This window comes from Melozone crissalis, unplaced genomic scaffold (genome assembly GCF_028551555.1).
Source record: "Melozone crissalis strain CALT ecotype California unplaced genomic scaffold, PUWL_Pcris_2 ptg000006l_1, whole genome shotgun sequence".
NCBI lineage: Eukaryota > Metazoa > Chordata > Aves > Passeriformes > Passerellidae > Melozone > Melozone crissalis.
In genome coordinates, this window is record NW_026535784.1 from 33346003 (window position 1) to 33589795 (window position 243793).

General features: G+C 38.4%; 4 protein-coding genes across 4 annotated transcripts; 1 reads left to right on the forward strand and 3 right to left on the reverse strand.

Annotated features, from left to right (window-relative positions):
• Window positions 1–89521: 89521 nt before the first annotated feature.
• On the reverse strand, window positions 89522–144445 carry CPE (carboxypeptidase E). The gene is given in 12 exon segments (XM_054294907.1): window positions 89522–90229; window positions 91536–91654; window positions 93987–94086; window positions 96101–96240; window positions 102439–102621; window positions 103636–103753; window positions 104679–104846; window positions 106439–106635; window positions 143854–144223; window positions 144225–144305; window positions 144307–144366; window positions 144368–144445. Coding segments are annotated over 12 exon segments (1698 nt in total). The 5' UTR covers window positions 144431–144445; the 3' UTR covers window positions 89522–90130.
• A 7305-nt stretch (window positions 144446–151750) lies between these two features.
• MSMO1 (methylsterol monooxygenase 1) lies at window positions 151751–159911 on the reverse strand. The gene is made up of 6 exons (XM_054295848.1): window positions 159810–159911; window positions 158318–158626; window positions 157127–157275; window positions 156095–156221; window positions 154233–154387; window positions 151751–152702 (listed from the first exon to the last, which is right to left on the reverse strand). The coding sequence occupies exons 2-6, from the start codon at window positions 158570–158572 to the stop codon at window positions 152495–152497; spliced, it is 894 nt and encodes a 297-aa protein (XP_054151823.1). The 5' UTR covers window positions 158573–158626; window positions 159810–159911; the 3' UTR covers window positions 151751–152494.
• Window positions 159912–161640: 1729 nt separating this feature from the next.
• Window positions 161641–215626, reverse strand: KLHL2 (kelch like family member 2). Its single transcript, XM_054293217.1, has 15 exons — window positions 215524–215626; window positions 212478–212603; window positions 208166–208272; window positions 203535–203656; window positions 181422–181584; window positions 174420–174529; window positions 172952–173068; window positions 171810–171959; window positions 170762–170879; window positions 169930–170127; window positions 169073–169174; window positions 168037–168165; window positions 163676–163816; window positions 163385–163528; window positions 161641–162757 (listed from the first exon to the last, which is right to left on the reverse strand). Exons 1-15 carry the CDS (start codon window positions 215544–215546, stop codon window positions 162729–162731), a joined length of 1779 nt encoding a protein of 592 aa, XP_054149192.1. The 5' UTR covers window positions 215547–215626; the 3' UTR covers window positions 161641–162728.
• A 10746-nt stretch (window positions 215627–226372) lies between these two features.
• TMEM192 (transmembrane protein 192) lies at window positions 226373–243458 on the forward strand. Its single transcript, XM_054295897.1, has 6 exons — window positions 226373–226479; window positions 229384–229530; window positions 233309–233573; window positions 235510–235644; window positions 239399–239501; window positions 241838–243458. The coding sequence occupies exons 1-6, from the start codon at window positions 226438–226440 to the stop codon at window positions 241959–241961; spliced, it is 816 nt and encodes a 271-aa protein (XP_054151872.1). The 5' UTR covers window positions 226373–226437; the 3' UTR covers window positions 241962–243458.
• Window positions 243459–243793: the final 335 nt, after the last annotated feature.

Sequence of the window (243793 nt, forward strand, 5' to 3'; positions counted from 1 at the left end):
ACAGATGTCACTCTTATGAGCCGTGAAGGGAGACAAAGCCATTAAACTATTAGAAAGAGTTTGAAAATAAATGCAAGAGAAACATTTTTCATTGTATTTTTTTAGCTGGACTTTCTCTTCTATCTTATCCAAACAGCATGTTGCACCTCAAATGCCTCCCTGATTTCAATATAGCTTACTCAAATCTAAACAGACTGTATGCCATGTCAGTTGGAATTCTATTACACATTTGGACATAAATAAACTAACATGTGAGGTGAACCATATACTACCATAAAAATATAAATAGAGAACTCAGTACTAATGGGCTTGGTCCTGCAATCTTGAAACAACTGGCTAGGGTGTGGTTGAATCTAGATTTAGTAGATTTAGGGAATTTTTTTACCAACATGGTTGAAGAAATTAAAGCCTGTTATTCATTGCTTTTCCAAAATGTTTTTGGATTAATTTGTCATTGTTCTCAGTACATTATCTGCTCCTAGTATGCTTTGAATGTCAAGTAGCTGCTGTCAGGATGGAAGAAGTTGTGCTCAAGATCTCTAAAGTAGAAGGGAAACCCCACCTAATGTAATTGTTTTACTGTATTGCCAAAATCTAAAATGTCAGTAACACAGTGTCGAGGTTCTTGAACCTGTAGACACAGAAGTGATTTTTTGGAAGTTTGTTTTAAAAGAAAGTACTTCTAACAGTGCCTGAGGATTGGAGATGGCCTTACATTGAGAGCTAGAGAGCCAAGTGATGAGAGCCAAAATGACAGACTCGTTGGCTGCTGAGACATACAAGGAGAACAAGTGGCAATACAAATTTTAACGAGATGTTTGTTTCAGAGCAATCAGCCTACAGGCCCACAGTAATGTTGCTTTATTCTCTGCAATGCCGGACCACATGATCCACTGTGATCCCTTCCGACCATACCCATTCTGATTCAGTGAGTCTTTGATTCAGTGAGTGTGGAAAGGACAAAAATCAATGGAAGATCAGTCCTTTGACTTAAATCATAGCTGTCTGAAGCTGTTACTGCTGCACTGTTTTACTTTGGCCATCAGCTAGAGGACATAGAAAGGGCTCTCTTATGCCTCTCCGATGCAGAGGACTTGCGGTCTGTTTCAAATCCAATTGCAATCCATTGAAGATTTTCCAGTGGTTTTATTTTGTTTTGGTTTTTCTCTAGATCAAGTTCTGAGTGGAGTTGGGTTTCTGCCACAAGAGGGAATTGGAATTCAAGCTCCTTTTTCATGCAAAATCTCTCCCTAGACTTGTACAGTTTGGTTTCTAAAACCTTAAGGTAGAGAAAAAATGCTCAGTTTCATTGTATAGATTTACAGAAAAAAATTCTGAGTATTATTAGCACCATATGATCCTTATGAAATTCATACTCAGCAACCTCCAGCTGCTTATCTGAAGAAATGGTAAACAAGCCTCTGCCACAGAAATTTTTGTTTGGTTTATTGGTTTATTTTCAGATATGATCTACTCTCCTTCCCCATTCAGATTTCAGGAGTATCAAACCTCTGGCGCAATGACAGCAATCAGGCATGCTGGTATAATAAATTATAAGCTCTCAACAGCAATTCAGGCTAGGTAGCAATATCAGACCATATAGGGCCAGATCTGCTATTGTATTATTTTTCATGTTGGGTTTCAAATCATCCTGTCAACATTAATTCAGTCTTGATTAGAGTTCTGTTTCTTCCTTGGCCATTGCTAGCTTTGTAGTTCTCCTGCTGAGGTCAAATATTGGACTCCTACCACCCTGGAATTTAGGTCCCATTTGCAATTGTAGACTTTGCAGGTCCTCAATGCAGCCCTGTGTAGGGGGTGTAGTAAAACAGCAGGTAGTGGCTATTCATAACTTATTGAATCACACTCCTGCCAAATACCTCTTCTGAATATATGGTCAGCCTGTTACTGCGTAGAAAATTACACTTCCCCCTGCTCTTGTTTGAAATATGTGTTTATTTGACATTACTCCACAGGCTACTATTCATTCAAGTATATTAGAACTGAAGAATTATGCAAAAGGAAGTGCTCGAAGTTCATCAGAAAATCATCCCTTAAAGTTGTCTCGCTAAAAAGGCACAGCATTTCAAGTCTTTTGTACTGATGCCACCTTAAAATTCATATCTGCAGAAGAAAGGGTTTTTTGCAAACAAATGTTTGCTGCTGATATAAACAAACTGTGAAATGCTAAGACCAAGAAATCAAAACTCTATTTCTGGCATCCTTGAAAATCTACATGTTCCTGGTGTGCTACTCACATCGAACAGTTTACCACATGTGTTTTTAAATGCATTTCAAGGAGTCTGAGAAATGGTTCAGGATCTCAGATTTCCTAACTATGCATACAAAATGGATTTTTTGAATCCTATCATAAAAAGTTAAAAATGCAGATGAGCAAGTGAGGAAATAAATAGCCAGCCATAACTTGGAAAAGAACACAATGTACTATTAACTAATAGATGGTCAACAAGCCTATGCAATGCCTATATTACTTTGAGATCCTGAGCTTATAGAAATATCCTAAATTAAAACTAATTGCTTGATCTTATCCTGAAAGTTAAAGAGCCCAAGCTTCAACACATTTAAATTTTCTCAACGAGGCAAATAGTGATAAATCCAAAGGCCTTATTTCCACCTATTTTTGTTTAGGTGGGAGGATTTTTACAGATTGAATTATGCATGCAATGATTCATTTCATTATAGGCTCTTAATTCATAATATATAATTAATTATATCTTTATTATATGCTCTCAGTATTACCTAGCTGTCTGGATAAGAAGCTACAGATTTAGGATGCTTTCACTATAGCAAGCTGGTTGTCATGTTGTGAAGAGGTTTCTTTTACACAAGGATGAGGAGACAAAAAGCAGGTAATGAATGCAGTGGGCTCTTTAGTTGCCCAGCTGATACCTGAACAATCTGAAAGGACACACTTGGTGCATTGGGAATATTGATGTGCTTTCAATCTTTTGCCATCACAGAGTGATCATAACTTATTTCAATATTAGTAATTTTTTTCAATATCAAGATGTCATTCAGCCCATTCAGATAATAATGTGGAATCTACACTCTTTTTACTGAAAATGAGTATGTAAATAGGGTCCACAATGAAGAGTTTGACTGAAGTGCGTCAGACTCCATCTAATACAATTATAGCAAATAAAACAAACTTTTGCAGTATAAGTATGAAACCATTGTTTTCCTTATTTTACACATTTAAGGCCACTCTGTTTGTATCAGCTACCTTGTGTTTCTATCAACTTTCTTTCAACTACTGTATTTTGTTTCTCTTTCTCCAAGACTGTTTTGTAGAGCTGATTGGAGAAGAAAAGAAACAGCAAGTTGATTTTTGGTATTTTTAGGGCTTTTACTATTAGCACTGTTGCAGGCATGCCTTTCAGCATCTGTTGCGGTATCTCCTCAATTGTTGAAGTTTGTTAATCAAAAGAGAAATAGGAGTGGAATAGCTCCATCTCCAGTTATGAACTGTGATTCCTCTTTTTTGTGGTTAGTGTGTGACTAGGCAGATGAGTAGAGGAACTGCAGCTCTGCAGTGGAAAAACATCATTTCCAGCTTGGACAAGATGTGACATTTTCATGAGCAGATGTGCAACCTTGATAAAGCAAATTAAATCATAAGTACATCTTGCATATATGAGTAGTCTCCAAAGATCTGTGTTAGTCACTCCAGTTGTCTCACAGACATTACAAGTAATGGTCATGGCACAGACCACAGCGTGTTTTCTATGCTAGAAAATTATGTAGACTCAAAAGCTTGAATTCAGTATGACTAAGCAATGTACTGAGTTACTCAAAAACAGTGATCTCAATTAGAAATTAGATAAAATTTATCCTCTAGGTTCAACTGGAAAAAACCCCAAGTACTGTAATTTATTCCATCAACCAAGCATAATCTCAAGCGGAAGTATCTGGTCCACTAAGCCACTTAGACATATTTATTATTCCTGTTCCTGTAGTAAATCACCTTGACTTCAAAAGGGAGGGAAGGTGAGACTGGGAGACACAACAATGAGGGCCTTGCTGTCATATCATTTTTTTTGTAGATGTCATAATCTTATAAACCAAAACAAAGGTCAAAACAACTGAGCTACTGCTTTTTTTAAAGCACAGCGTAATTTCTTTGCCAACATAAATTTTCTGCAAGTTTTGCAAAAATATAAGTGGCCCAAACCCCAGATTTATAGTTATTCTTTCATGCAGTGTTCTATTGTAGACTTCTAAGCAGTGTCAGCTGCCAGTGTGATGTGTGCAACACTGACTGAGCTGTGTTGCAAGGGGAGTTCACTCCTGGCAGGCTTGCTGAAAGCCAACCAAGCACATTTGGCATGGCTGGTTCTGCTTGCCTCTTTACTCATGAGTAAATAAAGGACATCTGAACTACAAGTTTGGGTGAAACCCTGGCCTCAGTGAATTGAAAGCTAAAATTCCCATGGGCTAGAGTGCAGGCAGGAATCCTCTCTCCTAACATCTTTCTTCACCTTAATAACAGGAATGTCCCCTTTCTGAGGACAGATTTAGCACAGATCCTTTTTGCAACTATCAATTAGAAGCATCAGGTTCTTATCATTAGAGACATGACTACACAAATTATGATGCAAATTCAGAGCACATCTGCTACATGAGGTTATCATCCCATATGCACACTTTTCATCATTAGTAAATGAAATAAAATAATTTATTCCTTGCTGGAAAATTGGTATTTTTTATTGACTCAGAGAGTGTAAATGGGTTGGTATCATGAGCTTGCTGATTTTCTACAGCTATTACTACTGTGTGGTGGTAAGGGAATGCATGTAGATTATTACTATAGTGTATCTGATGTCTTGTACATTTATATTGTCATTAAACGGTAACATTTTCATTTGCTCAAAAAACCACAATTCATGTAAGAGAATCCTTCTAATCCTATTTTATAAAATATTGGTATCTGTGTAATTATAAACCTTAACTTTTAAAAAAAAATATTTATTTTTGACTTGGAAATCTGTTATCAACTGTATATTCAAGTGAAGTGCTCCTTCACAAAAAATAATTCCAGTAATATGTTCAGTGATGCTTTTCTGATGAAAATGGAATACATTTACAATGCAAAGAAAGCCCAAGCCCACTCCTACCTATTCTAGCTAGTGGGATATGTCAAGAGAAATAACCTTAAACAAGACGGAAACTGAGAAACAAGACAAAGGAAATGGCTACTAGAATATTTCATTTAGTGACTATATGACAAGTCCATCATGGGCCATTATTTATAGGTCACTTTCCTGTCAGCTGTAGGATTCCTGTCCCTAATCATGAGAGTCAACACAGACTTCCGAATAAAAACTTCCAACATTATAAAGATAATTTCAAGCAAGACAAATGATACATATGACCATGATTTACTTCCTCTCTAACATTTAAAATTATGAGCTATCTCTATAATAATTCCTTTTCATTAATACTGCTGTTTTCTGTTGTCACAGACTACACAAAGAAACATTTATTCAGCAAGATTTCTTGAGCCTTGCTGAAGCTGCAATTCAAGTCTGCAAGAAGCTTAAAGAAACTATATGGGTAAATATATAATTTTGTTAAAATACCTCGTTTCTAATCTATGCCAGCTTGGAGGACTATTTACCTCTCCCATCAGTTTTTGCTCTTCAACACACATGAATTTAACTTGCCCTTCTTCTGTGTTTGTTGGAATTAAAAGAGAAAAAAAATATCTTTCTTTTGTTACTGGTTTTGTTTGATGTGAAGATACTTGAAAAATAGCAGGCTGTCCGTGGGAATATGGTCCAAGCAAACTGGCTCACACTTCTGTTCTGGTATAAAGTTACACAAAAGGACTCAGGCTGTGTGGCAGGTCTGGAAAGGACTTCTGTTCTAGTGTTTGGGCAGAAAACTGAAAACATCCTGGGTCAGCCTGAAACAAACTAACAAACAAACAGAAAAAATCTTTTTCCCCAGACAGGCAAAAAATAGTGTAAGATCCTAACAAGGGCAATCCAGAACCTTCCACCCACACACAACAAAGGTGGCATTTAAAACTTACTTTTAAAAATAAAAGAAGAAATTGAAAGATGAAAACCAGATGCCTATAAACCAAATCAAGAAGCTGGACAACCTCTCCCTAGTCTAAATGAAAGTCAGGTTTTGCCACCTTCACTGGTTGGTTATACTGCGCTCTGATTTTCAGCTTCAAATGCCTTTTAAGTGTCCACTTTCCTGTATACACAAGCAATACTGCAAGACTGATACAGATTGCCTCTAAAATAGGGATTATCCAAATATTATGTTGCTCATTAAGAACAGTAAAAATTTTATTTCATTATTTTCTGTGAGCTAGAGAAATGTAAAGAGAGCAAACTTTCCAACTTGCAGGGAAAGCCCTCAAAAACATGACACTATCTAGGGGGCAGCATACCTGAATTAGTACATTAGTACATTTTTTAATTTATTTTCATTATTTATTTATTTATTATAGTTATAGAGCAGGAAGAAAGATGAAAAAAGAGACAAAGTAAAAAAGTGCCATTTAGTTCTAACATTTCAGAAAAAAAAGTCTGCCAGCAAACTTGCATTAGGGATTTCTTAATTATTTCTTTGTTCACTTGTTCCTTGTAGCCTGGCTTTAGATCTGGACTTGGGCAATGTGCCTTAGATTACAATATAATGTTTCCTCCTACTGCAACAGCAAGTCCAGGTCACTGAGAAAACTTATCTTCTGACCATGCTCTGATGACTATTTTGCATGATTTCTGAAAAAAACGCACTCCTAAGACCCTCTAATTACAAACAGAAAAACTCAGTGGACGATCTACAACTTTGATCAATCTACAATGATAGTCAATTATATTTTTAAAAATTCTAAATTATGTCTGAATGCAGAGATTCACAATGTTGTTGCTTTAAAAGCACTTGAGAAGAAAATAAATTTACACAGTGAAATAAACCATACAGAATTTTTTATACTAAGCTTCAGAGTAAAGATCTTTTATGTTTACTATCCTCTATAAATTCTGTAACAAGCATTCTGTAAAACAAAGCCAAAAGCCCGTTTAAGGAGATGTACTGCTTCCATATGTGTTATGTTGGTGCAAACCCCAGATGTTCTGACACAACATCAAACAACCCTGCTAACTTCTCTTCTATGTGCCCTGTAAACTCCCTCTTGCAAGCTGGACAACTTCTGAAAGCCTTTGCAGTGTAAGGACCCTTCCATGAAAGTGCTAGTGTTCACATCAGTATTACTTTAATCCATTAGTTAAAAAAAAACCAAAACAAACATGTAAAAGCCTAAGAGTTACAGAATTGTAATATATATTAGAAACTATTTATAAGCCAGGTCTTTATGTTTTAGCCAAGTAACTGGATAACAGTAAAAAAAAAAATTATTTCTTGAATTAAGAGCCTGTCAGCTTTAGCGCTCACCATTATCTTTGTCATAGTGCAGCTGAGAGGTATGTCTTGAAAACTGCTGGTAGACCTCTACCTTCTGACAAATGTGATTAGACTAAGTAAAGAAACTGTCAGGTGTTGCAAAATAATTAATTTTTCACAGTAGCAAAACAATGCAATGTGAACTAATGCAAGCCAATGTTTAAGCTACAAATTTTTATTCACAGATCTGGATTTGGTATGGGGAAACAGGAGAAATGTATCTTAACTTAGCAGTGTTTTGTAAAAACATTAAGACACAACTGGCCTTATTCAGGCCCAGTTCTGCTAACTGAATGTTGTGCCTTTGCTACTGGAAAAGTTTCTTCCACTTACACAATGTGATTTAACTCTACCCAAATGAAAGTATAATTATTCAAAACACATTTATAATCACAAGAGTTGCTACAGCAAGCATTCTGTTTTGAAAACAAGATCTAACTCATGTGTGAAGTGGTTCCATCATTAAAAATAAGACCCAAGTGTTGTTTTTAGTTTTTCATCAAAGATGGCCCTACAGAGATCCAATGCTCATACTGCACATAAAAAAGTGACAGAAATTTAAACAAAGTTTATTCAGGAGAAGGGTTTGACCACACAAAAATTTGAACATAACAATAGCCACTTGTTTATTTGAAAAGATTAATTTCAAATGTTGGCTGTAGTAATCACCAAAAGAAAAATCCCATTTAGCCGTCAAAGGCCATAATGAAAAACAATCATGCAGAACATGGATGTTCTACATCTGAGTTTATTTTCCTCTGGAAAATCACTCTAGATAAGTTTTTTTAAAATAAAAGGCAGGATTTATCTATGTTGTCTCAAGATTAATTAATTCATTAAGTGATAATTACAAATGAGACTTTTCCTCAAAAACTCTTATTAGAAATTAGGAAGAGGTTATTCAACCAGAACAAAGGAGATTTAATTTTGCTATCCAAGAAATACCACATATAATGTGTACTCTGTAAAATATCTTCTCCGCTTACAAGCACAAGCACTTAAGATGTACCAAGTATCATGGAATTATCCCTGGAAATGTGTCATCATGTAAAATAATTAACTATGATAGCTAGTTATTTTCCAGTAGAGCTCTACATGTTGTAAAACAATGTGCATTATTTACCAGTTTTCATAATAACTAATTGTATCTTGAAACTGAGAGAAGGTCTGAGTTAGGAAACAGGACATTCCTAACCACATCCATCTCCAAAGCAAGGTGATAAGAATAAGTCCCTGAGGTGGGAGCAAGACAGGACCTTTCTGTTCCAATTGCCCTTCCATATCAATTTATCAGAGGAGAAAAATTTAGTCTTTTCTGACTTACATTCTAAGGACCAGTTTTACTTGGACAACAACTCAAAACCATGGGTTTCCACTCAGGAATATGCTGTAATTTAATTAAAATTTGTCATCTCTTGCAGGAATTACCTGTATGTATGATATTAGATCAAACAAGAGCTGAACATCTAAAACATTGAGACCTTTTAGACACAATCTCTCTGCAGCCAGTTTTAAAATCTCTCTCTTTACCTAGCTGATCTTTGGTTACAACGCAGAGACAGCTTCTGTACTGAGACACAAAAAGGTGAAAATCCCCACTAATAGTTTTGTAATGGGCGTCCACTCACCAGCCTTGCCCATGACTGCTATTGAATACATCTGTGATCAATGTTGGGATTCTAGTGCAGAGTCCTTCCTAAAAATTTCAAGAGGCAAATAGAGAAAGAAAAAAAAAATAGTCCTATCTTCTATAGCCTAGACTGGATGTTTGATTGACATTAAAAAAGTGATAAAATCCTTTGCCTGCCCATCCTTCTAGTTAAGTTTATCATGATAAGAGGCTGAAAGAAATTTCTGAGGGAAAAGATTCTATTGGATAGGAGGACGTGTATAGAGTCCTTGAGACCATCAGAATGACAGGAGAGCACAATTGGGAGAAACAGCCCAGTGAAGCAAACATGTTCTAAAAATTATTATGTGCAAATAACAGCCTGAAGAGTTTATAGAAAAAAGGCAAAAACTGAGATGCTCTAGATAGAGAATGGAGAAAGGGACAAGCAATATATTCTGCAGGTAGGAGGCAAGTAATTAGTATTGAAAATATAAGAGGTATTCTATGCTTAATGGTTAGTTATTTTAGTGGTTGGGGGGATTTTCTGGTTTGGGATTTTTTTCATCTGGTGAATTTCATTAGCCTGTTTTAGGAGCTTTGTTGCAATTGGCTCTGCCAGAAAGAAGTTCCCTACTTTATGCCTTTTGTTCCCAGAGAATTTCTCCTTCTAGCTCTTTCTGGTCCAATTTATATTGAGGTCACTTTCTCAGAAGCACAATGTTGACTTCTTAATGCTAAATGGAAAGACTAATGACTTCATTAAATTATTTATAATGGCTTAAACCTCCTTTTAAAGTTAGAAGTATGTTTTTAAATCCTGAAAGTACTGATTGGTAGCCTGGTAGAAAATAAACCACAGTCCTGTTGCAACAGGTATTTTGCAGAACTGCTACTGATTTTATTCTATGTCCTAAATGCAAAAGACCTCAGAGACAAAATAAACTATTTCCCACAAGTATCATTAATATGGAGTATCTCTATTCAGTAAGAGATAAGGAACATCTAAATAAAACATCATTTCAACAAGTTTTTCCAGACATAACTTATTTAAATTTAAATTTTATTCTGATTTAAAATAACAACTTGAGTGCAAAGCAAATGTTTTCATCTGGGCATCAGTGACAATTTAATGATCCCCTTGGGTTTGCTAATAAAGACAGCAGCTTTTTGTTGTTGGTTTTTTTGACTGGATCAAAGCCAAGTTATATTTTTTCAAGAAATTGTGGTGTTTTTTCCTGTTCTGTAACAAAAATTTTCCTCATCTGGGACAAAAAGCCACAACAATGTTTTATACATTAGCGTCAAATTCAAGGGCAAATACACAAGATAAAATTGTTTAAGTAATAATGTCTGTAAAACCATCAAAGCCAAGCAGCAGTGAAGACAGCACCCAAAGTCTTTGCAATTCCATAATATGCCTGTGCCATATTAACAAATTCACAGCAAGCTGCAAATACAGTTTCTCGTTATAAGGCAAAGTTATAAGATTCAAGACGTGATGTGTTCTCAGCCGCACTGTAGCAGGAACTTTTTGTTCTATTACAGTTCAGGAGTAAAACCCAGCTCTCAGCTTGAGTGCATATCTCATGGGCTTCAGAAGGAATTGTACCTGTTAGTGCCAAAGTTTCCTGTGGCCAGGGACGTGAGGCACGTCAGAGAAGCAATTGTAGCTATGAATCAAACAACCCAGGGGAGCCGCAGCTGAGTGCGCTGGGCAGGAAGGGACTCTGTTGGAAAGTTTTTAAAGTGGAATATTAAACCAGCTAAATCATACCACTTGCTACGTTCTACAGTGGTAGTTAAGATAAAAAAATAACTTCTTTCTTAAATAACCAACCAAACTTTTTCTTTTGTCAGTGTACTTCCAGCCTTTAAAAAAAATCATATTTGTTTGAGCACAATTACTTTTATGAAAGCAAGTTATGTCTGAAGTCCTATGTAAGCATTTGATAAGATTCCTATCTGCAGCAAAATGCTTTACAGTAGTTTTTTGTGGAAGAACACATCTCCTACAGTTGGAAAAGGCATTACTGCCTTCAGTTTCCCACAGTCCACCCCTACATGCAGATCATGGCCACATCCATGCTGGCAATGTTCCTGTTTACAGGTAAATTTCTGACCTAGGAATCTGGCCATGCTCAGGCAAGTCTCCTGCACCTGTATTTCAGTATTTTATATTCCTCAATATGACATCTCCAGCAACAGAATTCCTGTAAGCATTTCCCAAGTTAAACCCAATAAATCTCCTTCAGATATTCATTTTCTTCTATCCTACAACTTTCTACACCTGACCTCTGAAGAAGCAGCGGCACATAACACCACGCTGTATAAAACATGTGACTGGCACAATACAGAAAGTATGATTACTTGTGAATGCAGCTGCCAGGTACCTTGGGAGCATTCCAAAATCATAGCCAATCACAAATCCTACCTGGGCAAGCAGCAGTTTTCAAGCCACCCACGAAACACAAAGCTCCATATAGGTAAGAGGCTGGTGGCCATGGATCCATCACACTCCCAGGCTCCACACAGAGCCAGCCAAAGCTGGATGGCACACAGTTGCCTGCATTGTGTTACTGTCCCCAGTGAACATTTACAAGCAAGGTAGAATATTCTCTTTAGGTTGCTTCTCTTCCATGACAGCAACTTTGAGGTCTTTTGCCTACCAGCTCACGACACTCCCCCTGTCCAATTTCATTCTTATTGTCACCATGAAAAGAACTTTTCATAATCTTTTAATAACTGAATATAAATGGCTTTACCAGCTTATGCTTCTCAATATAGTGTCTTCACCTAAAACTTGCCATTTCTTTACCTCAGCAGAATACAGAAAAATTCATCAGACAAAATTAGGTGAAGAGCTATTTCAGTTTTTTTCCTGGTGATAAAGCATGAGCCATGAGGGATTACAGAGTACATCTCAGTGGCTCAAAAAGACATGGCAGGCAGGCATGAAAAGAAACCTCTTACAGTAGAAATAAGGTTTAGCAGTAGTTCATGCTGAATAGAGGATCAATGGCAAGAACATACTTTTATTATAAAAAATAGGAAGGTCAGGGCCTAAGCAAAAAATAGCAGGGATATTTCTGTCTAAAATGTCTAGAAAATGGAGACTTCTGTGGCATGGATATTTCTAAAGTTGTTTTGTTTTATTCAGTAATGTAATAAACATATTTTAGCTTTTTTTCCTGAGATGCAGTAAATAGAACCGATGATGTTAGATCATATTTATTTCTCCTACAGGAGATTTCACTTTCAGCCTAACAACTCATGGAAGAAATTAACATAATTTGTGTAAAATGCTACCCCTAGAAAGGGTATTCACATGGGCTGAATCCAATAAAAACATACTGCTGTCTAAGCAGTGATATATTTGAGCAGCTGTATAATGCACTGGGATATGTTTGATCACAGACTGTAAGGATGTTATGGCAAAGCTTCAATTAAATACAGTGACTTCATCTCAATCTCGGCCAATTTAGCACTTCCACGTCTTTTATTAGGGGTTTGTGATCTGACATCTGCCAACTGGTTACAGTCCACTGCCCAATGGAAATCAATGTCTCAGTTCTGAAACCATGTAGGGAATTCTCCAGCTTCAGACCAGAGAAATTAAACTTTCCTACTCTCCACCCCTAAAATATTCCTAGAACAGAATAATAACTTAAATTATTAATAAATTAAAATTAAATAAATAAAATAAATAAATTAAAATTATTGAAAGATTATCAAGAACGGCGAAACTCATGAAACTGACCTATCCAACTTATCAGTCCCTCAACCATTTGGACCAATATCCCTCAATGGATGGGATAGCTATAACAAAAAACTGTTTTGTGTTCCTCAACAAAATTTCCTTAGAATAATTTCTCCTAAAAAAGAAATAGATACATAGAATCTGGCGCTAGACTAAAGGATAAACCATAAAATAGTCTACTAATTTATAAGGTTTACAAAAACAAGCCCCCAACAAACATTGCTGGTTTCTCACATGACTCTGGAAAGCTCTTTTAATGTTTTTGAGAGTTAGTTACTCAGCTATTGATTGGGGGTTGGGAAGGGTGGTGGGGGAAACAGATAGTGTTTTATTCTTCCCTTTCCCCCAGGAAGTAAGCTTTAAAATTGTTTTAAAATGTAATTCTACTCTGTTCTATTCCATACATTTTTCATACCTGAAACTTGGTTCCAAATACAGAATAGGAGTAACTATTGATTATGTTTTTGGATTGATGATCCTTGATTTTAACATTTGCATCTAGAAATTGAATTCCTGGGGTTTTTTTGTCCTTTAAGTATTTTCTGCTAAGTCTTGCTATGAATCTGGGTTTAAATTTCTTGTTAGCCAGACACATTTTCAAACTTCTAAGTTATAGTAATTGACACAAATTATTTAAATTTATCAGAACACTTGTTTAGTTTTGTGTTCTGTTTTGCAGTACTGTTCTAAGATTTTTTTACAACTAGACTATTTTCTGCCCAGTACAATTTCTTTGTGTCTTTTTAGTCTTCTAATGAGTTGTCTAATTGGACACCAGTTTCCATTAATATTTTCTCTTTTGAATTCATAGTCCTTGTCACTTACAGCAACAAGGCATAAAATTCTGGTAAACTCTTACTTTTAAAATTGCAAATATATAAACTGATCTGCATGAAATGTGATCACAAGTACCTGGCTGACTGCTACTTCTAAGTCAGCGATTAACTCTTTTCCATCTTTCTCAGTGGGGTCAAGCATTTCGTAACACCGTGTGGACACCAATTTACAGAATATCAACATTTAGAGAATATCAAAAGAAAATTGGCTTCTAGTCAATACTGGACCTAATACATCACCTATACACCTTACAGAAAGTTAGTGCAAAAAATAGTTGTGTCGTATTTCAAAGAGGTAGGCACTTTTCCCTGAGACACCTGCACTGACAAATGAATTCTTACATTTGTGTATTGATTGTTGGAGAATGAACTGAGATTTAAGTGCTTGCTAAGATAAGCTGACATGTGAATCTGAGACTTTACACATGCAATTCATTTACGTGGCCTCAAATTTTCAAGGGAGAATTATTCAGGGAAAAACTGCCTGAAAAACATTCTTCAAGCAATCATTTTAGTTTCTTGGGAATACATAAATGATACCATAATGTTCAGATATTATTGTTCAGATGGCCTAGAATTACTGATTCAGCATGTAAGGCTTTATAGTAAAGAGAAGAGTTATTGTCTGTCTGACCTAGAAGCAGAAGCTCCCTTAAACTCAATAGACTTTAAAAATTCTCTTTTACCAAGTTACACAAACACAGATGATTTGGCTTCTGGATACTGAATGACAGCCAAGGAATACTGTACTCAGGGATTTCGGTGTGGGGTGGAGTTAAAGTATACAGAATACAGCTTTTGCTCTGTGCTGGAGCTAGCTCTGCATGGGAAGATAGCCCTGGTGAATTTTGCAGGAACAAATAAGGCTTATTTGTACTGAAATTCTGTGAAAGATGTTGCCGCTTTCCATGAGTTTTATGGCTGCCTTCAACTTTTGATCCATATGTCTTAAAAATCCAATGGAAAGGCCAAAACTGTCAGTAACATTTCCATTTCTGAATGTCTTAAGGGAGACATTTTTCTAGTCAAAACTAAGCACAACATAAGTGGTCAATATTGATCACTGCACATTCATTTTCTATTTAAGTTCCTAACAATATGCTACATTTCTAATACTCTACATTGCAACACCTAACTGTGGACAGAATTTTGCTAAGACTAAGTTTGAGGTGGCTTTAGAAATGAAACTAAAAAAACCATCAGGCTAAATGAGCAAAATAACTCCATGATAAACAAAACACACATGTCCCCGATTCCTCAGAGAAAATAATTAGCATTTTGTGAAACAAAATAAGAAACTGAAAAAGCTTTTCTCATCTCAACTGAGCAGCTAACACCACTTCAAAAGCTGTATCATTGTCAGTACACCACATAAATAGGCTGCTTAAAAACAGACGTGGACAAGTAACACAGTTCCTTGTGGTCTTCTCTTGTCAGAAACAAAAGTGTCTTCAAAATTTTTGAGACTGTCTGGCAGAAATAAATTTCAATTATTTATCACTTTGTTGTTTCCTGCTATGAAACCAAATATAATTTATTTCACAGTTCATAAGCCATTACTCAGCTAAGTTTTCCATCACATGAGTGATTTAATTTCTTGGGTGTTCTAAGCTACAACAGATTTAATTTTACTGTGAGGTTCTTCAGTAGCAACGAGAATAAAATCTGTTCATAGCTGCTAGTGACAGGCACTAAATGTAGGTCAGATCAGCAGCAGGGATAGATTTCCATAGCTTAACTGATAAAAATGGAGCTACTTTACTCAGTGGTCACTGCTGAGTACTTTGTGGTCTTTGAAGAATTGAACCTGGCAACAACAACAAGGTGACCAAGTTAATCTCATACCTTATGAGATATGGTTCATCTAGAACTCATTAATTTGTTGCAAAACTATTTAGAAAATACTTGCAAATTTTTAAGCTGGGTACTGTTTTTCAAACAACAGTTTGCACGAAACTACAAAACACTGGAAATACAAATATTTTGTACTTTTACATTTGTGTTGTACTCCCATTGCTTTGATACTAGCTACAAGAAAATGAATAATGTTTCTGTTTTCTCCTTCCATTTGTCTTTTCAAAATCTCTTCATACTTTCAGTACACAATGGCCAAATTTCAAAAGTGGGTTTTTTCCACTTTTTCCCATAATTATTTTTCTAAGCTTGGCAAAGATTTGAAAAGTCAAATAAAAGGCAGTATATACACAACAGTCCCCGATGACATAATTCCTTCATCTTTTAATGAGGGAAGAAAAGGAAAATAAAAGTTAAAACTGAAAACACAGAGCTTTAAAAAAAAAAAAAGTACATTCTACCGTAGTTTCCCATTAAAAAACATAATTAAAAGTGGTATTTATCAAGATATTTCAAAAAAATGAGCCTGTACTATTCCATGAAAAAAATGCAGTTACCTTTTGAACTACATCTAAATTAGTCTTTATCTGTTCTCATTGGCAAAATACTCCTGAGCTGCTATGAAATTCAACCTCAAACACCAAAAAAATTGAAAATTATGTCTGTATCAGTGTGAAAATGCAGCACTAATCTGTGAAGATACTGGCCAGGTAGTTCATCAAACAGTGCTTGACACCTTCACCCTTTGAATTTTAGTTCTCACTTGCGTAACTAATGATAAGATAAAAGAAGACCAAATAATGTTTCCTTTACTCCAACAGAATTTTTTTTTCCTTCTAGTTGTACATTAAATATTCTCTATTTTAATTCTAAGGTCAGCACCTTTATGACTCTTCTTGAATTATACGCACTTGCCTCAGTTGCACTACTGGCAATTAAGAAAGTCCCCATTCTTTGGCTGGGAAATTGAGCACAGTCCATCGGCCAGGCATCTGAATTTCCAGTGCAGAAAGCCATCATACCTTTTTTACAGGAATCCAATATAAAACTTGAGTTTGTGACTGGTCTACTCTGCAATGAAAGGTTTATTCTGGGATTTGTTCAAAAGAGAGCTCAGGGAATTTTGACACTTCCTCTGCTGTGACACTTCTTACAGATGTGTCACTGCAAACCATTACAGATAAATTATTTTTTGTTTGGACATCACAAATACCCAAGTGTGTATAAACAAAAAATTATATATGTCCTACCCTAAAGGTCTAGTAACATAGATAATTTTTGGTGTAAATCATTTCAATTTGTCAGGGCATTAGTAAAGCTGTTGAGGAAAAAAGCATTTAGAGTCATCATATAGGCTGCTAATAGAATTACGAAGAAAAGCAAAAGACTGTTCTGTCTTGCCAGTCTAGGCCCAAATTAAAGCAACACTACTTTTTCCTTCTGTCCAGAATTCTGTCAGTAAAAATGAGAACTGCATTAAAAGAGGACAGCACTTGCCCTTAGATTTAAATTTAAAAACCAGTTATTGATATAGGTCACAGAGCCATCAGCATCTCTGGAAGTATTTATACAGATTGGAAGAGGAAGAGTAAGCCATTATCCACCTCTTCTGCTCGAACATTTATCACATGATAAGCTAAATGCCTAACAACATGCTTGTCTTCCCTGTAGCAGATGTGGGGAAAATTGTGTTTTCCAAATGCATGAGTGTGAGCTAGAGAGGCTACTCAGCTGTCCAAGCAGGCTGCTGTAAAGGAGAGTGAAGCTTTTGTCTGTGCTTAACTCATATTGCAAAGGAAAACTGTGCCATTCTCTACACAGAAATGTTGAGACCTTCACCAGCCATTTCTAAGCACGGCAGCAAAACCTGGTGATGACAGCTCTACATTTTCTGACAGAATGTTGCCCTAAACAAAAATGCTACTTACTTGAAAATTAACTACCTCCCAGGAATATGTCTTTCCAACAAAATTCCTGGGAAAAACAGGTCTGATCATAAATGTACCTGGTTTCCTTCTAGATTACCCCCTTACTTTTTTCTGCATATGTGTATAATTCAGGAAACTGTGAATCTGGATCTGAATTAACCTCAAATCCCAGGCCATGTTCAGAATGACTGGAGTGCTTAAAATATGTCCCGATAGAGTAAAAAACAAAATCCCTAATTCATATGTTAAAAAATCTGAAATGTAGCTGTTGTAGAAATCCTTGGGCCTGGAAGACTTCAACTGCAGGCTCTCAGCATGCTAAAGACCTCAGAGAGATATAACAGTTGCCTTCAAAATTTGTTCATGCTTCAGTGCACTATAAATGCCTCTCATTACTCAAAATAACAATATAGCAGAGGTTTTCAGGCAAAAATCCAGATTGAAGTTACAATAAAAAGTCAATGTTTGCATAATACTCTGTCAATTCTTGATAAGCGCATTTCTTAGGGATTCTTGACAGTGTGTAGGAACACAGAAATATGAGATTGGTCCAATGCACATTTTATTTTTAATCATTGTTCAACTATAAAGCTATTTTATACATGCAATGTATCACAGCTCTTTTCTGTATAGATGATCCTGTCCCGTTTACTTTAGGAAAAGTTATATAGTGCACTCTGTAGGATACAAATTAAATGTGCAGCAAGACGAAAATAAAAGGATCAATATTATAATTTCCCACAGATTTATAAGGATTTAAAAGTAATAGTTCTTTCAAAACTGGAACAGACTTTAATAGCTTAGAGCAAAATGCCTACATGTTATTTGAAACCTTGCTGGTTTGTGAATATTGATCCAATATAATTTTTGCATGTGCTTCTACGAATAATTTATAAATGCCTCAAGCAGTAGCTAGATGCTTCTGATGAAGAAAAATAAGACTGTGAAATATATTTTAAATGGATTGGATGCTGAAGTACAAGGTTAGCTCCAAGCGTGTTCAAAGCTTGGGAATACATAAATACAGAAAGTGTCACAGAGTATTCATTTCATATGTGGTATCACTAAAAATATGGTAGCAAGGAGTTTAAATACTTTAAGATGTGAATGAGGAGTTTTGAAACCTCCTGCATCTCTATTTAGGAATGCAAGGACAAAGTGTTCCGGTACGAGTCCCAAGAGCAACCTTCAGTGATGCAGTGATGAGATCTGCATCTGTAGTGATGACAGCAAAACCTGCCTTCCATGAGCACACTTTATAAAATGAAATACTTCAAAAAACCCCAAAAGACTACAGCATTTTAAACACTTCTGCACTGGTCAAAACACAGGGGGACAGATTTACTAAACATTGGAAGAGGGACTGCCTGCCCTGGCCTAGATACTTTGGGTGTATCTGCAGTGCACAGTGCTGTATGATGGGAGATTCTCCGAGCCATTTTGGTACCAGGGGTGTATTCTGGTGCTCCTGCATGGCACATACAACAGCCATCTGCCTCTGTCTGACTGTCCACAGACATTGTTAAACTGCTCTGCTGAGGGACCAAATGTCAGGCTGATTTCCATGATATTTGTTCCAACTTAAGACAAAATGGCAGGTGAAAATCAGTTCAGTAACCTAATAACTATGACATTGTCCTATGAACCAGAGGCAAAATAAAAAGAACTAGGCAAAATCCTCCAAGTTCTGACCTGAACCACTGCTCAGCTGCTGCCTGTGCCTACATTTGTTGAACTGCTACAAGAGCTTTGAGCTGCATTTACACTGCCGTGGTAGAGTATCACTTGCCCATCTCCACGGCCACCCAATGTGTTTCTATTCCTTTTTGTCTGGACTCCATTCTAAGGGGAAATACAGACATAGTATGTTAAGGAAAACCAGGTGCTAACAAGACATGCTGGTGTCCTAAACCTACAGAAGGTGTCAACACACCTGCTGCAATTTCTTTTTTTCACAGCCTGCCAAAAATTAATATGTCAGTGTGTCTTAAAACATGCTGTGTCCTTCATGTCCCAGTGCCACAGAGCACAACCAAAAGAGCCATCCACCAAGGCTCCTTCCCCCCACACATACTGCTGTCATGGCTGACAGAGATCAGAGATCCGCAAAACGGGCCCTACCTGCATCTAGAGGTTTCCTTCTACACAACAGGCCCTACCTGCCTCATGGCTGACAGAGATCAGAGATCTGCACAACAGGCCCTACCTGCATCTAGAGGTTTCCTTCTAGGACCATTTCCAAGTGGCAAAATGAGAAGACATCAGCAGAGCTGGCACGCACAGACCATTCAACAACACCAGTGCGAGTCTGAAGCTGAAAGCCACACGCAGGCCAAGGGATATCAGTCACCAGTGGGGTACAGCTCAAAATTTCCAAGAATTCCTGTGGTAGAGATGTAGCTTGTCATAATCTATGAACATTTGTGTTGAGGCTAGAGGTCCACATGCCAACATCAAGGCCTGGAAGAGAGAGCTCTCTGGGTATTTCACCACTGAATCAGAAAATACATTTTTCAATTGGTAGAAAGCCACCTTCCTGTCATTCCACTCCTCTGAAACAATTTATGAGAAAGCTGACGGCCAAAAGCACCAGAGCCAATAAGGCTGGATCCCGTCCTTATAAAATGAGGCTTTCAGAGACTCCCTGGGCTCTCCCACAGCTTGTCAGTCTCTGCAGGGAGCAGAACACACACCTCCAACACGTCCTTAAGCTCTCCCTGTCCTGGGCAGCCCACTGAAGGCAAGCGCTGCTCAGTCCTGGCCCAGCTGAGGTGCAGATAAAGATCTCCACTGCTGCTCTGGGACCACAGGAACTTGCTTGTCATTTCTTGCTTGTCATACAAAGGATACTGCTTTTCACTGTGTGCTGTTGTCCCTTTTGAGGGAAGGTACTACAACGAGAAAACTGTTCCTCTCATAACTTCCATTTTACTAACACTTTTCTGTGAGTGGCCTCCTCATTGAGTTGGAAACTAAATCTATTAAGTTTTCCCATTTGATCTTAACTACTTTGAGTTTTGTTTTAAAGAAAAGAAAAAAAAACAAAGAATAGGAAAATCAGTATTTCTCCATTTTCCTAGGAGTGGGTTTTAGACAATAAAATTTCAATCAAAATGAAAACTTGTATGTATAAAGTTAAAATAATAGCAATAATAATCAGACATGTGTAGGTACAAATACAAGTTGAATCAGGAAATGGTATTTCAGATCCCAAATGACTTGGTTTTAATTGTAAATAACACAGAGTCATGCATGGCTTGGTGCAAAAGGATCTATTACAGAGCAATTTTTAAAACCCCACCAGCCAAATTATGTGTAAAGGAAATTTTGACAGGATTTAGCTAGGCAATGAACTTTTCCTACACTCATCAGCCAGAATCACTATTGGCCACACTGTTTGCCAAAGTGATTACATACTGGTGAAAGAATATGCCAATAATAATAGCCTGAGTAAGGCTAGAAACCATTACTATGCCCTGTCTGATGTGCTGAATGCACATTAAAAGACTAATCAACTTACAAAACAGAAAATATTCATCTTTTAAGGTGCAATCTCACATACATCTAACTGAAGTTTAAAATTAGTTTTCATTTTAGCAAGTTTTTCACTAAAGAGATCGCAGTTTGACAAGGTCAGGTGTTGTGAATGTGTATAGATTGCCATATATGCCTTCCTTGTTTGTTTCTCATCATGAGCTCTATCTTCTTCTACTCCATAGCCACACTTTCCTGTGATGTATTGCTTATATTGCATCCCAGAAACCTGCACTTCTCCCAGGACTCTAGGTTTCTAGATTCTAAACCTCAGAACACAACATTTATGAAATATGGATATTGAACAAGGAAATCTGAATGTAACATGAAGGCAGCTTAGCAGGTATTTCTCATCAGCAGTTTTAGAAAAATGGAAATATGATTTATGTTTAATATTTACTCTTATATGAGCACCTTTTAATATAGCTTCTGTCTGCCTTATATTTGTCCTGATAATCTCAGTAGAGAAAGAAGTTTGTTCAAAAAAAGATAGCTTTGATTTCTCATAAAATCAGATGGGGTTTGAATTTTTTTTTTCTTAGATGTAAGGATGCAGTTGAAGAGAAACATAGGCTGCCAGCTCACTGGCCAGCTCATGCATTGACTGCATGTTTTAAAATAAGATTGGAAAGGGATTTTTTTTAGACTCTCAGACAGGAGGTATTGCAATGGACAGGTCATGTTTCAACTCACTCTTGAGCACATCCCTCAAGGGAGATCCATCCACCGCCTGTAATGCTTGCTCCACCTCCAAGAACACAGGAGTTTCTTATCAACAACAGCTGCTGCAGAGCAATCCCAGAGACAGAGAAGGGGTGTCTACTTCTGTGTTCTGAAGAGCTCCCTGTGAACTGTTCACTGGCACTGCTGTCCAGGTAGGACTAGCACTTCAGCAGTGCTATTTACACAGCGGCACAGAGGCTGCTGAGGAAAGTCAGGCAGGACACACTAAGTGTTGGTCTCTGCTTAGTGCTTGAGGTAATTTTCTTCTGCCCTTGCAGAAGAGCTGGAGTGTTTCAATTATCCAGCTTAATGTCCATGTTAAGGAAATTTTAAAAGCCATATGCTGCCAAAGCTCCCAAGGTCAGTCTGTAGCAACAGGCTGAGCAGTGCCATTTGTATTTAGGGGCTTTGAAGATACCATGCTTCAGCCCTCATGGTATCAACCATGACTATTTGCACAAGTGCTCTTAATAAAACTCTACCTCCAAATTCACAATAGCAGCTCATAAATTAGTAACATAACATCTGCATTATTTTTGGGTCTTTTCTACAAAGCATTGTTCCCATAAACATAGTTGTAAGCCATTCTCACACAGGCTAACATGAGAAAGAAAACAGGCACAAGTAATTACAGAAAAACATCTGAAAAAAGTGCCAAATGCTATTGCAGCCCAGCCTGCCTGTGTGGGAGAAGGTAACAGAGAGGGAGGTGCTGCTGAAGCAATTTTAACTTTTGGTTAGGAAAGAGCAGTTACTGATTAAAAATCTGTACAGATGGGCTTCCTTAATAGGAAAACCTGCACTGACCTTAATATTTAGGGACCAGAGTGCAGTGAACTTCTTCAGGGGGGCAGGGAGAAAGATAAAGAGCTCTAAAAAGGAGTTTCAGTGGAATATTTAGATTTTTTTTTTCTTTTTAGTTAGAAGACAGGACATAGTTTCTCATCCTCCTTTTCTTCCAATCATCCAATACAACATAAAAGAAATAAGTTTCAAAGTTGTACTAAGAGTTTTCATACTTTTTCTTTCTTGTTTTTCATTGTGTCTTCAGTAAAAATATGATATCAATCATACAGTAAGCTTGTCTCTCAGAAGTGCTATTAAATATGGTATGGTTAGGAAACACATATCAGACACTCTGGTATTTCCACAGAAATAAATACATACTGAAGTAGTATCACAGAGCATTAGAAGGGATAAACTAATAGTTTAAGCAAGCTTCTGAATGTTTTTTGAGTTTGGGTCTCTTTTCCTCACCTAATCTGTGTCAATAATATTAACTAAAAACAGATCTACAAATATTTACCATGTAAAGCAGAAACACATGCAGGACACTTCAGAAAGCTCTGTTCAGCAATCCAATATTTGTTTTATTCAGTTCAACACCCATACACTGGGATCTGTGCCAAGGTTATGCATGTTGTTGAATGAATCCCAAAGCGTCCCTTTCCGCTCTGTTTTGAATCCCCATTAGTATAGTTCACTGCAACAATAAACCTCACCCGCTTCTCACCCGTCTGGCTCCCTGTGGAGCAATACACACTTTGCTTAAGAACCTACATCTACACAGAAACACACTGATCATGCATTCCCAGCAGAAGACTGGCGATTGCACGAGGCAAAAAAATCATTAACACAAGTAATTTCAGATGGAAACAAGATTGCAAACACACATAGCAGATAGATTGTCTGTTTCAAAACACCAGCAAACCCGCCTTGTAGGTAGGACTGCTACCAAAAGGAAAACTTGACACAACTATAATAACCTTTGGGAAACCCAAGGCTGATGAGTTTTCCCAAGTTTCAGAAAATACAGGGGAAACCTATTTCATTAGCAGCACTGGATGGTTCTAGTAAGAATGATTCTACAAGCAGATTTCATCAGCACAGAGGCAAATCCTGCCTCTTTCACGTAGAAATAAAAGCGGCAGAACTAGAGTAGAGCTCATGTTTTCAAGATGAGTATGTGTAAATCACATAGTCTATCCCAGACTCTGCTATTTTCTGCACTAAGTACACAGTACTTGATGAGCTGCCTGGTAGCCTGTGGGCAAGGAATACCCTCTCCCAGGTCAGGCCATCCAGAGGTCCTAAGGATTCTTGAGTGTTGCAATTACTGCAACAGCAGAATAGGTTCATGCTTGTTCCACTCAAAAAATCTGCTTAGAGAGGTGTATTTGCCTGCTATAAATAAGAATGTTTCATCTATCCAGCATGTTTCTGTGTTATCATCACTTATATTAATACATGATGCATAAAAAAACTTCACCTGTTGATATAAAAATTAACTGTCATAAAACAAACACACTGCAAAAATCTGCTTTCTTTACAATAAAGAGAAACTCCACCCTCACCCATCCCTAACTTGCAACCCTAACTTTTTTTGTTCTTTCATTTGAGAACATATGAGCTCCGGTACTCTCATGCCCCTTGTGAGTTCACCATCCAATTACCTATCATCACCCAGTAGTGATTCACACCCTGAAGTTAGATTTAGTGGTTTGAAAATTCATTTCCAGCAAAGTTCAAATGAAACAGGTCAAAGGGACGCATCACTGGTAACTCTGAGAGCACAGATGTTTAGCAGAGACAAGTTTAAATTTCATTCTGGCAATAGTTTAGCCTTTGAACTCACAAAGAGCATAGTCTGTTTAGCAAGAGAATATTCATGACAATTTCATTTTCATACATTTGTTTGAGCCAGTAATACTTAAAACAAGAGCAGTGGGGTTTGGGTTTTTTTTTTAAAGTGAGAAATTACTTTGCAAAAATAACATGGAAAATTAGTAGTTTGTTCTGTGTGGCATATTCTATTAGGCAAATCAGATAGGGATGAAATAATTCAGTGATTTTTATCTCTTAAACATTAGTACTAATACCCTTCCATATTTCTGTGTTGGTACAAGACTTAAGTACCTCCTTATGCTTCTCACCTAAAGAAATAAGTTTGAAATGTCCCTTTGTCAGGAGGCTGATAGGACATCCTAAATTAGAATGCAGACTAAAATATAAATATTAGTCACACTGAATAATTCTACTCTGCTAATATCATCAGTCAAAGTGTTGAAGACACCCCTATAAAACTACAAAAATTACACTTTACTCTCACATATAACCTTCTATGTTCTACAGACCCTAATGCTGAATCTCTTCTTGTCTGTTCCTTGATCTTTGGCAAAGGAGCAGGGCTGGGTCAGAGAGGCCTGCATCTCATACCAGAATATGAGACACACAGTTCCTTGAGGATTATGCCAGGTCTCTTTGAACATTATTCCCATCAATTTTAGCCCTCATTCAAATATTTCAGTGCTAAATTGCTTGTGAACTGCACTGAGCACTAGTGAATAAGAGTTATTAAATATGTACCTTCAAGAATTGATAGCAGTTAATGAAACAAGAGAAGCCAAAAATAAAGGGAAAATTGTCCTTGCCAGAGGAACATTTAGTCCACTTTATAAATACTGACATCTTCAATAAGCCCAATTAAAAAGCAGAGGATCCTTCTACTATCATTCTGCATGTTTAAAAGGTCTGGTTTGCACAACACAGTGAGTTTGCTATTGCCTTTCTCCAATTTAAAACATAATATCACGTACATGAGATAAAAAATAATACAACTTTATTTGAAAGTACTTATTTCATTGAAAATTGGAAAAATTTTCCTTGTGAGTCATCTACTTTGCCCACAATATATAAGGAAAATATTGAGTGTATTTAGCATATATACAAAAGAGATCCCAGATTGCATGTTCTTTGTATTTTGGTGCCAACATACAAAGAAACATTAGCATGATTCTCTTCCCCAAAAAAATCAGGTGAGGATAGAGGGCAGGATAATATTTCTTTCTCTAGCAACATAGCCTGTGGAAAGGGTACAGCATTCATCATTAACTCTGGTTTGAATTGAAGCAGTTGGCATATTGAGAGATAATGTTCTCAGAAAGTAAATTCAAATTCTAAATCCCTGAACAGTAGAGGAGTACTACGAATAGAAGAAACTGTCTTATTACTTAATGTCTTAAAAATGTCTGTTACTCTAAATTCTGGAAATTGGAACACCTTCCTTACACTTGTATTTAGATATCTACTTTGGTCTGTATACTGCTTAAGAATTTAAAGGACATAACACATCTTATGCCTTATGCCTCACCTTGTGAACAGTACTTAAGTTTCTTTGTGATTTCAGGCAAAAAATTCAAACACCTATTGGAAAAAGCTAAAGTAGATTCAATATTTTCTATTTGGTTTTGATTGTACTCCAAAACTCTCCTCCAATAATAGAAATATTTTCTAACATCCTGGAAAAGCATTACTCTAGTTTAGGGGATGGGAAGAAGGGGAAGGAGAGAAAGCAAGTTTGGCAAATAAGGTTTGGTCAGTTGCTGGATAAAATACTATAAAATTACTTTTTAGCAAGGTCTGCCAAAATAGGACAAGGGATAATTTTCAAATGAAGGTGGGTTGCCTTAGAATAAGTATAAGGAAAACATTTTTCTACAAGTGCAATGAAACACTGGAATAGGTTGCCCAGAGAGTTGGTAGTTGCCCATCCCTGGAAACATTCAGGGTCAGTCTGGACAGTGCTCTGAGCAACCTGGTGTGGTTGAAGATAGCCCTGCTCACTGCAGGGGTTTTGGACCTTTAAAGGTCCCTTCCAATGCAAACTATTCTATGATTTTGTTCTATGCTCTGCATGTAAATTTGTAGCCAGTAACAAATAAGCTGATGGATAACTTAGTGGCCCCCGAGTAAAGTGGCCAGGCAAAAAACTTCACATAATATCTCAGTCTTTGGATTTTTATCATAGGGTGCAGTGAGATTACAGGAAGAAATCCTATGAGCTGGACAGGAGGGGATTTGATTCAGTGCTTCTGAAGATGTAGTCTGCTTTCATGAGTAGCTTTTCTACAGGAAATTATTTCAATCTGCTACTAATTGCAGTAAACATAGTATTTCTCTTCAGTTTTTTTTAAATGGCATAAGGTTGGCTGAAAGCACAGCCAACACTTCTGTGTTGTTAGAAGAGGTGGAAGTTAGATATTTCCTTGAGTTTCACCATTTTAGTGTTTAAACATAAGGAAACACAGAGGCCTCATGGTAATAGTTAATTTCTGACCAGTACTAATTTAACATGTATCTTATTTCACAAAATGTTAATGTAAACCTGAGACTGCAATTATGCCCTTTAAAATATTTTTCTTAAAATGAGATACTGTTTAAACAAAGGAATATTAAACATCAAAATTAGATTACGCTGAACTGTTAAAGAGTATTAAGAAAAAGTATCAAAAAGCCAGCACAGATCTGATCCAGGGAAAAATTAGGTTCTGTGGCCACCAACCAATAAAAACTGTTTGAACTGTATATTTTTTATGAGCCATCTGGATTCAGAAGAATAATTCTGTTTCTTTGCAGCCCAGATACTAATTGGAGTCCATTACCACTTTTTTCAACAGGAGCACTACAATGCCTTCAACACAAAAATCAACCTCCTGAAAGTTTCACATTTCATTGTCACTTTGTAGTGTGGTTTCAAATCTCACGCATGAAAGGCAAAACCATAAATATTAAAATGGAGCAATAAAATATTTTCATATATTCCATTACAATCCTGGGAGGCAATGAAAATGCTGACCTTTACTGGTGTCAGGGAAATTTTACACCATTCAGTACTTTGCAAGACCTGCTCCTTCTTTACTATGCACATAATAGGTAACTGTGCAAATCTAGTAGCCAATGGAAATTGGCTGAACATATCAAAATCTCATTAATATATATCATGACAAACAAGAAAAACAGTGAAACCAACAACCCTAAAAAATACTTATGCGAATAAATTATCTGCTCATTGACCTAGTTTCAGTCTAGCAGGGAAATTCAGTCATATCCAAGGGGAAAAAAAATAAAAATCAGGACTTAACTATACTCAAAACAATTTTTAGCTCCGTGGAATCTTTCATCTCATTATTTCTTACTAACATTAATCCTGCACATAATACTTATCCCCTTTTATATAGAAAAAATATATGCAGGCACACTAAGAATAGTAAATACAGATGCCAGTATCCAGGCCATGACTGAACTATTTCAGGCATGAATCAAGTTTTCTCAGTTCAATTGTGCCGGGGACTCATTCTTTGAAGTTTCTACCACTGCCTCGGTGAATTGATTCCCCCTTTTCTGAGGCACTAGGAGGCAGGATATACAGAGTCATACAGAGCTGTCATAGAAAACTGTGGGGAAAAAAGGATGTAAAGCCCTTACCTGTTCTCTATCTAATCAGAAGACCTTCTTCATTATAAAAAAAAACAAAACAAAACAAAACAAAAAAAACCCCCTCAAACAACCCAAACAAATTTGGCTGAGGATGATATTATGGAGGTTAGACCAATCACCGTGGTTTGCAGTACACTACCTCAATCACAGAACTATCCTTTTCTCATGAAGATGTTTTACCTCCTTGGAAAAATAAAATCAGAAAAAAAGCACACAAAGTCAAAAAACTTTTGAATACAATGGGATTCTAGCACTTCAGAAGGATTAAACTGTGCTTACCTATGTGAGTAACCTGAATGGGGACAATCCTACAGGTTACTCAAACAGGGCACAGTAAAATAGTCAGAAAGCAGGAATCTTACAGTTCTAACATAGCAAATAAAACACCCCACACTGTAAGAAATGGGCAATAGCAGTGATTGTACCTATTGGACAGTAATCCAGGTCCCTTCAGTTGATGCCCATTAACTAAGATGACAAAGTATGACTAATGTGCAGTAAAACTACACTGAGAAAGCAATATTTTCACTGTAAACTTTTCTGCTGTCCTGCTTTTCTTTTGTTTTGATTTTTGGGGTTTTTTTGGTGTGAATTTATAACTTTGTGTCACCCCACAAGACGGAATTGAGTGCTTTACTTCTGATTTTGCAAATAAAATTGATAAGAAGACTGATTTTAAATACAAAAATCTGAATACAATATTTAATAACACTGGCACTTCTACGGAATAGCGTCACCAGTTGAAAGCACTGACCTAAATGTAACTTGATTTTTAGAGATACTTACTAGAAAGATAATTCCCTCTAAATGGGCATTAGTTTTGAAAACTGAAGTTTGAATCAAAAAATAATATAAGTCAGTCTGGGATAATTTCAAAGTCCACTGTTGAAACATCTCTTGTAGGTTAGAAAGAGAGAGGGAAGTTTGACAGAATACTGAAGTGCTAGAGGGCAGTAGTTTAAGTTTAATCTATCACATAACAGATGAAAATTCAGATGTCAACATAATAGATAAGAAAGAAAACAGGCTGATTAGATAAACAGATCAGTAGATCGTTTAGAGTCAGAGGAGATGAAAACATTTCAACTTATGTTCCCTAAGAGAATTATTTATCTTGGCAAAGCACTGACCAAAGTTTCTATATGAAAAATATAGAAAACCTGACATAACTCCAGTCCCAGGAAAAAAAATAATACCAAATCTAGAGCCAACTCAGTTGAAGGCAAATTATTACTAAATGGCATCAGAACTTCACACCAAGGCCACAAAATGTGAGAAAATGCCATTATCCAGAGCAGACCTATTCTGGCATGCCATTCGCTTCCTGACAAGAGGATTCATCCCATCCAGGTGAAGCCCAAGCACCCAGAGCTGAGTGGGAGCTAACGTTGAAGATAAGAGTTTCAATACCTCTTGAGAATTTGGTTTTAATATTCAACTACCTGGCAGGCCCTGGAATCCACACATCCTTGCCAGAGCCCAGATCAGTAATACAAGACTGGGTAGGATTAAGAAGTCTGACAACACCATGGGGCATTGCTCTGGCTCAAACCATGGCCTCCAAACTTGACAAGATGCAAAGGAAAATGGGTGTTTTAAACCCCACCAGTCCTTCAGACTGGAAGAAATTTAAGAGAATTACTCTGAAAAAAATCCTGCAGTAGTATTTTTGTGGGAAAGTCAAGGGCTGGAAAAAGGGGGAATTTATATTAATTCAGGTCTTGAACTAATGAACACAACGCAGGAGATGTGGTTAGACTGAAACAAAATAAATATTTTTTGAAGTTCATAAAATAATAAAAAAGAATTTGTCTTCCATAATTTCAATATTATGTATAGAATTTAAGCCCCATTTTTATTTGCAATAATTAGTGTTCATTTTAATAGCAAAATTATGCTTTCAAAACAAATACTTCAAAGACGCTAAATCAGAAAATGACTGAATAAAATACAAAGGCTTTTCTGAAACTGTTTTTTTTTTTTGTGGGATGGTGTTTTAATATCCTTATAAACTAGCCATAGTGTAACCAAGAACTCACGGAACTAAATTCTCATAAATTCTTTCATTTTCCTTCTACATCTCTTGCACTAGTGCTTTACATACATCACAGCAGTCCATATGGCAGCAAATAGGGAAGTTTAGGCAACCAAACTGAGTCCACAGAGTCTAGAGAAGAGGCACTAGAGAAGCATTTCAGCAGCCAGTCAGTTGAAAAGCTTCCTGGACACTAACAGCTAAGATGATGGCAGAAACAAGACACGCAAAGAAAGAATTTAGTTACAAATTGAGAAAGGTTTTACTGGAAACCCCAGCCCAATCCGTCATTTTAAGACTGGCAGTGGTCTAGAGATGGGCTGGGTGGTAATGATACCTTCAGTGAGATTAACAGTAGAACACTTTTTGACTTTAATGACTCCTCAATGGCACCTACATCCTTTAGCACATACTTTGTTACACATGCTTTCCTATGACACTGTCATTTCAATATAATAGCACAACAATGTATGGCAGAATACAAGCTATAAATGAATGTAATCCAAGCTGTCACTACTGACAGTAAATGACTCAAGTTTTTTCCCAAAGCAGAGTTTTTATCCTGAAAACAAAGATTAACTTCTGACCTTTACAATTATTCAGCCCTTAAAACTCTGGTAGTACAAGGTATCCTTAAGAAAATACATTTCTTTCATCTCTCTGTGCTGGTCTTACATAGCTTTTCCTGAACAAATTGGCAACTTCTGACTCACTCATATTTATGAGAAAGACTCTGAGTAGGCAACTTCTAGCACTGGTTCTCAGCATTATATTTCCTCTTCTATGAAAATAAGGAAGTATATTACGTAAGAAAACAACAAAAGGGGAATAACTTATTGCCCTTTTGGGTAGTCTGGGATATTTACAAATCTACATCCTTGCTGACACAGTAAAAATACAAACTAGTAATCCTGAGAGACTTACTGTCCCCAGGGCAGCACTGTTTTTAATTCTTTTATTGTTATTTATCTAGTCATGGGAGAACCGCAGACTGGAAGGACTCGCTTCATTTAATTCATGTTCCATCCATAAATGAGCAGATAAAATTTACAGTGAGACTTCCGAAACATTTGCTTCACTTTTTGGAGGACTGTCAACTGTTGTATATGCAACAGCAGTACCGAAAAGACGCAGATGTCGTTTTGTTTCCTGCAAGTTCTTCCATTTATTAAAAGGCACATTCCCCCTGTTTCTGTGCTGCAGGAGCACTTGCATTCCCAGCCAGAGAAGAGCTCTAGGTAGTGCTCAGCACACCTTCTCTGGCTGCAGGGTCCTCACAGCAGAGTGTTTCCTCTATTAAGTGCCATGCTGCAATAGTGATCAGTATTTTGCAATCTTCAGGAAGTAAGTATTCAAACCAGGAGATTTTATTTGAAAACAAACAAAGCAAAACTGACTGCTCCTCAATCATTGCCAATCCTAAACCTCATAGTTAAAAATCTAAAAGCCACAAAACTGATAAAAAAGCAGGAAACAGTAAAGACAATATAATACTTTTACAGTAAAGCTCTTTGGTTTTTAAAGCAAGTTGGATCATTCTGAAGGGGCTGTGATATGTTCAAAATCAAAATTCATCTTCCTTGAGAAGCAACAGAAAGACACAATTCCCACTGATGGTCCAAGCCCCTGCCTTTCTAGCCACTTCCACTGTTATTCACTCAGATACTACATCTGAGTTTGTTCATCTAAGCCACAGTCATAACACATGTGAGATGAAAAGGTCGGTGTGAGTCATGAACATCTTTTAAATTGTGGTTAGACTTTAATAGAAAAAATTCTTGCACAAGTCTTTATTTTAGAAACCTCACAAGGGCAAAAAGCTGCCATAGTACTAGCAACAATTTTTTCAGTTTTGTTCATTTCAGTGATAAGAGTGTTCATCTGTAGGACTGAATCTCTGATGTGTGCTTGCTTTTATAGACTTTCGATTAGGATTTAATTTTTAACTTTACAATTGTGTATTGAATAAAACACTTATTAACTTACTCTTTTATAAAACATGTTTAAAAAATTACCATCCAGGGTAAAAGAATACACGCCCTTTCATTTAGAATTGGCCACTCCTATTTTTGAGCAAAACCAAAAGCAGCACAAAATGCTTTCCCAGGCAACTGAAATTCCCTAACTCTGTACCAATGAAATTACAATGCCCTTTTCTATTTAGAGAGGAACAACCTAGAACTACTTGAAAAAAGCAAAATTGCTCAGGATCATATCACAGATATGATGCTAAACTTTTGTTGCTTGTGCTGGAAACGCACAGAAAGCAAATTCACAGCTTTTACAATGAGCAGCACAGCTCAGTCTAATCCTCCTGACTCAGAAATTATGTAGGTGATTTCCATGCTATTATTAAGCACAATCAGTTTACTAAATCTGAATTTGCTGTTATGAAAAAGTACTGATAAGCCAAGACTTCAAATTCTGGTAACATTTTTCATTTCCTTCAAAATCTCAAGCATTCAAACCACTAAAGATACAATGGCTATTCACAAACTTGGCTCCAGGAGAAATGCTTCTACCTTTAATACTTAGAAATTTATTCCTATCTGAATGAAACCATCTGACATTTCAGAGACACCTCTGACCACACCTGTAGTTTTATAGCATTACTCTACGCACCACAAATACGAGTTGATCCAGCCGTCAAGGAAAAAAAACAAAAACAAATCAACCCCCAAAAAACTAAACCTGCTATTTACACCACTGGTAAATGAAAAGGGGTACCCTTTGACCGTTTTATATAAGCTCGGGTAAAAATCTTCACTCAGCAATTCACTTCCCATTAATAAAGGCACAATCTAAAAATAACAGATTATACACTTGAGAAATGCTGTGCTCTCAAATTATATTCCATATTCCCAGTAAGATATACTCAAATGTAATTGAAACTCACTAAGGTATATTCAAACATATCCATAACCCACTTTTTATTGATTCCTTTTAAAGGAAATTAAAATATTTTCCTTATACTTCTCATGTTTATGCAGCTACAATACTTTTGATGTCCAGTTTACTGGAAAAGTGAACAGTGCCAGAACAAAAATATCTTTAAAAATCTTAAACAATTTTGAAATGCCAGGTTAGAAATATAATTTCTGAGCTTTTCTTGTCCAAAGAGATTGTATATTACTACCTAACAATGTTAACATCTAGAACACATTGCTTCATATGAAAGTTATGCACTTTTTTTCACAAGCAAGAGAACAAAAAAATATATTTATCTAAAAATAAAGAAAAAAACACAAAAAAACACACAAAACCCCTTCGGCTTTTAATTTCCTTCCATTTACTTTATATGTCTTTTCAAAAATTGTTTTTATTCCCCTCTTATAATAATAATAATAATGTTTCGATTTCCTGAATAAACAGTGAACTACATATTTCCTTATTCATAGCTCAGGCACAATTGACATAAGATCAAGGTGTCGGGCCTCGATAGTTTTTTTGATAAAAAACTACTAGAAAATAGTTTTTATATAGTACTTTTTCCCTAAGAGCAACTCCAAATTATCCATAAGTTTTCTTATGTTCAGAACAAATTATTTAATAAGAGACTAGTCTTGGAAATAATCAGATGATAAAATATTAATAATTAATGAAATACATGTAGAACTGGTTTCCTAGAAAGAATTAGAATCAGCCATTATGACAAATTCATCAGCTTTTAATCATTATATTTCATTATGATTCATTTTAGTATGGCTACAATGCAAAATGTAAAATAAGTAGAAGATTTCATGGTCAGAACTTTTATAGACCATCAAATGGAAAACATGTTGAGGAATCTTACCTCAAAAGTGTAAAAAGTCAAGAAGATTGACTTGTGAAATTATGACAATTAATAAATTGTCAAAATACAAAGTATAAAAGGCTGATTTGCTTAATGCACATCCAGTTGCTCAAAGATGCTTATAATGGCTCCATTTATTCATTTACCAAAACCTTTGAAAATATTCTCTTTTTCCTTCAGTTTATTTTCACTTCTTTAAGTTATGCCACTTTATTATTGCTAAGAAATATCACAACTCATTCACTTTCTGAGAACTAGGTGGATGAGGAAAACTCACAATGAACCTGTTGACAAAAATTTCAATAGTATAATAGAAGAGACTATTTTTTCTTTTGCTGTGGCATTCTTCATGCAGCTGTACTGATTTTACTGACACCCAGCTGTATCTACAAATACCCTTAGATTTGACCATTCTCTTTACTTCTTAAGGAATTTCTTCAGCATTCTTCTGCTTTCCTGCTACTCAGAACCAAATGGATTCATGTAGCTATTATCACATTTAATTATACAGAAGTGAGTACCATCATTGCAGCTAAATAAATCTTGTCCCCTCTTATCACAGGTTAAAATTCAAGCCATACATGAGCACTAAACTCTATGTTGTATCACAAATTTTTCTTTCACTAGAAAATTTTATGTTCACTTACATTTTCTCAGACTGACCCCACCACCCCCACACTACCAAGAAAATGCTAAATTTCCCAGATCTCATTGTATAATTCCCTAGTGATCCAGCTTTTTTGCCAGTAAAAGCACCTAATTTTCTTACTGCCTCAGTAAGAAAACTACTGCCCAGATCATTACTAGTTACACTGACTGTCCAGTAATAAATAAACTTTCGTCAGCATTGTAGATTTATAGGTTGCTTCAGCTTATAGATCCCATTACTAAACACAAATTACTCCTTTGTTAATAATTTTTCTCTCTCTTGTTTCTGTTTTTTGTAATACTTGGAGAAGTATGTGGTGGTGTCATGTACTGCTACACACAGATAAACAATCATGCATTCACAAGTCTTATATTCAAATTAGCACAATGAAAACATCCAGATTGTAAAAATATGTGCACTTGCTGTTCAGGTCACTAGCTCCCACTGCAGCTAATTCTCTCACAAGAAATGTGTGCTGGACTTGGAGAACAGGTTGGAAAAGTGCTAGATCAATGAATGATATTTTTTAAAAATTTAAAACTGGAACACACAAACAAAAAAAAGCCTTTTTTTAATGCTACCTGTCCAAATCCATTCTGAATAAAATAGAAGAATCTGACTGATTGGAATGCAACAACCTGTAAAGCCTATTCCAACCAGTAACCAGAAAAAGCTGCATTTAAACCAGACGAAGGCATGTTGTAACGTGGAAGTATTTTCTTTAGCTGGTAGCCACATAATTGCACGTTTCTATTAAGATTTTTTACAGAAAAGTTAGACTTTGACTGAAGAATAAAACTGTGTAGATTCAATTTCTACAAATCAATAAAACTAGTTCAGCAAGAAGTAGAAGCAATTAAAATCCAAATCCTGATCCTTTCCTTTACCTCTCCCCTCCTCCTCATTCCCCCAACTGGGAAAAAAAAATATTCAGGCAGTTATGTTTCTACTTTCCAGATGTGAACAACTGGATTAAATTCTACGGAGAGCTTTTAAAAAAATCATAACAAGTCAATGGGTCACGGTCTTCACAGCATAAAGGAAAAAAATCCTAAAGCCTCATTGCTGAGAGAAAGCAACATGGCTGCAGCAGCTGCAAGGTCACAGAGATTGAAACAGAACCATGGAAGAGAAACCACAGCCGCAAGAACGACAACAATTACTTGGGATTTTTTTTCCCAGCACAGCGATGGAAGAACTGCATTCTTTTCTATAGCAGAGCTGGCTCGATCGCTATACCAGCAAAATTGTTTCCCTGGTTTGGGAATGAAAAGGTTTTCCCACCTCTGTTAAGAGTTTTTGATGTTTGAGTCAAGATCATTGAGAAGATTCAACCGAGCAAATAATGCTCTCTGAAACTTGTGAAGATTATTTATTGTGACAGTTATTCATGTTGAAAATAAAAGTGCCTGGGATGAAAGAACAAGATAGACAGCACAGGAGATGTTACCCAGAAATTTCAAAAGCACTTTTCCCTCACCAGGTTGGACTCTTCCTGTGAGTTGTGTCAAAGGTACAGCAAGATGAAAAAAGCCTACACTCTCAGTAGAGAAGTCTGATCCTTCTCCCCTCGCTTCTTTGAAGAGGCTAAATAAAGCTAAGGCATGAGCAGCAGCCTTAAGGTCCAGAGTAAAGCTGCATGAACACCACAAAAAGCTTTGGAAAAGGTATTTGAAGAGGAAGCATGAACTCATTTAACATTTTTGAATTGAGCTTTCTGTGAACAGTCTTAATATAATTGCTAATTGATTACTGTTAAATAAATACTAGATTTCTTTATGTGATGAAGTATATAAATAATGCTACGATTTTTAAGTAAACCAGCATATATGATCATATTGAAATGCATTTTTTCCAAGTAAAAATCAAAGTTAGATTTTGACTTGTCAAAATCTAAGTTCCAACATGTTCAATTGTTCTACTTTTTATACAGTGTCTGAGACTTAAAAACAAGAAGGACATTTCATAAGCCCTTTTATTGTCTTGTACTGAATAAAAAGAAGAAATACAAAAAATGCACCACCGAGTAACTGGTCCTTTTTTACATTCCTGGGTTTCTTTTGGAACTTTATACGCTTAAATTCAGATGAAAGTATGAAGGTATAAAAAGGTACCAAAATTATATTTTTATCCAGAATTTTATCTTTCTAATAAGATAGCAAATGAATTAGATGATCAAATCATACTGGCTTTTAGTAGCATTTTGCTGTGTATTAACTTACATTCAGTGCACAAAAAAATAAATGTTTCTTGAATATACTTACCGTTTCTACAATGAACTTTGGTAATTACATAACCCTTATATGTTTACGGTTTCTACCATGAAGAATTTAATGTAAAAAATTTACTCTTCGCATCAATTAACTGTTGGACTTGACCATGATAGTGGTCTTTTCCAATCTAAATGATGCTATGATCCTATACTAATTAATCCTATTGTGAAGATAAATATAACAACACTACTTCATAGTGCTCATACTGAGCACTTGAATTTTTTAGAAGGCTGCAGGGAGAAATGGTTAAAACCATAATCACTTCAACATGTTCTTTCCACTGGGCTTTTCCCATTTGAGGAAAAAGTTCATCTCTTACAGGTAGAAAACCAATGAGAAATTTTGTCCTTTGTGTTCCTGTTTTGTCCTGTTTCTCTAGGAGACAGAAATTACCTGAATTCTTAAACTGAAATTCAAGTTTTAAGTTAGTTACCCACATTCAAGGCCAGATCTATCTGTACATGGGTCACAACTCACTGCCAGCAGCCAGTCTCACTATTATTTTATGCTTCTGTCATGATATAAGGGTTCATCATAATTATTTTGTAATAATCAAATTTCTAAAATATGGTATACTTAGGAATTTTGCTATGTGCTCAACTCCATTAGCATGCTTATTCCTCAGAAATGTTTGATCACGTAAAACTGCCAACAACTGGTTTATAGAACACCAATAGCAATGGTACTAAATGAAAATAATTCACTGTCCATAACAGTGTCATTTTCAGAAGCATTTGATTCTTGACTGACCAACTTTTTCTTGCTGTGCATCATTCATGCTTAGCCATTAAGATGTTCAAAGTTCTCCAAGATACAAGGTCAGGAAAAGTGGCATGTGGCAATGTGATATGCTTGCTGAGCCTCAAGCAAGGGATGGAAATAAAGCAATATTTAATATTTATTCACATTTTCATGGTAACAAATGTGAACTGCATGTATTTGCTGGCAGGTAATTTAAGTGGAGATGGATAGCTATGGGGCAAAGGAGAGCATCCTGCTGTGGAGTCACATACAGCTCCTCTGATGTAGGAGTTCAGTCTTTAACCTCATCTGACTTAAACTGGCTTATCTTTTAAAAACTCAACCAAGATATATGATAATGAGATAGAACAGGAGCTCCTTTTTAATTGTAATGGTTCTACTGGGTTACATTTTCTGGATTTACTACTTAAAATCAGAAGGAAGCCTGAATATGATCCAGCAGCACCTACGCAAACGTAACAGCTGTATGTGCTTAGCCCACTGTTCACTGAAACTGGAGGATAAAGATACTTCACAATTTTCTAATTCTTAATAGAAATTGAACTGAGATTAGGGAAATATATCCCCAATGGAGAGTCAGTCCCAAATAATGTCAAGAGCATGAGAAAAACCAATACTTTTCTGGCAGAAAGCTTGCTCATAACATGATCCCTGTGTACAGAGCATTGTTTGGAGATTTTTGAACAATCAGCTTTGATTTAAAAATATGAATAAATGTCAATTCTGCGTGAGACACATAGGTTAGTGGTTTACCCTCTGGCAAGAATTTGAAGTCCTACAGGACTAGAAATTCAATCTGTAAAAGAAACATTTATTGTTCAATGTAAAGGTAACAGCAGCCAGTCTTACATCATTACTTTCAATGTCCTTCAATTCCTGTAAGGTACAGTCTGAGAAAAATTCAATCACACAGAAAATTATACTGGTCTGCTATTTTGATTTACTTTCTAAATTTGTGAAATACCTTTCAAATGCTGTATTTGCAGGACCGCCTTTACAACTGCTGTGTCACTTGGAATTGAATCCAGGTCTAGCACTAGCAATTAAATACCACACACATCAGTTCAATAATAAGTTTATGGTCAAATTTCAATTGATGTGGATGCTAATCTTTAAATCAACGTAATGCTAAGCCACTACAAAAAAAATACAAATTGCTCTGTCCTTGTTTCTATATTAGTACCTTTTCTCACTAATGACATACTCTTGAATCCCATACTAAAAGTCTTTTCTTTACATTTATAGTTTTCCCTTTTTGAATCAACTTTACACCTGCTTTCTGCATATTACAGTAGTGAAGTTTAAATGTTAAAATGTTCGTGAAGCTAAAATGTTATTTCATTTTGGCGTTTTTATTAAGAGAACTGAAAATGTCATATGAGATTGGGAACACTTGTGGTTGGGCTCTGGCAGATGTTTTTAGATCTCAGAACAAAAAACTCATTGGAAGGTCATTAACAGAGCTAACAATTTTAAAGCAATTTGCTTCCATATGTCTGGTGCAGGAAAACTTTATGACAATGTTGGAAAGTTAATCTTTCTTGGCTCTCTTGATCTTCGGCGGAAAGTTCCGACTGCAGATCTGTGAAGCTCAAACTTACATTAAGATGACCAGCAGCAGGGTATAGGTGAACCAGTAGCACAAAGAGAGGCTATTCTTACTTTCAGCTCTGTGAAGAATCAGCTGGAGTCTTTCCTTTGACTCTTGATTGCTCTGACATTTAAAGGATATTTACCACTTTCTTGACAAAACTCTAAGATTGACAATACTTATAGCAAGTGCTTAGGATCCAGAAAAATTCACTGACAGAAATAACACTGGACAAGTGCATAGTCACCCTTTAATTTTCTTTCCTACTTAAATACAGTATTTCTTACAACCACAAGATACTTGTCAGTGTCTTGAAGTACTGAAGTTTTAGAATTCCATATCTGATAGTGTTGCTAGTCATTGTTAAACTGAATTTCTGGTGCACTGAGGTTTGACCTTTCATGACAAGATCTTCCAGCTGAGTGCAGATTAGATAGGCTAGGAATCAAATTTTGGAATTATATCAACAGCATCAACCTCAGATTTTTCTTTACGGTGACATACAAATTATATAGAAGATATTTGATTATTCACATCTTAAACAGAAACTTTCTTTCCTGAAACAAAATGGTGTCTAACAGGCTGCTAGTAAAGGCATGCACATGCCTTAAAGCAATGTCAAAAATGTCCGGAAAATTTTGAGTTTCCGCTAGAATTAATTTGATTTAAAATGGTGGCCTTGGATTTAGTTATTCAATAACCACCACCAGTAGATGCATGAATGTCAAGTGGAATGAAAAGATCTTTTAATAGGAGTGTTTTGGATGATAAGTCCTTTTCTTCAGGCAGAGTTACTCTGCTCACTGTCAGCTTTCCAGCAAGAGAAAAGAGTCCTTGCTTTAACCTTGGGCAGTCAGCTATTTTCCCTGTGCTCAGTAGACAGCTGGATTGCAGTGCTGAAGAAAGGGAAGGAAAAGGTCCATTGGCAACAACTATAATTTATCAGAGCAGTGAGAACTCTCACTGGGGGAAATGGAAGGCAGCCATCAGCACCAAACCAAACATCAGCTAGATCTGCAGCTCCACTTTAGCACCAAGTACAGAGGTTGTTCTTCCTATCAACAGTTAGGCAGATAAAAAGGATGAGGGAAAATAGCAAGCATATGTCTTAGCGAATACAATGTGATCACATTTCTGCTAAGTATCTGGGTGGAACCCTGGAACTGAGAGAATTTCACAAGAACATTCAGAAACTGCTTCTGTTCCAGCTTTTCCAGCTCTTTGCTTCCAGCTCTCTTATATTTCCTTTCCTTTTCCTATTTTTCATTCATCACCATATTTTGTTGCTAGTCAAAAGTAGTTTGCTTTGTTTGGTTCAATGCTTTTTCTCAACAAAATAATAATAAAAAACATTGAACAGAAATTTTTCCAAGTATTTCAACAAATTATAAACAGCTCCAGTCATTTCCAGGCTAATAGTCAAATAGGTACACCTAGTCTTCCCTCAGATGTCAATCTTTTCAATTTCATGCATCCTTGCTGTAAACCACCATCCCCAGTAAATAATAAATGAATATATCTGCCATGAGGAAGAATAAGTGGTATAATCCTGACCTATGGAAACTGTTGGAAGGATAAGTAAACCACAACACTACAGAAATACTTTGTGTCCTTAATATCATCACTTACAAGATGATGCTAATTTGTGGCAATTTTAGAATAATTGAAAAAATTAGAAATGGTGTGGGGAAACAGATACATTTTGCTATTCAGAAATAACTAGCTTATTGAACTAAACTTATGTTCTTCAGGAGAAAGTATGCAGATACCCTTGGTAGAAACAGAACCCTTCATGAATCCAAAAATTTAGTTCCAAACTTGAACATCTCAAATATGGTAATTTTAAAATTGATTCATTACATAGTTAAAATCTTCTATTCTTTGGACCTCTATGCATCTCAGCTAGCAGTCTTTTTCCCTTAACACTTGGATATAATTAGAGCTCACTGATTAGAGGAGACATCTTTTCTGCTTGCCAAAAGGACTGGGCACCTTGGGGCATCTGCTCTGTGTTCACAGTCATTAGGGTCACTTATCTACAAACAATAGACTCCAACTGCAACAGAAACACAGAACCAAAGCAAGCTCAGCATTAATGTTACGATTCTATTTATGTGATAATAATATATAACCATAGCAATGGGAACCTCAAAAAGTACCTCCACATTACCCATTTCTGTTTTCTTCTACTAATGTCAACCATCACAGTTACTCATTACTAATGCAATGTTACTCCCAGGGCTGGGTTTCAAAGGCAAGAAGGTTCAAATCAATCCAAATCTCTAAAGGGTCTAGGAAGTCCCTTTTACCAAAATATGAAAGAAGCAAGGTTTCCATATTTGAGATTAGGAAAATTATTGACTTCTCTTGCTCTGAGATCTTAGTTGTTCCAGTTACTTGCAATGTAGGAGTATGGCATATACTAGTGTATAATATCATACAGGGTAATATCTTTGAAATTAGATTAGCTGGTATAAGGTATACTATTTGTGGAGGTGTGTGCAATGAACAAGAATTTCCTAAAATGAAGAAAAAAGCATCATGGGGAAAAGAATTGTATTAATCCTGGATAAGGGAAAAGAGAAAGAATGTTGCCCTCATCTTCCTGGATATACTCCAGTTTCACTGTAAATTTATTGCAGTTTCCCATCCCTTCTTGGTACTAAAGCACCAGTGATGCTTTTTATTTCTCTGACTCTTCTTCTCATTGCCCTTTTAGCCTTGCTAATAGGCTGTAATTACTCAGGTGAGTTTTAATCTTGTCAAGTATAGCCATGGTCTGGTTGCAAACTGAAAGTAAAGCAATGTTAGGTAAGTGGAAATTAGATGTTTTCCATCCACTAACTGATAAAGAACAATAGCCCTGTGCTAATTGCAGTCAGTCATGTGATTTACAATCCCCACAAACAATCTTGTTAGGGCATTTCTGTTGTGTGTCTGTTGGGGGTTTAGGTTGATTTCCTTCTATTCTTTTTGCACTCCCAATCTGTATACCTAGCTCTTGAGAATAAATGGTAAAATCTGAGAGCAAACAGCTCCATACAGAATGTCCTTTCTATACCTATCCTTCCTGCCAAGAGCACTTAAAACCACCAAACAGAGTATCTGCAAAAATCTTTTTCTTATTTAAAAAAGTATACAGAATAAAGTTAGCTGAAAATTGGCCAGAATAAATACTTGATCCAGTGACTGTTTGTTTTCCTTTCTAAACATCCAAACTAAATACAAGTTTGAAAATAATTGTTTTGTTGATAACATACAAATAATAAAATTCCTCTTCTGTTAAAAAAAATTATCATACATTTGGTGGGAAAAGTTTCTGATTCTTAACTGTAACAATCCTTTTTTATATTTTGTTATATAACTATCTGGGGAGTTTCACTCTAAAACCTTAGACTTAGGAGATTTCCATCTTGCTCCAGTGCAGACAGTACTACTAGCAAAAGCTTCAGGTGAATTTCTTTAGGCACACACAGATGGCCTCACTATATCTTCAGAAAAAATGTACAAAAAGAGTAGGAACAAAATCTGCATGTTTACAGATTGACATAACGTGATAGTGCCCCCCTTGTGTGAGATCTACAATATCTCTGACAGCCCTCCAGATTTTTCAATGCAATTCAATAGCTTGGAATCACAGTATCAAGGTTTGACTTCACATGGAATCTCAAAAAGTATTTATAAGTACAGTATGAATCTCAACTTTTTATAGGCAAAAGTTTAAAGACATTATAAACAAGCAAACTCCAGTTGTTTATAGATTGCATTCCTATGAATTTAATAATATTTTTAAACTATTTATGATCATCAGTAGACACGACCTTTTGAATTTTGACTGCTGTACAGACAGTTTCCTCCTAAATAGAAGAGGTCAAGCTGTCCCCAGTTACATCACTAGTTATCCCACAGACTTTTCAACTTCTCATCTGGAAATCAGGCTGTGTTCATTTCTCAAAGCAGCTTTGTCCTCAGGTCTTATCTGAGATAGGAAGCACTGTCAGAAACACCGTGCTAGGCACTGCCCTGTGATAGCCCTGACTGCCCTTCTGTTTCCACTGCTCTGTGGTGTTTAACTGCAGTTAACTGCACACCAGCCACAGCTGAGACTGCATGGTGAGCCAGATGAGGAGCCTCAGAACAGAATTTGTTAATAACACCTATTAAATCTTTTTTGGCCCGAGGTGTTTCACTACACAACTCTACAAGCAGCTCTGTCGGCACTGCTGAAGAGGCAGCAGAACAGGAGGGTTGTGGACATTAATGAGGTAACGGATATTGGGCAAGCTCCTATTGCATCTGAGTCTCTGATCACCAAAATGTGTGCGATGATCTCTCTGGAGAAGTAAATGGATAGATAAGTAGCAGAAGGGCAGAGGATAAGAAATCAAATCTGTGGGGAGGAGGATAAAAAGGCAAGGACATTTGCAAAGAAGAAATAGAACAGGGAAGCAGAAACAAGACACACAATTAGATTTTTTTTCTCCTTCTATGGCAAAAGAGCATCCCTTAGCACATGTGTGTGTCATGCTCATACATGAGAAGTCATCAGCATCTGTAGATTTACGGAATTAAAGTGAGACACATGCTTAAGAACCCTCCTGAAAAAAGTCACAGCTAGCACCTGTGTTAAGAAAATGGAACAAAATGTTACACTCCTTTTTTTTCCCCTAAATCGTTTCCTAAGGAAATTACACACGCATTTTAAATTAAATTTGTTTATTTCTTAAAGACTCAGTGTTTGAAGGTGCAATAGAAAGTTCACAGTTCCTGCTTTGAGGAGTAATTTTCTTAGGAAAAGAAAAAGATGCAATGTACCAGTTTTTCTGTATTAAAGGTAGTATCGCCCATTAGCCTGTAATGCTGTAATGTATTATTAAACACTTATAGATACTGCTGATGGAATATACTACAATAATAGCATAGCTGGAAAAGACTTCTACTTTTTCAGGATAATTTATTCCATATTGGGCCAACTGGAAGGCTTTTCAAAGACTGTCAGCACCATTAGCTCTTTACTGTTGAGGCAAAAGCAAGAGTATTGGATGTGTATTGATTTGATGTTATTCTGAGACTGCACAAGATTTGGAAGCTGGACAGAAATAGATATGTGGGTGTACCAGAAAAAAAAAACTGAAAAACTACTCATCCACACCAATGCCCTGCAGAAAGCTTATCCAGACTCTGAAAGCAATTTGATAGGGGATTTCTTATCAGCATATTGATTTCATTCTTTGTCTTATTTATATATCCAAATTAAAGGTCCATTGATGCTCAAAAACAAACAGAAAAAAAAAACCAAACAAAAACCTAATATTATTTCTATTTTATGCATATTTATTTGATATGCAATCTCTTGTGTACTTAGAGGTCTTAGATTTACAGTACAGAGATAATCACTGTTAGAATTTACTTTTAAAGAATATTTTCCAATAAGGTTTTTTTTCCAATATAGGTTTTAACTGTAGTTGCCTCATACATGTTACAATACTGCAATGTTTAATTACTGATATGTGTAGGCTCAGTTAAGAGCATATTGTGGTTGTATACATTAACCTGACCCAGATGTCTATGTGAATTTTTTACAATATAAAGGTTTTCAATTACAGGTTTCAGAGGATGGATTCCCTTTGTACTGAACATGCTTTATAAAGAAATTCTTCTGTTGAATAATAAGACCTAGAGGAGCTTACTCTTAACCTGAACTATTTTGTGGACCTGTTTTATAGCACATCCACACAAAAAGCTGTAACCACATCTGAGATGATAGCACAGTGAAAATCCTGTCTGAATGATTCCAGTAACCAAGCAAAGCCTCTCACAGCAGTGTTTCCTTGAAAAAGAGGATACCTTGGACACTGACAAGATCATCAGGCCTTCCTTCCACCCACAGTCACCTGCAAGCCAGTCAGATACATGAGATGCAAACATGACTTTTACATGCAAAGGACAGACTCCTAGTAATTTAATGGGAAATATTTCAAAACCTTCCACCAAAAATTTAAACATGAAAGAAAATCTGGATCTGAATGGAATCCCTGGAAGGCTCCGAGAAAGAATCTGGCCATAAAAGGAAGCGCATTTCACATTTCCCAGGGAGTGGGATACTTCTGTGGAAATCAGTCACAGAATAAGAGAGAATTACAACCCTAAACAGCCAGAAAGCTGCTAGCAGAGAACCAGACCTCCTGAGACCCCTTTTTGGTTTAATCTGTCACTAAATAGATCATAACAGTGAGATTTCCTTTCAATTTTTTACCTATCTGAACAAAATTTTTGAACTGTATTTTTATTGTATTTTATCATATGGTAGGTAACCATAATATACAAACAAGTAGTTTGCATCAAGTTATTTTCACCCAGAGTGAAGTGAGTCTACAAAGGCAGGTTTCCAAATACCTCAAGATGCTCCCTGCTCCCCAGTATACTCTTTTTCTTATGGCATAGAAAGAATACAGACCTGTTAGAAAGCAGTTTCTTCCAAGACAGGGAATGAAGAAAAATAGCAAGAGAGAGGCATGTTTAACTTCTCAGAATCTCAAGGGAGGTGGAAGTAGACCAGAACCTTCTTTAGAGAAATAACTCTGATTCATGCAACTATTAATATTGCTCCAGAAAAGAAAGCTTATTATAATAAATATCTGTCAGGATTTCGATTGCTATTTCATCTTTGAAAAGCCAGCATCATCACATGCTTTTCATTTTTATTTGATCCACAGTGTAGAATCTGGCCTGTATTAGAAAGATCAGATTTTATTATTGACAGACAAATGAGCTGTCAGGAAATTCTCAGTCCTATCAGAAATGACATCTTGATTTGTTCATAGTTAAAGGAGTTCAGAGATTTCGTACATGAAAGAAAGCACGATCAGCACTTTACATTAAGGATTTAGCATGTAAGAAAGACATTAAAAATTAATCCTGAAATAGGAACATGAATTTCACCAGAGTATTCAGGTGAAATGGGTACATTTATGGTGTATGAAAATGGGTACATTTTCCCAAAAAGAGAGAGAGATTGAATTTTGAAAACCAGGCAAAACTAGATATTTATGACTGCTCTGTTTACTTAACTTTCAGGAGTCCTCACTATAAGTTTCCCGTTGAGATGAATTTACTTCTTTACCTGCTTTACTGGAGAGTCAGCTTTCATTTTTAAATGAAATTTGATTTTTCTGTCCATGTTATAGCAAACAGCCTTGACTGCTGTCATGCAAATGAATAAAAACTCATACAGATTTTTTAAATGGGCTTCAAAACTGTCAGATACTATTTTGCAGCTTTACCCAAGTTAAGCATTTTGCTGAAACACTCAGAAAGGAAAGCTCTGCATCCTTCATGCCACATCCATGAGGGTTCTAGAGACTTAAAGACCACACAAGTGAGAAATCGATAGCTGGTTGATAACCATGTAGGATGATGTTTTCCTAACCTGATGGCCCATCAAGTATAGATTCACCTATTTTATATATCTCAGCCCCTACAGGCATGAGGCAGAGTGTGAGCCAAAGGTCACTGATCTCAACAGGTGCATTTGATTCACTGAAATGGTTTTGGACATGAGTCAGAATGAGCACTGGTCCATTCTTTTGCTGATGTTGCAGTTTCAAATGTAGAAAGCCAGATTAGATTACCGATTTTGAAGAGAGGGTCCTATAGATTATAGTTCTAACTTATTTTTTTCAAATTGGTATTTTTTTTATTTAATAAACTTTTATACTCCAAAGCGATTTTATACTCTAAATTTACATTTCCATAATTAACAAGCACAGGCCTATGTGAGATTACTACCTATGCAATATCATACATACCCATGGGAAATGAAAGAAGTGTAAGTGTAATGGGGTATGGATTTATTGACATCACAGGGAGCCATGTCATTAACATAAGCAATATCACCATGGATCCTACTTTATAATCTAAAATTCAATCAGAAGGGTAACAAAAGAATCATAAAATGTCATTGGACAGCAATGGTAAGGAAGCAGACTTACTACAGTTTGGAGTAAGTTCCTGCAGAAAATAGTACCATTTTAAATCCTACTGCATATCTACAAATTTGTTTTTATTTATTACCAAATTTGCAATCATAAATTGATAGTACTATTCTGTGATATCACAATTTTAAACACCATGTTCTAATAAACTAGCACATTTGAATATATAGTCCAGTTCTATTGTTCATATAGCTTGTGGTACGTAAACATGCTGATGATTTTTTTACATATTGCCTCAGAATTTAAACTACAGTCAAACAATGGAATCTATTTTTTAGGTTTGGGCCATAATATATGGTTTGGGCCCCTGGCAGTTTGGTAGAATTGCACTAGATCAGATATAGCTTCTCCTTCAATAAAAAAAGAACACTTAGATAAATCTGAAACCAGAAACCTGTGAGTGCTTTGGTCTCCCAAATGGCTCCTTCCTAAATGAACTGGACTTACACATATTTAATAAACTATTTGTTTTATCACAGTGCCAGCAATAACATCTTCCCTTGCCCAGAAATAGACTATTACATTATCAAATGCTACAACCTTTCAACCTAACCACAGATGTATTAAAAAAGAAACTGAAATTATGATTTATCAAAATAGTATTGCTAAATTTCTAGATAAATCTGAAGGAGGAGTCAGGTAGATATTTGGTAGAAGCAAATACCACTGATAAATAGAAGGGAAACTCCCTATGAGTGGGAAACTGGATGGGTGTCAATATCTGTATATGAGCTGGCAAGCTGTCTTGAAAAGCAGAATGAATTTCAGTAGTTCCCCTGCTAGTTCTGTAAACAATTATACAATAATTAGCTATGCATATCTGAAAAGAGAAAAATAATGTATTTTTCAAAGCTAAAGATCACATAGATAAGTTGATGGCTTTCTGACAGCAGATTACTAGCAACCAACAAAACTAATTTCTGATATATGCTTAAATGCAATTTCACTATGTTTATTCATCATACAAACTTAAAAAAAAAAATCAAAGTGTGGAATATTTTGTGTGTGGGGGATGGGCCTTTTTCTGACCATTTATGAGAAAATGAATTCATTATGCAAATACACAATCACATGTTTGGCACAAGGAATTTACTCATTTCCTTAGCTTGTCACATTGTGCAATTTGTTTTTCAATGCAGACTTCTGCTTGTTATTAATAATAAATAAATCAAAAGTTCTGTTTTGTGAATGTCTCGCAGCTGGCCCTTCATAAATCTGAAATGCCAATAACTATCAAGTACTGCAGATACGCCTTAGTGGGAACATTCCAACTGTTTTGGTCATACTGTAATTTCTGTTTCGGAAATATGGTTTTAATAGGGTTTTACTAGAGAAAATGTTCAGTGGAAATGCTTAAGCTTTTTTTAAACTCAGGCTCGATATTATAAAGTAAATGTGGGAAAATAGGTGGAATCTATGTTGTTAAACACTCCCCATAAAGTTCACAGTCTTGAGAAAATTTCTAGTACCACAAAAATATCCTCACAAGTGAAATAATAATTCTTTGTTCCCTGTTAATCAAAAACCTCCAGGGGAGCCATTTTTATAGATTAAGAGGGGGGGAAAGATCTTTGGAAAACATCAGCCAGTCCATAAATCAGACAATGATATGGTATTGTGGAGAAGAAGAGTCAGCCTAATTGCTAGCATACTAGAGAAAAGGAGATAGAGATCTTCTAAAGGTTGCATGGGCCCATCTTTCAATTTTCTTGGATCTTGTCAAATAAACTTCACATGTGCCTACTTTCAAAATGTGAATTTTGGCTCTTCAGAACATTCTCCACTGACTGAAATATAAAGCTATCTTTTTGCTCTGGAATCTATATTGTTATCATAAAATCTTAAAACATAAAGCTGGAAGGGAAGCTAAAAGGTCGTTCATTATGCTCTCTACCTCCACCAAGCAGGATCAAAGTGCATGTCAGATGTTCATGGCAAATAGACTCTTCTCTACCTTGGCTATTCAAGCCCTTAGTAATGAAAGCCTTTTCCAAGAATCTACCCCAGAAGTTATTTAACCTTGTGAGTAGCCATCACATTTTGCTAAAATCTAACAGAAATCTTTCACGGCACAATTAATTAATTAATTTCTTCTTGTGTTACCTGGCTTTAGTGGAAACATTTTACTTATTTGAAGACTTAACATGCCTCCTTCTTGTCTCCCCTAGATTCAACAATGTTTTCCCAGTCTCACAGGTTCTGATAATTTCAGAACCAGCCACTGACTGTCTCCAAGAGTCAATCCCTGCAGAAAGAGAGGCGCCCCAAGGCTGACCCCACAAAGCAGCTCCAAGGCTCTCCCAGCCCTGAGGGGAAGCTGTTGCACGCCCTGTCACACCTCCAGCACTCCCACTGACAGATCCCAGTGTGGCATTAGTGTGAACCAGGCTCATCTGTGGTCACTGCAGCCCAAACTGACCTCTTGCCAAAGACAGTGGTTCTGTCCTGTGCTTGAGGGGCACCATGGTTCTCCCCCCATGACAGCGCTTATCTCAAAGTCCAGCCCGGCCTGAGAGTGCCTGCTGACTCTCCCAGGAAGATGCTGCCTACAGAGATAATAAGCACACTCCCTAACCTACTATCCAGATAGATAATTAAAAGGGTTGATAGTGGACTGCACAAAACTGCTGAGTAGACTCTTTGAGTCTGAATTCATCCTCTAATGATTCATCTTGTGTCTAGACTGTGTCTCCTCTGCTTATAAAAATATCTACAGCCCTATTGTAACAAATATGTAATACCTTTTCTCTACTGACAAGGGGTATTAGCCAATCCTGAGTGGAAATTAATTAGATTGAATGTCTTTTTGACATTAAATCTATTGTATTGACTATATATATTACCTCCTTTTGTTACTCTTCTTTTTCAAAGTACCTACAAATACTTAGCTTTAGTTCCAGTATTTTTCCATGGATTGAAGCAAACCTGACTCATCAATAACAACTCTTTTTCAGTCCATTTAAAGGGAGACACTAGCTTTATCATTTTCATAGAATATGCTGAGTTGGAAGGGATGCATCAGGATCATTGAGTCCAACTGCACAGGACCATCCCCAGGAGTCACACCACGTGCCTGAGAGCACGGGCCAAACACTCTTGAACTCAGACAGGCTTGGCACTGTGACCACTTCCCTGGGGATTCTGTTCCAGTGCCCAATCATCTTCTGCATGAAAAGCCTCTCCTGATATCTAACCTAAACCTCCCCTGACTCAGCATCACACCATTTCCTAGACTCCTGCCACTGGTCACAAGAGAGGAGAGATCCTGCTGGAGTAATATCCAATGATCCTGATATTAAAAAAAAAAAAAACCAACACAGTTTTTCCTGCTAGGCAAATTGCAACTATTTACAAATCCTCTGCTTGAATCTCTTACAGTATGTCAATTAACTCTTCCTGTTCTGTTAGATTATGTCAGAAAGGAAACTTTTAATTTTTCACTTTAATCAGAATTAGATATATGGGCATAATTCTATACATTCTACACAGCTACTTATTTTTAAAGAGAGTTTAAAATGTAAAACAATGATAATTGTTATGTATTAGGAGATCCCAGGTAAAATGAAATTAAGAAAAGAAAGCATTTTGCAAAAGAGAAATTAATTTGTAAGATAAAAGAAGAAAATTGGAAAAAAATCAGCATTAAAAAAGGCAAAAAAATCCCCCAACAAACCCAAAGCAAACAACATCAAAAAAAAACAACCAAAGACAAAGACAGATGAGAGTCAGTAGAACAAACAAACTGTTATTTAATCTGGATTTAAAGTGTCTCTTCAGCTTAATCATATTCAAGATTTATTCTTTAGGGTAAAACTACTAAAAAAATGTTCCAAACTGTATTAAAAATAATTTGAACAACTTCAAAAGTATTTCATTTCTGTTTTGCAGCTTTTGCTAGTACATTATTTATCATTTGGATCACAATAAGACAGATTCCCCAAATTAGCACAGCTTCACCAAAACAGAGAAGAAAAACAAAGAAATATTTAAAGATACCAAGGTCACTCTTCCTTATGTTCCTTGGCCACACACTGCTTCTGAATCCCTTACCCCAGCAGAGCTGACAGAAGTATTCTGCTTAGCTTCTCATTAAGCAAAGGACAACTATTGGTTTACAAAACTTTTTTTTCTACTGGAGAACCAAGCCCTGTGTTTGTTCTTACTTTTTTATTTGCTGCAGCAATATTTTGAATAAATGGAAATCACTTGATATACGATACGCAATAAAAACTTGACATACATGTGTAAATATAATTATGCATTAAAAACCCCAACTCTTTTCTATATTTCAGGCATCACATACTGTGACATCACCTTATACTCCTTTTGTGGAAAGTTTCCTATAGGTCCACAAAACATTACTAATACATTTACTTTATAACCTGCAATGCATTTAAGGGTTGGGTGTGTGCAGGCCTTTTTGTCACATCCCTCCTGTTTCGTGGAAATTTCCATTAGCCCTGAAATAGTGTTTTGTTTTCTAGAGTCCAACAGACATTGCACTTGGCAGGTCTTTAATGACCTTGCTATTGATACTTTGAAGATCATCCAATGACTTTTGTACAGTGTCTCTGTATCCCAGAGGCAATGGGATACAGCATCCTCTCCCTGAGGTGATCTAGCAGTACTGTACCATCCTCACTGCTCCATACAGCAGCACTAAGCAGAGCAGAGTCTCATGCCAGATTATTTTTCTCTTAGTTTTACTTATTCTATAAACAAACAAGACAAAACAGAATCCAGCTCTTTAAAAGGCCAGTTAAGAAAACATAAAAGAGTAATTGGAAAACAGAGATTATAAAGTTAAACTGAAGTTCTCCTAGATCACATCTGCCAATCTGATAAACCCACATGGTTCCTCCCGTGCCACCAATGAATGTGAAAATAATGTCTGCAGAGAGCAATTTGTCTTGCTGTGATGAGAAAACTGATCAGCAAGTGCCCAGTAAAATTAAGAACACAAGTGAGATTTTTCAAGAAAGAAGTAAATAAAGCAATAGAGAGGATATGAAGTTGCTGACACTGAATTTTTTCATCCAGCACTCCTTTTGGTTGAGCCAAAAAGCTATTTGTGGAAAAATAAAAAATGCATAAAGCCAAGTAATAAGTGTCATGTCATGGTGCTGTTAGACTGCCTTTTTGTGTGAAGCAAAATCCTTTGCAAATGTTAGCTACAGTTCAGGAATCCTTTACTAAAATTTTATTTTTAAACAATCTCTAGGGAGGGAAGAGTACTGTGACACAGAAGTAAAACAATAAAAGATCACACAGCAAGCCAGCAAAGTGGCTGGACACTCAGTCAGTTCCCTGGTCCTGAATTACACAGAAGATTCCCCAAAATATCTCAGAGTGACACCAACAGGAGTATGATAAAGGAGAAAAACTAAAAGGAACCTCTCAGTCCCCATTTCTACCAAGCTTCTTCACTTTGTCATTCTGCAGAGGACTTTGGCAATGCTCATTTTATCAATTTTACATATTCACATTCTCCCTTCTCTTCCATCTGTACCACCTTCAATGTTCAGATTCAATACTGAGGACTCACAGAGGAGATAGGAGAGAAATCTTTGGGGGCATTGCCAGCAGCTTTTCAGATAGATGTTGGGAGATTACTTGCAAAACTGGGTGTTATGGAGATTATAAAAAGATAGAAATGGTGAAATTAATCTAATGTACCCTGAAAGAAGAAGCATTCACATTTACCAACAGAACTTCACTTAGCAAATTCACTTTTCTCACGTTGTCCTACTCATTAAGGCGAATTTGTGACTGGGTGTTCTGCAAGTGGAATAGCTTGCTGCAGAGGTAGGGAGCTGGGGCTGGTCATCATGGCAGCAGTTTCCACGGCAGCAGTCACCATGCCACCGTGCACAGAGGCAGCCGGCTGGGAAGAGCACGCTGTGTGCTGCACAGCGTGGCTTGCTCACAGCCTGACTCCTCGTTCTTCCATCCTTGCACAAAGGGAGATGCTCTAAGCGAACTGGGAGCTTGCACAGCCAGCCAGACTGAGCCCTCAGTGGTTACAGAGGGCAGAGCACTGCCCCAGGATACTGCCCAGTGTTGTGAGCACCTGATTCAGTGCAGGAGATCTATGCCCTGGGCTTTGGGGTGCTTACAGTGGCCAATCAACACATCCTAACTCACGTACTCCCAAACACAAACCAAAATGCAGTGAAAAGAGAGGATGACCAGAAAATTCCCTTTGAGAGGATATGTTTGATCCAAACAAAAAATGTAACACAGGCATATCATTAGATCCAAAGAAGCTGGAGATGAAATTGCATTAAAGTCATATGAACTAGCATATTGGAAACACTGTAAAGAAATCCCAAAACTCTGTGACAGCAACAGTTTACAATCAATTTAAGGTAACAAAAACTGTGGTGACTTTAAATAGCACGCATAGTGAGGCAAACAAACTCTTTGAGTGCTCTCAGATGCACTTTATACTCTCTCCAATCTCAGATTCTCCTGAGCTGGGTGCCTAAGGGAGACAGATCCTTTGCTGCTACAAACTTTTGATGAAGCTTTGTTCCTGTACTCCAAATTAACTAACAAGATGCACAGCCTGTGATTACAAATCTCACTGGAATGACTCACATCACAGTTCCTCAAAGTCTATGATACCTCCACAGTCTGTGACAAAGAGTCAGATAAAAATAGAACAACTTTTCTGTATTCCTTTAAATATAATTACTTGCGTTTTTTAAGGATCAGGATACATTTGGGTGTGTCTGGAATCTCAGTTCTGGAGGAGGGAGGTCACAACAGAGACAGAAACAAATTTCTGGTGCACACATACACTGATACATACGGTCTGTGTCAGTGCTTTCACCAGAATCATTGGACTGCAGACAGACATTGCACAGCATTAAAAATTATGCTAGTGATGGAAAATCACTAGAAGCTAATCATCTTTTGGAGTAGGTGGAAACTCCTACATCTGAACTGCATTAAGTAGGATGGGATGGACCTTCACAATCTGCTCAAGTCTAGTCCTTGGGAACTCTCTTCTATCCCCTTTTATAGGAGCTGAAAATTGATGGGCCAATTTCCCTAAGGACATAAGCAGAAACAGTTCTCTACTTCCATCAGGATTTTAACTAATGAATACGTGTTACATTTTTCAAAAGAAAAACAAAAACCACAAACCAATAGCTAATCATCACATTTAGATTAAAAAACATTGAAATGAATGTTTATAGTTTATTAACTGTTACGAGGACATAGCTTGCTATTTATTGAGTGCTAGATTTGTACAAATACAGAGATTTGGCAGTCATGAAAAGCAGTAATTTCCCTTTTCTCCCCATTTCTGGTCCTGACATGTTGAGGTGCTGAATGCTCATGCATCTTGTGGAATGCTTGAACTTGCATAATTAGATTTTTTCAGGATCAGGCTGAATGGCAATTGCCAAGTAATCTTCCTAGCTTGTTCTCCTTGGTTCCTATGAAGCTGCAGGGCTGCTCCACAGAGCCCATTTCACCCCAGCAGCCCCCCACACCAGATCCCTCCTGCCCTGAGTTACAGTGCAGCCTTGGGCTGTGCCGGTGCCTCCTGCCTGCTACACCCTGCTGGTCTGGCAGCCCATGGATTAGCAGCCCTTCTCAATAGCCAGACACCTGCACTGCTCTTCCTCCCTGCACAGAGGGAGGAAAAAGCTTGCTTTGTCCCATTAGATACTTCAATAGATGTTGAGGTAGGGCTTCAAATCCCTCCCACTGCAGGTTATCAGAAAAGGTATTTAAATAGACAGAAAAAACAAGCAAATAGTCTCACTAATGCACTGCAGAAAGCCTGCTGGTTATTTTTGTTTCTTTAAAGCTTACTTTTAAATTAAGTGCTGGGAGGACACTCCAGGCCTTATTATTCCCTGCCCCAGTAGCACCAATGTGGGGAAATGAGCTTTCTCGTCAGAAAAGAACTAAAAACCTGTAGCACAAAGAAGACAGTGGAAAAAAACACCACAAAGAAATATGTATAATATTTCCTATAACCCTTAGGAAACCGAAAACGACAATATTGTGAGTCAGATAGTGACTTCTCTCTTTTTGAAATAACACCCTTTAACATCAAGGGCCAGGAATGCCTGCTTTGAGCTGGGATTTCGAAGGGAAGGCAGAGTCTGTTGTGTGAGGGGAAAAGAATCATCCTGGCTTCTTTAAAGGCCATCCTTACTGAGCTTTTTATCAACAGACTACATTCTAAAAATAATGCAGCATGTAGGATCACTATTAGAGAAAGGTGGAAAATAACCCTGACATTCGCATATCCTGCTCAGAAAGTCATTCCTAGATCTGCTAAATTCATTGTGTCGTTGGACATACTGAGGTATTTTAATTAATCAGCAAAACACTGAGAACGTGATAGTAATTATCAACAACCTTAATGATTTCAGTGCTGAGTTTCCTGGGTTGTTTTGGTTTTGATTTTTTTTTTTCCATTCCACAACATCTTTAAATAAAATCAAATCCATAAGACATGGAAAGATATGGCAAGGAGTTAATTTGTGCCTCAGGCACAGATATTTTCTTAGATACAGCAAATTTACTGATGGCCTGACATTTTTGTTTAAAAGCTACACAATTTCCACACATTTATTTTAGAGTTTGCAATACATGCTATTGTAAATCCAGAGGAAGCAGACAACTACACAGATGTGCTTGTGAGAATGGGAGAAAACCCCAGACAAATCAGATACAAAAAGTGTGGACTTCAAGCAATTCCAGAACAGCTAGACACAGACCCTTCAAACACTGCCTTCACTGAAGTTTTACTTTTCAGTCTACTTTGCTTTAAAATACATACAGACATATAAATACATACATACATATAAATATATATATATATGTGCAGAGAGAGTTGTAAATAGAAACCATCCTGGCAACATGCTGTGAAATGATCCTTGGATTTCAGAAGGTGAGGCTGATCATGGAGAAATGCAGGGACATAAGTACCAGTTCTACTTGAAAACCATAATTAATGATAGATTGGATTCTCAAACTGGATATCATCTAGGTTGACTCTAAAGGGGGAGGCACTTATAGGATGTTTTCAAGCACAGTATTAGAATAATTTTCTGATTATACTTTTTTAATTAAGGTTTTTTTCTTTTGTATCTTTTCAAGATCAAACTCATACTTCCTCATTCAGATAATATTTTTCTTTTTGCATGTAGGGCATAGTTTTAAACAATACAGCTTTATAGGTGAAAAAGAGACCTGCAATATGCTTTAGGCTGAAATTTGTTCTGTTTTGCGTTTTTAAGCTCTAGTTGTAACAAAGATGGCTGTAAAGGGTTGCTTGTCCTGAATATGAGAGATTCTGACAAAAGTTAAAAGAAATTTTTGTTGTAATATCCAGTTCCAGCTTTGAAGGATCCACAAGACACACTATGCAGGACTGACATAGATGAAATCTGTCTAAAAAAGCATTTGCTAGCTCAGCCAATGAGCCCTTCATGTTCCATGAGCTTCAAATGTTCTAAATTCAGCATTTTCCTTCACTACTCTTGATGTGCAGCACAATTTATCTAAGGAGCAGACTGTAGCAGAGGATCTAAGTCTGAAGAAGAATCTATTTTTTAATCACCTCTCTGTCTTTTAGAAGTCAGTTTGTTAATGATTTTTTTTCTAATACACAGTCACAGGGAAAAAACATTTGAACGCAAAAATAATCCAAATGCTGAATGGCAAATTGCCCATAAATACAAGTGAAAAATAGACAAGGTCCTGCAAGTAGTTTCCATGGAATCAGTGAAAACTACAGTTGTAGAAAATAAAATCCTGTTCCAAAGAGTCAAGTCATTTTACCCAAGGGCATGGAAGACTTCGCTCATGCCAAAGAGCCTCAGGAGGTGGTGACCACACCATTCTAGGAAGGCCTGAGTAAGGACACAGTATCAAGTGGTAAGGCTGGGGGACATAGACATGTTTCAGGTTGCATTGGCCTTTAATTCCCACGAGTCACCAAGGAGCTGATTTGTTATCAGCAGCAACAGCCTCTGTCCCTAAGAGAGGGGGACGACACAGGAAGCATATGCTCCAGGCTATTCATGAAGATGCTGCCAGAAACGGGTGTAACGTTTTGAACATGGTGACCTGCACTTTGAGACTCTAATTGCATGTGAAGTCGTAAACTGGGCAAAAAGGACATATAAGAGGGACATGGAAAAAAAATATAATGAAAACGATTAATACGTGATAGTTTCCAACCCATTATTTTCTCAGGAAAAGCATAAAACAGCATAGTGCAGAGCTCCTGGACTCCACCTTTCAGTTCCTTTGGTCAGGAACAACTATATTCAGCTCAAGTTTCTGTTTTATCTGTGGTAATGACAAGCATCTCCTCTAGCAGCAGAGTTATTTGCTCCTAGAGACAGCTGTACATCTCTGGCAATGACTGGGACACAAGAGCTGCACTGGTGGGTTCTGTGTCCAGAGGGGCAGCCAACACTTGCTTTCAGATACCTACAGACTCTGCACACATTTCTAGGGCTACTCAGAACAAACTGTCTGGGAATTTGTGCCAATTTCCTTCTAAGTTAGGGAATAATCTTCAATTACTTGGGCAAGTAAGCAGATGTAAGGTGGCTGAAATGCAATACCATTTAAAATTCACCTCACATTCTCCCCAGCTATATCAGACATACAAAAATATTTTAGTACAACATTCACTAGCCATTCCTTTGTCTTCACTCTGATGCACCCAAGATCTACTTCTTCCCCAGCCCCAGGGGTCACTAGAGCTAGGATTGAATATCCAATGCCTATGACTACAGTTTCTCTGGGTTTATTTTCTCTATTGCCCTGCTATCTATATCCAAGTAATAGAACTGACTGTTGCATAAGATAGAGTTTGTGATGACAGATAGGATTCAACATCCAAATTCTAACATTTAGGTCCTTGCATAAAACATTTTTAACTTGTCTTGCAGATCAGCAGTAAGTACAATGTAAAACAATAAAAAAAGTTTGGATAGAAAAACCTGAAAGACTCTAATCTATGAAAGAATGAGAAACATTTTAATAAACCTATAGAGATTTCTGGATGACTGTGCCACAATTAAAGTGCTCATTAGAAAGACCTGGAATTCTCATTCATACAACTTTCCATATAAAACTTATCCTACTAAAATTGCCTTGATATACCAGTAAAAAAATCCAAAAGCTGTTACACAGCAGAAATGCCTGCATTTTTAACCAGATTGGATGATCAGCTGTCACTGCTGTCTGATCATATGGACTTCTGCATAAGAAAGCAGTTTTTCTGGGCCCAAATACATTAAGCCAGAATTTCACCACAAATAGCATTGATGTGGTGTTTAGCAAGGGGGAGTTCTTTGCTAAGACCTTCATTCCTGTTACTTACTACGGAAGAAACAGATGGAATTCAATTTTCCCCCAACTGTTACGAACCATGAATATCTTTGCAGTTAATACTGAGGGAGTACAAAGGTGTGACAAAACAGTCTGAAGACCAAAATATAAAATATAATTCAATAGTCAGGATAAATACAACCTTCTCCTGATTTGTTGACTTGCCCCATGACTTCCTTACACATAGCAGGCCACCAGCTTGCAAAAACCTAGTTTTAGACCTTGACTGCTATAGACGTTCTGACATAACAATTTCAATCTAATTTAAAGCCTGAATTCAAAGCCACTGAAAACAATGAGCACATGTCCTTTGATTTAAAAGATTTTACTTGTCCCAAGAAATTTGATCTTCAAGTATTTTCCATTCTCACAGATGGTCTTTAGTTTTAACCTCAGTTTTCTTACCCTTTGTACTGTTTTGCCATAATCAGTTTTTCTTCCAAGCCTTCCCTCTAACTGAAGATACAAGCTTTCTTTTTTACTTCTAATGGTTGAAACTTCTAATGCTTCTTCATAGTTATTGTAATTTTTTGGGGGATGGGGTGGCATTGTAGCTTCTGGTATTGTCAAAGTAGTTACAACACAACTGGATGCATTTCATATTAACAGTGAGAACCATTTGCATTAAATGTGGTTTATATTTTCAGTCATTTAAAAGGGAAGGTGGACAGAATAAGCTAAAAAATATGTTCATAGTCTGTTTTCTCAATGCTGAATCTTTCTCTGAAGCCACTTGGAAGTTTGCCACTGATTTAAATAGGAGACTGATAGGGCTCTAAATTCCCTTTTCTGAGATGTGCCCTCATTTTCTAAACAACACTCTGAATATTTTCCAACATTCTCTTCTTCCATTCTAGAAGAGAACATAAATCAGAGAACTTTCTCTTTGTTGTTTGTTCCACGTTTTCCTGGAAATTCATAGTGGGGATTTAAAGGAAGAGTATCAGCAATACATGCAAGATGTGTATACACATTTTTCTTTTGAACTCATATCTAAGGTGGTCTTCAGTGCTCTATGATTTTTCCTGTTGTATGCAGAGTGGCTCATTTGGACTTTGGCACTGCTCAATATTTTCCTGCTGTTTGAAATGACAAAGAAGTGAGTGTGAAGAGGCTGATGCAGACTGGCTCCATCTGCACTTCCTCACTGGCTCCCAGGCTGTCACAAAGTCAAGGGCGGCTACGGTCCCCTTGTTCCAGCATCACTTACTCCTAACAAGGCATTGTTCCTAAACACTATTATTGTTTCAGGTTGTCACTTAAAGGAGATGTTACATGTACAGCTACTTCAGAAATGATGGGTTGTTCTGCCCTCAAAAGCCATGTTTATAGCTTTACTCTCTGCAGAGGATGGCTGGCTGCCACTGCTGCTGGCTGCACTTGGAGGATAGCTGCAAAAAGCTCTTCTCTGACCTAGTGGCTTTTAAAGTTTGTGTTTCACCTCCTGCCCCATGCTAAGCTGTGAAGTTTGCACAGCCATCTCCACCACTACAAAGAGGAATGCTAAGTTGCTTTATAAATTAAAGGATGTTTCATTGCTGAGGTTTAGAGGATACAGGAGCAGAAATTTCTCTGAAGGTACAGAAAGGTTTCTGTTGGGAGTAGACAATGAGAGCAAAAAGGTTTTGTCAAATTGCTGTATAAATCATTAGTTAATTATAGGCCTTAATCATCTGCATATTGTAGAAAACAGCCGTGCTGCAAATCAGATCCACTCAGGCAGCTCACAGACTGGCACAGAACTGAGAACTAAATGCACAAGGAGTTCATAATCATAATAATCTCTTTAATCTGGTGGCACTGCTGCACATAATGATATTCTGAGTGCAAATATGATGCAACTTTAATAATACCAGAGAAAACAAAATACAGATGTTCCCAAGTAAAGGAATTTACAAACAAATGTACATAACACTAAAAAGTAAGATCAAAAAGAATTTACCATCTGCAATACCCTAAAAGAATAATGAATCTGACAACCTGAGCCAAACATTTAGAATGCATTTGTATATTTTCAGAACTGCTGTGCTGTTATGAAAAAGAAAAGATGTCAAACTATCCCACATTCATCAACCTCCCTCATTATCCAAGGCTCTCACCACACTTGGCTCACAGGTGCCAGACCACAGCACAAGCCAGCAGTTGGAGTCCTTCACCCAAGGACTTTCAGCTGCTGTGGAGCACCCATTACCACAAATTTAGTTTTCTGACACATTCATTCTCAGAGTGAAAAAAAATATGCAAATTCATACGACATGAAAGATAATAAAAAAATAATTAAATTCAATTCCTATTCTGGGAGACTCAAAGAACATTCAAGGTACAACTTTCTAGTTTCATCTACAAATATCCTCATCCAACATGGAGTGGGATCAGGGAGGATTCTTCCACTCATCCAAGAGGATTTTTTTTTAAAATAAGGACAGTCTTGTTCAGATTAAATCACTGCTGTGCAAATCTCATGCAGATCATTATGAAAATCCTCCTCATGATGCCATTTCTTTCCCTTTATTTTTGTTAGGCAAGTTATTTCACCTTAGTAGGGCTATGTAGCTTATTGCACATTGGAGATTTTAAATGAGGCTAAGAATTGTTTGCTCCCTAATATAGAGGGGTCTCTGTCACTCCCAACCACAAAAGGGTAGCAATAAATAAGCAGTATCTGCGCACCACAGTCAGTCAAAAAATCCCAGTGAACATTTAACTTGAATTAACTTGTGTCCACAAAAAGTAGACAAGTAAAAAGTGTGCAGCTGACCAACCTACTCATGCAACTGAGCAGTGGAAAGCTGTCAGTAAGGCAAGAAAAGACAACAGATAGTAACAAAACTTTTTTCCTTAAGTAACCAGGAAACAAGCCTCTGGAACTGTAACAGTGATTAAAAGACACAAAGCTACAGCTGCCAGCCCAGCCAGCTGCTGGGAACACCCATGTGACACCCATCAGGGCTGTATGGCAGCAACCATCTTCATCATCACTGCGATGACTCCACTTGTCCTTGCAGCAGTGGCAGTGGGCCACTTGTTCTGCGCTTCTGCAGTCATCCTGCAAAACACAGTGTGCTCCAGAGCCAAGGGGAAAAAAATGTGTGAACACATTCACTAGGGTGTTTTCCCTTGGACCAGGCTTCACAAGCTCAAAAAGAGATGGATTTGTGGTTCCTGAATTGTTATGGCTCCCTCTGTTGAACTCAAAGCCAACAAACAGAGGAAAATACGTTGTACAATACATAGAAGATGGAACATTGGCTTTCCAGAATTAGATGTATCTTGCACTTGGAGCTATTTCCAGCTCTTTCCAGACCCTGTAGCACTGCAAATGCAAAGGTACTATGCCCAAAACTCTGTTCTCTGTTGCACTTTCAACCTGATCCAGTTGATCCTTTGGTCTCTGCAGAAGCTGTCAGCTTTCTTTACTGAACAACTCACTTCCATCTTTCCCTGCTTTTACTGCAGCTCAACAAGTTTCTTTGTGTTTCCTGACTGCATATCTGCTCATTTTTCATCATATATTTAGATGTTAAATGTTTTATGGTAGGAATCATCTGTTTGCTGTGAAAAATAGCTAATGAAACAGGCATCCCATCATTAACACACATCTGATTGTTACTCACTATTAATTAGAAATATGAAACTTTGACTTTCTTTTATATATTTTTAATAGAAATTGTGTTGCTGGCTTTTGTTTTTTTTTTTGGTTTGTGCTGCTTTTGTGTTTTATTTTAAAGATCTCTAATGAGAAAAATGACACACCTTTGCAGAATACCAGCAGCAAAGTCTCAAGAAAAGAAGTTTATTTACCTTCTCCAAAAGCACATTTATATTCTTACACCACTGGATATTATGTATATAATATTCAGCAGGTGACTGGAAAACAAGATGAACACCTAAACTTGAACTGCTTTGTAAACCCTTCCTCTTGCCTAAATGTCTTTGCATCATGTTTTAGGATCTAGAAGGCCTGATAACTGGCCTTTATAACTGAATAATTTTCAGTTATAAAGAGGCACTATGTTCCTGAGGAAGTCAGGGTTTCTTTTCAGAGTAAAGTAACTAGTAATGGGCAATAGGACAGACATCTGAATAGAAAGTGGATAGAAGACTAGAAGCAAGAAGAAAAATAAGAAAGGAAAGTAGGAAAAATGGGGTGAGGTGGGGGGGGAGAGGAAATATGTATTCTGGTCCAAACAACATGTCCCTGCAAATTTACACAGTCTAGCTGATTCACTAGAATTAGATTAACACAACATTGCTCATTTCCAAGTGCAAAGTCTGCGTGCAGAAAATGCTTAATGACAATACTAAGAGGAAACTTGCTGAAGCAGTTAGACACAGATGGCCAGAATAAAGTACTGAAACACCACAGGAGTCAAGTTGTGCTGGGGCTGAGATGAGATTCCCCTGTGCACTGATCTGCTCTGTAGAGGACAAAGAGTGACTGTGCCTACTCCAGAGGAAAAAAAGGAAACATTAGAACAGCTACATGCAGCAGATTTAGGGATGGAGATGTGCCAAAGAAGCTTCAAAATTTGTTTCTCTTGCCAATAATGAGTAAGCAGATTGAAGATTTTAACATATAGATAGCATTCTACATGAAGGTAAAAGAAGAACTTTAAAAAAATCCTTTATCCCTGTATCAAAGACCCTGAGGACAAGGAACCTATCAATATGCAGTCAGGTATTGCAGGATTTATACTGTCAAACCTTTGGGCATTCTTTGCAAATTAATGGCATATCTCTGTCAAGATGCAAAGATTTCTTTTACTCTCACTTGATATGAGCAGGATTTAGGGATTGCTTTAAAATGATGAATATTGTGAAGGAAGGGTGGGATTAAGCATTAGGGAAATCAAAATCATCTTCTTGGCTTTACTACAAAAAAAATTGGATTACATTGAGGCAAGGCATTCAGTTTCAGTAGATTGGTTCTTTATGTACTTAATACTGAGATTAGAATACTACTACCTTCTCCCTTCTGCTTTTTTGTGACTTGTCTATTTCCCTCCCTTTAAGACTACATTTTCTGCTATACTGGCTTCTCCCAGAATAAGAGATCCTACTTCTAAACTGAAGACTTTAAGAATCATAATTCTAACAAGAGGCATGTTTGTAAATCTATCATTTGCTAGTAGATTAGTTGTACAGCAAAAGAAAAATAGCTCACTGTTGAGCACAATTACAACATACAGGAACTCATATTTAACATTTTTATATGAACACTGCTAATTCCATACAGAGCTATCTGCAGTATCATTAAATAATTCCCTGAATGTAGATGTTACATGTTGATCCTTACAGCAGGACGGAATGAGGCATTGTAGGTAATATAAAGCAAAAGTGGTTTTGGATCATACACGTTCATACCAAAGATTTAAATAGTTGCCTGAAATCCAGGTTTCCCTGACATAAATCTTGAATATGAGGTACAATTACTGCCACTTCAGAGCACAGGTATCACCCTTTAATGCCATTTTAGGGTATTGGATGCTGTTTTTCAACTGTGATCAGCGAAATAAGGTCTGAGGCAGACAGAGAAGGAGCAGCACATTTACTTCCAAATTGAGAAGTAGGGATAAAACAAAGTGTTTGAGCAGCACTTTCTAATTAGCAGACTGTTGTACCTGCCATCAGCACATTTCCCAGTGTGTTCCTGAGCAGGGGAAGATTGTCCCAAATTACTTACACACTTTATGTCAGAAGCACCTTAATTAACCCATTTTTTAATGAGTGGCATGTCAATGTTTAACCTTTTTATTTACTAGAGAAAGGAAAGTACTTTGGTTCCATAGATATAGACATCAATACCCCAGTGACATTTTAGAAGTTTCAAATGAGACAAGCTTTCTGAAGCTTTCTTGTCAGTTTTGTTGAGAAGTTATTCAGAAGTAGTTTAAAGTGTTACTCAAAATCCCATGAAAGTCATTGCTTCACCACATTCAAAAGACTTTTGATCCCAACACTAAACTAAAACTTATATTCACATACCTATTCTGAGTGCTGCAGATTAATGATATTTCATCACAGGAACTTCCATAAGTTCTACAGACCCACAGATTTAAATCAGACACAGTTAAAATGAAACATGGTATTAAACTCATAATCCATACTTGATTGGATTTTGCAGAATTTTGCAACTGTCTTATTCATCGTGCTGAGCTTTCCAGTGATAGACCATAGAATATGCTGGGGACAGTCAGCTTTGTAATCAAACATCCAGACACAATCTCAGACATTGACAATATGATCCACACCTTTATGAGCCATGATTTAGGTCTCACTCAAATCCCAGAAAAGTCCATAATCAGTCTCTTGTCAGTACTGGTTTACACACAGCTAGCTGAAGTCTCTGTCAGCATTACTGAGGTCAAGTTCTTAACAAAAGTAACAGATAGATATAATTTAATAAATATATCCACCTTTAAATCTCCTTAAATGCTACTTTTCTATCTAAATTATAGATCTATATATTTTATATTGAATTGGAAAAAGAGGAAAATGTTGAGAAATTAGCAAAATAAGCGGACACCAAATAAGATTTTCATTAATGTAAAAATAATTATCTCTGTTAACAGGTTTGTCCTTCAAGATATTACTCTACACCAGTGCCCACTTTCTCACAAACTCAGTGCTGTGCTTGGCTACCAGCAGATCCTCTGGCCATGCCCAGGGCTCTTTATCTTCTTTGCAAATACAGCTTCAACAAGCTTCATGTGGGCACTGCTCGCATCCTTTTCTTTTCATTCCTCTTTGGTTACATAAACACATGATCACCCCATTTGAAAACAACCTATAAAATCTGTGCCTAATATTGGGAATTTTGACAACATGAATTTATTTGAATGGGGATGTAAAAGCCAGGGGCAGAACAAGACAGAAGTATATGTAATTAACATGTTTTAAAGGTGATGATAACTGGAGAACTTTGAGTTTCAATACCTAAGTCAAAAGGTACCAGTTTTTCAGATGCAGAGAAATAACTGGATAGTAACTCTTATAATTAGACAAGCATATATAATCATTGATGCTGAACACATAAATGCAAAATATATGCACATTTGTAATGATTAATACTGAGTTTTCTTGCCCCTTAAGCTGGCTCAAGTGATTTTACTACATTGCAAGTTCTAAGATAGAAAAAAATTAAATCACAATTAACACCAAATAATCTCTACTGAAATGCCAAGGTTGCCAAAACTGCAACCTTCAAATTCTTGTTATGCTGTTTATACATGAGCCTTTCAGTTGTGGCGGATCTCAGCAGAACCTGCTGATCACCACAGCTGCTGCAGCCACCAAGTGCTTCCCAGAGCTGCTAACAGAGATAACAGAGACTCTGCCTGATGCACGACCTGCTAACCAAGAACAGCCAGTCAAGAAAGCCCAGTGGCCATCTCTGTGATGAAGCAGAGGGCGGCCAGGGCTGCTGATACCATCCCAGACAGCAATATCAGGGCTACTGATACCATCCCAACACAACCAGTTTGGCTGTGACAGCAACTGAGCTGCACAGCAAAGTTCTTCCCACGTACGTTCTGAAACAGGATTTATGGAGTAGGCCTGGCATCCCCCAACTGCTCTCTGATGGAGAGCAAAGCCAGGTGCCAGAGACAGAAAGTTATATTGCCTGAAATAACTGTTAGAAAATTCAGCTGCATTTGTCCCTCTCAATGATTCATTCAGTAAAGTTGCTGGATCCTCCCTTGCATACAAACATCCTGTAACTGACTTGGAACAAAAAGTTACTATGGCACAGATTATTTTTATTATAAGGCCCTTATTCTAAGTCCAAACTATTAGGTATAGCCCATGAAAATAACTCTGGGAACTGCTGCTCAGAATTAAAAATCCATTCATTAAAAACATCTTGTTCCTATGTCCAAGCACTTCTCAAACATAATTATAGACAGTTCATTGTGCTGTGACTGCAGGCAATTGAATTTTAGAAGTAAATTAATCCAAGACCTTTTCTGGTTATGGATCACTGAACCCAGAATCATGCAATCCGATAAAGAAAATGGTATATACCAGTGAATGTGACTATATCACATAATAACAATAAAGACCACACCACTTTCTCTGCTATTCATAATACCTTCCTTTAAATAGTCCCATATCTCAAGATAGCATCAAGCAACTTGTTTAATAATATCTTCATCAGAACACTTTTAATTTCCATTTTTTCTGTGATCCAGACTTTTCTACTGAAAAAAAATATTAGAGTGATAATTTAAGTACAGATCAGGTTAGCTTCTTTTGAACCTCTTTTTGAGATTTCCTCCCTTCTGCATAATGTACATAGCTTATTTACAGCCAGGTAGTCTCAGACATAATTAAAAGTATCTTGAAGACATATTCACCAATATGTGGCAAATTGAACAGCTTAAGACATATTCTCTGAACAGACTGAGAGAACTGTGGTTTGAGCATGAAAACTGAAGTTATTCTCCTACTGAAAGGGGTAGCATTCAAAATAGGTACCTTGTAGTGAGCCCCACCAAACCTGTTTAGATATAACAGAATAACTTAGGATTTTTCTAAATCATCACAATGAACCAACAAATAACAGACATTGTTCTGAGCCATGGAAATTCACAACAGTTAACATTTGGACATTTATTTAGGTAGATGCAGAAGACAGAAATTTCTTTGAAGCAGTTCTACCTTTGTAGTTGCATTCAGTTGGTCAATAAGACAGAATAAGATTATTCTTAATAAATCACTGTTCTCTGTTGGTTAGCTCCTGACAAGCTTGTATTGTTCAGTGTTGCTGTTGTCCAAGTTCCCATATTTTCATTATTATTTTGCCCCTCTACAATCTTTTTTTTTTCTGGATACCCTGGGAAATGTCTGGATTCTGGATGATTAAAGTTAATGGGAGCTTTGCCATCAGCTTCACTAAATATGGGATAATACTCTGTGCCAAATTCCATAAACCTTCTAGTAAGCCACAACACCTGTTTTCCTTCTCCTCCCATGCCCCGTTTCTCTTCATTGCACATTTTTTCTCTGCTGTGACATTTATTAATCCATGCACTCTATCCAATCAATCACATTCATCTTTCTTCACCAGTTATGTTGTTGTAGCTCTGTGGCTGAAATTACTGGGGCAGTGTGAACTCACTTACAAAAGTGCTACTTTTGATATTGCCAAAATAATGTCAGCGTATCACAGAACACCAGTCTAAAATGGTATGCAATACCTTTTCATGCATCTTGATCTGATTTTAATTTAACTTTCAGTCCCACTTGGAAAATCACCACCCTATACATTTATTTCTAAAATGTTCTTATACCCAAGTGTTAAATCTTTGCAATTGTTCAAGTGTGGCATTCCAGTCTCCCCTTCCCAGCAAATGTAATGAACATACTTTATTATCTCTGCCAAAATGTTTCAACATTTAAACTTTAGCAGTTCCTCATTCTTTGTGTTAAAATCCTTCCTGGAATTTTTAGTTTAACTCCTCTTGAGCTTAATTAAAGACACATCTTCTGAAAACACCTATAGAGACAAGCAGAACAAGTGGAACTGTCTGAGGAAAGCATAGAGCCTCAGCTTTGGAATAATAGTGACTAAGCAGAGCGGAAGCAAAGACGATCATTTGGGAACGATCACTTGGGTCAACAGTCTCAAATACGGATTAATCACGGGGGAAAGGGACCAAAAGAAAAAGAGCACTTTGGGAACAGTTGGTTTCTTATTGAAGCAAGACCTGCTGCCCTGTCTCTTTAGCATATTCTCTCATTTGTTAAGACCTTTCACTAGCTGTGTGAATCTAACCCACTACTTCATCTCCAAAATGTGCGACAGGCCAAGCAGCAGGTGAAGGGTATCCTTTATTCAGTTCTGTCTGACTTTGACTTTATTAGAGTGATACATCATTCAGGATTCAAATAACTGTCTATCTCAAGAGACTTATTGTATGGCTCGATATTTACTCTAAGTGTTCTTTGAATTTGCTGTCTGCAGAAACAAAGTGCAATGCCATTATCAGAAAATTTATTTTCTCCTACTGGAGACTGCTCTGTGAAAGCCGGGCTTCTGCTCCTGGTAGTTTATAAGATGCAGGTTTATTGCCCTGCCATATTTTTATTGGGAAAAAATGAGCAGCTAGAGTACTAAGTAAAGAGCAAATTATTGCACATTCATTCAAAATCTAGCTAAACACAAACAGTTCAGAGTGCAACTGCTAAATGCCTATAGCTCACTCCCTGCTTTTATAAGAAGTTAGAACCCTGCCTAAGGGAGACAATGACATAGAATATTTAGTACCATTGGAGCTGATGTTTACATCTTTATCATTAATTCCCAAATAGAGAATCAATCAGCTTAATCCAATCCAACATCAGCACCAGTTTGCTAGGGTGTCTGGTAAAGTAATCTGAACTGATGTGATGTCAAAGAAATCACGCTTCAACATACCATACTTAATTTTTAATCATTATTGCTCCTTCTTTTGAAGATAAGACTCAATATTAAAAGAATCAAAGCAGCTTTAAAACACTTAAACCAGAGCCCAAAGTTTAAACAGCAGTACCCATGCAAACAGAAAACCAGGTACGGAGAGTATTTTCAATTTTCAGGTAGATGTAAAAACTAAGTATGGAAGCACTTCCCTCAAACACAGAAAAGAAAATTTTCTCTTGAGCAGCACAAGCACACCAGAGACAGAAAAGAGATAGTATTGCTTCCACACTTCCCATCACCACTCACTGGCTTGCAGAGCTGCTCTTCATCCCTCAATATCCAGATAAGAGCAAAGTTCACTGCAGATGCCCTGATGTGACAACATGTGTTATTCTGTGGTTTGGTTTTTTTTTTTTAATTTCCTTATCTTACTTCTACCAGTAATTCTTCTTTTGAGTTCTCTCTTACGCCTTGACTCTTTTCACGAACCAATATGCTTAAAATTGAGTAGTAGTTTAGGCTCTTGGGGAATTTAAAAGTATGTTAGTAGTATTCAAGTTATTTTATGGGTGCAGAGAGTAGGAACCATGTTTTTACTGTAGCGTTTCATCTAAATGATTCCTTTATTGAAAAATATTTTCAAGTATTTCCCCTCTATTTATAAGTGGGGGGGTTGGGGGAAGTCAGTACCCCAAATGTTAAACAACTTTCTTAGGTTTTTTCCCCCTTTTTTTAACAATTCAAAAATATTCAGATTTAGATGTTTTTTAAACCATGGCATGATCTGCTTCAGGGTGAGTTTTAATCCAGATCACCATGCTGCAAAATAGTTCTTGGAATATTTCTTATCTAAGTTTCTTTCTATTTTGAAAGTTTGTTCTGTACATCAATCCACGTCAGTCTAATTGATATTCTGCCAACCCCTTAATCCACATTTGTGCACACACACACACTATAAACCTGTGAGTTTATGGCAGTGCAATTTACTTCAGTGTCAACTGAATTGTATAAAACCCACTTGCACATCAATGGGATCACCCATTGTGAGTTGGTTTTGTGTAGACAGGGCGTAAATCACCTGATAATCTGATGAGGATGGACTGTGTAAATAGTCTCACAAAGAGCAAATGTGCATAGATAGGGCAATAAATTGGAATGATCGATGGGACAAGCACCGTGGTAAGATCAAAGACAGGAGGCCGCAGCATGCTTTTTAATCACCAGACCTTGCACTCCCATTAACCACTTCCTGTAAACGCTCTCTCAGCACTCTGAATTGGAGATTTTCCACTTTTTTTTTCTTTGCCTTACACCATTCAAGTTCAGTAGGATACAGCCTCGAGCAACATCAGAAACCAGTTGAAGTGCAAACAAGATCTGTCTGAAGAGGTGTTTGCTTGAGTTAGGCAGCTCTGCACTCTGCTACCTGAGGCCTTCCTACCCTGGCTTCCTCCCGGGTTTGTTTGCTGCACACAGTCCTTCACAGAAGTTGTTTGCTAAAATTGTGTCTGCATTCTTTGGAGATCTGGGTACCAGGAGCTGACACCTCCCCATCCCCAAACCCTCGATGCTGTACCATGCTTTGTTTCACAAACCAGCATGGCAGTTCTGCCAGAAGAGCTCAGCACATGCCAGAATGAGCACAGGCTGCCCTTCTTCCCTTCATCATCTTGTCAGAGCTGTGCTTACACTGCTGCCTCTCATCTTGAATTTGTTGTTAGTCTAACTTCCCAAGTTCTCTCTCTGCCTTGAAAAGCTGCTCTCCATTTTCCCTCCTTAGCTAGTACCTCCTCCACCCCTAAACTCACTACCTCTGCTGTTCCCTTCTCAAAATATCTCCTAACCTTTATCCTTCTCATATAATAATCTATGGCCAATTTAAACCCACTTTTTATATTTTTTTTTCCTTCTTGAGTTTGCAGTATCGCTGCCTTATCATTAACCAGAAACTTCTTCCTATACCCCAAGCTCCCTTCCCAGGTGGCCTCTATTATTTCATCTTCCCCAGATTTTTGTTTCTTTTCTCAACAGTAGCTGGCTGCAATAGCAACTGCTTCTTTCTCATCTAATTATTGCGATGAATCTGCACAAGATACCAGAAGATAGTTCTGAAATGCAATGGGAAATGTTTGTTTACTCACTACTCTTTCTTCACCTGACTCAAAGTAGTTTAATTACCTAGAGCTTTACAAATACTCAAATTATCTCTTCTTCGCAAATTTTTCATAATCCTACAGACGTTTCAGCTACCAGCAGACACAAAATGTGGTTTCTTAGAGAGGAAAAAGTTGCAAGGAAGAAAAAATTGCTCTTTTCACCAAATCCGTCCATATTACATCACAACTTGAGCAAAATTTAATATTTTCTTGTTTACTTTTACCACCTCTAATTCTTTTTCTTTGCATTTTGATTTCCTTCCACTGACAGAATTAGCAAGCATGCTGACTGTGCCAGTTTAGCTTTCTGTGCAGCATAAACACAACCACTGCTTAGGATAAGGGAGAGGGAATTCAGCATGCATCATAGACATGACGTACATTCAATAAACTTTAGTTTCTATATATCAGTGTACTACATACACAAAAAATTAAGGAACTTTTATACTTTAGAAAACAGCCGCATATTTGTATGCCAAAGGAAAAGAACTATTTTCTTTGTGTTGGTGGGCAGGAGGGGTTTTTTTGTTTGTTTTGTTTCCTCCTTTTCTCCCTTGTGTTTAAGGCATAAAGATCAAAGATTGCCAATGAGATTTTTAAGATAATCCTGAATGTCTCTTTCACTTTGAGAGCATAACCATTACCACCAGCAGCTCAACAAGGTGGGTTTTTTAAGAATCGTTTTGAAGAAAGGTTCACGACGCCCCATACTTCTGCACAGCCCAGGGGGTGTCCTCAGGCACATCTAATGGAAGTCTGGCTTCCAGATACCATGGCTTTTCATGAGCTCATTCACAAAGCAGGCTTCCCCAGTAAGCCAAGACGTCAAGGCAAACGCAAATTCTTAAAGAAACAATTGCTCAACAAAGGCTTGCAAGATTTTTTTCCAAAACACACAGGTCAAATAATTGGAAATGTGAACACGACAATTATTGCCACTTAGATTTTTCGGACATGACTTGCTTTCGAGGTAATAGTCATAAGGCTTTTCTCTCCGGGAATTTCAGTCAGCTGCTGCATCCACTCAGCTTAAGAGCTCTGCAAAGCACAGTAAGGACTGTGGGCATGTCTTGCTAAATTGGCCAAGATTTGTTTTTTAACTCACTTCACAGTTAATGCATTTTAATCTAGAGAACAGAAAGTCAGATAGGAAAGCTGTCCAGTCTGAACATGGTAACTAGACAAAAAATGCAGAAGATTTGCAGTGGGAACTATCTCTACTGCTATTTTCATTTTAGGAAGTAGAACCTCATCATTAAATAAAAACCTTCATGGGGAAGAATTTGAATTTAAAGAAAGGAAAATACAACCAACCCCAACACTTGATGGGCCGGTGTAAATCCAGCCGAAACAGAAAACAAATACATGCTACTGCAATCATCAACACAGTCTGGCTACCTAACTTACAACAAAGAAAGAGACAATTCACATCCGATTTTTTGTGTTTCACATAAAGAACCGTAAATAACAACAGAATGAAAACGAAATTTCAGCTGGAAATTGTAAAGCACTAAATGGGCTGAGATTCTCTAAGTGCCGCAGAGATGGGCTGACATTCCACTGCAAAACGGTTATTTTAGCATTTCATTAATCCATGGCTTATTAGATGGTTCTTACTTTTGATTTATCTTGGGAATTTTTGATCAAAGAGGGACACATACAAGTTTTCATTTTTATCTCAATAAGTCAGTAATTCTGGAATCAAATCAGTTCACCAGTGAAGCAAATTTTCCCCCTCTTCCTTAAGAAAACCACTTTGCAGAATTTTCTAGTAAGAACTGTGAAAATTAGTTATATAGAAGACTTATGTCTGGAGGCTAAACCAATTACACTGACCTTTCCCTCCTTACCTAATACACATTCTTTTTATGTTGAAATATAATAACATATGGAATGGCTTCTGCTCTTTTCCAACACCTGGAACTGTGCAGTAGCTTATAAAGCAAGGAAATTGGTCTGATATAGAATATTCTGATGACATAAGATTATAGCTCCAAAATTATAGAGTGAAACAACCAGTTTGCATAGGTTGCCTTGCTTTTCTTGCTTTTAATTGAGTAAAATTAATCCCTTTAATGTAGTCATCTTCTGCTCTGTATGCAGGTATGAAGACATCTTTTACCCAAGGCTGTTAACATAATCTCTCACTCAGAAACCAAAAGGACAAACAACTTTCTGTCAAAGAGTCAAATCAAAAGGTAAATCAAATAACAGATTGCTAAAATACATTCTCTAACCAGCTGAGGTCAAAGAAGAGATATTTTTAATATATACATAATAGGCTTTAAAAAATTGTATTTTTAACTTGTTAAAATATGACAGTAATAAAATGTCTCCAATGAAAGATTCCCAGCAGTATGTACAACATTAGGAACGGAGGAAATTATTCTGTGGTCCCTTCAGCAATCAAAAACACCAAAAGGATTTCACAGAGAATTTTCAGCCGACTTTTATCTAAGGCCATACTACCAAGCTAGGAAAGGCATTTTCCATAAATTAATGAATTAATTCAGATTTCGCTTTCTGCTTCACCTTAAAAGAAAGCCCTGAGGCAAGAAATACTGCAGCACAACACAAACTCATGCTGGTTTGGAATAGAGGTCCCTGTTCAAGGACTGGTCCACTGTCAACTCTGACTGCAAGAGCAGGTGCTTGCTGGAAAAGTGGCTAAGGCAGCATGGCAGGAGAGCTTTTATCACATTAGACCACAAGAAGGAAGATGGCCCATCTCTGGAAGCATTCAAGGCCAGGTTGTATGTGGCTTTAAGCAACCTGGTCCAGTGGAAGTGGTCCCTGTCCATGGCAGGGGGGTTGGAACAAGATGATCTTTGAGGTCCTTTTCAACCCAAGCCCTTTACAGTCAGGATAAATACAAGACAACAATTAGTCCTGCATGAAATGCAGTGCTGCACGTTTCTGTGTTTTCATGTGTATGTCTACATTCATCTGCCCTATTGAGAAAACAAATGATCAATTGAACATGTGACAGGGCCAATGCATATAAAGAAATAGTAATACCAAACAAAGCCATCCCAGGATGGAAAAAGAAATCTAAATATTTTTTGTTAAGTCCCTTTAAGCCAATATATAAATTCCTGTTCCATGTATGTTCTATACAGTGAAAAAGGAGGAAGGAAAAAGTAACTAAAAAAAGCAGATGGGTGGATAAAATTGAAGTAATAAGCAGAGAGAGAGGGGACTGATTTAGGGGGGGCAATACTAGAAGAATTAATTGGGAGATAGAAAATGAAAACCTGAAAAACAAAGTTGAGCAGCTATTGGGAATATAGACTGATATTTGACATTGTGGATTCTTGAGGGTCCTGTGGGATTACTGATGGTTGCCTTCTGTTACTGCAGCTCTTCAACACAAACACCACAAACACTGAAGAAAACCACCTCGAGTGTCCCACTAATCTTTCATTGACTGAAAACAACATCAAGAGCTTCACTAAGAAGCATTTAGTTATGATTGCACAACAAAACTAGCTGCAAAGGTGATGAATTGAATCTAAATTTAGATTAAAAGGTCAACATGTTCAAATTGCAATATTAACTTTTTCTGTTAGCATTCAAAAGCTGCAACACAATTTCCCTGTTTGATTATTTGTGATAGCAGTGCTACAAAAGAATCAATTAGAATTTCTCCTATGAGCTCAGGAGAGCAGGTGTCCCTTGAATTTTATTTAAATAGTATACAAATAAATAGTAACAACTGAAAAAAAAAAAAAAAAAAAAACAAACCAAAAATTACCCCAAACAAAAAAAACCACAAAACAGTTGAGAAAAAGCTTCTCATTATAGTACAAAGCCTTACTGAATATTCATGGTTCTAGATGAATGAGGCAATCACCTAAGTGTATGAAAAGCTAAAGTACAGTACAATATATGTTAAATCAAATACTATCACAGGATTATCCACAGCTGGGCTAAATCCAGAGAGGCACAGCAAAGTCTGAGGTGGAGGTGAGTCTGATATATACATGCAACAAAGCTTCCTTATGTTCCAGAAACATTACCAAGCTCTTACCCAGGCTTTTGCTCATCGGACAAAAAAAAAGAGGAAATGAAAAGGGAACATCTGCAGTGTCTGAAGTATTCTAAAGGGAATATACGGGAAGGACGTTTCAAAGCTATTTGAACTAGGGTCAAACCGGGATAGGAGATGCAAAACCTAACAAAGGTCAAACTACATACTAACAGAGTTTACATTCTGAAATTATTATTAAGCTCTGTGACAAATAAATACACTTTTCTGAAAATTATTAAATGAATGAGAACAAGCACGACACTAATTCAGTGGTCCTTTACTGATCCAAATTGGTCCTGTGTTTCACCCCTTGTTAGAATATTTGCTCACAGTAAAAGAGTTAAGGCAAAGCTATTACTCTGAAAGAGCTCGTAATACCTACCTGGCAACACTTTTTATTGAATGTGGGGGTAACCTCTTTATGCAGGTATTACATTGCCATCTAGTGTATGGAGTATATACTGTAATTCTGTTTCCCGGGGTTTATACCATCTTAAGAACTGAATTTTCCCCTTAGTTGGCTTTCCTCAATGCATTTTTTTCTTGAAGCAGAACAGATTTCCTCCAGGCTACTCAATCCCAAGAAACCTGCCACTGGTGCCAATGAGAGATTCAGCACCATTAAAAAAGCACTATTCCAGAAGAAGCCACTTGCTGACTCTCAGTGTCTTGGGCAGGTACATCTGCTGAAAGTTTTAGGATTTGGAACTGTTGTCATGCAGCAACAGGTGATTGGGATTCAATGGTCCTCCCCTGAAGGGGATGTGAACTCTCATCCCTGACAGCAACACAACTACCCCACTTTGGAGCAACACTGGGTGGAGGAGAGAAGAGCAATCCCAGTCTTTCTGATGCCACTTTCAGTAACTAATTAAACTGTTAACGAGACAAGGAGAGCAGCTAAACTGCACTGCCAAGTCCTGGGATGGCAGGGAGGCAGAGTCCATTTTGTGCAGGCCAAGGACTGCTCCACACCACAGTTGCAGGGTGTTCCTACCGTGCACCCCAAGCCATGAGTCACTGTCCCAGGCAGGCACATGGCACATTCCCAATCCTGTTCTAAGAGAGAAAGTTTGGGACACTGGTGTTTCCCACAGCTCACCACTCTGTGTGAGCTGCTAGCAGCTACATATCCCCACTTTGAGCACTATCCTTCTGCATTACTTGGTAATGGTTGCTGAATTCCCCAGCTGTGACCACTGCTGGAGGCACAGCACACCCAAATTAAGAACAGGAGACATTTAGGTGCTTCTATAAGTGGAGCTTGGCCATCTCCAAGTCTTGCAACAACTGAGTGCTGAGCAATCCCCCACCACTGTGAACACTCCAGCCTCACTCCAGTTTAAGAATCTGAGCTTTTACACTCAGGCCTAGACCTCTGAAGCACATTTCCCCAGTATTTATGGTAAGATTTATCTTTTCTGGAAGAGTTCTTTCAAGACACAAACTGACCCGGGTCCAGAATGCAAAGTTTAACTTATAGAAAGCTACAAAGGAGCACGTTGCTCTGGCACAGTGCATGAGAGGCCCTGGCCACCAGGTTCTCCAGGAGGCCACTCTGTCACTGAGCACTCTCACCTTCCACTCATTCCTCTCTTGGCTCCCATATGCTGCATTGGATGCTGAGTGCAAAATAAAAAAACAAATGTTTTCACACTTACCCCATCTGCCAGAACACATGAGAGAGAAACAGGCTCTTCACTGGAAAGAAAGAACAAGGGAAAAAAAATCCTTACTATTACCGGAAAAGGAAGTGTCCTCTGCTTTCAAAATCCAGCTGCCACATTATGGAACTGAGGAAGCTCCTTTAAGCCCCAATAACAGTTACAAACACCAAGTTGTACAAGAACTGGCTACAGCCAGTTTTTTTTTCCTGAGTCTTGCTATTTTAACAATATAGCAAGGGCCTAATTTTATGCATAAATAAAGATCTTTTAATGCATGATAATTTATGCATGAATAAACTAGATTTTAGCTTCTTTTTTTGCTAGCTGTTTGGGCTTAAATTACTGGATCTCCTTGTTAACACATTTGTTCACTTTACTGGTCTTATCATGATACTTTGCACCGTGTGTAGCAACAAAAAATGCATTTAATAGACTGTAGCCTGTTATTTTGCCACTGTGTTACCTCTTATATTTGTTATTACTATAATTAATATTCAAAATATTTCCTTTATCAAATTCAGTTTTTGTTTGCTATTGACCCATGGGTATTACTTACACTGTGCTTCGGGATGTGAACACACATGGAACCCATAAGCAGCTGGCCTAAGGGGTGAAGGTTGGCAAGCACCCTAATTAATTTCAGTCTAAAAGAGTCAAGTTAGCAAAACCCCACTGTTTAAGCTAACCAATGCCCTTTAAAATGAAACACTACACTGGCTCTGTCAGCAGATTGGTCCCTTCCAGCAGGGAGGGAGCTAAAGGACAATTAGGGCTGATAATGTCTCTTGTTAGTGCAGCTGTTGGGCATTAGGCCATGAGAAAAGGTAGCAAGTGTAAATAGACTTCCAGGGTGATAATAATTTCTTTTTTTTTCCTAAATATGTTGAACACTAATTCAGCAAGACACTGATACAGTACAATCACTAACTGTGTAAATATTTCCATTCTCTTCAATAGAACAGCAACTCAGTTGTCTTTAATATTTAAATTTGTAATAATCTATAGCTACAGAAGTAGTGAAAGATTCCAGTATATCTCTTCCATGCCCTCCTGTGGACTGTTTTCTTCATTCTGCCACCATCCTTAAACTTATTTCAGCCCTAAATGCACAACTTGTCACAGGCAGGCACAGCGCCGCCCAAGTTAGTTCAGACATATCCTTAGCCTTTTAGCTTGTAGTTAGTAAAAGCTGCCATTGCTGGAACTGGAGATCAATTCCCCACCCATTTACCAGAAATAAAAGCACATATTTATAAATTATTACCTTACTTATCACTTACCGGATCCCCAGCTTACTACCTAATGAATTAATAAAATAAACAGAAATTTTTTTCAGAGAGCAAGATGTAAAAAGAAGGTAATTCTATTTATACCAAGTTGTAATATCTGTCTTATTTTTCAAAAAGAGAAATAAAGTTTTGTTAACTGAAGGAAAAAAAAATTATAAATTGAAAATATTATATACAAATGGATGCATGATAATTTTCTAATAACTTTCAGTGGGTTGGGTGGGGCTTTTTATCCAAAGTGGAAATAGCATGATGCTTAAAATTCAGAGGAGAAAGAACACCTCTTGATAGAAGACACAGAGAATTCAATGGCATACAATTGATGAGCCTCATTTTTTTTTTGGTAGCTCTAGCAAGGCTACTCAGCATTTAAGTTAGCAGCCAGCCTCTCATTTACACTCTGCTGGCACAGGAAAAATGTTATTCCAAGCAAGTAGAGGAGAATCAAGACATTTCTAAAGACAGTCTTCTACTAATTCCTAAGAACAGAGGATGAAGCTTGTATTGAGAGCCCTTCTGTATGTCAGTTTGATGTCAAACATCAGTAGGCTGAAGTCAACCAACAGGTTTATCAAGCTGTTCACACTACAACTTTACAAGAAACTGTATGCTGATCATATGGCCACACACAAATTTTCACAGTAAAAGTATTCAGAAAAACATTATTTGTATCCATCCACAGTTCTGTTTCCCAAAGGCCATAACCTGCCACTGAGCATTCACCACAGTGGATGGCAAACTCTACCACTGAATTTAGCTGTGGGGGGATACGTTGTCACCTGGAAGACGATTTTACGTCCTTGTCCTAAAAATAACCTTTTTCATATAAGTTTCTGTAGTGTTTTTCATGGCTACTATAAAACTTATTTATTAATAAATAAAGCAGTAAAATATTTGAGGCAAAATTTTAACACAGAGGGGAAAATTTAATGGAATTTCCGATGGCAGTTGTGAGGGTTTTACTTACAGAAGAGGCAGCCATCTCAAATTTAATAACCAGATGTGTCCAGAACTCAGTGTTTCCAAATGTTTCAGGTATGTGAGGTTTCAGAACATGACACATTGTTCCAAAAATGCACAGAGGAGAGGAAATGGGTAATTGGGAGGGAAATGTGCAGTGGTAGCACGTGCCAATCTGTCCTTGCTCAACATGGGAAAGCTGGAAAGAGTATCTTTGTGGTGGAAAGAAAAGGGACACAAGGTCATTTTCTGCTCCCAAGGATGACATTTATAATCCAGAGTGATTCCACTGAATTCACGGGTTTTGAAACCAGAGTGGAAAATGGACTCTGGCAGTTAGGTCTTTTTAATCACAATGGGAGGTAGGCAGCCAGTTCAGCACATATTTAGTCTCTCCTCCTCTCTAAGGAGACCTCGGATAAGGGCCAAACAGGTGCTTAAATACCTGGATTTGATGACTTGTAAAACATTAGATTAGGGTGATACAGGGGTTAATCATCTCATCCAGTTATATTTTTATCTCTCTAGCACAGGATCCTACCCAGCAGGAAGACTGGTTTGAGACATAACATATTTCTCCCTTCACAGAATTTCAAGGTGGAAACATAATGGCATAGATATCCAGATCCTTTTTAATTTTGTTCATCAAGTAATAATTAAAAGATATTTAGGGATTTGCACATTTCTTAATTTTATGATTAGATATTCCACATACATATAATCCAAGTTCCAATTGGTTTTGTAGCTTTTGTTCATTTGCTTTTTAGTTTTTTAAAGCGAGGTTTTCAAACATTAAAGACTTTGAGGGAACAAAAGAAGCTGTAACTGGAAATGATTGCACAACTTGATTTTTATCTTTTGGTTATTTTGATCAGCAGCTTTCTAAAGGGAAAACATTCTTTGGAAAAGTATGATGTGAAAATAATTGAGATACATTCCTTGAACTTGAACACAGACGAGAGCTGAAAGTTTGTATGGATAGGGCCTGTCATCTCCACACAGCTATTATTTCCCATTGTGTCTCTTCACGTTGCCTCTTTGTACCCTCATTGTAAACAAATCATTATACGTTCCCCAGAGGTAGAAATTATACTATTGGTATAAGCAAAATGAATTGAAGTATTGCTTTAAAATATTCCAGCAAGTTCCAGCCTGGCTGCACAGAGCACGGATTCACAGCTGGTACATATTGGAACATCTCTGCTACCATCCCCACAGCAGTGCCACTGGTGGCCATGGTGGACCTTCAGCCTAATCTCAGTATCCCAAAGTTTCAATGCATAATCAAGTTTTAAGGTTTCAACATCATTTCTAGAAGAAATATCTGGAAAACTTAAAATGAAAGTATATGCTTGAGATTGGCAGAATCTAAGTAACATAAGTTGTGACTGTGATATTAGAGGAAATATTACTAAAGAGTTGTAGTTACTTACTTGATGACAGAGAAGTGTAAAGAAGAGTAAATCAAACAGAATCCCCTTTTTAAGCTTCTCTTCTTCCCCACCGATTAACTAGTCAGGTGTGAAAATCCATAGTACAGTTGTGCCCAGAGAAGGGACACAAAATTATGTGCCTTAAAATATAAAGTGTGGTGTGACACTGTTATTTTCCTTCACTGTATGTTCAGTGTCTCCAAAAACACACAGCCTTCCAGTTCTCAACTCCAGCTGTAGGCAAAAAAGAGTTTTTTCACTGGACGTGCTCCTGGATGTTTGTGTTCTTAGCTGCTCGCCTACAGTTAATTAAGATTATCCTGATATTTCCTCTCATTACCAAGCATGGTTTTGATTCTAAGATTAAGACTATCCAGGTTGTAATCCAAGACTATAAAACAATAAAGCAGCAGTTCCAACTATTTAGAGGAGTAACTTTATTAAGTATTGAAATTGTTGTGGTGGGGATTAGGGTAGGTCAAGCAAAACCATTTCATGGGTCATCCTCTCTTGGAGGAAAAATATGCCTTGCAAGGCAAAATGAGAAATTGAATAAAACCATGAGAATCGACTTCAATTGACTGTAATATGCCAAGAAAAGTGCTGGGCCTTGCACCCTTTTAGAAGTCTTTGTTTTCCTTTTGTGAGTGCTTTTTCATGTTTTCCACAGTATCCACCTAAGCAGCCATTTGTCTAAAAGAAATTGTAAGTTGTCATGGAATAGCTCAGTCTAACATAAGAGACTTAACAATATGAGGAACTGAACTACATTCTATGATGACACCTTTCTAGCCCCATCTTCAAGAAGGATAATTCCTGAGTGAAAATCTGATAGAACACGAACTCATTGCCTTCAACAATTTCTATCTAAAAGCCCAGAATAACGATGTTGTTCAACAGAAATGATAAAGCTGTGCATGCTCTGTGACTTAATGACTTTCTATTGCTACCAGAAGTTTAGTTTCACCTTTTAGGTGATAGATATCATCATATTACAACTTCTTTCACATTTACTGACTTGGAAACCAGCACCTGTTGCAGTGCACAGGTCTTATCAGTATTTTAGCATCCATCTCAGGAGGTCTTAGAGTGAAAAAATGAGGATATGGAGAAAGAAAAATTAGAAAATACTGAAATGGGGAAGAAAAAATGTATGGCTTTGACATCTCATCTCTCCCCATGGAAGTAGATGTGTTTCTGAGGAATGTAGACTTGCAATAAAAAATATTCTCTTAGATATTATAGGAGTGAAGCTGCTAATATTAAAAATATCATGCAAGCAAGCCAGTCTTTAATTACTAAATTCTAGGAAAAGTACAATTCCAAGAAAACCGAGAAGCATGTAAGACTGAAGGAGGAGAGAAGGCCCTTCAGAGCATTTTAATTGATCTGAATATCAAATGCATTTCTGTAACACTTCACCAGGTTCTGTAATGCTTGAAAATTCAGCTCAGAATCAAAGCTAAAAAAATCTCACTTAGCTTCATTCAGATCACAGACAATAAGAGAAGTAACTCCAATGCAAGCATGGAAAATCAATACCCAGATATTTTTAACAGCATACAAATACTGCCCATGGAATCCAAGCTTAATTTTCAGAACCCTGTAATTAGTGAATCCAAAAATGCTCTTAGATTAATGAAGCAGAAGCTCAAAGGGATGTGTGATTATCTAAAACCTCAGGAAACAATTAAACCAGGTGGGACAATCAACTGAAAGGGCGTACCCCATGAAGAATAAAGTAGCTCAGCCAAGGAACACAAAGGCATTTAAACAGGTTTTAAAAAGGACAGCAGTCTTACTTCAAAAAAAATTATCGTGATGAAAAATCTACTGCGCAGCTACATGAACTATCTCAAAGGTAAATTAGCCTCACTGAGAAAATACTGAACATTAGTTCTGCTTCTAAGTTTGCCTAGTTCCAGCTGCCAACTATTTGATCTTGTTCAGTCTTTCTTTGCTAGATTGTGGTTTCAATTATGTGGCTGCATTAATAAAAGCTACAAAACTAGTAAAAATGCTTTTAAGTGTAAACATTATACTATAAAATATCAAAAATCTAAATTTTCATTTTTATAGATGAAAGAATCAAGTTGAAGCAAAATAGTTTGTTTTACAAAATTTTACTCTTTACCTTTCAATAGCCATTTTTTAAAATTATTTTTCAACCCACAGTTTCCAAAGGCATCTAAGGCATCTAGGAAGCTTTATCATAAATGAATTATTTTGGTACAGAAATATTCATTGCAATATTTTTCTACTTTTTAAAAATTTGTGGTTTTGTTTTGAAATTCCTAGGGTTTTCTATTTGTATCTTGGCTACAATTTCCTTTTATTTTAAATAAGGGGTTTGAGATAAATTAATTTTGAAACAATCTGTGAATACATCTCCATATTTAAGTGCTTTGTTGAAGAAAAATCTCACTGAATAAAAATTTCATTCTTCTGTGCCACTTGTTCAACTCTATTATATATAATTATTATTTTTTTCATTTGAACTTTGTTTTCCTGGCAACTATTTATCTGAGAATTCTTGACATAATGTGCCAGCGACTTATGTAAACCCACAACCAATATGACTGTATATTTTTCATGTTAATTTGAATTTATCTTGGCATCTTATAATACCATCCAACGCATTGGCAAACAAATATTGAATGACTTAACTTGGGATGTCCTCCAAATTTTGTTGCTTTTCAGTGGAAATTCCCTGCAAGCTATGTCTAACTTTTCAGACATTACAAAAATGATCAGAAGATTTTGCAGATGTTTAACATCTTGCATGTTTCCACATATGTTAACAAGTATCTGATGTTGAGTCTCGTCAGACATACGTGAAAATAGAAAGCTGAAGACAGAATCTGTATTTATTTGGAAGGGCATTTATCATGTCCTGGTATAACAAGAAGTTTTTCTTCATTTAGTCTTTCAGTTTCCAGAAGAACGCATAAGAAAGAAGTCCCTTTAGAGGTTTCTTTTGCAAAAAACCCTGCTAAAACATCTGTTAAGATTTTTAGGTCAAAATGCAGTAAAAGATTCAGCTCTACATCTACAAAGGGTTCAGCACAGTGCATGACGAGCACCTGGTGCCTGAGAGGCAATGCGGGGCAGCACACAGTTTGACACGGTCACAGCTACAGCAGAGCTGTATGATATGCATTTTAGAACGATAGCTGAATGATAGGCATTCCTGTAAGCACTAGCTGGATCCCAGGCTTGCACAGCCCCTTCTGGAGGTGCCTGCCTGGCTCTCCCCAGTCAGGGGCACCTTTTTTGCCCCTTGGGGGAACCCAGCCCCCTAACACAAGGGTCAGCCTGGGGTTCACTCGCCTGCCATAGGAGTCTAATTTAGACACCATTCATAAAAAGGAGCCTGCATTTCCTTTATGGCAAACAGAGTAGGTGCCTTTAAGGATTTCTGGGCAGTTAAATGACTAAAATAGCCCAGGGAAGATGACGTACATTCTTGCCCTGCTCCCTTGCTCCCACACATGCTTATATATGTATGCACACAGTGAATCCAAAAGATAAACGTTGCAGTACTGCTTTTATTTGCAGTAAGACCTTTCTGGGTCCTAAGTTTTTCTGCATTAAATGTGTGCAAAAATGGGCCTCCAAAACTTTTATTTATGTCTATTGAAACCTAGCAGCACTGGGACTGGAGGGAATGCCCTCCTTTCCCACACATTAGTAATAAATGCTGAGCAGGACAAGCCAGTCAGTTGTTTTTCAGTGTACTCCTGCTCCCAAAGCTGCTTCTGTATTTCATCCAAAACTTCTTTAAACTGAAAAGTATTCCCTCCCATACAGGAAGCAAAGCAGATATGCTGATATTTGCATATACAGGGATAAATATGAGTAACATGATAAACCTTCAAATATATTACCTGAATCTGGAGGGGAAAGTAGGTGATATCACATTTGCTGATATTCCTTTACAGATTTGAGTTTCTTCAGTCACTTCTCAGAAACCATGTCTCGATCATGTCTAACCTATGGAATCCAGGAACAACTCCCAGCTTCCAAGTCTTAATGTGTGCCTCCCACACTCTGGTGTGGAGTCACAGGCACAGGCCAGCTCATCCCTTCTATACCATCAGGAAATTGCAGTAGCTGTGTTCTGCTGAATGAAACTCAACCAACCAGGCCAAAAACAAGCTCCTGGTGGGGTCCCTGCTCTGGAGACCGGAAGATTCACGATTCATTCAGGCCATGCCAGGGCACCTGACTGAACAGGACACTGCTGAACACCAACAAATTCACAGTTGTGCCAGTTATGGTGTGGAAGCTCTGACAGCCTCAACCCTGGAAGTGTTCAAAGCCAGGCTGGATGTGGCTTGGAGCAACCTGGTCTAGTGGAAGGTTCCCTGCCCATTGCAGAGGGGTTGGAATTACAGGATCTTTGAGGTCCTTCCAACACAAACCATTCTGTGATTCTCTAATTCTAAGTGCAAACTTGGACTCTTTGTAGACCCCAAAAAGCCCTGTAATCCACTCCTGATGGGTCTTGGAACAAGTGATCCTTGAGCTTCTCAGGCTGGGCCAGCTCTTGACACGCCCTGCGAGCAAACTGGAAGCAGCCAAGAAAAGCCACATGAGCGGATATTTAGTGAGCTGAAGGGAGGGAAGTCAGAGTGTAATTTTGTACTGTTCTTGGCAGCCAAGTCCTCTCTTGAGTGTTGTCCATAGTTTCTGAAATGCATTTAATTTACCTTTTGTGCAAGGGGTGCTGCAGTACGGGGGAAGGATGTTTCTACACCCCTGGATAGCAGCACGTGCACCACAGCACACTGCAGAGCTGGTGCTCCTCTCATGAACTGCAATCTCCCATTGCAGCACAGTTCTGCGACACTGTCCACCCCTCTTTTGCTGCCATGCTACTGGCAGGTGAGATGTTCATCTAGCTCTGTATTTTGTCTCTAAATTAGGGCCCTGATCACATTCTCATTGGGTGAATGTAACAAAAATGGCACCCAGATTTACCTTACCTTTCACTGAGCAGCAGTTCAAAGGCTTAAGTGAGCTGTGGGTTGCAACTGCTCCAGCTCACCTCCATGATTTCTACTTTATGTCTTGCAATGAAACTTAGGTTCCATAACCAATTCTGCACATTGTGAAAGTAGATTTCATTTCTTGTTAATTATTTTGCAGCTTTGTCCCAGAAAAGATGCTGCTCATGCAGAATGAGCAGCCCTGACAGCAGATAGTTCTGACTACTCAGATTCCAGGCTTAAAGGTCTTGTAATAACAAGAACCTTTCCAGAGTAGCTTTACCTTAACACTGAAGGCATGGACATACTCCACTCCTAGAATCCCACAGCCACATAACCCTATCCAGCCTTTACTAAAGAACAATTAGAAAAAAGGCCAGTAAAATCCACTCATTTCTCAACACCAGACTGCTTCCAATGTATTTCCAGATGTCGAACTCCCTCTATATTCCCAACACAGGAGCCAAATTCTTCAGCTTCTCTCTTTGACAATTTCCACTGTGCACAGGGATGTGTGATTACAAAAATGTGTAGTGGCCTAACTGAATATGAAAGGAGAACCAGGATGAAATAACATGGATTATTAACTATTAATTCAGGGAAAAAGTAGCAGTGTGATAAATGATGCCTAAACATGGATGTGTTTAAGTCATTGCTGAAACAGAGTCCCTGCAGCAGAGAGGTAAAATAAGGAGGGATGAAGAAAGATCAGCATTGTGAGGCCATTTAACTCAATTAATATACTCCCATTATCACAGTTAATAAAAGCAAACAGCAGTTGTTTCTAAATATCTCATTTTCGTACTGCTGATTCCAGTACTTGCTATACTGCTGAAAGCCTTGGTCTCTGGATATGTAGGATTACATCCACTTCTCTGTTGTCATCCACTTCTCTCCCTAAAGCAGGCTTTAGGAACAAAAACTTGAAGCAAATTCACTTGGAACCCTCCAAGCTCAGAGGCAAACAAACCCACTGTTTTGGGGTTTTTAATGCCATGGATTTCAGAAAATCTCCTGAGTGTTTTTGTTTTCTGGGTTTAATTATCTAAGTCAGAAATAATGGAAGAGAGGCTGTGTCAATGGCCAAACCTATGAGCTAGCTTAACAAGCAGTAAATTATTCATAACAGACATAGCTCTACACAAACAGAAACATACACAGGGAATAAAATACTTGCAAGGAGATGATCAGAACAAGTATTTTGCAAGATTCAGGAAGGTAGAAAGTAAGCACTGCAATAGCATTTCTCAGTCCTGCGTTTCCAGAGCAAACCACAAGCAGGAAACAAGGCACTCGTCCAGTGGAGCAGGTTTACTGGGAAGCAGCTCTAGAGAGCTGCTCTAACTCAGAGAGGCCATCATTAAACTGCTGCTACTCTACAGCCTCCACAGACATGAGTCAAACTAAACACATGGGAGAAAATCAGCTCATTGGAACAGCATCTTTTAATTTTAAATTCCAGCTCTTCTAAACCTATCTTCTCTGAAAGCTCTTCGTTTCATGGCCTAGTTATTAAGTGTTCCTAAGACACCTGTTATAGCTGTTAGAAAAAAGAAACTCAGAAAAATCTGGCAGCAATTCTTTCTAATCTACCATCTCAGTTTTAGTTTACACTTTAATTATGTCATTAGCAGCTCAGGACTAGCCAAGGCTGTATGTGAATTCACATATATGGATGTGAACACCACAACCTAACTGGCAAACACAATTCAGATGCAGTGATTTAATTTGACTGACTGCTGTTTTTCTGTAATCCTGACCCCTGCAGTTATAAGGAATGTGTAGCACCACAGATTTGCAAACACACTGCACACTGTGCTTTCTAATCCTAAGGATCAATATGGAAACACAGTAAGGCAGACACACACAAGTGCATGCCCTGTCCCCACCAAGCCTGCGTGGAGGCAGAGCATCTCATTCATCTCCCTTACTTGACTTGAAAGCCTTCATGGGACAAGTGCTCAGAAAGACATGTACTCCAAAAGGAGGATGTTCTGGCACGAAGTTAAGGGGCTGTGGATGGCTCTCAGTGAGATATCAGCACAAATCCTGGTCTCCTTTCTCTGTTCAAGCAGCAAATTAACTGGCACACACTGAGGATGTTTAGTGCATACTCTGCAGACATGCACAGCCAAAGAGGTCACATTTTGAACCTGCAAATTACTCACACATTTTACATTTTAAATAAAACTGTAGATTTATTGTACAATAGTACAGCATGTGCCTTTTTAACCAAAAGCTTAGCATCACATAACACTTTAATCTTCCATTAAACATACACAGTCCTACAACACAGCTCAGCTCAGCAAGCTACAAAATGAATTAATTTATTGAGAGTCCTGGCTACGCTGTTCTTAAGGATGTTTACCTAGAACAAGAACAGTGGCAGTGGTTCTGGTGCTGAAACATTTAATCACTTTTACCTTTTCTCAACACAGTAATAGCAAGCAGTCATCTAGAGCACAACAAACAGATCACTCAAGGAACAGCACATTTAATTGCAAATGTATGAAACAGTAGACCAGGGGATCTCACACACATCACACAGGTGTGGATTAGAAACCTGTTACGAGATCACTTTGATGCAATGTCTGCACTAACTATGCCACAGGAAGACTGGATGCATGACAGGCATCGTACCATGAAGTGTCATTTGGATTGAAATTCTTAGGTTTGGAAGAGGCAGACCAGGGTGTTCTGTACAAATATACACTTGCCTTATTACATTAGTTTACACTCCTGTAGCCATTTGCCCATGTGACAGCAACATCTTATTATAATTCATTTTTATACCATTTACTTCAATTTTACCTGGTTCAATTAAAAACAAGGTCATTACTTACAGACATAGAATGTATTCTGTGCCACATCTTGGCCTTTCAAATTGTCATAGACATCCAAGTTGTTGTACCAGTCATCCTTTAAGCATGCTCTTGTGCACAGCTAGCTACAAGGTGTTATTAAGACACATTCAGACAAGATTCTTTATTTGCCACTGGGGTTTTTCATTGCAATGGAGAACCAAAGCTCATCAGTATATAATGACTTAGAGAGACTTTCAGAGACTTTCCTCTGAAATTTGGAGTTAAACATCTACAACCCCAATGAGCTGCAGGTTGCATCACAAACTCTTCATCAGAGAGAGAAAGTTTATGCTTTTTTATTGCTGTTCAGTTTACCATTGCGTGTCAAACCTTAAGCCTGTTCCTTAAAATGATCAAGTGCTATTTTTATTAAAGAATTTAAAATTCTCAGAAAACAGTACTTGCAGTAAATTTTTTAATACCCAAAGGAGGTAAATTTGGATCCTGCACCTGAATATGTGATTTTTCACTTACAGCAGGAGTGTGATAGTCCACTCTTGATTGGTTCCAAAAGAGCACCAGCTAAAATAATATGCTAATCAAAACACAGAGAGTGGTATTAAAGAAACAGAGGAAGGAAATCTCTATCAAATATCTGATCTTGAATTAAAATAGACTAGCAATATATGTAAGCTTTCAAACAGACAAGATGCTTAGCTTATCTCAAGTAGCATACCAGGAGTCACTTCCGAAGAATTACACCAAACTTGCACCTGCTGTGGTCCATGTGTATTCTCTGGCTCTGCAAATTTCACTCATCTTGGCCAAAATACTATAGCATGTTAATTAAAGTTCTAAAAAAATCAAAAAGGGACCAAAAAGAATTGTTTTAAATCAAAGTTGCTTTTGTATCACCTTCAACATTTTTCTGAAAATTTCACCACACTGAAAAAAATTTTTAGCCAGCAGAAGAAACAGAGCTTGAAACAAATCCATTATTGACTTGCAACACTAAAATTACAATCTCAGTAGATTTCCAGTTAATTGTCTAAACTGTAATATTTTGATAGCCTTGACTGAAAAGATGAACTCTTAGCTGATTATCTAAACATCACGGATACAAGTAAGGATTGTTGAAAAGGTAATTATTTAATTAAAACAGAAATTCACCTGAAATTGTTTTTTCTTGCCGTTGAACAAACACAAGCAGCCTATAAATGAGACGCACTAGATCTTCTTCTTCCACTCAGAATTTCTAATTTGTTTAACAAGTAATGAGAAGTACTTAAAACCTCATCTCCAAATATTATCAACTGTTTATGGAATAAAGCTCTGCTTTTTCCTGAATTCATTCTATGCCATTTTTTATTAAAGAGTTTACACATATTCTTTCTTCTTACTAAAATGAAGTCAGCTTGTGTTTCTTACATATTTAAATAGCTCCAACACCAGAGACATACAAAGTGTTATACTGAATTTTAATCCTTGCAAAACATTATTTCACCACACACTGTTATTATAAATCTTTTCAATAGCATCCATTATAGAACTCAGTAAAGAGCACTGTCTACTACTATGCACTGTCAAATATTTCTGGCAGCATCGATAATCAACTACAGCATATTTATTTTTTAAAATCAAGTGCTAACCTACATATTCTGAACTTGCAAATAATACACAACAGATTTTACTGTCATATAGGCTGCATATTCATTCATTTTTTCTGATTTTTATAGAAGAGTAAATTTTCTATAACAATATGAAAGAAAATTAATAACTTATTTATCTATCTAGGAGGCTAGTAGTTATTTGTAATCATATTAATCAAAAAATGACTGAAAAATTCAAAGTTAATTATTGTGAAGTGCACAAAATCTAGAATATAGGGATTTTCCACAGTACATTATACTAAGTCAACATATAATAGATTAAAAGCTGTAAAGCCAAAATCATCATTTAAAAATTTAGTGTTTCTGACATCATCTTCCACCACTCCATCAACTCTTCTTTTTCCTCTTCTTTTCTTTCAGACAATGACTCCAGCTCAAAATCAACCTGATTAAGAGAAACAATCAGAAACATCAGTAAGACTTACAGATAGAGAATAGTTTGGCTCTTAAGAGTCATTTTTTGAAAGAAGGTGCTTAACACAAACATAGGGCTTAGAGGGGTACCTTCTGGTTCAGACTGGGTTTATTCCAAAGTGTCTCAAAGCTGATTAAAATACATGCAATACTAGTATATCAGTACAGTAACTTATCCAAAAATACACACAGGTGAGCAAAATTTCCTAAAGAACCAGACATCTGTCCACTTGCATTTGACTTGACTAAAAATTTCAGAAAGTATGGGCCAATGAAATTAAAACCGAATAACAGCCAGCCACATAAATCATGTGGCATATTATAAAAGGTATCATCAGCATGTTGCCAACACAGATCACAGAATATTGTGAGCTGGAAGGGACCCACAAGGATCATCAAGTCCAACTCCACTGTCTAACCAGCTGAGCTAACCTCAGCTAACCCCAAGCACTGCAGACCCCCAGCATTTCAAAACATGTATTCAATTTTATGCCATCAAAAAAATCCAGGGAGCTTTTCCTAACACATGGCTCATTAATGTAGGTACCATGTGCTAGTTCCACAGAATTCACAGAATGGCTAGTTTGGAAGAGACCTTAAAGATCATCAAATCCAACCCAGCCCTAACACCTCAACTAAACCATGGTGCAGCCCATTCCAGAACTTTATCACCCTTTCCATAAAAAACTTCTTCCTTTAGTATATCTTAATATGTGATTCACGCTATTGAAATAGCACTTATTTTAAATACCTCCACATCTGTTCAGAGAGTGAATTTAAAATGCTTCTGAAACCTTAGATAGAGTCTAGATCTTATCAACCTCACATACTGAATATCCATGCAAAGCAGTGGCTCGTTGCTACCTTTCTGCACAGAGCTGGCCACTGGTTTTAACCTAAGCAGGTACTCATTTGACAAAATTAAATTTAAAAAATGTCTACATCAAAACCTCAACATCTCTTACTTTTTATGTTGTGCTGTTAAAAGATATTTCATAATATTCTATTCAAACATGTACCAATAACATGTTATCTCAATATTTCCCTTCTCTGTGTCTTTTTGTTATAAATAACGCCAAGAGATTAAATGAGTTTACAGTGAGATTGCTCTCAGTGGCAGGTGCATCAAGTGCTAGAAGAGTAATTTCCAGAATTTCTAAATTCACATGTTCTAGAATATTCTGAAAAATCACCTCCTCCTTAGATGCATACCATGAAGGAAAAAGGGACCTTTTCAATTTATAATAGAGGATAAATGAACACATGTGAACACTTACCACAACAGCAGGGCTGAAGGGCACAGCCACTTTTTTAGTTATTGCTAGATAGCCTGGTGCCGAGGCTGTAACTTTGTAATTTCCAGGCACAAGCAATCTCCAGTAATCACCATCCTTGGCTGCAAAGAAGAAGAAAATAACCCAAATAAATATGTATAAGACTAATTACACAGCTAAGAAGCAAGGCTCATATGTCAATCTTTTATATTCCTGTCAGTGCTTTCTTTTTGACTGCCTAAAAGGCAGTTCCTTCTTTCTTCCTTCAGTAAAAGCTTTATATATATATATATATATATATATATATATATATATATATATGTATCATATTTGCTTCCTTTCAGGTAATCAAAAAAAATTTTAATTTTGAAGTTGCGCTGGAGACCCCATGAAATATTATGCCCGCTGAGGCTGAAGGCTCTCCATCACACTGAAGAAAAGGACATTATGGGACATTACTCCACTTTAGAAGCACCTCCCAGACAAAGTAAAGTCCCTGCTAAATGTCTGAGATTCTGTTTGCAATGTGATAGGGATTTTTAATGTTCCTCGGTATTCTGATAATCCAAGCGTAAATAAATTTCATTCCCATCAAATTTAAATAAGTCGAACTACCTTTCTCATCTTTCAGAAAAAGCTACAAATCATAATTTCCTAGAATATTGCATGCGCATCACCCTTGAAGCATCACTATCTACATGTTTCAGTGTCCAGGCATTGTCAAGGGTTTTTGATTGGTTCAGAGAAACAAAGAAATGGAAGCTTGATCCACTCAGGTCAAAGAAAGGCTCCTCCCTCACTGTTACTACAGTTTATGTTTTCTGGTCACAGAATCAAAACTCATCATCATCTTCTCTAGAAATGACCCTATTGCATTTTCACAAAGACTCAGATCTTCCCTGCACCAGCAGTAGGCAATTATCTAATTTGTCACAGGCTGATAATTTGAATTTCTTGACCTCCAGAAAAGATTGCAGAGCTATTCTAATATTCAGCTAGCAGTGCCATTTAGAAGATTTGGCCATGCTCTTTGTACTAGTCCCTTAAATGCTTTTTCACCACATCTACAGCTACACAGTGTACAAAGGGAAAAATTACTTAAATATCTGCTATTTGCATGGTCAAAAAAAATGACAGTAGGCAGTCCAGCTGTTCCCAGATTTTTCTCTTCATAAAACAGAATGGAAAAAAAATTGCTGTAGAACTACAGCAATGATCTATTATAATTTCTGTCACTGGAACAAAGCAGAATTTCAACTCATGAATAAAGAGCAGGAGAAAAGCCAAAGATCATTTCTCCCTCATTTTGACTGTGCCAATATTCAAGTACTTGTTTTCATCCCTGTTTTGACAATACATGACTTTAAGTCTTACACACACACAATGATGTGAAAAGATTTATAATTAGATGCAATTTTTGTGTCATAGAAGCATGAGCTCCTCTCTCTCAAATACCTCTTTGCACAGTTTATCCCCTTTTTATTATGCCTGACAATTTATTTCCAGTCTCTATACATTTTGCCTCCTTGTTTACAGTGACAGAAGGTAACTCATGTTTTCACAGACTGTTCTCCAGCTGGGCAGAAGAGCTGCTGGTCTCTTTGCAGGTGATGTACAAACACAATTCAGAGGTGACTAAATATCCTACCAATCCTGTTCCATATATTCTGCATTTCTGTGACAGTATAGTGAGACATATCATTGAGAAAATGAACATAAAATGAGCTCATGCATAAAGCAGTGACATTTACTTATTGTTTCTCTAACTGGAATCTTTTGCAAATCAAAACATGTTGCTCAGGATAGGAGAGCACAGATGTAAAGGGAAGGCTGAAAGTTGGCACACTGAGAAGCTATTTCTGAACTCACTCCTAGAACAAAGCACATCATCACTGAAGAGGTGACACGTCATTTTCTGTCAACACCAACCAACACAATGCTTTCATCTTTTAGAATCACCCTTCTGAAAAAACATCACATAATTGTAAACAGCAGAGAGAATTTATCTTTGCTGAAGGAGGTTATGTAAATTGGAAATCTGTCAAGAATTTACATACCAAAAGGTATGACTGCATTGTGAAAAGTATAACACTTTTGGACTAAAATTTAGCCTTCAAACTGAAGGCAGCACTGTTGACAGAGCTTTAAATCCCATCAGGGCTGTGAAACACTATTTGCTTTACAAATTAGAAGACAGATTAGAGCATTAATAACCAAGAGCCACCCAAACCAATTTACACTAGAGACCCATGAAGTAAAAAAAAAAGTCTCAGCTACTCTGAGAGCAAAATACAAGTGAAAGATTCATAAAATCCTCTGGGCAACAAACTTCTTGAGGCACAACGTACCATCCTGGTTTCAAACTTTTGCTCCCTTAAAGCTGCAGTTAAAAAGATGTGAAATGGCTCCAGGTTGCTAAGCCAAAGAGAAGGACTGCTGAGGTACCACACTCACCTGATGTAACATCATGGCTTATCCCCTCCACAGAAATTGTAGCATTTGCAAGTGGATTGCCCTGAAGATCTTTAACAAACCCCTTCACTCCTCGATGAATCTAAAATAAATAAGGTCACCAACAAATGGTAAATAAAAAACTCTTAAGAAAAGATGGTGGTTTTTGGCAATGGAATATCTATTGATACATCTAACAAAGCATGCTATGAATCCCACAGTTTACAGGCTGACCACTATCAATGATAAATACTAAATATCATAATGGAACAGGGAATGAAGAGGAAAATAATTCAGCAGGTAGTTATAATAATTATATCTATTCAATGCAAGTAATTCTCAGAAATACACAGCAAGTAATAATACATGTAAACATTGACTTGCAAATCTTTATCATATTAGGGATTAATGAATGCACAGAAAAGCTTTGAAAGAACAGCCTACAGAAACATTTTTTTAAAAGTTTCATCAACTGTAAGAATGCAGAGCTAATGACATTATTTCTTAAAGGTGAAGCATTAGCAAAGTAAATGCACTTTGAAGTCACGTGGACTTCAGTGGGCAATCCCTCTGTGAGGTGCTTGAGCTTTCTATTGCACAGCCCAAGCATGCAGTTCTGTGAGCTGGGACCACAGAGAGTCAAACATTCCCTCCTGGGCTGTGGGAGAAGGGCACTGGGGGGTCATGTCCTTCTCCTTCGTGCTCCAGGCAACAGCCCCAGCAGCAGCTAATCCGTCTGCTCCCACTATATATGAAATTAAAATATGATCTCAGTGTGCAGAGGGACCAGTGTATCTTAAGCACAGCCTGAAAGCAAACTCCTCAGAAGCAAGAGACTGAGGATCAACTGCCTTTTCTTCTCCACAAATAGGGAACTCTTGGCGCTGGGGATGAGGGGATGTTGGGAATCTCTGTGGAGATGCACCTCACTGTGAGCCTGGAAACAAAGCAGCAAAGTGCTGTGAAGTTCAGGCTTCTCTCTGATTCCATGTCCTTTGAACAGTCTTGTGGATCCCAAGTTTTATTTTGAGATACTGATGTTCCCCTTAGTGAACCTATATGGTGCATTCAGCAGCACCATAATTCAGCTGACAGATTCAGTTCAGATTCCTGTAACACACTCTGGGAGAAGCCTCAGAAAAGCAGAAATTACGTATTTGCACTGTCCTCAGCACTCCCAGGGGAGCTGGAGCATAGACCTGGTCATCTTATCCTGCAAGAAGATAAGAACCAATGCCAAACAGACCATCTGAACTTCAAGGATAAAGCTGGTAGCTCTGCAGGAGCAAAGGAAGTTGGCAAAATAGTATCTTATACATGAGCAATTTTGAAAATGCAGTGACAACATAGCTTTCCATGAGTCAGAGAAAATTAACCCCTAGGCAGGGGAGCTGAACAATTTGAGATGGATTCCATAAAGAATGGGTAAAAACCTGCAGGACAAGTACAGCTTTTCCCTTAGCCTACAGATAATGTTTTAACAGAAAAGTATAACACTTCAAATATTCAAATATTTCAGGTTTCTGGCTGACTGAAGCATTTCTGCATAATTAAGTCCTTAAAGAAATGAATGTATTAATTGATGGGCTGTGCTAATAAAGTGTGTTCCTCATTTCACAATCTCAGGTGTGCAACCACCAATGATATCAGATTTATTTGTAATTTTTAACTACAATATTCAGATTTCAGAAATTCTCTATGGTCTAATCCAGCTGCCCAGGTTCCTGCACATCCACAGAATGATCCTTCCCACATCTGCAAACACACTGGAATATCTGCAGAGGGCAATCCATCTCTCTGAGCACACACACCAGCACTGGGGCAGTCAGTCATAGACTATGGAGATTTGTAATTTTTTTGCACTGAGGAACCCAACACAAATAATTTAAATCAAATGTCTGCAACAGTTTAAGTAGGGTAAGAAGGATTCCATACTGTAAATGCATCCCTCCTTTCCACTCTTCTTCCACTTATTTAGAAATTTCACACAGGATTTACTACCACAGAGACAAATAAGAATTAAAGCAACATCTGGATTAATATGATACTTTGAATTAGATAAAAAGTTTAGAAGCTTTATGCCCAATAGCTGGTTTTGCCATCCTCTTCTCTGTTACCTGCTCAATGTAATTTATAAGAGAGTTCTTGTTGTCCTCCCAGTAGCCCTTCAGAGTTTCTTCAGGCGGGAATTTTTCACAGCTCAGCTCCACTGTGATTTCAAAGCAGTTGCTGCTGAGGTAATTGAAATCCTGCATTCCTGCAATGCCAGAAAAGAGAGGCAGTGATGCATTTTGTGTTACTCTGAAGTAAGGGGGGACACATGAAATGCTGGGACTACTAAGAAAAGAACAGTTATTAATACAATTGATGCAGCTCTACTCCATCTGCTTAATTTTGAATTCAGAAGCTTTAAATCAGAGAAACCAATAGGACAAATAATTCCAATATACATTTTCTTGCCAGGGAAAGTTTAAAAAAGCCTTGATAAATAGGCTGTATACTTCTACTTGATGCTGCGTGCAACCAGTATACTTTTAACTCACACATTTTTGGGTAGCTGACATATAAATTACATTTCTTCTCTGTGGGAAATAAAATTATTTTAGATTATGGCTAAAATATTTCCATATAAAAAAAAAAAACAAAAAAAAACCCCAAAAAACCCCAAAAAAAGAATGCTCACCTTGTAAGCCGAGAAGAATGACAATTAATTATAAAGCAAATTAAACATAATAAAGTGACATTGAAAAGGAGATTTATAAAGATGGGTCAAAAATGTGTTGAGTTTTTTTTCTGAAAATACAATGTTTCATGTTAGTAACATTTTACATGGAAAACATTGCCTTGTCAAGATTTTCTGCCCAGATTTCAAATATTCTCCACCAAAAAATACAAAATAAAACTTCCTATAAAATGTATTTATATGATTTTTTTTCTATGGATGGGGTTTCTCCCCTATCCCCTATTTTCAATGCCTCCACAAAATCAATATTAGATAGCCTTTGAAAGAGAGAGTTGCATAAGTTCAACTTTAATAATTGAAATTTTAAAACATAAGTAGCATAGTGGCATCATCACTAAGAATAAAAACTTGATGGAAAATATTCATTCTTTTACATTTCTGAGCCACCCATCTTACTACATGGGTATATTGGCTATTTGCTTGAATTGGTCAACCAAAATAGAAGGATGTTTCCAGATTTTTGTAGCTGGATCAACCAACTGGAGAGGGACAGTGGCCATCCCCAGGAGGGTTATAAATAAATGTTTTGCAGAGGCTGATGAAGGACCATCCCTCCCCATTCTGTCTAGCTAACAGAGTCAGTGGATTCTCAAATGGAGGCCTGAAAAGAAAGCAGCCGCCAAGCTTTTTGAGCAGCCCCGTGGAGGTCACTGAGGGATTCAGAAGTGTTTCTAGCACAGCTTGTTCATGCAGCTCTGTGTTCCCCCATACAAGCTGCATATGAGACCTGAGGCACTTTACTGAGCACCAGAGCTGTTCATGGGTCCACAACTGCCCAGAGAGCTGGTGTCACATCCCAAAGAGAACCCCAAGGATGGCAAACACACTGAGTCAGGTGGGATTTAGCCAGCACACTAAGGTGAAGAGACTCTTTTCTGCCAACCAGGCAACAAGACTCCCAACTACTGACAGGCAGAGGGATTTTTCTGGCTGCTAAAAGAATCTTTTTCTTTCTAACCCTTTTTTTTTTTTTTAGAAGGATGAGGACACTGAAGGCAAAGGCTCCTGGGAGGGATGGAGGGATGGCTCTGATGTTCCAGCAGGCAGAACTCTTAGATGGTCCATTCAGCAACACACAGCAAGAGAGCAGTGGAGTCATGAGTAAAATCCTGACAGCAGGGCTGACTATCATACATCTGTTCCGGACACTGGATCATGCTGCTTTTGTTGATTTCTGTACTTCTTCTAAAAGACAGACAGAATGCATGAAGAGGAGAACAGGGAGCCGAAGGGCACAATGTAATTTTACTGTAGTGACAGTAATTCTAGACCATTACTGTTCCAATTCTCAGAAAATTTCTCTTTCCTCCCAAAGTATTACTCAGGGATGCCCTAGTTTCTCAAGAACAGAAAAAAGAAGCAATATATTTTCCAGTTTTGTGCACAATCCTATAGTTTGTTTCCCAGGGCCTGGCCTTGTCCAAGGTTTACGTGCGGCTCCTGAAAAAATTCATCCTTTGTATCTCTGGGACAGAGAATGGGATGAAGCTGGCCAAGATCTAAACTACAGCCTCCCACATGTGCAATCTGGAGTGCATTGGGCTGTGCACTCTTTACCTTCTTGTTCACAATGGTGATTGGGTGCAATACATAAGAAACCAAAGCATTTCTAAAGATTTATCGAATATTGCAGCAACTTTGCTGCCTTGGGTCAAGTCCCTGAAGTGGCCTATCCACGGCATGAATCACATGCATGTACATCATCACGCTCCCAAAGCCTCTCACTGTGACCATGTGTAGCACTGACTTTCTCACACTTTAACCAGAACTGCCCTCTGAAGATCAGAGAGGCTTAGATACATCAGATATAACTGAGATTCAGCAATGAATGCCTTTTATTGCTGACCACGAGTACGACTTTGAGAACACAAACAGTTCTCTGTTGCACTGCTCCAGTGGCTGAGAGACTATAGTGTCTTTATGTTACTGCTTACAAAAGTAAGCTGAGAATATGGGAAAAAAACTAATTTCTTCAGGTTTTAATAAAGGAACACCAAGCTTCATAAATGAAGTGGAATGCAGGGTGTGCCCCTGGTATCCAGGCATCAAAATTACTTAAGACTTTGAGCTGCAAGCTACAGCACTAAGTTAGATCAGCTTCTTCACATAGAAAAGACCTTTAGCAGGACAGGATGTACTTGAATGGGGAGAACACGAATGCTTCCTACATTAGTGTTTAGCAAAATCCTAAAAAACCCTAACACTGCTGGCAAAACTGGTAATCCAAGTTAGGAATTAGTTGAGTGCCAAGGGTGATTTGAGAGTATCTGAAAATTAAAAAAAGACACTTAAACAACAGCCTAATGGTACAGCAAAGTAAGCTGCTTTGAAAAGTTATTTTTGTAATGACATGAATCTGATTAGACTCAGGTGACTCTATAATGACAGAAAAAGCAGAGCAGGCATGTGGCTAGGTAGTAATTGATTACTATTTGTTCTTCTCATTTTTGCTTCCAGATAGGTAGTCCACACAAAGGATACGTTAAAAAGTCATTAAGGATGTTGAAAAATTATACAGTCAGCAGCTAAGGAAATGCCAAAAATTAAAGCTGTTTCTGCAAATTTAGTTTGGCTTTCCTGCGCATGAGTGAAATCATTAATTACATGCTGATACAGAGAAGGCCTCCATTAAAAACATAGTGGTTTTTGTGTACAAACTTCTTTCTCCCCAGAGTCTGATGGCTAAAAGAGCCATTCCTGAGCACAGAAGAATGACCTCTTTGCCTTGGCTTGCTGTCTCTGAAAAACCTCCAGGGATCAGCTGATTACAGATGACAACTACTACAAGTGTAACAGCATCATGGCCTCAGACCTGGCACAAAGGTGTTCTTGGGGGAAAATTTTCTCTGTACCCCTGCTCTGCAGACGGAAGTAACTGCCAAACAGTAATGTTGAGAAAAACCTAACAAAAAGTGTAATTAAGAGAGAGAAGAAAAAGTCAAATATTCCTCTACGTCATCCACCTTCTCCACCCAAAAAGCCAGAAAGGGGAACTGCCACCTTGCATGAGGTTGGTGAGGAAATCCTGAGGTCAGACAAAAGGGAAGGGCAGAGCATGAATGCAATGGAGGGCTCCTCCTTACTTCCAGTTAGAGCAAAGGACTTTCACCAGATGTCTCTGCCACAGATGTTCAGCCTTCCTACTGAAAGAATCCAGGTACTCAGAAAGCTGTGAAAAGCAAGCCACAGTCACATGAGAGCCATCCATACGCCACCCCTGCAGACTGAAGAACCAGTGGAGATGGCTGCTGGCCCACCTGTCTTTTATAAAAGGTACAAGGCCCTGAGGATCAATTATATGGCAAAGAATTGATGTTGCACAACTGGGGCACCATAATGAGCTCTGTAGGGCAACAGCATCTATAGTAATTAATTCAAATGAAAAATCATCCTTTCCTACTGTCAAAGGCAGAACCTAGGAGATGGCCAGGGATAGAGAGAGAAAATGGGCAGGAGTGGATACTGGAGCTGTGTTTGGTGCAGAAAGGAATCTTCAGTAGAAGAGTGAGAAAGGAAGGGAAAAGGGGAAAGTGGGGTACAAAAGCCCAAAGGAGCCCAAGGGTGCAAAGGTAGAGAAGTACCAGCTTAGCTCCAACAGGAGCAGATGCAATGGAGACAAGGCCTTCAGAGTTTCCTTTGTTATATTCCTAACTCTGGTAAGGATGTGCAGTGGAATACTTTCCCTAAAGCAACATAAATGGCTTTTCAACAGTTAATGCTGCTGCTAACTTTGAGTTCATTGCCATATGGACAGCAAAAGATCACGGATACAATCAATAACTGAATTGCCACATTTTGTGTTTTACATGAAACTTTTAGTATTAAAACTTCCCAGAAAATTTTCACTTGAACTGAGCAGTGTTTAGTCATTTTCCTTAGCACTAGACATAGAGGGAGCAGAACTGTTCTCACTGAATTATATTTGTTTTTTAAGTCAGCAAACACCACCACAGAGGTTTTGTTCAAAAGTCACAGCTTGCCAGCTGATTTCTGCACTTGAAAAAAAAACCCAGACCAATAACCGATTCAATCTGTAAGGTCCAAAGTATATTGTTTTCTCTCTATTTTTTATTAGTTGTACCATATTAGGATGAGAGACCCTGCTTAGCAGTAGGATTCCTGCCTATTAACAAATATGAGAAAAAGAAAGGCCTCACTTGGGAAATTAGCAATCTAGCTTAAAATAAGTTCTAAAAAGAGGAAATTAAATTTCCAAAGACTTTTTCCAATGGAAAATTGTGTCTTTGCCATATGCCGTTTAATCAGAATCAAAGTATTTCATCAAAACAATGGAAAAACTGCTTTTCATAGCATTTTCTTAAGGAAAAATAACTGAAGTTAAATATATCTACATTTTTATATATAACATTTAATATTTCATTAAGCTAAATTTAAACTGATTTAAACAAATTTTAACTATTTTTATATTTTAACTGTTTATATTAATATTTTTTAGCTTTTGCAAACTTCAGTTTTCAAGTTTTAATGGTTCCAAGAACTTTTTCAAGAATTTTAATGGTTCCAATTCAAAGTCTGAAAAGCCTCACACAAAGAGATATTTTGAGGTTTTAGTTGCATTCAGAAATGTCAATATTTTACTTCATACTCAGCCCCTGGTGATCACTGGCTGTGTGAGCACTAGCAGTTGTTCTGTTTCTAATTTCTTCAGAGGAGCCTAAATATTTTCTTCTTTTAGTACCACCTTTACTTTGTAAGAGAAGCAGAGTTAGGCTACCACTTAGGCTGTCTAATGCTTTGAGAGATTCCTATTCACTTCAGGTAAAAATTTAAAATTCATTCAGAGACTGTAATTGAATATCAAGAGAAAAGCAAAGAATTAAACAGTTATGTGTGTTCAAAGTTATCCAGCATAAATCAACAAAGCCAAATAACAGGCAAATCACTCCAACACAAGCTGGCTCAGAAATCTTCAGCTCAGTTTTCATTCCAAGTTGAGCAGAGGCAGAACACTCCAAGATTTAGATATCCCAAGACCTGTTTGGCTCAGTTTACAAAGATATCAAAATTCTTAATAGAAAGGAATAAAATGTCTCATTTGAATTAAATGTCTCATTTCATGCTCCGCTTCTGGACTTCTGGAAAATTAGTCTGGACATGCCTGCAGTAGCCCTGCTGCTCCTCTGAGTACAGAAGGCTCTACCAAAGCCTTGGAAAACAGCACCTGGGCAGGAATCAGACACTAATCAACCCACCAAGAATGGAGATGCAAATGCAAGGCATCTTCATGGCTGGTTTTGTTGCCATTAAAATCCAAGGCCAAATTCCCATTTCCTATGACATGCCAAAATCAGGCAACCAGGCTCCCCTGCTTCCTTCAGCTTGGATGCCTTCATCATTGAGGTTCAAATGAGCCCATAGCCTGCTCTGTTGAAGGTTTGTCAGGGGATTTTTCACTCTTTTCTTCTTAACCCCTCCCTCCCAATAAAAACTCTCCGAATATTTCATGATAGCAGAGCTATCACTTGCTCACTGTAGAACTATTAAATTTGCAATGACCTGGAGCCTGAAGAAACGTCGTACAAAAAGCCATAAAAAGGAGTATTGTAACAGTTATCACTGTGAGCTTTATCAGACTTTATAGATGTGGTGAGTGATCAGCCTTTGATTTAGCCTCAACCAGACCAAAAGTTGTGGATAACATAACTCAAGGCCAGAATAAGCAGTGACACGGACTGCTGTAGGTGGGCTCACCTCCTGGGACACTGTACCACGCACCACCATTAGTTGTCCCATCCACAAAGCTGCTGTCATCATCATTTTTACGGCACGGTGGTCGGTTCGGGTCAGACATGGCAGGGTTAAAGGAAGAATAACTGCGAGCCAGGCTTTGAAAAATAGCATCATCCGGGCAGGAGCTGTACTCATGAGCACTGCCTAGGGAGGAGAAAAATCCCAGGAACAAGAATTATTAAAAGGGCAGTCATAGTGACTAGGCTCACAATTTAGATCATCAGCACTGCACAGCAGAACTGTGCCTGAAAATACTGTGTACACAGGGAAGTGCCCTACAGCATCACAAGTTAACATGGCATTATCTTTTCAATATTAACATTTCCCCATTACTTCAGCAATTGTTGCCCTATCGTTAAAATGGCTCATCACAAGAGTCTCAATATTTATGAAAATATTACTTTAAAAATGCACCACAAAACCTAAGCTACTCTAGGCTTTAGATATTTTTTTAGAAGAACACATAGTTCAAAAACACAGATTTCCCTGAAGAGTTTTATAGTTGGATATTAGAAGGATTTGCAATTAAAACGCGATAAAGTCAACTGAAAGAAGAGAATCACAAACAATATAATTTCATGAAACTTTGGTCATGCATTCATCCCATAGTAGCATAAAAAAAACAAACTAATATTGCTGTATACTTTATGATTACATCTATGCCACAATGTGATCCTTTTTATAAGGGACCAATACTGAAAACAGTGATAGCTGTTTCTGTCAGCACACTACTGCTTTCAGAAATTCATTTTTTACAGGTACAAGAAACCTTAACCTAGATACATCTTTCTCACTTCATTTAAACAGGGTACAAACAGCCCCAACTAATTAAAGAGCTAAGTTGCCTTGATTAATACATCTGAGGGACTATGATTCCCTCAGGCATTACATCACTTTTGCACTGAAACAAACTATCATCTTCAAAACTAGAAAATATGGTCATACAGTGACTAGCTTTAATCACATGATTAGCATGATAAAATAAGTCATCATAATGCAATGACTACACATAACTTCTTTTTTCAATTTTTATATGGTTTTGCAGTGTTTTATGGATTCGCTTGCACAGTTTATAAAGTGGATCTTAGCTACCAGTGAAATAAGTACAGAATGAAATTTCTATCCCCTACTATTTCCTGTTAACTTCTATTCACATACCACTCCGAGTCTCATCATAAGGATAATTTGCAACAAGGTCTCCTCCATGAAGATTGGCAGAGAGCACAAAGGGAATATCCATAATCCAGTGAATGACACCCTTCGTTTCAGGAGCAAGCTACAACAGAATAGCATTACCAGCAGTTACAAATCGATAACCCAATGTAGAAACATTCAATTAAATACAGTGGGTTTAATTATTACCACATAAACTGTGCAAGACAGTTAAGTGAACAGCAATTTTATTCTGGCTTCAGAGAAAATGAAAACAGTACTTACATTAGATTTATAATTATATTAAGTGGATTAATATAAGTCCAAAACTGGTGTCGGCTATCTCAGAATAAGACTACAAAAAAAGCAATCTCAATCTTTTACTTCTTCCCATTACGGATAAAAAAGCCTACCCAATTTTAAACAAAGGAATATAAAATAATTTTTAAAACAGGTTGGTGCAGACTTTTCTCTGCATGGAAGGTAAAATTACTTTATTAATATTTTGAATTTGAAGCCAGAACACAGCTATTGAGGCCACAGTCCTATGGGACTGCAGTCACAACAGTCAGTTTTCTAGAACTTCCTCTGGGGGTAAACACAAGAAGATAAAAATCCCTCCAGACATACAGCTGCATATTCAAGGCCTAAACTTAACAAAAATGCATGTGTTATATGTGGGAATAGCTATCTGGCTAGCAATATAATTAAGCACAATATACAAGTGAATTTCTAGCAATAGTACAAATGCAGACTATTTGGAAAATCAGCTTAAAATCAAGAGAGAAGGCGATACAAAAAAAATTATAAGATACCTTTTGACTGAGGAATTGTCTAAGGATTAAGACAGATCAAAAGAGTATACTACAGCAATCCATTTTGAGGAAACAAATCAAGAAGCATCAGATGGATAAATTTAACAAAATGAACAAAATATTCAGAACAACATGAACAATAAAGACCACAGAGCTCTTAGGGGTCACTACTGTTTGCTTACATAAAAGGAAGAGATGGGCATGTCAGTGACCCAACATTCAGCCCCTACTTACCTTGGGATTCTGGTCCACAGCTTTTTTCATGTTCTTCAGAAGATGGTTGTTAGGGCCACCTTCTTTCTCATTAATGTAAACTATTCTATCAAGGTCGGGGAAATTTCGGTTCAGATCTATCCCCTGGGCATTGCTTCGACCAACAAACCAGTCTTTCAGCTCACCAGGCTAAATGAAGAAAGGGAACACAAAGAGAAGGGAGATGAGCAGATTCAGGAGAATGGCACACTTGGACTAAGGATGAGTAAAATTACCAGCAGTATCAGATTTTTCAGTGCCAGGGGTGTCTCCCCACAAGATTTGGCTTTTCCCCATTGCCTCATGCCCTGACTGTGAATTACAGATCTCATTGTAGCGAGAGTCACAACACCTGTAGGCTTATCTGGAAGCCAAAGGAATGTTTGCATTTGTTTCAAGCTCCTCTAAATAACTTCCAGGGTAAAGAAGGACCTTAAGCTTTACTTGAATCTTTTATTGTGTCTGACAGCCTTGTTCACTGAAATGGTAGCCATGAGAATTTTTGCAAAATTATTTCTTTAAACTGATTCTCTAAAACAAGTTTTGGATTTCATTAAGGATATGCCTTCAGAATGCATAGTTTTCCCTAGCTTCTCTCTGTAAGCTGTCAGTACTCTTTAATGTAGGTTAAGTTTGGTTACTGATTTTAATTTGGGGTATAGTGAATATACTGTAACACTCTGTGTACAGAATCAAGATATTCTAAATTAGAACAGCAGTACTAAATAGAGTCTTATTTAAATTTTAATAATATTTAAATTTTAGACAACCATATAAAAACAGGTGTACTTTGGCTAAGGAGATATTGTGAACCTCTAGAGAGATATTTCAAAGTAGTAAAATGCCACATCAATCTGAGGACAGCTTCTGCTTCACTGCCACGAGAGGGAGATGTACAACTGAATATAGAGTCTGAGCCTATTTTTAAAGACTTTGTGAGAATGAGTTTAACAAAGATCTTAATAAAGTTTGACTTATTTAATCATAAACGGAGAACTTGAGAACTTTCAACATTTCAATATTAACTTAAAAAATAAATGTACCTTGTAAGCAAGGAAATTCTTATTTTTGTTTATAACAAAATACAGAATCTGTATTTTGACCAGAGTCTGTATAACAGGGTTAGTATTTGACTTTCATTTGCTAATTATGTATTAATACATTATATGTTTCTTGACTGAGTCATCGCCCTAAAATGCATACTAAATTTTCTTGACTAATACCTTAATTAAAGTATTTCATGCATGAAATTAAGAATCAAAAGTAATTAATGTTAATAAGATGGCTCATAATGCTTGTTGTTTGGGGACCAAGGTCTGGTGAACGTGAGTAATTTTTTTAGGTGTATTTGCATGGGAGTATCCTAAAAGAAAACAAACTTTCATTTTTCTAGAACTTTTGAAAAATCATTTATTACGAGGAATCATTTATTTATTATTTAAGAAGTTAAGTCTTTAAGAAGCAGTTCATCAGTGAACTTAGTGACAGAATATGCACAAAACATAAACATAATTATATTTTTAAATCACAGGAGAGAAGGCTACTTGTTGAAAAGTCAAGCATAAATCGTCCTTGTTAAACATAACAAGCCTACAGTACCATTTGGAAATACTTTGGTTTTGTTGTTCCATCCAACAACTGCCACCAGGAGTCCATGTATCTGTAAAACTGTTAGTCCAAGAGCCATTCTGATAAAGCTGGCAGACACTGATAGGTATTCTTACACACAGAGCCTTACAAACCTGGGATGCTGCCTTCTCAAAGCCATCTGGGTTCAAAGATGGCATGATATGGATACGTGTGCTATGGATCAAGTTGATAATAGTATCGTTCCCTTTCTGGTATTCATTACACAGGTACTGTGCCAAGAAGATGAGCAACTCCCTTCCAACAGCTTCATTCCCATGCATATTCCCAACATATTTAAATTCTGGCTCTCCTGCAAGAAAAAGAAGAACATGTCTTGGAACAACATATAAAAATCACCCACGGACCGGGTCACACAGCGCCCCTGAGATATGGGTATGACTATTACTACAGCTGGGCATGGCATCCCCAGGAAGCTTCAAAACTCCTTCTAAACCATGGCTTAACAAATGCTAATTAATATTCAGCTGTTTGCCAAAGGCAGAGTGAGAGCAACAGAGGACAACGAAGTGTGCCAAAATAAATGCTAAGCACCAACATTAACACTGCTACTGTGGAGATCTAATGCAGTTGATGCATCAATACTACAAAAGTAGTATTGATTACTTAGTTTTAAAATATATAAACTGACACTAACAGGGCTTCTTACCTTAACTGTTCCCTACAAGATCAGGTAAAGCTTATTCTACTACACATGCATTAAACTGCAATTCTTTCATGAAAGCAAGGCCACAACCAGCTGTTGATCACAGTTTAAAAAATGTTACTCAGCAGGTGTTTTGGATATACACTCAGACTTTATGAGCCAAGTGCAAAACCTAACTCATAAAATCAACAATTTCCATTTAACATTCTAATAAAGAGAATTAAATACCATGCTTAAATATTCCATACAAATAACCTACATTTAATGCTTATGTGTATATTTAATGTAAATTTTGTACATATTACATAACCATGCAATACACATATTAAATGTGTAATTAATATATATATATGTTGTAGAACATATGGAATGTGTAACAAATAGATATTCTCTGTATAAAAAAACCATCCAATATTCCCAATTGCTAAATATTATCATCCTTATGACCATGGACTTGAAAACCACACAACATATATCTTTTGGAGCAGTGAAGAATTTGCCTATTAAAAGACTACATTTTGGGCTCTCATTCCAGAGAGGTCTTAGTGTACATATAAAAAGCTAAACAAGATCAAGAGGAACTAAAATGGGGAATATGCTAACTTCTAGACTGAAGCTTCTTTTCCCTTATGCTTTTCATTTGGAAATGTAGTCCTGTTGTAATTGCTTTAATCAAACATTCAGTTAATTGTAGGCTCTGGGTAGTCTTCAACCACACTTTGTGATAGCCTTTAGCACTATTAAAGGGGCAAATTCAAGGCAGGAAAAATGTTACACAAACAACACCTAAGTAATTGCTAATCAAGCATGCAGCCATATCTACTTACAACCCTTCAGTCTGTGTTCATTAACCTTAATCCAGTGATAAGATGCTAGCACATACAGTGCTATTAATACCATGGCTTTCCTTCCAGCTAAATTGCTTTTATAAATATGGATTCATCTCTGAAATGTTTTGCTAGACAGGTTTAAAAGTTTCCTAATTTGTGTGAAAGTTTCACTTTATCTGACAGACAGAACGCCATTACTGTGACTAAACCCCTCCATTTCCTCTTTTGGCATTGAGATCCTATTTACTGTTTCTTTCTATCTGCTAATACCAGGGAATGCAAGAGCTTTAATCAACAAGAGTAATCAGACCACGCAATCAACCTGATCCCATAAAACAGATGGATACTGTATAATGAAATATGCAGCACTGCACATCACATGAACTCAGAATACTCACACACATGTACACTGGCTTGTTACTTATGGGGAAAATGCTTCACAAGCTAACAGGCAAAACTGCTACTCCCCTAAATATCAACACAGCTGCATTTTGCACTTGTGCTTTTCCCTAGGACATACCTAAGGAAGCCTGAAGGAGAAACTTTTTCTTCTGATTCCCAGACCTGTGCATTAATCTCCCACTTTCTCACCCACTTGAATTTTACACGCCTGGTTCAAATGAGTAAAGAGAAACGTATGTTTCCCATAGGGTATTACTTGGCCTTCCCCCAAAGCAATCGTTAACAGTGTTTGTAAGGGCTCATGGAAACAGTCACACGGGGTCCACAGTGAGCCAAGAGTACTTTGGATCTTCAGTAGTAATGACCCATCCCAAATAAGCCAGGAAGAGGTACTGAGTCACTGGAAATATAGCAAGTGTTTCCTATGAAAAGTGATTGAAGAGATCAGCCCCATTTTCCTTAGGTCAAACATACCAATCATCATGTCACAGAGGGCTCGGTCAGGAGAACAGTACTTCCCAACACCACAAACAAGAGAATGATTTTCAGTGAAAGGAAGCAATGACAGTTTCTGGGGTGATAAGGAAAAATTACACAACCCATAACACAAAATGTGAAACCAGTATTCAAAAAATCCTCTTAGCAATGAGGTGTCAGCACAATTCATTAGTTTTGCTGGCAAATCAAGAGTTAAAGATTAAAGTATCGAAAAGCAAATGTAAAAAGAATGAAAATGAAAAGATAACAGAAAACTGAATAACATTTGAAGCCCTGCTTCAAAATGTAAATTCTGTATTTATATTTTATCTCCCTTGGGCATTTTCTTATCCCCGTCTCTGAAGCCAAGAAACCCATCTCCCATCCATCCTCTGGCTGCAGAAGACAAGGATGCCTGGTCCACACCTGTCCACACCTCCTTCAGCTCCCAGCCCAAGCACTTTCTTAATTCTAGGCACAGGAACCAAATAAACACTGTGTTTCTTCTCAATATAAGTACTGAATGTCATACTGTATCCAAAAACCTTAGGAAAACTCATTCATTTCACCAGTGCAATGCAGCCAGCATTCCACACCCACTACTGCACCAGAAAGAACCAGCTGCTGCTGCTGCTCCTCCACTGCACGTGCTACCAGACACCTCAAAAGCCAAGGGTGCCAGCAATCACCTCGTTCAACCTTAGCACTTCATGGTTTCCCTGGTCCAGTCATAGAATATGTCCTGCCACGCCACTTCCACAAGGTTCAGCCTTCTCTGGAAAACAGCCCAGCCCATGAAGGAAACAGCCGCTGGGTCACCGGTTGCCAGCACGCTGCTTAGCCAGAGGAAGAGCTGCTCTTGCCATTAATCCTTCATGAGCCATTTAATGCAGACCTTAATCACCCTTTGTAAGGTTCCATAACTGCAATTGCCTCAAAGATTATTTTTTTTAAATTAAAAGATTCTTTAAGTGTCAATTTGACAAAGAACTTTTAAACGGTGTCTTCAACCAGTAGAAAAACTTCTCTGCCATTGCAGAACTGGAAGTGGTTTTATAGAAGAAGCTTGAAGAAATAATAGCTGCCTTTTCTCATTTCTTTGACCCCCACAGAAAAGAGATTGCTTTCATGGATTCCCAGGGTCTAAGATAAAATAAACACAAAGGAACATTTACATCGTGTGAATATTTAAAATTCTTCTTTAATGAATTTTATTAATTTTCTGGCAACATATCTTGACAAATGATAGCCTGTCATTCCCAGCAGAAGTATGTCTTGCAAACAATGTATGGCATTTATAAATGCTTACACCTAATTTCAGCTCAGAGCTAATTTCAGATACAGAGATTTGTGACAATGAGTGAATTCTAACATAAGAAATGAAATGCAGCAATCAGGTTTGTAAATATCTTAGTAATTCTGGTGAAACCTAAGGCATCACACCTTTATGGCTCTTAGAAGGCTTTTACATCCTTCTTAGACTATATGTGGTATACTCATTACAACCCAATGAACAATTGAGGACAAAAGTATTTTAAGATGTCGTGCTTTTCTGGTGCCTGGCAAACATTGGGAATGTCACCATTCCCTTCTGCAGTGACTGTCAGCAAAGGTCTTCCACAGTTTCCTAGGAACAGCTTGTACATCTTTAATGCCAGACAGGTCATCCAATTAACAGTGACTAACCACTGCCATTTTCAGGTCAGGCTGCATTTGTACAGTAAAGACAGTAATTTTCTAAAACATAGGGACAAAAAGTTTACCACCTACTAATTATATACCCTACGAGTCAAGGCAACGTCATGCTACCAGCCATAGTCTAATGTCAAGCAGTTAGCCTTAAAATGTACAGTATTTCACTTGTGGAACTGAAAGCCATATGGGAGAAAAACAATTAAGTCCCAGGAAGTTTAAGTGCTTAAGGAACTCTTTTGCAAACCAGCCTCAGATATCCTTAAAAATTTGAGTCCTTCTGCTGTCCTGTATTTATTACAGAAAAGCCAAAAACATTCCTGAAATAACAAATTTAGTGTTTCTGATTACTTACAGTTGCTTGTCATTTTTCATATGGAAACCAGCAAAATTCTCTTGTAGATAACTGGCAGAAGAAATCTCAGAACCTCAGTGGCAAGAAATTTATTCATTAAATGTCATTGAAGACTTTTTTACACTCCAAATTTTTATTAGCATTTCAAAGAGAAAGAAATTATCTGGAGATCAACTACATGGAAAACCAAAGATTATAAAATGAGTTTCTCCTTCAAATATGAAAAAAAAGTGAGTAAAATAAATGAAGATGCAAGATAGAAAAGTGAACAAATTAGAAAATTTAGATTTTGCATCCCCTGTAAAATAAATGTCTTCAATCTGCCTCGTAACAACATTTCAATGTAAATGTTGATCTCCCCAGTTTGTGGAGAAAATGGCATTGAAAGACAGAGCCACAATGCAGTATTAGTTTCCTAATCACTGGATAGGCCTTACGTAAACTTAGGACAACATTTATAAAGATGGTAGCATCGGCCTAACCTTGCTGAACAAGAAACTACTGGAAGTTTCACAGGTGGATTACATGAAAGCAGAAACAGGTCAACAGTCAACACCAAAGATTTATGAAAAAAATAATATTTCCCTTTCTTGCCACTAGCTGCTGGAAAACACACTGGAAGAAAACAAGATGAAAAGAAGGATCTTTTGGCAACCTCTTGTTTTAAAAAAAACACATGTACTTTTAACAGTTATGATTTAAAATCAGTTTCAAGCTCTTTCTGGAAATTTTCATAATTACTTGAACACTACAGCTTAAAATCAAAGTTAACAATAAATTCTGTACAACAGATTAAACTTGGAGTGAAAGCTCACAAGCAGCAGCTGTTTCTGCTGGCCTTGACATAAAAATTAAGATGCAGTCTCCATTCTACTGAGTACAAAGCTTGTGAGCTGGGCTTCAAACTAGGATCTTACGTGCCCTTGCATTGGAAATTAAATTCTCCAGACAGATTACCTCATGCCCAAGACAGCTATTTCCACCACAAAAGTTCTGGATGACTCAGTGCTTTCCCCAGGTTTCCAACATCCCACTCTCACCCCGGCAGCTACAGGACTTGGCACAGCCTCCCACAAAAAGTGGGCAAAGCATCTGCTCAGCTCCTGCAGTCCCCACCTACAGCTCTTTGCTGGCACATCCCTGTGATCTTTCCACAATATGCTGCACTTGCACCGAAGTGTTGCACAATGCAGCACTGCATCCAGCCTTGTGGGAAAAGCCCACCTGCTTGACCACAGAATACAACAATTTTTGCCAACTAGGTTGGTGTTACTGCTCACAAACTAATGGCTCCATCCAATACAGGTGGCGATGATTCTTTAAATCATAACAAACCACTTGTAAAGGAAAACAAGTTTATTTATTTAATCAAACACTTTTAACTTAGCAAGAAACACTGAAATGCGATATACAAAACCCCCTCATTTTGTGTAAATGTGTTAAAAAGGCCTCTCAAGTTCAAAGCAGATTTTAAAAATCATCAGAACTTTAGAAGCAATAAATAACCTTCTACATCTGGATTAACCAAGTTTGTTTTATAACAGATTGCGTTTCTTCTGCCATAAGAAAACTAAATAGGAGTTTGCATTTACAGAATTCCTTATTGTTACAGCAGCAAGTATTGTTAGCTCAGCACTGAAGACGAAGCTCCTAAAAAACCAAACATGAAATTGGTTTTCACCACTACCAATCTGTGAACCACCCTTACCAGTCTGTGGCAGAGCACAAAACAGGGGGTTTTGCCTACCAGTTTCTGCTCTCACTGCTAGGAAAAAAACACAGACCAAAACAGACCCTGGCATTCTTTGTAAAGGACACTGGCACTACAAAGATGCCATGAGTAACTGTCCGCAGTGGTGCTGCCTCTGGGATGTAACAGATTCATCTCTTCCATTGTGCTCAGTAGGAGAGGAGGATTTTCCATTTATAACAAGTGAATTTTCATTTCAAAAGCACTCACTATATCTCTCAAGTTTTAGTTGGCAGATAGAGCAAAGATTTTTTTTTATTTTCAATCTATCAATTTATCATTGAAATAAACCCAGTTATGAGCAAGTTGACACATTATTTAGACATGTATTCATGATGGTTCCTCATCAAGTTCACTTTAACAAGCTTTCTCTCTTCAGCAAACTCTAGAATCAGCTTTTTCACTTCAGCTACAAAGGTAGTTGCCAGTTATCACAGCACTTCAAAAGGACCAAGCTCAACTATCTCATTCCTTTTGCATGTAACAACTATGTGGGGAATTTCAAAGCTAAACTAGTTCAAACGCCTGCTGCCAGCAGGAGACACATTTGGGCTCTGCTTTTCCTCATCCTCATTTCATGAGAAATAAAGAGAAGAAATAAAAATCAGAAAAAACCCACAACACTTATATCTAGATTCCAGAATCTAAAATTAAAGAGCTGGGCAAGAATGCTGGACAAATAATCAAAAAAAATGAAAGTAAGGTCTCCCTTATTAATGGAAACAAACAGGAGAAAAGTCAATGAAAACATGTCAATAATTCTTTTTCAGTAAATTATACAGGCCAAATTAAACATGGCTATGTAGGTTTAGATTAGAAGAAATTATTTTCTGTGAGGCTAGTGAGGCACTGGCACACATTGCCCAGAGAAGCTGGGGATGCCCAATCCCTGGAAGTGCTCAAGGCCAGGTTGGATGGAGCTGTGAGCAACCTGTCCAGGGTAAGGATCCATGCCCACATCAGGGGAGCTGGAACTAGATGATCTTTAAGGCTCCTTGAAACCTAAACCATCCTGTGATTCCCCTGCCATACAGGTGGGCAAAAACACAGAAGTGCAGCCAAGAGCTTGTGCAGCAGCAACTTCCAAGCTGGAAATGATGAACATTGTGATTTTCCCAGCAGTGCTCAGAGCATACAGCAAATCTGAAAAGAGCTGAGGGAGTAAAGTCAGGCCAGGGCTCCTCCTCTGCAGCATCATTCCCCAGAACTCACTGCAAGGCCATTTTTCCAGGAGGAAAGCAAGCTTGGGCAGCATTCAGGGCTGCACTGCCTTGGGCCCTGGGCTGCACCAGCATGTGAGAGGGAAGCACAGAGCTCATCTTCTCCCAGCAAAACTCCCTGCATTGCTCTCTCCATAGAGGAGAGCTATTTCTGACTGAAAAGTACCACAGTTTCTGTCACAAGGATGTTCTGAGTCCTTGGGAAATATGTTTTCTCGGCTTGAGAGGAGTAAGAAATAACTAGTGGCAAGCCTCCAGCCTTGTTTCCTGGATTTCCAGGAGCCTTCCTGAGGCATCACAGTGGCACTTGTTACTCCACCAAGGCTCCTGGTACTGGACGTTCCTTCTTGATTGGTAACTGGAGCATTCTTTTATTTCACTGCTATTTTGTCACAATCTGACACTGTGTGAAAAAACCTGTGGGCTGCAGAGCTGTGATTCAGGCAGATGATGCTGAAGTGCATTGGTCATTGCTAACAGAGGGAAAGGGATAAAATTTCCCCAAAAATGTACCCCTCCAACAAGTCTCTTGTGTAGGCACCATGTCACAAAATAACAGTTCCTTTTGCACTGGCATATTTATTCCCTTCCCCTTCAGATGAGCCTGAATATTTACTGATCTTACCTTCTTTGATTATTGGCTGTGGAAGTTACAGAAAATGTTATAAAGTGACCTTTTATAAAAATGACAGAAGGACAGAGGCAAAGCGCAGAAGTTAATTATGCTGTTAATTTGCTCCTTTGTGGGGAAAAAAAATGAAAAATTGACTTGTGAGAAGTCTTTGACTAACAGGGACACCATTTACACCAGAACACAGCCAACCTGATTTATATCAATATTCTCAGAAACCAATAGATACCCAGGTAGCTTCTTTTAGCCTTAAAAATTATTTTATTATCATGCTTTTGATATAAATAATTTCTAACAGAGTTCTGTCATTTCAAATGCTGGGAAGGGAGAGGGGGGGAGTGGATTCCAGAAAAAATACATCTGCATTGTAGCCTTAAAAACCTGGCAAACTCTGTGAAACCCTGATAGGAAAGTGCCTGATTTTAGCAGCTAATGCTCTCTCAAGTTTCTGCATTTAAGGTAAGAAGCCTATATGATAACCAGCAGTAAATCACAATTTTACTTGTGCTTCAGACAGGAGTGGTTAAATCATGTTAGCATAAAGCAGAAGAAAATGAAGGTTAAATGGGTAGAGAGTGATCAACACTAGTAGAGCAACACTACATATCCAAACATTGCAATATTGGCTCCAGAAATTTTCAATGTTATGTGAAAATTTTAAAGAAAAATTGGTATTGTACTTTAATAATTTATTTATAGTCAGTCAGTAGAAATGCAGACCTGTATGCTTGGAGAAGGTCTGTCTGTTCACACTCACATATGTTTGAAATATGGATACTCTTTAAAAAATGCCCCTCACATCATCTTACACAATAAAAAGCAAAGCAAACAAGCTATTATTACTCCTAGCAAGACAGTATAATAGTTTAAGGAGAGGAAGCTAAACTGGTGCAGAGGCTAATAAAATCAACCTTCCTGCGTAAGAGGAAGAAGTGAATCATACAACAGATTCATGACTCAATAGTAATGATGGAGATAACTGAACCAGACAAATCCTATGTCTCCACAGCAGATGTGAGTGGATCCAGAAGGCTTTCAGGAGATGTTCTGCCTTTAAATAAGGGAGCTCCAGACAAAAAGATCACATATGGACATTGACCCTGACACTGCAAAGCACAGTACAGCTGTATAACTGAGACACAGAACAGTCTTCCTAAGATAGGCATGGTTAACAAAAAAAGTCTGTAATGGCTTTTAGGTCTGCTCAGAGCACACACTGTAGTGTCCTAAAAGCAAGTGTTTTTCCTCATATAGGGAACAAACGTAATGCTTTCTATTTTCTCAGTTTTCGTCAGAGCTTCCACTGGGTTTTCCCTCCAAAGAGCAGTAAGATATTTCTGCATTTACATTTACAATATGCATTGTGCACACGGTCTCAGTCAAGAACAACAGAAATTGCAATCCTGACCTTGAAGAGCACTCTGTAAGTGCAGAAAGTCACTCAGCAGCTGAGCACCCACCTACTTCATAATGAACTCTATGTATGGCAATGGAGCTCTGTGAGATTTGGTACAAAATGAACCTAGCTAGGGTTTATTCTAATTACACACAGAAAGGCTACTTCAAAGTAACAAGGCACGTTCCTCTCGAAAGCGCAAAGAATAGCCATGTTCTACCATTATGCCCAATGTGCCAAGGGCATTAAAGGGCAGTGACCAGCAGGTCAGTGACCAAGGAGTAATTCCTAGCACTGTCCAATTACTGTTTCCTCTGAGCAATACAAAGCAGCTACAGAAAATCCATCTTTTGTGGTCCCTTTCATCTCACTTGAAACTTCCTTTCTCTTTTATGTTACTAGCAGTAGATCAGACAAGCTCCTTTTTGACAATGCAGAGGAAACATCATGTTAGTGACAAAGTACATCTTATCCAAGGACAATTTTGTTCACTAGTAAAAGTCCAAGGGCTTTTGTTACTTCTGTCAGTGGTATCTGACGTCAGTCTGAGCATTTTCACCACAATTCCTGTGTTGTCACTTACATTTTTTAGTAAGTGTAATAAAATACTGGGAGCTGAGATTTTGCCACGCTTCTGAAATTCAGAACAATATTAAAGCACTGAAACCAAGAGGAAAATAACAACCTACCTTTCAGATTTATTGCATTTTATTTCCATTTTATGCAGGTGTAGAAAGCTGGCAAAGTACAGCAAAGAGGCATAATTAAATCTGGCGTGTTTAAAAGCTGGATTCATACATTTTGTACATTTATTCAGAATATTCTGAGATTTGTGAAACTGCTTTTCTCACACATACTGCCATTATTCATGGCATCAAGTTAGCCATGAATAATACTGAAATATGGTTAGCCAGCCCACGGAAGAGAGCATAACACAGCCAAAAAGCATCTCCTGAGAAGCCCTAGAGCAATATTCCCACTTGAGGCATTTGGGGCACTTCGAGAAGGAAGACTTCTCTAAATGAAGAAAAAAGGGAACCTAGGAAACAATAATGCCAATCAAATAGGAAGATGATGTGATGCCTGATCCAAAACACATCTATCAAGCTCTTAATTCAAGAACAGTGATACAACAAACAGAGGAACAGTACTGAGTAGTGTGGCTGCAAAATCTTTTCTAGCTATACAAGCACTTCTCTACCTTTGTGTTCATCTGTGGACACATGCATCTCATAAAAAAGCAGGAACATCCCTCACTGAGAGACTCCAGCAACAAGGAGGTCATCCCCAGGTCATGAAAATTATTTTCGTGTTTCTTTTCGCTAACACTGTCTTTGATCTAAAGCACATTTCTAATTTTAACTAAAGAAATTGCATTTGCAGGTACTCAAAATCATATGAAAAGACAGATTTGGCACAGTTCACAAACAAAATCAAAACCACATGATTACAAGACAGGGAAAAAACCTTTTGGGAAGTGACCTAGTATTCCCTGTTTTTATTAACCCTGTTACACCTTACGATTCAGTAGATCATTCTTATTTAACTAAACTATCTGAAAGAAAATATTTTTAATGAAATGATTATTTTTTTGTGCTAAAAGACAAAGTTGTTTGGATTGTTTCATAAAATATTAGCTTTCCAGTATCTGACACATTTTCTACTTTTTTTTATATATATGTCATTTTTCTTTCAACCTGGTCTTAACTTTCATGATCACACTGTGAGGACTACCAAAAGCATGCTTCAGGATATTTTTTTCCAGCAGTCTGCTAAACCATAAAGAAAAAAGAAATAGTTACAAAATGTAAGTAATCTAAAAAATTTGTTCAGATTTTAGGAACACAGGAAGGCAAAGGGACTGAAGATTACCACACTGAACACTAAAAACTGAACCTAATAAAAGGCAACAAATTTGGCAAAGAGCAGCCAACCCATAACTTACTAAGACAACTACTAACCCTACATGAACTATGCTTTTCTCCCCAAACAACGAAGTGATATTTGACCTGATTCTAACCATAGAAACATTCTTCTTCTATGTATCCAACAAGGACATTTTCCCTTTTACCTGTAGCCAAAGCTACCACTGAAGTTGCACTGAGAGCTCAGTTTTGTCTTTTTGTCCTCTATGTAGGACTTGAGCCATTAAGCACATACGTATCTTCAGCATACTAGCACTGGAAGAGTTCATCTGCAATGTCAAGTCAGGCATATACTCAGGAGTTTGACAGAACAAGGTATTAGAATCAAGCAAAAGCAACTGTGAGAAAAGATTTTTCCACTGACTCTTGTAAATTCTCAACCAAGTTTTTATTTCTGAAAAGTTCTTCTTTAGATGCAATTTTTCTATCCACATTTAACAATTTTTTTTAAGCAAAAGCTTTTCACCTATTTATAAGTCCTCTGAGGGTAGAAAAATATAGGCCCAATTCAACAACTCTTTTATTTTCAAAGATATTTTCTTTCCAGTTACATACCTAGAAAAATTAATTTTTCACACTAGAATTCTCCAGGTGGCTTGTTTTCACTGAAACCTTCTCTTCAAACCAGGTATGAAAACAAAAGATTATGCAAAGCTTGAAGCTTGACAACACCATGTTGAAGATGAGATTTAGAATCTTGACACTATTTGAAAAGCTACTAGAAAAAGTGCACAGAAGGGCAGACACGTATGGTGGGGTGTCAGTGTCTAACTGCCTGGTTTTGCTTAAAAAGGAAGACAGAAGGTAAAATCACATCCATGTTCCACTACTGCTATGCTAAGACTACTACTTCAAACTCTCCCCTGTTAGAGAATTACACTTATTTTCACAGAGGGAAACCAAAGCAGCACATAGCAGGCTATGCTGGGACCAAATACATTCCAGGATCCCAGGATAAGTTTTTTGTCCCCCACTGGACCTGGAAATCTAGTACGGCAACCCCATGAAAATGACAAACTCAAAACCAAGGTCTGCTCATAAAAGATTTCACACTGGGAACAATGCTGTTTTCATGTCTTACACTACTCGGAAGACCCCATTACATCTAAATAATCAACTCAACATGTCAAAGGAAGCAGGATATGAGGGCAAACCTAAGGAAAAAAAAAAAAGAATCCAAGAGATAATTTCAGGAACTGTGAGTTTCCTGACTAGGAAATGTTGTTCTTTCACGGTTTCATAACTTACAAACTACCAAGCTAAAAGATAACACTGTAACATAGCAAGCCAGACTTTATCAGGGTTTCTGACCTATGCATTGCACACATCTTCTACGGGAATCTCATGCTTTAGCCTACAGCTTTTTCAAATAGGCAAAAATTATGTTTTTCCCCAGAAAAAGAAAGGTTCCTATTTAAGATTGCTTGTTAATGGAAAGTGGCTTGAGTCTGATAAAGAAATACAAAAAAATCACTTTACTATGCTGATCACTAAACAACAGACATTTAAAAAAAAAAAAAAACTTCCCAAAAACACAAAACACCCAGCACATCAGTGACAGCTGATAGTGCCTCCTTGCCAACATGCACACAAGCATAATTATAAGGGGTGGTCACAGTGCAGAAAGCCATCCTGGGATTTTAACCATGGTTTACTCCAAGCTGCCACTCCAGCAGAGCAAGACCTGCCAAACAAGCATTAATGTCATTGTCACAAAGCCTGTACCACTCCCAGGAAAGGACGGGCACCACTGTGCCACCACTGAGCAATGAATGTACCTGCTCTGGGAGCATCTGCTGTGGAGGCAAAAAAAAGAAAAAAAAAAGAGAATAGAACCAAATGGCCAGCACAGAGCAGGCTGTGATGTTACCACAGACCTCATTAACCCCTTTTCCTCCCTTACCTTTAAAAACTGCAGTGACAAAAGTAAGCATTGAGGAGAGATCTGAGGACAAATATCAAGCATGGCCTCTGACCCTGCTGTGGGGAATTTGTTTGCTACCTGTCACAAGAGTGAGTGCAAGAAAGGCGGTTTGAAAATTTGCTCAGTGGACAACAGAAGTGATCATTAACAGATGAGAAGTACAAATTAAAATATTAACACTGAGGTTTTAACATCTACTAATTGTATTACCTTACACTGAGGTTTTAACACCTATCAATACTTTGTCAATGTTTCAACAGCAACAAAATCAAGTACCAATCCTAAATTATACTCCAAGCCTTTGGACTCAGAGGAACTCCCAAAACAGGCAGAAGAAGCAATATTAGCTCAAACAGACAAATGAATATGAGTGCAGTTTTTTATAGGAACAGCTCAAAATGAAGAAGCAGACAGGATGGTGTAAGAAAAGCAAGAGTGAGCAAAATGAAATCACTTCACTGAACAGTTAGTATAAAAGCAAATTAATAATGGCAGAAAAAAAAAAATACACAGCACTCACTTCTCATTACACTGAAATTTTTCTGGAGTATATTGTTAATATGGTTCCACTAAAAAAAAATAACAAAATAAGAGCCTTATGATATTTTTGAAAGTCTAGGCAGCAGTACAGCAGAGCTTTTTCTTCATGGATTTTCGCTACAGAAATATCCTAACAGATGCAATTTTGGTATCCCATCGATGCACACAAGGGAAAGCAGGATGACACGTGATGTTCAGCTGCTATTTGCTTATCATTTGGCTTTATAGCTACATGTTTTTATTTACATGAAGGAAGGAAATGTCCTATCTTATAGCTTTATTTTAGGCTTGCTGAATTGGGATTACAGTCACACAAATACAGCTACAAAGAAGAACACAAGGTTTGTGAAAATGACGTCACAACTGGTGAACGTAACATTTTTCAGGTAAATTACACAAAACTAGAGAAGCATTTTTATTGTGCCCTTCCTGTGTAGGCCCATTTAAATCCCATGAATGTTCTAAATCAATTTACAAGAGTGAAAGACAGCTATTTTTTAACCAGTTAAGTGAGAAAGACAAAGAAGCTGACAATGTCTGCATGGAAATTTTGTCTCCTCCTTCTGCCAGAAGATTTTGCTCTGAAGTAGAACTAGACAATTTTTATTTTTTTCCCCACAAATGAATGATATAAGAGACTGCAAGCATTCTGGAGAGCCAGCATCCAAGCACCTGTCAAAGGAAATGGTCCATGACACAATAATTTTATTTTTAAAGTGAATCTGGCTGTTAAATTCATCAGTAAGGGAGTAAAGATATTCAAACGTATTGTGACAGTTCAGATTCTCACCTTTATTGATACAGAGCTCAGAGTGTTATGGTTCCTCTGTGAGCATGCAAACTCAAAAAGCACTGCTGGCTTTTGTGAAGGGCTGGAAATATTCATTCATAAAAATCCAAAGCTCTACAGAATACAGAAATATTGTAGCCCTTCTGAGATTTGACAAAACAATGTCAAACCACGTTGCTCCAAATCCTGTGCCAAATTGCCTACCAGTTGAAGAAGGATTAATGTCTGAAGTGATCAAACTACAATACTGCGCTTAAACAAGTCACTGGTGAGCAGAAAAGTAGCCTGAAGTAAGTTTGAAGAGCTGGCATAAAGATCACCATACCCATTCATAACATGATTTATTTATTTGTCCATTTATTCTAACTTCAGTAACCACATTTCAATAAAAGATTAAAACCCAGATGTTTGAAAGTGCAAAATCTCCACACTTCAAAAGCATAAGGACATCTCAAAGAAACAAGTGTTAAGATTTGGATAAGTAACATTTTCTGGTTTTTATTGTTTCTTATTTTCCATTACACATGATCCTAGCTATATATATTATTTCATACAGAAAGAGAGTTTTGATCTTTAAAATTATTCTGTGTTGGACTTATTTAGTTTAGTTTGGTGGTTTTCCTCATTCAGTTCTGTGGAATGGGATTGCTCTCTCTCTCTTCTAGATTTGACTGTGATTAGTTCTAAAGGAATAACAGATGTAAAGAGATGGGCACAGCCAAGTTTGGGTGGCACCAAACCCCAGAAGCAGCCCCGCTACCTGCTCTAATGAGCACCAGGTAAAACACACGTGCATTCCATGAATAATGCACTCTGAAGATGCACTGCTTTCAGCGACACTGTGCATTGCAGAGGTCTGAAAAGACATGAAAGATCCCCCCCAGAGCACATTTTCTGTTAGATGTATTTTTTCTGCCAAATATAGGAAATTGAGATTTCACTTTGGCATCAATACTCTCTGCCTGGAGATACTGGGTACTGAACCTGACACATTTTGCTGGCACAAATTCCTAGTGTTACTTTTTTCTCACAGAAACTCTGATGTAGGCAATTTCAAAGAATTATTCTGGAAGCAGAATCCTGGGTAGCAGACCAAGTTAAACCCCACATATTTCTAAGTTCAAATCTCTCCACTAGATCTGCACATTGCAATAATTATCCAAAAAAGCAATGAAGCAAGCCAAAAGCATCCAATCAATGTCTACATAGCAAAGCTATAAATCCTACTTTACATCACAGTGCACAAAAGCTTCATTTCTCTTCATACAGGCTTGAAGAGGGGATAAAAAACTACACTTTATCTCCCTTAAAAATTTTAAGGTTATGGAATTGTAATTATTTTCATAAACCTATATCCTATACACAAAATATAGCATTAAGACAAAGTGTCTTTTTTCCTAGAACTTATCTTCATTTCAAATCACTTGTGCATTTTTAATTTACCTTACCATTTACAGAATGTTAAAAATGGAAGACAGAGAGGCTTATTAAAACTACTTAAAGAGAAGGTTTTTTTTTTAAAAAATGAAGAAAATACTTAGTATGTGCTAAGATTTCCTCTGGAAATCACTGTGGAAATACAAATGATGCTGTGCTCCTGTAGCACTTACACATCTTTCATTCTCGGGAGCAGGAGGCCAGGATTTCCTGAGGTTAAAATTCAATACAGAAGATAATCACTCTTGAGTTTTTCCACCAAATCAAAATATTTCCAAAGTCATTGTGGATTTTAGGGTGAGTTAAGAGCTAAGCTGCCATAAGAGGCCAAACAAAAAGGCAATTATAGAGAAGAATACAAGACCAGCGTAAGCTACTCTAAGCAGACAATATGATGAAATATGAAATGAAATAAGATGAAACATGCCATGTCAGGCTCTGAAAGGAACAAGCTCAGTTCTGCTGCAAGGCTTGCAAGTGAACAAAGGCAGCAGGCTCACAGCATTGCAGTGACTGGAAAACAGCACTTGGAAATTCAGTCACTTGCCCAGAAGGCTAGTCCATGATTCAAGGTAATGTTTTTGAGAACAGCAGAGAAATACTTTGAAGAAATTGAAGGTCCTCTAAAGTAAAGGGTGAGGGAGAAGAAATTTTCATTAGAAGGGACCAGAAAGAAAGAGGGCAACAGGAAAAAGGTGCAAACTGGCAGCCTGAGCTCAAACAGTGCTATTCCCTGAAGCCTGAGAAACAGTGGTGGAGATGTGAGAGCCACCAGCCCACAGCCCACAGCCCCCAGCCAAGCAGTGCCTCAGTGCTGTGTGCTCCTGGAGATGGAGCACAGACCAGCTCCCCAGGTGCTGGACTCACACCCACACACAGACAGGCAGCACTGGGACACCACCTTCATGTTTCCATGGCCTTGCCAAAGGTAACAACCAGCTTTTCATCATCATTCCTCCCGTGAGACCAAGAGCCCAGAACAATCAGCCACAGCTTCCTGCCGTTTTCACACCATCGAATATTGCAAAGAGCTGCCACAATGGCAGTAAGAAGGACAAAAAGGGGAGGAGGTGGGACATCTTCATTGACTTCTCATGCCACTGACAATACCACCTAGCACTGGGCTAAGAACAAGCAGAGAAGGAACACTTCTGGGTATCTGCTCACACTTTTTTCTTAATTTAACTTTCTTGCTTCAATCCTACTAGATTTTTTTTTCCTGTGGGTTTTGTTTTATTTTTTTTTAATATGACAGTTTTCTTACTTCATGTCTTCATTTGCCTTTTTCTTTTAAACCATCTCCTCACTACTAAGATTAAAAAATTAATTACTTACTCTCTGATCAAGTATTCCACACTGAATACTGTTTTCATATGTGACCTCACCACTACTTAATCCTTACCTTTTGCTTTCTGTCCATCCCTCCTGAAAAATATTCCATTTGGCACAGTAATAGCACCAATTCACTGGAGACCTGTTGGACACCCAATGCAGCAGCAGCAGCAGCTATGTGTCCTGGGCTACTGCCAAATTAATGCATTTGCATTTATATTCTTGATGGCCTTGACAAGCACTCAAGTAAAACCAGTGCTTGGCCTCCGAGAGCCCCCACCATAACAGTGGGGTTGTTTATTCAAGTGACTGGAACTGATGGAACACCACATGCATTGGAACAGTGCTGGGACACACACTGTCCCAGTTTTTGTGTCAAAAGGTGACATTATTTTAGCTGCTGCCTCTACAGGCTCAGTGCTTCAAAACTTAGTGCCCCTTCTGAGCCATTTTTCAACCTTGTTCTCTTACATTTTTCCATTATATCCATCATCATATTATACTTGCCTCCGGAAAACATCTTGTGACCAATTTCTACCCTCACTTAGATCAGTGAAAAGCTGTGCACTGCATAACTGCTCATAGAAAAGCCAGCTCATTGCTTCCACTGCTGTGTTGACTTTGCTATCCAGGAAGAAAACATTCATCTTTTTTGTAAGTGAAATAAACTTTAATAAAGTAAAAAGTATCTTTAACAGTGATGTTTTCATCCATGATACGGACCAAAATTACATTTCAACTACAGATTATTCTCAAAAGTCCAATTAATACAAAAATTTTATATACTGTGATTTTACCCTTACTAGAATTATGAAGAGTTTTGCCCAGTTCTTTCTCTTCTGATCATCCTAAAAATGGTTAACACTTGATAATTAACTAAGGACGCTTCTTAATTCATTGTTTGCATTCCACTTATCAGTGAAATGTAATTCCAGAGTCTTTCTATAAACATTACTTATGATTCATGGTTCCTGAGGAAATTTCACAGAGAGACAGGTCTGAAACCATAATTATGACATTATGACAACTTTATGAGTTGACATGTCAAACACAGTCCAGCATTTCCATGGGAAAAATCAAAAAGGTCAGGAATTTCCCTCCAGAGTTGTGATTAAAAAAAAAAACAAAAAAAAAACCAACATAAAAACAATGTAAAGAAGTAAAGAACAGAGAAAGAATTTTAAAATCATAATTAAGTTTTATAACTAATTTCCAAAGTGTTCCTCAATGAGAGAATTTTGTTTTTAAAGAAATCGTAATAGCTTTATTCAATTTGACTACTTTTAAAAAAATATATTTATTTTGCTAGGGAAATGTGAAGAAAAAGAATCCATTTTAAGAAGTTTATTAACACAGTGGTATCAAAAAGAATGAGAACAATCAACTTCATCTTTGTGATATCAGCTAGAGACACTATTTCACACAAAAATATCAAGGAAAACCTAATAATAATTATGTCATAATCATTTCAACATAAATTTCTTTCCTTGCCTCTTTTCACAGAATACCTGATATTACAATACTTCCAATCCCATTGGGAATTAATGTCTCACACTGCTGAAAATAATTTCTTCCTGAGGGTGCCAACCTCCAGATTATTAGGAAATATAATTTGTATCTATCTTCTTTAAAAATTCGTATCTATCTTCATTAAAAATTCTGTGATGTTTCCTTTAATGAGTGGGTTGTTTATCCTGGATCTTCCTTTAACTTTTGATTTGAAGAGCGCCACTGCGCAAGAAAATCTTGTTGATGGAAGTGTGAAAGCAGCATGGACAAGTGGGTACAACTACTTAAGTGGGTGACAACAGTGATGAAGATGCAGGTTTAAGCACACGATAGCACTACAAATAAACACCAAAAAAATCCAGCTACAACACCCTCAGGCTCTTTTAACAGAGAGGCAGACCTCTGGTAACATATTTTCATTTCTACTTTCTGATACAACTGCAGTTTTAGTTACTTAGTGGATACCCTATGAAGAGATGGTTTGTGCCTCTCTCTTCTGAATAACTTTGTCCTCCACAGATACAATTATCCACATATCAGTAACTTAAAAGAATGAAACTTTCCTTGAACATCTTGTTAACTCTCGTGCAATTTCAGAGTCCGTTTGAGTCTTGGTAAATAGGCTTGCCATGATTCTTCAGAGAAAATACAACTGAAAAGATCTCAAAACAGACAGATCTTTTTAACTGGCATCAAAACACTTCTTTCTCTTTTGATATAGCCTACAGAAAATCCTTCCTAGAATAGTGGGCACTCAGTAAACATTTTCTGCTACCACACTATAATTGTTCACATAGCAACACATCAGCACTCTTGGGAGAATTCTGTTTCTTTTTATCTGAAGAACTTTCACAGACTTTAACATTAGCTAGATTCTTTCATGTCTTTTCTCTATTTGCAGAGAACTAAATGAAACAGTTATTCAAGATGCACCATATCCCTTCTAACCTATCTGCTCTTACCCCTTCAATACATGAGAAAGTTTTAGAAAGTTACCTTTGGTATTTTTGTTCCCATTCTTTAAGACCACTTCCTTTTTAAAGTTATTTATGTTTTTCCCCTTTGAAATTACTGAATTGCAGACAAAGCAAGCTCTTGACTTGAACGTAGTTTAAGCGTAGCAGACCTTTGAAGCTTTTGAGCCTAATGTGAACATTTGAAACACTGTTTTCTGGGGTATCTTTCATTTGGCTCCCTACCAATGGTATTCTGGTTTGCCTTGATCCTCTGGTGAGACAGGATCACTGTGTCCACAGTGTTACAGATACTGACCTCACTCTTGCAAGTCAAGCAAACAGGCTGGCCTGAGAAACCTTCCCTGAGTGCACTGTAAATTTCTTACAGTTGATAAAAATTTAAAAAGATCTTTTTCTATAAAATGTAATAATGCTTCATGTTTTGAAAAATGGGTCAATTTATGCCAGCAAATCACCTAAAAAGACTTGGTAAAAAATTGGTGAATTTCAATGCACCATGTAAGAATGGCAAATTGAAACTTGAATTTCAACTACAACTTCACGTTTCAAACTGATTCATAATTGGGTAATTTTATGAGTTCATTCATTTTTATTATAACTTTTTAAATCAAATTGTATTAGGGGGAAAAAAAAATCTTTGTTCAAGTGAAATATTGCCACTGGAGAATTCTGACCATTGCAGGAAAGACCACTCCACAGCATCTTGACTGAACCAGGAAAACAAGGAATCCAAACAGACTTTTGATTTTCAACAATTCAAAAGTCAATTTTTTTTTTTAACCACCAGGACTGTAATGTTTTTCAGATGGATATTTTTTCCCCTTTTCCGTTTTGGTAATTTTACACAGAACAATATCCAAATAAATTTTTAAAATATATTTCTGCTTTTCAAAGCATTAAAAATCAAAAGCAGCTTCGAAAGAGTTTCTCATTTGATTTTGGTGTTTGGTTTTCAGTTGTTGGGGTTTTTTTGATTTCCCCTAGAGCTTAGCAAAAAAGCCTGGTCTTTGAAGTAGTCTGAAATTTTAATTGCTGCTAGTGATAGCCAAGCAAATAGGGAAGAAAAACAACCAAAAGATCGATTTCGCACATGCTGAAGATCATGAAAGTTTTGCTAATAACACCAGTAAAAGCAAAATGTCCCAATTTATTGTGTATGTTACAATGGTCACAATTTCCTGTGGATGACTAGAAATGGGAAAAGCATGGGCTTCACATACTGTGTCTGCCATTAAAGCTTTCACTGTGCACACTTAGTACAAAGCAGCTTCCAACACATCAGGTATAATGATGTGCTAATTTGTATCTCCATATAATATTCAGATGATCTGGGATTCATTTGCTTATCAAACAGAAGAATTGACAAAATCTCACAGCCATTGGTGTTGTGCTTCTTTTCAGATTTTCATATCACTGCTTTATGAAAAGGTATTTGCAGCATGAATATGAATGGCTGGAAAGCTTACCAGGTATCTGTTTTAATGTAGCCTCCTATCTAAGACAAGGACTAGAGTTAAGTATTTCCAGTTTTTAAATTTTACTTTTTCTTGCTGAGTATTTGAGCAGCTTTAAAGATCAGCTGAGCAATTAGCCCACAGATTGGTGCATCTTCACATCCAGATTGATAAATTTCTGTTACAGAGCCCAAAACCCAGATTCTCTACAGCCAATAGCTGAGGGATTGGATTTTCCCTTTCTATGAGGACCTTCCAGAAGATTTCTGATACAAAATGTGCACATACACATGTGCCCACAATCACATTATTCTAATTTATGGTATGTTATTTCATATTATTAATAATGGCTTATGAAGACACATATAGCTCACCCTTGAGTCTTGCTTTTATAGTACTTAATAGTTTAAGCAATGTATCGAACTCTGGATCCCTTAATGTCACTGGCAAAGCTTCAACTGACTTCACTGCATGCAGAACTGAATCCCACATAGATTTTCGTACTTTATAATTTTGACTGCTTTCCTGGAAGATACAGTGTGAAGCAGCTAATGGAAAAGCTGGAAGAAGCAACTCCTGACATACATTTCTTGAAATGCACTTATGCATGTCTTGTAAACTGCTTCAAAAATTAAACAAGGGCTGCCCAATTTGCCAAGTAAATAAAATGAGAAATTCTGCATTAATTTCAATGTATTTTTAAACAACAAAGAGTAATAAGGGTAACCAAAGGGAAAATAAGAGAAAAGCAGGATGTCTGAAATGAATTGGACTTCTTTTCTAGCCTAAAGCAATCATAGGGAAGAGTTTGATCCACAGTCCTGTTTTTTGAATGGTGAAATTATTACAATACTCTTTTTGCTTGCTTCTGTTCCTAGACACTAGGTTAGACCCTGTACAGTTACTATCTCTTGTAACCCCATGCTCTTTTGCTCAGAGGTTTCCATTTGGACAACAACTGCAGTGACAGATCCCAGTTCATAAGGGACTGCAGCAATCATCTCGCCATCTGCTGAGCCACTGATGTCATCATTTGTGTATTCCTTTTATGTATCTAAATGTCAATGTGATTTCTATCTCTGTTCAAAGCTTTGAAAGGGGCATTTAATGAAACAGCTATAAATAACAGAGGAGGATCTCTATCTGTGGTTTCTCCCTGGCCTTTTTAATGTACATTTCCTTTTACAGCTGCAGCTGCTTCAATTTTCCTGAGATTCTGCTGGAGAATCTCCTACAGAAAGGGTTTCTGCTCTAAACCACAATGCTATAAACAGATTGCTGACTAATGTGCCATGCTCTTATTGTACATTACAACTACAGCTTCCTTCTAGACAGTACAATCTTGATACACCCTATAATGAAGAGCCTTTAAGGCTGGAGAAAACAGAAAGTCTACATAATCTGCAGCAAAGCCACATTTTTTTAGTCTTCTCTGTTTCCTCACCTCTATTTCACCCTTGCTGTATTTTGAAAGGCAAAAGGCAACTGCAGTGACTAAAAAAAAAGCTGGGTAAAAAGGATAGAAATAGCAGCAAAAAGAAAGGAAGAAAAAACATTTTAAATTAATCTTTGTATAGAAAAATAATACCATTCCCCACTTTCTAGGGTGCAATGAATCTGAACCACAACTGGAAGCTTGCAGAGGTTTTGACCTACATGTTTTATACTAGCAATAGGGTACAATCTCTCTAGCTCAATGTTCATATATTTAATACCAATAATCTGGGAAGTGCTCCTAGATACAGGCACTAACAATAAGTAAATTTAAATTTGTTCAGCTGAGGATGATCGTTTTTCCCTTGCAACATGCAGCACTCTCCCTGACTTTAGTTAGTAGCATGATGCTCAATGTCCTGCCTCACATCAATGAGTTTTATGCTGGAGAAAAAAAAAAAATTAAACCAACATGAGATCTGTAATTTATATTTAAAGCTACACAAAGTAAATTTTGATATCAAGAGAATAAGGAACTCCTAGAGACACTATATTCAGTGCTAGCAAGTCTGTACAGAGTGGATGAGTATTAAGCAGAAAATGCCACTAAGTCATTAGAGAGGACACTAAAGAACCCCTTTTTTCTTGTTCAGATCATCCTAATCCTTTCAGCTCCTAGGGAAGAGAAAATGGAGAATGGACTGGACTGCACCAGACAGTACCTGCAGTTTCTGTAGTGTTTGGCCATCTCAGATACCAAATGATTCCCTACCACAGGCTGCCACAAGCTGTGCAAGCCCTGCTGCCCCAGGGTCCCTGAGGGTGAGCCGCAGCACAGGCACAACAAATACTCTGTGGCTCTGAGGGGAAGTCAGAGGTATTCATGGGCACCAAATCTTCTTCTGGCCTTCACATCAAATAACTGAGCACTCCAGATTGACCTCATATTGTGATTTCACTGGGATTGCAGGAGCAGCACTGGAATGATATCCAAAGGAGCAATTTTCCTGGGACAAACCTTAAGAAGCATAAATCTAATAACAGCTCTGTTTATATTTAAACAAAGCATTTTTGGAGCCTTTTGTTGATTCTTCATACAGGACACATTCCATGTTCTGATGATTCTCAGCTGCTTTTAACTACAAGTTTCTGAAATTGCCCCCATCATATGGAATCATATTTTAGTAATCCACTGAACATAGAAAATCTATTGTTAAAATAAATCTGCTGTATCTACAGCGCTATTGCAGTGGTATTTTGAGAACAATGTGCCATTAGCCATCTATGGCTGGTTGTTTCAAAAGCACATTGCCGTATTATTCGTTTTCAGGGCTACTGGTAAAATATATCACAGACTTTAGAAACATTAATCTGCATTCATTCCACTTCACATTAATAGTAAATTTAAAGAATTGTGTTGGACACTCTAGACAAGAAAGCCTGACTGCAACTATTTCAATTTCAGACAGTCAAGTCACCAGACTTGGCAACTCAGCAGAATGTTATGTAGCACAACTGGTGCTGTTTCACATGCTATTGTTTCTCAATTCTATCACCTTTTCTCACACTGAAATATTCAGTGAATAGCTTGATCAGCTGCAGTCAGCTCATTTAAATGCTATGGAAATGCAGCAAGAATTGACGCAGCATTCTATCCCTGAAAATGAATGGAATGGAGAAAAAACAAAAGTTTATTCCTAGACTATAAATACTGGTATGTCAAATGTCAGTATCTGGAGAACTGAAACAAATGAAATAATGTGAAGGAATGAAACAGCATCTGGTCAAAACCAGCAGCTTCAGAAATTAAGCGTTTAAGTATGAATAATAAAACTGAAAACCAACAAGCACCCAGAAGACCAAGCAGTGTAGGTGGTTGCACCCCAGCTCCTCAGGCCAGGATCCCTCCTGATCCTCCCCCACAGATGGAGGAGGATACTCCTGGCCCCACAGGGCCTTTAGGAAATACTTACTTGTGGGTTTATCTAAACCAAAGGGCCCACAACCATGTAGGGGTAGCATCACAGCCTCTCAGGGTGATTTTAACTCTTTTGCACACCGTGGAAGTGTGATGTGTCGTGAGAGCAGGAAGATGCATGGGAGGCTACAAGACATGACAAGGTAATGCTGGAAGGCTGCTCAGGGGTAACAGCAGCAAACAGCTCTGTGGCAGCAACATCTGTATCATCATGAGGGGGGTCTTGGGGGGCACTGACACCCAAAACTGCACCCAAGCTTTGTTTCACACAGAACTGAATGGCAGCATTAAAAACAAGCAAACAAAACAGGGAGCAAACTGATTTGCAAACTAGGGATTGGGGGTTGGGAGCAGGCTGGGAATACAAGTTATTTGGCTGTCTTCCTGTGCCCTATATTCATTTTGTTAAAACAGAACTAAGCTGTAAAAACATTAAGCACCAAACATAATCATTCTAAAGCTATTTGAAGGAGTGAGGACATTCACAGCTATGTATTTCTTGGGTCCTGCACTTGAAGCAAAATTATATAAAGAATTTGTTTTGGCACCAAAGTCAGAGCTCCAGAATAAAAGCTTAAAAGCTAAAGATTTGTGGAACAGACCCCATGTCCTTGTTTCATTTTATTACTGTACTACACACTTCACACTAATATCCAAGAAACATCAATCACATCAATACCTGAGGACAAATGTTACACTGCTGCAGAGCACTGCTAGAAATGCCTTCCATCAGTACTTTCAGAACATCAGTAAGCTCTAAAAATGTAATGTAAATGTAAAAATGCCTATCAAGCTTAGGGATAATTATTGAGACTTGACTTCAAATTCCATCCAGTTTTAAGTCTATCCAGGACAACAAAGCCTCCAGCTAGTTTTCCTTCTAGCCACTTTCCTTACCATGCCCAGTCTCCAGAAAAACCTCCACACTGGAACTTGAAACTCAGACAGCAATACCTTCTGGCTCTTATTTGGTCATTCTAACCATTCATCTCTGTCTGGGGGAAAAGTCCTGAGAATAATTAAGTACCAAGATAATAACTATAAAAGAAAAAATAGTGAAAATTTATAAGCATCTGAGGCATGTCAGCAGTGACATATAAGCTCCTTTGGAAGATAACTCCCACTCCAGAGTGGTATTAAGGAAAGCAGATGAAGACTCATTGATATAAATAGATCAAAGATAAGGTTTATTTTAGTCTCTACAAACTGCCTTTCTTATCAAATCCTTTGCTAAAAAATACGTTTTTAAGGTATACAGTCAAACTAAAAGAAGATATGCTTTTCTTGAAATCATGGACTCTGAAGTAAGCTAAAGGAACTCTTGTTTGGTTGGACCTTAATTTCTTCATTTAACACTGCAACATTACAACATACTTTTCCTCAATACACAATATGATCTTGTGTTGGTTCAAGGTGGTGGAGCTGTAGCTCCTGAGCAGCTTTGCAGTGAAAAGGCTTATTTTTGAAAACATGTGGCTGCCTTCACACTCACACCTGAAGAAACATGCAGAAGTGTGTATTTGTGCAGAGAATATTTCAAATATGTGCTGACTGAGTATAAAGCAGACTTCTGAAATGCCTCGTGCTGCTTCCCAAAGCCCCACTTCATCTCTGCACAAGCTGTGATTTTTCAGAATATTTTTGTGCACAAGACAGCTTTTCAAAGTCCCTGTAACTCTTTTAGCTTGTCTTACAAACATAAATCAAACTATGTTGGCCAACTCCTTCCGTAACAGGACTGCACCTTTAAATACCACTAATGCCAGATGGTCTCAGCATATAAAGCAGCATGAGACAACATATTAATGCTACTCAAACAAGCAACTTGTGCTAGCAGCAGACCAATGAAATCAGTCTCAGGCTGCTAATCCTATCTGTCTCCATGGCAACATCTATTTCAGACAATTCTTCAATTTTCAAGTCAGATGAGCTTCTTGGCTCCTAAACTTCTCTATTCAGGAGGTGTGTCATTGTCAGGTACTTTTTCATCTTGTATTGGCTACTGTTATAATACAGATTTTATTTTTATCAGCTGCTTCATGGAGTACGAGGAACAGATGTTCCTCTGTTTCTGTTTATTTATAGGCTTTTCCACTAAAGATTTGTACTGAAAGATTTTCACTGAAGGTTAGCAGTATTTATTTTGACTATGGATTTTTTTCCCATATCTGCAACACGTGGAAACCCTGCAAATATTGATGTCTCTGTTGTGACTCTCCCTATCAGCACCAGAAGAAAAGGATTTGTTTCCTTCTTTATATTTATCTAATATGAAGGCAGATTTTTAAACAAAACAAAAAACTGTGTATCTGCAGCAGGCAAACAGGGAGAGAAGCTCTTGGAGAGACTCCTCACCATATGTCCATTAGCATAGCTAAGTCAACACAAATATTGGGGCTCCTTGCTGCTAGGGACAGGAAGCAGGTAGGAACTGCCTGTCAAAGGCAGATCAAACGCTGAGCCACATGCTAGCTCTCAAGTACCTCTACACCTGGTACACTGCACAGCCACACGCAAACCCAGCATGGGGGCTGAGAACACAGGCATGGAGAGGAGAACCTGAGTCACATGGAGAGGGTGCTCTTACCCAAAACCACAAAAAATTCCCAGCAGAGCCAGGAAAGCAGCCAGCCATCCTTTACCACAAAACAGATTTTCCTCTCTGCGAAACAACGTCTTACAATGTTTAAAATTTAAGCATGTGAAAGCCCAGCTCCCAACCACAGAGCTTTTTTTTCCTCTCCATCCCTCTATGTACTGATGTCACCAAAGAGAAGGAAGACATTTCATCAAGAGCAGCGTAAACTTGGATCCCTCATTCCGTAAGTGCAGCCTATTACAGAATTAGAGTCACATTTAGCTTTCTTTTTTTAGAATACACATGCAAGTTGGCTTAAACATTTAGGATTCACTATTATCAGGATTTGTAAGCCTCCTGCTTAAATTCAGATGAATAGCTCCCACTGACTTCAGTTTGATTTATGGATGGTCAGCAGCTGGGTAGGAGGGAAAATTTAAGCATGGTTTAGTCTTACCAGGGGCAGATCAGACACGGAGAGTCAGCTTACCGTAGTCACAAGGCTTCCTTTGAAGCACCATTTTTCAGGTGGGTAAAAAGTGTCTATTTATGTCTTAGACTCACCCCAATTTTGCTTATAGTTCTGGAATTGTGTTTCTGTGCAATAAGCCAAAAAATGCTGCCAAAACAGCAAAGTATTTGGTTTAGCACAGGAAAAAAGTTTCATTTTGAATGATCAATGTGCAAGGAATGCACCACTCATAACACTGAAGGATAACAATGTGTAACTGGAGGACAGTGATGCTGAGTTTGAGGGACCCAAAAATAAAATTCAGATTAATGTTTTGCAGCCAAAAATGTCAGGAGACGAGCATGTGGTAATTCACACATGTATTATCCAGATATCTCTAATGTGATGGTACAGGAAACACAACTATGCAGAAAGTTTTAACCTTTGAAATGTCTCATTCTCCTTCCACTTTCTTTGTATCTTTGAACCCTTAGCTGCATTTCTCATAGCAATGCACTATGTGACTTCTCTTTTGTTTGGAGAGCTAATATGGCAAATGTCTGTGCCATACTTTCTAGACACCTAGCAGATCATTAGCCTAGCAAGGATGCCAAGAGAACAGTTCAATAAACTTTGGCCAATCCAACAGTCTCCCCTGATCAAACAACTCTGTTCATTTGGCTTTAAGGCAAGTGCATCCCCAAGCATAAGTACTCAAAATGGCATTCAGGTTGTGTGAAAAATGCTTTTGTGATTCGTGTCAATCAGCAATGGCATCACCAAATGCTTGCATCTGCTGTGTTGAAAGTGAATATGTTCCCTGGGATAACTACAAATAACAGTTCTGAAACTTTTTGACCAAATTGCCAAATAAAAATTCCAATAAAATAGTAGAAGTAAAGTAAAAGAGATGAGATGGCAAAACCAACTGATGCTTAGAATAAAATAGAGGAAGTTGAGGTAAAGCTAAGGGATATTGCAACAAAGCAACTAATGTGTAATAAAATGCTTATGTGTCATAAAAAGCTTGATGCACTTGTTCAAGATACAGCAGACACCAGTGAAAGGCCTCCCTCCAGATGACCACGAGAGGGACAGGAAGCCAACAACCACCTGGAAAGATTATGAAGTTGCTGATCCCAGCTTATTGATATTTGCTGATTTGGACTAACACAAGCACACTGGAAAATGCTTTGTAGGCTTAGAAACAGTAAATATGCTCTGGTGAACTTGTAGTGGTGTGTGCCATGAGTGGAGAAGTGACTCCCCAGCCACCCAGCACTGCTTGCTTGCTTTAAAATAAAAGATATAAAAATGAAATTCAGTTTGGCTATCGAAATTTTATACCAGGTTGTTCTTGCTTTGGGCAGGCTCTGCAGCCAGAACAGCATCTTTGATCATAAATCAGGCAGCTCACACTCCAAGGCCACGTGCAGCTCCATGCAAAGAACACCTGTCTCCATGGGACTTCACTTGCAAGCAAACAAGGATGTGAGGTTCTCCTCACAATTCAGTATGAACAACTACCAGGAAGCAGCTACTAGCTTATGCAGTTACAAATGTCGCTTTGGACATTAATTAAAAACAAATGTTTACTACCTTGGAACTGCCAGCCACAGGTTTATGACTCAAGATCCTCTCTTACCTGGCCATTGTACAGAGTACATAGACACATCTCTAACATATGTCTTCATATTGACCCAAACCTCACAGCTCTTTGACAATACCTGCTGCTGTGACAGGAAGATGTGACCAATGCCAATTCAGCTAGCAGAGAGCTGGCACCCTGCAGGAAACCTCCATTTCAAAGGCAAGGGCACCATGGACCAACACCTCACTTTTAGTCCAGTGTCCTTTCCCCCAGCAGTGCCCCTGAAAGCAGCAAGAGAGCCAAAAACTTTATTGCCAGGGGCAGCCACTGCACCTTGGCACATACTTCACTTGTCATTTCTTCACAGTGTGGCAGAACTTCTGTTCCAAAACCCAAAACCCCAGCACGTGAAGCTGGGACTAGCTCAGTTTCAGCATTGCTGTACTGCAGAGCTCCCAGAACACCACCAGCTTTCACCCTTATCCTGAGATGATACAAGCTGATGTATGGCAGACAAAAGAGCTCCATTTTCTGTCCCACAGCAGATCAAACCTGCCTACTCTGTTTTACTGATAAGGATTTTTTTCCCAACCTTTTTACTACATAGACCCTTGATGTCTTCATTTAGCCCCAGCACACTAGAAAATAATAATATATAACACCTCATTCCCACTGAATTCACTGAATGCTGGCTTTTGGTGTGCACCTCACTCCAAAATGATGTTTACACCCTTTACTTTGCTCCTTGTAACCCCAGCAATCATTTCAATTACCTTGCCCAGAAGCCTTAAAGTACATGCTGTGGTTTTCACTTTTTTTAGTTCCACAAAATTTTAAGAGAATTGAGTTACTAGTCCTCACAGTTTAATTCCCTATCCAATTGGAGGGGAAAAAAAAATCAAGAAAACAAAACAGCAAGGCTCTATAGTAATACTGCATGAGACTATTGTTTAAAGAGTAAGTGTAGACCAAAAAACTATGTGACATGATGCTTTGGGGTTTTTTTTCTTCTTAGGAGGAACATGAATTAAAATAGATATGAGGACTTAAAAAATAAATTAATATGCTGAAAAAAGCTCAGATAGGGTTCATACACTGTATGCTTTGCAAAAATAGCACATGAAGCACAACAAGGCACATTAGATGATGATACATCACCAGAACTTAACCATAAGCTCTTGCACACATTCCTTAGTCAGAATCCTACCCAATGTTAGCTCCTCTGGCAGTCAGTAGAGAAAACAGATGCTTTCAGAGGGGCTGCAGCCTGGCCAAGAGGTGTTCCTGCTGACCAGGAAAAGGGAGATTACAGCATGAATATGCATGCCCAGGATGTAGGCTTCTAAATCACATGCCATCTTTGAAAACAGAAATTAGATGTAATGAGCACAGAACTAATTCCAAACAAGTTTGAATACTAAATTATCAGCTGAGTCTAGCAGCAATTCCACTGTTACAACCAAAAATTTGTGTTAATTCTGAAATCAGAACACCTGTCTTGTTTTTCACCCTCCAAGTTATTTAAAGGTGTGAGATATTGATTACTACATCACAGAAAAATAAACAGTTTTTCCTGGAAAAAATTTTAACATATTTTAATAACGAGATCACTTTTGATAAATCACCCAACCCCAATTTACTGGCTTTGACAATACACGTCACAGAATCTTGGGAAATACCCATGCTTTATAGACTTCTCACGAATTCTCTGGAGTTTACATTATTGCCACCCTAATAAAACATCATTTTAAGCCGAGACAATAACAAAACAGGCCCCCCTTCTGTTTTCTTTGGGAACTGATAAGGCAATCTGAAGGTGTGGGAGGTGATGCCAACTCTTCTCTTTGAAAGAAATTAAAGTAATTAACTCTTTCAAAAGGAGTGGGACTGTCAAAAGCAGTCGGGGTCAGATCAACAAACCCTGAATAGTCTGCATACTCAGACTCATTTCAAGTCTGAAAAGTAGAACAACTGCCTTCTGTAGAGCCATGTTTATTAATGATTACAGACCTTTTTACCCCGGCTTGTTTGCCATTTGTGTTATTCCAGTAAATACAAGATAACTGCTGAGATGCAGTAGCTGGGATGCACTGCGTTTCCGCAGGTAGCACACAGCCGCTATTAACCCTTTCTTAAATGTTCTAACACAAAAGGGAAGCCTTTAAATACCTGTCAGTGAAGCGATTTGGAGCGAGAGCATTGTGTGCGTCGGGAACACTGCAGGCTGCCTAGCACTGCTGCCTAGCCACACTCACTGGGAATTTCCATTGATTCAATGGGAACGTGAATGGCATTAACAACGAGCTGCGAATGCGATCTGTAAATGTGTCTGCCTCGCCTTGATTTGCACCAGTTCTGTGAGACGTTTCTCGCTTTGTATTCCACACCTCTGTTTTTGGCTGAACACGAGGACTGAGAGAGGATGAAATCAGAACTATTAAGGAAATATTATTTAAGAAAGATAAAATTAAGGAAGAAGAATCTAAAAGTCTGAAGAATTCACTCAGCACGCACATGCAGCCATCTTCGTGCTGATCCACAGCCCTCCCGAGACCTGCCCAACCTGCACAGTCTGTGAAGGACACTGAGCATCCCGCTCTGAATGCAGGCAGCACTAAAATCGTCCTGCCAGAAACTACCCCAGGCCAAACCCTGGCTGGGTGACTTCAGAGGGATACCCTAACCGGCACAAAAACCCACAAGGGATTTTGCTGGAAAGGTAATTACAGCTTCCCAGCCTTCTGAAGAATGCAGGAGGTACAGCCCGCCCCAGATCCGCACTCCCAGCAGGCGAGGCAGTAGCAAATCCCTGACAGTATTTGATGAGAAAGCCAGAACATCCTCACAAGCTCTGAAAGAAATCTGTTCCCTGAGGCTCAGAGGAAAGAAAAATTCCAAAAGCAGAAGGCTACACAAGGAATAAGTTCAACCATGTTTTACTCTGCATTTTCTATCCATCCCTACAGACACCAGCAGCTGCCCTGCCGTCGTTCGTTTGGGGCTGCAGGTGCCCAGGCAGCAGCTCACCTCTAAAGAGGATTGCAAACCTAAGCCAGGAGAGCAGCTCAACCACAGCTGACAGAAAGGGTGAAAGCCCAACACGGTCAGCACAGCATCTCCCGGGTTCCTGATACAAAGTGCTCTGCTGACACCGACCTATTTACAGCCCCTGCCTTTCTGCAGTGCAGCCGGGTGAGTGTGAGCAAAGTGCACACACATTTACCAGCAACCAGCCCTGTAACATCTCCCTTCAAAAAGGGAACACTACAAGAGTGGCCCTTGATAAAAACTGGTGTTTGCTTAAACCTCGAGCACACAAATTGGGCTTGCTCTCTAATATCGAGATTTAATAGCAAGCTCTTGCCATGTGCAATTTGTATTAATGTTTTTCAAATACAGGAAAGATCAACAGGTCCAATCAAAGAGCTCATAAGATTTTTATGTGCAGATTTGGGGCGCAAGGAAAATAAAGACCTTTAGAAAATCAAGTGCAATTAGCTGTAGCTAATGAGGTTAGGACAGCTGTGTCTGATGACACCTCCATAACCAAGAGACAGGCCGTGTGCTTTCTGACATCACCAGGGATGCAACACCCTGCCACCAACCCCAGCGCTGCACCCACTCCTCTGAAGCAGGACAGCCCATAATACCCACAGGTGACATCCCGTGGTCTCCCCACTCCCGGTGCCACCTACAGTGGCACAGCTGATTCCTGCCCATGCTGGCCTGAAACCTCAGCAGCCTCCTACACCTGGGCTCGTTCTTCTCCCTGCTCTCTCTTTTGAAAAAGAGCAGCACTTGCTCACAGTTCTCTTAAACGGCTGCAGAGTCACTTGGATTACAATAAATCAAGAAATATTTTAAAATGGGTTTTGTGCAACAGTGACAAAGGCATTATGAGAAACAATTTTTCTCCCTGTAAATTCATCAGCTTTACTTTTTGTAACTTCTTACCACTGAAAGCCCCAGATTGCATGGCTGGTGCCACAGCTGACTACAGGAGCACTTTAGTGACAGAATGAAAACCTGTTTGTATTAGCAGATAGATCTTGGATTTCTCCATTCATCAATATAGAGCCATGATTTTCACTTCTCTCTTAGTCACCCTCTAATTATTTTTTTGCAGGCGGAAATGGTTCTAGCACTGCATGGCTGGGGTGTGAGAAAACTGAGAGCCTCACATCTGGGGGCTCTGGAGGGGCTAGTACAGGAGCTGCAATTTGGGAAGCCTAGAAGCTTATTTAGGCTCAGCGCCAGCAGTGACCAACCCAGCTCATTTCCTCACCCTGCCAAGTGGAGTCTTTGATAAAGTGATGGGTCCAAGAATTATTGTAGCTGAGTTGCACCTCATAAAATTGACTGAAGTCACACCCACAGGGCCCTGTGAACGTTCCAAGGCACAGCTGCACTGCTCAATTCACACACGGTGTGCTCCTGCCCCACCACTTCAGGATGCCTTGCTTGAAACTGCAAACTATGTCATCTTATAGAAAACCAGTTGCCTCACTCTACTACAAATCAGTAGTGGTTTCCTTCCATTTGAAGTGTTTTTAAAGATGCTTGTGGGGAAAAGGATGAACAATAAAATCATTAACATTCTGTTCAACAGAACATCAGACATCCACAGCAAGAGCCTATTTCCTTTCTCAGGAGTCGTCAGTATTCTCCTGCATGTGAACTAAGGCAAAGTATTGTCCCAGAAAAAACAAAAATAAATCTGTGCTTTACCATCAAAAGTCCTGTTTTCCCCTGTTCCACCATCAACTTCTCACAATTTCTTTCTCCTCATTTTATCTGACCTTGCTGTCCACAGGCTTCTGTCAACTTGGCCAATTTTTGGTGGGCACAGGGATGAAACTGTATTTTCTCATGCAATCAAAGCTACTCCAAAATATTTTGATTCCTCCCAGTCTACGTTCATGCAACACCTTCTACAGATAACCACTGACAGAGACTCATTCAAGTCTTCTCTGCCTTCATGCCTTGTCCTCAGTGACTTAAAGTGATGTTTTCTGCCTTGGCATAAAACTTGATCAAGTTCAAACACCTTCATCTCTGGGTTGGGCTTTTCCTTATTCAAGGGCTTCTTTTCCATCAGTGACTGCAGGCTCTAATCTCCCATACAAATGCAGTATCACCCTAAAGAAATCGTTGCCACAATTAACGCCCAAACAAACATTTTATAAAAAAACCAAACAACAAAAAAGCCCCAAAAAATTACAAATATTAATCCAAACACTGTTTGGCACGAAGCACAGTTGAAGCACAGGTAGTGTGGTGCTCAAGTTTGCAGAAAGGCAGCACATTCTCTCACGTTTAATGCAGCATCAGAACCTTCAGGCAGCCTCACGCTCCTGGCATTTATGGTGTCCCTGGGAGGAGCTCAGTGAAGGCTCAGCTCACGGTCTGCAAGTGACTAATTCAGGTTCCCAAGATTTGCAAAGACAAGTGGTATGACTGTGCAAGAAACCAGACTGGCTCACATGAAGTCATTCTGACTTCCAATGCAGTATCAGGACTTTAAAAAAAACCCCTCCTAATGAGTATTTACCCCAGGAAAAAACGAGGCCTTTATGATTTGTTCCAGTTTCTTCATTCACTGAGGATGTTTTCCAGTTGCCTTGGAGGTCTAAAGCACATTTCTGAAGTCTTCCTATTTCTCTCCAGCAATTTTTTTCAAACATTGCACATATATTACAAATTAATTTTCAAAAATAGCTGATACTCAAAAATGGAAGTTGATTTATATACTTGCATGTGATCAAATGCATTCACACAAGGCTACACAGCCATGCAATACATGTGATTATTTAATGGTTGCATGTATATGCAGTATTTGATTTACTCAGTACAAAGCCTCTTTACTCAGTACAAAAAGTCTTTACTGACGCTCTGCTAACACTTTCCTGATCTATTTTGTCATCAACTTGCTCACTAAGTGAACACAAACATTTTTTTTGTTTCACAGCTGTTCACTAGGTGATTCAGGTATCATCCCTGTGAACTCATCAGCCTTCTAGAACCATGAGCTCTCTATAGACTAAAAATCTATGAACCACAGCATATATTTTGTTCAAACTTCCCTATATTTAAAAAATAAATCCTGTGACACTCAGGATGCCCTGCAGGAATAGATTATGTTCAGAACTTTTTGGCTGTCTGGGAAAAACGAAAAGTAACTACTGGTATGTATATGCGTGTCTTTGATTCCATCATTTTTTAAAAATAATAGATGATGATAAATCAGATTCTGATCCTGCAAGCTTTGCCACACAAAATATCCTTACTCCGGTTGCTGCCCTGGGAATCAAGCATGGATGCTGAGAGTGAGCAGGGTCTCCCCTTCAGGTATGAGCAGAATCAGTCTCACATTTCCTGCCAAGGCTGGTACAAGGCTCCACTTCTTTTACTGCACTGCTTAAAAAAGCTCCCATAGAAAAATAAACAGTGCTGCCTTTTACCGCACAGTAGAAGAAAGGGCACATTTTTAAGAAGAAAACACCTCTAATGCAACCATTGGCACAACATATAGGTGCTTGGGTTCTGTAATAAAGCAGCAGGGGTGGTATCAATGCTTTTACAATTCTTTCTAAGGAGCGCAAGGGTAACTATGCATGAGGTCGGTCTTGCTGCCCTTCCCAAAAAGATCCCAAGTTTCTCCCAAGCAGCATTGCAGAGAGGAGTAGTGCTCCACTTTTTGAGAAATGTTCAGAATCTCACAGAATGAAAGTGAGGATGGAAATAAAACAATGAATTTGCTGTGGTTCAAACCCTAGTTAATCCCCTTCAAAAAACAGCATTTTCAGCATGCACCACTAAAGACTGCCAGGCCTCATCACATTCCCTGACATGTGATTTGGACATTGCAACATGTGGCATTTTTGTCTATAGGGCTCCCTTAGTAAGGCGCCCAGCATGTTCCAGGAAATGTTTGACACTACAGCCTGTATGTGGATGCAGTCCATAGGAATTTTTCATTTTTGCAGTTTGTTGTTCATAGTGCAGTTTGCTGGACTCCCTTTAGCTTGGGCTCAATGACAAGCCCTTTTTCACATCACTGACACCAAGAGAAGTGTGTCTCCAGGAAGAGGCATAGCCCCATCTCAGCTGCACCGTGTGCTGCTCTTTTTGTCCCTTTCAGGTGGCTCGACACAACAGCCACATAAATGAGCTATAGCTGCTGTCCCCCAGCAGCAATGCAAAATCCCAGAATTATTGTTATCACTCTAGTGTACAAATTACACAGCAGCAATAGATTCATTCTTAGCTTCGGGATCCTCACACCCTCTTATGCCTCACACCCTTGTGATGGCAACACATCACAAAGAAATTTTTCAAATTTCACTGCATTCCCTACATTTTTCATTCCAAGACAACGCTTTACTACCCTGCCTTCCTCTTACAATCCCCTTATGTCCAATATCCTATAACCTCTAACTATAGCCCTAACATTAAGTCTCTTGAGGACACAAAGCAAGGTTATATTCAGGCCATAAAGCAGAATATTAAGCACTAATTGTATTGGCCAAATCCCCGGAGAGCCACAGAAGCCACACCTCCGCCTAGAAGTCACGGGCTTCCAGACCGGTGCTGTAACCCAGAGAGGAAAATGTGAGGACATGACTGCAGAGGGCTGATGGCTGGGCCAAAGGCACCGAGCTGCCCTCACGGATAAGCCCTGTCACAGACTGACATTAGCGACACTATAGATTCTAAAAGCGGAAACAATGAAATTGACACAGTCGTAGGTGGAACACAAGCGCACGGTATCAGTCCCATTCCCTTTGATCGAGGCGTCCCAAACTCTTAAGTACGCGCACCCACGAATGCCGAGGCACGCGTGCCGGCTCCCGCAGCGTGCGGCGGTGGGTGACACATCCCGGGGGACAGCCTGGCCGCCACCGCCGCTCCGCGGGCGCTGCGGTTCGTGCGGGGAAGGGCGGCCAGCGCCTGCCCTGCCGGCCAGCCCGCGCCGGGCATTTGGGGGAATCCGGGCGTTTCTCGCCGCAACGGGCGCTAAAGGCAGCGGCACAAAGCCGCTCCGCGCCGGCTGCGGCTCACAGCGATGCCGGTGCCGCAGCGAGCGCTCCGGGGACAGCGCCCGCCGCCGTCACGGGCGCACAGGTGCGGGCCGGGCCCGCCGCTGTTACCGGCGCACAGGTGCGGGCGGCACCGGCCGCGCCCCCCTTACCGGGCTCGTGCTCGCCGGGGCGGTCCGAGATCTCGATGACCAGGAGCTCCCGGCCCTCGGCGCTGCGCCCCACCGTGTAGATCCTGCTGATGGCGGGGCACTGCAGCCACACGGCCACCAGCGCCTCCCGCAGCTCGGCGTAGCGGTGGTACTCGAAGGAGATGCCCTCCTCGGAGCTCAGCCGCCGCCGCCGGCTGGCGGCCCCCGCCGCCGGCTCCGCCGCGGCCCCGCGGGCAGCGAGCACCGCACAGCACAGCGCCAGCAGCAGCAGCAGCACCCGCGCCGCCATCCCGCCCGCCTGCTGCTCCGCTAGCGCCGGCGGCACCCAGCGAGCGAGGGAGGGAAGCGGGGAGCGGGAGGGAGCGGGAGGGAGCGGGGGGCGGTGAGCGGGGCGGGGCGGGAGCGGCCGCTCCGCCCCGATCCGCGCCCCGAGCGCTCCCGCGGAAGGCGGGCGGGCGCCGCGGCCGCGCGGTGCGGGCGAAAGGCGCTCAAGCTGCTGTCATGGAGCTGCTGTCATGGAGCAGCTGCGGTAAAAACGCTGCGAGAATCCGGGTGCGTGTTTTCCGCAGCGCCTCATCAGTGTATGCGGTCCCAGCGGGTTAACGCGCTGCCGCAGACGTAAAGTAACAGAGTGCTGTGCTCCATGAAGGATTCAGTGCTATCGCAGGGCAGCACAAATGCATTTGATTGACAGGGAAAACTATAAACCGCCATCCGCAGGGTCGCTTTGCTCCCCATTTATAAGGTGTCTTTGCTGCATTACAGAAAGGAGAGGACAAAGCAAGACTTACTTTCTGATACTGACAGTACTTAGAGAGCACGCTCCAGTCTGTTCAGAACCATCAACCATATATTAATAAATCCGTTTCTTCTAGCCCACAGATACTACAGGACTTCTGAAGCCTTGTTCTTTTCTTCTTAGGCACAGCTGTTTAGATTATGTTGAAACAGCCTGCAAAGGATGAGTTCTGAAAGCAAAAGGCTAAATGCTAAAGAGCAACTTCCATATCGGGTTGTTGATTTGGGCTTTAGGGGTTTTTTTTGCTTGATTGATTATTTTTCTTTTTTTTTTTAAGGACACAAGGACTTGCTGGAATATTTTGAAGTTCAAAATTTTGAAAAGTGCACATCTAATTCATCCTTCTACAAACAGAATTTTGTCCACAATAATATAATGTATGTTTATTCTGATCTCCTAATTTATAAGGGTGAGCCTGTATAACATCTCATTCTATCACCAATTAATACTGAATCAATTTTCAGAAAGATTTTTTTTTTAATAATCTTTGATGATATTATGGATATTTTCCTAAATTGTGGGTGTCTACTCCAAATAAGGTGATAATGGACACAATCTCTTCTAAGAGATTGTTTGCACTGACCTCTGGTGATGGACCAGCTCAGAAAGTGATCCCACATCTGAAACACAGGCCTGAATGTACAACTACACATAAATACTTGAATATCTGTCTCTATTTACCTATACTCATTATCTATACTTGTTACCTTCCAGGGCCCTGAATGCCAGTCCTGAATTATTTGATGTGTTTCTTCATAGCAAGAACCAAAGTTCAGCCCTTCCGCTTCTCACCATCTTTCAAAGCCAACTGGGTTCAGAAGCTGCCCTGCCCAGTTTAATTCCAAGCAACCACGTGCAAAGGCGCCTTCAGAGCACTCTTTGTAGCCTTCAACTCTTCATTCTTACTGCTAGAAAACTTTTGGAGATGCCTGTCATAGCATGTCCCACTAGCTCTGAGGTTATCACAACACTCATTTGCACTCTTTTGCAAGACTTGGACGTAGAAAGAAAGACTCCTTGATATGGTGTTTTCTCTGACCAAGGTCACTGAATTTAGGATGACAAAAGGGCTCTCTCTCTGACTTCTCCCCTTCCTAACAACATCAATTGGACTACATTAAAAAAAAATTTGTTTATATCATCACACTGCTTTAGAACAGTGTGCAACAACATGTGCAGCCCTCTCAGTGCTCCAAACAGGAACTGCAAGTAATGGTAGCTGACCTAACATTCTAAAGATTCACCTTCTTTAGCAGTATTAGCTACACTCATCACAGGCTAAATATTCCTTGTTTTCTTCATCACTTTTCCTTGCTCTCAATATACAAAGTAAATAAATCTGTTGATGCTGGTTACATTAGCATTTTCTGGGAGAACTTTCTGATTCAAAAAGCCTCCCTTTTGTTCTTTGTAGCAACTGTCATTGGCTTCTCTTGTAGTTTAATTGACCAAAGTACATCGCTAAAAGATGCAAGTAGGCTGGGAAATCATCTATTTATTTTCATCTCCTCAAGCAGTGAATTATTATTCCACTACATAAAAGTAGTCTCACACCTAGATCTGAATGGATTTACTTCTGTTTTCATACTTATTCACCCCCACGCTTAAAAAACTTAAGACAATGTGTATGTATAAAAACACATGCGTATCTTGTGTAAAGCAGGGTGGTTTATATACTATCAAATATTTGAGCTCACACATACTATTTTATTTTTAATAAGGGATTAAAAAGCAATGTTTAAATTCTCAAACAGCATAGGAACATGTGCAGAAATGAGTAGGAGGAATAAATGGATGTCTTCCTTTATATCTAATCCTTCCTCCTATTTTCCTTAGTTCAGGGATGATTGTCTTCAAAGGCCTAATTTCTTTGTAATATGTAAAAAGTTTTGGCACTTGCCTCAGTCTCAGAGGAATGCTCCAACCCCAAGGGCATTCCCAGTCTGTAAGCATAACCAGGCACCTGGGCATGGCCTTGTAAGCTGATAGTAACAAGAGCAGTGAGTAGAGCACAAGTACTGCAGGAAACCTACTGATGAACAGATTTAAAATCTGTTTCACCTGTCTCTTATATCTGAATACAGTGCAGCAACGAATAAGTTATATTGTGCCAACAGACACAGCCTAAATATCTTGGTAATTACAAAAAGAAATTGATTAGCATTTACAAAAGTACTTATTTATAGACAAATCTACATGTACACAAAGCATAAATATAACACACATACATATAACACAAAACATACATAGAACAATTTACAGATTACTTCATTCCTTTGGCCAAATAGAATTTGCTGAATCAAATTTTCCAATACTTTTGACTTGCCTGAATCCGTCTTTTTCAGCAAATCATTATTCACCAGGAAGCATGTATTTTCCAAAATAAACTCACTCACAGAATTCTGCCTACAAGACTTACAAGCCTTTGCACATTTTTTTTTTATTTGTGTGACAAGACAAAAAGGCTAAGGTGACTATTTTCTTTTATTATTCAGAAAGATAACCCTAAATCTATGTCCATTACAAACAACTGAAGGACATCAGAAATCCTAAAAGCACTCTATGATTGAGAGCAGATATTTACATTATTAATAATAAACTACTGCTAATATGCATACCATGGAAACACTAAACTTCTCTGGTTTGTATTTGGAAAGAAGTTTTACTGCTAGGAATAAAATTACTCCATCTATTTAAAAGAGAGAAAAGTTGATCTCAGCCTTAACAAACCAGGCAAGGAAATAGAGATAACTGTAAGAAGATTTTACAAAACTTACCAGAGTGCTGATTATATTCCCATATACTACACCTATGACACCTGTGGTCACTTGAAGCTGTGTCTTCAAGACAGAATCTTCTATTTCCAACCTTCAAAATGTCTTTCACAACTCAGAGACTCTGTTTCTTGGATAGACTTGCAAAACAGGGTTGAGATATATGAAGCTGAGGCTTTTCCAGTACCTTGAAAAGGTGATTAATGTAAGGCAGGGCAAAAGAAATACCACCACAAACAAAAATTTGATAATAAAAATACAGAAAAATCACTTATGCAGGGGGTTACAGAAAAGGAGAGGGAAAAAACCCATTCACCTTCCAAATTTTTTACTGCTAGACCAAATCTTTTATTGCCTCCAGGTGTTAGATTACTCACACATGTTACTGAAACCCAACCCTATCAGGTATTTAGAACTGCTCCCTTGCTGGGTGGTGACCATCCTGCACATGTAACAATTCTGCATCGATACTCTATAGGCTTCAGCTTCAATTTCATACAAAATGTATTTGACATTTGCACCTATACAAATAGCAGTGACTTACTGCTGCCTCTTGTTCAAGTTTGCAGGAGTAGTAACTGCTCCTGGGATGATGCTAGGTCCTGGAGATTGGACTGGAATGCTGCTTCTGAGAGATGCTACAGCCTGGCTATGGTGCCAAGTATTCACACAGAGAAACTGCCATGCAGGATCAGTGTGAGGGTTTGAAAAACTGGCTGATAGGGCTTTTTAAAAGTGTGAATCATGATTTTAGAGGAGCATTCTTCTGGTCTTCCCCAGGGACTGGTATTTCAAGTCCAAGGGTTAATTTATTCAGTGATTACATAAATGTGAATCATAACTGATTAAAATGTGTGGATGACAAAGAATGGTGAATAATAAGAATATAGCGGCTCTGGAATGTGATTTAGTTGGTAAGTCAAGCACATTTAAATATCTCAGAGCAGCAAATTGTGAATTACACTTAAGAACAAGAAATGAAAAACACAGATGACAGTCTGGCAAGCAGCATTGCCTGAAGCATTGAGAGATCACTAAAGCTGGGTAATGACTGTATTTTCCAGTGCAATGCTTAGACAGAAAGATAATGGTTAAGTGGGAGTAAGTGATTATATCACAAGGTGGTCTTAGAGAGAACAACATGGACACACAGTTCTGATATCTACAGCTGAAACAAGACTGAGAATTCAGAGACAAGACACAGCAGTGATTTGAGAAACAGAGGGAATGCCTTACCCTGGAGGATGATACCATCTGGTGAGCTGGTGAAAAATAAATTGAAAAGTGACTTGACTACTGGTTTACTACCTTCACAGACAGAAAATTATAGCAAGAACTAATGGCACAAAGTTGCCTTGTCCCTGGACCTGCCAGTTACAGGATTCAATGAACAAGATGTGCCAGAGGGGTGCAGCTGCCAGAGCAAGAGAGGCAGCCATAATTGGGGCAGAAATTTGGAGGCAATTAACCAGACACTGTGGTTAACAACTAGCAGTAGCCATAATGAAAGTTTCAATAAGGTAATTTTTCAACAAAAATGAACATTAAAAATTTAGAAACATATCACAGTTTAAAAAATTATCATAAAACATGCAGTATAACACTGTGAGGAAAATAAATGAAATAATATAATCTTATAATCACAATATCAATCAATATTAAAATTTTCCGGCACACTGTTACAGGGCTTGCAAGGGTATTCAGGGTGAGAGAGAGACGAGAATGTTGACCTCATGTTCAGAAGGCTTGATTTATTAGTTTATGATATATATACTACATTATAACTATACTAAAAGAAATAGAAGAGAAAGCTCTTAGAAGCTAACTAAGCTAAGAATAGAAAAGGAATGAATAAACAAAGCTCTGTGTCTCAGCACAGAGTGAGACCCAGCTCTGCCGTGAGGGGTCAGTAAATCCAAACATCCACCCGAGACCAATCACGGATCCACCTGTTGCATTCCACAGCAGCAGATAACCATTGTTTACATGCTTTTTCTGGGGCCTCAGCTTCCCAGAAGGGAAAATCCCAAAGAAAGGATTTTTATGAAAAGATGTCAGTATGTCAGTGACAGGCACACTGTGCTATAGCGTAAAATAAAGCACCTTATTTTGTATTTCACATCAGCTGCCAAAAGCAGTTGATTATTTTGCAATCCTAATCATTATAGTTCATAATACTTTTCAGTTTCCATGGGGTTTTTTGACATTAACTCCAAGAAATTAATTCATGGTTTACATACGACTTAATTATTGTCATATCCTAAGGCACAGCACAAACTGTTATTTTCCCACAGATGAGCTTTAATTAAACTAAACCTGACTTTCAGGAAAAGATAAAGTAGTGGAAAGTGTTCCTCCCCCACCAGTTCCCCTGTCCTACCTTAATTAAATCTGTCTCCTTGTTGAAGAAGGACAACTGATTGTGTAAAGTTTTGTTATGCATTGTGAAGACCCAAAACTGTTAATCCATATTTTTACTATTGCACAAAAACCTCTTTATTTTCAGATCGGCACATACTCTATAGACTCTCTCACAAAATATGGGGGGGGGGGCGGGGGGAGTAGAGTCTCATTTAATAAGGGCCTAAAATCTAAAAATTGTAATTTCCTCACACAACTCTTTATTTGCATAAAAGACACAAAGTAATGAGGTAGGTCATTTACTCACCAGCATCACATGCAGCAATAAATACAGGCTCCTACATTTGAAAAAGCAGTGGGGTGGTGGTAAAATGCAAGTCCATCTGAGTCCTGAAGAAAACAAGCCTGTGGTTTTCAAATGCAAGTTCCCATGTTGAGGGGTCCAGCAGGCACAAAAAATGAATTTATAAAGCACAGCTTGCATAATTCTCTAGGGATTTGTTAAAGAACGATCAGAAGCAATGATGTGATCACACTGTACTCTAAGGATGTACATAAAATAACCCAAAAAACTAAAATAGCAGTGGGTGTCAGAAAAACACGGGCTCAACTAATTTTAAAAGGTCCAAAAAAGCCCCATGCACACTTCCCTAGATGCGTGTTTAAACTGCATTCTTTATTTTTAAACCTCTTGAAGAATGGAATATACATTATAACATTGTAAGTCAATCCCATCATGTTTTTAGCACTTTGCTTCAGCTTTCCAATAGCTGAGGAGACACCAAGCTTTTACAAATACCTTTACTGGAATATTTAATCAAGTGGCTCCCAGTTGCGCATAATTTGCGGCAGCGTGAGCGGAGGCAGAAGCCAGCAGGCTGAGAACAAATGAGTAGAATGATGTTCACAGGGAAAAGCTCTGAAAGCTCCTTCTGTTTTTAGGCTAATGCTTCAGTCAAATAAAGCAAAGTATAGCTGCAGCTGCAGGATGGGAGTGGAAGTTGACAAAGCAGAGGATAATGGCCATCTTTGAAATCTGATTAAAGAGGCTGCTTCCACCATGGAGAGTTCAGGCAGGCAGTGCAGATGGATTCAGCAAGGCCTAGGTACCAGTCCCGGCTAAAAATTGAACAGTGCAGGGATTTCAGTTCTCTTCACCTTCCGTAGTCAAATATTTAGTTTTTACTTCTTTTTAGAGGGAAGAGGAAGAATACTGAATTTCAGCAAGGATACAGATAAAGAAGTAAAAGCTCCTAAAAAATACATACAGAAAAGGAATCTGAACTACTTCCACATCCCAAGTAATATTGGAGTCATTCTGCATGTCATTAACACCTTACTTTTTGTTAGAAGCCTGATCTCATCTGCACTTTCACTGGATTGTCTGTTTTGACAGTTATACCAGATTGCATGAGAAGCAGCACTAAGATTCAGGTGTGTTCTTGAGTAAGCAAAACACTGAAAGGTCGTGTAAGGAACATGTCGAGTAGATGAAGTGGTATTAGAAGTCTGAAGAGCAGCTGATATGACAGTACAAAGTAGATCTTTTAAGGGTTTAAGCCCTTCTGAAATACTTCACTGTTATTTCCTGTGCAACAGATAAACACTTAAGAGTAGATTCCAAAATACTAGACTACTGCCTGTGTGATTAGTGCAACTCAAGCAGCAGATTTTGAGATTCTAGCTTGTGATCAAGCTGCAGCCTGAGAATTCACTCATCCCAAAAGATGCTGATACATTGATCAGATATGTATCCAAGCCCTTCAAAACAAAAACCAGCAGAATTTACATGTTCTGTTTCCATTTTGCACTGCTGCCTCTGTAAGTAGTTTAACAGATGGCATTGCTGCAAACCATCCTAACAAATAGTGCTTCATTAAGGAGATGAAGTGTAAGACTCTGTATCCTACGTGCTTTTATCTCAACTTGTGTTTAAAAGCATATGAAATGTATAATACATGCATCAAACCAAACCACGTTTATTTCATCAGTCACAAGTGCAAATATAGCAACAAGTCAGATCAGCAAATTACAACACAGAGAAGAATGTAATGTAAATGCTAAGTACACTGACAGACCGACTTCAAGAGAGCAGCAAAAAACAGTGTCTTCAAATAAAAATTTCTACTCTTCTTACTCTTTTGTAATCTAAAGTAACATAATAAATCTAGATCAGGAATGTCTCTGACAATTCATGTTTAGCCAGGTATTCTGTTATTAGCAGTTCACATTATCCAGTGTGCAAAAGACCTGTCCAAGCTTCCTAGTAACAGACGTTTTGGTTTTAAGCAATTTTTACCCAATATTTAAATAATTCAGTGCTGATGCTAGTTAATAACTTCTGCTATTTGATATTATAAATTCAAGAATATATATTTAAAAAAACTAAGACCAACTTCAGTGTACGTACATAATTCTACCCAGATCCAAAAATGGGCAACATTATAGATAAAACTGATTTTTTTCTTGTCAAAGAAAAAAAGATAGACACAAGTCGTCTCTGGTTTTTTCCATCATCTTTAAATCTGTAGTTAAAATATATGCAGTACTTATGTACAAAATAGAAAACATTCCCATTAGAAAGATACTGCAGTTCAATTAGCTGTTTTCCCCTACCTCTTAGTAGCCAGGGAACAAGATTTATGCTAAACACCCAATCACTATTTTGCTTTACAGAAAAGCAAAAGATGACTTTTACACTGGAAATTTAGTTAGCCTTCTTCTTTGTTAAGCATTGTTTCTTCTTCTCCTTTTCTTGATAGGCAATGAACTGAGAGTCTGTGCCAAAGAGTCTGTCCCACCACGTGAAGGTCGAGGCGTAGTTGCCAATGAAGTTCATGTGGTGGAAATCATGGAACCGGGCCCCGGCGTAGAAAGGCACCAAATGGAGAGGGTTCAGCGGCACGTCGTAGCCACTGCAGGGCAGGGAAAAAGGAATAGCAACAAGGGTAAGGATTTTTCTGAGATATAAACTACAAAATACAGACATTAACTTGTCATTTTTATGAAAGAAATGTATTTTATAGTATTCTTGGGTCCTAAGGTAATCACTGTGATACTGGCTTAACATGAAAAGGAGTTCCCTCCACTCCCAGCCAACTGACTGTAAATTATCCCACAATGGCTTTGGCACTTGCTTTTCAGCTCAGTTTACTAAGCAATACCAAAAAAAATTGAGCAGGTAACTTTAAAAAAATCACAGTGGCTGCTTTCTTGCTGGCTTAGCAGTTTTCACTTAGAGTGACTTTAGGAAGGAGGAACAACGAGTAACATTAAGTGCAAGCTATGGCCATCAGCACAGCAGCTCATCAGAGAGCATCTCAAATAAACAATCACTGTATGTCTACTCTTACTTTCAGCTTACTTCAAGTTCTTAAAATATTTGAAATCCAAATATTTGATTAAAGTAAGATTAAAAGCAGAACAGTGTGCTCTAGAGGGATTTCAACTCCTTTGCTTGGTAGGGCTGGAAAGCCTCTTACCACCACCTAGTGGGGAGAGTGCAAGGCAATTCATTATAAACCCCTCATGTGGAGAACAAGCTAAAATGATAATTATAATAGGAAATTCATATTTTTTCTCAATTAATTTATGGTATATCACAACATATACTTCGGGAACTCTACAAGCAAAACATGACTAAACCCGGAATGCTTTATACCATGAATTTACTGGCAGCTTATGTTCCATTGAAACACCTGATACTCAACTTGCAATAAGACACTATGTGCTTCATAATATATTTACAAATACAAGGTCAAGTGTTAATACTATCATTTCAAAAATAAACTATTAGTGTCCCCTGCCTCTTGAACACAGGAAAGAAAATCTCATTAATGTGTAGATGAACTAAACTAGGCCTACTGGGATTTGCCCTAAGATTTTGGAGCCAAATTTGTCAGTTCTACTACAGTGACAAGACGACTTGTCCGTTTTATTTACAATAAATAAACAAACAAATAAACAAAAGAAATCTATGAATTTGCTTTAAATAAACAAAAGAAATGCATGCATTTGTTTTAAAGAGAGTCACTGGTTACAGAGCATGAAGTTTCTCTTGAGCAAGAAAACAGTCTGACAAAATATTAAACAGAAAGAACTCTTGGCTGGAATATCACCTTTGGTAATTGATTTTTGCTATTCCAATATGCATAAGATCACTTGCACACCAAATAGCTGTAGCCAGACATCATAATCAGGTGCCTAGCTTCTCTAACCCTCTGTGATGCTCTAGCTGATAGTCTACACTCCTCTAATCGGCAAGATCTGCTGCTAACACTGCCTCAGAACAGAAAAGTGTGGTAACTCCCCAGGTAGGCTCATTCTTTGTACGACACAAACATATTTTAGTGCAAAATAAAACGTACATCTCAGTGACAGAGACAGGTGAGTTTGATGTAGGGACAAAAGAAAAAACAATTCGTAAGAAGCAATGAGCATCTCACCTGTGTACATCAATGGTTTCCATCAAGCGACAGATCACCCACGCCCACAGAAGAACCACATGGTTACAGAAAACAACAATTCCAATAAAAAAGCCAGCTCCGAGGATGAGTGTTTCCAGAGGATGTGCATATTCTGCTTGCATTCCAAATGGAGACTAGAAAGAGATAACAGACAGGGAACAGTCACCATTTTCAGTTTTATGTACTCCCAAACCAGAAGCACCATTTTGCAAGGCTCTCCCTTTCCCATTACCCCACAAGACTACAGCAGGACAAATGGAACAATGTTGTGGACCAAGGGAATGGCATGACTGAGCAAAGGCCATAACACACATATTTAGCTCCTCTTTGGAAAAACAGTATCCCAAGGTCATAAGGATTATCACTCTATTAATGATTCCAAACACTACACTACTAGTTGAAAAACTGAAAACTTTTGTTTAGGCTTACCATCACCCCAGGTCAAAGCATTATTTCAGGAGTATTAAAAATGTTTGGCAAACTCCTATCAGCTTTACTATACATCCAGGCTTGGAAGCAGAAGAAAGAAGGAAGCCAAAATATTCTCAGAAGCAGGCCTCACTCAGAAATTTATTATCAAAATAAAAATCAAAAATTCCTCATTTTTGACCACTTTTTAAAATAAATTTGTACCCCTTAAAAGTGATTTTGAGATTGATATAAAACATATACACACACACACCCCCCAGTCATTCCTACATTTGGTTCAGCTAAAAAAAGACATTCTAAAGAGTTTTCAATCACAGAACACCATACACAGAGAACAGTTTAAAAAATTTTAACCTAAGGCAGAAAGTTATAAATAAGATCATCAGAAAAAAAAAAAAAGTCCACTTTATCTTAAGGGATACTTTAAAAAAAATCTCTTTTTACTGTCAGGAAAAGTTTTTAGTGAAACAGCCATCAGGCTAAGATCACTTCTGTGAGAGCTGCTAACCACTCTCAAGAACAATGGCCAAAAGCTGCTCCAGCTAGAGACCTGAGGGGCTGCCAAGTGCAAGAGGAAGAAAGCAGCTGCTGCTGCAGATGTCTGTACATTTGCATGCATCAATCCATACCAGGCTCCTCTATTGCTGGCAGCATGCATAAAGCACCCATGACCCAGCAGCTTGCAGATTTCCTTTTGGCACAGCCTAGGTTATACACAGCAGCACAGAAACACACAGCACTGACTCCTGGGCTCCACAGGCAGTGTCTCCTAAACACAGCAGCACCACTTACAGAGTGCAAGCACTGCTGCATCCCACCTGGCTCGAGCCAAGTGTGGTTCATTGCCTGGCACTCAGTGCCAGCTCCAACAGCACTAAATACAGAACCACCCAAAATGCATGCTCTTGATATATCTGTGTATTTGAACTGCACAATGGGCTATGCTAATTCCAGAGGCCCTCATCCAGAGCTGTAATCCTTTCCTTGAACCAAGTACATGATGCACACACTGGGGTTGTGCAAGAGCTGCCTGTCTGATCACATTCTGGGCATTCATATGCTCTGGGCAACAGCCCGTGTGGTGAGGAACTGATGAATAGCCAAATCCAGACATCTACTGTTTCCCTTCCCCTAGCAATGAGACCTATATGTGCATTTTTAAAAGTCCATTTCACCTTCAAACTTTAGCAAGAGTGTGATCTTGTATTTCACTGAAATGAAATCAAATTACAGGAGGTGTTTTCAGAAACAAAATGGATGACTGCTCTTGACAAAGTGCCCACGAAAAGGCATCTAACCACACTGTCAAAGGAATGCAAAATTCTCAGGTCTTTCAAATAAGATGCTTAAGTAACTTCTATGAAACATATACTAAAAGCTATTTTTAAAGAAAAAAATCGAGTAATACGTACAACAAACTCATGGTGAACCTTATGGATGTACTTGTATATTCTCTTGTGATGCAGCAATCTATGCAGAAAATAGTGCCAGGCATCCTCAATCACTGCACATCCAAAACACTGGCCAACCAGAACATACCTTTAAAAAGCAGAAGATCTATTAGTTATAGAAAATACTAGCAGACATCTGTTTCTGAAAGAGAATATGGTTTATATGCTAACAGTGGTCAGGAATGTTTATACCTATTACTGACTGAATAGCAGTGCACTACATTTTTTAACATAAAAAATACTAAATACTTGGTAAAAAAGCTGTGATGCTTATCAGCTCATCAGCTGATATGCTGAAGTGAGTTAGCACAAGGTAACTCACTTCAGCCAGTGTTAACTCACAGTTAGTGTAACAAGCTGTCATTTCAATATTACAAATGCAGTCTACAGAGAACAACCACAGAGTGTGCGAGGCCTTGATAAAAAACTTGGAGCTGCATCAGCCATCTACACCAGAGAGCAAACACCTCTCCAAGAAAGATGACCTTCTGTGATGAAAAACTACTGTTGCTGGAGTGGGGGAGAAGGGGGCACTTATAGCTAATCCAGTTTTGTTCAAAAGTCCATCAGCTCAGTGCAAGAAAAGAACACCGTGAAGGTGGTACATTCTCCTTTGAGGAACACTCTTCTGCTATGATACAAAACAGGGTGGAAGGCAGAGATACTTAGGAGGAATAAAAAATTTAGATAAATAAAACCCCCAGACAGTCTAACATTTAACCCACCCTGCCAGGAATCTTGCTTTGCTTTCATAAACTCACTCCTAATCCCCCTTCTCTCCCAAAGATTAGAACAGCTTGGGGCCATTAAAAAAAATTTAGAAAATTCTAATCAGCTCTTATAGCAGCTAAGCAGAAAATGAAGGATGACTAACAAGCACAGTTTACATTGCCAAAAAATTATTTCCTATTAGAGCTGACAACACTAATTGTTAAATATTCTGCCTCCAGCTGTAGGCAACTCAGCATCACCATACCAGAAAAATCTACATACCATCTCGGCATCTCTTCCCACCCATACGGGATGTTAAAATACTCTGTGAAGTAATAGGTACCACAAATCAGGGGCAGCTGAATGAAGAAGTGATTGAAGAGGAGGGTTTTGAAACACTTCCATTGTTTTTCCCATGTTTCTGGTTTATCCTAAAATGAAGCAAAAAGAATTGATTGTGTTACATGTTTCTGTTGTACACAAGTGAAGTGCTCCAAAAATTCATTTAGAGTTAGTTTAATTTCACCTTGGAAGACAGATGCCTTCCAGTAATACAGATTAACTTAGGCAACACAAATAACATGGGATTGCATTCAGTTTTATCAAAATCTCATTTTTCTAGGCTAGTGTTTTAAGATAAGCTGTCTTGTCAGACACCTCCAAACTATTTTTATTTTTTCAGTGCTTATAGTTAGCAGGAACATTTCATACTCAACAGTTTAACACAATCCAAGTTTTCTTTCCTTTTTCACACCACAGAATGCATTTCCATTGCTAAAATAATACAAAGAGAGGCTGAAGAGACAAGCTTTTGAAGAAATAATTGTCTTGAAAACATTCAGGTTTTGCAGGGAGACATTTTATCAATAACTGCAATAACTTCAGAAGCTGGTGTTATTAATTTCTAATTCAAATTCTAATGAACAAGGGGAATCCAATTATCTTTATATACTGGATATGCCTTTGCCTCCAATTAGGAGTGTGCAATCCATCCCAGGCTTTCTTCATTGTCAAAATATTTCAAAGTCCTTTCAAGAGCATGTGCATGGAGGTACTTTGAAGGCGAGCACTGCCATTAAAAAAAGCACACTATGTAATTATTTCATGCTACTAAGACACACCTCTAACACCAGATGCCAGAATTCTATTCACCTTCCCTTGCTGATCTAAGAACTATGTATATGAAACCTGAGTAACAGTAAGACTGATATACACTTTCCTCTCTATAACACCATGGGGGAAAGCATAACCCTTCCTCAGGAGAAAAAAAAACTCCTTTTCTTCCCTAAAATCCACTTCTCTTTCTCTCCTCATACACAGAGTAAATTTACTTTACTGTTTTCAGGATGTCCAAGTGGCAGATGAAATGGAGCCATATACATTGGTGATACTGTGACGATACACAGTGTGACTGCATGCTCTGCCTGACAGGTTCAAAGACAAGTCAGTGTATGCTTCACAACTTTCTCTTACCTGTTGAATTTTGTACTTTTGCATGTATGGTATAAACTGAAAGATAAATCCGGGTACACAGAGCAAAAAGTATGAAACTTCATGAACTAAAAGTGATCCCCAGGTTGCAATCTGGAACTTTGTGTAGTTATCCAGCATGTAATTCCAGGCATTCTTAAATGGTTGCTGCAGGGGATTGTCAGGTAAGAAGGAGTCTATATATTCCACTGCCAGATAAGCAGAGTTCAAGATATCAACGCTGTCATTCATGGCCATGGTTCAATCTTAAAACATCACAATTAAGCTCTTCTGTAGTTGTCTGTAAGTAACCTGCAAATTTTGAGAAAAATACAATAAACAGAAGTTAATCTTCAGAGAAAAAAAAAACATTACATGATAGTCATTACCTAGTCTTAAAGTAAAAGCTGAGAAAGAACAGGAAAGACAGATTCTCTTCATACAGAACAGCCTGAAAGAACAAACCTTTAGATTGGTTTGAGAGGCAAGCCAATTTGAAAGGCAATCAGCTCCTAGATTTTGAGATTATGTCAAGGGAGCAAAAGGATAAGGAAATATTAATTACAAGCCAAATTTTTATTTCAAGGCTTTTGCAGGATAATTGTATTCTGTACTAAAAGAGCAACGGGAAGGTTCAAAAATATTTAGTTTTAATTTTCAATTAGTTGTGATCTCTTGATTATCTAGTCCTGTTTTTCTCATGGCTGTGAACCAAAATTCCTGCAAATTACACCAACACTCCAGCTGGCTTGAGGCAACCCACCTTTCCCTCAGTAATGGACTTTTCCTCACAGCTCCCAAAACCACAGAAGCTGCATTTCTGCAGGTGCCCTGAACTCCTGCCATTTCCACAGAGTAGGCTCCTTTTTGGTTTGGCTTGGAAGGGACCTTTAAACATCATTTACAGTCCAACCCTCCTGGGATGGGCAGGGACATTTTTCAGGATATCAAATGGCTCCATCCCACCTGGCCTTCAAACACTTCCAGGTATAGGGGATACAGAACTTTTCTGCTCAACCTGTTCCAGTGTCTCAGCACTCTCATTGTAAAAAATATCATTTTTATGCCAAATCTAAACCTAGCCATTTTTAGTTTAACAACACTGCCCTGTGCTTTGTCACTGCAAGCCTTAGCAGAAAGCGCCCTTTATGTACCACAGGATGGTGTCCCTTGAACCTTCTCTTCTCCAGGCTGCACAACCCCAACTCTTGCAGCCTCTCCCCACTGATGATGTGTCCTCTGACCACTTCCAGTGCCCTCCTCTGGACCCCTTTACACTCCATCTTCCACTCTCACACAGGTTGGCAACTCACAGGCCAGAGGACACTGCTCCGTCTCCAGCTGATACTCTTAGGCTAAATCCACAGAATCACAAGGTTGGAAGAGACCTTCAAGATCATCGAGTCCAACCCACTCCCCAACACCTCAACTAAACCATGGCACCCAGTGCCACATCCAGTCTTTTTTTAAACACACCCAGGGATGCTGACTCCACCTTCAGGAAGTTGTGGAGAGTGATAAGGTCGCCTCTGAGTCTCCTTTTCTCCAGGCTAAACACCCCCAGCTTCCTCAATCGTTCCTCAACACGTTTCTCAATCCGACACAAATCAGATAACTGCAGGTTGAAAAACAGCTCTGAGATCCCATAACCATGGCCCACCTGTAAGCCCTGACCCACCGCCCCCCTACCAAGCAGAGCACGGCACCAAGCGCCACATCCAGCCTTTCCTTTAGCACCTCTGGGGAGGGTGACTCCATCACCTCCCTGGGCAGCCCATTCCAGCGTGTCATTAACTCGCACGTATTAACCAGCATACCAGGCCACTATCCAACAACATCAGTTATCGTTTTCCTTCCTTAGCAACAGCATCGCGACGCTGCCACTTCTTATTGACAGCAAAAGCATCGCAGCAGGCAGCGCACAGCCCGAGCTCCCGGGCGGACGGACGCGTAAAGCAACTTAACCACGGCCGCCACCCCCGAGCACGCCGCCGGGAAGCCGAGGAGCCAGCGGCCGGGCTGCACCGGGGCTCCTCCGTCCGGACACGTACCAGCACACACCACCCACACGGGGACCGCCGAGGAGAGACGGGGTCCCGCGGGAAGCCCGCACCCCGGCACCCGCAGCCCCGCACCCCGAGCCGGACCCACCCGCCCCGGCCCCTCACCTGGCAGCGGCGGCGGCTCCGAGTGCGCAACAACACCCGCCGGGCCGCCCGCGCCACCGCGCGCCGCCTATTGGCCGCCGCTGCGGCCCCGCCCCCGCTACCCCATTGGCCGACGGGCGGCAGCGGCGCAGGGTCAGGCGGGAGGGGGGCGGGGCCGCGGCGGCGGCTCCCGCGCGGCCATTGGCTGGAGGGGTGGAGTGAGGATAGTGAGACTCCGGCGCGTGGCCAATGGGGAGGGAAGACAGCCGGTGACGCGCACGACGCCATGGGGCGGGGCCCGTCCGGGCGCGGCAGCGGCTGTGGGAGCGGCCGCGGGAGCGGCTCCGTGCAGCGGCCGGGACCGTGACCATGACCATGACCATGACCAGGACCGGGACCGGGACCCGCCGCCTCCCGCCGCGCTCTCCTGCAGGAGCACCGCGGCTGCGGACGGACGCGGTGTCACCCCTGCGTGTGCCTGCGCCCGCTCCCTGTTCCGCGGTAATGAAAAGATGGAAGTGCACAGGCGGCGGTGTTGTCATGGCAGCAGCGCCCCCGCCGCGTTCCCGGGTTGTGTCATTCGAGTGAGAGCGTGCAATTCGGATACAACATTCCCGGGATGTGTCATGCGGGTGAAAGTGTACGATTCCGATACAGGGTTCCCTGGGTGAAAGTGTACAATTCCATACAGGGTTCCCTGGGTGAACGTGTACAATTCCATACAAGGTTCCCTGTGTGAACGTGTACAATGCCGATACAAGGTTCCCTGGGTGAACGTGTACAATTCCATACAAGGTTCCCTGTGTGAACACGTACCATGCCGATACAGGGTTCCCGCTCACAGCCCCTGCCTCGCCCCACGCCGCGCACGGAATTGGGGCACTCCGTGACTCCCAGCCCTGCCGCCTGCAATGTCACAGCTCGGACGCTCTCAGGGAAGCCAGTGATGGCCATTCCCGCACTCATGGACAACTACAGCTTCCAGAAACTGACCTGCGGCAAAACAGCGATGTTCACATGACTGGCTCCTAAACCTTAATAACTCCCAGTTCGATGGCATTCAGCCTTTAGAGCTCCAGCTTCTCCCCGCTCCTTTTCCCCTGCCCCAGTCCCCCAGTTTATTTCACTGATTATTTGGTTTGAGACTTGTATTGAGAAACACAAGTTTTAAGCGACCTGTTGGCATTAGGAAACAATGTACAAACTTTTATTTGAAGAAAATGTCTCAAATATGACAGTAGCTTTGGTCATGTTAAAAGGAGGCCATCCAAGAACAAATAAAAATGTGCTGCTGTATAAGCATGGCCATATACAGTGTATTCAGATACTGGCTAATAGAAGCTGAGATTACACGCATAAATAGGCCTTTGTACCATGCAAGTTCAATGCAATTGCATACATTCACTATAAATTTTCAGTTATTTCATGCCAAATCACCTTTTGGATAAAAAGGTAAAAAAGAAGTAACATCTAAACGTGACCAAAATCGAACAGGAAAAAAAAAAACCTTGTAAGTACAGACAACATTTTTATTAAAAAGATACTGAAATTACACCTGCTCAAGAAGTGTCAAACCGTCTCTGATCTCCTTCAGCGGGAATTAGTGTGAAGCATTGTTACATATCAAAAAATACATCTCTGTTTTACAACATAGTACCGACATATTCAAAGTACTGTGCCAAATTATAAATAGTAAAATCAGGTTTTGAAGAGTTTCAATAGAGAGCAACTTATGCTCACACAAACATATGCACGTAGTATAGTTACGTAACAAAAGTTTTATAAAAGGAAGCAAATGTACCCCATGCCAGTTTGAATTACTGAGGTGGGATTCAGTACCTACAATGAAGACTGACAGTTCATTTCCTTAAATATATTTATTAGTCTCTGGAAAAAATAAGACAAAAATTTACTTTCACCAGAATACACACCATTCTTCACTCACAATTCGTTTCTCAGTCATGACTGACAGAAGCCGGTCCTTACGAAAGTGTTGGGTTTTTTCTGAAGACCTTGCAATACAAAAATTGGTCTACCAGACTTCAAAAGTTCAGTCAGCTTCTGCTCAACTGCAGAATAATCCTACAAATTGCTTCTACCTAGAGTAATCTTCATCATCTGTCATCTGTAATTGTAGACAGTCACATCTTCCACTGTGACTCAAGGTGCAGCTACAAGTAGAGAAGTGCTTAGATACTCAGTCACTTCAAATACACTTGTTGAAGACTGCTTCTAGTGCATAATCAAGTTGAAAATCCTTTTACTGATCATAATGGTTTGTCAATAACTGTAACACCTAGAGGGAGGGAGAGAAAAAGGGATAAGTCTTTAGGCAGTATTGTTTTTAAAATCAAGAAAAAAATTATTATGATACATTGCAAATAGCATTTAACTGTGCACCAGCAACAATGCACATATTTTTCCCTAATTTCTCTTTGACACAAAGCTGTCTGAATCAGTGCCAAGTTATGAAAGTTTCTGTGACTAATCAAATTTAATTTTGCTATCAGTGAAATACATCCTTAACATTCACTTAAATAACTCATTTGAAAAACTGCAGTTTTTGAAAGAAAAGATTCCTGAAACAGCTCATCTTCTAAATATCAAATCCCAAAGAACTTTGGAATTGGGATTCCCAATTATGTCCCTTAGATTGAGACACATATTTCTTGTTAAAAAAACTGGTCATACCAGAATCATCTTTCTGACTCACCATGTATGTGCTAAATCATTCTTGATTACACTTTAATCCCTTTTTTTTCCTTGTAGTGAGTAATTATTTGAAGTCATCATTCAAAATATACCATCAGATTCTTCCTACCCATTTTATTATCTTAGATTCTACCTTAGACAAGACTCTGTTTGGATGCTTTGTCAAATGTTATACTTCAAAAAGTGTATTAACAATATCTATATGCCTTACCTGCATAGCTCCTCCCTGTACTCATACAAGATGACACAACTGTCCATTTATCAGTTGTTGGATTATAATACTCCACTGTTGATAAATTACAGGAACCGTCATCTCCTCCAACCACATACAAGAGACCATTTACAGCACAAACACCTGAAAAAGGGCAGGAAACCAGAATGAAAATTAGTAATTGACTTCCACACCCCCCCAAAAGCATGTTTTTTAATGAAAGCAGCAGAAATCCAGGTACGTGCCATCCATAATTGACATTGGCACAATTTTAGCCATTGTTGCACATACCTGCATTCCTTCTGCACATGTTCATGTCTGCAACCTGCTTCCAGGTACTGGCAATGGGGTCAAACACTTCCACACTTTTTCTTACCAAAGGACCATCATGACCACCTACTGCATACAATAAATTGTTTAACACACCAACACCTGCAAACATATGAAAATATGCAGAATTAACCAGAGAATTATTTGAACGATACCAAGGAGAAACAACAAATATGTCAGCTAACACAAATCCTCCGTTAAGTCAATGTTGGAAACTATTTCAGAAAACATTTGGGTCAGGATGCATTAAAGCAGAGAGACAGTAACTACAGCAAGACACTGATAAAATGCCTTGCATGCCCATCTACCATATTGCAGCATACAAAGACCAGAGCTGTTCTGCAACAGAAGATTTAGAAAATTTTGGACGAAAAATGACGTGCAGGAAAATGAGGCTTGTTGAAATTTAGGACTAATTAGAAGTGACAGTAAATGAGACAATGTGCTCAGCCAGCATAACAGAAATCTGACAGGATGATAAAGTGTAAGTGAACTTTTAGAAAGTAAAAGCTGTGCAGTACAGAGGATAAAAGCTGAATGGATAGACATTATACAATAGGGATGTGTTGGAATACCTTGTAAACAGATGGAACAGAATTAAACAGTTAGCAGTGAGTACCTTCTCTGGGATTTGAAGAACACCAAGCTTCTTTGAACCAAGCTTCAGTTATGAAAATATCCAAAAGGATATTAAAGGGTGTCCTTTAATCCTAAAATCTCCTTTACTTTACAACAAAAGTTAATCAATCTGTGAGCTTGGAATGAAGGCGTGAATAAAGCTAGATCTATCTACTTGCTATTTGGGTTGCACATATTGAAAAGATGGAAATGGGGGAAGCAGGAAAAAGGCCTGTTTATTTATTACTCCCTTTATAATGCATTATTAGAGCCAAAACAATAAATTTCAGAAATGTAGGGGGTTTTTTTGCATTAAAACTTCTGAGTGATGGACCATAAAGACAACTAAAAAAGCACTTCTATGAAAGTATACCGGGAAATCTAATAAATGCCACATTTAAGACTATGAAACTCAAAGCAGAGATACAGATTTGCAAATATAGCTCATAAAGTATTCAATGTAACCATTTAAAAATTTTTTAAAGGGAAACAACAAATATGAATGCAAAAAATCAGGTAAGTCCCTCAAAGAAAAAAAAAATTGGAAGTAGAAAAAAAAAAGTAGAAAAAAAGAAGAGAACCCCAAGACCTTAATAACAAGCTGAAATATCTTTAAAAACATATCACTAATTTTGTATTTAAGAGCCATTTCTACATGTGAAGAGAAACGACTCCTGCTGAAATGACTAAATTTTCTTATTAAAGAGACTGATTTTAATAACTAAAAGAAGAGAGGAAGGAAACATGGAAGCTAATTGGTACTGTAAATCTGAAAAATAGCTTCTTGATAGGACACACTTTTAAATCATGCTATTTAGGGCTTTACCAGTGATATTCACTACTAGCATTTCCCCATATCCTTCCCAGTTAATTTAATTCCTCTTTTATTACTATTATTTCTAGCTATCATGCCTCAGTATAGTATGACAACTTTTCTTTCTCCCACTCTGATCACACTTTATTAGAAAGGAAAGTACAACATTCATCTTTTGTAGAATTAAACATTACAGAAGGAGGGCTAATATTTTCAGTTTAAATATGGGATGTGACATAAATCCCCCCACCCATGCCTTCAATAGAGTTACTGGCCTTCCTATTCAGTGTGTAGAGCTTTCCCTCTGCCACATTGCCACTTTTTTCTTTCATAGCTCCTTATTTTTAATAATGTCCTCCCTTCCTCCATGGTGCTTCATTTTCCCTTAATCCCACACCCAGTTTCCAGGTCCTACCTTATTTCTTGCTCCTTCCGTCTGTATCCTCTTGTTGCCGTCTTCTGAGTTCTCCTTTCTTTGTTATTTTTCTTTCCTGCCCATTTTTCAGGACCCTGTCTTACATCTCTCAGCCCTCCCAAATGGCCTATATCTGGTTCTGAAGTTCCTCCTCCCAATATGTTGCTGGAAACAGATCTGTCCCCGTATTGATCAACTGAGAAGCAGTGGGTACTAAAGAAGAGTAACTGAGGGTTAACCTCTGAAAAGTTGCTTTTGAGTGAAGCTGAAGCAGTAGGAACAGAAGAGATGAGCTTAAGTTCTTTGAGATGACCAGACATCCAAAAGTTGAATACAGGAACAAAATTTTCTTTAGTTAGCCCCCATAACACCACCAGGACTGATTTCCAGTTGAAACAGTTCTGGTGGGTTTGGCTATTTGGCTTCTACAGCCAAGCTCAATCAACAGTCACGATTTTCACATTACCACCCACTCCTCTGCCATGCAAAAATATAATTTTTCCATGTATTTAACAGAGTGGCTGTTGATTATTTTACTCAATTATATGAAACTGGAATAACTGTCTACGTTTCGTTTTCCTCTCCATTTTTTTAATCAATGGACCAGGCAAAAGGCAGAAGAGAGTTGAATAAGCAAACACAGGGACAAGGGAAGAGAGGAGAGGGGCAGGAAGATCCCAGTAGTTAGTATATTTAAGGAGTTATAGAAGAAATTCAACATTAAAAAAAAAAATCTGAAAACATCTGCTACATAAATAGGCTACATGCACAACAACAGTTTGCAAAAACAGAGTATCAAAAAATAAACCCCAAATGCTGAAACAAAATGTGTGCGCAGGCAGACTGCAAAATGAAACTTTGTCACAACCCACCAACACTATTTGTCTTTAAAATTATTCTTGTAAGCTGCCCATTTTATATAAATATATTCCTCAACGCTTGCCAATATTAGAAAGGAATATTTTCCAGTACCCTTACTGCAACTCTGTCCAGTTTTTAATCCAGAATTTACTTCCAAGAAGCGCAGACTGAGTTACTAGAAGTTTCACAAGGCAACTGTGTTTTCTTGAGGTATAGTGTATCATGTTTCCTTCATTATCATCAAAGTTTTAGTTTAGAAATACAATTGAAATGTGACTTCTAGTAATAAGAGTTATCAGCTTGCTGATCTTGTAAGGATATGATGGAAGTATCACAGACTATGTTAATTTAATAACAAATTTAGTACTTTGATAGATTTAATTTGAAATTATTTGAACTTAATTTATTACATAGGTAAAAACTGTTCAGAGTTAACAAAGAATAATGGAAGGTAAGATGAGAAGTTGGGGTAATTTCTAATCATATACTGAGCATACTAGAAGTCCATTCAGATTTATTTGTAGCAGTATTTCTTCCCATTATGAAGCACATTATTGCAATCACCAGTAGATACTTGAAGGGTGTTGCTAAAAACCACCATTAAGTACTTGGCAAAAAAAGTGACTTAACTACTAAAAAAAAAGTAGAAAATAATATCATGGAATTTGACTTGAAAAAGTCCATGGGAACGCATCTAGAGAAATAAAACAACTTCTGCGAGTTGAAAAAACCTGAAATACCAAAAGACAAATAGAGGACAGTGAACAGTAAATGAGATTCAAGTCCATAATATTAATAGATAATGAAAATGCTAAAGTCAATTTGGAGCTGTGGAAGCACCATTTCATTAAACAAAAGTGGAATACCATAGGCACTTTTAAAGATGTCTTTAAAGAGAAATATACACACTCAGAATTGCAAGAAGGAAAAAAGAAATCCACAAAAAAAAAAGAGAAGGGATTTTTAAGATTATACAGAAATAAATGGATAAACCTTGGCTAAATGATAAGGAAGGATAACATGTAGTAGGCTGTACATGTACAGGGGATGCAAACATCAGGTGATGAGAAGAATTACTGAAGGTGAAATAAAGGGTACATAAGTGGAAGTAATAGGATGAAACCATTAATACAAACTTAGGAATGAACAAGGACAAAATTTCCTGCAGTGAATCAGAATGCAGAACAAGTCCTCCAAAGAGGTGGAAACCTAGTCACAGTTCACACGTAAAGTCAACCTGGAAATGCTGTTAGAATAATCAGCCCTAACTGGCAAAGAGATCCCTGTAGAAAAGACATTTTTTCATTCTTGCTGTATAGATTTTGATACTTAAGAATTGAGGTGACAGTGATTATTACAATCCATAAATATTAGTCTGTATGTTAAAAACCTTTAGAAGTGGTGGGAAGAGGAGGAATATGAAAGTATGAAAAAACAAAGAGGGATATTTACTCTTAACAGACTGAATCTTACTCAGTGGAACAGTTGTGCTGTGCATCTAGAAATAGCACATTCCATTAGATTCGGACTTTAGCTTACCTTTCATGGTTTTAGATAAATTTTAAACTCACGATTTTTCATCTTTGCAAGGACAGCTGATCCTTGTCCACTCACCTGCTCCGCTCCGCCTCGTGCTCATTTCTGCGACGTAGCTCCACTCGTTGGAATTGGCATCGTAGCATTCCACTGAACTAAGGCACTGCCGTGACGCTCCATCATAGCCACCAACAGCATACAGCTTCCCTGGGGGGACCAAAGGAGCCTGCCAGCTGCTAATGCACATGCAGAGACTGCCACACCACAAAGAGGAAGGCATTGCTCTCCAATTAGCTACTAATCAGCACCTGTCAATCACTGACTGAGATTCTATACTGTAAACACTTGAGGTTAGCATGCCACAGATCTTGTGGTTTTTAGGATGTAAAAGGCACCCAGTATTTAACAACAACAATATAAGTAAAAAGATTTTAAATTGCCTAGCTGAAATACAAAGGTAAGGTTTTTAATTAGTCATTGCTCAAAAGCAAGCTATTTCAAGTATGCTTGATACTAGAAGCTCACAAATAGGCTTCCTCGGAATATTGGAAATTTAGTTGAAATCACTCGCACAGTCTGCATTTTCAGATTAGAAACAACAGTGGTTCCTATGCAGTTAAAGCACACACCCACCCATAAAACTGTTTTAAGATCCAACAGCCGGGCCAGGCCTCCATTGTGCAAGTGACATCCAGACTATTCACCACCAAGCTGACTGAAAAGTCAGCAGTTTTCCCAACACTGCCCTTGGGATTGTCCCCAGCGTGCAGCCAGCAAGGTCAGCCACAGATAACAGAGCTGACAATACAGCAGTGCTGCATCACTAAAGACCAAATGATAAGGTCATCACGTCAGCTGACTTTGTTGGCATACATAACCTAGAGCTTAGCAAGGTTTCCCTCAGCTGGCCGCAGCCACAGCTGAAGCTCCGAAAAAAATTTTAAAACTACTACTGGTCAAACCCAAGCAGAATGATTACATAATGTTCATACTGTTTCAATCACAAGGTTGAGCAAAAACATAAATCTGAAGTATGTTTTCAGAAACAAGAAAAGCTAGTAGGGTAAATGATTGCATTTCCCTCTGTTTTTTTTAATATAATTTGTTAACTTACCTCCAACAACACCTACACCAACACTACTTCTTCTTGTGTTCATTGGAGCTACATGAAACCACTCGTTAGTCTTTAAGTTGTAAACTTCGACTGATGACAAACCTATGAAGACAATATAGCATTTTCTTTATAAACCTAGGTGCAACATACTGTCTAGCTTTCAGGAAATTCTTCATATCTGAAAACTCAAATTATTGCATTTTAAGGATTGTTAAATACTGAACAAAAAGCACAACCTTTTGTCCTTTAGAAGGCAATTACAGTCAACCGAACTTTACGTCTGATAACGGGCAAATTACTGAACATTTTTGTGTAGCTGTGAAAGCTTCCTCCCTGGATTATTTCCTTTCTTTTTAATTAAGTTACATGCTTTCTTCTACATATGCTTCTATGATAGTTATTCAGCAAAAAGATCACTTCTGCACTAATTGTTTAATGCATCTAAGTAGAGAATGAACAGTGTTTGTCTAAAGCTTTCTTACAGGTCAGAAAAAGCTGTTTATAATCTTATTTACACTACATGAAAATGCAGAAATCAATTTCCTATGCAAACAGGACTAAACAGACTAGATAATTTTTGTCTTATATCTTCCACAAGTTAAGGACTCTGACTAAAGAAGGAATACTGGAAAGGAACTTGCCAGAAGTTCACTAGTCTTTAAGCCTGAACACTTAGGAGCAAACAGTCCACTTTTCAGGTAAGGGGATGTGACCACTTAAGGACACTCCACACCACAAGATGCTGGGCTACCCTCATGATTGGTTTCACCACAAGTACCAGCAAAAAGAGGCATTCAAATTTGCAACAATTATGTTAAGAGTAGTCAAAGCTGTTCAGAAGTGTCTCAGGCACATACCTGTACTCCCATCAAATCCTCCCACAGCATAAAGAAGGCCGTTTAACACAGCTGCTCCCAGCGTGCTTCTCCTGTCTTGCATGTTAGCAACACTTGTCCACTGGTCCTTCACTGGGTCATAGGAATCCACTGTACGAACTCTCAAAGAGCCATTGAAACCACCAACAGCATAAACCATGCCTCCCATGTACACCATTCCTAGAGCAGGGACATGGGGGGAAAGGTGAGTGTTTCAGTCTCTCTGCCAATTAACTGCATTCTGTAACTGTGTTCTGCTCTGTCCTAAGTATGCAGATACTTGACACAAACTACAGTACTCACTACACTTGTCGTGCTTTTGACAGTCCCCTAGAACCACACCTCATTCAGATTAGGCCCTAGAATTTCTAACATTTTTTGCTAACAATGCATGTTCCTGAATACCATCTTGCTGAATTTCTTCTTGCTTAAATTGCTCAGCTGCTTTAAGATCACATGTTCATGTTTTCAGTAGTGGATTATCACTGCTTCTCATTCTTTATAACATTTAATAAGATTAGGGCATTTTAATAGCAAAATTAATCGTTATTACAATGCATTAACATTTTGATTTATTTATCCCTTGTTTCTGTGGGAGGTAATAAAGCAGTTTATCCTACAGATTGCAAACTGAAGCTCAAATTAAGCACAATTGATCAAAGTTGTAATGTTCCAGATTAGCAAGTAATTCAATGATCAGTGAAGTCAAGGTTTAGCCCTTCTTAGGTAAATATCTCAAGTACTGTTCCAGAGAACATACAATGCCTAAATTCTGAAGCATTACCAACCACAACAAAAAATTAGGCTTCCTTACCTGCTCTACATCTTCTGGAAGGCAATTCAGCCACCTGATGCCAGCGCTCTTCTTTAAAATCATAGCATTCAACACTGCGAATTGCCTTTGGAGCCTGGCCCCCAACTACCATCATCAACTAACAGGGAGATAATAGTAATAATAACTGTTAGTTATCTGCATATATGAGAGCACCTGAAAGATAAAAAAAGTGTTTAAAAATAAAGCAAGCTTCTCTACAAGAAATAATTAAAGGACGGCTCTCCTATAGAAATTTGAGTCTTGTGAACCAGGCCAAATTAATTGCTAGGTGGTTTTTTTTAAACAAATGTAATTTGTAGTTATTTTGTCCGGAGGAAATACCAAGGGTAGAAAAACAGCAAGCAATCAGAATCTTGGTAAAGCTCCCACAAAAGAGGGAGACCTTGCTTTATCTTCACATCCTACTGTGATCTCAGGTATGAGAATTCACCATCTGTGACGTTCATGTAACAGCCTTACCTTGTTCTTCTAAGAAAAATATGTTAAGTCTGCTGAATTGAATCTCCTGTTCCATTATTACCATTTTCACAACAGTACCACAAGAAAACTTCTTTACTTCATTGTAAAGAAGAAAGTATCTAATGTTTGTTTTTTGCTAAAATAAGCTAAAGATTAAATAAAAAATCTCAATACAGAAGCTTCAGTCATTCTTTGATTTGGTTTGGGGTTTTTTGGTTTGATTTATTTGTTTGTTTGTTTTGGTTTTTTGTTTTTTTTAAACAGGCTTACTTCTCCATAGTTGTATATTTCTCAAAATAGCTGAAGCACTTACTAAAAAATGTTTTCTGGGAGGGCAGGTAGTGATGATTCTCTGTGTAGGTGGGAGGCTAAAACATCTGTATCATAAATAGCATGGAGTGTAAAGGTAATCACTTTATTTATGATATTTATTTATAATATTTATTTATGACAAATAATTCTGGTACAATTTTTTTACAGGAATACCCGCAGACACAGTCATGCTCTCATGAAAGTTTTTAAAATGCAGTTTGAAATAGTATATACACTGGAAAAACAAGGGCCTTACCTTTGGAAGGCTGGCAGGTGTTCTCAATTTTGTCCGTGTGCTTTTCATCAATGCCCGTTGCTCAGTTGGCAGCAAGTGATACTTCATAGCTTCAATGAGGTAATCTTTGCAAGCACTGCTGTTCTTAACCAGTATTTCCTCTTCAACTCTCTGTTCATTAATAGAAGTTTAACAAGGTCTGAGCATTTTAAGGAAGTAAAGTAGAAATCACAGTACAAAGTGTATTAAAGCCTATAATAATGCAGATTAATCTACTTGTTAAGATTGGAATTTAACCAGTAGGACACAAATTTGTGTTGGAAATGTGCAGTCACTAAAAATAAATCAAAATATGCTGATTGTCAACTAGCAAATGGAAGAAACAGTGATAAGCAAGGTAAATCACTTTTCTTACAATTGGGCACATTTTTAAATTTTTTAAATACAGACAGTACAGAATATTTTAAGACGGGAATAGAGGAGAATAATTTAACAAACTAGTAAGCCACCCTACAAAAATAAAAACCACAACAGAACACAACAACAAAAAAACTCCAAATCCCACCCAAAACAACCCACACAAATTGGAGATTTGTACCACAAAACCAGGATTTTAAAAATAAACACCTATCAACCTACTTATACCTACTAACCAATGTTAATACTGAACTCATATTGTCAATCTTAAATATTTCACCAGACACCAAAATATCCAAATGAGCTTATAAAATTTGAAAAAAATTATTTTATCTGAACCAGGTAAAAGAATGATTCCTTTGTCATTAATTCCTAATCAGCTTAAACAACAGATATAATTCTGAAGTGGAAAATTCACTTATGAGAAAAAAACCTTTATCAAAAGATGGCATTACAAATGAAACCTAACCTGATCTCAGCAAATTACATTGTTCAGATTCCTGGTTTAATATGACACGCACTCAGCCAAACAGATAAATTACTTACATAAGTCATCCTCTATGTGGCAATCTCTCACCTCAGTGGGTGGATGTGCACATCAGTATGTGGTAGTGGCTGTTTGTTTACTTTTTCTATCACTAACATCCTAATGGAGCTGTTGTTGAAATTTAAAGTTATCTACCTGGCATTAAAATAACAAGCAGAAATATTCCCATGCAGAATAATTAGTTTTCCTTTTTGCTTACCTGAACTAAATACTCCCGGGAAAGCAAAGGCAGCCGAACATGCTCCATCAGACGTGCCATTAGCTCCTGCCTTACATCTTTGTCATGGTTTACCCAGGCTATCACTGCTTCAAATACCTTCCAGAAAACAAACAAATTTAGTTCTTTGACTAACAAGTTCATAAGCATGAAAACATTAGTGTGCCTCCAAAAATAGTTTTGCTTATACTAAAATTCCTAACCTAAGAACAGATGACAGTGGTTACAGCTCCTGTTATTTCCATATTTATCAACTCTAAAATTATGAAGGTGCATTATCTGGTCTCTTTTTATATCTAATCCTCTACTGTGGTTTCAAGGATAGCTGTGCTACATTGACAAAATGCACACAGTGACTTCACTGAAACTGAAAACTAGGCAAACAAACAACGCAACAGCAGGAATATTACAGTCCTCATATTTTTCTTCCTTTCTTGGAGAACTGACCTGCCACATCCCCGTTCAAATGACCTATCATCACTGAGTCTTAGCAGGACAAGTGATCCCAAGCCTGATTTTGCCTGCATTGCACAGTAGCTCATCATTCACTAGAGCATTAAAACCTTAATTATACTCTACGAAAGCAGCATCACATGTATTTAGGTGATAGATCCAGACCTTCAGGGTATTACAGGAACAACAACATAGCTTTGCTAGTTCCTGTTTAAGGAGATAGTTCTTAGATTCAAAGTTTCAAATATGAAACACTGCCTAACTGTATAAATGAGTATTCAAACATGCTTTGGTACAAAATTTAGTCTCATTTGAGTACAACTATAAACTTCTCGCAAAAAAGAAAACCAACATATTTCAAATAGATCATAACTGAATTTAAAAATCTCAAAATTAATGCATCCACATCCTGAAAATCATTAGAGGTTTAAAGGGACACCCTGGGCTCACAGTGTTTCAAAAATGGCTTTAAAAGATTGAGATCTAGGCTAAAGGTGAGCTAACACATATTAAACTCTGGTTTGGTAATACCAAGCTGCCATGTCATCTCCTGTGCAACCCACATGTGCTCACATATACACACAGAGCTTTAATACCTTTGTGGCACTGCTGATGTTAAAGTTACTAAATGACACATAATAGCTCTTCAAACTTGAAATTATTTATTCCTTGGTAAACCAAACTCCTGTGGATATGACTCAGTATGTGTTCTGGTTGTTCTGCTTGAAGATGAGAAGGAATTTCTATTTAATGTAGTTTTGGTTATTGGGTTCTTTTCCCAAAGAAGGTGATGTGATTTAATATAGCTGTAGGATTTTTAAGAGTTGAGACTAGTTGTCAGCATCAGACTGTCAACACTTTTGGGAAACATCCTTTAAACTTGAGCACAATATCTGCCTAATTTTGCTATGGACACACAGAACACGTCTGAAAAAGGGCACAAGATCACTCTTTCACATGAAAGGATAAAAAAATAATGGGATACAGATTGCCTTACCTTCTCCTCTGAGGCAATTGTGAGTTTGTCACTGGATATCAGACTGCACACCTGCTCTACACCAAGATTGAGGTATTCTTCACTAAGCACAACATCAGAAAAGTGCTGTTCTGTTTGGGGGAAAAGAAGTACACTAACATACAGCAACAGGTCTCCACATGTTTAACAAGCAGGGGAAAACAGAGGAAAATGATTCAATATGCAAGCTATTCTACTTTGTCTAGAAGCAATATATTGACTTAAAACCTCTTCCCTAGGTTAAAGCTTGGTCTCACAAATAGCTTTTATATTTAAACATTCTTTAACTGAAATATTAAAACACATTATACTAAAAGTATTGTAGTAATTTTGAGATGCTTGCTTCATCTCAGTACTTGTCCTTGAGAAGCACCTAAGTCTCATTTTACTAAATTTGTATACAAAAATACAGAAAAAAGACTCCAGACTCTTTATACTCTGTATGCTGCTGACAAGCATATTTTAAATTGGTAGTTTGACATGAACAATGGTTGATTCTTTAGAAACAACCAACAATGTCTTACAAGTCCCGTTGCATCTCTCAAAGCTTTTACAAGGTCATAAAATATTGCATATTGCAATCTCTACAATGTGCAGAAGGTATGTAGTTTTTCCTACTTTTTTTTAAACCTCACCTTAAATAAAACTGAAAAGAACTCAAGTTTCCACGTTGTCATTCAGTTATTCAGTTGTCCCCTCCCTTCCTTAAAATTGCTTTTCATGGCATTATTTTGCTTAAAAAGTCGTTCCATTCAGTTAAATTATTTTTCTCCTTCTTCTGCTATTAACAGAAGTCAGAAGGGACAACTGTTACTAAGAACTTAAAAGTTCTCTCAAAATTAGAATAAATAAAAAGAGGCCGGCAAACATACTCAAACCAAAGAACATTTTATAGCCTTTTCAATCACTGTATTAGTACTACTGTAACTAAGTCTCCATACTTGAGAAAGTTGTCTAAGATGTTAAAAAAGTTAAAGAATGCTGAATGCTTAAGCTCAAGAAGTCTAATTTTTCAGTTCAACTTTGCAGGGTACAAGAAAACAGCTGTTTTAAATCCAATGATCATTAGTACAAGCCCCTCTAATTCTGCAACATTCTTTCATGATGGACAGGTAGTATTTTCTGCAATACTTCAGACAATGGGAAAGAAAGGATAAAAAGAAATACTATTGATTTTTATAACATGCCCATTACTTTTCCACTCTACAAATTATATCTGTTTGCTTTTCAGAAAAGTATGCAGTTTCTCAAGCTAAGTATCTGATGGGTTTTATTGTTTGCAAATAGAAATTGAGAAAGAAAATTTGTATAGATTATTTTTACAATAAACTCCAAAATTTAGGTGACAGTGTCACAAACCAGTATGCCTGACTGTACTGAGAAGCTGAGTTTGGAGAGAGAAAGGGAAAGCAACATGCGTTCAAATCTCAAACAAATCTGAGGTTCTGAAGCACTGTTCATCTTTTCTTGAGAAATACAATGCAACAGTGGAACACATCCAACAGGATATATTTCATAAATCAGAAATACCTGGTTGATTTTATAGACTCACATACAAAAGCCTTGCTTTTTTAAAGTTTATTTAGATTCATGTCATGCATTAAGTAGGAAGAGATCCACCCTCTAAACCAGGAGAGGTGAAAGTTGAGAACTTTCAAAGTAATACAATGAATGTGAGGCTGTCTCCAGTTTTCATGCTACACATAAGAACGACAGAAGAGAAAAAAAACCCCAGTGCTTGAACAAAAACTGTTTTACTGGATGTCAGCCTCTTAAAGCATAAAACATGGCACATGGTCAAGGGAAGGAGTGAAAAAAGGAGTAACACTAAACCAAACTACTCAATCAACCGCTACAGATCCTCAGGTGAATGAATTATGGACAAAAGAGAAATAGAGGGGATTTCTACATAAATTCTAGTCATCGAAAAAAGAGGTAAGGTGAAATAACTTGTCTTGTAAGAATCAGATCCCTTGTTGTCTAGCAGGCCATCGTAACTGATTGATAGATAACATTTGGCAGAAGTCAGTTGCAATTACAGCTACATGTATTATTTAATATAATTAAAAACTGAAAAATAATAAGAAAATGTAAAAATCAATTCAATCCACCCATGGCAATTTATGTTATGCTGGTTCAAGCGTTGAAGACAGAAGGCTTCATTATACATAAAAATTACACTTATGAAATTCAAACTTTTTGCATCCTTTTAGCAAGAAGGATATCAGCATCTTCGAAATAACATGACTCAGTACTAAATTTTCAAGAAATCACACTTGGATCCTCTTTTCCCAATAACGATGAAAAATAGTACTGGAGGTGTGTGGGGTTTTTTTGCCTTCTGGGTTAGGATTTTTATTATCTCATATTACAGCTCCCATCCTAAAAGCTTCGGTAATCTGAAGACATTAACATCAAACATGATGAAAGTTATGCTTAAATGATTAAATATTTCATGTAACTGTCCCCTGTAAAATCTCAAATTATCTTGGTTTTTATTTATTGCATTAGAGAACATACGTCTTTCTTTATGAACATCTCTTAGAGAAGCAAAGAGAGAACTACCCATGTGGAAGTTTCCATGAGAGAACAAAATAATTTTTTTTCCCAAATCAGAATTTTCCACACAGTATGCAACTTTGACAAATTTGTACTGGAATCTTGCCCCATTTCTTGCCTCTTCACCCAGACATTGAAGCCAGCTGGCTCTAGAGTCTGGCAGCCTGAAAACAAGCACGCTTAGGACCTGCAGAGGCTTGGCTTCTAAATTCCCACTTCTTAAGAAAGTAGAGTCCTACTTCTTTATTATCAAGACTAATCTCTGACTTAAAAAATAAAATCAATTTTAGGACGTTTCTAAAATATCTGTTCCAATTGCATATGAAAAACAGATTTTCACATTTTTGCAACTGAGTCAGTTTCTATCTGAATAGCTAAAGATCTGTCCTTGTCTGCCCTGTGCCAGTAGGGTGGGACAAACGAAAAGAAGTCTTTAACAACAGGAAAAGGGCTAGTCACAAAAATGTCTGGAAGCACAATAAACAATGCCAGCCTGGAAAGCATAGAAAGAAAATAGGAGCTGTAAATGTACCACTTTTTGGTATTTGTTTTTCTGGGTCTGGAGCTATACATGCACATTCAGCAAAAAGCACTTGACACCTCTCCTATCCAAAAGGCACACAAGTCTGGCTATACAGATAGTGACATTTACTTTATATTTTTCAATTACATAGGAAGGAAAGCCTATGTAATTGAAAAAAACATCTGAAACCTGCAGAGGACATTTTATACTTTAAACATTTATGCATTAATTCACAATGTCACATTGAGATTTTTTGGCTTGGGACAAAAGGCCTTTGCTATTGGCCTATTTTAAGGCACTGGTCAAACAGGAACCCCAGCTTTGCTGCAGAGGTATAGACATAAGTTCTGCCAATTGGAGAACCAGCAGAAGCTAAAACTGCAGAATCACACTTTTTTTTCCAAAGAGACTGATTTATTTGCAAATTTTATACTTAAATAACTGTTTTTTAGAACATCATGAAATTCACAACAGCCAAGGCAACAGCAGCATAGCAACAGACATTGCTACTCAGAATAGAATCATAGGAATGATTCTGACAACTCCATCGTTTGCATGCCAGGCATACGGATGTACACAAGAACAGTCCACAGAAGACGTGCACGCTTCCAAGGCTTGCCAGGGGATCCAGTTTCAGACTAAGAGCACCAGAATCAAGAATGCTGTTATCCCAAATACAATGCAGCAATCCCTGCATAACAAAACATGCTAGGATTCCCTAACAAAAAAATCTTTAACATCTCAGCACGGTGCTAAAAGCCAAAAAGTTCACTGTGCCATGACTCCAAGGACATCACTGCCACAGGTCTCCCAATGCCTGTACTGCCCTATGCAGTGGGTGAAATACATTACTATTCTTTGGTTCAAACTAACAAATGTGTCAGGACATAAGCACTAAGCTGTGGTTTCTCTAGTCCAACACGGCGCACCCCTTCTCATTAGAAGGTTTTACCGATTTATCTTCAGGTTGAAACATAACATTACAACACCTATATAATGCACCTTCTTCTCAGGAAAAATTGTTAATTGGTGAACATCCTTTAACACCACATAAGACATATCCCAGACCCAAAGTAAGGGCAGGCTAGCAGTGCTGATGCCACATACTCTTCCTAGGAATCCTCACGAAAAAAGGAGGAGAGGCCTCAGCTGTACACAGTCTGTGACTGTGCAAGTGTAACCAGACCCAGAGCAGGACTGCTTGCTGGGACATCATGAGGACATGTGCCATCTCCAAGTTAAATTGCAACAGAAGCTCATTCCAAGTAACTGTATCAATTGTCCACTATTTTCAGATCACAGGCGCATATAAATGACTATCCTAGAGATCTTGCTCTCTGCTGCAAAGGACCAACCCACCACAGGAATACGAAGTTCCAAATTTAATGGAAGTTGTATTTTCATTCCCACTGGAAGTTCTAAAGTTTCACTTTTCTAATAACTTCTGATTCATTGGCATCCATTTGGTTTTATATTATCATTGTCTATTAGCAGAACTATCTCACTGTCTTATTTTCTAAATCTAAAATAGCAGGTGTAACAAAATAAAGACTGGGAGAAGTTACAAAACAAAATACTTTCACTAGCACAAAAATATTTTCACTACTTTTTTCAATCTAATAATCCTTTTCTGTACTCATTCTAATTTCTGGAGTCTTAATCCCAAAATGTGTGCTCTGGGAGTTAAGCTGCCTGTGATACAAAGCTTAACTCTGAAATGGAACAGCCATGTATTTTTGGCTCAGACTTTTGAGAATTTTTTTTCATATGTAAGAAAGCTGTGACAAAGTACAAAGAGCCATTTGAGATAAGAACAGAGGGAAAAAGAAGCTATGATGGTTGAGATAAAGGCAGTAAGTAGCCTGAAAATTCAAGAGCAAAAACATTGACCTGAAAAGGTATAGAACTGTATGAAATGAAATCAGGGAGCCAGCAGACAGAAATTCAGCAAGACTGATGATGAGCCAATTCCAAGGAGAAATGAAGGCCAACGCTTCCTCCCTGGATTATTTTATCAGGAGTACTGAGCATTCTGGTGCTCAGTCTAGTATCTTGCATGTCCCAACTTCCCTCCTCTTTTCACTTGTCTGTGTTCTGCTTGCAGACACTCTCTGTGCACAGCAAAGGATGCCTGAACAGTGACCCAGGGAAGGAGAGTTAACAGGTGGACACAATTCCTGTGCTCTCAAAACACGTTTAACCAATACTGCACTCAAGGTCTTGCCAGGGTCTTAGAACCTTTATTTCTAGAAAGTAATCTATACAAATATTAGCTTCCACTACTAAACAGAACAAAGATTGTTCAGAACTAACTTAAGCAGTTTAGAGGTTTAGTTTAGAAGTAACTAAGGGCCAGTCAGAACAGAAGCTAGAAAAAATAATTTAAAACTCAAACTTAAGTAACAGCTGTATCAAAATGTGTTCCCTAGAATATTGAATATCTGAATGTTAACTCTAGTTAATAAATGTATGTCTTGCTTCCTACTTCAAAAACATGTAATAGCTTTTTGGATTTAATAGTGTATTACTCAAAGACAAAAGGATTTAATTAAAACTTTTTGCATAGATGTCTAAATAGAAATACCACAAAGTCATTCAGTCGTGTGCACACCACAACTTCACGAGTAAGGCAGGCATTACAAAAGCTCGTACTTTCAAAAACAACCTGAAAAGCTTTTGAATTTTTTTAATTGATATATCAATCATTCTTGATAGAAATACTATAATCTCCTGTGAGTTAAAAATTCTATACCACAAATCAGCATTTCTAGGAATGAAGACAACTGAAAGCATTCATCAAAGTCCTTGCCTTTCTGAGCTCTAAATTTATTCAAGGCAATAAAAAGCCTATTATTGCAACCTGAGTTGAAGCACTTAGTGCTCTATTTCAGGGAAATATTCAATTTTAACTCTGTACTAATTTTTAATTATGCTAATTGGTCACTGTGCATTTAAGGAAAGTTATGAAAAGCAATGCAGTCATACGTATTTTTTTCTACAGCCTTATCAGGACATTTAATTTTTAATTCTCTTTTTTCTATTGCTCTTGATCTAAGCCTGACAGTGCTAGGAAGAAGAAGGCAGAGCAAAGAATGGACCTGACTATGCATTCTGACTATACCCAGCATATTTATCTCAAGGGCTGTGCATTGCTTTAAAATCCACCCCATAGACACAGCAAATACACAGTAGGAGTTGAGCTGGCAGCTTGTCATACAGGTCAGCAGTACTCCAAGAATATGATGACAATAAGGAAAGCTTTTGGGGGGAATTTGACAGAAATGGAAGGTGGTTTGGTTACAGAGGAAAGATAAGGTTAGTACCAAGCATGAAAATAGGAGAGCTGGAGAGACACATGAAATACAAGATTCAAGTGGATGAGACTATAGGTACCCTTTAGAATAAGAAATTTCAGGTCTTTGTCTAGATGAGTAGGATTTTCAGAAGATAAGTTGATTACATAATACCCAACATTACATTTCTTGCTTCTTCTCTAGTGCAGTGCAGGGGCTACCCCTCTTCCCAATGCCTTTTTCTTATTTCTTCCCCCATGTGCTTCCTAAATAATTTGACTTATGGTAGTTGTCAGAATTTTAATTCTTCTTTCCCGATTTCCTCCCCTCAGTGATGGTGCAGGATTTTAAACAGGAAGCTAGATTCTTTCTGGATTAGAAATGGCTTGGACCCTGCAGAGTCAGAATAGTCTGAGAAGATGCTGCCCCATTCAACTTAAATACAACTGTGGGCCAGCCAGCACACTTTCTTTCTCTTGAAGGCATTCACATCAAATGCAGTTTTCATCAGGAGATACATGTCTGCAATACCCTGGATAAAACTCAGGTTCCTCTGGATCCCACCCACACTGACACACATCAGTGTGTGCTCCAGCAATGAGAACTTGCCTGCATATGTGTTGGCCTTGCTCAGGAGATCTGTGCATGCATGCATGTCAGCAAAAGCACGAATCCCCAGGCAGTTGATAGGATGAAGCTGAGATTCCAAAAATTCACAGCAAGTCCTCTTCACATCCTGCAGTTGCAAGAGACCAGCTGCTGGGAGCAGTACCTGAAAGGAGAAGCAAGAGCTGGTTAATGCCCCAATTCAATTCTGATGTTATACAAGAGTATTGTGAATATTAGGAAAACAAAATAAACCATTAAAAAACCACAACCAAAATAAAGAGGAAGATTTGAGCATTCTGCAACTGAGGAAGTTAAAACCCAGCAGGAGCATGATTTTACCTCCCTACAGATACCATTTAGAATAACAAGCAACATCTCTACCATTGTGTTCACTGGGGAACTCGTTCCACAAACTGTAACTCATGCTTTGTTTAAACTCTTCCCAATATTCAGTCACAAGTTCCCTTCTTGCATTTCCCAGCATTTCATAATTACATCTCATTTCCAAGCCTTCAGTGTTGAATATTTTTAAAAGAAAGTTTTCTAGACCATGACAGAATATGTAAATCTTATTTGCATGTGAGCAGCGGACACTATCATTTTTTTTTGTCACCATCAAATATAAGCATCTTTATGCAAGAGATTCCAGTAAGGACAGAATTCAGACTTCCCCAGAAGTCTGTGACCATCTTGGAATAATAATTCAAGATTGTCTGGCAATCAATATAGACAGGAAAAATAAAGGATCATACATTTAACAAGAGTTTGGTTTGAATATCAACTGTTAATGAAGGAGAAATTAAGAAAAGATACAAATGTGATTGCACTCAGATACACAGACTATTACTAAGCAAAATACTTAATAATTAAGTTTAAATCTTAGATAATTCTTGAAAATATTTAGTAAGTCTAACAAAGTAAGTGAAAAAGATGTAATAAGCATAAAAATCAGTGTTACACAATTCCAAACAACTCTAGTAAGCTTAAAGGTTATTAATTAAAAGGTTGAAAGAGTACAGTGAAATAGTTTTATTTTAGCATATGTTAATATAAATGCTAAGATAATATCACTAATATAATTTATATTATCAGAACACAGTATGATTAGTTATAACAGTGAGTAGATAAATTCATTTGATAGTCAATTCTATGATAAGATATAATCATTAACTTACACAGAAACAATCAATGCCAGAAATCTACTATAAGTATTTATTTACACAGTTTGCCCCAATGAAGCAAACATTTCATACCTGATCACAAATTCAGTAACTAATTCAAGGACAGTCTTAGATAATTTTAGGCACATTATCAGTATAGTTGAGCAAATAATTCTGAGAACAATCCTTGACTGCATAAATGGATCCAGTAGAAAAATTTGTAAAACCATCATCAAATCAGAATACAAAATGGAAATGTGAAGTTTGAGAATGGCATGGAGAAAATAATTTAATATTTGTATTCACAGTTACCCTGGCATACTTATATGAACAGTAAAGGAATGTTACAAGAACCAGATTATTCTTCATTATGGGAAATTTACTTCAGTTCTGAGATCACTGTAAATGAGCTTGCAAACAGAGATTTCAATACATTTTAATTATCACAAAACAAAACATTCAAGGCTAAATGTATTTTACATTCTGCTGCTAAAAAGGAAAAGAGAAGAAAAGTGCATCAAATTTATCTCGTTGAATTACACATAGGGCTTTGGTTACTAGGCAACAAGAGCTGTGATAACATCTAGCTATTTTCATTTGTACCTATAGAAGTGTTGGTCTGAAAGCCATAACAACCTGCATTCAAAAATACAGTTCCATCACAGTCAGATTTACTCTGCTGAAGCCAGGGACAGAGCTAAAGAGGGAAGAAATACCAAAGCAGCCCAAACTCCTCACAAATCCATCAGAAAAAAAAAGAAAATAAAAAATACTACATTAAAACTGCAGTACAGATTAAGTTTAATTGCTGCTGACTCTAAACTGGTCAGTTATGGCTCAGATCTGTTCCAAAAATAGCCAGCAGAGGGTATCATAACTTTCCTTTAAAGATCAAAAATACTGTAATGCGCATACTGCTTTGTACTGCAAGAAATGCAGGGGTGGGAAAAAAAAATCTCTGGTTTCTTGAAAATATGTTCTATGAAAATATATTCTCAATGTGGCTATTTTTTTAATAATCAAAGAAAACTGAACAGATTATTACTACTAATGGCAAATTAGAAATTAGGTATTCTCTTTCTTTGTGTCAAAATTGTGGTGATGAATCTCAGAATGACTGCTAGATTTCCTAGAGCGAATGATTTAACCCTTACAAGCCTGTGAAGACTCTTCCCTGGTTATTTCCTTTTGGTTCTCCTTCCTGCAGTGACATGTCTGTTCCCAAAGCTCTGAGCACCCATCATGCCAAATACATCCTTCCAACCCCACTGAGAAAAAAAGGACTGTGACCAGGTGCAAGTATTTGTTTTAAAATCCACCTGCAATGTCACCTGCAGGGTCAAGAGGGATCTACTTAAGCCTGGAACATGGGTCCATGTTTTCACTGCAGTAAATTCAAGCCCTTCACAACTCAATTAAATCATCAGCCTGTAAATGAGGCTGCTGCCCTTTCTTGTGGTCCTTCAGATACCTGCAAGGGGTATGTCAGGGGCTGAGGGTACTAATGATGCCTGCAGCTTTTCTCTGTCCAGTTTTTTCCTGACAGCATTACGACTCTGTTCATCTTTGTGCAGCTGGACACATTCACCTCACGTGACTGAAACCTGTGTTGAGCTTGGAGGTGAGGAGCAGCTGGAACAGACAGGCTGTTCCAGCTCTCCAGGTGCTCACAGGCACACCAGCTCACCAGGAACACATTTACAACAGTCCCAAAGAGATACAGGCTGCCTGAGTGATGAGCAAACCTCCACAAGGAAAGAAGGCTCAGAGGAGATGGGCACGGGTGATGAACTCGAGGAAGAAATACAAGAATGAGCATCTAGTGGCATAAAGTCAAATTTATCTCCACATAAAGGGGACTGGAGGGTGACTTCTCCTTTAGATATATGGCTGTACCAGTAAGTCATGAGGTTATGCAAACAGCCTTTTCTAAAATAATTACAGGTAAGGTCTCCTCCAGCACAGCCAGGCCAGCAGGGGGAGAAGTACGTATGTGACACGGCTCAGTCCCATGAAAAGTGTAAAACCTAAAAAGCAACAGAAGGAGCTTCCAAGAGAGCCATAGGCTTGAGAAGGCTTTAGCCCACATATTCCATACTGGTGAACTGGAGATGCCCTCCATCCTGACAGTGGGCATATGTAGATCAGAAATGGGAATTGCTTTTGCATAGTGATCCAAATGTATATTTCAAGTGCTGTGTCATGCTTGTGTTGTGATTTCAGCATATTGCAGTATGTCTCTACTAAATCAAAACATAACGCTATGTAGTACCAAGTATCTTCAAAACAGCAAATTTCATAGCAATCATTAAATGTCCCTCAAGGACTACCCAAAGAAGCTGGTCAGAGCAGCTGCCCTGGAGAGCCTCCATACCAGACAAGGCTGCTCATCCCACCTGAGGGCTGCTAGATGACCTGACAGGCACGGCCCCTTGACTGGTACCACTCCTTCAACACACAAGGTTTCAGTGGTTGAGAATGGGGGAACAAGTCCAGTGGAAGGCGCCACCAGGATGATCAGAGGGCTGGAGCATGTGGTATTGCAAGGAAAAGCTAAGAAAACTGAATTTGTGCAGCCATAAAAGAAAAAAAGGGAGACCTTATTACAGTCCACAGCTACTTATTGTGAGGGTATAGAAGACTGAGCCAGAGTGTTCTTGAAGATGCATAGCCACAGAAGGAAACAAGGAAAAGTATGAACATATGAAAATCTGACTGGAAAAAAAAGGAATTAGGTGGCTTTTTCTGTTTTGTGCTGTGTTTTGCTTGGTATTTCTAAAGTGAGGCTGATTAAGCCCCAGAACAGGTTGTCCCAACCAGCTGCACAATCTCCATTCCTAAGAGATATTAAAAATTCAGGGAACAGGCCTCTCAACATGCTTTTACAAAGCTCAATAAAAAGTAAAATTTAAATTGATTAAAGCTTTCTGCCGTTTAATTTAAGTCAATTTGATCCAGTAATTTTATATCCATCCAAGCTGTCCTGTCTGCATTCCTTTTTGTACCATGGGGTTCTCCTAGACAGACCATGTTGTGACACCTGACATGAAGATGCTTAAGACAGTATTTTCTTTACTGCTTTCAAATTTCTTGTAATCATCTTAACATTTCTGCCAGGAATATTAGCTCAAATTCAAAACCAGTTTAAGATAAGTACAATGTCAATAGGAAAATAGTGACAGATCACATTGCAGGTTTTGAAAACAAGATCCCACAATATAAACAAACACAAAATTACTCAGAACACTGAAGCACTTTTCAGGCAAATAAGCCAATAAAAATTAGAGCAGTGTATGCCAAGAGAATTGAATAATGTGGTGTCTAAAATAGAAAAATTCCATACTTTATTGCATGGAGAGGAAAGAAAACAGATCTGAGACATTAGGAAAGATACTAATCGAGGAAAGCAGATGCATGAGAATCCAAACACACTACAATACAACATAGAAGCTCACAGAAGAGCAAGTTACCTCCTTGCTAATCACAGATATTGCATATTTTCAGTTACAATATTAAAATGAAATAAATTTCAGAGAACAGCAGTTATGTTAATGCCTGTAATAAAGAAATCTTGAGGAAATAGATTAAGGTTTAACATTTATTTTAAAGTTTTAAATAACCATTTCAGCATACTAAGCTCCTTCATTTGCTGTTTACATTATCATAGCACGGGGAAGAAGGAAATTAACATAGTGGTTAAATATAACCCAAATGATCTTATTTTTTTATTCTCATCTACATGCATCTGTGCTGTAATTAAAACTGTGGTTTGTAACTGAAGTGTAATCTAAATTCTAGTGAAATCATTCAGCACAGCATTGAAATTATGCTATTTGGGAGTATGCATACAAAAACACTAAAATAGACACAAATATTTTAAGGCATCTGTGGGATAAAATGTGGAAGTTTCAATTTTGGAAAATTCAGCCCTGCTTGAATTTCTGTCTGAACAACATGTGCATGTTAAGCACGGTGTTCCAGTGTTAAAATACAAAAACAAGAGGTTGCACTGGAATGAAAGACGTGCATGAGCTGCAAGTTTAGAACATGATGTCATGAAGCCTATGAAGTATACCTTCTGGATATCTTAACATCCTCAAGGCTATTGCACAATGAAGACATGGATGTATTAATTTTTCCTTTAGCTTAATGAGCCCTATGCAAATAAAAATCAGGTGCAGGTGGCAGTTTCATAGCATCACAGGAGGGAATCAGATCACAAAACAGCCTCATTCCCTCGCATTCCCCTTGTACTAGATACAAATTAGTAGAGCACCACTTCAGTAGAAAATGATTGAATAATCATGAAAGTACAGTATTTTAAATTATTGACATGATCTAAAAAATACTAAGCAGCTCCCAGCTTGGAAATCATTGTGACAGATTCAAATGAAGGATAAGGAAGAACTAAGTGTTTTACATATCTGCTTTTTAACTTGCATCATAATCTGTACTTAAGAGTCCACTTCAGTTAATGACATGCAATTGATAGGAAGTAATTTGCTCAAAAAGCAGCTTTTGAAGAGACAGCACCTTAAAAGATTAGTCTAAATGAACTACTAGTTATTAATAAAAACATTAGCACAGAGGTGGGTTTTCTGTTGTTTTCTTGGGGTTTTTTTGAAAGGGGTAGTTGTGGAAGTTTTGGGAGGGATTTGGGATCCAGTTAGTGGTTGCTGAAGTGCAGAAACAAGATTCATGAAGCAAAACAAATTACAGAAGAGTCACTTATTTAAGTAATACACTATAATGAGGGATATCTATCTAGTCTACAAGGGAGAACCATGCAGTCTTGCTTGGCTTCAGGGTTCTCCTACATCTTCTCTACCAGAACAGTGCCTTAACCACCACATGAATGCACATAAGCTTTCACACAAGAGAGACAGATTGATTTCCTAGTCTGATGGTTATTTTTGTTAATAGGCAGAAGCTCCACCTTTCATATCCTTTTCTTCTCTTAACACATACTAGTAATAGAAATGAAACATTCTCTCACTTGGAGTAAAACATAATGAACATAAAAAAATTTTAAAGTTTTACATTTTTCTTTCAGTGAAAAAAATTGCAGACATTTTGATTTTATAGGAACAAAGTTCTTGATTTGAAGTTTGGCCACTGAATTTAAGTATGTGTATAGTAAGTAATCTAAAATGAAAGCTCAGAATCCTTCATCATACTTTAATTAATTCAGTGTTTAGAAGATTACACAGCTGCATAAAAACACCATCGTATTTTCTTAGGGACAGCATAATTTAAACAAGACTAAGTTGAGTCTGAACAAAGCTACTTCTGATATTGTGTCATTCAGGAACTGGACAATTTGTTCTTTAATTACAGCACCAGAAGTGCTATGCAGTCAAATCATATACATAGCTACCCTGCAGAAGGATTAGAAGAAGCTGAAAAGATTAAGTAGGCAGGATAACATAACTCACACTGCATGGTTTGCTTTCTTCCTGTAAAGGCTGACCCACATAAAGAATCGCTGCATCAGCTGGTGCTCGGAGCTTTCAGGGAGCTTCTGCCACGGCACCGAGCTGCAGCAGCTCAGCCTCCAGCACCACACCAGCCTCAGCCCACACCCCACTGACACACACAATCACTTGGGCTATGCCAAAGATCACTACGATAGAAACGACTTCAAGGATTGCCTGAAACTGAAGATGCAAAGGGTTGACAAAAAACTAAAAATGCTCATTTGCTGTTTCCTGAAGTACACAAAAAACCTTTGATGAGGTGGGGAGAGGGGAAGGAAGGAATTGTTGGTTTGCTGGGGGTTTTTGTATGTTGCAGAATGACTTGGGACAAACAAGATTTGCTCTCCTAGTATAACTCAGCATTTTCTGGCAATTTAAAAGAGAGGGCTTGAAAGGCCATTTGCAAAATCCTAATCTTGGGCAGGAAGCAAACAGCAGCATAACTGGGATAGTAGATTGTGAATATTTGCTTACTCTATTATTTCATTCTCTGGTACAGAAGATATATACTACCAAGTCTTAAAGTAATACAAGACCAAGAACTAAGGACAACAGAAATAGCATGAAGTAGAAATTATTTCTGTGCATGGTGCTTATCTTCAATACAAAAATTATGTCAAGATTAACATCTAATATGCAGTAAATGGTCCTTCAGTGGACTCAAAACACATTTGATTACTTCAAGCTTTTACCATAATTATGTTTTTGTAGTTTATTAAGATAATCTTTTACTTATCACTCAGTTTCCTACAACAGACCATAATTACATTCTAGAAATGTCACAGAGGATTTCCTTGGAAAAAAAGCATTGGGCTTAGTGACAAATTTCATAAATGCTTTAATCTAGATGTTGTGCTTTAAAAATTCAGGTATGTAGAGGCAAAATTCCCAAAGTAAATAGCATCTACAGCTTCCCATTTGATTTTTCTTTGCAGATGCACATTTAGTACGTACATTTCACGATTTAAAGCACAACCAATATCAAGAAAACAGAAACATTTTCAAGGAAGCCTTTATGCATCTTCCATCTTACATGTTGCAGCATGTCCTGAACCTACCTGCAGGTAAGAGAGGTCAACTGTGCAGTCTCTTTAAGTGACTTCATTTACTCATAATAAGCACCTTGAATTTTACAGGGAGGTGGACAAGCACACATGCATTCATTTGAGCAAATGACCTCTGCACTTTAAGTTGGCGTGGGCTACTTTTCAGGTTTTGCCACAGGTAGCTTTATGGTCATACAAAGAAATAGAGACATGGATGCCTACAGCAAAAGTTGTAGCTGAGACAAAGGTAGCTGCTTTCATCCAACTTGACTAGAAGCACCTCTAGCACTGCCTAGCAGTGGGATGATTTTCAAGACTCAGAAAAGTCATAAACTGAGAAGGCAGTTTATACACCTCCATTATTAATGTTTAGCTAAAGGGCAACCACATCCCAGCAAGGAAAGATGGAGGCATCAGGTTTTGGGATCACAAAACTTGTGATGTCAATACTAATTACTTCTGATTTACCCAATGGTTATCATATCTGATACTCTTTTTTTTTTCTCCTTTTTTTTTCCTTTTTTTAAAAATTATAGAACGGCCTGGATTGAGAGGGACCTTTAAGATCACCCAGTTCCAACACCCCTGCTACAGGCAGGGACACCTTCTATTTGACCCAGTTGCACAGAGCCCCATCCAACCCAGCCTTAAACACTTCCAGGGATGGGGCAGCCACAAATTCCCTGGACAAAGAGTCTACTCAAGTCTGTAAACTCTTTTAGGCCACACCATACTTAGAGCTTTTTGCTGTAATCCTGCTCAATGGAATCCCAATCCCAGGTGGACCATAAAACAAGGAGTTAAAAATATCTTCCAGGCTAGTCTAGAACTTCACAGTTTTCCAGAAGAATATTTATATAATAGGTAAAATCCAGACCTTCTAAAAAGAAAAAACAATACTTCTCCCTAATCAACTGCACAAGAAAAAAGAGAAATCTCAGTTTCCTTCTACAGAAGGAAATGGCAACATTTTTGCCTTTGTCTAGCTCTGCAACAACCGGCTAAGGATCTCCTCCACTCTGGGTCACACTGGAAGCAATTTTTGCATCTGGTTTGAGACAGAATCTGTTATGTCCTCCATCCTTCCCCAGTATGTGGTTAAACCCAGTATTTACTGAAATGAAGCTTCACAGCACTGCTCTGCTTCCACCAGCACCATCCCTTCCCCTGTCTTCCCCTCTTCTGAGGAAAAGGGGAAAAGGAAACCTAGGATGGAGAAGATTAGAAAAGGTCAACTCAACCCAGATCTGGACCTCATATAGTCTCACCTAACTAGGGAGGTAAACCTTAAGAGGTAAAAATACCTGCTTTGAAACACTATCTAATCTTGGCTTTGATAATGCTTTGAAACACTGTCTATCTAATGGTAACACAGGTATCATTTCCAGGGTTCACAGGTAATTATTTTCAAACCAACCAGCACAGATAGAAAGCAGCACTGCTCACCTTGGTACCGTAAGCAGCTGCACTCATGCATTTTGCAGCAATGCTCTATTCATTTAGGCACTCACTCACCTTAAACATACCAACAACTCCATGGATGTACATATATGTTTTTGTGCACTTCTCTTTAGGTACTCTAAAGAAAAGCTTGTTATCTTTCAGCATAAATTAGTAACTCACCCTTTTACCCTTTACAAGTGTATGTAGAGTCTTTGAAACAAATAGTTACCGGAAGAAAAATAAGAGTCCTATTTTAGTCAACTCACAGTCAACCTAGAAAAGGCCCGAAATCCCTTCCTCTCTCAAATGACAGCTTTTCCATGCCTTTAATGGCTTTAAGCCTTTCCCCAAAGCATGCTATTCCTGTCATATTTTAGACCATCCAACAGTGTTCCAGGTGATAATGCAGATTTCTACAGTGACATACAGATGTGCCATTTTTTATGCTCAGATTTAAAGACACTATTTTACAATAGCAGTTTTTCTAAGGTGACTTCAGTATGTTATTCTATACTAGGAAAAGCTGTTAATGTAAAACATAGCAATATGTAGGAGTAATTCAATTTTTTTCTCTCCATGCATTACTTTACACTTTCCAACATTAATTTTGGTCTGTGATCATGATAGCCTGACATCTAGCTTAGCTAGAAAGCAGTGAGATTTTCTATTTTTTTCTGATCTTGAAAAAATACTTAAACGAGTTCATTACCTACATATTTTGCTACCTGCTTTCCAAGACTAAAGGAAATAGGTCCTTTGGAAGCTTGTGACACATTACAATCACTTTGATACAGCAAAACCCGACTATTTATTCCTATTTGTTCCTTTCCTCCCTAGGGATTTTTGATCTATTTATTGCTCATCATGTGACAATTTAGGAGGGACTATAACTAACTTGACTTTCAAAAGCCTTTGATATGGTTATTTCTGGACCACTCTAAGAATTACAGAAGGTTTTTAGTAGCTATGCACAACTCATGAATAGAATTCTGAAATGTATGAGAAGTTTGAACTTTCCTTATCTTACCTGCCACTAACAAAAACCAAATCCTTGATAATCTCTGTGAGGCTCAGGATCACTAATGACATTGTGATTTACTAAAACATGAGCTGAAATTCCAAGGAATAGCCAGTTACAGACCATAACATTTTCATACAGTCTCAGCCACCTCGCTTCAAAAGTTTCTTTTCTGTGGGTATGCAAGGATTATTTTTACAAATATGTCTATAAAATCCTATTTGCTCTAGTGATTGGATGTTTTTATTCATTTGGTTTTGCACTTCATCTTTTGACCCATCTCTAAGCCTATCCTTGATGTGTAAGAGGACACACCTTGCACAGTCTGTTGCTGTAACTGGGACTTTCTACCTTAATTAGTTTTTGGCACCTTTCTCGTGCATGGCTCTGACAGCCCACACGCTCTCCTAAATCACTCATTTAAGAAACAATGTGCAGGAAATGAATAGATGTTATATTTAGAGCTGAAGTGCTGAGTAAAAGTGTTTTATTCTTTTTATCATTTAAATTAAACATGCCTGTTTAAATCCCTCGGTGACTTCCCATTCACCTCCCACAGTAATCAGAATCACATGCTTTTGAAGTGCAGGATTACAGATCAGTATCTCTTCTGTAACACACTCCTGCCTCAACCCCACTTCTCTCTCACCCCATTACCTCCTCCAAGAGTTTCTGATTCATTCCTTGGCTCCTGCTTAGACCATGCTGACATAGCCAAGCTACAAGCCTCTTCACCGCCTTTGCCCACAAGTCTCTTCCAAATAAGCAGAAACAAGTGGTTTCATAAACCTCAACCCACATTCTCCCTCCCACAAAAAAAAAAAAAAAACCCAAACCAAAAAACAAAACCAAAACACAAAAAAACAGAACACCCAAACATCTTCTGAAGGTACAGAGATTTTGAGACAGGGGAAATCTGTGATTCAGTCCACAAGACAACAATCTCTCTCTGGAAAAAGCATGACTCTCTGCCTCCTACACACACTGGCACTTGATAGTCCAAGACAGTCTTTTACATTCTTGGGACAATTTCAATTCACTCCTCATACCTTTTGATCCACATTTTAGATTAATTTTCTCTCGGGTGCTCATTCTCAGTTCTGTTTCTCCCTTATGTACTTCTCTTTGGCAACCAAAGCCAGTGTACAACAGCTCAAATGTCCATTCAGGTTAATCTTTTCATTCTTACAAGGCTCATACCCTTCTGCCTACTCAATTTGCTTTATGAAAAAAGTTCTTGGATCCCCATTCAGACGGCCAAAAAAAAAAAAATTAAAAAGCATCATTTGGAGGACAGAGAGAAATAGCAGTAAGATATCTGCAGAAGGGAAAGAAAAAAAAGGCAGGAACATAAAAATGTGAATACCTCAGGAGAGAGTATTTGCCATATCTGTGCAACATCTGCTTCTCCTGGTTCTGGTGGTCCTGCCACCATTTTTCCCTCTGCCTTGACCACAGCTATGGCTGTACAGACACAGCAATTGCTTTCTCTGCAGACCCCTTTTGCTACCTACCTCATTAACTTCACTAACTTCTATAGCCCAGGGGAGGACACGGGAAAGAATTTATCCGTAAATGAAGTATGAATTGTATTTATTCAGTTTGTCTTGACAATACAGAAGATATTGAAGAGACAAGTGCAAGAGACTCTTTAGGAAGACAGCCCAGCTGAAGAGACAGCAGGTGAGTGTTTCTGCCTGCACACATCTGTGGGGCTGGCAGCGTGCACTGTACACATGGCATTGTGCACGCACCTACTGCAAAGGCACGCTCAGCCTCACCGCCAGGCTGGAGCTTGCAGATACAGAGCTGCAGCCACCTAGCTGTTATCAGGCTGCCAGCTTCAGCAGCCCTTAATGCTTTCCTCACACTGAGCACACAGTGTGATTTCCTCCTGTCACATACCACCAAGCAAGCCAGATCAGAAACGGAAATCCTTTAAGAGAGCATCAAACATCTATCAAATGAGCGTGAGGCTTTGGAACACAACTTCAGCCACATCAAAAACCCAGTTTCTCAGTTAAAAACAAACAGAGGGAAGTGACAATATAGCAACTGCAGCGATTCTGCAGTGCACAGAATAATAATGTGCCCCCAAAACCAGGCAGCTCTACTTTGCACATATATAATAGCTAAAATCACAAAAGATATGCTATGAAAAAAATAGAGAAAAACACAATTTAAATGCATTTAAAAATTGTCAAAGAACAAAATATTAAATTTTCCAGCAAAGCTGTTTGCTTAGTATTTTGGTCAGCAGCTCTTAGGTGAAGCTTATTCATTTAAAGTGCAAATTAATGAAGCTTATATTTGTAATAAAATAGGCTTGTAAAGAGATCACGCTCCTCTTTTGCCTTCCCTCCTACACTCATTCTCCTGACAAGCAGGCACATATAAGCAAATGAAGAATGCCTACTAGGATTATTTCACTGGAAAAAATGAGATCATTTACTGTTGTCTGACATGTCTTACAATGCATATAAATTCAAGGAGTGTGCCACTGTCTCTCCTCCAGCTATGCCACATATTAGTTGTGCCCTCATATTATTAAAATCCTCAAAGCTGTTGTCATAAATACAAAAATAGGTCAAAAGGAGGCAACCAGATGGTTGCTTGAAGCCTTAAGTATAAAATACATACAATAGCAAAACACAGTGGTAGTATTTCAGCACACAACCAAAGAGCACACTATAAGGCTGTTTAGTCCAGCATTAAGTTCTTGCCCACTAAGACTTAAACATGTTTCTATGAATAGGGTTTGCAATGAAACTCATGTCAGCTTGGATTTAAGAACCTCTCTGCAGCGTCAGCAAGCCCCTAGTATTATTAGAACTGTACTGTCATAAAAGAATAAAAGTGAAAGTTTGGATTACCATGTAGTTTCAACACACATCAGAATTTAAAAACATCAGCTAATCCTGTCTTAATCATAAACTCGTTAGGATGAGCCAGTTTCATAAAGTATTTTAACCTGAATAACTCTGAATACAATTTCAGACTTTGCCAAAGATTTCATAATTTAGTATCTATGCCACAGCAGCCAAAGTGGAGATGAGCAGAAAAGCCAAATGCTTGTTTATTTTTAAGGCTCTGTAAGATGATCCAATAAAGAACTCCATCTCCTCCTAAAGTTTTAATAATATCTGTGTCAGGGAAATATGACCACCAACCATCAAATAGTTCTTGACACTCTAATAGCTCAATTACATAAAACATATTTTGAAAAAGAAAATACTTTCAAGAACTTGTGCAGTTGCTCGAAACCTCTTAAGAAAGAAAGAAGTGAGTTTATGGACAGAACATTTTACGTTTTCATGAAGGCAAAGCAAAAAGTGATGGTAAAATGAAATATGATGGTGGAAATATGGTGTTTTCAAGATTAATCTGAGTCTGGAAAAAGCCAGGGTATGGAAGAAAAGAGAACCAAAGCCCGTGACAAATACTTTAATTATCTCAGAAACAAGCAGGATTGTAACCTGTTACCTCAGGGCTCAATAATTAGCACCTTACTCATGATATATTGAAGGCAGGAAGCCAAATCTGTCCAAAATTTTATAGGAGATTATTTGGGAATCAGAATTCAGTATCAGCTCACAAAAATAAAACTATATGAACAGCTTAAAAGACAGCTGTACAGTTTTAATGAAGATTTGGCCTACCAGTCTCCCTAAAAGGACATGTGCTGCACTGGGATATTTTTCTGAGAGTTGCCGGCAAGTTAAATTTAAGTCACAGGAAACAAATTCACAGATTTCACCTTTAAAGATGCTATCAACAAACTTTAATGTAAAGTCAAAGCTATTTTCATTTTTTGAAAGAATCTACCATGGCTATTGACAGGGAAATCAGTGCAAAGATTTCCAATGACATCATACACCTTTTTAGGAGCAGTAAAAGAAACAACTTACACTCATTTACTTCAAAAAATTATCTCTAGAAAGAAAAAAAAAAAAACAAAAACACAACAAAATAAATATCACTGTTAACTTCAACAGGATTGGTATTATCTGACCTAACTGTATTCTTCTTTAGAAGCATGCAGATAGCAGATTTAGCAATAAATCAGCTCAGAGGAACACTCCCATGGTCCAATACCCTGTCTCCAGCCCCTAAGATGTAAGCAGCCATGTGCTGCAGGAAAGACTTTGGAAGCTAAACCAAGATGGAGTGACTGTCTAGGGACTGTGGAGATGCAAAAGGAAATCTGTACAAAGAACAGATTTGTCCAGTGGGGACAGGACAGGGACAGTCACAATGACAACCAACTAGCTTAAAACATGCCTCAAAATTCTATTCAATTAATAAATACTATAGGGATGATTTTTTAAATGCTTTATCAGGAAAGTGTGGTTAGTAAATAGAGGCAAATGCAAGCAAATAAATAAAAGGCCTTTATGAAACCAGACAGCAAACTTCAGAGATGCCAACTTCATTAGCCTGTGGTACAGCAGCAACAGTTTTATTAAGTTACTTGCATCTGCTAGAATGCTGTGTCTGCTTCTAGCTAGAGAAACTGCTATCATGACCCATGCTGTCATCACCAAACTGCACTGTCTAGAACATCATCATCTATTTGAAATTGCTGCTAATTTAGAAAAAACTCTTCTTTAGGAGCCCTGCATTTCAGTAGAGTGCACAACTGGAGATGTACAGGACTTGTACTTAATGGTGGTCTCTTGGTGACATGCAAGGTGTTAATCATGACCAGTAGGGATGTAATTGCCTAGATACAGCCTGCCAGCACCTACTCTTCTCAAGATATACTTCTGTTTAACCTGTTTCACTTTCCCTGATTACCAAAAGCTTTTTAAGGAAGAGGTGACTAGAGGCACATCTGTCAATGCATCAAGATCAGACATTCCCTTCCTGCCCCTTTAGGTTTCTAAGTGTGGCATTTTTTTCCACACATCTATTTCTTAGCTTCTCTGAAGAGCCAATTCCCATAGAAGCAATTTCAGCATTACCTTCTCTCAAACCAGTTTCTTACATAAAATATGTATTTTACATTTGAAACAGAACCTACTGCATTATAAGATTCACTGAAAGCTTCACAGGATTCAGTTCAGTTGAATAAATATTTCTTTTATCTCTTCCACCCACTTGCACAGCAGCAGGCACACTTCCAGGACACAGAATGCATGTCTCTGTTCAAGCACTGAATTCAACTCCCTCCTCTTACAATGCCTAATCACACATTTGTAAAGAACCTTTGCAAAGTCAGCCTTGGATTCTAAAAAGGAAAAAATCTACCCCAATTAACACAGAAAACTTCCAATATTCATAAAGAAAATATACCCCTTTGGATAGATTCCTTTGAAAGGGAGGGACATCTTTTGATCCAATAAGGGAAAAGAGGAGTTCTGTAGTGCTTGAAGGTATACTTTATTGGCAGGCTCACAAACTCCTGAAAAACATTCCAAGTTAGATATCTAAAGTGAAAAGTGAAACTAGTTCCAAAACACATGCTTTATACTCTTCACACATCACAGTATATGAGTTAACTCATATAAAGACAGTTTAGTCACCTGTTCATATACACAAAACACTTGTTTTCAAGGATAAAGCTTGAAAAGTATCACAATATTACTGGGAGCATTTTGACTCTCAGCTGAGATACTAAGTTAGTATGGCTCTTAAGATTACCAGAATATAAGCTCTATTAATTTGATCATGTATGTGCTCAAAGACTGTGGCAAATATTAAGAGATCAGTCTTATAAACTGGCTTTTATTAAGTCATTCTGCATTTTCCTCTAAAAGCACATACAACTAGCTGCTGTTGTTCAGTTGATGTGTGAACTCTCTTTTAAATTAAACTCCTGTGAACTGGTGTACCTGACCCTTAGTAGAAAGGGTACTGAAGGAAAGAATCTGAGACAATCATGAGACACAGATATGGGGAAAAAGAACAACTCCATTACTAAATCTGACATTCTGGTAATACAAGTTTCAGAACAAACTTGTAGCCCCTAAACAGATTATTTCACATCCTACCCCCATAAAACTGCATGAGGTTCATCATAAGCACACCAATTCAAAGTACAATACAACAGTTTAGTCTGAATATTTTTATCTGATTTTATTCTAATGCTTAGCAGAAGAGCAAATAAGGAATGTTTCATGCTGCACAGAATTTTATTTTTGTCTTTAAATCAGTATCCAGTGAAGATTAGGCACAGTGAACGCAGACCTTATGTTTGCATGAACTTCATCTTATTGATCACACATAGTTCTACTACATTTTTATTAATAATAATAATAGATATATAAAAATAGATAGATATAAATTAATATCTACTCTTTGCTGATTTGTTGGGGGCTTTTGTCCTCCTCAACAAATACCAGTCTGTACTGTTCATTATTTTGCATTCTATTTTGTGCAATGCTCTCTTCTACATTTTTCTTTCAGTTTTAAAATGACTTGTACACATCTTGCTTCTCTCCTGCCCTTCCACCCCAAAACCTCTCCTGCCCTTCCACCCCAAAAAGATATAATTTTACAAGATTTTCAGTCATATTTTTTTCTATTATTGGTGAATTTTAAAATATAATTAAACATTTACCAAAATGAAAATAGTTAATTTCTTTACTTTTTTTGTATTAAAAGCAATTTTAACATTTGATTGTACTCTGGAAACAGACTTGCAAATTGGCATCTCTTCCTAACAGGAAATTCCTGGTGTGAACCTGAAGTCTTGCCCACTAAACTTACCGAAAGAACTTATGCTACTACTATTAAATCAGATAATGACTTCCACTGGTTGCAGTTCTGGTTCATTAGAAGTATTATGCTAAAAACCATAAATGCTTAAAACAACAAATCCCTCAAAATGGCCAGAATTTCTTCCTCCCACTGTATGACTACTTTGATGTTCTCATTCTTACTCTCTCTACCATCACAAACATATAGTGACTACTAGAATCAATGTCTTATCATCAGAAAATCAATGACAAAGAATCAAACACTGTATTTTTTATTCACAAGATAACAGTTTTACTCTTGTCTGTAGTAACAAGGCCTTAATGGACCAATTTTCCCAATGCATGTTAAATATGTAGATATAGGTAAAATGGAAAGAGCAAGAAGAATGGTAAAAGATTCAGAAACTACTGTCTCCAAAGAACAGTCTATGATGTTTAGCCTAAAGAAAACAATTAAATATATGAATAAGAACAGTCATTCAGTACATGAGATTATTGCAGCAAAACAGCAACAAGCTGCTTTACAAGATGACAGAAGGAAGTACTATTAATCTAATATAGACCAGGAACATTTAAGTCAGGTACTACCTACCTTTTGAACTAGGAAAACTATTAAATCAACTGGAATAAACCACCTAAGGATTACTATCCAGTTTCCATTGTTAGATAGAATATGTTATGCCAAGTCTCGATACATTCAGTCAGTGTTTCACTTCACAGAGCTCAGCAGCAATTATCTTTTATGCTATTCCCTGTAACATCACATTCCTTCTTTGTGCTCCTTTAACCTGCCCTCAGTCCAACTTATGGCATGACCCAATGCTTGTGGGTCATGCCACAAATATAATTCAGAAGCTGACCATCTTAAAAAGAACACATCTGTTTTCTTAAACTTCTCTGGGTTTTGGTGGGAGGTACAGGCTCATTTTCAACCTTAAGAATTTTTCAGGGTTTTAACAACCCTGCAACACTGATCAGCTAGAGGTGATTATATGTAGCAAGAATAGTCAAAGCCCATATTACCAAACATGGTACTGTAGAATGTCTACCTTAGTAAATAGCTGGGACAACATTAGGACCTTCTTTTTTGAGGATTTCTTGGGGAAATCAGCTGCTTTTTTGGACCTTGTTTTGACAGCACCTTAAATCAAATCTGCTGTCAACTCTTATGCCCACATCCAATGACACCATACAAATAGAAGCATCTCTGTTGTACTTTTTATGGCAATCTGCGTGAACAGTAAGAGTTACAAAGAAAAAATGCATACATATTAGTGTTCATAACATGCTTATTACTATGCAAACATTGTTCTTGAATAATTTCAAAAAATCAGAAGAAAAAATTATACTTCTTGTATGACCCCATTAAAGATTCTGGACTTCATGTTTGTTGTACCTAATAAAATTTTTAAAAGGAAAAAATACGCCAGGATAGAATTATACAATTGTAAAAATACAATTCTATTGTGAATTTCTCTTCTATCTCTCATGCACTCACCTTGTCCAAAAGCAAGACAGCAGTAGCAGCAAAGTGAAACTACCTGTAATGCTTGACCCAGGCTGCAGAGAAACATCTACTTCCAACACTGGAGTCTGTTCCTACACTTTAATACAGTAATCCCAATTGGGATTCTTGCTTTCACCAATTGGGTGAAAACAACTGACAGGGCTGTGATCCAAGTTAAGGATAACTCAAAAGTCCCCTGAAAACCCATGTGGGGTGGAAGTGGAGATACAGAGTGTTATGCTGTCAGATGTTTTTTTGAGTTCAGTGATCTGCTTTATAAAACAGTCCAGCAAATGTATGAGCACAATTAAAGGAACAGAGACCTGTAGCAGGGAATCAAAAGGAACTAAATCACCTAACTGTGTTTATTCAAATCACATCCTACTCAGCCTGTATCAGGCTGGCCTCTAAAGCCCATAACAAATCCACAGCCCACCAACAACTGCAGGAATTTCTCCTCCAATATATTTGTGCTCAGGAGAGGCCCGAGGTGTACAGCTGACTAAAAAGGGGCTGCAGTGCATTCGCATAGCGTGGGAGAGTTACTCACGCATGAGCTCCTTATAGTAACCAACTCTCCCACATTGTGCACTGCATGTAGTTAATACCTATATGGATATCAAAAAAATTTGATATGGAAAAAAGTTGATTTGCCTTCTGAAAACATTAATTCGGATATTCTCTTCTTAAAATATGAAGAATGAGATATTGCACTAAGTCTGACATTTAATTTCATTCCTTAAAAAAAAAAGGGAAAAGCAAAGAGTTAAGAATGCAGAAAAATGTGACTTGATATGTAAATACAGCAGAAACACTGGTATGGCATTATGCAAAGTTAGTGCCACTAGAGATGAATTATAAAATAACTTGTTCTAAATGAAGGACAAACACTAAAAGAATGTACACATTCATATACCAGCTGTCTTATTGTTGCAGGCTGGGGGGAACCTATTGAACCAAGAACTGAAGAAAAGAACAAATGTTCTTTTGTGTTTAACTAATGTAGCGATAACAGCCAGTGATGAGGGCCTCCCGTGCTGACAGTTTACGGGTAAATGAATGCAGTTTTCTCCTCAATCACAGACTTACACCTTACTTGTCTACTCCACACCTGCTCAAAAACATACATAAGTTAGAACAGGACAGCGGGGAGGAAAAAATGGACAGCTCTCACCGACAAGATGCAAAGGCACAGTCAGGAAGCACTCTCCTGTCCACATCTAGATCAAGTAAGATTCTAAGGAAAGAAGCTCAGAGTTAACCTGCCCCTTGAGAAAGGCCAATGAGCTGGGCTATGATTATGTATTCCTTCATAATTAGTTTTCATAAATATACAATGCAGCTATTTTAGTACCAAGAACTACTTAGCAATTCTACATTATTTAAACATGAAGCTTGCACACTCTCTTCAAACATTGTATCACGTATTAGAAATTAATTCAATACCTATTCTTACTATGTATAACCTGGAGAGATGGAATAATACACTCGAAATCCCATCAAGGGTATCAGAATAAGAATCATAAGGAGCTAACTAGAAGCTGATGCTCCAGTTCAACACATTAATCCAAACATAAAATTGCATCTTAGGTTTTCACACTTCTGTATTCCTACAAAATAGATTCCTAACTACCAAAATTTCACAATATATTCTAGGTCATATAGACAAGAAATTGAGAGCTAGAATTAATCTCAATAGCATGCAACACGCTTATGGAGAGAACACATTTTTAACTAAGGCCAGACAATCCGCACTAGGTTTCTAGGTTTCCAGAAAGTCACAGCAACAATTTCCCCATCTTGGCTTTCAAGCATAAGGAAAAGAATTTGCATCAGCATGTTTATTTTTATCCACAGTGTTTATTTCTGCTGTAATGCAAATAAACTCTACATATCTAGTAATAATAATATAAAAAGGATGAAAGTGACAAAACAAGAGTAAGTTTACATACAATACAGTCATATTACAAGTATATTCACCATCAACATTAAAGTGCAACTATATTGGAAAAAAATCAAACCCAACTTAGAAGTCTGACTTTCTTCTCAGTACTCAAGCAACCAAAAACTTGTAATATCACTCACCAAGCCATATTATTTATACTAACATCCCCAGCATCATCAGATATCTATCTTTAGACAGATAACATGAAGCCATGAAAATTAAAGCCCTATCAGACTCATGAGCGTTAAACCCATGGATTTCTGGCCTACAAGGACTCCTGTATGAAGAAGAAATGTAATGCTTTTCCTCCCTATTAACATGGAAGAGTCAGCATTGCCAAGGACAGGTGATAATGCCTCCTCCTAGACAGCACCTACAGCCAAAATACAGTAGCACACCTGCTAAGTCTCTTCCAATATTATGGATCAAATGTACAAGATCAGGGCCATCAAGCTCTGTCAGCAAGACAGAATATTCTGCTTTAAGGATGAAAAGCCAGAATGATCAAGCAGCAAAAGGTTTGTTAGGGAATCTCTGACAGCTCTGGATTTGCTCAAGGTCTTCCACAGCAGAGATCTGGGCAACCACCAGATTGGTAAAATACAACAGAATTTCAGCCTTTTTTTTTTTTCACTGTGTACATTCATCATCAGGCCAGAACAATTCCTTAAAAAGGAAGATTCTTAAGAAACAAGTCATTAAGAAAGACAAGAAATTAGTCTTGCAGAATTAAACGACATATGACCTAAGATATGGAAGTCTTAGTAGCAAGATATTTTGTTGGCAGCATTTCTCATTTCAGGAAGTATTCAGTCAAGCATGGCTAAAACAAGCAGTGACCCCATTGGATTCAGCAGCCAATAAAATTGCTGTTAATTTCAGCCTAATGTCCAGTAAAAGCAATTAATTTCAGAATACATAATTGCAACAGAAGTTTTCAATGACAAACACAGCAACACGGTTTTTCACTCTGCTAAAGCAGCAAAATAACTGCTAATAACCAGTTCTTTGGCATTGGGCAAGAACAGAAAGAAGAGCATAGCAGTATAAGGAAAACACGAGAATTAAATATATCATCCTTTATGCAACTAGTTTTAAACTTATCAAATGTCTAGAAAAAATCTCAAAAGACACTGGAAGGAAAATCTACTCTGTCCATCTTAAGTCCACCTCCATTTAGAAAATATTAAATGCAGGAGGCTATGTTTTCTAGGCTAGTATTTGTTTTCTTCTAATTTCTTCAGGTACAGCCAATTGGAAAAACTTATTACCTCTGTGTGGGACGGACAAAACCTTCATGATAGATATAAGCTGATTTAATTTAAAAAAAATCAGTAGCTAAACATTTCTGCACAGCTGGTCACTGGCAAGTTACAGAGATTGAACAGGGAAAAGTACTTTATTGTGCAGGCTAACAGTGAAAAAAATAAACAGGACAGCTTAATTGGAAAACATGGTTTCACATTAAGGAATAAATCTACTTTGCTTATGTAAATTTCACTTAAATATTAGAGAAGAGGTGGTACAGAAGTGGCTGACAGCATTAATTTTAGGCAGAGTAGACCATCTATTTTATTGCATTACATAAAGTTTGGTTGCAAAGACCACTAAAGTCAACTAATTCTTCATTTACTTGAATTGTCTTTGAATTTGAGCCAGAATTTAAACAGCATGACTACTTACTATGTAAGCACTAGGTCTGAAAATATTCCAGTTTACAGATGAGATTTCCCATGTTGGAGTTGAACTACAATGACAAAATAAATGACTCTGCACATTGCATGTCATTTGTTGCAGAAAATATTCTCACTCTTACCTGCACATTTTCTTCTGTAACTTGAATTTCAGCAGTGTAAATATAATCAATAAGCATCCTTAGAGTCCAGCCATCAACTTCCTTTATTCGAACTTTTTTTGCTCGGCTTTCACTCATCTCACCTACAAACACAGTTTATTAATCAAGTAAATAAGATAGAAATACAGCATGAATGTAGAAGTTTAACAGCAGCAGAAATTTTGTGTATGAACAGTTGTGATGGTAGAAAAACTTCAACACTAATAATTTAATTTCTTCCTTTCCTTCCTTCCGCCAATGAGGAAGGAAGGTTTTGTTGTCATCATGCAAATGCTACCTGGGTTAATACTTTTAGTGCAGGTGACCTATTTTTTCCAGTGTAAAGTATCAGGAAAATATTGTTATCAGACCTAAATATGACACTTCAAATGCATACAAAAACATTTTGCTGGGAAAGCAAGATATTAAAATACTCTAGCTTTATTAACTTCTTAACTGAAAGAGCATACCAAACACAGTCCAGAGTAAATTTATTTAAATAAGAAAAGTTATATCCCCACAGAAGAATTAACATACATATTTCTTTCCTTGCCTACTTATTATTCCCTTGGTGATTTCACCTCTTTTGCAGCTCCAATTTAACAGCTCAAGCTAAGATAAAATGGTAAGCAAGGGAAAACTTGTTGGATCTCATTTTGTGGAGGCTGACATGCTGGCCATATGCCACAACCCATCTTCATAGAAAGGCCTGCAAAATATCTTCCACTTTCTAAAATATTATGTTTCTCAAAGTGCAATATTTTCTTTATGGCTGAAATAATTATCCAAATATATATTTTGAAGTAATGACTATAATCTTCTGTATGACTTCCAGATCAGGTAATCTCAGACCTTTAAACTCTCTTGCACTGACTTTCACTGAGAAACAAAACATGAACTACAAAAGTGATGTTGGAAGATATATAAAATTTCACTTTGGAAGAGTATGTCCCAATCTCTGAATATATGAGTTTCTTATTCTTCTATATAGGATATAATTTCTTTCCCTTGGGCATAGACATCTAGAGATAAGGGTATTGGTGATATAATAAATTTAATGTATACAACAAGAAAAGCAGATAGGATGGAGAAGTGAACAAAAACATGTTAACCATTGCTGATATTTTTTTATGAAGTCATATACATTTTCATTGCTTGTTACCTTCTGGTCTCCAGGGTTAGTGTCAAACAATGCATTTTACCCAGTGCTTTCAGCAAAGAGATCATCACTGACAAATCTGTCACCACTATTCATGGCACCATACCTTTTTTTGAGCTGAAGGGTAAAGAATGGCATTGCAAATCAACTCTTTAAGAGGCAGGAAGTTCAAAAGACATAAAACCCAGCAAAATCCAGCTCCCACAGAACTTTCTCCTTTCACCTGCACTTCTGAAACATTCCCCTACATCTCTGAAGGATGACTGCAGAACCCTGCAGGGCCCTGTATTCCAAGTTCCTGCTTCTAGTTTGACACAGATTAAACCTATTGATCTTCAGAGCATGTAAGCTGCAACTTATTTATTATGCAAGCTGCTGTGGAGGTGGTCCTCTGGGAAAATTGTGTGTGTGGGAGAGCAGATTTTGATATTCTGCAAGCACATTAGATTTGTTTTCAGATTTTGTGTCAAGGCTTTTAGAGTCATGGATAGGCACCTTCTCTATTTAAAAACCAGGCCCAGAATATAAAAATAAAAAACCCTGAACAAGAAAAAGAAAACCAAACCAAAACAAAACACCCCACATCCAAACAACAACAAAAACACACCCAACCAAAATAATCCCAAAAATACTTGCTTCCAACTTTCATGTGAACCACACATGCAATCCTACTACAATTCTAGATCAACCCATACCTGTTTGCTAGATCATACAGAGGAAACCAGAGATGCACTCAGCAGGCAGGCTCAGTCTAGAATTCAACCTGCTGAAGAACTCAGTTTATGACTGGGAAGCAGCACCACCATGTCTCCACAGAGTTCTTAGTGACAGGAAAGAATATCATGAACTGAAAGAAAGCTGATCCAACCTCCCAAGCAGCAAAGCAACAGCTGAGTTGAAGATACTAAGGGGCTACAAAGATACAAAGGGGCTATCTAAAAAGCTTACATGGCTCCTCACAAAGTAACGCAAAGAAAGCCTTTTTCTCTCTCTTTATATTTTTTTTACCCAAGAATTTTAGAAACGGAGAATGGAAGTGAAGAGAACAGGTAAATCCCTAAGGACAACTGCCATCGTCACCCTTATCTGAAGTCAGCCCCTATAGCCACTGAAGAGTCCCTTCTCTGATGCTTTATATTCAATTTCTCTAAACATTTAAGTAGATTTAAATTATATTTCTAAATAATTCCACTGTATAAGACAAAAGAAGTATTCCTATTAACATAGATTAAATAGCAGGGACTCTCTTCCCCATCTTCTCATGGGATAATTATTACTAACTTACTACATTTTGTAACTTTAAAAGACAGTAAATTTTTCTTTCCTGATAATTATTAGGGCAACCATTACAGGCACAAATGATGAAAAGGGGGGAAAAAAAACTAACAGGCAGAGAGTTTGAACCCAGTTAATGCCATATCCCAGCCTGCACTGCAGTAATATTTAATGACTCAGAGAATGATGGAATCAACCTGCAAACACATGTTTAAATATAAGCTTCTAATTTCTATTCAAGAATTAACCCTAAAGATAAGAGTGCAATTTTTACCACTGTCTTTTCAGTCAGTGTTTTATTCTGGATAGAAGATACTTCTCCCTTTGGTTGTGGCTGGTTAAGGGATCAAATTTGCTTATTTGAACTTGCAGATTACTGAATGAGAATAAAAATCCACCTAGGAAGTGTGGATTCCAGGCTTCATGGAGAGAACAATCACAATGAAATTAAAGAATTTTTGTGTGGGGAATGGCTGAAATGCACCAATACCACAGCTGGGCCATGCTGTAAGCAACATATAAGCCTAGTAAAAAATCTGCTGATAACTCTTAAAGCCACAGCTGAATTCTATTTAAGCTCCCACCTATTTGGCTCACCAACTACACAAACCTCACCACAGATATATTAGTTAAACACTTCACACCCATTACTCAAGTGAGTGTTCCCACCTCCTGCACCACTGGGGCTAAAGAACGCCTACGTTTAAAAACGTAAAACAAGTTAAAAAACTTAAAAGGGAAGATTTTAGTAATTCCATCTGGAGAGCAGCTACAGACACTGCTGCACTGGCACTCTGAATGGGTAATAAACTTCTTCACAGAAAGGGCAGTCAGGGCAAGCAGAAATGTCTTAATCACAGAAGACATAATAAAAAGCTATATGCTGAACAAAGAGTATTTGCAATGTGATAGTCAACAACAGCTAGTCTTTAATACAGAACTAACATAAGAGGCTTGCATTTCTCTGCTACTAAGGTGATAAAAATGAACTGTAGAAGCAGCCTTTTTTATTCTAATTTTATAGACAGCAGTAAAAATGAAGAAAGAATTTATCAGTCACCCACAATGTTTGCCTCAACCACAAATGCAAACTTAAAAGAACTGCTTGAGGAAAAGATATTTAATTTTACAAGCAATTTTAAAGCATTCTTGTAGAAGTTACTCCACTTCTGGCCTTGAATATGTCAAAATATTTGCCTATAAAATCTAGAATGCTCAGCTGCTTCACCAGAACACAAGAGCATTTCAAATTTCATCCATCTTGTTGCATACAATTAAAATTATTAAAACACCAATCTGTTTGCATATGGGCAGGCCAAGAGTCACATTTCTACCTCCATCTGAGCTGGTGGTCAGAAGCAATGGATTACAGAGAAGTCTTTTCATTTCAGACAGTTGACATTAACTACAAAGCTGGCACAAGATTTCAGGATGAACAGACAAAACCCCAGAAGTTAATTTTAACATGCATTTAGTAGCATTCTTACTTTGGCATGGAATTTCACATTATTTCAATGTGATTTATAACCATGATGGAATTAAGCCCACAGCACAGAAATTTCAGCTGGAGGCTCCTATGAACTTGAACCTATCTTAGCCTTGCAAGCCTTCAGCATTCCCGCTCTAGCAGTAAAGCAGTAACTTGGCCAGCATGGAGTGAGCAGAAGTCGAATCAAGCCTGTACAGAAAAGTAGTGGCAATGATGCAGAGTACATATGTCATGGAGAATTACCCTAAAAATACTGAAACATGCACTCCAGCTACAGGCTGCCAAAGCCACAGAAAGCTTTCATAACTACTAAGAGCCTAGAGCACTCATGGGCTGAAGAATGTAGAAGCACTAGTTTTTAAAGGACATAATTTACTCCAAAATTCACATGAAAGTTATTTCAACCTCCTTTTGGACAAGTGAGATTACTAGAGGCTTAAAGGGTATAACAACTTGACTATCGCTGGCTTACTTAACATCTAATTTGTTTTAAAGCATCCATCATGCTAACAAAGGCTACGTTGACAGTATGTCCTTAGACTGCAAAAAAAAAAATCATTAAGGATTCCAAATGTTCCCATTGGCTTATCTAAAAATCAAATTAGATCCTAAAAAGGAAAAGCCATGAAAATTTATTCTTTATACAGTTAGACTGGATTGCAACATAGTAAGTATTGAAACATTTGGTACCTGTAAACATGGCATGGAAGTAGGGGCTGCAGGCGGCTAACACAACTCTATGCGCTGCAATTTCCATGTCTTCAGCTACTATCGTCACATCACACAGCAAGTTTTGACTATTTAGAAATATCAGAGAAGGCAATTTCACATAAGTGAAGTACAACAGAAAAGTATATATTATATCATACACAATTTCTTTTCCCATGCCATCAAAAGAGGCAGGCAGACAATGTTGATGAAGCATTGTTTTTAAAGGTGTTACACAACCACATGGCTGTTACTCAATCAGATTACAGATGGGGCTTGGGTACACAAAACTGTTTAAAAATCAAACAACTGAATTGTGATTCATTGCACAGAAGTTTTCTGCATTGAATAACCATAATTTGTATCAGCCCAATTTATAAACATTCTCTCTGGAAGTCTGGGCCCCTTTGAACAACTATGATAGAAAAAACAGAATTTAATATATACAAGCACTAAAAAAAAAATTACGTAACAAACAAGGCTTTACAGACAACAAAGAATCCAAATTTCAACTGAGGTGCCTGTATTACATTACACTGGAAACTTATGCCTACTTAATTGTGCAAATCCACCACTCAGTCTTCTCTATATTCACTGTTTTCCAAGCATTTTTCATATTCAGCCCACGCACATAATAGCAATTATTTTTTCCAGTCTGAACAGTTTAGAATTTTTTATGGTTAACTTCGTATCTTAACTGACTTTGTATCTTCATTATATGCATTTGTATTCTTGTCCTTTGTGACTGTAACATATTTCCTCCCTGTTCAGTTGCAATAAAGTAACATCTCATTTATAACCATTAGAAACACAGGTGTTTCTAACACAGTTTACAGCTATTGGCTATACCTCTTCCACTTAAACCCTTATAATCCAATTTTCTAGACTGAAAAAGGAGAGGGGAAAAAAAAAAAAGAAAAACACACCACAACACAAAGGCTGCAACTTCACAGCTTCTAACTAAGGGTTACAGTCACCTCTTCTTTCCTGTTCATGCTAGCACTGTCCCTGTGAAGGTAGTATGGAATCCACAAAACTCAGACCCATGGCAACAGAGGGAAGAGGGAAAAGTACAACTTAACAGAACACATTCCTTACAGATGGAATTCCTTAGGGATTCCTAGAGCTGTACACCAATCTAGTGATTTCTATTCTCAGTACCATCAAAAAGATAATTTTTTACCCTTCCCGAATACATAATGAAGATTTTTAGATAGTTTGCAACTACCACGCTGAGTTGTAGCAAAGTCAGGTGAGCAGCTGCATTTTGCTTGGGCAGAACTAGAGCTCTCAGCCAAACTGCTCAGATATTCACCTCAGTCCAAAAGAAAACTCTGTCATCTCTCAGTTCTGCAATTATCCAAATTTATGAGCCCAGACTCTAGTAAGGTGGCTTTGCAGAGGTCACACACCAAAACTTTTGGTGGCCACAAGTAACCTTTGGGGTCATATTGCAATCCTGGCAATTATCTTTCTGCTTTCAACTCTTAATACCTACAGCAACTATGTAAATCTCATAAATTTAGCTTGCAATATAGTTATCATCAAACAATATGTACAATGTAATGACTGTACCAGACAAAACACACAATTCAGAGGATCTTGAAAAAACCATTACATTTATTATTAAAAAATGGAAACAGAAAGCTACACATAAAAGGGCATCAGATACCCAGCTTTACCAGACACCTGCACTTAACCTGACAACAGGAACAAGAAGTTTTATACTTAGCTGCACAGAAATACTAAAGGTAACAATGAAGCCAGAAGCAACAGATTACATCAATGCACAACTAGGGTTGCTAATTACATTGCACAAACACAGACAGAGTAACACCTCTAGTCTGGAACTGCATCAGGTGAATGAATATGCTCTGAGCTACTACAGAGCTGACAAGCTAGAGAAACTACTGCAGAAACGAGCTTAAAAACTTAATCATGTACTCTGCTGCAAGCATCTTGCGGCTTCCACAGCAATTCAGCACCTTCATTTCATGAGGGCCCACCAATTTATTTTAGAAAAGGCTGTTTTCTGAAGTGGTATTGTACCAATTTGCTTATATAGAGTGACTGAATGAACAGAATTGTGGGGGATAAACCATCAGGGTATGGAAAATGATAAAAAGGGGGTTAAGCAAGTATGCATTTAAGAATAACTGAGCAACTGTTTACCAGCTTGCAGGCTATTCTTCACTGGTTCATACAGAGAAAGTTTTCATTACCCCCATCTTCAAAAGGTTTTGGTAAAGTCTTGTTTGTAAGAACGAGAATTTTGATAAATATAGGTAACATCAAATTCCTTTGTGATAAAAGCAAATTATAATAAAGTGAAAAGATAGGCATCAGAGTGTAATTTTGTCACATGTCAAGAACTAATTACTTTTCCGAATGAGCTTTCTATTCAGTGTTGAGGTGATGCTGAGCAATGAAATGACAAAAAATACAAAGGACAAAATTGCTAAAATTTGTCAAAATTTGAAGGCACATAAAAACTCATTAACAAGCTACTAGAGCCAGACAACCTGACAGCAGCCAAAAATTTAACATAAGCACAGAGACTTAAGCATTCAAAACCAAACGTATTTAGATGCTTAAGCAAATTATTTTTTCACTAGCTATTCACTTCCTGGAGAGTATACCTCGGGCAAATACCTGTTTGTGCTACATTAATGAAAAGCACTGAGATTCACTATATTTTTAAAGTTGAATCTAAATAAAAAAAAAAATTTACTGGATTAATATTAAATCTTTGCTTAGAGCAATGAAGTCTGAAACATTTTTAAGATTTTCTGTTTATTATTTCAAACAAATGAATGCAACTAGAAACGTTTATAATTTTATTTAATTACCACTTACCATCTTAAAAGCTGTATTCAGCTTAAATCGTAAATATTGTTGGTGTACCTTATTAAATGGCAACTAGTTGAGGTTATATGGCACAGCTCCTGTTCAAACTTTAAGTATTTATACATGCAAGGCAAAATTGCTCAAATTGCTTCTACAGCAATTTGAATTTAGGTAACCATGGAAACTAAAGTATATTCTGAAAATAATCCATGGGCTTCAAAAATGCACTCTGCTGGAAGACTGTGAATCTTTTACTTAAAACACAGCAAAATGCAGGTAAGGTTTCTAACTTCCAAAACTATTGTTAAGATTAATTCTGGGGAACTTCCTCCATGTAAACTCTTGCTCATCCTTAGGAAGTCATTGCTACTGGCTCTAGCCAGGCTCTGTTACACTCCTTGAGAGACTGCATCTGGTTACTGGGACACTTAAAAAAGCCAAGGGCATAAATTAGGTGAAGCAACAAGTGTCAGTCAATCCAGCACACACTTTTAAAGATTTATCTATACGGAACAGCAAAAGCCAAAGGCAGAGGCATACTTTTAAAGGGTATCAGTTGCTGTGTTTCTTTCTGGTGAAGCCTCTCCAATTTTTAATTTTATATAGGAAATAACAAAGAACTACAGGATTTTCACAGCCTCCATTACTGTCTCTGCTAGAGAAGTATTTTTATTTATTTAATTTCTCCACTGTTGCTGTAAGTTGTAGCACTAAATTACTATCAGTGATAGCTGTGAGTCCTGATTTCCAGAGCTCAGTTGTGAGCTCTAATTACCAGCTGTCACAGTTTTCAACATCACTTCACCTACTCATATGTAAAACATAAATCAATATGGATGCTAAGAACATCATCAGCATCAGCCTCCCAGTTTCACTGAAACTGATGGTATTATCCCTCAAAGTCTTACAAAACTTTATTGAGAAAAGTTACTTCCAATATTTGATTTGGGAGTTCATCAACTTCTCCCCAGGGCACAAGCAAAAGATAACTAAGAAAATGTGCAGTCAGTTGGTTTATACTGTGACCTATGTCTCCAGACTAGAAAATTTTAATATTTTTCTGGTTCACAGCCTACCACAAAAATCAACAATGGGCACACAAAGAGCCAAAGGCTCAACCAGAGTCACTTTTTGTCACAGATGAAATACATACAAGAGAGGATCAGTAGCTGTAACTCCTTAAGTACAACCTGTAAGTATTTTTCAAGTCTCACAAAACTAGTTTTGACGAACTTATGAAGTGCACAAACATACTGCATACGTTACAGTTATCATCACATGGCTATCATTCAGTTATCACTTCATTGTATATTTAATCCTTCTCCTCAGCTATACTTCTGAAATTCCATGTTCTTAATAAACAAACTATTATTATTAACTTAACGAATGCAAATGAAAGTAAAAATGAACTTTGGACTCCAGGCAGGTGTATATAGTGAAGTCATACCTTCTTAATTCATTCATAACTTTAAAAGCTTTCTTCATGTGCCATGGATTTACTGTAATAGGACAGTGAATTTCGGTGTTATCATCTTTCAGATCCAAGGGTTTCTGATGGCAAAGTTTGGTACATCTGGAAAGAAAGAGGAAAAAAATACAGTTAATACTTCTGTCTAATCTCCAGTGCTGTTGCTTCTTACTTTGGCCACCTTCATCTCGGGGAGAAGAAGATTTGCACTTGAAACTTCTCCTTTACTCCAAGCAATTTTAGTTTCCTATTACCAAAGGTGTAGGGGAATAGGTAGAATTCCCATGGAAGTGGAAGTAGTAAGTTGGTGACTAATAGTAGTGACATTGTCAGAGGCTAACAATAATCTATATTAAAGAAAGCATGAAGATGTTATCTGGTTTTGTGAATATTATTTTATTTAGTGGAGAAATAGTCTAGAATATTTCCAACAAGCTGTGACGTGAGGGCAGAATCAGATTTTTGGGCACTTTTCACCTAGTGCCCTACAGATCAATGGCAGAATGCAGCAACCATCACCCCAGTCTCTTACTGCCTTCACTGCCTGTCAGGTAAGAGCTCCTCTCTGCCCTTCTACCAGGACCTCAGTTACTGTTTCACACAGCTCCTGGTTCTCCTCTGACAGGAAGAGCACACAATGACTACTGCAATTATCCAGGCTTTCCCTAGCCACAGCACAAGAAGTGGGTGACAGAAAAATTGTGTACTTTTGTAGATTCACTCAGTGTTTTGAAAACCATAATGTACATAAGTGACCAGCCTTTTAATTTTTGTTACTCTCAAAACCTCACTCCAAATAACAAGAGAAGAACTAGGCAGTGTGAAAAATCATGACCTCTAGCTACAAATAATTCTTTCTGTAAGACATACCCAAGTTCTACAGACACTAACTTCTGTAGAAAAATCATGATCTACACTCCTCAGTCACTTGGAGTGTCCAAACAGCAAGCAGACTTCTCATGCCAAACCAAATCAATGAGTTTCCTGTTTACAGTCACAACGTTGTTCTTACAAAGCAAACTGTGTTGCTGTAGCACTTAGAAAATGCTTAGCATCAGTGATGCTTTATTCTACAGCATTGTAACTGTATTCCTCAACCTCTAAACTGGAAATAAGCAAAGGCACTGAGAAGTCATTTGGTGGGCCACAAACCCTGGAATATCAACGATCTGACTGCAAGTGAAAATTCAGCCTTACCAGCGTTAGGTAAGCACAGTCAAACTGAGAATATTCAGTGACTCACATAATTGCAACCTCTCCTCTACTATACCTGAAACTTTTTAATTGGGCATGTCTAATGAATTTAAAAGAAAAAGCCAACAATAATTTAAGATTTCAACCTAGAACTCTAAGTTCTATGCACTACAATAGTGCAAAGCCAAGTAACTGGCTCTGTTTTTCATTATCCCAACACTGGCTACAAAATTTTGGAGCAAAGCAGTACAAAATTGCATCAAGCAACAAAGGAATGTAAAAAGTTTCCATAAAATTAACCAAGTAACATCCATCCACAGAACTCTGACTACAACCAACAGTGTACCACAAAACTGATACGAATTAAAAGTTTCATGTTCAATTTTGAAAATTATACAATTCATTACTGAAAAAGGACAAATGACAGGAATTCTGCATCAATCAAAAAAAACCCCAAACAAGTTACATGCTATTCAGCACATAAATATGCTAGTTCATAGAGGTAAAAAAAAAACATACTTTCTATCTAGCAAGCTCCTTTAGACTGAAGGTTACTTTTCTACATTACGTGACATATGTTGTGATCAGAATTCCAAAAAATTATAGACAGAAATCAATGATTGCAGAAAACATTCAAAACACCAAAGACCTATAACCAAGAGACTCAGCTTTTAATTATACCACTGACCTATCAAGTTCAAGATAGAACACTTTCATTGCAACTTTCTACATCCCAAAGCAATGCATCAGATACTGATATCTATTTATCTGCATATATATATAGGCTGTGTACACACCAAATACAGCTACGCAAGGAAAACAAAAGTGATCGAGGTGTCCGTAAAGAGCTGCCAAGCAACCTGGATTAGATGGAGGAGTTCACATGAAGCATAAATTAATTTGCTGAAGTTTCATCTGTTTGTCACAAAAGGGGACTTGTTTTAAGGTAATGAACCCTACAAAACCATCAGTCATACACCTTCTGTTTTGGTAAGTGCCAGTCTGCCTGAAGTACTGAGGTCTCTCTTACCATTTCACCCACAGGGCCAGAGCTGTCTGCAACTGGTTTCTTTCAGTTTGTTCTCAAGAACCTCACGCACATCACGCCTGAAATCTACCTACCGAAGGCATAGGATGAAGTAGCACTGAACCGGAGCCCGTCAAAGGACTGAGGAGGCCAGCTGAGGTGCAGCTGGACATGGTTGCCTGGAATGCATCGCCTGGGCACTGCCACTAAAAAAGATGCTTAACTAAATAACCAGAAAACCGGGAGTGTGATAAGCACGACTGCTGAGTCAAACAAGGAGTAATTTGGGACCACATATGGAGGAAGCAGAAGGAGTGAGGGGGAGGAGGGAGAAAAAGCCCGCCTGTCCGCACAGGCTGGAAGGCACACGGGAAGGCGGCGGGGCGGGGGTGCCGGCAGCGCTGCCCACCCGCGGGAGCCCCGCGCCCGCTGCCCCCGCCGCACGGTGCCCGCAGCGGCACGACCGGGCATCTCCGAGCGCCGCGCTGCCCGCGGGAGAGCCGGCCGGGCGGCCGCGCACCCGTTCCGCCACCAGGTCGCCGACACGACCCTCCCGCCGGCGCTGCCCCGCGGCCGGTTCCGAGCGTGCCCCGTCCGCAGGCATCGCTCCCCCGGCGCCGAGGGGCCCGGCGGGGTCGGCCGAGTGCGGAGAGCCGCGGCACCTCCGCTCGCTGCAGCGCGGCCGGGCCCGCCCCGCCGCCCCAGCCCACGGACCGCTCAGCGCTCCGCTCCGCACCGCCGATCCGGCGGGCTCCGGGCGCCCGGCTGCCTCCCCGCCCGCCCCGCCGCCGCCGCCGCACTCACACGGGCGGCAGCAGCATCTCCATCGCGGCTCCGCTCGGGCTTCCTCCGTGCAACGCGGGCGCGGCGAGCTGCCGCCAGCACCATGCCAGCTGCGCTGCCCCGCCGCTGGTGCGGGGTGCGGGGAGCGGCTGCGCCCGCCCGGCCGAGCCCCGCCGCCGCCGGGAGCCGCCGGCGCTGCGGCTTCCGGGTGCCCGCCCGCGGGAGGGCGCGGCGGGGACGGGCCGCTCTGCGCAGGCGCGGCGGCGGCGGCGGGACCCGGCCCGGCCCGGCCTGTGCGGCGCCTCCTGCGGTGGTGGTCGGGGCTCCGGTACCCGCGGCGGGCCAGGGGCGCCTCGCCTGAGTCTTCCGCCCTGGAGGTGGGACAGCCTCGGCCAGGGGCTTTAGGAAGAGGAGGCTGAGGCACCGCAGCCCTTGCTGAAAGAAGCCTAGCCTCCGAGCGGGATGAGTCGGGTTCAGCGCCCAAGTGCGCGTCTCCCGTTTCCCAGGACAGCGGCGGCTCAGGGCGGGCCGGAGAGCGACACCCGGAGCTGCCCTGCGCAGCCACACGTCCCGCGGAGCGCCCGGGCCAGCGTGTCCTCAGCGCCAGCGAGGGTGGCTTGGAGTGCTCGCGTGGGACACACAGGTGCTCTGTCCCACGGGGGAAAAAATAATTGAAAATGAAAGCGGTCCAGGTCTCCTCAGTGAGACTGACAGTGAGAAAATCCACCAGCAGGTGCACACCATGAGGGACATTGCAACTTCTTGGCAGGCCAGCCAAGGAGCTGGCCCGTCACCAGCTCATGCAGGTGGTTTCTGCTCGAGCAGGGGCCGAAAGGAAGAGCAGAAGTGGCGTCGGCACGGAGGAGTCGAACAGGGTCTAATTCCCTGTGACCTGCTGGGTGTCATCGACTTTTATTTGATCGGTCCAGCAGGAACACTGCCGCTCAAAACAGCTGGCCTCCTGTGTTTTGCAAACATTGCTGACGTTGATCATTAAGTACTTCAGTTGTGGTTCAATGTTTGCCGAAGTAGCCTCTGTGATACAAAATGGCAAAAAGGAAAACGAACAGACATCTATTTCAAATGTGTCTTTGTAAACAACACTATTCAAGAATCTACATTTAGCAACTTCTGACTTGGGGCAATAGAGAATAATTTACTGTACTTAAACCTCTGTAAGTTATTTCCAAATTTTGAAGATTGTGTAGTGGAAAATGGATTTAGCAGGCTGGACACAATTCAGATATTTAAATCTGATTGTGTCTGTAAAATTAAAATGCTTTTTCACTGGAGTAAAGATTTTAAATAGTAGTAGTATCTCTAAACAAATAAATCTACTAATAACTGACCAACACTATTTTTCTAAGAATGAGAAGAGTTTGAGGGCAGCATATTTCAAGTAAGACACAAAATGGCAGAAGACTTATTATAGACGGATACTGAAAGCCTTCACCAGTGTTTCTAATAAAATCACTGGCTATTAAAACTAAATGTATTTTAATCTGTTATTTTCATTTTTGCCAATCTCCAGTAATACTCCTCCCTAGGAAAATGTCATTTTAGTTTTCTCAGTTTACCAATCCTCTTTCACTACAGTGATGTTTGATTTGGGAACACTTCAAAATTTTTTCAATGGGTTACCACTGGAGGTTTTTCTAAATTAAATAATCACAATTGGCAGTGCCTGTTTTTATGAAATCTGTGCTTTGTAACTACAGAATTTGTCTCTTCTCAAGAGACAACTAGATTTGCCTCTGGGTTGTGTTGAAGAAGACAAGGTACTTGCTAAAGATTTAAATACATACCAAAACTTGCTTGCTGGGAAGTCTGCTCCAAAGGAGCCAGCCAGAAATAATGCTCTCTGAAATGGAGGTTTAAAATTCAGCTGGCTCCACATAACAAAGCATGTCCAAGGTCTGAGTTCATAAGCAGGTATGGCCTGGGTAGATTTGAGAGTGGATGATGTCTGTCACATCACACTTGCAGGTTTCTATAATTTAAACTCCTGGACACATCACTTGGTAAGACAAGGATCCCAGCTTCTACTGATCTGTAAGACCTAAGTGAACTCTACTGTGTTGTGTTTAAGGGTCCACATGAGACCACTGTGAACTTGTGAGCTGGTCTGGAAGCTGAGGGGCTTTGTACATTCTTTGCATATAGATCCTGCAAGTAGGTAGGCAGCTGCAGATTCTGCTCCATGCTAACACGGCAGAACTGTTTAGTGATGTAGCTGTTGTGGTTTAACCCCAGCCAGCAGCCACACCCCAGGCAGCCACTCACTCACTCCCCCAACAGTAGGATTGGGAACAAAATCAGAAGGCTAAAAGGAAGAGAACTTGTGGGTTGAGATTAAGGCAGTTTAACAGGGAAAGCAGAAGCTGCATACACAAGCAAAGGAGAACAAGGAATGAATTCACCGCTTCCCAAGGCAGGCAGGTGTTTGGCCGTCCAGGAGAGCAGGGCCCCATCACATGTAGGGGTTACTTGGGCAAACAAACACCATCACTCCAAATATCCTCCCCTTCCTCCTTCTTCCCACTTTATCTGTTGAGCATGATGTCACATGGTGTGGGAATGTCCCTTTGGACAGTTGGTCTCACCTGTCCTGTCTGTGTCTCCTTCCAGCTTCCCATGCACCCTCAAACTCCCCACCAGCCTGGCCATAGAGAGCAGAAATGGCCTTGGTTCTGTGCAATCCCTGCTCAGCAATAGCAAGAACATCTCTGTGTTATCAACTCTGTTCAGCACAAATCCAAAACACAGCCCCATGCCAGTCACTGTGAAGAAATTTAACTCTACCCCAGCCAAAACCAGTACAAACATTTATTCTTAACATTAAACATTTCCAACCTGTGACTTCTCTCATTTTCTTGCAGTGTTGTTTTGGCTTCAGAGCCAAATGTTCAACATTAGTTCAGTTAATTTCTGTGATGCAGAGCATGAGAAAGAAACAAATAGGGCAAGGTTCAATTTTTTTTCCCTGAAAATTATATCTTTGTAGTTCAGTAATTTCAAGAGGAATAGAAGCAAAAACAACTTCATCCAAAATACATTATGTGGTTATGGCAAAACAACCTGTATCTCTAACCATGAGAAAACACATCCTTTAAATACAATGCCTAGATTTTTATGGGATTCTGCTTGATCCAATACCTCTTCTTCGAAAAGAACTTTCAGAGAAAAAATTTATTTATATATGTCTGTGGGTGTATGTATGTAGATTTGAAAGGAAATGGGCTATGTATCTTATCTATGATGAAACAGCTGTCATTTTTGTTTATGCTGCAGCAATTCAAATTACTGCATTTACTGAGAAAATTCCCTGTCATGTTTCAGGCTGTTCCTGTAATAATTCTTAGCACTTTCCCACTTGTTTTAGTGTGTTACAAAGAATGTGGCCAATGCTTACTTAGGATCACACGGTTCTTCAGATCTATTGACACTAGAAATACTTCACTCATACAGAAACCCCAGTACTATCCATCAATGAATTGCATCCAGTGAAAATGCAGTTATGCTAGCAGAGCTCTGCTTGCTCACAAGATAGTCCCACAAGTTACACAGCCCTACAAATAGAATAACTAATGCTGGTAAAAGTCAATGTGACTGCATACATACCTGGTGGTTTATTAGCATGTTTAAGGAATCAGGCTCTATGCTGGCATGGTCACCTTAGAAGCAATCTGGTTTAGGTTTAGCCATAGAGGACACTGATATAAGTTCTTACTTATTTTTAAATGACAAATATAGGCTAGGAAGACATCTCCAAGAAAGGACAAAATATAAAGTCGTAAGAACATTTGCTCTTGTTTAAGATGTTAGAAGTCATCATTCCTGAAAGATTTGGGTAGAATGCTTATGAGGACATGCTACTGAGGCTGGGATTATTTTCATGAACAGGGGAGAGGAAAGGAAGGGCTCTGGAATTGAATACTTAAGTACCTCTCAGTACTCCTATTGCTTCAAACAGAAAAATAATGTGCTTCTTCATTCTGTTAGCTTTTAGATTATCCATTATATTTGTATCCTACTGAATTGAGTTGAGAGTAAATTATGTACAAAAATCTATGTAAAGATAAGTATGCATTTATCCAAAATACATGAGGGCACACATGCATTTTTTTCCCATGCATTTCACCCTCAATAACTCAACCATCCAGCAGCAGACCTTTATGCAATGCGGGCACCTGTATCTGAACAAATCCACAAGGACCTTTGTGGAATTCGTGGCAGGACTTGAGTTCAACACAGACACCAGCTACTACTACATTCTTTTGTCTAAGACACCAGCACTAATATCAGCATTAATCCAGCATTGCCTAATCTTAAAAGGCCTCACTCTAGTGGAAGAGATTCCTTTTTCTTGCTTCAGAAGCATGGAATATTTAAAGTTTCAGAGAACCATTGAGCTAAGGACATCAATGCAGTTGAGAAGAATTACACTGAAAAGTAATGTGAAAAGGAAATGCAAGAAAGTGCATGCAGCAGACTGAGAAAGGGACCAGATTGCAGAGAATATGTACTGGAGAGTAGGCAGAGAGAGAAAAAATAAAACATGTAAATTGGGATTGTGAAATAAGGAATAGCAAAGCAGCTGCTATCGAAGAGAAATTGTACTGTGACCAAAATCAGTGAAATACAATTAAGCATGGATTAAAATATTTTGTCTTTTCTAGCATTTATTTTCCTATGTGAACAATTGCTGAAGCACTAACAATAACACATACTTAATGAAAATAGGTGAAGGGAAAAGATTTTTTCTGTAAAATTCATGGACCTTATAATGATGATGATGAAAATTAGTAACTATGAACTGGTTTTTTCAGTGTTCAAAACCAGATATAGTGTAATTTCTAAAAGGACTTGATAGGACACACAGTCTAGTAAACAGATATAATCTTATTTCTGGAAAATAAGGCCACAAAGAAGCAAATGATATGACACTTTTGAATTCTACTTGATGGAGAAGCCAAGTCCCTCTGGTCAGTGCTGTGTTCCTTCTAGATTACAGCTTCCAAAAGCAAGTCCTAGCTGAAATAAGAGTTACAAATGGAAGCAAATGTAGGTCACAGCCATGATTCATATTTGTACTGCAAACTACAAAGATTCCAAGTAGATATCTTGTTGAGTAGATCTAAGGCCCAATGCTACAAAGCTATATATATTTCACATATGAGTGTATTCCTGAGATAACTGTGAAAGAGATGGAGCAATTCCTGTTCTCGTACCTGCAGACTCATGTTGTTTCCTGTATACTGAATAATGCAGTCAGGTCTCTATACTGAGTGGGTTCCATTCACCAAATCAGAAGAAAGCCCATCAATAATTACCAGATTTCACCTTGTAGCCACATTACTACTTAGACATGATGCAAAGGTGGCAGCAGAAACCTGCAGCAAGGATGTTTTGGGAAAAGTTGGACCAAAGTTGATGAGGAGTTTCACCCTTAACACAGAATTATACATTACTGAAATAAGTTATGCACCATTTTTGAGTACAGCCCACACCAGGAAAAAAAAATATTTGCAACACTTAGTTTTTAGTGAACAATGAATCATAGGCAGTCATTGGAGTTTTTTCCTGATTATTTTACTTTATGGGAGTGTAGAAAAGATTTCTGTTTATTGTTGTGTTCTGTCATACTTGTTTAACTCGTCAAAATGTTGTTTACTTGAAAATGAAGCACAAGTAATTTTCTTCACAGATAATAACTGTAAGGTACCTATTCCATGCAAGCCCATCAAAGTCTGTGTACTTCTCCTCCATCATGTTCCCTCTCAAACAGCAATGTTGTGAGATAGCGCTAACCAGGTCAATCAACCAACACGCCCCTTTCTCTGAAGAAAACAGTTACAGCTCATAAATTAAAGTCACATTTAAACAACTGATGTACTGCCATCTAGTGCTTCCTGGATGCACAACGAGACAGAGAGATGGACTCTCCTGGGTATCCAGGATTGGCCTACTGCAAACCACTAGTAAAATCATCGATTTCCTCCAATCGTGCTCATTGTGAGCTTACCGAAGAGCAGTAATTGGGAGCAATTTGCACTGTGAAAAGCAGCATAGTATGCTAAGGTAATCAACCTGATTATTTACTGTTTCATATGCATATAAACAAGACAGGAGGAGCAGTGTTTGCAGAGTCTGTTTCACCTGAGGGGACATTCAGTGAAAATGAAAAATGCTGTAGACTGGGAAAAAGCAAGTGGGATATATCTCACACATTGTACAGATTCTTTTATTGTACAAAGAGGCAATGAAAACAAAGACATTAAAATACTAAAATGTTATATTCAAGGACGTATAGCAATTACAATCACATAGGTCTAGTTACTGCACATAATTTTGCAGAGAGGTTGTTCATAGAAAGTGAAAAGCATATCATCCTGCTGTTCCAGAAATTTAGTTTATCTTCATTTGGAATAACCTTTTCTGTGTAAGAAAGACTAGAAGTATTTATCCTTCTAGTATTTATAAGCATATACTCATTGTTTAATAAAATAGCTCAGGATCAGTACTTGTAGCTATACAGAATGTCTATTAAAATTGGACTCCTAGTAAACTGAAAAAAAAAAAAACCCAGGAAATTTAAGTCAAAGATAAAGATATGAAAAGATTTAGTCCAATAATTCTGGTATAAGGAGGTACTCACAGAATAAGTAGCTTATTATGGTGTTTCTGGAGTGGAATTTTTACTGGTATCAAGGACAGTCCTTTGCCAGTATTTCTGTGCAAAAGAAGATTGGGATCTGGATTAATATACTGAGGTAAAAAAATAGGTAACTTCGGAACTTAAAATATTTTAAAGAATATTTGTTGCAATGTTAATATTTAACCATACAGCCTAAAAAGTTAGTTTACACAAACTAGTTCTTGACAAGTTAATTTTAAGATTTTCAGACAAACTATATGGAAAACTGAGAAAAAAAAAAAAAAACTGTGGGGAAAAAAAAAATCAACTGATTTTTCCTTGACATTTCATCTTCTCTCTTTATTTCAATTTTATCAGTAGTTTTCCCAAGGCAATAATCTCAAACATATCTCACTTTTAAGAAAATCACCCTAGAAAGTATATAATATAAACTGAAATATTTTTAGAAAAAGCTCTGTGTTTCCCTTTATATAGTTCAAATAAATGCTTGCCATATTGTGATAGCTTTATAACAGAATGTAAACAGAAATGTGATTTTGAAAAATCAGAAGAAAATGAAAAAATAACTCTGCAGAGGGAGTACTTTTCACCCTGCAAATTAGGCATTTGCTTAAGTGCTAATTTAAAACTCAAACTCATCTTTAGCACAAAGATACACTGTGATAGTTAATTCTGAACTTTTATACTTCTGGTGTGTAGTTTTAAAAGTAGATATGAAATTGAAAAGTTGTATCCTTTCTTTAACCCCAATTTATTTGCTTTTTAATATATCTAAGAAATCAGTTTGTTTTTTTTAAGTAATCAAGAGTGCCCATTCTGTTTTTCACACTTTTTCTCTTTGCTATTTTTTCACTCTTTGTCTCATCTGCATAAAGCAGTCCAAATTCTCTCTCTCTAAAGCCATATTATCTACCCTTTTTCATCAGTCCTAACTCTGGAATTCATTATGGACATTTTGCAAAATCATTTTGCAAAATCATTTGTACTAACAGATTAGCTGAAGTAACCACTGGGCACACTAAGCCTCCAGCATTCCAATTTGTCTATTAATCGGTGAAAGACTGAAAGAGTTTTTATCACTACCAGTGTAACACTCTTCTCTTTTCAACAGCTTGCATTTAAAGGGCACAGAATTTTTAATGGACATTTTACTCAGGAAGCAAAGTCTGCATAGCAAGTAGCAGTTTTTGATTACGTGATTACCATGCACAAATAGCCCCATGCTGCTCAACACAAAAAGTTGATTTCAGATTTTCACATCACTTACATGATGTGAAAATCTGAAAGTGTACAAGGAGTGAAAGGTTCCTTTGTATTAAACATATTCAGCAGTGAACTGTTTTTTTAACCTCCACGGGATCTCAAAAATTTACAGGAGATTGAAATAAAATGAGTACTTCTGAAGTGTCTGCAGTATGAGGCTAGAACATAGACTGCACTTACTACAGTATGGCTTTCAGGATTATTACAGCCAATTCATGCAAATAAAATTTTCTACTATTATTTTTACCTTTTCACTTCCCATTTGTATTTTAAGTAATGTTGGGATCTGTCACAACCCCATATTCTCTCTCCAAGCAGAGACTGTATTCTTTACATAGAACTGAATGCAGTTTAAGTACTAATTGTACTTGTAGTATGAAAAAAGAAACAGTAATGATAATTATATCTTATAGCTGAATGTGAAGAAGTTTGTGAGCTCAATCCTGTTTCCATTCATGCCAAATTTTACGTGAAACTGAGAGGAAGAAAAGTAGATATTACGTCTCCTTGTGAGGATACAATTGTGACAGCTAGTCCCCAAATATTGTAATTATTACTGATATGGCAAAGGTAATGCCTAAGTAGAGCATTTACTCCTGTGCATCTAATGCCTAAGTAGAGCTTTCCCTAAGGGCAGCACAGCATTGTTGGGCCATGCGACATCTTTTTATCTTACCCTTAGCAGATACTTTCATCATTACTGATGGAATTGCAGTGGAAATCATTTAGGACCAGGCCATATCTTTATCTGTTTTAGACTGCCCAGCATTAGATCATGCTTCAGGAGCCAGACTTGCAAGTTTGGGTACACTTAAATTACAATGACTGCAAAATTTGAAGGAAGATGGAACAGATGGAATGGAGTAGAAGAGAATGTTACTTCATTAGAACCTATCTTCATCACTAAAACCTCTCACTATAAAAAATACTGTGAATCTAGTAATTAAAAGGATAGATCAAAACCAAAACAAAGATTGAGTGATCTAGTAAGAACAAGAGCAGACTACTACTATAGAGATTACATACATGTTTTACATAAACCAGTTGAAACTGGCAATCACATACTTCTGAATATGTTAACTGGTGTTATATGCAGTAAGTATTTATGCACTTCAAATATTTAAACTTGTAATTTTTTCCCTAACTATGCTCTTCAATAGTCCATTGAGAACTCTTCATTTCCCATTCAGTAAAAACAAGATTTACAATTATATATAAAGTTATAGCTATGCAAATGAGTGATAATAAATGTAAACTTACTGGGACATTAGGCTTTTAAAATTACAGCTAGAAGAATAGTTAGAAGAATTAGTTCTTTTGATTTTATCTTAAACACTTGTCTAATGACATGCCTTACACACACTACATATATGTGTGCAAATTGTGGCCTCACTTCACTGTCACTGAAAACTTTTGTTTGCTGAGCAGTAGGATCTGTGTTCTTGTCAGGAATGAAAAAATAAAGAGGAAGCACAATAAGGAGGAGGAAAAAGGAACATTTAGGCTGATAAACTGGAACAGAGCATGCCCTTATCACAGGAGCTGGACTTTATCTGAGTCAAACCAGCAAGTTTAAAGCTTCTTTTGAATTTAAGATAGTTGTCCTGTTCATTAAGTGTGTGTATCTGTATTAAACAAGAACAAATGAAAGCAAGGGATGAATGTAAATGCTCTGGGTAGGAGGTTTCAGTTGAGAATATTTTTCTAGTAAAAGATAGCCAGGAAAAGTCACAGAAACTGAGATAAAAACTTGGAACTTCTTCTCTGAAGAAGCTCATACCTCAAGAGCTTTTTCACCTCTTGGCACTTCAACATGCTTTCAAGAGAGATAGAGCCACTGCAGCTGTTCAGTGACTGTTCAAGGTGACAGTCCTAGCTTCTCTTGAATAGTACACATGGAACAATTACAACTTGGAGAGGATACAATCTTACTTGTCTTTCACACCCCTCTAACAGCTTTGATCTATTCAGAGGCCTCACTAGCATTAACTGAAGCTTAAGGGACGTTCATAAAGAACAAACAGAAGGTTAAGAAACATTAGCAGAGGAAGAGAGTACATAACAGATAACAAATATGATGCTTTGGAAATTCATACTTTGCTTGAACAGTGTGTCATTCTGATCCTTCTCATTTCAGAGAGGTTATAGCTGAAAAATATCAGAGAGGCTAACAAAAATTACCAAATAATAACTAAGCACAAATAAATGGTTGAGGACTATGCAGAATACACAAGGCTGTCAATGCCAGTAAGACAGAGATCCATAAGGGAGTAGTCTGGACACTGTCAGTGGCCACAGTCTGTCTCAGTGTGATCATAAAGGGTTAGAAAGTGAAATTACCAAGGACACGTTTCAAAGAAAACGTGTTTCTTCCCAAAATATACAACGGGGCCAAAAATAACTTAGAAAATGTATAAAGTGCCTCATGAATGCTAAAACTTTTCCTGATCTGAAGGGGTGACCAGATCCACTGGGAACAGTAACTAGCTGCATAGACTCCATGCTTTCCGCAAGACCAATCGGAGGTGAGGAAACACTTCACTGCAAGCTGGCACCAGCACCACGCTGCCTTTACCCCACACCTTGGCCAACCACCTGCTACTGGGGCGCTTTCCCCTCCCAGCGCTGCCTCCCGAGCCGCGGCCCCGCAGGGACACCAGCCCGGAGCCTGCTCTAAGTGCTCTCCGTTTGGAATTCAGGCGCGGGCTGAGAGAGAACTGCACCGAGCACGGCCATGGGGCAGCGCGGCACCCCAGGGCGGGCTGGGGGCACGGACCTGTGCCGGGGCGGCGGGACCGGAGCTCAGCCCGAGACCGAGACCCGGCCCCGGCCCCTCCGCCGGCCGGGCCGCGCCCCGGGGCGGCGCTGGCGCGGCGCGGGCCCAATGGCGGCCGGGGGCGCTGCTGGCGGGGCGGGGCGGGGCGGCGGCGCTGCCCGTGGCCGGCCCGTGGCGGCAGGGCCGCACCGGGGGCGCCCATTAAACACCGCCGGGGCGGCTGTGGTGGGAGGCGGCGATGGCGCTGACGGCGGGAAGGCGGCGGCAGGACCTGGACAACGTGAGCGCGGCGGGCGGGAGCGGGGCCGCGGCCGCGGCCGCGGGGACCCCGCCTGGGAGAGCGGCCGGGCTGCCGCTGAGGGTGGGCGCCGCCGGGCGAGCGCCTCGTGTTCCGTGCCGTCTTTTCCTTCCGCCTCGTCCTGGCTGTGTTCCGTCCGGGAGCCCGAGGCTGTATCTGCTTCTTCCGGGGGCGCCCGCCGGCCCAGGCGTGTCCCCAGTGGCCCTGTCCGAAGGGCGGAGGCCGGCGTGGCCCCTCGCTCCCCGCGCTGCCCCTCCCCAGCCGGGCTTGAAATATCCCCGAGGCTTTTGGGCCTGGGCTTGTTTTTAGTCGAGGTTATTAGCCTCTAATCGGGGCTGCTCGTGTGGCTCCTTCAGGCTTTCTGGGTTATTTTTCCACAGGCGGATCCCGTCTGTGCCATCTCTGGATTACGTGCTGTTGGCTAGCATGAGCACGGCGTTTCTGTGTTTGTTTGAATGTGTCTCCCCGCCCCAGCTGGAAGGCTGCGTGGGCGAGGCTTGCTGGCTGTGGCTTGTTCCTGCCTGCCCTCCTCCTGCCGGCGTTGGGCTGCTGTGGCAGCGGTCACATGCTGGATCAGGGAGCCAGGAGGCCAAAGCTTTAACCTGTGCTCAGCAGCAGTGCCAAGCAAGTCTGGATTTAAGGCATTTTGGCTTTTGCCAACTGTGGCTTTGGCTCATCTTAATTAAATGAAACCAGTGTTTGCTCTAGTGAGGAAGGACACTTACTGGATTTTCTTTATGTCAGATTGACTGCATGGGATCATCATGTCCCATGATTTAATTCCCCTCCTCTCCATGTTGTCTGTAATAAAATATCTTTGAATAGATTATGTAATCTAGTGCTTCCTAATACTAGCTGTATTTTAGGATACAAAGATGGACTGTAGCCAGTCTTGTGAGAAAGTAGCATGGTCAAAGCTCTGATAAAGCTTTGTCTGTGAAGGAGTGCCCTGATCCATCATGGAAATGAAGGAATGATGAAAAGCAGAAATGGGGAATCGTTTGTTCCCATGAGACAAAGGATATTGTCCTAAGAAGAATTGCTGGGTTTGTGGGAGATGTGAGCTGTTAACCCCAGTATTGATTCTGTGATCATAAAATGGTTTGGATTGAAGTTTTTTGAAGATTTATTTCCAACCCTCCCTGCCATGGGCAGGGGCACTTTCCACTAGGCTAGCTTGTTCAAAGCCCCAACTTGGCCTTGAACGCTTGCAGGAATGGGGCATCTGTAGCTTCACCAGGCAACTGTTCCAGTGTCTCTCCATCCTCATAGTAATTCATTTTTTACTGATGTGAAATCTGAAGAATTAGTTGAGATGCCTTGGCTGCTGGAGTGTTGGTCCTTGCTGTCAGAGCTTAAAATTACACCTGGCCTGTGAAAATGGGCAAAGGACGGCTAGAAGGTGTCTTTGCTCTCATGCTTCTAGATTTTATATCAGTGCCAAAAGAGGAGTGCCATTTGTAGACATTAAGGTGTGCAGTAAACGGTCATTTTACCAGGCACGTATTTCAGTAGGGGTCATTTTCAGTCAAAGACTGGGCTAATTAAAAGGTGTCAAATAGCTGAGGCTGCTCTGTTCACACTCCTGTGTGGCAGGGCAGGTGTAGTGTTCGCAGTTCTAAAATAAAACTGCTTGTTGACTGAAATAACTCTTGATGACGATTTCCTTCACTGTAGGCAGCTGTCTGCAGGTGAAATAACTCTGGGGAGACAATCACATTGTCCTCATTGATATGAGGTATAAACCTAGGTGTAATCCCTCTCTTCCCATGCTAGTGTCTAGAAGGATGGCATGTTTCATTTGTCTTGAGGCTTATGCTGCTTTTTCTCATGGCAGAGGGTCCTCGGTTTATAGAAAAGTCCTGAGTTTATAAATCAGTAAATGGCCTGGTGAAACCTGGCACATCAGAAGTCTGGAGTGGGATAGGGTCTGCCCTTGTCTTCTGGTTCTCGGCTGTGGTTGGTATCACGAAGAACAGCAGTCAAAACTTGAGTGGAAATCTTGAGCTGTTTTCTCCTCTGAGGCAAGGGATGTAACAGGATGCTAAGGGAGAAACTCTAGCAGTTTTGGCCATCATAGTGCCTCGTGTATGTTCCACTTACTATGTATTGAATGACCTTGTCCTGCCCTAATGGAGCAGGGATGCATAGCTATGGGGCAAGTTCCTTGTCCAAAGCTTTTCCCTCCACCCACACTTAGTTTTACCTTCTGCTTAGTAAAGAACACTATATTTGAGCTGATTGTGAAGTCCAAGAACTAATGCTTGGCTCCAACGTGACACGGGCAGTCTGTCTAGTGTAGGTGAGAATGTCTTGCTCAGCACTTGGTAGCACCTTCTTCCCTCTGTGAGCTGCTGCTTCTTTCCTGCCCGAGTTCTGCTCTACTTACTGCTGCAGGTGTTTTGGCATGCCAGTAGTATCAGAGGCTGAACACTCAAAATCGTTACTGTTACACTGCAACTTTGTTGTTGCCTCCAACTGTAGTCAGACAAAAGTAAGGACAACAAAGAGTTTTGCAGTACCTTTATACCTTTGTATAAAGCATGTGGGAGAGACTTTGTCACCTTTTCCCCATAAGTATACTGATGCTTCTGACATCTCAGGGTTGAAGCTCAGATACTTGTATTACGTTTTAAACACTGAAGTTCCTGAAGGCTAAGTGTGATACTAGAAAGTAGATTAGTGTTGAATTCCTCAGGGATGGGAGTTCTCACATAAAGATGGGATGAGAGTTTACCTGGAGTTTAAGAGCTTTTTGGAGATATTAACCTAGTGGGATTTTTTTCCCCCTCAAGGCTTGATTTGCTAAGAGGAAATTCCTGAACCTTTGTACTTTACTTTTAGAGCTTACCTGTTGCTATTGTTTGCCTTCCCCTTGTGTTCCAGGGCTCCTTGGAAATAACACAGAGTTTGGAAGATGATCCTCTACTGGATGCACCACTCATTTCGTCTCATACATTGCATTCCCAGCTGAGGCCAAGATTTCATGCTATCCCAGCAGTTCTCCTTGCCAATTTCCTGTTGCTAATACATGTAAGTTTAAGAAGCATGATTTCCCTAAGATACTTGCTATCTCTCTTCTGAATCTTTCAGAATCCACTAGGATTCATGTGACAGAATTCTGATGATATGACAGTGAATTGCATACACTGGCTGTTCTTCCAAACCAGTGAGGTCCACTTTGCCAATCAATTTTGATAGTGTGTATGCTATCAAATACTTTCTGCCTTCTTCTTGTTGGTGCTGTGATACATCTTGTTAGGAGGAAGAGCATTTTAAATAGTAGCTCTTCTATGCTGTTGGAAGTGTAATTTAAGAATAATATTATTGCCTTTTGTAATTTAAAAATAGTATTAAATTACAATATTATTGTAATTTAAAAATAATGTTATTTAAAAATAATATATTGAAGTGCTATGCTAGTTATAGAGGGCTGAGATAATTTTCATGCTGTGTCTTCTGAGAGCAAACCTAATTTCAGAGAGAAGGTAACTAAACAGTATCTAGGCATTTATGGGGGCTGGGAGACAGAAGCAGAGTCCTGCCTAGTAATGAGTTTTTCCTTGATAAGCTGAAGAGGCTTGTTGTTGCTTGTGAGTATGTGGCAACCAGATATGAAGAAGGAAGGCTGAAGAGCTCAGATCCTAAGATCTGGCTGAAATGTCACTTTCATGTGTTTTAGGGACATGGATTAGTGGTGGATGTGGTAGTTTTAAGTAAAGGGTGGATTGGTGATGTTAAGGGTCTCTTCCAACCTAAATTCTGTGATTCTGTAGTACCAGTGACACGAGCTGTTCTAGGGCTTCGTTAGATCTCAAACACAAAATGCAGTGCCCAGTGCTCTTGAAAACATGCTCTCTACCAGGACTTTAAAAGCACATACCAGCCTCTAAGGTCTCTCTTTGGGCAGTTGTTCAATGTGCTTTAGCCTTCTAATTTTAGGAGTAGCTGTTTTGTGGGCCTTGTAGTAGTATCAAGAAATGTTCCTCCTACTACTATAACTGATGCAGCCAAATGTCAGTCACCCAGATCCTAGGAAACTGCTGCCTATTATCCTCCCACTTTTGCCTCTCTCCTGCAAATGGTGGTTAGGTGAAATGGGAAAACTTCTGTGGCATCTGTCAACATGTATTTTCACAGGTTAAGTCTTGTTGCTGAACCTGCTTCAGTGAGCAGTTGGTTTTTGGAGCAAAATGGAGAAGTATCCTTTTCTGTTGGCAAAACAGCATTATAATTGTTACCTTGAGTGGCACTGTCTCTCTCACTGCAAAGATGGGTGGGCAGAACAATTGGATATCCTTCCCCTGTGCTTCTGCCAACGTGCATTAATCTTGTGGAATGTGGAGAATGGCCAGGGTAGCTTCTGATGCACTGGAGGGTAAAAGTCCTGGAGAAGTTAAGACATCATGGTATTATGTGGGAGAGCTGTAATGCATCTCTAAAGCAATTTGTGTGTAACTTGGAGTATTTCTTCTCCACCTTCCTGTGCCAAGAAGTGGAGTTAGGTAGCAGAATAGCTGCTGTGATGCAGCTGCCTAGTTACGTACAGTTCTGGAAATGGGCAGGATGTGCTGGACTGTGGTAGGACTGGGTTTTTGAGTGCCTTTCCTTTTGCCAAGCCTTGCTTTTCTGAAGGCTTCCCATCAGGAGGCTGGAGAGCAATGTGAAGTGTACTGGCTAGAAATAATTTCATTATATTAATCTTTTCTTTCTTTTATTCTGTCTGTGCACATACACAAAATGGAACTTAAATACTACTCTTTATAAGAATAACTTTTTATGTACAAATATGTGTGGGGTGAAGCACCTATTATTAAACTGCCTGACAATGCAAGCAAAACATGTTTAATAAATACCACTCTAAATGCCAGCTTCCTGTTTCCTCTTGTATACACTGCTGTAGTAGTTTAGTAGAGATGCAATGCTAGGTCATTCCTGCTTGCATCAGTTTAATATAGCCATTTTCTTTACTGAAATGTATTCCTAACACCTGGAAGGAGTAGAACTAATTGTATCACTACTGTAAAATGGCAAACCAAACAGCAAACAGATCAAATAAAATAGCTGAATTATTCTTAACTTTGTAAGAAAAGAAGATGGTAAAATAATAGATTAAACAAATGATAAGCCTGCCTCTTATTTAACTTCTTAATCCAACAACTTAACCTATCTCAAGATAAAATGGTATTTAATTTGGATTTGAAGTAATGGTCTTAGGGATAATGGAGGGTACACTCCTATTTTGATTTGAGTTTCTTTCCTTCCACCTTCTATTTTATCTGTCTTCTGTAAAGTCTTTTTTAGGTATTGATAATTGTGTGAAAATTTTTCCCCTTTCTTGCTCCCTTCCCAATTACCTAACTCTGGTCGCAACCTGAGCAAGCTAAGGGCAGCTTGTCTCAAGAGTAATTAAATGGTTCTGAAAAGTTAATTTCTGTGAAGAGTGTTGCTTGAGGAAAGTACAAAAATAGGAATTATAAGTTCAAGAGGGTGAAAAGGGGGTAGTGGGATCTTAAATACTCATAGAACTAAGTAGGGAGACAAAGGCAGCAAAGGAAAATTGGGTGTTTTCATCTGTCTTCAGTTCTGAGGTGTTGCTTCTGTCAGTTATGACATGAAGAACATCTGACACTTTTTTTTAAGCTAAGAGTATTAGAAATCATTTACAGACTTGAGATAAATTGATTTCTTTGTTTTGTATATTAGTAGCTCTCCATTTATTTCTGTATTGGTGGGAGTGGTTTTTCTTTACAGTTCTGTTTTAAAAATATTCCTGTTTTATAGAATGAACCAGGTTGAGAAAGTATAATGTTGTTCTTGTTCATTGAATGATCACAGTAGAGAAAACATTTTCTGTGACAAAACTCTATAAATATTAAGGAAGCCCTGTGTGTATACATACACTACAGGTAATATGCATCCTCAGCTTTGCTTTCTAATTGGCCAAAACATTGCTAATGTTCACTGCTGATGCTGAAAATTTGGAGAGGAGTCTAGAAGACAGGAAAAGTTATGGCATAATGGCAGTAGTCTGAAAGGATAAGTATATACACAGTCTGGCTATATATGCGCTCTGACAATCTGTCTGGTTTTTCTGACATAAGTAAAAAGGTAAAATGGAAAAATATGATGGTAAATATACTAAGGAATGATTACCAGTTGGCAAAGATGCCTACCCAGTACTAATAATTCACTTTAAGTTACTCTGATGATTTACTTTTCTAAAGTCAACGTGGAGATGATCTTCAGTGGCTGTGGGAAAGTGTTGATTTTCACTTAGGACATGTCAATTTCGGGAAATGTCAGTTTCAGGAAATATAGAGTGTACTGATAAGATAATACTGCTCTGTGGGACAGCCTCTTCAGTGTAATTGAATGAGTCTTAAAAATATGTGATTTCTCTTTTCTAGGAGCATAAATCAAGTTTTCTTTCAAGTAAAAAGGCATAGTAAGGAGGGTCTAGAAATGAAGTAAATTCACTATGAAGACTCAAGGAACAGTGAAATTGATTTAGTTGAAATTCTTGGAAGGGTGACAGTTACCAGCTCTGTTCTGCTGGAGACTGCTTGCCCTGCTGGAATTCAATCTTACTGCTTAGCAATTTCAGTCATCTGTATGTTCCCAGAGTGACATGTAGTGGTTGTAGCAAGTGTCGAATGTTTTATATGTCACCGCAACTCTAATAAAATCAATTCAGAAAGTAATGCATAATGAATTAATTACATAATCCTGGCTTTGTGTTTCAGGGGTTTTTCATGTATATAGCTTAATGTTGACTTTAAAGACGTTTCTCTCTTCCTTTCTCTTCCAGGTTGCTTTTGTTGTTCTAGCATTTTTAGCAGCTATGTTTTGTTCTTACCCCAATCCAAACCAAGATAAGTGCCCTGGAAACTACACTCACCCACTTAAAGTGCAGACTGTCATAATAATTGCAAAAGTGGTTCTGTGGGTTCTGCATGTCTGTTTTGAACGATTCGTGCAGCACCACCACAGCAGAGTCAGAAGAAGAGGTTACTTCTCCATATACCGATCAACAAGGCATCTGAAAAGGCTTCCACTGCTGATACATGCCACAGGTGAAGTGAACTTGGGGTTTTTTCTATCTAAAGCTTTAAACTGTTGACACAATAAAAGACTGAGCAGTTATATATTATTGTGTATTCTATATTATGAACTTTTACGAACCTGCCTATGAGCTCTTAAAAATTATCCTTTAGTCAGATGAACCCCTGTACTGATCTTTGTGGTCTGCCAGATGCAGGTTGTAAAGAACTGTTAGTAGTGCAAAAATGCTCACACTGTGAGGCTGAGTAAAACATTCAGTTATTAGCATTTAGTCTTCAGCCAGGGAGTGTTCAGTCAGCAAGGATTGTGTTTGACTGCTAGTGAGTTAATTTGCATATCCATTTGTCTGGTTGGATATGTGGGAAGCCTGCTAGTCCTTCCAGGAAGTGTGCTGCTCTTCTCTTTTCAAGCTCAGCAATCCACATAGAAACAGATGAATTGCTTGTTGCCCAACAGCTCCCTGAATTCAGTGAAATAACCAATTTTCTGACCTTCACACAGGATGTGTACCATTCAGCTTTGTATCTGACTACCTTTCTCTACTTTCTATGGACTAAAGGTGGTGTATAGAAGTGATTTAACTACATTTTTAAGTTACATCTCTGGCAAGTTTAGCTGTAAAGTGTTGATGCGCCTAACTGGTGAAGCTTTTCTATAAATCACTTTCAAATCTGAAATCCATGTAACTTAAGGGGATTTCCCCACAAATAGCAGTGGAAAAGGGCAGAGCAATGGCTTCTTCAGTATTTTTGCCTCTTATAATCTCACCTCTCTCCTGGAGTAGATCTTTTTTTCACCAGAATTAATAAGTGAATGGTCCTGTTCTATATAGGAATCTAGCTTTCTTTCCTCACACTCTGTAAAAGAGCTAGTCATCTTGATAAATGTGCAACACTTCAGGCTCTGACCACTAGATAGAGCTCTGAAGATGTAGAAGTGTTTGGAGTGCAGTGACAAAAGCAGGCTGCAGGAGGCTTAATGATGTAAAAGGATTATTTCTGCCTGTTGCAGTGTAATTGGCAATGCTTTGCCCTGCTTTCAGTCTTAGATAGTGCCCACTTCTCCCCTACTAGACAAACTCTGGGCATTTGTGAATGTTCAGATGCAATCAGGTGTGTGCTGTAGAATTTTGGTCATGTGTTGTTCAGAAGGTAGTTCTTCCATTATTGCAAGCTTCCTGCCATGGTAATGACTGCTCATACCACTTCCTTCACTTGACTGACACAGCAGGAAAGAGAACTGCACAGTTCCCTAGGTCTTTTAAATTTAGTTCTTTATCCAGACACTGGTCTGACACATTTTTACAGGAAGGAAGAAAACACTTCACACTCGGTATCAGAAAAGATTTTAGACCTGTAACTCAGGTTTTTTCTCCGTGACTAATTGTACTAATTTCAATTAAACTTTCAGTTATGTTCAAGTATTAAGATAATAGCAAGTGGAAGCCTATGCAAGTTGGCTTTGAAAGGAAGGTGTTAAGGTTTTTTGGTTTTTTGCTCTGTTAGCCTAATTTAAATATATTTTAAATCCACTACTTGAAGGAAAATACTCCCTCATTTTCAGCTGGCTTACATGATCTCTTAGGAATTGAAAGAATGAGTAAGATCAATAGCATCAAAGTCAGAAACACTTTAGGCCCATGTACTTATTTTAGGTATTTCTAGTGTGTTTCTTCCACTCTTGTTTTTTAAGTCAGAAGACTCTATAAGAAAACTCCTAATTGTCTACCATTACAAGCATGTGCTGAAATGAGACCTCATTTTGCTGCCAGCAGGTATAAGCTTGCACGTTAAGGAAATTAGCTGAAGGGGCAAGCATGGTGTGAAATGGAAAAGCATTACTGAAGTGTTGCAGCCTAATGCAGATACTGGGCGTGAGAAAGCATGAATTAATTTTCAGTAGCTAATAAAATTAGTAAATCTTTAAAATATAACATTTGTTTTCTAGGTAATACAGCCCTGCTCTTGATTCTGTCGGTGCAGCATTCCTTTCCTGATCACAGCAAAGTGTACCTGTATCTTATCCTGGGAGTCCTGAGCCTGGAGATGATTAGTTCCCTGACATGCTTAGTGATTTACACAGGTGAGAGAGGCAAGTTTAGCCTTCTTTGTGACATTCATTATGGCTGGTACTCAGCTGTTTGTTTGCCCTCACAGTAGTTCACTTGTGGTACCCCGAGGCATTTAACTGCCATTATAAATACAAAACGATTCTGTGCTTGTAGAAGGAGAACTAAGGCAAATCCAAAACAAATTGGGAAAGGTTGTCAGGCTTGATTTGGTTCTGAGGGCTGCTAAATGAAAGCTCCATGTTATCTCAAAGCTGTTAATCCAGTGAAGTGGCAATAAATGCCTAATTAATTCAAAAAGTGTCCCGTGAACAGGTTTGTCTGTTTATCAGTGTTTCTCAAATGCATGCACCACAAGCTGTGAAGCAGTAAGAGCTAGCTGGCTTAGTCAGAACCGTGTCTGAGATTTACATGTGGGGTTTGCATAGCTGATTGTGTGATTGTGCCTTTTCCAGCCTCTTCCTCTTTCTCTGGTCCCACCCCAAAGGCTTCAGTTTCTCTTTGACACTAAAATTGATGGTTCCTTCTAATGAATATTTAAAAGATGCATGGGTTTTGGAAGCTGTGATCATATCAAAACACTGTAGTGCTTTATAGAACTTTGAGGCTTTGTTTTGTGCTGTCACTGTTGGTTTGTAAGATTGTCTGCTTTAAGTTTGGTATAAATTATGAAGACTTGATAAAACACTTGCCTTTAAACTTTGCAAAGCTATTGAAAATGCTGATAAGTAAATGCTTAAAAGAAAACTTTGGTGTGTTCATAGTAGTGCAATGGCATACAGAGAAATACTGCCAAGTAGCTTGTTCATCTAGGAAATAAAACCTATTCTGACTCTCCTGCAACAGCAAAAATGTGCCAAGAAATCAGGTCCCAGCCCTAAAATATGTCTTTGTCTTAGAAGTGTGCAGAAGCCTGAATGCTGCAGACTTGTCAGGCTTTCCCCTCAATGGCCCCGGCGTGGCTCCAGTAGACTGACTGTCCTCTGGAAGAATAAAGGCAGTGATGAGGCAAAGCAATCATGGCAGTGCTGTAAAACTATTCCAGGAATGCTGGAGATCATCCCTTCTTTGCATACGCATACTTACTTTCCTGGGAAACTCGGGAAATAAGAGATAAATTGTAAAACTTTAATAGGATGTCAGGAATTCCAGAGAAATGCTGTTTCTTGCCCTGAGGCCTCCTGGAGCTCAAGGAACTGCATTGGGTGACTCTCACCTTGACCAAAAAGGATAAGTGCAAGAAAGATGACCTGCATAGTAGTAAAGTCTGAGCTTGTGCTTCTGTAAAAACTCTCAAACTATTTTTCTGCTTATTTGTCACCAAAAGGGTATTGTTTCCTGACTTGTACTTATGCCAGTCCCTGTGACCTTCAAATTCATTAACCATGTTTGTGCTATCACTGTTGGTTTGTAAGGTTGTCGGCTTTAGGTTTGGTGTAACTTATAACGATTTGATAAAACACTTGGCTTTAAACTTTGCAAAACTATCTAATATGTTGGTAAATAAATGTATATACAAGGAAGTTGTAAGGAATGGGTGCAGTGTTGTGCTTTGCAGCTCAAAGAGGCTTGGAGAAGGGTCCAGTGAATCCTGGAACTAAGGGGTAGAGTTAAGTTGCTAGGAAGGAGTAAGGCAGTGTGTTCTACCAACAGCTGCCTTATCTCTTGAGCAGCCCCAAGTCAATGTAAAATTCATTCTCTAAAGCTTCCTGTACAAAGCTAGGGTTAATTTTTATGTGACTTTAACCTGCTGCAAGATGAGGCAGACTTCCAGTCACCCTAAGTTGTTTTTCCAGAGAGCAGTGTAGTTTGTTTTTGTGTTTTCCATCCCAGTGCTTGTTGAGGTAAGGTGAGAGACTGCTTGCATGTCTGTCTTATCTGTACTGGTGGGTTTTAAGGTAGTATTTAAACAACATTTAAAATTTCAACTTTTAAAATTTCAACATTTTAATATCAAGTTAAGGCTGTACTGAGGCAAAACAAATGTATTTAGACAATTTTGAAAATACCCTGAGAATCTGTAGTAATAATGATATTCAGGTGGGTGTTTTCTCTTAGAGCAGAATATGTGACTGGGTGGAAGCACCATGCTTCTTTAATGGGATAGTTTTAAGGGCAGGCTCTACTGAGGTTTAGAATTCCCCTCTTCGAGGCAACCACTTAGCAGATACCGCTAAGATAGTATCAGCTGAGCAACAATGGGGAGACTAAGGTAAATTTACACTAAAAACTACTGGCCCACCCTTTTTTGTATTAGTTTTGTATAATTTTGGAGAGAAGGCAGCACCATTTTACGTATTGTTTCATCACAGTGAGGTAATTATTTAGCTATGAGAATGAGACATAAATGCTTATCTGTAGAAGGTTCATGTACCTGACTTATTTTCTGTTAAATAATTCTGTCTCACAAATGAGGAATACCTGACTGTAATTCTAGGTACTTCTCTTACTTGTTGGATCTGTTTATGAATTATATGATAGACAATGTCCTGTGAAGGACTACTGCCTTCCTTAAAATTATCTCCATGCAGCAGTGTGTGTATATATAGCTGTAGGATGCAGAGATTCAGAAATCTACAAGGAATTGCTGTGATTGACCTATAATGGACTTGACATATATAAATCGTTCAAGTGAGGTAAAAGTGCATGGAATGAAGTACGATACAGACAGCTCTAAATGTCAGCTTACTATTCTAAGTTTTTTACTGCTAGGATAGGGAGTAAAGCTTTAAATGACTTACTAAATATATGTATTTAATTACTTTCTCACATACTTCTAATATCACTTGAATAAAAGACCAACATTCCCACAAACAACACATGTCGAGAATTCCGTGCCCATTCCTTTGTGGTTTTATTTGTAGAGAAATACCGTCATAGAAATAAATAACCTTTGAGCCTAACTTGTAGTTAACCTCTGGAGGGTCTCAGCATTGTTTTAGCAGGGTGGCCTGTAATAAACCCCATCATAGTACTGACTTGTAAGGACACTCCTCTGTTACAGTAGTGTGGATTTCTCACAGAGCTGCACTGTAATGTTTTTTGTGGCATTAGATGCATTGTTTCACAAGCAGCCCTAACTGCAGAGTCCCAAATGCATGCTCTGGATATTTTGATATTTTCTCTGAATCAGGATTTGACATTGAATGGCTTTAAATATTTTCAGCTTCCTTTTTGAAATAATGCAGAGGGTGCCTATAACTTTTCCCACCCGTCCCACCCATACATCTGTTAAATTTAGCCTTAAACTTTATTCACAGGTGCCCAGGAATGACTTGTGGGTTTGATAGCCAAGGCTGCTTGGTTCACAATGGCTTTCTGTAGCAAGTCTGCCCTCGTCTGAGCAGGCAAACAAGCTGCTGCTTCACTGCAGCTAGTCTAGTTAAAGTAGTATGTATTGAAGAGCTTAAGCTGGAAGTTCTGAATCAGCTACCAGTACAAAAGTTCTTACAGTTTTTTTATGGCATGTTACTTAGTTTTGCCTGAACTTGGAGACTGAATCTTGGTACCCTGTAAAAGGCAACTAAGGTTTCACCCTCTCTTAGGTGGCAGATTAAACTTTGCAGATGTTAAGCAGTATGCTCAAGCTTCCCCATTCAGGGCTGCTTTTGCTTTCCCATTTCTCAAATTCCATTATTGTCTTTCCATCTCCTATCCTGAGGTAATCTTAGGATCATCTGTTACAGATTTTTATAACTTGGACTCTGGTCTTAAAGCTTGTTTTTTTTTTTTCCCACTTTCCAACTAATTTATAAAGCTTTCTTGCAGTGAAAATAAGCAACTTCAATCGTGCCAAGCCAAGACCTGACATAATTGAAGAAGAAAAGATGTATGCCTACCCTAGTCAAATTACCTCAGAAGTTGGATTCAGGTAAGAATTCTGTATTCATGTTGTGCTGTGTTCAGCCGTGGTGTATAGGTAACATTAATGGAATTGCATGATTTCCTGTAGACTTCCATGCAATCTTAAACTTGTCAGTTAAACCAGAGGTGGGAATAACAGTTCTGAAGGAACTGTGCATAAGCCTCCCATTTTAGATGCACAGATGAGATGCAGCAGTCTTTTACTTCCTCCATAGTAAATGACAATTTACTATGGGACAGAAATCCTCAAACATAAGGATGGAGGTGATTTGACCATTTATGGCTGGTTACATTAATCTTTAATTAATTAATTAATTAGTTAATTAAACTATAAATAGCTGTGCTTAATCTAGTTTAGTTCATTTTATATGGGGTTTAAGGAAAGATACTGTTGTCTTACACTGTTACTTAAAGCAGGCCTACAGAAGCCTAGCTGCTTCAGCTAGTTTTTTTCAAGGAAGGAGATTATTGTGGGCAGTTGATAGACAAAGAAGAAAACTGAGCAGCTCTGTTCTGTGCCAGCAGTTGGACATGAGATTTTAGCAATGGATTTGGAATGCATTTTGAGTTTTGGAAGGAACTTTTAAGGTGTGGAAGGCGCTTAAGAAGTAAAAAAGGTCTCAGTGAGAGTAGAAGCTGTCCGACAGTAACTGAGACTGTCCCAGGCACTGAGACTTACTTTTCATTTGTTCTTTGTGTACCTTCCACCTGCTCATTTTCCAGTTGCTGAAATCAGCCTAGTATGACTTGATAAAAACTAGTAATTGAAAATATCATGGATTTCTGTATAAGAATTGGAGATTTTCTAATATACTATGACTTGCTTCTATATGTGCTGCCTTCCTGAAAGGTTGACTAATGGGAGATGACTAATACTTTGGGACTTTCCCTGGTTTCACAAATGCAGCATGCACATGCTTTTATGGAAGTTGGAAGTAGGTGTCCAGGATACAGGAAGGATTTAGAATTGTCTTAAATTTTGATACCATGTCTGACTTCCATTTTGATATAAAAACCATGGTGATTGCATGGTGGACCTCATTTCTTTCTCATTCATCTTCTCCCCTGAGAAATTTTCAAATGCCCAGGGAATGTGTCTGCAACAATGACCAACTGAGGAAAAGACTGTGCTCATTTTTGATTAAAGAGTGCAAACTTCCTGTGAGAACTGATTGCAAAACCATTATTTTAATTTAGCTCTATACAACTCTGACTCTCTTTCCCTTGGGAGTTACATCTATTGAAAAGTGAATCCTGTCAGCCCTTCAGTTGACCTTGTTATAAGAACGTTTTTTGAATATCATGACCTCTGCAACCTAAGCTACTGATCAGGAGCCTTCAGTTGGCAGTGCACGTTACTGGTTAATGTTGCAAGTTTTCTGTTTACAAAACTTGTGTTCTTTACTTTGCCCAGTTTATCTACAGTAGGTTTTAATTGGACCTAAGCTTTTTTCCACTCGATATCCTTCTCAACACTTTCTAAGAACTATGAAATGGGCAGTGTTCCTCTACAAAAAGCTGTAAGGCTGGGGAACAACTTACACAGCACTAAGATGCTCACAAGTGTACTAGGAGGACAGATTCCCAAGTCAGCTGAGAAGAAATATGTACGGAAAGAGGAGGCTGCACTCAGGCATTGGTATTTTATCTTGCTGTATCTTAAAAATTGCTAATTAGATTTGACAAAATTCTCTGCTTTCCCCCCTCAATTACGTGAGCTTTATTTAAATGTTTGTGTTTCTATTGGAGTTAAATTGAGAGATATCTGAAAACTGGATATATCTTAAGGGAGAAGGGTAGTTGTACACGAGGTTGTGGATCTGAAGTAGCACAATTTTTTGGTACTGATGCTGTCATGGTATGGGACAGATATTGCTGTATACAGTAGCATAAAATGTATGCTACTTCAGGTTAATCAATTTCTATCTTAAACAGGTTATGATCTCCCACAGCTGAACTACAACATTATGCCTGGTCAAAACAAGCTTCCTAATGTGTGTGGGAAAGCTTCCACATTCCTTACTACAATTCTAGCATATTGTCTGTCTTGGTTCCCTAAACAGTAAGATCCTTACTCTGTAACTGTCTAGCAGGAAATATGTAACTCAGTTGTATAAATGGCATGAAGTTTAGCCAGACTTTGTCTTCCTACCTTCTCATGCAAAATAGAGTTAGACATATAGGTGTTGTAGATTGCCTCTTCCCTCAAAAATTAAGTGATCCCGGCAAAAATGAAACTAAAGGAAGCAACTTGTTAAGTATGTGTTAATTAGCTCTGATATTTCGTATATTAGAAGGCTGCTGTCATTTACTGAAACCCATGTTTACTTTTGTTACTTCAAGGGAGAATTCCAGTTTAGAAGAGATAGTTGAGAAGCAAGGAGATGTAATAGAGTATCTTCAGCGACACAATGCACTGCTCAGCAAGAGACTGTTGGCGTTAACATCGCAGCAAATCAAAACTTAACAGCATTTGGGAGACTCCTGCTGGAACTCTGGAGGGGAATGTAAAGTAATGTAATATCCAGACTGGTTTGTACAGATGTGACTCTTCAATCGTCTTTCACATTTTGAAGTACAAGTTAAGCTGGAAGGATAAGCTCTGCATACTTATAAACCTATTAGAACTGGACACTCTGGCTCTCTTCAAATCATCAGTTCTGGAAAAAAGTTCTGCAGCTTCAAGGACTTTTAATTCCTCATAAGTTTAAGTTGGACCTGAGTTAATGGTTTAACTTTGCCCAGTTGTTGCTATTATTTTGTACTGCTGTGTAACCATTAAGCTTCAGGCCACCAAAGTATTTTATATTTCTGGAATACAAATTTGTTCTCTAGAAAAATCTGACTTTCCAAGGGATGTATATGCAGTTTCTATTGCTGAAGCTGAGACTAGGTGTGTTCTGTCACTGATTCTCTTTACTTCCAGGGATAGGGGTGGATTACTTCAGTGATCCAATGCAGGTACTTGTTTTCTAGATGTCTCCTTTTCTCCTTTGTCAGGTAAGTGGAGAAATTTGGCATCTAACTTGGGATTATAAAAAAGTGGTGGGTGGCCTAAAACTGTAAATCTCACAAGATTTTGGTAGAAAACCTGTGTTGTGATAAGAAATTGTTCAGAATTCTGGCTTTAAAGCTCTTAATAGGGATCCTCAGGGCTGGTGACTATCCCATTACCACAAGTTTGTGTTAGTAACAAGACTCCTACTCTGCCAACTGAACTAACAAAGCAAAAATATTTGAGCACGAGCTTTTCCATTGATCTGGTAACTAACTTGTGTTGAATGCTTTTAAAGATACTGTCAAAAATGCTTGTTACATACTTGCTCTACACTTTGGCCCTTCAAGAAAGTCAGCATCTTGATTCAAAAGTTGAAGTGGTGTATGTAGGGAAGTGGAAAGCAGCAGAAGACAGAAAGGTCTTTTAGAAGTTGAAGAAACAAGAAATCTTGGTTTTAATTTATGGTGAATTAAGGCTGGTGAAAGAAACATTTTTTTCTGGGTACTATTTTGTCTACCAATGAAGACAAAGAACTATTTTAGAAGCCAATACCTCTCTGGAGATAGGGTAATCACTAATGAAAACTGGGAAGAAGACTCTTAAGAGGAGTGGTCTTGTAGTTGAATATAAGAAAGGAAAATTAATTCATCCTACTTTGGTGTTAGGGCACAACTTTAAAAGTACCTGGACAGTTTAGTGTGCAACAAATATGGGGGTTGTCTCATTCAAAGGAAAACAAATATTGGAGGCTTTACTGCTATCCAACACTAGACTGTCTCCTTAGCTGTTGTTTCTTGAAAATGCAGCCAGAGTTTTATAGTATACATGTACGGAATAAAGTTATTTGTTTTTAGAACTCAGGTTTTGATGTGACTCTGTATGTCAATTTATATTATTTCTATGAAAAGCAGTAAAATGTGACTGTGAAATTCATGCACAATAAATGCAACCAAGGAAGAGTGTGAATTCTCTTCTTTCCAAGCTCTTGTACATCTGGTTCCAACAGGCAATCTGTGCAGATTTTTCTGTTATGCTGAAGTTCTCACAGTGGTGTTGGCACTTAAAACTAGCCGAACAAGGAAAGCTGTACACTTGTTTTGAAGCTTTAAGTTTAGTTTTATTCCACTTTCTGAGTAATGTTTCTTTCTATCATGCTTCAGACTTCCTCTGCCACTTGTGTTTCTTTCCAACATTGACCAGGATGCTGCATAGTGAGGCAGAACAGCTTTCCTTTGTTTTGAGGTCATTATTCAAACCTTCCTCTTCTCTCTGACTGCTCAAGGTAAACCTTGGATTAACCG

What these genes read in the sequence shown, in the direction of transcription:
- MSMO1 (XM_054295848.1), bottom strand. Translation starts at nt 158,572, where the DNA reads ATGGCCATGAATGACAGCGTTGATATCTTGAACTCTGCTTATCTGGCA. An exon ending in AAAAGTACAAAATTCAACAG is followed by an intron (nt 157,276 to 158,317) that starts GTAAGAGAAAGT and finishes GCTTCATTTTAG; the next exon opens with GATAAACCAGAAACATGGGA. An exon ending in GAAACCATTGATGTACACAG is followed by an intron (nt 152,703 to 154,232) that starts GTGAGATGCTCA and finishes CCTGCCCTGCAG; the next exon opens with TGGCTACGACGTGCCGCTGA.
- KLHL2 (XM_054293217.1), bottom strand. Translation starts at nt 215,546, where the DNA reads ATGGAGATGCTGCTGCCGCCCGT. An exon ending in CAAGGCCAACACATATGCAG is followed by an intron (nt 174,530 to 181,421) that starts GCAAGTTCTCAT and finishes TCCCCCAAACAG; the next exon opens with AACAGCACTTTTCTGATGTT. An exon ending in CCCGGGAGTATTTAGTTCAG is followed by an intron (nt 171,960 to 172,951) that starts GTAAGCAAAAAG and finishes ATTAATGAACAG; the next exon opens with AGAGTTGAAGAGGAAATACT.
- TMEM192 (XM_054295897.1), top strand. Translation starts at nt 226,438, where the DNA reads ATGGCGCTGACGGCGGGAAGGCGGCGGCAGGACCTGGACAAC. An exon ending in ATTTCCTGTTGCTAATACAT is followed by an intron (nt 229,531 to 233,308) that starts GTAAGTTTAAGA and finishes TTTCTCTTCCAG; the next exon opens with GTTGCTTTTGTTGTTCTAGC. An exon ending in ACTGCTGATACATGCCACAG is followed by an intron (nt 233,574 to 235,509) that starts GTGAAGTGAACT and finishes TTTGTTTTCTAG; the next exon opens with GTAATACAGCCCTGCTCTTG.